Source organism: Candoia aspera, chromosome 1 (genome assembly GCF_035149785.1).
Source record: "Candoia aspera isolate rCanAsp1 chromosome 1, rCanAsp1.hap2, whole genome shotgun sequence".
NCBI lineage: Eukaryota > Metazoa > Chordata > Lepidosauria > Squamata > Boidae > Candoia > Candoia aspera.
In genome coordinates, this window is record NC_086153.1 from 316,890,079 (window position 1) to 317,160,022 (window position 269,944).

The 269,944-nt window shown below is 40.4% G+C and overlaps 1 protein-coding gene across 2 annotated transcripts; it reads right to left on the reverse strand.

The window, feature by feature from the left end:
* Positions 1-101,230: 101,230 nt before the first annotated feature.
* Positions 101,231-203,834, reverse strand: JAG2 (jagged canonical Notch ligand 2). 2 transcript variants are annotated; one of them, XM_063290417.1, is made up of 27 exons: positions 203,400-203,834; positions 202,309-202,629; positions 155,599-155,653; positions 150,660-150,914; positions 141,423-141,483; positions 135,330-135,460; positions 134,791-134,910; positions 134,053-134,166; positions 133,104-133,217; positions 131,574-131,687; positions 131,087-131,133; positions 128,368-128,541; positions 125,124-125,274; positions 124,526-124,690; positions 123,338-123,451; positions 122,294-122,407; positions 121,462-121,575; positions 120,736-120,852; positions 118,995-119,022; positions 116,605-116,690; positions 113,153-113,266; positions 112,870-112,985; positions 111,060-111,308; positions 108,435-108,566; positions 104,894-105,053; positions 102,063-103,820; positions 101,231-101,812 (listed from the first exon to the last, which is right to left on the reverse strand). In XM_063290417.1, exons 1-26 carry the CDS (start codon positions 203,478-203,480, stop codon positions 103,339-103,341), a joined length of 3,729 nt encoding a protein of 1,242 aa, XP_063146487.1. In that variant the 5' UTR covers positions 203,481-203,834; the 3' UTR covers positions 101,231-101,812; positions 102,063-103,338. The 2 variants fall into 2 exon arrangements, with proteins under 2 accessions (XP_063146487.1, XP_063146488.1); XM_063290418.1 differs by lacking the exon at positions 131,574-131,687.
* Positions 203,835-269,944: the final 66,110 nt, after the last annotated feature.

Genomic DNA, 269,944 nt, shown 5'->3' on the forward strand with positions numbered 1-269,944 from the left:
AGATTATAAAATGGAGTTTATTTCTAAGTAATACAGAGAGCCACAGAATAGAGTAAGGTTGCTGGTCCTTCCTCCCTCCTCCCCTCCCTCCCTCCTTTCCTTCCTTTCCCTCATGCAGTGTAGGTATAGCTGGCTTCTTGGACATCATTACTGTCCTGCAGACAAAGACAGTTGTGCAGAACATGGTCAGGGCCTCATATATTTCAGTGCTTCATTATATATTTCAGGCAGATATGAACAAGATTACCTAGCTCATCCACTGTTACTGATCTCCTCAAGGAATACTGAGCACTGTCTGAGGGACCTTAATTGTCACCTCCTTAACTTAGTTTGAAAACTGCCAATGACTTGCTAAATACATTTATATGAGCTAGGTTCTTAAAGTCATTGTTCAATCCAGTCCTCTGCAAGTTTGATCAGTCCCCAAATGGTGGGGAGGGAGACAGAGAGTGAAAGAAAAAGGAGTGGCAAGAGGAGAGAGGGGGGGGGGGAGGGAGAGGGAGGGAGAAGGCAAAAGAAGAGAAAAGTTGTGCCTCCACCTGGTGTTTAGCAATGGGGTTATCAACTGTTGGCAACTCATAGTTTACTTGCTACAGATTTTAGTCCTAAACATAAGAAAGCGTCCCACACCTCTTCTAAACCAACTCACTGGAATTTAGAATACTTCTTTGAATACCACCCCTCCCAAAAGCAAGAGTTTTGTGGCAGCTTAAAGCTTTTTTGACCCACATCTGTATGATGTCAGTATGATCCATGAAAACTTATGTGATAATAAATTTGCTCGTCAGATGTTTTTTCCTGTAAAAGACTAAATGGCTTCTCTCCTTGAAAACTTCAGGAAATAAAATATTCAGACTTTGAACTTTTGGGTGGGATAGTTGAACAAGATGATGAAGGCAAAATTGGCAGGGATGAACAACATGTAAACCTAAGGCCCAATCTAAAGCTTTGGGTTCAGCCTCGCTAAGCCCACCCACCAGATATTCCTGTCCAGATACAGTTTTCCCAGGGAAAGAAAGATTATTACAGACACGCTAAACTTATTCCTGGAAAAAGGCTTGTTTTGACCAAGGGATACTCACAACATTATTGTTTTAAGCAAAGGATCCTGACAGAAGATCCAGAAAGAAATCAGGACTATCACAATTGCCTAAAATGCATATCAGAATCTTCTGTTAATATGAATAAAAATAAGGAAGGTAGCATGTCTATATATTAGTCATCTCGGTTCTTACTTCCTTTTTCTCTTTGCCTATTACATCAATTATTCATATGTTGTGATATGTTGCACCCACTCATTAACACTGTGCCTCCATAGAAGCATATTAGCTTTCAGGGTTTTTATTCATTTTCCACCCCATACTTTTATACCACACACGATGGATGCTGTCTAGGAGAACTGTCGGACTTAGGAATATTTTATGAAACCTCATTTGCAATACATTTTGCCACTGCCCTGCTGGACCTAACTATCAACTCAATAGATTTTATGTGTTATGTGCATAACTTACTTAAGGGCAAGTAAAATGTTTTACAGAGATTAGATGCCTTCAAAACTACAAAGCTGGAGCAATTAAAAATACATTCACCATATTTTGTTGAAGTACAGTGGTAAAGACTGAACTCAGCAGAACAGAATTAATTTATCTTGTTTGTAGCTGGCCTAATCTTGGTGATATCAGGTGTCCATTTCTCCCTTTCCTTTTAGTACACTTCTGAACTTTAAGGAATTGTGTGCATATTTTAGGATTTCCTCATCAATTTTACCCATTTCAAAATCAGTTGTTTCTGCTGTACTTAGGAGATGAGGAAGGATGTTGGGGATAGAAATAGATATCCCCCAGAAAGTTCTACTTTGGGATGTTCATTGAATTTTGAAAAATTTGAAGTGGCTGACTCCTTAACCATTTTCTACCTGGCTTACACAACATGCTCACTAGGTTAAAATGGAGGTTGGTAGTTTATGGGTCAGTTTGCATTTGCCTTTGCATGCTAGGTGAACCAAACCATCACTGTAAGCCATAATATAATAATTAGTTTGGACATAGCATGCTGTGTGAACTGTGTTTTGCTAACTCAGGTTTAACATGTTTTATAGTGTGTGCAGCGATTGATTGATTGATTGATTGATTGATTGACTGATATGTGCCATCAAGTTGGGGTTGCCTCTTAGTGACCACATAGACAGATTTTCTCCCTGACGATCTGTCCCTAACCTAGTCCTTCAGGTTTTCCAATGGAGCATCCATTGCCACTGTAACTGAGTCCATCCACCTTGCTGGTTGACCTCTTCTTTTTCTTTCCACCTTTCCCAGCATTAGAGCCTTTTCCAGAGAGCTATGTCATTGCATAATGTGTCTGAAGTAGGATTATTTGTGCTTGTCATTTGTGCCTCAAGTGAGAACTTGATTTGTTTGATGATCCATTTGTTTGTTTTCTTGGCTGTCCATGGTATTCTCAGGAGTCTTCTCCAACATCAAAGTTCAAAAGCATCAATTCTCTTCCTATCTGCTTCTTCCAAGTCCAACTTTCACTTCCATAGAATGCCACAGGGAATACCATGGCTTGTACTATTCTGAACTTTGTAGGTATAGACACATCATAGCATCTGAATATCTTTTCCAAGGCCATCATGACTACTCTACCAAGTGCTGGTCTGCAGTTATTTCTTGACTGCTTGATCCTTTACTGTTGAGGGCTGATCCTAAAAGGCAGAAGATATCTAACACTTTGATATCTTCATTATCGGTTCTAAGGCTGGTTGTTGTACTTGTTATGTGCAGCCATTAGAGTTAATTATTTAGAGAAAAATATATACTTTCACACAACATATATTGCTTGTTAAGGAGCAAAATTCATCTGGGAAGTAAACTGTTAAAAGCACAGCAAAGCAAAGCAAAACAAAACAATACCAAGCGGTGATTGAGTCAGTCTTGTTAAAAAAAGCACACAAAAGTATGCCATTCCATTGTAATCCTTTCCTTACTTGGGAAAGCATTTTTACTTTTTGGAGTACTTACAAAAAAGAAAAGAATAATCTTATAAATACTCCTAAGCTATCTGAAAGCAGAATTGGAGGTTTAAAGGTGACCTGTGCCATTTGAAGAGAAGCAGGGAAGAACTGGAAATTTTCAGTGCGATCTTATGCCACGGCCAATTAGAAGAAAGTCTGGAAGGGGAAAAGCATGTGGGACAACCAAGAGGTCTCTCTGCACCTATGAGCCACGAGAGAGAGAAATGGGTCTTCATAAGCTGTCCCTGTGTCTGTCTCCCACCTGATCTATTGTCAATTAAATGAGTGTTGTGTTTAACAGACAAAAGGAACTTCCTGTTTCTTCTCTATTTCTCTTGTGCTTCCCTTTCCTCAAGATGTAGTTTAGATAGAAATGATGCTTTCGTCCCCCATGTATTTCTTAATACAGCTACCTTTTTTAAAAAATATAACAAATGTCTGCTAGCATTCATTGACAGCTGGGCTAAGCCCATATTATGCATCCAGGACACCTACAGTATCAACATTTTTATTTTTTTTCAGGGGGACATTTTATTATTTAATTTCTCAGATTTCTTTCAGCCCTCTGCTCATGCTCAGGAATACTCCTATGAATTCAAATCTCCAAGTAGAAGCCAATGAATCTATGTTAGCAGGTGCTCCTGCTGGCTCTTTCCCAGGCACCATGATGGGGAAAAGCTGCAGCAGTTGATGCTGGCTGACAGTGGCAGACATTTAATCTAAAGCACCTTCCTGTAAGCAGTGGCCCTGGCTGGCTTTTTCCCACTTTTCCCACTTTTTCTCTTCTTAAAGTTGCTGAGGTTGAGAAACGCTGAGCTAGAGGCTGCCCCAGGCAGATACTCTGTAGGAGGGGCTGTCATGCGCTGTCTCTCTCTGAATAACACTCAGACACTGGTTTGCGAATCAGGCTCTGGTTTATTGCAGGGCAGGTACAGCGTCGGTAGAAAAAAGCTGAGAGTGACAGGAGCGCGCCGGTGCGGGGTTTAAATACCCCGCGCCGGTCAGCGCCCCCTCGCTCACAGTCATGTCACTCCCCTTTGTCCAATACGTTGCCCTGCCGGTGGGTGAGGGTTTCCGGGATCGCCCATCATCAGGTTTCCCATTCCTCTGCTGATTGCTTTCAGCTGGGCGATCCCCGTTGTATTGCCGCTGATGGCTTGGGTGGCTCCGTGATCTGTTTAGCTATTGTTTGTTAGCCGTTAGTCGTTGTGGGTTGATGGCTACTTATCTTGTACCCCTTCACCTATTTCCTTGTCATTGTCATGTGTGCCATTGCGCTGATGACTTTAGCTCAACGGCACTCATGACATACTGCCCCCTTTTCGAATAGTGTTCTCCCCCGGTTTTCTGGGTTTTTCCCGTGGAGCTGTCAAAACGCCACATTTTTTTTTTTTTTTTCAAAGTTCCCGCCGGAGTAGTTGTCGCCCCTCCCTTTGCTCCTCCCTCTACCACGTGCCTTCCCAGGGTGTGTCCATGGTGCGCATGCTCGGGTCCTGACCTGGCGTGCGCATGCTCCAGCCACACCCTGGTTGTTTGGCTCAGTTCGGCGAGGCGAGAGGCGTGGCTGGTCGGGTGCTTCTCAGCTCCAGGTAGGGCCCTTCTTTTTCTTATTTAAAGTGCGTTGCCTTTGTTGTGTCTCCTGGGCGTTGCCCCCAGGTTGCCCTGTTGACTTGCTTGCCACTCCCCCGCGGCCGGGGGGCGGGGGGAGGGTGCTGGCGAACGTTTGTCACCACCCCGTGGGCCCGGGGCGGGGGGAGTGAGTCCCGGGGGGGGGAAGGTCCACCCAAGTCGCGGGCTTGGGGGGGACCCTTTCCCTTGGGGCACGGGAGGCGGGGGGGGGCCTGCGGGGGGGGGTTTGGTTTTGCTGACCTTGGTTGCGGTTTGTCGGGGTATGCCCGATGAAATGCTCTGGTCAGGCCAGGCGCGTTAACGTTGTGCGCCGCCACCCATTCCGGGTGGGGGAAGTGTTTCCACCTGACCAGATAGTGTAGAGTTCCTCGTTGCTTGCGGGAGTCGAGAATGTCCCTTATCTCGAAGTGGTGTTGCCCGTCGATCATTACCGGTGCGGGCTGTGGCGTGCTTGGGTGCCATCGGGAGGTGGTTGCCGGTTTCAGGAGGCTGGTGTGGAACACCGGGTGGAGTCTCCGGAGGTTGTGTGGCAGGTCCAAGCGTATTGCTACCGGGTTCACTATTTGCGTGACTCGGAACGGCCCGATGTACTTAGGCCCCAGTTTTTTCGAGGGTTGGGTTGACTTTAGGAACTTGGTGGATAGATAGGCCATATCCCCCGCCTGGAACGTCGGTTGTTGGCGCCGGTGCTTGTCGGCCTGCTCTTTGTAGGCAGCCTGTGCATCCTTCAGCGCCGCCGTGATTACTGGCCATGCTTCCGCGATCTTCCGTCCCCAGTCGCTAGCGTCCACCTGGGGTTCCGGGGGTTGAGGTAGCTCCGGTATGGGGACGAAGTCGCGCCCCGAGACTACTTCGAACGGAGTTTTCCCCGTGCTCGTGTGGACGGCGTTGTTGTATGCGACTTCGGCGAACGGGAGCAGTTCAGCCCAGTCGTCTTGGTGGTAGTTAGTATATGATCGTATAAATTGCTCTAAGGTGGCATTAAGAACCTCAGTGGCTCCGTCCGTCTGAGGGTGCCAAGCCGTAGATAGGGCCTGTTGGGTCCCCGTCAGCTTCAGGAAGGCCCGCCAGAATTTGGAGGTGAACTGTGTGCCCCTGTCGGTCACCACACGTGCGGGACATCCGTGTAGCCTGTACACGTGGATGAGGAAGAGTTTGGCTAGCTGTTGTGAGGATGGGACCGACGTGCAGGGGATGAAGTGGGCCTGCTTTGAGAAGTAGTCCTTCACCACCCAAATGGCCGTTTTCTTCTGGCTGGGTGGGAGGTCCACTATAAAATCCATAGAGATTTCCTCCCATGGGCGGGAGGGTTCTGCCACCCGTTGCAATAGCCCCGCGGGTTTGCCTGGTGCCCGTTTGGCCCTAGCGCACGTTGGGCAGGACGCCACGTAGGTTTTTACGTCTCGCCTGAGCGCGGGCCACCAGAATTGACGCCGTGTTAGGTGTAGGGTCTTGAGGAACCCAAAGTGTCCCGCTTGCTTGGCGTCGTGTGACCTATGCAAGATCGCCTGGCGTTGCGAGTCCGGGACGTAGATTCTGCCTTCCCCCCATGCCAGGTCTTGTGCCATCGTTACCTTGTCGGGGTTTGCCAGGAACCAGGGGTCGGTTTTGAGGGCGGCGGCGAGGTCCGTGCGCATTCCCCCTGGTAGTTGCGGTTGGCTTCTTTCCGTCGCCGGTTGTCCCGCCGTCGGCTGCGCCGTAGAGTCGAGCTGCCTCCGTGCGCCGCTTCGGGTGGTCACGGCCATCCCCAGTTGCGAGGCGGATAGGACCGTCCCAATGGTGTCTGGGGCGGGCTCTTCGTCTTGGGGCAGTCGGGAGAGGGCGTCGGCCAGGAAGTTCTTCTTGCCCGGCATGAACTTCAGCTGGAAATCAAAGCGGCTGAAGAATTGGGCCCATCGGACCTGTTTTGGGCTAAGGCGTCTAGGCGTTCGTAGGGCCTCGAGGTTCCGGTGGTCCGTCCAGACCTCGAATGGTTGGGTGGCTCCCTCGAGTAGGTGTCGCCATGTCTCTAGTGCCGATTTCACCGCGAAGGCTTCTTTCTCCCAGACGTGCCATCGCCTCTCTGTCTCGGAGAACTTCCTTGACAGGTAGGCGCATGGTTTCAGGAGTCCCGTGGGGTCTTTCTGTAGCAGGATGGCTCCCAGGGAGAAGTCTGAGGCGTCGGCTTGGACCACGAACGGCCGTTCTGGGTCCGGGTGCGCGAGGATTGGCTCCGTAGTGAAGAGCGCTTTCAGCTTGTCGAATGCGGTCTGGCACGCGGGAGTCCAATTCAGCACTGTGCCTGGGTTCTTGGCGCGTCGGGTGTCCCCCACCCCTTTGGTTTTGAGGAGGTCCGTTAAGGGGAGGGCTATCTCAGCGAACCCCCGGGCGAATGACCTGTAGAAATTCGCGAATCCGAGGAAGCTCTGTAGTTGCCGTCTGTTGCGGGGCCGCTCCCAGTTTAGCACCGCTTCGACTTTTGCGGGGTCCATTTCGATGCCGTCCCCGGAGATTCGATACCCCAGGTAGTCTAGGCGCTCTTTGTGAAACTCGCACTTTGTAGGCTTTGCATAGAGCTGCGCCCTTCTGAGCTTGTCGAGGACTTGCCTGACTAGGGTTACATGTTCCTCGTGCGTTTTTGTGTAAATAAGGACGTCGTCGATGTAGACCAGGACCCCTTTAAACAGATGTTCATGCAGTACCTCATTGATGAGCTGCATGAACACCCCAGGGGCCCCCGCGAGTCCGAAGGGCAGTACCTTGTACTGGAAAGCGCCTAGGGGGCAGTTAAACGCCGTCTTCCATTCGTCCCCCTCCCTGATTCGGATGCGATAGTACGCCTCGCGAAGGTCCAATTTGGAAAAGACTTTGCCCGTGGACAGGTGGGCGAGCATGTCCTTCACCAGGGGTAAGGGGTATTTGTTGGACAGGGAAGCCGCGTTTAGGCCCCAGTAGTCGGTGCAGAGCCGTAGGGTCCCGTCTTTCTTCTCCCGGAATAAGACGGGGGCTCCGACCGGTGAGCATGCTGGCTCTATGAATCCCCTGTCTAGATTTTTATCGATGAACTCCCGGAGGGTTGCCATCTCCTTCGGGGTCATCGAATAGATTTTTGGTCTAGGTAAGGGGACGTCGGGCAGTAGGTCGATCCGGCAATCCGTCTTGCGGTGGGGGGGTAGTTGGTCAGCCTCTGCCTCTCCGAAGACCTCGGAGAAGTCGGCGTATTGTTCTGGTAGGTCTGCTGTGGTGGCGGCGTTGTCTTGTGTGGTCGCCTCCGCTCGTCCTACCGTGGGGTGGCTTCTGCCCGCTGGAACTGGTGCTCGATACTCGCCGTCGCCGAATGTGAAGGTGCGGGTCTCCCAGTTGATCCGCGGGTTGTTTGTCGCGAGCCATGGCATCCCCAGGACTGCAATGGGCCGTCCGATGTGCGTGACTACGAACGATGTGCGCTCGGTGTGAGTGCCCATTTGCAGGGTGACCGGCTCGGTTTGTAGTGTGGCTGGTTTCCCTCCCGCTGTAGAGCCGTCCAGCTGGTGGAATGCCAGCGGCGTGGGGAGGGGGAAGCAGCGGAGTTCGAGTTTGGCGACTAGGTCGGGGTGGATGAGGTTTTTTGAGCACCCCGAGTCCACTAGTGCCGCGGCCGTGGTGGCTCCGTTGCTGGCAGAGAGTTGAATTGCTGCCAATATTACGGGGCTTTCGTCGTTTCGTTGAGGTGGTCCGCGTTGCTGTCCCACCGCCTGCCTCGCCACGCGTCTCAGGGCAAGCGGGGAGCATTTCCCGCCGGCTGGTCGGGGTCTGTATTGTCCTCTTCCCCCCAGTAAGCGTCCCAGCCCTCTTCCGGTGTCGCTGTGGCCACGGTCATTCGGCGGTGAGGAGGCGGCCCCGGGTCGGGTGGTTTGGGGCTAATTTTCGGAGTGGGTTTGGGCGCGCTGGTCGGCGGTCGGTTGGCGAAGCAATCCGCCGTCTTGTGCCCTAATTTGCCACACCTCCCGCAGGGCTCCCGGTTGAACTTCTTTTTTGGGTATATGGGGCCGGCCATCCCCCCGTGTGGTGCGGGTACCTTTTTCCCGGCATAGTTTGTGTCTTCCGTGGCTGTCATGAGGAAGGTGCGGTGCGCGTGTTCGGCTTTCCCCGCGAGGTGGATCCACCCGTGTAACGTTTCTGGGTCGTCGCGGTAGAGGGCCCATTGGAGAACGTCACGGTTGAGCCCCCTTTTGAACATTTCCAGCAGGGTGGTCTCGGACCAGTCGCTGACCTTCCCCGCGAGGGCTTTGAACTCCAGGGCGTAGTCAGGGACCGTGCGTGTGCCCTGTTTAAGTCTTTGGAGTGCGCTTTTCGCCCGTACTTTGGCTAGGGGGTCTTCGAAGTAGTTTTTCATCTCTTTGATGAAAGCGGGGAAGGTGGCGAGGGCGGGGGAGCTGGACTCGTACAGTTGGACGTACCAGTCCGCCGCCCTGTCTTGGAGTTTGATCGCCACGGCGGCGATCTTGTCGGCCTCGGAGTCATAGGAGTGTCCGTGCCTCCCCATGAACTCCCTAGCGTTGGTCACGAAAAACGAGAGTTTTGTGGGGGTCCCATCGAAGAAGATGGGGAAGTCCTTTGTGGCCCGGGCGTTTTGTGCGGCCCCGCCTCTCGCTTCCCGGGGTGTGGTGTCGGCCGCCTGTGCCGTCTGCTGGTCCTCCGCTGGCCCGTGTGGGTTCGGTGCTTCGCTCGGGGTGTGGGCTTGTGCGGGGACGTCGTTGGGTGGCGCGGGGGGCATAAGCGCCTGGAGCATGGTCCGGAGTTCCGTCAGTTAAGCCCGCATGGCCGCGAGTTCAGCTCGTGCCTCCTCGTCCACAGTCCGCGCCGCCGCTGGGGCCGGTTCCGTTGGCGCGTCCTCGGGGGTGGGTTGCCGGCGGGGTTCATCGTCCCTCTGCCGCGGGTCCGCTTCCTCCGCCGTCTGATGGGTGTCTCCGTCGTCCTCCCCTTGGGGTTGGAGCTGCAGCTCGGGTCGGGTGGGGTGGGCGTCCATGGCTCCGGGAGTCCGCGGTGCCTCTGGCCTTGGTTGGTCCTCCTCTGTCTCTTGCCGCGCGGCTCGCCCTCCTTGCTCGCGCCGTTCCGGCCTCATCTTGCTGGTCTTCTCGCCGTCTACTCCTCCCGCGGCTCGTTGTCGTCCGGTGGGGCTCGGCGAGGCTGAGTTTATGACTCTCAGCTTTATGTCATGCGCTATCTCTCTCTGAATAACACTCAGACACTGGTTTGCAAATCAGGCTCTGGTTTATTGCAGGGCAGGTACAGCGTCGGTAGAAAAAAGCTGAGAGTGACAGGAGCGCGCCGGTGCGGGGTTTAAATACCCCGCGCCGGTCAGCGCCCCCTCGCTCACAGTCATGTCACTCCCCTTTGTCCAATACGTTGCCCTGCCGGTGGGTGAGGGTTTCCGGGATCGCCCATCATCAGGTTTCCCATTCCTCTGCTGATTGCTTTCAGCTGGGCGATCCCCGTTGTATTGCCGCTGATGGCTTGGGTGGCTCCGTGATCTGTTTAGCTATTGTTTGTTAGCCGTTAGTCGTTGTGGGTTGATGGCTACTTATCTTGTACCCCTTCACCTATTTCCTTGTCATTGTCATGTGTGCCATTGCGCTGATGACTTTAGCTCAACGGCACTCATGACAGGGGCCTCACTTAAGTCTCAGTGGGCCAGATAGACCTTGTGAGTTGTGGTTTCCCCATCTGTACTATAAAGAATTGTTCATCAATCCTTACAAAGCTTTCTGAAAGACAACTGTTTTCCATCGCTATGCAGTTAGTAGGGGACAAACCTATTTTCTTGAGGCATGTGCATCAAGAACTATGTAACATAGTTCCTGCATAATCATTAAGTTAAAAAAAATGTGAGGGTGTGATACATTTTGGCTATTATATAAAAACAAACTGCCAACCAGCCCATGGCCAAATTTCTGTTCATCCTTCGCTATTGCTGGCTTTTTGATAATCTGTGCTTTTCCACAAGATTTCTGAAGGTTTCTTACAGACAGCTTTGGGTAATCTACCTTTATATTTTGTAACTCAAAACCTAGCAAATGTGCAATTCATATTTGCAGTGGAGGATTCACCAATGGGCATTCATCACAAGACAGAGAATGCCTTTTTTCAGAGAACTGATTAAAAAACATCAGCCATTGGTATTTCAGTTTGTGGGTTGCCAGTTGGATGTGAGTCAGAATGCTTTGCTGTAATCATAGATGTCTGTGGGTTGGTGGCTTTCCGATTTCAGTGTCTTCGTGGGCTGCAGCCATCAAAATATTTGGGATTCACTCTTCTCTGCTTAAGACACTGGATTCAGAAATGCCTTGTAGACCAGCAGAAGCCTGAACAGTATATGGCTTCCTGAAGACCAATTAGCAGGCTTTCACTGCTGCTGTGTTGGAAATTCCATGGTAACAGAGGGCATAGGTTTGTTAGAAATAGCTTCTGAGGAACTACACTACATAAATACAGTAAGGATAGGGAGCAAGATGATATTTATTAGGCATGTGCAAAGCATTCAAAGGGAACACTTTGCAAAGCATTTTGGCAGAAAGCACCCCCACCCCCACAAGCACTGAGGCAACCACCTCCACCAAAAAGATTGGTGTGAGTGCTTTGAAGGTTTTTTCAGACTTTCTGCTTGCAGACACAAAATTAAAACTTCCCCTGAGATGACTGTGAAGCAAAGTTGAAGCAACCTAGAAAAATCCTTAGAGCAACCCAGGGATGTCCTCCGGCTGATGTCAAAAAAGTAAGATGATGGCTGTGATAATGGGATCAAAGCTCTGCCTCTTTTTAAAGCGTGATGCACCACTGTGGCTGCCATCTTGCCTTTTTTGACCATAGCCTCTGGACTCTCCTAGAGCAGTCACAAAGTGTTTTGTGTGAGAAAAATTAACATACAGAAAGCAGTGGGCCCAAATAATAAGCTGGTACTCAGGGACTGTGCTGATCAGTTGGCTAGTGTTCTCACAGACATTTTTAACATTTCATTGCATCAGGCTGTGGTCCCAGTATGTTTTAAGACTGCAACCATTATACCTGTGCCTAAAAAATCCGCAATCACATGTCTTAATGATTATCACCTGATAGTACTTACTCCCATTATGATGAAACGTTTTGAGAGGCCAATAAAGGACCATATTGTCTCCAGACTTCCTCCATCGTTCGATCCACTTCAGTTTGCTTACCGCCGGAACTGCTCTATAGAGGATGCAATCTCCCCTGTTCTCCATTTGAGCTTGGCACATCTAGAGGAGAAGAATAGCTATGTGCGATTGCTGTCTGTTGATTTCAGCTCAGCATTTAATACGATCGTTCCTCAGCATCTGGTGGACAAACTGGGTTCGATGGGTCTTAGTACTCCTTTGTGTAATTGGCTACTTGACTTCCTCACTGATAGACCTCAGTCGGTGCGAGTTGGAAACAGTATCTCCAGCCCTATTCCCTTGAGCATCGGTTCTCCTCAGGGCTGTGTCCTGAGCCCACTGCTGTTCACCCCGATGACTCATGACTGCTGTGCCAGGTTTACCGCCAACTCCGTGGTGAAGTAGGCGGATGGTGGGTCTTCTCAGGGATGACAATCATTGGGCTTACAGGGAGGCGGTGAAGGGTTTGATGGAGTGGTGTAATATAAGTCTAAATGTTGAAAAAACCAAGGAGATTATTGTCGACTTTAGAAAGAACCGGCCCAGCCACACACCACTCCTTATTAATGACGTAGCTGTGGAGTCCGTTAGTAGCATCAGGTATCTGGGGGTGCAGATAACAAACAGTCTGACTTGTGTATAGTGAAATGACAATAAAAAGTTATCCTATCCTATCCTATCCTATCCTATCCTATCCTATCCTATCCTATCCTATCCTATCCTATCCTATCCTATATTTTTGGAGGACACAGCTGCCCCAGTACTTCAAGAAGGGGCACAATTCACATCAACCTGCTCTGTAAAAAGGTCTTTGGAATGCTTTGCACAGTTCCAGTGCTTACGTAGATTTTATGGCTGTAGCTCAATGGAGGTGGGGGCAGGTGGGGCTGCTGGCATGAGGGAAGCCTGCCCACCAAGAGATACAACTCCAAAATCCAACTCAAAAGAAGGCAATGGCAAACCACCTCAGCACTATTGGCAAAAAAGCTGTAGAGACATGGCTAGAATGTTTAGAGAAGCATGGTCACTCGTGGTGCCAGTACTGCAAGGCAATGATGGACTAGAAAAAAATAACTACTATGTGTGCAAACTTGAGAGAAATAGAAAGGAAGACAATATAAAAGGTGAATAAGGTAAAAGGGATGAAAAAGATGTCCTTGGAAGAGTTATGTGTTGTTGCTGGATGTAGATAGAACAGGGAGGCACTAATGAATATGGCACCAGGAATTGACCTTGACTTGATAGCAACTAACGAATTAACACAAGCCTATCTTTGTTTTGGGATTCATTTTCAGATAGGATGTTTTGCTTTTTACTTGACTGAATGAACACACATACCTGTTATGCAATTACATTTAATGTACCTTAATATTTTTTACTTAGAAGATGTGTATGAGGCTGATCCGAATGTGGACCGTACAGTAAATGTTGATCTTTGCAGCCCCACATTCTGTGGTTCCAACGAAAATGCTGTTTTCAGAAGCTGCTGTGGGATTAGGGTGGCCATTTATGCATCCAAAACTCATCACTCTTTTCAGAGAACAGAGGGGCTTAAGTTTACATAAACTGTTCTTAGCCTAACATTTATGTATGGCTATAACTTTGGAGATAATCGTTGTTCAGTCATTCAGTTGCTTCTTGTCTCTTTGTATCCAGATGGGCAACAGTTTGCCAGGATTGTCTGTCAGTTGCTGGTTCTTTGAAATCTTGTAAATTTATGTGTGCTTTATCAATGTAGCTGCCTTGTAGCCTGTCAACTTTCTTGATTGCCTCTGATTTTTTTCAAGCTCAGGGTCTTCTCCAGTTACTCTGCATTATTTGTCCAAAATATTTTAGTTTTAGTTTCATTATTAGCGCTTCCTGTTTTACTTCCCTTAGTACTGAATTATTTCTTCTTGTAGTCTAAATTATTGAATTATTTCTTCTTGTCTAAGATATTTTGAACCATTGTCTCCAGTACAATTCAAAGGCATCACTTTTTCTTTGATCAGCGTTTTTGAAGGTCCGGCTGTCACAGCTTAGTGTTACAACTGGGACTGTTATTGCCTTGACAATATGTTCCTTTGTTGTCTGTCTATTCTACCTGCGGTTCAATATTTTGTCTAGCCTTGTCATAGTCTTTCTCCTAAGCAGCAGATGCTGCTTTATTTCATAGTTGCCATCAGCATCCCTGCAAATTGTTGAGCACAGGAAGAAAGTTCCTCCTTCAACTCCTCCACCCATCTGCTCTGGGGTGGCATTGCCTGTTCAACTGAGCGTAGACTAATTTTTGCGCTCCCTTCTTTCACCTGCAATACGAGATTCCTTAAGACTTCATCTTGATTTGAGGTTTTGGTGATTGAATGGTTTGATTTTAGAGATACAATGTTACAAAACATTTAATTCATAGTAAGAGACTAACTTTTATGTACTTTTATACCTGTGCTGGAAAAGGTCAGAAGCCACTAGTCTGATATGCTTTTTTGTTTATTCCTGCACTGTTTTAGCTTTTCCTGTTTCTTTTTTAGACTTGTATTCTGTTGGTCTTATATTCTGCATTATGTGTCTTAATTATATCTTGAAAAATTAATAATAATAATAAAAAAGGAAACAGACACCAGGAAAGACTTCCTAGCTTCCAGACATCGAAGTGGAGTCTTCAGCATATCTGAGGTTCTTGACATTTCTCCCCCCAATTTTAATTCCAGTTTTTATTTCTTCTAGTCCAACTTATCTCATGAAATCTTCATAGAAGTTAAATAAGGTGACAGTGTACAACCTTGGCATACTTCTTTGCCAAAGTTGACTCAGGGATTTTTTTTTTTTTTTTTGGTGGCTTTGAATCAGTGTAGGCTCCTGGTGACTTCCTGGACTTCTACTTGACAAGATTTTTAAGAAGTGGTATTTCATCAACTCCTACTGCTTCATTGTTAGAAACATGGGGGGGGGGCATTTAATTTTACATTCTAGAATGTTTGGCTCTAGTTTGGTGATCAAACCTTCACATGTATCATTGATTTGGGGATTTTTTTACACAGTTCTTCTGTATATTTGTATCATCTCTCTCTCTGGTAGCTCTTCGTCTTTTTTTATTGTGCCCTCTATGCATAAAAGTTTCCCTTGATTTCTTTGATTTACTTAAAGATGTTTCTCATTCTTCCTATTCAGTTGTTGCTTATTTTGGTGTAACTCTTTGATCCATCTTGATTTTCTCTGGATCTTAATGTTCATTTGAGGAAATTGTCCTCTGACTCTACTGCCTTTTACTTTCCATTTTTCTTTAGCTATTTTCAACACATCAGCAGGCAACCATTTCACCTTTTTTGGGGGGGGCGATATTTTTGTTTGCTTCCATTTTAATGATGTCAGAAATTTCAGTTCAGAATTATTTAGGCATTTATTTATTTATTAACAATATTTACAAACGGTCATACTCAGTTTGTACTTACTCAGTGCTAGGTAGGGTACAAAATCAAACACAGTATAAAACACAATAAAACCAATTAAAATGCTAACTTTTTTCTGTTTCCATAACCAAGGACTATATGGATCCCTATGAACTATTTGTTGGGTACCACAAAACCTTGTTGTGTTTCTTCATTTCCTACTTGGTAGGGAAAACACCCAGTTGGACAATATGGATTTATGTATGGTATAATGAGCTGAAGGCCATAGCATATTTCCTGTTGGGAAATGTGTGAGGGAGGGAGAGTTCATACTTCACCCACTGAAAATATGCTTTGCCTGCAGGTGATTCAGCTGGACTCCTTGGCGTGTCCAGTTAATAGGAGCTCAGACAACAAGGCTGGGAAAGGATTCCCTCTGCATCTGCAGAAGATTTTCTGACTCAGTGTAAATCTGCTTTATGTATTCAATCAAAGAAGTCTCTGTATGAAACTAAACACATTGAAGGACATGGACAAAATTTATTGCACTGCAAATTCAGTCTCCTGGTCCCCATCCCTAAAAGCATTGCCAATGTTCCCAATATCAATGCAAAATGTTTGAAAGAGGATGAGAGTATTTGCATCTGTATCTTCAGATTACAGGTGTTCCCAGCATTAACTCAGTGAAAAGAAAGACGGCATTCACTGAAATGCCCTCCTTTGTGCAACAATTAAAACAGGGTGGATGATCTGCCTTTCCCTATCAGGTGGCTGAAGCAGAATGTGAGTGGTGCTCTGTGATGCTATTTTGGCTATGTACACAACAGCGCTCACGGCTAAATGACTGGAAATAGTGAAAATGATTGGAACATTCAATAAGCATTGATGCAGAGACACAATGGGATGCCTTGTTTTTAGAAGGGATGTATTTGCATCTCTGTATGAGCCCTCTTCTAGACACAACTTCTAATTAAGATTCAGCCACAGAAAAAAGATAAGATTTTCAAGGATGTATAATTTTTGATATTATACCTGCTCAAAGCAAATTTGTCTGAGTGAATGAAGGATACAGCTTTTTTTTTAAAAAAATCATAGCTTGAGGCCAGTTAGACATTACATACCAGACACACATAACAGTCACATTTTTAAAAGAGAAACACAACTATGAGTTGGAATGGAGGTAAGTGAGAATGTTGCTTAACCCATTTCCTCATCACCAGTTTTGCTGCTCAGAGTTACTCCCCCAAAGAAACAAATTAAACCTCTTTCTTAATCCACACATTTGTCATTTGGCTTCTTCTATCCCTTGAGGGCAGTACTGTCTAACCCAGTCATGGGCCAAACTAGGTCGATTGTTCCAGAAGTTCAAAATATGTGTGGATATTTTACCCTCCTATTTACTGTTTGAAACTTATTGTACTATATTTCAAAATGTTGTTCTATGTTTCTTTGACAGTATAATTATTTGGAAGTTATTCCTTATTGATTTATTTGCATTCCTTTTCTCTGAGAGCTCCACCATACATATAATTCTCCCCTTGTTTTATTGTCAGAGCCCCAATCCAGTCAGATAGGCTGGGCTGAGAGGGAGGGACTGGCCCAAACTCACCAGGGAGCTCTGGGTCCAGCATCTTATCTATGCCATGACTCTGGCTCCAATATAAACAAATCAATAACAACGGGGGAGCTGCATTTCCTGTCTCCATCTCAGTCTGTGTTTATACTGGTTCCATACAACACACTATCATACATCATAATTTAGGCTGATTGTTTGGGGGTTAGCATATTATGTAAACACAGCTATTGTGGTTGTACAGTTACCTCTGCCTACACAGGTGACTTACATATGTGCTTGTTTAGCTTGCTTTCCAGGGCTTTATGCTAACAGCTGATGCAGTTTCAAGGCTCCTGTGCTCCATGTTTCTATAGAAGGTGACTGGTTACTCCATCAGACTGAGAACAAATTCAAACAGAAGATGGCTGGTCCTTGTTTTTGTGGTCATATCATTTTCTGTTTGTTAAGCTTGTGAATTATTGTTTTAAGTTTGCAGGAAAATGTATGTACATTTTGAGGAACATTCCTCCAGATGTATGCACTTTGGCCTTTCCCCCATTCCCCTAATATAATACATCTTTGTACATTATTTACATAAAGATATGCATTTTTATAAAGACTTTTCTGCAATACTTTTAAAATTGCCAGTGAACTGCAAGGCGAAGTTTGGAGAACTGTCTTTTTCAAATCGTAACAAAGTTTCAGTTTGTGTATTGGTTTGAAAATGTGAAATTAGATTAGCCTGTATAAACACTTTTCTCCCCAACCTATTTCCAACAGGCCTTTAGCTAGATCAGTGTTTCTCAACCTTGGCAGCTTGAAGATGTGTGGACTTCAACTCCCAGAATTCCTCAGCTAGCCATGCTGCCTGAGGAATTCTGGAAGTTGAAGTCCACACATCTTCAAGCTGTCAAGGTTGAGAAACACTGAGCTAGGTTATGGTTTTCCTTAAATGGAAAACTACAGCACTAGCCTCCTAGCAAGAAGAAAGACTGAAAGGACTAATATCAGCTGAATCTTGAAACTGAAGGAAAAGTTACAAAAGTAGGCACTTCTTTTTGTTGCCTGTTGGCTTTTATTTCCAGCCTGAGAGCCTTTTGTATCACATTAAAATGGGATTAAAACATTTTTTTTTTTTGAAAGGCCCAAGAGGAGGAAGGTGGAGAGGGCTCGGTTTAAGGCTTTTTGGCATTCCCCTCTAACGCTGTTCTCACCAGAAACGCAAGCGAGAGCTTGCTTCCCAAGTTCCCTCCATGTCGTGATCGGATCAGGGAACATCTCTGGCTTCGCTTCCGAAGGAAGACCAGCCCTGCCAGAAAAATGCTCTGCCCGCAGAATGCACAGTCCGGACCCGCCTGTTGAAACTTCATCTCATTTTTCTAATGTATGCTTGGCATGGACAGCACCCTACCTGAGGCTACGTTTATAACAAAAACGCAATGTGCACGATTGCTGCCGATATGCTTGTATGCGCACGCTCTGTGGCTGACAGTCAAAACATGCTGGGAAAAAAAAAATAAAAGAAAGAACAACAAAAGCAGAAGCTCCTGTTTGGAATTTACAAGGTGAGCCAAGCAATTTTGTGAAGTGTCCAACCTTCTCTATAAACTCTCCATCTCCAAGCACTGTTCTGCCCCCAAAATGTATCTAGAATGTTCTGTGTCTTGGACTTCCAAATTTGCCATCTTGCAGTTATGAGTTTTTCTAAATCTTACTTTTATTCCCTGGAACTGAGTGATACGCATATGCATTCCCTGCTTCTCATTTCATTCTCACAACAATCCTGTGAAATAGCTTAAGCTGAGAAATAACAACTGGCCCAAGAAATCTCCATTAGTGTCAGAACTCTACATGGATTTGAAGCTAGATTATCTATGCTTTAAGCAAACTGCCACATGGGTTGCATTAAAGATGCAGTGCTTATGCTTGTGTAGTTTTGCATTTTATTTATTATATTTATATTCCACCTTTCCTCTTAGAGCAAAAAAACAACACATGTGTAGGCATCCCATCACCATCATCTCAAAGAAGCAGATAGGATGGTTGAGAAAAAATCACTCAGTGGGTTCCGTGGTTGAGTGGAGACTTGGATCTGGCTCTCACCAGTCCCAGTGGAAACCCTTAATCACTTTACCACATTTGGGAATTCAAAACAGACTGTAACCCCTGCAACGCACATAAAAAGGGCTGGGCTTTGACTCTTCAGAATAGCTGCCATGGTGAGGATGGCCAGTCTTAAACAGCCATTTACCAGAACATAAACTAGCTCCTCCGGGCACTCTTTATCCATCTTTTGGGAGCTGAGAATAGATAAGTTTGGGACTACAGTTTGGCAGCAAACAGTTTGGCAGCAAACAAAATAGCTTTCTATTTTGTTTTTATAATTAAAATTATCTTTAAAAAAATCAGGTGAGGCTGAGAACCTGTTTGGTACCAAGAGAAGGACTGAGATGCATATTAGTGACTGTGGGCTCCACATTGCCTACCCTGACCTATTCGTGGCAGTATCTCAGTTGTAAATGTTCACTGCAAAGAGCTTTGGTTGACAGCTTACCTTCTTGTCACACAATGTCACCTGTCTTGTGTTTGATGATTTTTCAAGAGGAAGAAACCTGGGAGAGAGGCATGTGTAATGCAAATGAACATTCTGAGTATTGGGGGATTTATTTTAAGGTTTGCATCGCAAACTGACTGAAGAAAGACTCGTAAAGGTCAAGGGCCATCTACACTACTGAATCTAACCCCCTGCTCAGTACAGGCCTGAAAGATGGCTGTCTAGCCTCTGCTTGAACATGACCAGTGAGTCAGCATTGACTTCTGCAGTTTCCTCTTCTCCCTCACCCTAGATAATCTAGATTTAAGCAATGCCTATGGCATTATGGGAAAATAAAATGGCAGGCGCTGATAGGATGTTTGATCTCCCACCTCCAAGCAGACAACAAACTGACATGAATGGGATAGCAAAAATGATGATCTGTATTGTTCTTTGGATAATGGTAACAATTTTTAAATTTGCATCATGTCTCTATATTAGCATATTCAAATATATGCAAATGTACTCAACAGTGTGCAAGTAAACATCCTACTAAGGAAGCCTGATGTAGAGGATAAAACATTTTAATGAAATGCAACTTGTTTTTCAGCTTCCTCCTTTGTCTTAATTGGCTCTCCATTGCCTTCAGTTACAAAGAGCAACTGCAAACTGGGCATGCAAACCTCCAGGACAATGATGTTTTGCACGTAGTTTAGCTTGCTTGCGTGAGTCATATGGGAAGAAACATTGGACGGGTGCCCTTGGTTTGTGTATCCCACCCATCCCCTCTGCTCCTTACTGGTTAAAAGGGATTCTTACTGGTGAAAATGCATGATATTGTACCTTTATGAGAACTCAGCAATTTACGACTTCAGTTCAGTGGGAAACCCAGGGCAAAAGAAAGTAAATTGCACTTAATTTTTTTTTTTGCCAATGTAATTGAGAATTTTTCCAGGATATCAGTCCATCTGGGACAGGCTGGCTAGGCATTAGGTGGCCAGGACCAGCACTTAATGCTTTTTTAAGGATGAAGAGTCTTAGTAAGCAAAGCGATGATGCAAAGTGAGCATGGTCATTTCATAGATATTATCAAAGTCTGAATCTTTCTTTTTAGTTGTTGGGGGGTTGGGGGGAATGTGATAAATTGATTTTTTAAAGCTGTCTTTTCTGCCTCAAAATGGCAAGAAAGCATGCCCTTGAGTTATGGCAATAAGGCAACTGGAAGTTAGTGATGCAGTTGGGTGTGGTTGGCGGAGCTGCAGAAGAAGAGGCCTGGGAGCCCTGTGCAGCCCTGCGATGTAGGTTGCTCACCTCTAATCTAGGGATTGTTCTGGCTCCTGAGGGAATAATGTAGGCCCAGCCATTCAGTCAGAATGATGCTATGAAAGCGAAGCCCTTTCTTCCAGATCACTCTGCCTCTGCTGGCCCTCAGGCTCATCAGCTCTTAAAAATAAGAGAGTGCAACACCTGAGATAAAGTATTAAAGAAAGGCCTTGTTAAACTGGTTTAAATGGTGGTGTGTTGCTGTGCGTTTTTTTGGTGGCACTCCCCAAAATGTTACAGGTGTTTTGTTTGGGATTTTTTTTTGGAGGGGGGGTTGGTGCTACAGCTAAGTTGGAATTCCTAAAGGGAAAAAGCAACGTTCTCCTGACGCTTGTTTTTCTGCACATGGTGGGTGTGTCATGGAGCCAGAGTGTCTGGGACAGCAGCGGTCAAAGGAAGCTGTTTGCTGCTACCCTTGAGAGAGGAAGTTGGTGTTCCAAGGCTGATTTTTCTTCCTGAAAGTGTGTGTGTGGTGGTGGTGGGGGAGCCTAAGAAATGAGGGAGGGAGGGAGGAAGGAAGAGGCTCCCAGCCAGGACAGGCTGCTGATGTCACTGCAACAGAGATGCTGAAGAAGTATCTTGATTTCTGAAGCATTTTGTACAATTGGAAGGATAAAACGCCCATGCTGGCAGAGTGGACTGTGATGGGCAAGCAAGGTGCAAGCAAGGACTCTAAAGGCAAGATGGGTATCCCTGAAGCAGAGCAACATTTTTGGTGGCAGTTTAGAACACCAGCTTTTTACTGTATTTAGTTCCCTTTTCTTTTCAGAATCCAGGATGGTCTGTGGATCAACTTGTAAACAAGACTATCTAGAGCTGCTTAGTTATCCACAAAATTTCTTAAGTTGCACCTTGCTTGAAATCAATTCCTGCTTCACTAGACAACTTCCGATACACTATGAGGTACAAATTCAGTAAAGAATTCCAAACTTTTACAAATTGCTTTGGTAGTTTTGGCTGATTTGTTTGCTGAAGAATATTGAATCTAGCTTTGAAGTAGCCTGTGGTACCAAACAGTACGAATGCCCACCTTGAGTGAAGAGATAGGATATAAATCCATTAAAACAAAAATTAACCATTTCAATATCCAACTGAAATAAAGAATCCAGAAAAATAGTCATGAAACTAGGCATTCATCTGTGATTTTCTGTTAGATTTATTTAAATTTGCAAGAGAATTTACATTTAATATGTGGTTTAACATATATTATCACAAAATTACATATTTCTTAACATTGTGTCTTACAGCAACATTTTATTATGTTATTTTGTTTTTTGTTGAGTCTAGAACTGCTCCTCCAAATGTAAAGAAGGTCAAAATCTAAAGGCTAATTATGTTCTGATCCCACTATTGATCCAGGACAGGACTGAGCAGCAGTTTGATGATTATGGCTTCAGTGTGTCCTTGGCATCCAGCAGGCTCCCTGCTCCAATTCTTCTTCATGATTTTATTTTGGTTTCAAGAGATGCTGGCACACTGCAAAGCAAAGGATCATTTTTAATGCTAGCTTTATTCCCAAGAATGCCTCTGGGCCCCACCTAGGCCCTGTTCTTAGAAGGTAAAAAAAGGAGTGAGCAGTTGCTTTTCTGGAAATATGTCCCACTGCCCAGAAAAATGGTCAGCTGGGGTGGTTCAGAGCATCCAGGGGAAGTAGTGGGGATTATGATGGGATGACCACCATTTTGTTATGGACTTTCAAATCATAAATGGGCCCAGAAGCCCAAACAGTGTGGCCTCTCTCTGAGCCTGCATGCACTTCAAAATGCAGAGAAAATAAAATCCTCAATCCTCATCACAGAAAACACACATACAAAAGGAGAGAGAGGAGGGAAAGTAGCAAACAGAAAAAAAAATACATTACTTAAAATCACATCAATATGGAACAGGCATTCATGTCTTCAAAAGAATTTCCGAAAAGGATGTTTTGGCCACTTGATTAAAAGAGGAGGCAAGACAAAACTCCCCCAGGAGGAGTTCCAGAGTTCTAGCACCACTATGACAATAAGAGTTTAAAGGAGTTTTCTGCAAACAACTTGGTGCTTTTCTGCAGCTCCCAGAATTCCTAGCCAAGATGGCTTGTGTAGGCAACATCCTCTAATTCATCACTTGCATTAAATGATGTCAGAAAGTTGTAGGAGAATATTTGCACAGGACACGTCGGATGGGGAATTAGACTTCACTTAAGACAGTAAGAAATAAAAATAAGGAGGCTGATGGAAACACAGTGTCAGGATCAAAGGCACAATTCCAGCCAATCACCTTTTAAGTTACTGCACGGAAGATCCACTCACTGTAATTTCCTGTGTTTCCTGAAATGGAGACCTCTTAAAATAGCCAACAAAGGATGTTGGAGGCAGACTATGCGTCACTCTCAGCTCAGCCTGACATAAACTGAGTTGGCCAAGGCACTGACTCTCAGAATGTTCCCACCTAGACTAGAAGGGATTCTCTCTCTCTCTCTGGCCAAAACAAAGTGTTCAAAAGAGTCTTGGCTATGCACATCTGGGTTTTTTTTCCCCCTGTGAAGTGTTTGGGCAAAAGTGCAATCTGAAATGAAAAGTAGAGTGGTGTGCCTAATTCTTTCCTCAGCTGCTGCTTTTCTGGATCTTACCCATAAGAAAGGTAAGAAGGTAAGACCCACAAGTTCTCTGAATTCCAGCATCCTGTTTTCTGTAAGAACCAACCAGATACTTCAGGGAGATTCCCAAACTACCTTCTTCCACTGCTCAGTCTGGCAACTCCTGTCTAGAAGTGTATGGTCTCTGTACCAGGAAGCCACAAATATTCATCATGGCATTGCCCTTTGTGAATCAATCTAACCAATTTTTAAAAGCATCAGTGTTAATGGTTCCTACTATACCTCTTGGCAGAGGTCTCCTCAGCTATAACCCTGGATGAATATTTACCAAGGCTGTGCAAACTATTCCCCAGCAAAAGAGCCTTCTGTGGTTCTATCTTCTTTTCGGGGTACTTGAGAATTTATTTAGATGCTCTTTTGGTGGGGTTTTTGAATGTATTTTGTTGTTGGAGGAGCTGGAGGATCCTTCAGTTAGACCTAGTGGCTACATTCACACAATAAGTTCACTATGCTTAGTTTTAATCTTGGTTTGTTTGCTTTCTTTGGCTTAAGTGTTGTGCAAACCCAGAAAATTGGTAGTTCACTATGTCAGGATTCCTCAACCTTGGCAACTCTAAGCTGTGAGGACTTTGACTCCCAGAATTCTCCAGCCAGCAAAGCTTTATGTTAGACATCTTCCTATCACACTACAGCTTCCCTGGCTGAGCACTCTCCAGTTTGAAAAATCTCAAATGGAGAGTGTTTTCTCATAATGCCTGGGCTGCTGAAACATGTCTGGGCTGCTGAAGAGATGACAGGTGGGACATTGACACAGATCTCTTGGCCATCTTGCAACTAAAAATTCTCTTCTCATTTTGAAAGAGTAAACTCAGCTACTGAGTCAGACTTTTGGTCCATCTATCCCAGTATCTTTAGGGACTGACAGTGGCTCTTGTTTCAGGTAGTTTTTCCCACCTTACTAGAAGTTGCCAGAAAGAACATGAAGCCTCCTCAGGCAGAACGTGACTTACAGCCCTGAAGATGGCAGGATAAACGTTGCATTGTCAGAAGGGTATAATGGCTCAAGTTACACCCACTCTCTGCAGGTTTTGCAGTTGCTTATTAGAGATTTGGATTCCAAAATTCAGCTTTTCACTTTATCTATAATGCAACAAGTCTCAGTTTCTCATAAAATGTCTGCTTTGTGGGCCATTCAAATGAATGGCCATTGAGCTGGTTAGTGAACAGTTCTACATCATTTATACAAATTTACCACTAAGAAGTTTGTTATTTACCCACCATCTTATTTGGCTGGCCAAGATTTCAGTCTCCTGATCTAGTGGCAGAACAGGAAGGATATAAAGGGTGGGGTGAGCACATATTAACTGTTTTAATTGGTCTGTATATATACTTACAAGATAGAACATTTAAAAAAACAAGACAAACAAAATCCAAATGTTTAAGGGGATAGAGCTCTGTCAAAAAAGATGGACATGTTTGCTTTTTTTACTTAAAAAAATGGACAGATTAAGGAGTATTCATATACATAGACATCTATAGTATAAGGTAGAAAATAGAGACCTCCCTTTTCTGTCCCCTAACAGTAGATTCTATGTTTCAGATACTGCACTAACAACTTGAGTAACTTTATCTAATTTCAGTTTTCTTTAAATGTCTCAAATTACACAGATGCTGTTGAATGACAGAGACAGGAAGAAGAGAGGAACCTAAAAAGGCATCGAAGTTGATACAATTGCCTTAAAATCAATGAACAAGATTTTAGAGGGTGGTTCAGTGGAATTTCCCATTCCCAGAGCAAACTGATTTCTCAATTCATGTTCCTCTCTGGAATCTCAAGAGGGTGGGATGGTCCCAAGAGCATATCCAACAAGTTCCCAAATAACTCTTTCCCTTTTTTTGGTGTGATTAGAAAATATGGCAAAACATTTCATGTTCAGTCAATTTACACAGCATCTGCATGAAATGGTGGCATACTTTTTGACAGAAAAGGGGCATAAATGCAGGTAGCCATATCTGTGGGAAGCACAGCAGTCAGATATGGGCTGAAAAAAATCAAAATGCCCACTAGAATCTTCTGTATTGCTTTGCTGCCATTTAATAGTCATTCAGATTTTTTGCATGACAGATTTGGTAGTCCCAGTGGGAATGCCGATACAGAATAGGGCCCCTGATCATTTGTTGGTCATTTGAGTTAGGAGGTTTCCTGGTACATGATGAGAAAACCTCAGTGATTGAATAGCTTTGTATTTCTTGGAATCTTGAAAACAATTTGTATTTCAAATGGGGGTGGCTGCAATAGCTCTGTATGAGTCAACCACAGAATAAAGTTTGTGAACAAAAACATTAATTTAAGAGGAAGTTAGGAGTGATAAATGTGGCTATCATTTTTACTTGATAATTAGATTTATTAGATTTAAAACCCTGTGATTGACTAAAAAGTAGTCCTTCCATTTAGCAACACTTCAAGAGTGTGAATTATTTTAATATGAGCACTTATTAAGCATGCACAACACACACCATCCACAATTAAGTAACATTAGACTAATCTTGCTAACGTGGTGTGGCCATGCTAGCTGGGAATGTTGGGGATTGCATCCTGAACATACATGGGGGTCATTAAGAACGATTTAATAATCTCATAACTGGAGGGATTCCCAATCTTTTCTGGTAAAGGGACACATTTGGAATTTTGAGAACATGTCCTGGCATTGTCACAGAATGGTTCCCATGATGGCTGTGGCCCATCACAAAATACCTATGCCTCAGAAAGTAAGCAAAGCATGGGTTACATCTACTCTCTGTTTATATGGGGCTCAGAGGCAGTGTTGGGGAAAAAAAGATTATGCTTGAGGGTGGTGTTTTGCTTTCAGTATGCAAATCTGATACTCTTTTTTTTAAAGGAAAAGATATTTTAAGAGGTAATTACCTAGAGCAGGTAGCTTAGTGAATTCCAAAGAACTGTTATTCCTGGGAACTTTACAGGGGAACCAGGGTGCATCCTATCACTTCTTTAAAATATGCCTTTTTCTCACAAGCACAGTCTCTCTAGTGATGTCTATCCAGAGGTTGTAACTATTTGTACATCTTGTTTTTCTATGAAGAAAGCCAGAAGAGAGATCATAATGGGATGAATGAGAAAAATAGCTGTTTGGAACTATAGTGTAACATCAGGAAGTAAGTGACATTTTCCCGACCACATAGGAAGTGGCAGAGGAAGGACTCTTAGTGCTCAGCATTAAAATTCTCCTGATTTTTTTCCTATCTGTTATCATTCAGTTAGATGAAAAATAATTTGTTTCTGATATTTCTTTCAGATGAAAGAATTTAGATGGAATCTTCTCAAGTGAAGAATTACAGTTACAAGATGACACGGAGCATGCAGGAATGTTGTGTCCTTCACTACAGAATCATCTTTCCAAAGGCATGCACGGCAGCCTCCCTGACCTCCCGTATTTCAGTTAAATCCCAAAGAACTCCTCCCACTGGGATTTTTCAAATGAGAAACGGGCATCCAGTGAAGCTTCCGGAACAATGAAGAGAGCTGTGTAGCAGAGAATGTAACCCCCACAGTAGCACTCTCCCATTTCCAATAATAAAGTAAACTCAAAAATACCACCAAGAGTGATTTAAAGGAGATTCCCAAGCACCTTGAGCATAAGGAAGACAATTAGAAACTTATTTCACCAGGGAAGAAGATATCTGAGAAACTACAAAGCAGATTTTTGCATTCATTTTGAAATCTGAGGATCAAAACCATTAGACTATTCTACGTGAAAGATTTTGTTCCAATAATCAGGAAGTCTCCCATTTAGAAAAAGAGAATTGCCCATTGCCATTATATAAATGGAATAATTTCCTTTGGGAGAAATAGTCCTGAGTGACAGCTGCAGTCCACATTCAGCTTGAAGCAATTTCTGAAATCCTAACCCAAGAGATTTTAACTGAGATATATCCACACCCTTTTAAAGAGAGAAGGGAAAAATGGGGAGGCTGATGTCCATGAACCCATTTGTGTCAGACTTAAGAGCAGCTGTCCTGCTGAAAAGTGGCAGAATTGTTTTGCATTCCAGTTCTAAACTACTGATTCTAGGCCTCGTAAAAGGTAGGGAAACCCCCCCCCCCCACAACACAGATTACTTACTTTTATTTTGTTCTTAGAAGATGCAGGTTGTTGTTGGAACCTGCAGCACATGATGGTAGAAATGCAGTCATGTGGCCCATGAAGTTAGCAGGGAATGTGGGCAAACAATTCAACTTTCAGAAAAGATCATCTATCTCTGGAGGTACAGATAAGAGTTTTCCCAACTTGTCTAGATTAAAAAATGAAGGACAGATCTCTCCATAGCTTTTGGCTATGATAATAAAATGGACCCTTTACGTTTATAGTAGCAAGTCACTGAAAGCCAATTATTCGGATTAGGTGGCCTGAATAAAGGGAGGATAATCTTCATCAGTGTCTGCAGGGAGAAAGCGACAAAAGACATTTGGGGGTCAAAACAGGTGAGATGATACTCACAGCATCACAACTGAAACCCTGCCTCTTTTGTATGTGTACATATATACAAAGAGGCAGGGTTTTGAATGCAGTGCCACAACTGCTATCTTGCTTGTTTTGACACCCCCCAACGGATGCTACTAATTGCAATAAAAACTCTGCTCTTCCATACTTGCATGTAATGCAAGAACAAAAGGATGGGGCTGGCACAATGACATCATGACACATCTCATCATTTTTGCATCATTGTGGTTAGGAATGGATGCATATGTATTCCACCAATATGAAGACAATGTCGCTATGGAATAAATGTCCATCTAAACCATTTCCCTCCTTGCATTTTCTCTAAGCCCTTCTCTTATAAAACTGTTTTAACAGTAGTGATGATATCTAAAGTGCAACACAGGTTAAGTCAGGGTGCATTCTATTTAAAACATGTTGTTGTTTATTCATTCAGTCACTTCTGACTCTTCGTGACTTCATGGACCAGCCCACGCCAGAGCTTCCTGTCAGTCGTCAACACCCCCAGCTCCCCCAGGGACGGGTCTGTCACCTCTAGAATATCATCCATCCACCTTGCCCTTGGTCGGCCCCTCTTCCTTTTGCCCTCCACTCTCCCTAGCATCAGCATCTTCTCCAGGGTGTCCTGTCTTCTCATTATGTGGCCAAAGTATTTCAGTTTGGCCTTTAATATCATTCCCTCAAGTGAGCAGTCTGTCTTTATTTCCTGGAGGATGGACTGGTTTGATCTTCTTGCAGTCCAAGGCATACATTTACATTAATCAAAGGTTTTCAGGGGCAAATTATGACTCAGGTACTTGCCCCTGTCAAGGTTCATGTACAACAGGCCAGGATTTGTGCTGTGATATTGCAATGCATTTTTATCAAATGTTTGTCATTGCAGTTTGTACTGGACACCTATGGCAATACACAATCAATGTTATTCTCCTCATACTCTTTCCTCTCAAAAATTCAGTTTTTCCCCTGACTCTTTTTCATGATGATTCTTATAGACAATCCTGGCTATTGTGTACAAACTTTCAATAGTCTCATTTTGGGTCACTGCTACAAGAAGGTGCAAGGCAGGGAGTTTTCTTCAGGCATTGTGGAACTGACTAGAAGGGACTAAGGCAAGATTGGTTGATAAAACTAACTTGTGGAAAAGACTAGCCTGTGAACAACTGGCAAAGAAAAGAGAGGGTACTCCCAAGATCTTAGCAATGAGGAAATGTTTGGTTTCTTGGTAGAAAGAACCTGTTACAAAGAATCATATGATGGTCTGAACATGGGCACATTCATTCAAAACCCTTCTTCAAATGAATGGCAGCAATGGAAGCCTGCAGGGTTACTTGTTGCTCAGAATACATGGCCTTTCTAGCACCTCTCACTTCTCCTGAAAATATGAAGTTAAGAGCCTTCCCTTCATATTCTAAATACCATGGACATTGTGCTATATTGTGTTCAATGAGCAGCAACAGCCTTTTGGAAAAGCACCATCACTTTGATGCCCCACACATGAAAGAGAACTGGGGTTGGAATCCAGTGTAAATTCTGCCAAATAAAAAAGAGAACAAGATCAAAAGCAAAGAAAATAAAGTTTCTTCCTGTAGTGCTAACTTCCTTTAGCAGAAGAATGAATGAAAAAAGAAAAGAATGAAATTTTGTGGATGTAAATTGTTGTCTTTATCTGAAATGTCATTTCTCATATTATAGATTGACATGAAGGGTGCGTTCTAGGTCTGAAAGATCAAAAGACTGATGTTTTAAAACATCTGGCAACTTCTGGTGGGAATATGGCAGTCTGAACAGCTGTGCTCGCGGGCTCCACAAGCAGAACTGACAACACAACAATTTTTCGAGCTCAGGCAGGTTTTCCCTGAAGCTCAGGAGCATTTTTCTGGAGAAAGGAAAACATTCGGAATCACCCCATCTGTCCTCGGGAAGGCTGCTTGCAGCCAGAAAATTGACCTATCGACTGGTAGGAGCAGCCGGGAGGCTGGAGCATCATTTCCAAGCCGCACGGCAGCCTCTTTAACATTAAGACTGGCCACCCCATTTCTAAATCACCCAATTTATTTTTCTTTTAAGTATGTGTACCGTAAGAGAGGCTTTCTACAGCAAGGAGAAACACGTTCTCGGTGCTTGTCATTATTTTTGTGATTAATTTCTTTAAAAAAAGAATTTTTAAAATTTCTTTAATTGGATTTTTAATTTTTTAAATTGGATTTTGCTTTCCATCCAAATATTAAGGAAGGTTGAGAGTATGTAATTGTCTCCCTGTTATTATTTTTGTACTAAATTTGAAGATTCTAGCATTTTCCTACATGTTGAATCTGCTTTTCTGAACTTTTAGCTTTCTGCTGCTACTTTCTTTGGAGAACTGCCTGTTATCATACTTTCACCTGTGTAAACACGTCTAGGAATTTTCCTATTATCTCCCACTTTCTCTGGTTAAGTACCTGTGGGTGCCATAATCTACTGCCTGAGACATGGAGGATTTCAATCAGACTCTCAGATTTCCATCGAGTCCTTAAACAGATTCTTTTTGTTCCTGTCAAATTTTTATGCAAGGCATTCAGGACATTGTGGAAAATATGAGGTTTAAAATGTGTTATCTGGTTGGGGATGTCGTGGAAGAAATTGAAGAGCCTAACAATGATAGAAATGATTCTTCTAACAGCGAGATCAGGGCTTCTGTTGAAATGCTGGACAAAAAGTGGATGGTCGAGTTGAAGAAATTAAAGGGACAGACCGAGTTGCAAACCATTAGTGAAACTGATTTTCTGATGGAATGTTATGGAAAAGAAGGGGTTATTATATATGGGAGGCTTTCTGTTCAGAAGTCGGATTTTTTATGGGGGGCAGTTGGGCTGTTTGATTTCTTTATGAAAAAAGCTCTGTGTGCATTGTGGGAATATGTAAATGCTCTGGTTTATTTTGAAGTGGTGTAAGGACTTAAGAATATTTATCTGGATTGCTTTTATAGTCTGGTTGAATTCATTTATCTGCAACGATTTGGATTAAGATTAATAAGGTATAATAATAAATGCTTGGTTTTAGGCTTAATATGATTAGGATTATTATAATTGTTGTATTATTAACCATAATGAAGAGAATTTATATGCTTTTTAGTTTAATTCTTTTTATAGTAGACATAAATGTATGGAATAGTAGTAGGAAGGAAATAATTAAATAATTGTTATCTTTGGGGGGGAAGTTGATTAGGATATTTATTTATTTAATTGTTATCCCACCTTTATTATTATTATAAATAACTCAAGGCTGCAAATATATCTAATACTCCTTCCTCCTCCTATTTTCCCCACAACAACAACCATGTGAAGTGAGTTGGGCTGAGAGAGAGTGACTGGCCCAAGGTCACCCAGCCAGCTTTCATGCCTAAGGTGGGACTAGAACTCACAGCCTCCTGGTTTCTAGCCTGGTAGTACCTTAACCATGAGACCAAACTGGCTCTAGAAGTATATATATATTTCTTCTTTTTCTTTTAATATAATGGGATGGAGCAACTGTATCTAGTGATTTTTATAATGTGCCAGTGGAATGATTTATAGAAATAATATGATTTTGGTTTAATATAGAGTAAGGGATTGATTATGGAAAATTTGTTCTATATCCTTGCTGTTAAAAGTCGGAAGTCACCTCTTCTTGTAACCTTAAAAAAAATTCTCTTGTGTTTTTCACACTTCTTTAGTTTTCTTTTTTTTTTTTATAGTTTTTTGTTTTTCATAGTTTTTATCTTTATCTTTGTCTTAAATCTAATAAAATTCTTATTAAAAAAAATCTTCCAGGGTTTCCTTGGCAGATAACTTAAAACGAAAAGAATGGTTTCCAGATTGAAAAGCTGGAAAATATTGGTATTAGAAATATCTGTATGACTTTGTGACTCAGAAAGTGGATTGCACTCTAGACATATATTGCAGTTCTGGGAAGGATGGTGAAAGTGTTAGTTGATGGGATGATGGACTGCTGTGTCTGAATTTGATATTCTGCTGCATGGATTGCTATTCTTCCAGATCTCATTAACATTCCAGTTCTTCTTTCTGCTTCCATGGTAAAATCATCCTGGTTTTAAATATTTCACCCAACAACTGTATAAGCTAGCCATTTTGAAAAGTGGAAAGGAATCATGTTTTGTAAATAAATGTGAAGAAGCCAACATTTCTACTGCAGTAGCTGGCATCTTTGCAGTGCTCCATCTTAGATGCTATAACTCTTCTCTGGCTCAGGCATAGGTAACCTGTGTCCTGATGTAGTGGTTGTTTAGGTTCCCAGTCCTGTGTATAGTTTCCCATGAGGATAAAGAGATATTCTGAGATTCCTATTCACAGCTTGACATGGTCTTTCATAGTCAATGCCTTTGTATAGTCAATGAAGCAGACACTGTCTGCCCACTGGCATCCTTTAGCATCCCAGTATGAAGTTGGGATCTCCTTATGAGTTCAGAGATTTTTGAAAGACTTTCCTTGTTTTTCTGGGTCTGTTTCTACCTTCAATGTCTTTACAGATGTTTTTCTAATACTGCTTATCTCTTCTAGCAGCTCCCTAAAATTCTTTGTTAAATTCCTTCCTGAGAGTTTTGTCTTTCTTGGCTTTGTCTTCTCTTCTCTTCTTGGCACATTTCCACTGTTCTGACATTCAGTTTGGCTTCTTCTGCTTCTTGGTCTTTAGCAGTCTCTTCTCACATTCATCCTTAACATCTTCTTTGATTTCATTCCACAGTTGCTCTGGTTCCTATCAATGAGGTTGTTCTCCTTGAAAATGGTGGCTATATGCTCAAGATCATATTGTGGAAATTGGTGGGCTTTCTTCTTCCACTTTAGCTGGATTTGGAACTTACAGATGATCTGTTCTACAATCAACTCTTGGCCATGTCTTTGCTGTTTTAATGAGCTCTTCTGCCTTGTTGTACCAATAGTGTAGTCAGTTTGATTTCTGTGTTCTCTATATGGTGATGTCCATGTGTATAGATGTTGTTTTGGTTATTTGATGAATATGTTAGCAGTGAAAAAATAATTGAATTGGCAGAAATTGATAAGTCATTTGCTTGGTTCATTTCTATTCCTAGATTGGTTCATTTCCATTCCACAGTCCAACTATGATTTCCTGCTTACTATTTCTTACTTTGGTATTCCAATCTCCAGCTACAAGCAGAACATCTTGTTTGCATGTTCTATAGATTTCAGATTGAACTTGACCATAAAACCTACCAATTTCCTCTTCTGCATTACTGATTGGGGCATAAACCCAATCTGATTTTCTTGGAAAAATACAGGAGTGGAATAATAATAATAATACTTTGTTGTTTATTCGTTCAGTCACTTCTGACTCTTCATGACTTCATGGACCAGCCCACGCCAGAGCTTTCTGTCAGTCGTCAACACCCCCAGCTCCCCCAGGGACGAGTCCGTCACCTCTAGAATATCATCTATCCATCTTGCCCTTGGTCGGCCCCTCTTCCTTTTGCCCTCCACTCTCCCTAGCATCAGCATCTTCTCCAGGGTGTCCTGTCTTCTCATTATGTGGCCAAAGTATTTCAGTTTTGCCTTTAATATCATTCCCTCAAGTGAGCAGTCTGGCTTGATTTCCTGGAGGATGGACTGGTTTGATCTTCTTGCAGTCCAAGGCACTCTCAGAATTTTCCTCCAACACCACAGTTCCAAAGCATCGATCTTCCTTCTCTCAGCCTTCCTTATGGTCCAGCTCTCACAGCCATATGTTACTACAGGGAACACCATTGCTTTAACTATGCGGACCTTTGTTGTCAGTGTGATGTCTCTGCTCTTAACTATTTTATCAAGATTTGTCATTGCTCTTCTCCCAAGGATTAAGCGTCTTCTGATTTCCTGACTGCAGTCAGCATCTGCAATAACCTTTGCACCTAGAAATACAAAGTCTTTCACTGCCTCTACGTTTTCTCCCTCTATTTGCCAGGTATCAATCAAGCTGGTTGCCATAATCTTGTTTTTTCTGAGGTTCAGCTGCAGGCCAGCTTTTGCACTTCATAATAATAATAAAAGTAATAATTTAAACTTGTATGCCATCCAAATCTCAACGCTCATTGCCTTCTCCTGCGCGTTTTGAAATGATGTCTTTCCCATTGTCACGAGAGTGATCACCTGTCTCCACCATGCTGCTAGATCACTGCTGTCCAGTATACATGCCCTCTTGCTTTAGCTGGGCAGCCGGGATGACCTTTACACTTGGAGTGAACCTACTGGGAGTGTATATTCTTGGTGTACATTGCCAGTATGCCTCACTCATCCCTCCCAGGAACACATTGCTCCTCTCACCTCCACTGCAGTGAAGCAGCATAGCAGGACTTGGGGAGTGCTATCATCTCTCTCACTGCCCCGTCCATGTTTTCTTTTCCAGGCTGAACCTACACAGCTCCTTAAATCTGTGCAAACCCTTCTTGTTTGCCATTTGTGAAACAAAGAATAAGAGATCTCTGTTCTCAAATGGAGACATTATATTCTCAGATCTAAAATAAAATAATTTTTATTTTACCTTCCAGGGAAGCTTCCAGGGAAGTTTCAAGGAAAGGTTCTCTTTCATTAAATGTGTATGTGATGATGAGGATTTTTTTCTTCATTATACTTACTATAGTGATAAGCACATATTCAAAAGTAACATATTGTTTCTTGGACAACATCAGACATCTCACATCATAGCGGCTTGGTGAGATTAAACAAGCTTTTCCTTCTACCTCCATCATAATCAGAGGTGTTTTAAGCTAGTTTTATCATTCCAAACAATTGCTAAGGAAGTGGTTAGGCAAGTCATTAACATCAAGGATATTTCCATGTATGTAAAATGGAAATAATGATCGCTACACAGAGTTGCAATTATAAAACAAGACACAAATATATTGGATACTAAGGCATAATTAAACTTAGAAGAGGGCAATCGCAAACCACTTTGGTATTGTTGCCAAGAAAATTATATGGACATGACTGTAATACTTACTGTAGATAAGTTTGTATGCCAGATGATGAGACCTCCAGGTCAAAAAGGAACTCTTTTAGTTACCTGAGGAAAGTAACTCCCACAGGTAGATATGGAGAAGATGATGTACAGAGTTTAAAGCTGAAAGGAAGTCTGTACGGATGGTGCCAGTATTGAAACAAAAGACCTTCACTTTACAAGAACATCCAGTTGGCATGAACCAAAGAAAACTTGAAATGGTTGAAGTTGAAATAAAACATATTAAATTGGATCTTTTAGGAACAAATTAATTAAAAAAACAAATATATAGCTAACACAACCGACTGGAAGAGCAAAATATAAACCACAGACCTATCAGAACCACACCAAAACAAGGGTGCTGCACAATCACCCTATCCCCAAGGGCTGGGAGACCTGGACTTTAAGGTATTTAAACAACAAAAGGGTAGGAATCACACAAATCTCTGGGGAGGGATCATTCCACAAGGCAGGTACTGCAACAGAGTAAGTACACTTCCTGGGTCCCACAAAATGAGATTGCTTAATTAACAGGACCTGGAGTGTACCCACCCTGCTGGACCATACTGGACGTGCAGGAGACAACTTGGCAAAATTGGTTTCTCAGAGAGCTGGGCCTTGTGCCACGAAAGGCTTTAAAGGTGATAACCAGCACTTGGAATTGCACCTGGAAGCCAGTTGGTAACCAGTGCAGCTCATGGAGGTTTATGTGTACATAATGCAATACCCTCATCACTGCCTGAGCCGCTGCATTCTGGACCAGCTGTAGCTTCTGGATGGTCTTCGAGGGCAGCCCCATGTAGAGCACATTGCAGTAATCCAGTTGTGAGGTGACTCAGGCATGAATGACTGTCCAAAGGGACTCCCAGTCAAGGAAAGGGTGCAACTGGTATACTAGATGTACTTGTGCAAAGGCTGTCTTGGACAAAGCTTCTACTTGCTCTTCGAGCAGGAGCCGAGAGTCCAAGAGAACCCTCATCTCCTCATTGAGAGTCAATGATGGAATACCTCTGGATCCAAGGGTTCCAAACTTGGCCTTGTCAAGACTGAGCCTCTGTTCTTCCCCATCCAGACCCACACAGCTTCCAGGCACTGGATTAGGGCTTCAACTTGGCTAGCCAGGTGTTGAGCTATAGAACTGGGTACCATTAGCATTTGATGACACCCAGCCCCAAAATGAATGGCTTCACCAAGGGATTTCATGTAGACATTTCTCCTTCAGACCAGACTGATCTGTCATTCCATGGGGTGCGGGGGAGGCAGGTGTCTGGAAGTTTTTTTGAAGTTCATACTCGGAACCTGGAGTATGAAGAAATGAAATACTCTGGAGTTCTGAGGAATATTCTATTCCCAGAAAGGTAGGTTTTGTAGACCCCTACTTAGTTTTGTAGACCCCTAGTTAGTTAAGTTAGATGCACATGATTGCATAAGTACTATCCAGGACATGAATCGATATGAGAGAATTGAGTAGCAATGAAACTCACAAAGGGCATTGCTAAGTATATGCATAGCTATAAACCAATAAATGATCGAAACACTTTCATTAGGATTCGTAGGCGTCCAGTAAAAATCACTATTATAACAATATATTGGTATACTAGATATATGTATACTAGAAATGTAGGGGAGAAAGATATTGAGGAATGGCTAATTGCAAGAGATGCTTGATGCCAGCTGAAGCAAAGATAGAATCCTATGAATGGAAGATTGGCATGCAAAGAATGAAGAAATGGAGGAATGTGAAATCGCAGGAAGATTTGGATTGGGTAAAAGCAATACTACGAAAGATTAATAGAGTTTTGTGAAGAGGAATCTTTGTACATTGCTAGCACCTGCTTCAAGCACATAGACACAGACCGAACACATAGACATCTCTGGACAGACAACAAACGGGTGGGGTGGGGTAGGGCAGGATAGGATAGGATAGACACCATTGCACCATTGGAATCAAATAAACTACGGTATGTCAAGATGCAAAAGTACAATTTGGTGAGCCAGGACACTTTTGGTTATAGATTGTGGAATTGACCATGAAATACTGGTGTTAACTGTATGGGTTAAACGTAGAAAGTTAAAGAGAGCCAAGGTGCCAACAAGTTATGGCCTGGAGGGCATAAAATATAAGATTAATGTAAGGAACAGATTCAATATGCTACACTTATGTAAAAGGGACCCTAAGAAGCTATGGGAAGAGATAAGAAACCTAAAGAAAATTTAAATGTAACACACCACTGTTATGTGAGCTGTATTGGTTCCCAGTAGGCTTCTGGGTACAATTCATAGTGTTGGTTGTCACCTTTAAAGCCCTACACAGCATGGGGTCAGGTTACTTGCAGGGCTTGTTGAGGTTTTTCTACTAACGATTAAGACTGCTATTGTACCTCATCATTTTGGCCGGGTGAAGAGGTTGTATTTGATTGTCTCCTTTCATGTGCTTGATGCAAATCGCCTGGGGGGAGGAACCTGCCCGGACTTGTTTCACTTCCTCTTTTTCTCTGTGCCGATATGTAGCCAAGCTAGGTAGCTCTCAATGAGAGCTAAGTCCTTTAAATATGTTTTGCTTTTGGTTTGCTTTCTGTAAATAAATTATTTTTATAGAAATGCTTGGTGTGTGTGACTTTTCTGATCTCTCCTGGGCTAAAGGCTTTCCCAGCAATCTGCCAACAGGGCTGTCTATTCCCAAGGGTTTCTGCCCATCTTGCTAGAACTGGTAGAATGGGCATGCTCCAGACCCACTCAGGGAAGTAGTGGGGCCTTGGAAGCGTGCCTTCTCTGGTGCCTGCCTTATGGAACAGCCCCCCCCCCCATGAAAAAGATGGCTCTGACCCTGTTGGCCATCAGGAAAGTGGTGAAGACCAGTGGATATTGCTGGCATGGGGTGGTTGGTGGATGGATGTGAGTTTTATCGGGACCTCAGCATAGTTTAATGTTTTAAATGGTTGTTTGACTGTATTGTGTTTTTAATTTATTTTCTGGTCAGAGTTCCTTTTGGTAGATGGGCAGCTATATACGTTTGTTTATATATATATATATATATATATATATATATATATATATATATATATATATATATATAAATGTCTCTGTCCCTCCCTACCCCATTGAGGCACATAATTCTCAAGGGGTCCCATCCAGCAAGTAGAGAACTGAACTTGTTAGGCACTAGGGCAGAGATGGAATTGGAAAGCAAGGGTCCAAACTCTCCTGCTTCCTGCAGCCTTATGCATGGCTCCTAACTTATAGAATTGCTGGTAAATTGTAGCTCTTATTACCTGTATCAATTTGAATTAAAATGAATCCATTTTAATCCATTGCTCCTGGCCCTGGCTTTTGGGAGTGGCCTTGCTGCAGCACTCAGAGGCTGGATGTAGCCCTTGACTTGGGAAAGGTTGCTTGCCCTGATGTTCATGTATCAGTGCGCTGTAGGAATAGCTAAAATCAGCATGATCAGAAAGACTTTTCTTACCTGAATAATGCCAGCTGGCAGTAACAGTAGCATCTCTTTTAAGAAACTGAGAATCAGAGTAAGGGGTAAGGGGCTTCTTTCTCAAGCAGGGGTATGGAAGTTTCTTGAGTAGAGGGATACATTTGGCTTTCAGATGGCCTGCCAAGTTTATGCTGCAAAACATAGCTAAGCTAGAACAAAGAAGTAGGCAGTGCTGGGGTGGGGGGGAACTAATTGTGATTACATTTAAATATAATTAATTAAACGTGAGAATTACCACTATATTTAATTACTTTCCACCTCTGTCACATTCAAAATTACAATTTGGTGATCATGTTTAGAGATGTTCAGGGGACTGCACTCAAGCATTTAGGGACCACATTGGGCCCTGGAACCTCAGAGTGTGTGCATTCCTGTCCTAAAGTCATGAGAGATTTTGAATCAGATTTGATTAGATCTGACACCCTTGTCTTCAGCACATCAGTGTAGCAGCCTTTGCACTGGCAGTGTTAAGTGACAGTATTAAGGAGTAATGACGTAATCCAGCTTTCCTTGGCCCATGTAGTCCAGATCCAGTGAGTGAAGAAAAGTGTTCTCCAGCAAGAGAGACTAGGGAAGAAATTCCAGTTAATACAAAGGGCTTCCATGCCATCTTATTGACTCAGTTGGGCTAGAAAGAATCAATGTATTTTTTACCTATAGGCCTCTGTTTTTACTTTTTAGAGACACCCAGATGCCTTGGGAAAGTTCATCATTTTCTAGTAAAGCAGTCAAGGATTTGTGAAAGTCCATGATTAAAAACAAGAGAAAAACTCTAAGACTGTTTGCTTGCAACAGTGGATCTTAGATAGTTAATATACAGAGCCTTGCATGGCTTCTTTTTTCTGGTCCACACTGCATTGCTTGTGAAAATACATCAGGCTATTTTAGACAGAAAAAGCTATTCTAAGACCCATTGGCCATAGTGAGCGGGATGGGGGGTTGGTAGGAGAAGATGTACTGTAATTCATCTGGAGGGTGCTGCACTAGGAAACAGAATGCTGTTTCTAGATTGTTTTGGGAAGCAGTGTAGATTTTCCAAAGTTTTCTTAACGTGAAAAAGAAGTGGAGTTCTACTATTACTACCTGAGGGGAGGGGGAACAGTAAGTGATAGCACCGATTTTCACAGCATAAAAAACTGCACTTGCTGATTTCTGATTTAGCAAACTATGATGAGAGGCACATCTAGGAGAATGAAATGAAAAGCTGGTACTACTGTTATCAGCACGTCTGCAAAGCTGTCTTCTAGTGATGGGGCGCAAATTCAGCAAGACGGGTAATTACATGTAAAAACTGGACAAAATCCAGGAAAGAGGCACAGACTTTCTTTGGTTATCAGCCCAAATTGTGTATACATGAAAAGAGATCTTTAACCTTTGGTAACTACAAGAGCCAAGAAACTCTTCCATTACCTATAGCTACACAAATGTCGGAAGGAAGTGGTTTAAAACTAAAGCATCAGGTTAGTTTCAAGCGTTCAGGAATTCCTGCCTCAGTTTTTTTAACTTGCACATTGCTGCATGCTTTGGTCATGAAGCAACTTGCTAGGGACTGGATCTGTTGCGTGATAAAGTGAAACCAAGTGTAGTCCAATTTCTTTTGTAGGAAACTTGATTCCATTTAAGGAATAATCTGGCTATAAAATCAGGTCCAGGGCACACATAGGACCATTCATGAAGCTTCAACAGCCTAATACTGTTTGGGGGATTGATTTGCCCCTGGGTTGGAAGCCAAACCAGATGCTCTTGCCTGATGTAGTAGACTATCCAATATGTTAACTTTGCTTTTTGGAATAGACTTTCCTTTATTTCTGTTTCCCAGAAGACCTGGGGTGAAGGGAGGGAGGCAGAGAGGAGAGTGTGGCAAGAGCAGGAGGAAGTAAGGCCTTTTTGAATTCTGTCACCAAGAAAGTCTTTCTGCCTTCTTTTGAATGGGCTGTGTAAAGATAAGCACTTGTCAAATAAGTTATCCAGACAAGATGTTTACAACTTGGGAATGTGTCATTTTAAAAGATAACAACTGAAGAGGGATCCCTGCCACCACTCCACAACCACATGCTTTTCTTTCCTGGGATAAGGACTTCCATGTTACTGGAGCCACCTCTTCCAAGACTGAATGTTTCCTTCTGCTGAGCCCAACAGCTTCTCCAAGAGGGTGCTGGAGGCTAATTTGACATCGTTTAGATGTCAGTTTAAATTAAATGTTACAAATATGGATACCCTCCATATATTTAATAATTTTCTCCTTCTATCACAATAAAAATTAAACTAAATAGCAGTATTTAGAAGGGACTTGGAGACCATATTCATAGCTTTTGAGGTGCTTTACACAGCCCTGGAGTCTCAAGTTGTGCATCTCTAATATCAATTCTGCACAACTTTAACTAGCATATTTCATTCTTGGCTCCTGACCACAAAAATTAAGGCGATCATTTGCAGCTGCACGATGCTAAGTTATTTGGGCTTTTATCATTTATTTTTACATTAATATACTGCTTTTTCAAATCAGAATGGCAAACAGAGTTCTCCTCTACACCAGTTTATTCCTAAACCAATTTTTGGAGATAGGTTTGGATGAGATAAAGTATTGGAGTCCTCAGAGCATTTTGAGTCACACTTGGGCTCCATCTGTTCCTTGAAGAATACAGGAATTGCATACCTGGATCAGGCCAAGGCCAATCTTAGTCCAACATTTTGTTTTACAGTAACCAACCAATGTCTCTGGGGTGATGGCAAGAAGGAGGTGTGGAGATACCCTCTATAATACATGTATTCTCATTTATGGGATCCTTTGGTAGCCATTTGATTTCTGTGGCCACTTGGTAGGGGTAGCCATTCTACGAAATGATTGTGTCCTCCATAGCTGGCACTATGGGGCTAACCCTGGTGTCCTTTCCTATCACTTCCTTTGGGCTGCTATGATCTCTTAGTTATTCATCTAATTGTCCCAAGAAGAGCATGACATAAAGGCTGCAGAGGGCCAGACCACAAATGAGAGCAAGTGTGAAGTAGTGATTAAGATGTTGGTCTCGGGCTGTGATGATTCACTGGGTGATTTGGGGCAATCACTTTCTTTCAGCCCAGCCTACCTCACCAGGTTGCTGTTGTGAGAATAAAAGAAGGGGAATTCCTATGCAAACCACCTTGAAGTCCTGGAGGAAAGGTGGACTATAAAGTTAGCAAATCATCATCATCATCATCATCATCATCATCATCATCATCATCATCATCTAGTATTAATTAGCTTGATATATTTTGTGAATCAAAGTGAGTCTTGTTAATTGTAGATCAGTTCAAGACATCAGCCTGTAAATCTCCAGTAGCCTTTGGTTTTAATATGTTTAGGTGTTTTACTTATTTTGAGATGATCCCTATGTATTTGATGGAGTTTACTATAAGTCACTGTGTGGACAAGTAGTTCTCCTTTTGCAGTAGTTTGTAAGAACAGTTAATTTTCAGTTTGACAAGAATTATAGAGATGATCCCTAAAAACTTTCAATAATTTCCTATGGTCAGTCAGAATGAAGCAAGATTATTTCAATAACCATTTGGTGTCTTTTCTTTTAGAATGTTTCCATACACACATGTGTACACGTGTATTTTTTTGTAAAAAGGTATAGCTTTGAAAATATTCTCCTTTTCATTCAAAAAGTTCACCTTGTTCCTTAAGTGATTTATGAAATCAACATGTAGCTTCATGTCTGGAGCATAAGTATTCCACAAACAAGAAGCAAAGGTTTCAAATACCAGCTCTTGGTAAAATCAGCTTTCAACGGGAAGCTAAAAAGAAAAAAGACATCATATTCAACCTTCCTCGATGGCTTTTGAAAAAGGAAAGATGGCCACTACATGCTCACTATGTCCTGCCAAAGAAATGCTTTTCTCAGGTAGTAAACACTCATTTTTTTTTTCAATAGAGCATGCGTGGTATTGGAAGAGAAAAAAGGAAAGAAAAGTGAATGGGTTTGGGCAGTTTTTATTCTGAATGTTTGGCGTTTCAGCCTTCCTCTTTCTCTGGGATGAGAATGCCTCAGGATCAAGATCACCATCAGGGGCAGAATGTATTATTTGGCTTTTTTATCGATTTTTCTCTACAGCAATAAAGTCCCACTCCTGGCATGGCACACCCTTCCCCTGCCCTGGAGGATGCCCTCATTTATTGCCATCAGCTTCCATCCTTTTCTTTGGCTCCGTCTCCCAACCGGCCCCTCCTGTTTGCCAAGCCCAGCGGCTCTTGGTCTGTCAAGCGCTGCCTTCCACCCGCTGTCAGGCAGCAGCTCCTGAACCCCTTGCCTTGGGCAACTGGGTGCCACTCTTTCATTCCCAAGCTTCATCCCATTTCAGAGCTTCAGTCTCAAAACAGCTGCAAAGACCTGGCCAATGCTGGATGTCAGGAAAGAGTGAGATTTTTATATCTTTCTATTGTCACCTAGTACTCATTCTGACTTTTGCAGACCAGATCTTGTAATCCTAGTATTTACCTGAAAAAAAGAACATCCAGAATTTAACATGAACCTTCTCAACCAGGAAGATTGGACAGAAAAAATGTCTTTCTTGATTGCTGTATTCCCAGATGCTCGAAAATGTAGTAGAGAATTGTGTAGTTAAAAAAAAAAAAATCTTGTGACCTGAAATCTCCCCAACTGGTTGCAAGGAAATGGGTTGTGACTATACCTTATCCTGACAACCGTAAAATGTTGGAATACTCCTTAGAATGTTTTAAGGATTATAGAAGAAAAACATTATAGCTCCCTTTTCCTGGAGAATCCAATGGCAACCCAGCAGAGAGGTTGGGTTAAGCTGCAAAGAAACAGGGGAGAAAGAAACCTTGAATGGGCTTCTCCTAAACAAACTGGCCTCTGCCTCTGGGCTGCCTTTTAAACCCCCCCTGCCTGCCTGCATTGTCAGGATTCCAGCAATTTTGCAAGAAGTCACTGGTGAGCAAGTTTAAGCAGTGCACAAAGTATGCAGGGCAATCTGGTGCCAGCTTCATTCTGGGCACACACTACTGTTAGTACTCCATAACTGACAAAACACTTCCTACTGATATGAAGTTTAATCTGGGAAATAGAGCTGCTGCGGAGGTGGTGTTTTTTTGGAGAGCTGGTTTTGAAATTCCACCAGCTACAGGGGAAGAGTGGAATATGTTTGTGCATGCCCTCCTTCTGAGCAAATTGAAGGATGAGAATCAAACTGGCAGTCATGTGTTATCAGTACACTATTCTGCAAGCCAATCCGAGATTTGTTGTCTAGGAGAAAGGTAAAATGATGCCCCCCTCAACCATTCCATTCCCTATACAGAAGCTGACCAGAGCGGAGGTTGAATAATTTCAACATGGTAATAAGGCCGCCTCATCAGTAATACCGCTGAACAGAAAGATAATGCAGGGATTGCAAGAACAGGCAGCATGAAGCCTCAACACTTCTCTGCCTACCTTCTGAGGTAGAAGCCTCTCATTCAGGTTCATAGCTTTGGGGGAAAATCTTCTCCACTCGTCCACTGACTGAATTGCTGTGCTATGGAATATTCATGAACGTTCAGAGTGAATTGGCTAGCAGCAAGAATTTGGGAGTGTTGCTGCTGGGAGTAAAGTGTTCGGAATTGACATTTGACTTTATTGCTGTAGAGAAAAATTGAGAAAAAAGCCAAATAATACATTCTGCCCCTGATGGTGATCTTGATCCTGCGGCATTTTCCTTGCCTGAAAGAGAAAGAGGAAGGCTGAAACGCCAAACATTCAGAATAAAAACTGCCCAAACCCATTCACTTTTCTTTCCTTTTTTCTCTTCCAATACCACACATGCTCTGTTGAAAGAAATGAGTGTTTACTACCTGAGAAAAGCATTTCTTTGGCAGGACATAGTGAGCATGTAGTGGCCATCTTTCCTTTTTCAAAAGCCATCGAGGAAGGTTGAATATGATGTCTTTTTTCTTTTTAGCTTCCTGTTGAAAGCTGATTTTACCAAGAGCTGGTATTTGAAACCTTTGCTTCTTGTTTGCAGAACACTTATTTGGGGGGAGCTCTGCTCAGCTCCTTAACTATAAAAAGACTGCATTTAGTCTTCTTTATTATTTTTATTCTGTTTTTTTTTTTAACAAAAAATACCCGAAGCATTTTTTCCCTATAACTAGAAACAGGCTAGATTGATTTCAGAGGGAGCAGTTAAGTGTAGCTTCAAGGCTGAAGAAGTGAAGAGAGTTGGGTGTTGGGGATTTGTGTGTGTGTGTGTTCATTTAATGTGTAAGTATATACAAATGAGCAGTTAGAGTTTTAGGAATTAGACTTGGCACTGAGGCCCAAACTGACAATTTGACAAATTTCCAAAGTTTTGTCTATACTCCATCCAGTTACATATATCCACCCTGAGCTGAACGGGAGCTGCAGTACAAGCCCTAACCTGGTACCTGGAGCCAGGATGGGCAGAAACAGGCATCAACTCAACCCAAACAAGATACAGAGGTGGTTAACTCAGAAGTCTGTTGCTAGGTTGGCACCTAATTTGGTTCTTGATGGGGTTGTGTTCCCCAAAAAGAGCAGAATGCAATCTGGGGAGCAGAATGCAATCTGGGGACTCATGGCTCCTGCTAGAGAAGCAGGGATAGACTGTGGCCAAGAGGAACTTTGCTCAGCTTCAGCTGGTACACTAGTTGTAGCCTTTCCAGGAATATGATGTACTTAAGAGCATGCCCTGAATAGCTTATGCTCTTGTCGCTTCTTGCTTGACTATTCTAATTTGCTCTACACAGAGCTGCCCTTGAAAACGTCTTGGATACTTCAGCTGATACAAAATGCAACTGCCAATGTGTTTGCCAGTCAGTCTTGATATGACCCTACTGCTAGAGAAGCTGCACTGGCTACTGGTTTGTTCTGAAATGCAATCCAAGGTGCTAATTATCATCTATAGATCCCTACATAACTTGAGGCCTGGGTATCTTTAAGACTATCTCATAAAAATTCTATTCAAATCTTAGCAAACAGATGAATGAATGAATGAATGAATGAATGAATAAGTGAATAAGTGAATAAGTGAATGAATAAATGAATGAATGAATGAATGCAAATATCTCCAAAATTAACAATTGCATATTGATCTTTGATCCTTGCCCTTTGAAGAGATCACCTATGCAAATATCAGTCTTTAAGTTGCCACAGGTGACATTTTAATCAGCAAGGAACACATTCCTTAATTATCTTCTATCTCTAAGCTTTGGGCTATGTTAGCTAGGAGTTATGGGAACTGAAGTTCCATAACCGACCGGGGCCATCAATTTGAAGAAAACTATTACAGAGATTCATGGCTTGTTTACTTTGATGAATGTATTATTTCCAGTATAGAAGATCAATATAGAGAAGGATGTCCAAATAGATTGTTCCCATCTTTGAAAGAATCAGTTCCTTTAAAATTTCATAAAAGGGGATGTTTGAGTGCAGTTTCTGCCATTGCAAATAGAGGTGGCTGAGCAACCTTGTTCTTAGCCTAAAAATGAACCTGGCCCTTTGCATATACTGTTTGAATGTTTGAACCCCCCGCCCCCAATGAACATTTGTGGCAATTGCAGCCATGTTGAACTATGGGGCGTGAGGAAGTCCAAATGGTATATGGAAACGGGAATTGGTTATATTGAACTCCAACAAAACCATTCAGTCTATAAACTCCATCTTGAGACTAACTTTGAATCATAGACCTCATGACCATAATATCTAGCCTAATTTTGGCCTCTCTCTCCCCCCCGCCCCCCTTTGGCTTCTCCTGCTTTTTGTCATATCTTGCCTAGAGAAGAATTCTGGAGAATTTGAGAGTTTGCACACTCTTTTACATCCTATTGGTCAGAGTTAGAAGCTGGTAGCACTTACCACTCTGATCATTTTCAAACAATCATGAGCAATGATTCTGGCAAGTTTCTCCTTCCTACAAGGAAATTCTTTGCTGGCTACTGTCCCATACTTGGTATATTTGTATGTTCTTCTTGGGGAATGGGGAGAGGATTAGCAGAGAATAGATGGCAAGGGCTGCAAACAGAAGGCGGGCTGGAGGCCTGTGTCTGTGAGTGTACTGAACTCACTGCTTGAAAGAATATGAGAAGAGGCCCTTGCCCATTTGAATTAACTGGCTTGAATTTGCACTAGGCCTATAATAGTTGGTGCTGAGCAAAAGCTATGTGGGTGAAATTGTGCTTTCTAGGTAATTATTGAGTCAAGATTGCCTTGTTACCAAACAAATCTATAGTCAGAATATAATGGATGCTTGCTGTAAAATAAGCAGCTGTTGACCTATTGTGGCAGTTTCAGAGAATTTGGCACAGGAGCTGGTTCCACTGCTAACTGCATAAAATATTCACAAGACCTGCATTAGGGCTGCATCAAGGCAAATTGCCATGAATAAGCCTTTGTCCCTCAGCCTTTTTGGTTGTTCACAGACAAAGCTGTGTATAAGGTTGCAATACTTCAGTAATAATAAATTTACTAACATCAATACATTTTGTATTTCATACAGACATAGGTTTCTTGCAAATCTTGCCACCATCCTTAAAATCCCCCAATTTGAAGCCTGCCCGTGAGATTGTAATAAATGAAAATTGAATGGGCATGGGCAACTCTGGTTAACCCTCCTCTCCCCGCTCCAAGAACTGTAACTAAGTAATTTCCAGTGAGTTTGAAGAGCCCCTTGTTCCTTTCTTTAAAATGAAAGAAACAAAAAGAATCCTGATGGTTGAGACCAAAGGTCTATCTGCGTCATACTGTTGCTCTCTAGCAGCAACTGTTTAAGTTACTATGCCTTTAATTCTGGAGAAAATGCACAGCCATCAAGACCAGTAACCATTAAAAGTTCTATTCTCCAGGATTTGTTTTTCACCCTTTTAAAATTATCTGAAAATGGTGGATATCACCACATCTGATGTCAGGTAATCCCATCCCTGAAACTCCCCATGTTTAGCTAAAACATTGAGAAGAGAGAAAGGAGAAAAACTTCTCTCTATTCGCATTTCCAGACTATATATGAGTGCATATATTTTAATGACTGGCTGGGGAATTCTGGGAGTTGAAGTCCAGACACCTTAAAGTTGCCAAGGTTGAGAAACAGTGCTTTAGAGCATGTACTTCCTTCTGCAAAAGCAATCACGAGCACTGCACATGTTGGAGATTTTCTTCACTGGTGATTTCAATAAAGCCAACAATAAAAATCTTTCCAGTTACTTTAGTTACTTTGTTTGATGTCTTCATGAAAGAATCAGCATCACACAGAAGAAAGGGAGTGAGACATTTAAATTCAACTCAAAAAGAATGGAAAGGCCTCGAGTGGCTATGTGCATGTTTCAGAGTTATAAGAACTCGTGTTTAGTGGTGGCATTTCCTACTGAAAGTAAGGCAGATACTGGGACTGAAAAAAAAAAGCTGACCATTACCTTGTTAGGAACATAGATCAAGAAGAAGACAGAAAGAGGATTCCATATTCATAGTGGCCAGTTGTGGCTGTCACAAAGAGGCCATTACTGGCACAGGTAAAAAGAATGCTTCTATTCTTCCATGTAATCTTCTTGCTCCATTCCAGAGCATGTAGCTGTTCTGTGATTGTACCCAAAGTACAGAATTTTCTTCAGATATGCTTGCTTATGTCCCAGATAAAGTTTGTCTTAAGTTTTGCCAGGGGTGAATAAACTTGTCACTCTCCCTCTTCTGAGTGTTTAAAATATTGTGCTCTTCCTCTTCCATTTATGAAGAAATCTGAACATTTCTGATCAAAAGTTAACCAGATGAAACTCCTACTAATTCACACTAGGCAAATTTAAAATATTCACTATTCCCAGCATGGTGAGAACTGAGCTCTATCTACTGTGTAGTTACTAAGGCTAAGGAAACTGTAAGGAAAATAGGTTCCAATGCAGCTACAGAACGCAAGGGTGTGAAAGCCTGGTCTGATGGAAGTGAATGGTTCAAAATTCAGCCCATTGTCAGCAAACAAATGTGCTTTTGCTATGGGCAGTGAAGTATCCATGTTAAGACCACCATATATATGTGTATAAAGCGAGCTCTGTGAGCCTTTTGGAAAGCAGCTGTACCACTCTTCAAAATTCTTATGTACCAGCGTATCTTCCACTGAATTGTGTTAATGTACAATAGATTCACTCAACCATCAAGGTATTAAGATTTGCAAAACAAAAAAGGCCCTTAAAGCAGCTGATCTGCAGTCCTCTCCTCTACTGACCCATATCACAACCCAATGAAGGAACTGAAGGTGAGCTCCTACCGACTCTTTGGTATTTCCCCCCTCTCCCTTCACCTGAAAGCAGAAGAGGAGGAAGAACATTCCTTTCAGAGCCAAGAGCAAATACCAAAGTCATGAATCTCAAACTAACAGCTTGGGATTCCCTCCCACCCCCATCCAGACTTTAATTAAAATGATAAAGATATAAACAAGGCCAGGCAAGCCCACTGGCACTTGCCAAATACTAGTACAGAACATTGCCTGACTTTGAGCAACACTAACACTGAACCAGATTTTTTGCCAAGGAGGGAGCAGGTCAGTATGTGAAAAGGAGTGTGTACCAGAGCAGCAAGAGCTGGTTCCTGACTTGAAAACAAAGTGGGAAGTCTTTCTGGGGCAGGCCACTTCCAGGTGCCCCCATGCCCATAAACATTCAGGGTATCAGGATAGTAGATTTCTTTCTTATCATCCTCATCCCTCTTTAGCTTGCAAACAGAAAAGGTGTGTGTTTGAGTAACATCAGCCAAAGCAGGGGCTGAATGAGAACAATGTGTGGTTTGGGGAAGGATCCATACTCATTAGCTGGAAATAAGCTCCTCTAAGGCACTGCTGGGTTTTCTCTACTTCATTTCCATGGCTCTTTTATTCTGCTGAACATCTTGATGAGGAAAATCCATTATCCCAGACAAATTCATCCAGTGTTTCAGTCCATTTCCTGGTTTGTATAGATTAGCCTGAGAACAGTCACTTTTTCAGCGATGTGCTCAAGTGAATGCTGCAACTATCACAGGAGTAACGGGAAATGTTGCATGTCAATTAGGCCAAAAATATGTGCATCTGATAAACCAAAAAAAGAATGAATCTTACTGAGGCGAAGGCAGACAGACAGCTTCTTGGAATTTCTTAGGTTGCTGAAGGATATTTCAATAACATTTTGAACCATAAAAAATGAAGAATTCCCATTTTATAGCTTGGTAAATATTTTCAAAAGATTGTACTGAAATGCCTAATGAAGCAAACATCCTTGGCTTTGTTAAAAAACCACTATAGTTTAAACTGATAATAAAAACATGATTATTGTATCTTCATCAAGGAGCAGCTGTGTAAATTTGAGGTGTGTGAACTCTGGGTGCCAATGTTGACTTTTGCTGCCTGTTTTGAACAAGCATTCAGGATCAATTATCAAACTGGCATCTGAATGAATGGCTGTTGTAAGGAAGCCTTTGTGTAGGTAAAATAATATTTTGCTAGAACAGAAGATGGACAAATAATGCAGAAGTGCTCTTAATCCATTTATTTATTTTTAAAAATGATCTACCTAATGTGGAAATAATTATAAAGCAGATAAGTAAAGGGTCACCCTAACTTTTCACAGTAGAACTATTTGTCTCAAGTAAAAAAGGGAGCAATTTCTGGGCCATTACTATGTTATTAATAGGTTTGTGTTTGTATGTATTGCTTTTTTTGGAAGGTGAATAGAGATTTGAAGATAAAAACATAATATAGAAGATTATGAACTTTAGTTAATTTTTTTATTAGATTAAACAGGGGTGTCCTTAAGAACAGATTTCTTTTTTTTTTTAATCCGTTCAATCGTGTCCGATTCTCGGAGACTGTTTGGACAAGTCCCTGCAGTTTTCTTGGCAGGTTTTTCAGAAGTGGTTTGCCATTGCCGCCTTCCTAGGGCTGATGGAGAGTGACTGGCCCAAGGTCACCCAGCTGGCTTTGTGCCTAAGACAGGACTAGAACTCATGGTCTCCCACTTTCTAACCTGATGCCTTAACTGTTGCACCAAATTGGCTCTAAGAACAGATACAAGATTTCAAATATGATATGCCACTTTCATTAGTTCTCTTGTCTTTTGAGTAGCAATTTTAATGTCAGTCTCCAGAATTCAAGGAGAGCAGCCTAGAACTAACATCACACAACTCATCTTCATTATGCCTATGAAAGATATGACTATGAGAGCCAGTTTGGTCTAGTGGTCAAGGCATCAGGCTAGAAACAGGAGACCATGAGTTCTAGTCTCACCTTAGCATGAAAGTTGGCTGGGTGACTTTTGGCCAGTCACTCTCTCTCAGCCCAACTCACCTCACAGGGTTGTTGTGGGGAAAATAGGAAGAAGAAGGAGTATTAGGTATGTTCCCCACCTTGAGTTATTTATAAAAATAATAAAGGCAGGATAAAAAAAATCTAAACAAAAAGTCCATGCCTAGTATTGCTAGATTCTAGGATCATCAAATACAACCATGCAATTCCCTCAATGTGTTGTTGAAGGCAACCCTGGAATAAGGTTGTGCTGTCAAGAGTATGTATTAATGGAAGGTGGGATGACTAAAGCAGATTTTTGGGGGGGAGAATCAGGGGTGTCTGCAGGGTGTGGTCAAAAAAGGACAAAATGGTGGCTACAATGATGCAATTGAAGCTCCACCTTATTTATGTGAGTTGCATGTGTGACACACATGAAAAAGGGTGGAGTTCCAATTGCATCGTTGAGACTGCCATCTTGTTTTTCTTACTTTTTTTTTTTAATCATATCCTGTGGAAACTTTGAGGGAGAACAGAGGTACCTTCAGCTTTGGGATGAGACAGAGAATGCTAAGATTCAGAATGTGTTTTCTGTGAAATTTGGGAAAGCTACGTCCACCCCTTCCACTGTAGCTAGGATTAAGAGTCAGGGATGTCCCTGATGATGTCCCTATTGTAGCTACAAAAGGTACATAGAAGTGTCCATATAGTTACCAGGAGTTGATCTCTACTCAAAGGATACTTTATGTTACATTAGACCCAGTAATAGCTGACCAAAAGCTTAATGAAAAGGGTAGATCTGGATCTAGGACAAAAAAGGAATCTGCTGTAGGGATATATATAGAGAGAAACCCTGTCATCTGGATGATGCAAATGAGCAAATGACTTTGGCAGCAGGGTGCTGGATAGGTGTGGGGTAGGTGGGTACCAACATAAGTTATTGTTCACAAGGGAGTGGAACTATGACCATCACACAGACCAAAATTTTTACTGAGGACACAGGGATGAAAAACAGCAACTTCTGCAACATTAGAAAAGGAGAAGAGACACATCTTTGGCCAAGGGGAGTGATCAAAGCAGCATGGCTGCTTAATAGGGTGGATGATTGCATTGTCAATGGATAATGAATTTCCTGTGTGCTCCTGGCATTCAAATCCCCTTCCTTCCCAAACAAAGTTACATCTGTGCCGTCTGCTCCATCAGGACGGATCTCTTTATTCTACGGGCAAGTGACATGTGTGCACATTCTGGGGGTCAGGGGAGCCCCCGGTTTCTTTCTTCTCTAAAAGGCGTCACCCCACCTGGCCTCGTTAAGACCAGGGGCTTCACCCTTCGCCCTGCCTGACAACTGCTGTGTAGTGAAAGATTTTAAGGGAATTGGCAGATATCTGATACACAGCCAAGCAGCCCTGCTCAAAGGCTATATTTGATCTGTGCCTCTTTTCTTTTTTGCCATTAGCCCACCTGCTCACCGCAGCTCTTTTTATCAGGTTGGCCCTCCAAAAAAGAATCTTATTAATCTTGCAGTGAAGTTCAAGTTACACAGGAGCTATGCGGTGACCTACTCAAGTGAAGACAGGGGCCCAGGATTGTTTTCTTAAGGTTTAAAGTCTCCAGACTAGATTCATATGGATGAGACAGTAGCAGATGAGAGGGAGGAAGAAAGCAATTGGGCGTGGGGGGTGGTGAAGCAACACAGAAATATCGAGGAAAATCACCCCATTGTTTCTGGTGTTAGACCAGCAGCTCTTGATATGCTAGAAATTTATTTATTTATTTATTTATTTATTCATTCATTCATTCATTCATTCATTCCTCAAATTTTGCCACCGCCCATCTCCCCCCAGAGGAGGGACTCTGGGCAGTTAATCCAATGCCCTTTTATGACTTCCTACTTCTGTACTCTACAGCAAGATATTTTCTCTTCTTAGTTTCTTAGTGCTAGAAGTACAAATATGAAGAGACCTGTTAGGCCATAGTTTGACTAGCCCCCTCGGTCCCTGGAGAAAATTCAAAGATAATGCTCACAATCCCTCTAGCTAATTGTTTCCTTTGTTAAGCCTTTATTACCATAATGACATTTCTCCTAAAGGTCAACCAAAATCTGTCTTCCTATAATTGGATAAGCAAGTTAAACTGGTTACATCTGATCCTGCCCTCTGGAAAAGCAGAGAACAAATTGGTGAGATAGCCCTTCATGTATCTGAAGAGGGCTATCATGTCTTGCTTAATCCTCTCTTTTCCAGGTATTCTCCAGGAAGAAAATGACTAGCCTTTCCCATTCTTGCTGGGTCTACCCTGCATGGTGGTTTTGCCAGCTTGGCTAGCTTCTAATTCCATAAAAGTGAGCTTTAGGAAAAGCAGAGGCATTTGCCATCATGATGGGCATGGAAATAATTTAACCTCTCCCCAGATTTTATGTCTTGTGCCCTAATCTGCTCTTGACTTGACTTCTCAGAGCAGTCTTCCCCAACCTGCTTTCCACAAATGTGTTGGAGAGAATTCTCAATTCTCTGGCCCAGGCTATATCTGAGTCACACACTGACTTACTCAGTGGTTTTATTAACCCAGTTTTGAAGCCTGTTGGAACTGTCAGATTTCCCAGAATGGACGGAAGGGGCTGTAAAGAGTAAAGCTCTGCAGTGAGATGAAATTCCATCCTTCCTGTTACTGGGGTGTTCTTGACTCACCTCCTCTCAACTATTCCACACTTCCAAGTAAGAGTGTTTTCCATGCAGTGCCCAGGCTCAGGCTTAGCTGGAAATTATCCTCTCACTTCCAGTTAGTGATGCTGGCTGTTATGACTAGGGACCAATAATTCAGTCCTACTGTCATGAGTAAGGATGGCCAGCAGGGGGCTCCCATCCAGACTGTTAAGCGCATGCGTAGCACTGAGGAATTGGGCAGCCATTCAAAGAGACACAGATCGGGACCGCCTTAACCTTTGGGGTTTATATGTCTGGGTTTTCCCATGCTTCTTCAGTTTGTTAGGATTCCTGTTAAGTACTAGCAATAATTAGAGACCAGTTCCATGTCTCAGTGTGTTTCCTGGTTGTTAGGACACCTACGCATCCCTGCCCCCAAGCATTTCTATTTTCTGTATACACTTTAGGGCATCTTACCTATCACTGTAGGCATCCTCTCTCTTCACAGTGGTCTCCTTATCTGAACCTGCCAGCTAATCCTTGTTACAGTTGGGTTCTTTCAGCCCCCTTTCTTTGTTGATGAACCAGACAGCAAACCATTTATTCTCTTTGCTCATCCTTTGGCTCAGATGCTGCTGAATTTTTGGAAGGCCCAGTCAGCACTCAACACTTCACTTGGCCATCTCTAAAATGATAAGGAAAAAGTGGTACTTCATCTCCAAACCTTGGCTTAAGAGGGGCCCTGGGACAGAGGGCTAGAACAAAGCCTGGCTTCTGAAAGTTATGAATAAGGCATGGAGTTTCTTGACTTCATTGCTCTTCCAAGCACTACTCAGATGTACAATACAAGACTGCATGTGTGCAGATGGCTTAAGCCCACTGCCTTATCAAGTATTTGGTAGAGATGCCTCCACAGTAGTTCGATAGGCTTGGGTTCATGTTGCTATCCCTGACTCCTTTTGGTTCAGATTCATGACTTCAATTTTGCTTTCTCCTTGCGGAAGTGAGAACTATATCTGACTCATGCTATCAGCCATTTTATTTCCCCAGAATGTCTTAGATGCGGTATTGAGTGCAGATGAGAAAAAACACATGGGAGCTTTTTCTTCCCTTTTCTTTTTTTGCATCTGCCATCCAATCCCGAGGTACAACCCCTGAAAACACTGAAAAACCCCTGAAACAGTCTGGAAAATTCTAGGGGAGAAAACAGACTCTGTGGTGCTGCTATTAGGGCTGTTCAGCACTTCTGATTCAGATGCAAAAAGATGCCTTTGGGTGTATAAGAGCACAAAGGAAGCCCTTGTCTGCAACTTCTTACACCAAGCATATTTTAACCCAGGACCAAATGACTTGAACACTCAACTGCAATCCCAGGAAGAGATTTCTTTCTCTGGCCATCACTCTGTTGCGGGCTCCTTTCTCTTTCATCTGATCATTCCCTAGGTGACATCTCTTCCCACCCTCCCATCTTCCAAAGTCACCCTCACATTCCATTACACTTCTTCTAAATGCAGTGAAAAGACTCTCCTTCAGCAATGAAATGCAGTGTCAACTGGGATGATAAATATGCATGACACTAGCATGTGCAGAGTGCAAGCATTTACACAGCTCTCCTCCAAGCAATCAGACTATTTGGAGTAGAGATTGTTTCAATTCTGCGCTGACTCATGGTAGTTTCTTTTGGAAGTAGATGTAAGAGCTATGAACTAGATGTTCCCCAGTTCATATGGCCTCTACCATGAATCAGCCCCCTATGATTTAGCTGTAAGCACTGATTAGGTAATTTGAGAATCTGCTTTTTTATTTTTTGAATTTTAAAGAATTTAATTATTGGCAAGAACTTTTGCTGAATAGAATTTACTTGTCAATAAATAATCTTGAGGTGTGGCAGTGTTCTTCTGGAAATGTGTCTTACTTCAGTTACTTCAAAAATGGGAAGGATAGACCTATGTCTCAAGCTTGCTGAAATAGTACAGGTTTGGCATTAAAATCTGCCTGAATAGAAAGTAGTTCACTTGAGGGCTAAATGTGAAATACTGTCTCTGTGTGTTTATACAAACTGAAAAGTAGCATTCAGATTTAATAATATACAATAAATAAGGACCTCTTAAGAAACACTTCTTTTGATGCAACTAAAATAAATTTAGTATATAGCATTAGACATAGTTATTACATCCAACTGTTATCTAATTTTAAGATAGGGATAGCATTCAAGATATTTTTTATTATAGTATTATACATGATGTTATAAACATCATATATAACATGAAATGTTTTGTAAGGGCAAATATTCTGTATAATATAGGCATTACTAGAAACCATGAGCTCAATTGCAAGGCATTGTGGAATAGCATAAAGTTGGGACTGTAAGATAGTTTCAGTCTCTGGCACAGATGAAATCACAGTATGTCAAACACACATTCTCAAATGCTTGAGTACCAAACAGCTCCATGCTCACCTCAGATGTGAGGTGAGAAAATGGTGGCAGAGTCTGTTCTGTGTTGTAGATATTCTTCTCAATGGAGCTCAAGTACTTCAACTTCTCTACTTTTGTAGCAGCTACTTCTGGTTCTCAGATAAAAAGTGTCTGTGATCTATATGTCAATTTCTCATGCTCCTATTGCAGCCAACATGAAGTCCTTGTTGATACCATATCGGTCTTATTATAGAACATATCCGTTTCCGCATTCTTTGGGAGTTCCATGTTAGAAAGCTTCTCTTCCAAGAATATGCTATCTATGTCTCCATTCCAATAGCTAGCCATGGGGGTATAATCTAAACCAACCACAAGGATTCTGGTCTTGAAAACCCTCATTGTTGGACAATTTGCAGTTGGTAAACATTATGGAAATGTAAGGTTAGGTGAACTAATAAGTCATGATTCAACATATTAAAATTCCTGAAACATTTTTAACCTACAATAAAGTAAAACAGTAATAAAGAATATTAAAGAAACAGTGTTAAAAACAGAATGTACCCTTTGGAATAATACTGTATGGTTTTAAGATAATTCTTTTTTATCTTAAAGATAATTTTACTGATGTTGGCCTTTTATATCCACTAGTGGATGACTGAAGCTCAGGCTCTGCAATTGGAGTTATAGCTTTTTTGAAGGAAGTGTGAATAGTCAGCTATTTATTTGCGTTGTATAGTCAGCTATCTATTTGCTGTTAAGCATCACGATGAAATTTAGTGCTAAATATTACAAAGCTTATCTAAATTTGATAAAATCAATTTTAATTTGGAATCATTCTTCTCCTTTTCTTCATCATTGTCTTCATCATCATCACTTGATGAAGTAATCAGCTCTTGGAGAGCATCTTCATTTAGCTCTTGAGAATGAGAATCCAAAGGCTGAGAGACATCACTTGCTTGCATGTTTTCAAATCTTTTGCCTATCACAGGTAAAGCAGAACCCAAAATGTGTATGGACCTTACTAGCAACAGTAGGAAAAGCCATGAAATCACTAACAAACTTGGGCCAACAGTTGCTATTTTGGGCCCATACTTGACTTCCAGTATAATATGCTTCTTGTCTTCTACAGCATGGCTGAGTTTTACTAAAACACCAATGTCTAAAACCAGGAACTACATTAAAAAGCAACAACAATGATTTGAAGGAGAAAGCTGGATGCAAAATTAACTACATGGAACCTATGGGCCACCCATTGGGCTGATCTGGATATTTCAATCTATTGAAAACCTTGCTGTATTCCTATGGATACCCTATGTTTATCTAACATAAAACTGCAAAAAAAAACAAAACCAAACAAACAAAAATTGGTTAATAGACCTGCACAAAGACCTGCTTAAGTACCCAATTAATCTCAATTATCATTTAGGCTTAGAAATGAAGCATTCTTTTAGCTTTAGCACAGAGGAAAAAAAGAAGTGGGCTTATTCCATGAGTACTACTGAATTTACAGCCTCATTCTATACATTTAAGATTAGGAAGCAAGATTAACTGAAACAGAAATGTCTTTCTTGGATCATTGTGTCTTACTTGGGATCATTTTTAGTAGTGAACAATAGGATATAAATGACTAAAAGTAACCATAATAAAACAATACAGATCAGATGGAAAAATTGAGCTGATAGAGATATCAGCAGGTAAGTGGTTTAAACCAAGAAATAGATTTCTTTGATCTTCCCCTTATGTCATGTTGAAGCAAAGTCAAAAGTGTGCATAAAGTACTATTTTCTGCTGTCAAGAAAGCAAGACAGACATTGATAGTTATTTGGCCTATTTCTCAAAGTGGTTTTGAAACTGCTAGAAGACACTGTTCTTAATTCTAATGAGCCTTCCTTTAATTACTGCTCAATTAAAATGCTTTCCTCCCCTCCTCTAATTTTCTTCTCCTTTACATTTTTTGGGGAAAGTCCCCCAATCTCCTTGATTCAGCATCCAAATTGCTTGTATAGAGACGATAACATATACCTGCCCCATAGGGGAACTTGCTAAAAAGGCTTAATAATCATTAGGTTAAAAAGCACTTTGAAATTGAAAAGAGCTGGAAAGCCTCATCAGTCCTTCAGGCTGTAGTCTGCCAAAGCATTCCGAAACTGAACTGGGAGTTTTTCTCAGTCACATATTCATAGAGCAGCTATGGATTCCAAATTGGATGGTGGACAAAAAAGTGATTTTGTGGTCAGAGAGGAAAAGATCAAAGTGGCACAGTACATTTGAATGCTTATAATCCCTGACTCATGGTAATTTACAGTAAATGTTGATTTGTACACAGATATATCCTCCCAATGTACATTTCACAAAATGCACTAATTGGCTGCATCGCTGAGCCACTGTTTCATATCTAGCTCCTCTAGTTCAGCCATTATGTCACCCCATGACTTGTCTCTGAATAGCAGACTCAGATTTCTATTTTTTTTTTAGACAATGGCTGGTGAGGTATAATCAATCAATCTTATGGTTCTGTTCTGATTGGCATTACTCCGAGCCTCAGGAAGGAGTTTTACCCAAGAGGATTTTCACACTAAAGATGGCAGCAGTTGGAATTGGGACCTGGTGCCTGCAAAGCAGGTAGTAACACAGCTGGAGGACACCAGGCTGGGGAAGGCTGCTCTAAGGCACAATAAGGGCTCTTATGTGAGGCTATTATACAATATGTAAACACAGCAATTGCATGTTCTTAATCTGGATACAGGATTAATTGAAGCATTTGTGAAGGATGAAACTCATCTTTAGAGTATATGATGCTGTAGATAGAAGCCCCCTTTTTTTTCCGAGAAGCAGCGTTTCCAGTCATAATGCAAACCCATTAACATTGATGGAGGTGAAGATGTTCTCATCTGTTAAATAAAAAATGAAGGGAGAGCACAACATCTAATGATGATATTCAAAGCTTCTGTTGGAGTCAGCAATCCCAGATCCTTTCAGACTTATCTATTATTCACTACGCTTGCTTCCTAAATGCAAAAATAACTCTGTTCTCCTCCATCTTCCCCCTTAATAAAAAAGCAAGTATAGGGTAGGTTATGGAATCATTTGCTAATATAATAATAATAATAATAATTCTTTTATATAAATAGATACATATAATTGTGTGTGTGTGTGCATAAATTATTTTTATTATATTATATGTGTCTGTATATATAATTATTTTTATATTATATAACACACATACACACACAGTTTAGTTGCAAAGATTAAAAACCCAAAGCAGCATTTTTTGCTCAGTTTCTTATATCCTAGTTTATCTCCCATCAGCAAGAGGCAGCATTAAGTAAGGCAGTGCCGAGTTGCCTGATTATGGGCCACAAATTTAGTGGGGAGAGAGGGAACAAGCACATGTCCAAGCAGCTTTCCTTACTTAACAACAAAAACCTATGTATCCCATGTAGAAAATGACTTACCTTCATGGTTGAGATATGTCATTTGTTGAGCTGGGTGGCTATAGAAAATAAATAAATAAATGTGCATTTATTGTAATATGAGGAGGCTTGGTATTTGCATGCTTTAGCACCTCTAATCAGGTCAATTTTCATATATTAGACAGTTCAACAATGGGAGGGAAAGAGGGCAAAAGGGCTTTTCTTGCCCCTGCTTCCTCTGCTACCTTTGACAGGCAAAGTCAGAATAGCCCAGACAGAATTGAATGGCTTCCACAGGGGTGATTGATGGCCACTCTGGCTGTGAGAGTTCCCAAAATAATTTCAACAAATGCTTCCCAGTAGCACCTGGCATCCAACCAGGAGGCAGCACTAGCATTTCCTAAATTCTAAAAAAATGACTGTCACCACAGATGCCTGAGTTAAATATAACATCAGTAAGATGGTGGAGGGAAGCAGATTCTCAAAAGGTGTGTGTACACTACCTATGGGATCCTATATGCTGCACCAACTCAGACAGATTGGTTCCCATCTAGCACAGTAAGTTCTGACAGAACAAACAATTAGAGCCAACTTCATGCTTTAAATTTCTACAATCTGAACTCTTTGGGTTAAAGCTTAACCAGAATTACAAAGTGCTATTAAATTTGGTGTAAGGATTTTAGATGGCCCACCTTGGTGAAAAAAGAGATATTTGAAAAAATAAAAATCCAAATTCATTTGAGACTTGCTATTCCTTTAGCTGACTGTTAGTAATGGTAGTGCTTATGCTGGGAAATGAAAGATGGAGCTTGTATTGAAGACCTGTACCTCGCCCACCCTTTGGGTATATGTGCATGTGTGGTTTAAAGCTCTTCAAAATGCTTTCCAAATATTGGTTTGTAAAGAAATCAATTTCCTTGCTGCTAACCAAGACCAAAGGAGAGAGATTTGCTAACCAAAAATGAAGAAAAAAAAATCAGTTTCCTAAGCGATACCAAGCCAAACCTGGGCTCCTTCCATCTTCTCCTCAAATGGAACCTTCCCTGCTCAGATAGGATTTCTGCTAACTTATATTCAGGAAAGAAAGCTGCCCACTCTGGCAACTGATTCATGCAGGAGGGGGCGGCCAATCCTGGAGGGAAATGGGCACTATTTCAGTACTTAATACAGGCAAGGCAGGCCTTTGGCACTCAGTATCAATGGGATAGGTAGGAAAAACTCTCTTCTTTTGGGGAACCCAAAGCAGATCAAATTTCAGGAACTGTAATGGTTGCCTAATCCCAAATACTCAGTCTCACAAGCTCGGGCTTAAAGATAACTGATTTATTAAAGGAATAGTATGCAAATACAGAGAAAGCTGAGAATGAGCAAAAGCGCGGCCAAATACAAACTTAAAAGCCTTGCCTTCAAGCCAGTCCCGCCCCAAGCACCCGTCAGTACGCGTCCCCTCCCAGGTGTTAGGAACCGTTACACACGCCTGGGAAAGTAACCTTGAACAGGATTGCAAACCCAAACATACATTCCAAAGATCCAAAACAAAGGAGAGCGGAGGAATGGAAAAACCCCGAACTAGCGAAGCGAATGGACACGGAAAATGACTTGACATGTGAAACGTTACAATGTTAACAGAACATTGAAATGGGAAACATGACAGGAACATGATGAAGAAGGGCAAGAAATTGTTAGTCCTGAGAAGCATTTTTCCTCTTTGCCCTTCTTCTGGCTATCTTTGCAGTCCTAGAACCTCATCTTACATGATGTGACATTAGCAATCAGGTATTTTAGAAGAAAAATACCTGCCTGTTACAAGGCTTGTTTAAAAATACTTCCTTTTTCATATTCGGAGGGGTGGCATGACCAGGTTTAATAAGACTATAAGAACTCTTCTCTTATAGGTATTTGATTCATGTCTGAGTTGAAGAAATATTTCCAGTGCCCAGTTTCCAGCTACAACTCCTCACTGTAATGAGAAAAAGTTATTCTAGGAACTGAAGGATCCAGCTAGTGGGTTTCCTTAAAGTTAAGTGTGTGATATGTGTGTAATAACTGGGATTTCTGGACTCCTATCTTTGGCCATTTCTGCAAGGGTTATCTTGGCATAAATCCCATTCATTGCTATAGGTCCTACCCTGGTATGTGGGAATGACCTTGGGAAGCAGGGGGAAGAGCCAAAGCCAGGGCAACAGTTGGATAAAAGGCAGCTTAGCCCACTGCAGAAATGTGGGCATGGCAAACATTGCAGAAGGGACCCTCTCTAGTTTCTTGGGCTGTAAAGGCGAGGGGGGAGAGATGTACTTTCAGACTTGCAAGATTCTGTTAATGTAACCTTACAATGAAGTTGAATTAGCCCATCTGGTCATGCTTCCTGTCTGGACTACCTCAGTAGGCTGATACCTGGTACAAAAAGATGTACCTAAGGGTTGCCAAGTATTAAATGAAACTGAGTAGTTTATTTTTTTTTCTTGATTTATTTACTGTTCCACCTTTATTATTTTTACAAATAACTCAATGCGGGGAACATACCTAATACTCCTTCCTCCTCCTATTTTCCCCACAACCACCACCATGTGAAGTGAGTTGGGCTGAGAGAGAGTGACTGGCCCAAGGTCACCCAGCCGGTTTTCATGCCTCAGACGGGACTAGAAGTCTCAATCTCCCGGTTTCTAGCCCGTTGCCTTAACCACTAGATCAAACTGGCTCTCTTTAGCCAATCAACCAATCAACCAATACACAGACAATGAAGGAAGCTGATCCCAAACTGGTGCATTTTCTGGAATTCAAATTCCATTCTCTTTGAAGCCTTAATGATCACACGCATGCTTTAAAAATTCAAAATCATCTCCATGTCACTAAAACTCATTGTACCTTCTGCTTCTTCTGAGCACTGCTGTCTTGGCTTGTGCTAGCAGAGACCGTCATGGGAACTGTTCCTACAGCAGACTAGGTAAACAAACCAATATAGAACACATTTACTCCACAGAACAGCTGGGAAGAAAAGCTGTAAGGCCAGCCGTGGTGTTGCCATTTACACAAAAATAGCTAATTCGGGACCTCTGCACAACTCATGGGCTCCTGTGAGTTGCTGGCATGGGTTTATTATAGAATATGGCTTATAGCTTTTCTGTTTTTAGCACCGCTACTATCTGGATCACGCAGACTCATATCTCAGAGTAAAAGCATAGAGAGTAGTCACTTTGAATTGCAACCAGCCAAGGATGGCCCAAGATATTTTGGTGTCTGAAATGGAAAATCCAAATGGTACCTCCTTCTCCTCCCCAGAATTATTATGGAACCAGAAAGATCTTTCTGTGTTTTAGTATAGAAGTAGACAAGTACTTACAGGTTTTTGCATGATTTACAGGTGGGCAGGTGCTTCTGATTCTGAATTATTTTGGTGAAATCTCAATAACATTTGTTTTCCCAAATTAGGCTGAGAGAACTCCTGATCTGTATGCAATAACTTAGATATATTTGCACTTCCGAATGAAGTTCAAACTATGCCTGCATTTATATGACTTCCAGACCCGCATAATATCTTATTATTTTCCATGTGACTCACATAACAGAATCCTCCAGCTGATAGTGCCCAGCCAATGTTTCATCTTATTTTCTGAAACCTTTGCAAGAACTCTTCATAATGGAAGCTATGGAGTCACAAAAGATTTGAAACAAATGAAGACATTTGTCTTCTAACCCAATGCTCATCCTATCGTCTTCGAGACTATTACATAAATACCTTTAGCAGGGCAAAAAGCAGCCGTGGTGGAGCTCTCATGATTCACACCCATTGTTCTCATTTAAATATTAATGGCTCAGGTGCAGGGGCATCCTCAATGAGGGGAGTCAAAAAAGTCAAGATGGCAGCCACAACCATGCAATCAAGGTCCCACCCTTTTTACGTGGGTCACTATTGATCACATGTGTGGCTGCCATCTTGACTTTTTTGATGTCCTGTGGACACCCCCGCTAGGTGATAAAAAGCACAGAGCGTATTGAGCAGTGGATTGAGCTAGGTGGGATTAGGGATTTGTCTATATTTGCAGCTATTGGGAGAGGATAGCAGTAGCAGAGAGGGAGGAAAAGCAGTGGGGTAATCAGGCTGAGAAGGGGCTTGCTACGGGGGCCGAAAGGAATGTAACTCCATCTGTCTTCATTATTGTGTAATGGGAATTAATTCAGTTACATATCAGCTTTGTTTCTGGCCCCTTCTCCTGAGTGAGGCCCTGGACCTCTGCCCCAAATTTGTGTCCTGATGTTCAGGAACCAGGGAGCCTTCCTCCCCCAGGCAGAAGCCTCCTCGCCTTGCCACGCTGCCTGACCTCATGTGCCTCCCCCCCGCCTAAGCTTCTGCTTTACCCGCTTGCTTCAACAACGGCAAGTGCTCCGTCCCCAAAGCTTTTCACACCACCAAGGCCTGATGCTGTTGCAGCAAGACGCTGGGTGAAGGCTGGGGAGACCCCTGCGAGCTCTGCCCCCAGGAGGGCAACGGGAGGAGTCATGCAGTGGGAGGGCCCTTCCTGCTAGGGCTTGCTCACTTACTTATTAGGGCTAACATATCGGAGAAAGGATATGACAAGGCAAAATGCGGAAGAGTGGCATTGGAAGCGATTGCATGCTTTCCTTGTTCAAATTGCGCTAAAGCAAAATCAAATATTCATCCATAAAAAGGGGGATAAAAGAATATTCACAAAGCAGATGAAATTGTTAATACAGAACTTTCAGCAACCTGAGGGCCACACTTGGCTGTTGAATGGTATGTGCTGCAGGGCACATTCCAAAGTGTAATGGATGGGACCAGGACAAAAATGAAAACTGTTTTAATTTCATTTATGTTTAAATTTAATTAATATTAAATTCAGTTGTTGTTGTTGTTGTTGTTATTATTATTATTATTATTATTATTATTATTATTATTATTATTCTCCAGCCACATATTTAATAAAAATTATAGTTTGGTAACAACATTCAAAGATGTCTGGGCCCACACCCAAGCTTTGGGGGTTTTTTTATGTAACAATAAAACTCAACTAAGATACCATGATAAATGTTAAAAAATGACTTGGTTTCTAACATTAATGCCAGATCTCATGCAATGCAAACTACAGCCTTTGGGCATTTAGTGGGTGGACTTTGACCTTTCAACTCAGGCTTGTTTTATGCTTTTCAACAAATGTCTAGAAAATCTCCATTTGGGGGCATCATTCACTTTCTGCATTCCTGCTCCTGACATTTATCTACTCTTGAAAAAGTCAGGCCAACCCCTTGTAATCTCAGGAGCTGTGTGATGTGAGAGTTAAGAATGAGGGAGAAATTTCTTTAGCTTGTGTTTGAATGTGCACTTATCTAATTTTATATTAATATACCAACAAGAACTGAAACAAAGCAGTTTGCTAGCAATAAAATATATATTAGCGAAAAACCTAACCCTTTACTAAAATGCATGTATTCATAACATTAAATACAAAATGCATTATATTAGGAAGTTATTTGTAAAAAGTGTATATTAGAAAATGTATAGATAAAAATGCATGTCTTTGAGAGAAATGTGTACCAAAATACATGCATATTTTAGTGCATTTTCAAAAGATCACGTTTGAAATATTTGCAAAAAGGAGAAACTATAAAGAATTCAACTTAGCAAAGTGGCAAAAATGAGGAACTGAGAGAAACCAAAATTGACAAATTCAATCTTCCCAAATGAAAATAAGGATACTATAGGCATTTTATCTTTGTGACTTGTGTAGCTATTTGATCTATACATCCTGGGCTTATATGCAAAATACCGTTTAAGCTTATCCAATGAATGTCTCATCCCCAAAATATCCAGAAGCACTTTTTGGATTTTTTAAAAAGGTATAAAACACATTTGAATGCATACTTTTAAAGAAAGCAGACACAGAAATGCATTCTTGTTGGATTGGAGTGGCATATACATTCCTGTAAATGAATGCATAAATAAATGAATAAATACATATTCTCAAAATATTTTTTTCATGCAAACTTTGTGAAAATGAAATGGTGGATTAAGGTATACATGTGCATAGTATATTTTGCATATAGTACATCTACAGTGGATGGATATGATGCCATCAGTCTTTCTTAGATTGCAAAAGCATAGGAAGGCTGTTTGTGTCTATGTGGGCTCAGAGAATGGCATAGTGAGACTGAAAAATATTACTCAGCAGATTTTAAAAAAATCTTTTTCGTTTCCCTACCTCTTTTGGTCCTTCAAACTATCTATATACATTACCTGATACATAGATGAAAGAGATGGAGGGAGGGAGGGAGGGAGATTTTCTTTCCATCCTCCATCCATCCATCCATCTCATAATAGTCCTTTTTCTTTTATTTTTTCATGTAAGGTTAGCTGACATTCCCCAACAATTTCACAAAAAATTTGATGGGCATCTTTACCAACTGTTCATCTTCATCTCTCACTTTCCTTCAAAGGGGCTACCTGAATTTATTTCATTCTTTTAAAAAATACTTCTTGTTAACTTCATTTATAGACATTTTTCTTTAAATCAGTTTTTATCATGGCAAGCCTGCTTGCATCTATGAATGGAAAATTAGGCCTCTGCTTTCAGGGAGTTTCTAGTTTGCCAAACAGGGGTTAGCAGCCCCATCAAATCCATAATCACTCCTTGGTGAATTGAGTTGGAGCGCTTGAAAATGAGGAACTCCTTTGCATGGGGGGTGGGGGAGAGGATCCAGGCTGCAGTATGGAGGCAGTCTTCCAGCTGGTGCAAAACAGATTTCGTTTTTTAATTCTTAAGGCAGTGGTTAACTCAGTCTTTCATGCCTTGGATCCAGCGATTCTGTTGTCACTCCTAAGTATGAAGGAGACAACCAGTGCAGAAGCTGTTCTTAGCTTGTGCAGCCTGTTATTAGAGTGGGAAGCGGGTGATCCCCATCTTAGGAGAGCTGACACGTTCCTGGGTTTGATGCTTAATGGGAAAGGAGCGAGGGGGCGGAAGGGAAAGTTGCCTGATTGACATCCAGGGGAGGATATTTTCTCAGGATCTCTGGCCAAGCATTTTGTTAAAATGATATGAGTGACTAGGAAGGAGATGTTACTTATTAATCTGGCAAAAAATCACACAGAGAAAGAACAACAAATAGGAGCAAACCCCAGCCAGTGTTTAAAAGGGGTCTTATGAGAAATGGGGAAAGAGGCATTTTTCTTTCCATAATTCAACAATTTGGGAGAGGGAAAGGAAGTCGTGCAAGATCCTTTTGGTGGGGAGGGTGACCAAAAGAGCATGACTGTTGTCTAATCTGGAGATGTTTGTTGTTTAATGGAAGCTCCAGTGCCACTACACAGGCTGCAGGAGAGCCCCAAAGCAAGCAGCAGCACACTAGTCAGGAGGCCACCTGTGAGAAAGGGTGGAAGACAGCTATGTGTCTTTATTACCAACCTACCTTCTGTTATGGCTGAATTTAGAAAAGAACTTATTCCCAGGACCCTTCTCCCTGACTATGCCACATGACAGGGACCAGGTTCAGTTTTGCCCCTTACATAATCCTATCAGACATAACAGAACTATTCCTGCCCCCAAACAAAGCCCTCCCCACTTCCCTTGCTGAAAAGAAAGAATTGCTTGCCATGAACAAAGGTGGAATGAAATTGACCAGATGCAGCAGAGATCATGGAAATGAACAGTTGGTTAGTGCTGAGTTCTTCTGAATTTTCCAGGACCCCTCCCTACTTGGCAGGCTGTATGAAGGTTGTCCTCTGTATTCCAACCTCTTCTATTTGAAAGGTTATTCAGTGAAACTTCCATTTAAAGTTCCTTAACCAGAAAAAAATTGCTCAGGATTCCTGAAGTTGCCCATCCATACTTAGTACATGGACAGCAGTCTAAACAGGAGGAACCCAGATTACCAGATCTTCCCTGCCCTTCAGAAATGCACTGTACTTCTATTAAAATTATAAATATCATTTCAGTATGAAAATGTTGGTGGAAACCACATGTGAGGTCCAGCTTCTTTGCCTGGCAGCCTTCAGAAATGTTGAGATGCCATTGGTCACTCTAATGACAGTAAAAGAATTTCTGGTGGGCAAGCAAATGGAGAAATAGTGAGCTAAATGCTTGGATGCCTCATGCCACCAACTCATTGCTACAACTTTACATACCCTAAGCAATAAAATAAAATTTGAGAAAGATGTTCTGCCAATGTGGAAACTGTCTGTTGATACTTTTTTATTTGGGGAGCTTAAGCGTTGGTTGATTCTCTTGGAGCTGAGCAACTTTTGGATTTTGGCTGTTCATTAGTTTGTCAGTTATTCTACCCATTTGAAAGTATGTTCATACACATAAGTCCACCAGGGATGAATGATCTGTTGGCTGCCACAAAAATATTAAGATTTTCTTTAAAAAAATTAAAAAGGGCAAATGCAAAATTGGCAAGAAAACTATCCAAGCTTTTGTTTTCAATTTTTAAAAAAAAATCTAGGCTAAGATTGACCAGCATCAAGCTGTAAGATGCTTTCAAGAAAAAGAGAAGAGAGATAATAGAGAACAAATATGCTATTGTGTCTCTGACAAATACTAAATACTGCAATGTTTGTCTTTTTACTGACAATTTAAGAGGTCACAAGATGAGGCCAATATCCCAGAGAGGCACACTGTGGATGGTTTTCCCTGTATCTGGGATGGTGAGGCTGACTTGGCTGTTTATCTTACATTTATATTTGCCTAGTTTCACCCACCCATCCATTTTTGTTCCTTGTTAATGCTTCCAATGTTCTATCTGCCATTTATTATTTACTCATTTCACAAAAATAATGGTTAAAATGGCAAATAGAAGATCACTTCCCTCCCGTCCCCCTTGGGTGTACTTGTGATGTCACAGGTTCCAGGTCCAACGTCAGCCATGCTAAGAACCTGGAATGAGGTCCAAATACTTCTGAACACATCATGCAGCTGTTGAAATATTACATCTTCCTTTATTGTAAGGTATAATTCCCAGAACTGAGGCATTAATATGTGGACTCATCCTTTGGTTGTACACAAACAACTTGACTTCTATTCCAATTTCACTGTGCCATTTTATGTATACAAAATTTCTGCTTAGAGATATGCCTAAACCCACCCTTTCATACCTAATTTGTTTGGAATGACAGGCATGTTCTAACTACATAATAATAATTTAGGAGGGTGATATAACTTGTTTCATTATGCAAAAAATTGCCATTTGATGGGGGTGGTGAAAAAGAAGAAAAACGCTTAATTAGAATGTATCTGAAAAAACTTAATTTGATCTTCCAGTGGAAAGAAAAAATGCAGGTCAAAGTGAAGATTAAGATTATATACTCACTAGGAAGAATCCACCCATTTTTATGGCTTCTTCAAAATGTTGAGGCAATTAGTTTTTGCTGGTGAAAAAAATTTCAAATGAAAACTAGTATTAAATTCAATCTAGCTGGATTATTATTTTTATTCAGAAGCCTGGTTTTAGTAAATGTTCTTGAATGAGACAGAACAATTTGAGTATGTATCATTACTAGTAACAGGTTTGAAGGGAAAATCCCATGCTCCACACCCTTCTATCCTCATCTGGACATTAATCTTCATTTAATTTAACTTTTATTTGCCACCATCTGACAAATGTCACTAAAGTGGTTTATAATAAAATCTGGAAGGTGGAAAAAATTATTCAAACAGAAAAAAAAGAACTTAAAACTATATTTAAAGAGCATTCAAAGACACTTGTTATTGATCACTTTAAAAGGTAAAATAAAGAGAAGTATTGTACTCCTTTCTGAAATGCTATGCTGGTTTGGGATTCTGGGAATTGCAGTCCAGATCACAAAAGCCACCGTTAAAAGAAGCAGCAGCAGCAATTCTGGGGAGAAACCACTTCCTGATAGGCAGATAACTGTCTTTTATCTGCAGAACTTCAAAAGAAGTAATTATTTACTGAAAAACAACCAGAAGTATAGTTTCATTTCCTTCATTTTTTTTATTAGTGCCCTTCCAATTAAATTTTTCTTCTTTGTCTTTTTTGGTTTTTTAATTGCTCATTTGTGGCTTTTATAAGTTGTCTTTCAGGTGAGACAAAGTAAAGCAGTATTACATTCCATGCATGTAGAGGCTTAGCTGCCATTTAATTGTATGTTCAACCCTGTAATTAAGAAGCAAATGTAAACCGATGCCCTTAGACCATAGAAATTGTAGGGTTCTTGGAAAAAGGTTTGGGCAACTGTGCTTTGATTAAACAGCCTGTATGTATGAGGAAATATGGTGCAGGGAGGGAAGGAAGGAAGGAAGGAAGGAAGGAAGGAAGGAAGGAAGGAAGGAAGGAAGGAAGGAAGGAAGGAAGGAAGGAAGGAAGGAAGGAAGGAAGGAAGGATTCCAACCTTGCATAGAATTCCAGCATTTCTATTACTGTCTGCATTCTGGGGTTGATAAATATTAATGACAAGCAAAGGCACCTCAAGCAGGACAGACTTGGAAATTGTACTGAACAACTGAAATAATTAGTGGGCTACATACACTACTGTGTTTGAGATGTTTCATTTTTGAGAGAGGATGGGTGAGGACAGAAATAAAAATGGTATGCAAAATCATACAAGGCATGGAAAATGTATAGAGAGAAATGGTTGGGTCATTTGTTGAAATTAAGTGCAGAAATCAGACAGGACAATGGCCCTCAACTTAGAAGGTTTAAAAGTGGACCAAGTAACCTCATGGATCATTTACTGCTCAGTCAGAGGCACTACTATCTTCTGGAGAATAACAGTGGAAGAGAGATATCACCCTCCTTTCCATATTTTAGCTTCCTGCATGCATCTCTTTGGTTATTAAATGATGGACCAGATAGGCAATTTGTCTGTTATAGCAAATCAATCAAGTTAAAAATTATCTGGATCCTGAGTACAGTCTAGAGAAAAGCATATTTAAGATGCTATAATTTAGCAAAACCGAGCAAGAAGGGAAAGAAAAATGGCTGTTGAAAAAAGAAAAAAGCTCTCCTATGTCCTTCTATTCCTGAGAGCGTGTTGGTGATTTTTGGAGCCAAGTTTTAATCATGGCACTATCAGGACTTTCTTGGAATGTAGCCTAGCAGTGTGTCACAAGGCGTTATCTCGGCCATTTGGCTGGTACAAAATGCAGCAGTCAGGGTGTTGCCAGGTGGAACCCACTGCTGCAGAACAACACCTATTTTACAGTTGCTGCATTAGTTACCAGTATACTTCTGGGCCCAATTCAAAATGCTTTTTATCACCTACAGAGTCCTGTATGGTGTGGCACTGGGTTTTGTTAGGGACCCTGACTTATTAGACATGATTCTGCCTGTTCTGTGTGGTTCACTAGAGGGGCACTGCTCACGATCTACCGCTGCAAGAAATAACAGGGACATGGACCAGAAGGCAAGCCTTCTCCATAGTTGTCCCCACATTATGCAACACACTGCTCCCAGTAGTCCTCACTCCATGTGTTTGGAAAGACACTAAAAACAATTTTTTAGATGGGTAGATTTAGATGGCTGATGAACATTGGACAGTCTTGTCTGGTTATGTTTAGTGATAGTTCTCTATATAATGATGGTTATTTTAGCAGAAGGTTTAGGCTAATGTGTTATTGTATTTGTATTTCACTGTATACCATCTAGATTTTGCAAGCAGGCACTTTAAAAATATTGTAATTAAATAAATAAACTAAAAACTGTTTCCGTTAAATATAATCAGATGCTATACAATCTGTGCAGCTCAGAACTGGTGACCCCTTTTAGTAGCCAAAGCAGCAATTTCTAGCAAGGTTCTCTGGGCAGCTGTTTAATAAATGATGAGGCATTGAGACTCATCTTTAAAAAAGACTTTTAGTAAATCAATACCTACAGAGGAGAAGATATTACATGCCAATTCAAAAACTGGCATTCCATCTGAAAGACAGAAAGAAGATGGGAATGGAGTAAAGATCCTTATGCTCTGTGCTTAAGAACTAGAAAATGCAGAAATATGGTCTTTAAAAAATGCCAGTATCTTGATGTTTAAAGTATATTTCAAGATGTAACATTTTATTTTTGAAATATCAATTTCTAATCTCCAGTTTGTAGTTCGCTGGTGGTTTTGTGAGTGCTTGGTCTTCATGTGGGTGTTAAAATATCAAATTCTCATCAGTCAGAGGTTAGTAATAGGCATTAAATATTAAATAGCCTTGCATGTCAGTTCTAAATACTTCTGCATGCTGCTGGCAGATCCAAGAAACAGACATGAGAACCATGTAGCTGTTGAGCCCGTAGGAAAACAGGGGTTGGGGAGTGCTGAGAGAATTCAGAGCCAATTCAGAGCCAACTAGAGCTAGGAAGCAAACTCTGCAGGATTTCCCCTCTGTGCTATTTCCTCCCTTCTCTGCCCATTGTACATGGGTTATTCATCTACATGTCAGGTGGTAGAGGAAAACGATAAAGAGCAAATCTCCTGCCACAGGCAGTAAGTCTGAAACCAAATCACATGGGAGAATTAAATATTGAAAGTAATATCTAAAACAAGAATATGGCTCAAATCGAAGCAAAGAATATGGCTGTCAAATGAAAATGTAATCATAGCACTTTAGGAAAATAGGCAACTCTATGCATGGTAGGTCCATATTCAGTGAACAGGCATCAATATAAATGTTTATAGAAGAAAACATTTACAAGAATCTTTGGCGCCAAATTAATTTCAGCTCCCACTAAAGAATCGTGATTTGGTAATAAGGTAACTTAAATGTAACCCCCTTTGCCTTAATTAGCTCTTTATTGAACTGGAAATGGCCTTCATGTTTCTTTAAGAGCTTGGGACCTTATCTGAAGTGGGTCCTGGGCCCATGTGCATTTTTCCTAGGCTCAGCATTGGCTTGAGAAAGGGCATCGCCACCGAGATCCGTGGACTCAGGCCTCATGTTTACAGAATTACTTAAGTATATGCATCAACTGTCTTGGTTTTTAAGGGGATCTTTAAAAAATTCTAAAAGGATTTTCCATGTGTTTATTCTGGGTAAAAGTAAATGTAATTCTTCAGATAAATAAAAAGCAAATTTGCAGGCATTAGACTATTACTTTGTTCTGTTTCTCCTTAATAGAAGTGGGAAGATTAAGACTGAAGCCTCAGTACAATGCTGGTAGTCAATATTTCCCGTCCCCCCTTTTTTCCCCTAACATAAAGTTTACTATGAAAGAAAGAAAATGAGGATGAATAATTCTGTCTTGAAAATGAGAATCTGCAGATCTGTGAGGCTTTTGCAGAATTGGTTTGTCCTCAGTGAGTATTGGTTAAGCCATGGGAAATCATAGGAATGGCATCTGAGCTGGTCCTCAGTCTCTGCACCATGAAAAGGTATTTGTGATTTGACAGAGCTGTGTGCATTTGTTAACCCTTTGTAGGATCTGGTAGAAAACACTGCAGGAGATATTTGAGTAGTCTGAACATTTTCACTGAAATGACAGGAAGGAACAGGCACAGGCTGTCACCGTTACCATGACTACTATGCTCCTTGTTATTAAGCTTGGAAATAAATAACTGTTTAAACCTTAACACTACATCTATTTTTTGACTGTAATAGAGGGGCTCCAGGATTCAGATATTTTATATATATACCAAGACTTTTGTTTTAAATGGCTAAGTAAATGCACACATGGTCTAGCTATTAATCTCTCACTGTGGGCTTTCTCCCCACTCTCATCGTGCCTCTTACAGGAACAGAAAATGAAATGTTTACAGCCTAATCCGTGGGGGTGGCTTTATCTACAGGCAGGAATACACAGAATGGAGGTGTATCTAATACCTCTGGGAAGCACCATCTCATGATCTGAGGTAGCACTGAGCAGGGAGTGATTGCCCAAGAAACACACTGCAGAGCATCTAGTTGCAAATAGCAGAAGGTAAGTCCTCCCTCTCTCCCTCCTGTACTCACTCAACTCTGCTTTGGAGTGGATGGAAGCATGACGGAGATGTGGGAAAGGGAAAACAGAAAGCCCACCAAGCAGACAGCCATGCGACAAGGGATATCACCTCCTGCAAACAGAACAGAGGCACTGGCCTTTGTTAGATAAGACCAATGGAGACCTGAGATTTAATTCCTTCCCAGGCACACAGTTCACTGGCTGACACAACCACTTGCTGTCTCTCCACCAACTTGTAGGGTTGCTGTGAAAATAAAATGGAGCATGAGGACCAATATCTGCCACTTTCAGCACTTTCCAGCAGAAGGTAATAAGTCAATCAAACACAGCAGCGAACCAAGTGTCTCAACCTGAGAAGTTTGTAAAGCCTATATTCCTTTCCAGCCCATTCCCAGTTTCTAAGTCAGCCTTTTCCAATCTGACATCCTCCAGATGTGTTGGGAATGCAATTGCTAGAATTTCCAACCAGCATAGTCAGAGTATGGCAACTTCACTACATGATAGTCCTCAGCTTGAAGGCACCCCCTGCATGAAAGATTGTCCAGTCCAAGTTCTGTTCAGACAACAAATACCATAAGATGGGACAGAAGGAGTTCTGGAATAGCCCATCAGCAGTCAGCATTTGGATGGCAGATTGAGCAACATTTATCTGCCCTAGTTTGGAACAATACTGCCTCTGATCCTGATCATGTAACAGGGTGAGACAATGAAGCTACTCGCCTTTTCCACCATACCCCCAGTCTGAACATCTCTTCCTTAGACTAAGAAGGGAAGGATGCAAGATTTGAGACTTCTCTGCCATCCAGTCTCAATGCAGCCAACACACAAGGCTAAAAGCACAGGGCTCTTTAAGATCCAAGTGCTTCTAGGTATGCACAGCTGCATTAGCAGCTGCTCTATGGAAGAGCTTAGCTGGCTGTGAATCAGCTCTGAAGCAATATCATTGTGAATGCCTTGTGTCCTTGCTCCAAGCTTTAAATTCCCTTTCCTTGTGCTATTCACTGATTTTCATTGTGTTCTAATCTAGTGCTATCCACTCTGATTACACCTTACCTTTAGGAAAATTGATTCTTGGTTCTGATCCCTTTTGCATTATGAACTATAAACACACATTCTCAATCAGCCTTCATTTCTTGAGTAGGCTTTTGTTGTGTTTGCACCACATGGAAATTCATGTTTTACCTTAGAGTACTTTACTAAATTTACCCAAGTGCCTTGGTTCACACAACCTTCTGAACCACAACTCATTTAAAGCCATTTCTGCAATAGTACCTTCTAATATCTGTATAACATCACCCAGTCATGGTGGAAGTGATATAAAGTCTGTCTGCAGTCTTCTGCATCGTGTGTGTGTCAGAAAAGTCAAGATGGCAGCCACAAATCAAAGCCCTGCTCCTTTTTATGTGCAGCCAAACATGCAGTTGTAGACAGCACCTTAACTTTTTTGACTATCCCCATGGACACTCCTGCAGACTGGAAAAGAACCATCACCAGCCTGATTTTTGCCTTCGGTCAACTGCTGTTAATTTCAGTGTCAATGTCTGAGACCTCTCAGTGCAGGCGCAAAAAAGGATCTGTGGAAAATGCACCCATCTCAGACACTGTTGAGATGATGTCACATGGATGAGATTGCAAGTTGTGCTGTTTGGAGAACCTGAAGCAGGACTGTTGCTGCTGTGATGCTGTCAGAAGAAAGATAACCTTTGAGCACTGGTGTTGATCGAGTGGGCAGAGTCATCTTCATTATTTAATTACAGGGTGATCACATTTAAAAAAGAGAAAATGCATCCCCAGAGAAGAGGCCAAAAAAGGAGATATTTGCATAAAATTAGCATATGCTATTTATCTGTTTAGATGCAGTTTTAACTGCTGGGACTTGTCCAGGCAGTCACCAGGAGTCAACACTGCCTCGAAGTCACACACACATGTTTAGATGGGCAGGATAAAAAACAAATAAATACATGAGTAGAAATACTCATAACATAGTTTTGACACTCCTTCAATCCAAGGGCATCTTCAAATAGAACAGGTGTGTACCTGTGGCCTCATATGCCCCCTGAAGGACTCCTCCAAAGGTTGCCAAACCTTCATGACAATTCTAGCCCAGCCAGGTCAGGTGGGCAGCACTGCCAACGGTGATAACCCAGGTGAGATGGTGGATTTACACAGGTTTTCTCATCTTCCTGTGCAACTCTCTCTCCACCCCCCCCCACATTCCCCCTGACTGAGAAAAGCTGGGCAAATGTTATTCAAAAGATCACTTGGTTCAGCAGGCAGCTAGTTTTTGCTGCAGGATGGGGTTACACACCCTTTGCAGGCTCTGGCACAACCCTGCAAAACATTCCCTTGCCAGACACTTGATCTAGGTGTAACAGAAGGAACCATCAAGAGGGCTTGGTGTCTTTTACCAGTCACCCATTTTGCAAGGGTATAATAGCCAAGCCACTGACAAAAGAAATGGTTGAAATGCTTTAGGAAAGATCTCATCACCACCACCACCACTATTACTACTTTAAAGAGCAGGAATTCAGCAACCTCCTTGATTCAACTTTTCCTGCAGAAAAAAGCCCAATCAGCTTGGGTTATCAAGATGGCTGACATATGCAGCCTCAGTATAGCTGAGCGTGACATTTCTCCTTTCAATGCACTGGCTCTGCTTTCCAGCTCACTTAATAATGCATTACCAGAAGCCGAGGCAGCTTGATCTGTGAGCCCAGTAATAACACAGATCGTATCCTCTCTGTTAGGAATCAGGTTACTGTCATTTGGGAATCCAACAGATGGAAATGCTGGGATTCTTTCCATGGCGTTTCTGCTTTGGAGGTCTCCCACTATAGTAAATTAGAAGCATGTCATAATCCTGGTGTAAGACGGTCTGGGGAGAGTGATGGGGATGGAGAAGGGGGAGTGGAACAGCTAAGTCTGAGGAGTTGGAACAAACTTTGCTGCACAGATACCCAGGAGGCCTTGAAAGCTCACGAGGCAGCAACTGTGGGATCTGGGCCTGGCTGAGTGATACCCTGAGGCCTGTATGAGCCCCATGGAGGAAATGAGGTCTAGATATGGCTTAGGTAAATAAGTGGTGGAATGTGCAAGAAAATCTGGGATCACTGGCCTCTGCTTGTCAGCATTCAAGCAGCCTGCATTCTATTGCGTTCCTACCTGGTTTTCGGTCTATTTTCCCTATCCTCAAAGTCAAGATTTTGCAGCCAGCCTTGTTCTTCCTTGACCCAGTTAGCTTTTGTTTGTTTTCCCTGCCTTCCATTATGTGTTCCTACAAACTTATCTGCACTTCAGACAATTTGGGAGTTGTCTCAAACCTTGGTTGTTGCCTGTTGAACGTGGATATGTTTTGGCAACAGAAGCAGCAGCACTCGCTGTCTGAATATGAGAAATGAAGGGAATGACAACAGACAGACTTTATGGACCAGTCTTGTGATGAACTGTAATCCGTTGCAAGCTGCCCCTGCTCTTGACATGAGTTTCCCTCTTTTTAAAAAGCTTTGGGAATGGGAATTACATGTGGCATCTGTGTCAAGGAGCTGTGGCAGTAATCTATAGAGTATTGTTGTTTTACTTACTATATTTATTTAGCAATATTTGAGGTTTTTTTAAAAAATCAACATTAAAATATTTTAATTAAAAATGCAAACCAGGCTGGTACAAAACAGAATCTCTCTCTCTAGCATTACCTTTATTTTGAAGAAGAATGGCAGGCAGCTGCCACTCAGCGGTTTATCCACCTGCCAACAAAAAAGCAAAGGTAGACCCAGGTAAGAGGGAGCCCTGTGGCAGGGTGGTGGTGGTGGCTAAAGAAAGTAATAAGTGACGTTCTTGTAAACTGATGCCTTGCAATTGGTGATATCCCTATGGTAGCCATTTTGTGAGTGGACAATCCCCAGCAGTCATTTTGGGAGGGTGGGTAAATGGCAATTCCAAGTAAAGAGGTGCTACATTTATGTCACCATCCATTTCTGGCCCCTGGGAACCACTGTGTGATCTCAAACAAGAGCCCAGGCCCTCCCCCTCTTCTCAGGGTCAGTCCAACACGGTGGTGAACATACTTGGAAGTATGTGCTCTCTTTTGACGCATCATAAAACAGCCACTGAACCATGGCATCTGATGCCCAAATGTTCAGAAAACTTTCTTTGAGACCATGAGCATCTGCCCAGTCCCTGTATCAGATGGGAATACTTCATTATTCCCAATCTCCAAACAAGAGCAGGAAGGCTCCTCTCTTCTCTCTGCTTCACTGCTCTTGCCTGGAGGCACCAATTAGCCTTTTCAGGAGGTATGTGAGCCAGCTTTGTTTTTGCCCTAGCTATGATAATTAGTTAGGTGCTCTCCCTCTTTGCTCATCCCCATCCAGGATTCCAGCAGAATCACTTGCCATTTCCTGTTTTTTGTGCAGATGTCAGTTTCCTCTGCTGGCAGGTACTGTAATTCTGACCTGAATACATTTTCCAATCTAAGAGACCTATTTCGCCCAATAATGAATCTGAAAAATGAGATTGTTTCTTTAGGAGATAGTAGCTATGAGAGAGATAGTTGGTAGGACAGCTAAGACACTTCTTTAGCCTGGCAGAAGAAGCAGGAGCAGTTATAGTTTCTTCTTCTGTCCTCCTACTTGTGTGACCTTCCTGTATCCTCATCAGTTAGAGCAAGCTGAGGGAGGGATGAGCAGCAAGCTGGGAACCAGCAGGATAATCTGTGGATGGAAAACATAAAGTTGGAAAGCATAGTGAAAGGTATTCATATTCTCCAGCTTTATATTCTTCTATCGTCTTATCCCTATTTCTGAACCCTCTCTCTTTTATCTTCTTGGGTTCCTAAGGGATGTTTTGACATTTTTATTTGCAGCTTTCATTTTTCTTCTTTAGATCACAATCACTTTGGGGCCTCTTGATCTCTCTTCTTTTGACATTTCCTATCTTGTATGCATTGTCTGTTGTTGCACTTGCTTACTGCAGACTCGCTTTGTTGCTCAGGGTGCATCGTATAAACAAGAGGGTACCGCAAAAGAATTAGGCATAACAGGGTTGTTTGTGTCTATGGTACAACAACAGGCTGCCTCTTGTGCTTGCTTGCCTGCACATCTCCGCCCAGGATCACAGCATCCTCTTGAGGAATAGCTTGGGTAGGAGAGGTTCTCCACGCCTGTTGGTTCATGCCACATTAGCCAAGCTCTTTTAGCTGCTGCTAATTTGCTCAGTGTTGAAACTTTGACCAGGCTGTGCTATCCAAACTTGCCTCAAGCACACCACATTTCTTGACTTACTCAGCCAGAGTTACACATGATGAAACAGACTAAGATAGAAAAACCACACCACTTCAGAACTTAGGTGATGGTTGTAGTGGTGTGACATTTTTGATTATTGCTCAAAATTCCTTGAAAACAGAGACTTAGGACATTTCCCTTGCAGTGATAGGGAGCCCAGAATCAGGAAGCTGCATCTACTGCCAGTCAGAAAAATTATCCTGCTTTCTTTCTCCCTGCAATCTTCATTTTATTTCATGCAATAGATTTTTTTTTGCAAAGGAGAAGATAATTTTGGTGACCTTCTCATGGGTAGTGGCTGGTGTTTTTGCTGATATGGGTGTTAAGAGATGACCAAGGGCTGTTTACTGAAGTCCTCCCTTTCCCACACTTCAGTTAAATCCCAAAGAAAGGCATAAGAAGAGAAAAACTTTCTTCCCCTTGGTCAGGAATTGTGGGCAACCAGGAAGACTTCAGGTGGTAGAAAGATGTGTAACCAAAATCAAATCTACCAGTAACATCTTTTGCCATCTCCAACAATAAAATAAGCTCAGAAAGACCACTGGAGAAATTTTATAGACATTCTTGAGCATCCTGGAAGAATTAGCCCTATTGTAAGTGGTCACCAAGGCCTTGTTGTCATTGTTGCTCTAGTTCACTTTTTGTGGTACCCTGTGGAGTGCAAGAAGGCTGTCCATAATGTCCATTGCACCATGTCATCAGAAGAGGGCATGTTCAATATATTTGAGGGTAACTGCTTCTTTGAAGATCATCCATTACATCTGTAAATGCCTTCTATGTTCCATGTAAGTTTAAAATTAAACTTATTAGTTTCAAGAATGGATAAAGTGAGATATGTGATTGGGATAAAAGCAAATTAGGAAAGAAACTTATTTATATCCATAGATTTGCAATACATTGTACAAACGTATTTGTGAATCTCAGCTCAAAAATAAAGATTGTGCCAGCCCCGTGAATGGAAAAATCACATGTAATCCCAAATAAATAAAAATTGACAGATTAGCTCACTTCAAAGGTAGCCCCAGAATCCTATTATTTATTGGACCTCTGACATTCAGTAAACATTCAATACCACAGATGGCCTGAAAAATTCAGTATTAAAGTATCACATTGCGCTTAATAATTATGTTCTTCGTTTCTTCTGATTTTTTTTAAGTGCAGTATGTTAGTTGTGGGGAGACGGGGTTGTGGATTTTTGAAGTTTTTTCTTTTCATTTTTACCCATGATTATATCCATTTCTTTGTCATGTCTTTGTTCACTTTTGAGTCATGATTCACAGGAAGGAATATGGCCTTCAGTGAATCATTTAGTGTTTTAGTAATGGAGCTAATCTGGCAGATTAGCTTTTTCCAACCTGGTGCCTACCAGATTTATTGAACTATAAATCCCACTAAATGAGATAAAAACATGTTTATTATGGCTTATTTGGGAATCTTCCCTAATTTTATACCTGCAACAAAAATCTTGTGAGGTGGATTGGGCTGAGAAACATCATCTAGTGAACTCTATGTTCAATTGGGGCTTCAACTTGGATCATTCCACTCTGAGTCCAACACTTAAATACTACATTACTCTTGTGTAGCTGTCTGGGGAGGCATGCTGAATATTTTAGAGGGCAGTTAACTGAGGATCTGCCATTTCCAAATATATAACTTCTTCCCGAGTATTTATGAGCTCACTCTACCCTTTTAAACTTAGCTTGTCTTCTACAGAAAGTGTCTCTCCTTATAACTGTAATGGCTGGATATTCAAAATAAATTTCCTACCCCAAACACAGGGAGAAATCCATACATTTCAACAGCCTGAAAGGCTGTGCCTGTTATTGTGGCAGGCCCTTTGTCTTATCAGGAGATGCTTTACACATCTTGTTAAATCATAATGTGTTGTCACTCCTTTTTGTCTTAGTCCACTGTGTGAACTCAGCCAATTGTGACTTATTCAATAAACTGTAGATAAGTGGCAGTAAATTATGACTGAGGGTGTGAATCTAATCTCTAAGCACTAGAGAAGTACAGGAGCACTAACAGCCTCCTGAGCTTTATATTGGTGTCATGTGCTGCTTATACTGTTGAGACAGAAATATGAGAATATGGCTATTTTGAGTCTTACATTACAAGAAATGAGACAGAGCCCCAGCAATTGAAATGTTCAGAAACCTAGTTTCAGAAACCTAGTTTCAGAATGCAATGACATGCAATGACACCAGTGTTATTCACCTGGAACTTTCCTCCTAAGTTTGTTTCCAGATTCTGCACATCTATTGTCCTCAGACATTTCATTTCACTCCTTGATCTACTCAGATCAAAGTTTTTCTTTTAAAGTCCAAAGATCCTTCTTGGTTTGTGCTACATATTTTGATCACAAATCCAGGAAGGTAGTACTGGGTGATAATTATGTGCAAAGCAAGCAATGGGTGATGTATCCAGGATATTCAGGGTAAACATTGGGCATTTCCCCATGTTTTGTACAACATCAGAATCAGCTGCAGTCCTGTTTGATTTCCTGGTGTCTATTTTGGGGGGCTGAGTTGATTTATTTCTATCTCTGTACTGATTTATTTGAAACTACAACAAGGTTAGAATATTCTTTTGAATCTTTGCAGTTCTGCAGATACTGTGGGTGACCATTCTCCCACTGGTTGAAACTCTTGTTTTACCCTCAACCCCAGGTTCCTGGGCTCAAGCCGTTATTCCCCATCCTTACCCCACAGTGGATCAACATCTTGTTTCTGGTGCTTGTCTCTTCCTGAATGCCTTGTTTAGAATCTATCCACCCCATCCTCCAATCCAGCTGCTTTGGGAACATACAACCATGGTCACAGCTATTTTAAAAAAAAGCCTGATCACAACATTGTTGGCATGCTATCATTTTATCTTCACAACACACAGGGGTTTTTAAATGCAACAGAGGAATGGTGTCAAGGCAGCTGGAAGCCTTTGTGGGATTTCAGTGCTTTCATTTATACTTTTTAAAAACAATATAAGACCTTTATTCACATAACTTTGCATCAGAGCAACTGTTCATTTTCTTTTGCAAACAACTAGATAAATACACACAAATACATGTATGGAAATTTTGGATGTGGAATTTTATTTATTATTTTATTTATCAAATTTCGTCACCGCCCATCTCCCTCAAAAGAGGGAGTTACTAGTCATTTATTTCATTCCTATTTTTATGGAGTGGTAGAAGGGATTTTTATACTCCATGTGGAAAGATAATGTTCTCTGCTCTCTCCGGATGGTCAGCTGGAGAGACAGAAGGTGAGCACTGACTGGTTTATGGCGTTCTTTTCATACTCTGTGTTTGAAGCCTGGCAGAAGAGAAGAAATAACAAGTTGGTTCAAATCATTTAGTGAAGGATTAGAGGGGTGGAAATCTGATGGTGGGGCAGGGCCCTCTGTTTCAGAAGAGATGAAGGGGAAATAAGCTTTCATTTGCTGCAGAGAGAAGAGAGGAGCCTGTAAGCATAACAGCACTTATTCCCAAGAGGCCGGCAAGAATGGATGACTTCACAGAAGAACTGACTGCTTGGTGATCCTGGCAGAGAGGATGTAGGTGATGCAGAAGCGGTGCTTCTCAAGCTAGGTGTTACCTGTGTTCATCAGTTAGTTCAGCATTCCCTAAACTTGTAATAGGAAAGAGCTAAGTGGTATAGCTGTGCATTGAAACCCAATGTCTATTTTCTCCTTGGAAAAAGTTAATTTCAGGAAAGGACGAATTTCAGCAGAGAATCACCATGGAATATAGAAATATATAGAAACCACCCAGAGTCCCTCTTTTGTGGGAGATGGGCGGTGATGAAATTTGAAATATAAATAAATAAATGTTTACTTAGAGCACTTTTTTAATTGGAAAAGAAGACAATTGAATATAATTCACTCTTCTCTTTACCTTCATTTCTGCTGTTTCTGCTTATGATTGTCTAATTACACAGCTCATATCCAACTGGGAATTTTATATATCCTCCACCCATTGTGGTGCTACTTGCTTCATCTCATTTTATAGAGGATCATTCTTCCCTTTATAACAGGGAGTGCAAACTGAAACCCAGCTGTCGCATACAGCCCTTGAAAGTCTTGGATATGGTCCTGGGTACCCTCAAATCTGCTGCTGAATAGTTTGAAATGTGACAAAAGGTGGTACAATACACTTCAGAAATCATTGAGAAGAGATGCTTTGGAATGGGAGGAAACATGAATTCTTGTCTACTACTCTTTAAAACAGCCTTGGAATTGTCCTTCTGAACCACCTTTTGGGAATTGAAATGTGAAGCATTGCACATTGCTATTAGCTATTGATTGATTTTGTGACATCAAGTTGGTACTGATGCTTGGCAACCACCTAGATAGATCTGTCCTCAACCTGGCCCGTCAAGTCTTCCAATGGTGCACCCATCGCCACTATAATTGTCCATCCACCTTGCTGCTGGTTGTCTTTTCTTCTCTTTCTTTCCACTTTTCCCAGCATTATGGATGTTGAGCCTGGTCATTTGTGCCTCATGAGAACCTTCTGATGGAGTTGTTCTGCAACCCATTTGTTTGTTTTCTTGGGTATCCTTCGTAATCTCAGGAGTTTTCTCCAACATTAAAGTTCAAAAGAATCATGACTCTTTTTATCCTGCTTCTTCAAGTCCAGCTTTCATTTCCATAGAATATCACAGGGAAAAACATTGCCTGCCCATATCAAACTGAAATTTTGAACCAAATCACATTTAACAAGTGTTCTGGCTTTTGTTGTTGTTGTTGTCATTATTATTATTATTCCTTCTTGGATTGTGGCCCCTAATAGGAGCATCCTGAAGGAGGAGGTAAAAAAAGTAAAAATTGCAGCTATGACTGTGTGATTAAAACCCTGCCCCTTTTTAATGAGTGTTGCGATGTGCATAGAAAAGAGGTAGAGCTTTAATTTCATGGTCATGTCTGCCATCTTAACTTTTTTGGCGCTGCACCAGCATACCTCACGAGGACAAGTGGAGCTCTTGTTTAGAATATAAGTTGCACAACATTGTAGTCTGGCTTCCTCCCTTAGCTGACTTGAGCTTTGATGAAACTTCATGAATGAGCAATATGGCATAGCTAGTAAGGAATCTTTGTTATACACTAAGACAGAAACCATTACAGATGGATGATGGTCCACTAACAGAATGAAGTTGCAGCCCTTCTTCTGTGTTAAACTCAGTACCTCTTTCTCTTACCCTTCCATAGCTTAATGGAACCCCTGCTTTGCATGTCTTATGCTTGGTGACTGTTAGTCAAGGATGTTAAGGTATTCCTTCTCCAAGAAAACCAACATATCTCCCACAACTGTGACCAAATACAACGGAATCTTATACTTCTGCTACAAATATGCGGGCATCTTTCTCATCTTAAGCTCCCTGGAGGCATATCAGAAAGACAGAGAGTAAGAACTTTGAATCACCTAGGAAACAACATAATTGGGGCTTGCAGATAATTATTTCAATTATTTCTCAAAGCATGTGTGTCTATGTGTATGCATATGCATATACATATACATATACGAACAAGCAATCTAGCAACAGTGAGTGTAATCACATAAATAGTATTCATCAGACAAATGAAGAGGACTTAAAAGTAAATCTCCCTGAATGCATTACAATTTTCCTCAGGAGAGAGTTCCCTAATTGGGATGTTGCTATCAAGATGCCTGAACTGCTCATGGGATTTCCAAGAGGGTCTCCCCATGTAAGTCCTTAGTTGGCAGGTGGTATTGAAAGAGGCAGTCTTTACAATACTGGGTTATGAACCACTTAGGACTCTATAGTATGATCTTGAGTTGGACCCAGCAATTCTTTAGAAGACCAGGATTACGCGCTCACAGTTAGCTGCCCCATCTAACAATTGGGCAGCTGTTTCTGCATTAGCCAAAGCTTCCTGATTATCTTCTGAGATCGCCTCACACTGAGTCCATTGGAGTCATCTAGTCAAGGGATGGCCATGGATCACTGAAACAAAGCTATCTCAAATTTAGGTAGAATCATAGTTAGTGCATCTGCCAAACCTGAACATGAGTCCTCTTTGCCTGTGTAACCACCTATGCCTGTAATGTCAGCTTGGAGTCAAGGGCAACACCCCACATTCCGTGCCTGTCCCTTTGAGAGGAATGCTCTTTGTCCAGATCAGACTTTTCAGATATATCTTTTGACCAGTGGTGGAAGACAGATCTTTGGCGAGTTCCAGTACAATTCTTCCTCTGTTCATTATTTAATTAGGCAGGGAGAATAAATATCCTTATCTACAGAGCTGTGATTGAGATGACCTCCCCCTCCACACCTTTATGCATTAAAAAAAGTTCTTTCTAAATATTTCTCTTTTGGAAACTATCTCTGAGATACTTGGACGATTTGATACCCACAATTTTCAAAATGGGGGTTTACTCTGAGGGCTGCCAACAGTCTCACAGCAGGCTGCCGTCATCACACATTCCATTCCTATTCTCTCCTCATATGGACTCTGCTGAAGCTGTTCCATTGGAGGAAACTTTAATTCTGAAGATAAAAATTTATTTATCAGAGCCTGGGGAGATGTGAGCTGGACAACTGCAACTTTACTTAGATTGCAGTAGGACATGAGGAGGAGGGGGAGGCAGGGGAGGGAGGACTAAAGAAGACCATGACTGAAGGTTATCCAAACTCCTCTGCATTTCTATTAATCAGTTTCCAACGGGGTAGACCATTTCAGTCTGTGGCAGGAGAAATAACCAAGAGATCCATGACTTCTTCAAAAGTAGATGATGTATAAACTTCTGGTGGCTGGTGGTTTAGCATCATGTTTCAGAGAGCAGCAAGAGTAGAGTGGTGAACTGCCCATGATTTAAGATTTTTTTACTCGGGTTATTTTGGGATGAGGTTAGAGTTGTACTTCTTTTTCTCTTAAAAACATATTAAACCGGTTTTAGAGTCTGTTTGGTCAATATATGGCAAACATAATATCAATGTTCAGAGGAGACTCTGGGGTCTTCAAAAGGAGATTCCAGGTCTATATAGAATAGATATATGTTTTCTGTAGATTAGGGAGAATACCACCTCAAAGGAATAATGCAGCAGTCAGCTAGGAACCAGTTCCTTTGAAAAGGGTGGAAGGAAGTATTCTTTGAAGTCGGTGGCTTAGGTCAGCTGAGTTTAGGCCCCACTCAACAGATGCCTGTTGAAATGATAGTACTTACTTCTGGATTTGTCTCTATACATGTAAATTAGTAGATGCATGTTTTATGCAGATTATACCTTCAGAGTTTAGATTTATTTATTGATACGCATGTATATGTGAACAAAGAACAGATCTTTTAAAACTTCTTTTGAGAATGCACATCCTTTGAGAAAGGAGAGAGACTGCAGTGAGCTGAAGGCAACCTGCAGTGCAGGTTTCTTTGTCTGGAGTTCTCATACTGGTTAATATAAGATCAGGGAATGCACAGACCAGGGTGTTCACAGGTACGGTTAAAATAAATCAAAATGGCAGCCCCAGTAGTGGGATTAAAGCTTTGCTTGTTTTTTATGTGCAGGCAGAGCTTTGATCACACTGCCATCTTGACTTTTTGACCACACTTTGCAGACACCCTGAGGGAGTGCATGCAGATTGGCCCTATTTATGCTTTGGGGCTGTATTGCCCACCTGTACCTAACTATGGCCCAGTCATGCCTTGACAATAGCAATTTCTCCCCCTGTCCTCATGATGTTGACTTTATCTTGGCCCCAAGAGGTGAAGCATTCTTAAGTTGCTATAAATGATATTGGTATTAAAGCAGCATTTCCCCCTTTTATTCTGACACCATCCAAGGACAGCCTCATGGTTTATAAGATCTATTAAGGTTTGTCACCCATTTTCTAGAAGGAAAGTCAAGTATTGCATTAAAGAGAGGGTAAGAACTGACGATGGGGAAAGAACATTTCATGCTGACATAGTTTCCTGCCAACTCAAGGATGAGTGGAGGGGACTTCAGCTCTGCAGACGGGAAAGGATTTGGGTATGTGTGAATGAAAAAAAAAATTGCCACAGTGTAAAGGGGGGGCTGTTTGTGGTCTTTGCTAATTCTGATGAAATGAGTTGATCATATCTGCTCCTGTCTTTGATTTATTCTTCTAATTCATTGTTCCCCAAGTATATGCCTGCAAGATGGGGAGTTCAGCCCCACTATCTGAGGCAGGTGGTGTTTAGGGGAGTTTTAATCGAACACATCTGGAGGGCATCTAGATTGGGGAATGCTGATGTCTAGTAGCACTCAGGCCACCTTTTCACAGCTTTCCTCACTGGCAAACATGCTCAGTCTGGCCTAGCCAGGGTAGCTGTTCCTTCTGTGGAATGCTAAGTGGTATGCCTAAAAGCTGGGCGTGAAGTGATATTATCAGTGTTAATATATCAAATACTTACTCTCTTGAATGCTATTTGACTATGCAGCCATGTTTTGAATTGAAATGGAGAAATTTCCTTTGCTGGCTTGTTTTTAAAGAAAGGGGGAAAAAACCCCTGCCATGTCTTCTTCCTCTGGTTTCTTCTTACTGGTGCAATCAGGCCTAGACAAAATGAGCTCCTAAGGAAGGGTTGTGTCCCTACTTAGAATCCAGGCCTCTTGGATTCCTCCCATCTTTTCTATTTGAGATGGCTTGGTGCTTGTCTCTGGGAGAGAGCTGGAGAGGACTTGTGAAAGTGCGTTCCCAGCATTTGGTGAGGAAAAACATGGTTTTAGGAATGGTGGATGACTTGTTTAATTGACTTTCTCTCGGTAGCTTAAATATATTTTTTGTCACTTCTACGGCTCTGAGAATTCCTTACGTAAAAGAGTATAAGATTTGAGATTCCGAGACAGTGATCTTATGGACACAACAAACAGGGGTGGCACGGAGAGATTACCCAGAACAGAGAGCAAGAGGTTAATAAAAGGTGATGAAGAAATTCTGCTTCAGCAGATACAATCAATCTGCAGCTCCATTTCGGAATGTGCTCAAAGCCAAACCAGAGATGTATCAAATACATTGCACTCAGTACGCTCATGTTTAGAAATGCTTTTTAGTAGCCACTGGGTGAAGTGGGTGCATTGGTACAGACGGAAAGGTTGATGAGGAACTTAGGATCATAGAATCATAGGAGTGGAAGCTACTTTGGAGGTCTTCTTTTCCAACTCCCTGCCTAATTATGTGTACACCTAGATCAGTGCACATTACACCTCTGCTTGGCGAGCTGCATTGGCTCCCAGTTTGCTCCTGGTTCAGTTACTGTGCTGTTGATGACACCTGCCCTTTGGAACACCATCCCCCCGAGGTGAGATTGGCTCTAATCTTGTTAGCCTTCTGGAAGAGCTTGAACACACAGCTTTGCCATCTGGCCTGGGGATCCAGTGACGTTGGTGGAGAATCTGCTAAATGGCTGCATTTCAAGGGAAATGAACGGTGCTCTCCCTCAGATAATATTTTTTATGGTTTTAAAGTGATATTTTTAAGTGTTTCTAATGATTTCTGTGGTTATTTTTTTGCTGGTTTTGTGCTGTTTTTTGGTTTTTTAACTTTGTAAGCCACCCAGAGTCATGGCAGTGAGATGGCAGCCATATTAAGTAAGTAACTAACTAAATTAATAAATAAATGACTGCCATATCATATCATATCTCATGGCTCATGGCTCATATCATATATGTCTCTCCTCAGTCTTTTCTGCATACCAAACCTACCCACTCCCTTTAACTGTTCTTCATAGCCTCCAAGCCCACTCATCATCTTTGTTGTTGTTCCCTGCACTCTTTCCAGATCCTTAGCATCCTTTTCGTATTGTGATGACCAGAACTGCTCATCATTGCAGCATAGTGTAGAACTATCATCTGTCATGATGTCAACATTATACCTCTGTTGATGGAGGTATTGTGTTAGTTCTTTTGGCAGTTGCAGTACAGTTTGGTTAACTTCATAGAGAATGACCACACTAATTGTCCTTCTACAATGTATTCAGCACTAAACAATGGTTTACAAACCACAGGATGATTTAACATGTCATGTAAAACAAACCATAATAATAAATCACAATGTAATTTGGTTTTGCTTATTAGTTGTGTGAATATAGCCAATATTGTTGTTAACCATGGCTTATGGTTAAAGCATATTTTGCAAACACATCTCCTGTCTCCCCAGATTATCTTTGCTTCTTAATGCAGGGGCAAATATTTAGGTACATTGAATAGCAGTAAATTACTACTACTATTATATTGAAGAACTTGGACCAATTCTTGTTTTTACAAAGCAGCATTCCTCAAGATCCTTAAAGTGAATTAAATATGCGATAAGCTTAGAGCATTTATTTTAATTTTTTTAAAAAAAATTCAAACTCCCATAATTTTATTTTTAAAAAAGAGCACAAAAGGCAAAACAGAAACGAAAACATTTTGAAATGAAGTGTGGCTTCAGCTACCAGAAAAAAATGCTTATCACTATTAAAAAGTATTCCTTGATCTTGCTTTCAGAGTTTGTCCAAAGGAAGAGATTAAAAACCAAAATGTTGAAATTGTTCCAGAAGGAATGTGTTAACTGTCATGGCAACAATATGATTTGTGTCTGGGGTGACTGTGCATAAAGCAAAGTCATTGCATGAACTTGTTTTCACCTATCAGGACATGCAAAGCAATCTAGTCAATTTCACACTTCCAGCGATTTATCTGAATGTATTAGCTGTCTGAACTCACCAGTTTTCTTGGCAGTTACTTCTAAGTATGAGATTCCGAATCAGCATCTCAGTCTCTTCCCTTAAATTGGCTTGTTTTGTTACTTCTATCTGTAGGTTGGAAAGCCAATTTTATGTTTTATTGTATGTTATATTCTTTGTGCTACATTTCAAGACAAACCTCTTCAAAAGTGATTTTCAAAGCACTTCTGGTGGGGATATGGCAGGCTGAACAGCTGTGCCCATGGGCTCCACGGGCAGAACTGACAATGTGGCAGTTTTCACAGGCTCAGGCAGGATTTTCTTGAAGCCATGGAGTGTTTTCCTGGACAAAGAAAACACTTGGAATTATCCCATCTGTCCTCCGGAATGCCAACTTGTAGCTAGAGGATCGCAAATGGTGTTTGTGCTCCTCTGGTAAAAGCTGCCGGGATGCTGGGACATCACCATTTCCAAGCTGCGCTGTAGCCTTAAAGGGACACTAAGACTGGCCACCCCATACCTGAACCACCCAATTTATATTTTTTAAAGTTTATGTACCCTAAGAGAGGCTTTTTACAGCAAGGAGAAGCGGGCTCTCTTGGCGCTTATTGTTATTTTTGGGGTTAATTTTTTTAAAATAAATTCTCTTTAAGTTTTGGCTTGTTTCCCATCCAAATGTTAAAGAGGCTTTGAGACTAAATAATTGTCTCCATGTTATTATATTTGTACTGGATTTGAAGAAATTACCATTCTCCTACATGTTGAATCAGCTGATTTGAACCTTCAGTTTCCTGTTTACTTTCTCTTGAGAACACTCTGCTATTCACTCTCACTTCATGTAAACAACTTTTGAACATCCTCATATCTTTGACTTTCGCTGATTGAGTTCCTAGGGGGCGCCATAATCTACTGCATGAGACATGGAGGAATTCAAGCAGACTTTCTCTGATTTCCATCGAGACTTAAGCAACTTCTTTCTAATTCTTACCAACTTTTTATGCAAGGCATTCAGGACGTTGTGGAAGATATGAGCTTTAAAATGTTTCATCTGGTTTGGGATGTTGTAGATGAAATGGAGGAATTTAACAGTGTCAGGAATGTCTCTTCAACTTCTGCTGAGATGCTGGAGGAAGATTAGACAGTGGAATTGAAGAAATTAAAGGGACAGACTGAGTTGCAAGCTATAAGTGAAATGGATCTTTTGATGGAGTGCCTTAGAAAAGAAAGGGTTAATATGTATGAGAGTTCTCTTGAAGAGAAGTCAGAGTTTTTGAGGGGGGCGGTTGGGCTGTCTGATTTCTTTAAGAAAAAAAGGCTCTGTGAGTAATGTGGCGATATGTAAATGCTTTGGTTTATTTTGAAGTGGGATAAGGGTTTAAGTATATTTATCTGGATTGCTTTAAGAGTTTGGCTGACTTTATTTACTTTTAATTATTTTAATTAAGATTATCAAGGTATAATAACAAAAAAAGGAATAATGTTTGATTTTGGGTTTAATGATTAAGATTGTTAAAATTGCTGTATTAGTATAATGGTAGACAATGCATATGTTTTTTATTATAGTAGACAGGAATGTATAGAATAGTAGTAGGGAGGAAATAAATAAATGTTATCTTTGGGGGGAAGTTGATTAGGAGGTTTATACAGTATATATATTCTTTTTAATATAAGGGGAGGGAGCAACTATATTTAGTGATTTTTATAATGTGCCAGTGGTATGATTTATAGAAATAATGTGACTTTAATATAGAGTAAGGGATTGATTATGGACAATTGCATATTCCTGCTGTTAAAAGTCAGAAGTCATCTTTTTCTGTAATTTTTCTATAATTTTTTTTTTGTGTTTTCACATCTTTTCAGTTCTTTTTTTCTTTCTCTTTGTAGTTTTTTATTTTTCTGTAGCTTTTATCTTTGTTTGAAATTTAATAATTTAATAATATTCTTATTTAAAAAAGTGATTTTCAAAGCTGAAAAGACAGCAAACATCATGGTCTAACAACCCAAAACCTCTGGATTCATCAGACAGGTCAAGTTTGTCCCAGAAATGGACCAATCTCTTAAGTACAGAAAGTGGTTGCAGTTTGAAAGATGTAAGAATCAGGCCATTTGTCTGCACTGTCTCCCTCTTCACTCCACATCATGGTGCAAGATCAGAATGAGTGCCACAGTGAAGTCACTCCAGAGAATTAAACCCCAGAGAATTAAATCCAGAGAGATTGAGCCAAACAATATAATTGCGGAAACTCTACTGTGTTTTGTGCTCAGCTTGATCGCATTCTTCTTAACCATTTGCTTTGCATACATGACACAAAAATCTATTAAGTGCCTTCTCCATGAATTACAAGGTAAGCAAGAATTTCAGACAGTTGAATGTTTTAACTTATAATGCCTTCAATAGTTCTTACCGGTTCCAAGGCAAACTTCGGCACAGGATATGCTGTAGGGTATCTCTACTACCAGTCCTCAGAGTTCCTTCCAGTTCCTTTCTCCTGGTTGATCTTGGCAACAGATCACACAGCTCAATATAAACTATGTCCATTGTTAACTTGGTCTAACATTCTTCATGGCTGGAACAACACTCCTGTTCCCTGCCACAAACACCTTCAGCCAAACTGTTGTTGTACCTCCCAAAGGTTGTCAGCTATTTTTCTTTTCTGTATGTGTATCTCTTTGTTTCTACACACACACACATGTGCCTGTCTGGTCTCTCTATCTATCTCTCTATCATCTCTATTTCTATCTCTATCATCTCTCATCTCTATTTCTATCTCTATCATCTCTATCATCTATCTTTATCTATCTATCATCTATCAATCTGTCAATCTATCATCTATCATCTATCTATCATCTATCTATATCTATCATCTATTTATCATTATCTACCTATCAGCTGTCTGTCTGTTATCTATCTATCTATCTATCTATCTATCTATCTATCTATCTATCATCTATCTGTCTATCATCTCTATCTAAGGCTTGGCAATGATGTGAAGTGGGTAGGACCACTTTAGAGGTGTGGGTAGGAATTAAATATTCTGAGTTTGTGAGGGTGGGTTTGCTTTTTTGAAAAACTATGAATCCTATTTTGGGGTTTATATTACAATTTGTGCCTCATCTCAGCAAGGGAAACCATGCCGCCATATTTTAACACTGCAGTCACAGTTTGTCCACCTCAGCTGTAGCGACGTCGAAGCAATGAATGAAGTCTGTTTTGGAATTTAAGACAGTGAAGGCCTGTGTAATCCAGGATTTGGTGAACACAATGGACAACCATTATGTCTTTGGGAAAGCTTACAATAAGGATGTGATAGTAATATTTATTTTCTATTTATTCATTAAATGTATATCCTGCCTTTTCTCAGTTCAAGGCAGCTTACATGGGATTCTCCCTTCTTTTTATCCCCACAACAATTTCCCAGTGAGGTGGGTTGACCTGAGAGAGGGTGACTGTCCCTAAATCACCCAGTGAGTTTCCATGGCAGAAGGTGGATTTGAGCCTGAGTCTCTCCAGTTTTATTCCCACATCTTTACCAATATACTTTGGTAGCTGTAGCACCTCTTGCTCCTGTTTGCCGGTGTTTATTACTGAGAGACAGTGTTATCACTTCTGTAGGAAATGAATAGGCATCATAACTGTTAGCCAGCCATCAGTAGCCTTTTCCTCCATAGATTTGTCTAACCTCCCTTTAAAGACTCAAATTTGCAGTTTTCATTACTTGTTTGGTTTCATGATGCGGTCTATTTTGAATCTCCACCATTTACTTCATTGGATGACCTTCAGGTATAATACTAGTAAACAGGGAGGAAACTTCTCCTTCTCCTAGACTTTTTCTGGACATCATGCATAATTTTATACACAGAGTTCAAATACATACTTTCGTTAGGTAATTGGTAGCTAAAAAGAAGCCAAAATATTTTCCAAAGCAGAACAACAAAAATCCCTCTGTTATTAGTATGTTAAGGTAAACTTCCATCAATCTGAAGAGCTGCTTTCCCTGAAAATACAGCTGGACACATATGGCTTTTCAGAATTTCCACTCAATTTGAGGGCAGAGAAATTGGATGGACAATTTCTCCACATTTCTTCAGAATTCTCCAATAATTGTTGAAGGAAACCTCCTTAAAGGTGACAAAGCCAATAGAAGGATTTTCCCTACATTGTTATCCTTACAATTTAACAGAAGAATAGGAAACTACAGAGGCTGAAGACCATTGGAAAGATGGATGTAAACGAAAAGAGGACATTCAGAGATACACTCTTTGGCTATCTTGTGGTTAGATATGTGTGAAAACACCACATTTGACTTATGAAAATTGGTTCTAAAATGTGTCCTCCTTTGAAACAGTTTGTAAAGCAAATTCTCTTTCACCAAACTGAAAGAGAACTGCCAGAAAAAAGTGCAGGTGAATTTGCCCAGCACTAATAAAATACCAGTTATGGTTTTAGAAAGACTTGTGTTGAGATTATGGCAAGAAAAGAATTAAATTTGTGCCCTGCAAGATGCTGAAGCTGTTCCTCATGGCTGCTATTTAAACATATACACAAATACAGCAAAGACTAATTTAATTTGTACACTTTGTATCATCTCTAGTTTAGCATTCAGCTTTATACAACATGAGGAAATATGGTGTAATCAGTTGGTTCAAGGGTATACTGCTAAAATGATTCAAGATGGTGTCTGTTTGGTAGCAGATACCATCTTGACTTTTTGTGACACCTCCCCTCCATACACACTATGGACATCCTGCAGGCAAAATTCTGTCTTTCTGGGGCAAAATCTAACCCTTCAGGGTTAATTGATTGGATTGATTAATTGCTTTTTTATGTTTCTGCAACTCACTAACCCTCACCCTCAGTGACCTGGTTAAGTGTATTGTGGGAACAGAGCCATTTTTTCAATCAATGAGGCAAAGATAAGATTAATCCTTCTGCCGTTTTAAACTGAATACTAATACACCCTGACCTTTTATAAATCTTGGATGTAAAAAGGGCAAGTACTACTACTAATACTAACAACAACAACAACATGACGGTGCAGCTGCCTTTCATATATTGTACATGACATAGATGGGAAACTGAGGAAAAACCCTATAGGACAGAGTAGACAGAAGACCTGTTTGTCTTTTTTATTTTAAAGCATAAACAAGGCTTTTAAAAAGTGCAGCCAAGGTGTCTGGATTACAGCCCAGCTACAAAGGTGTTTGTGTCTATGTGTGCATGTGTGTTAGTGTCTGTGTGTGTGTGTAAGAGAACTGGAAGAATAAAATCTGGAATAAATTTATTAAGGCATATTAGAGATTAGAGGTCACTCCTAAGATTAGAACCATGTGCGTTGAGAGTATCTACATAATTGAGCAACCGAACATAGTAATATAAGGTGGATTCTACCTGGGGAGTCCAAGGCCATGATTTCCTTTGTCCTTCAGCCTGAAAGCCACATGTTCGCTCCCTGCCCACCCTTACCCACTCCTTCCCGGTTGCTGCTTCTCCTCCATCAGCACTAATGAATAATGGATGAAGAACAGTTTATAGCTAAAACAGATGAGCCTCCCAAGATCTTTAAAAGCTTAATGATAATGGCTTTGCAGAGAAATTGAACATAGACTTCTGTAATCTTGTTTTGTAAGCGATTTCTTAAACATATACTGTCTACCAAGTCTGAACCAGCAGAGATTTCAGTGCAACCTGCCTTGCTGAGCTGATTTCCCAAGCTTAACAAATAGGTATGCTGGTAAATTTTGAATTAGTTACCAGATCCCATTGGAAGGATATTTCTCTGGATCGGCATTTATGCCACTCAGCCAACTCCCAATCCCATTTGCAACTCCTTGGCCCCGCTTGCACTTGGAAAGCAACTTCTATAGCTAGGGCAGCTTCCTCAAGATGGTGACCTCCCATGGTATTGCAGCATTCATCTTCCATAATTCTTACCCAGAAAAGGCCTTCTGGTTGAGCAGTATGGATACTGAAGACTAAAATGTCTAGTTCTTGCTGTACCTAGTGCATCCCTAGCTATAAATCCATAAAGTTTCTGGCCACATGTACTCCTAATAATGTAGCATTTTAATAATGCATTTTAAATACGTAAATGACTTTTAGAGTTAAACACTTTAATTTCAAAAGACAAGCATGAATGAACAATAAAACAATAAGCCCATTTAGGCAGAGAAACACTGTGTTAAAGATTCTCTTAAAAGAAAAAAAGAAAAAAATCGTATTCAAGATGCACAAATAACTTTACTTATTAAAGCTGGGCAGTGCTTCAGATTCAGTCTCCAAAAGATTATTTGGAACATGTGGGAGCGCAAACATAGCACCTAGCTGCAGCTCATTAAAACAACTGCATTTCCCTATGCTCCAGATCATCTTTTGGTATTAGGATCCAAAGCACTGCATAGTTCAATTATTTAAGTTCTGCTTTTCCTAAATGATTCAGAACAATATTCAACATGAAGACCAAAATACATTAGTAAAAATATGAAATCTTTAAGACAAATGCTTCGCAAACCTGAATCATACAAAATACAAACCTCATAGTAGCAGAACATGCAGTAATAAATTACACTGATTAGCAACAAAAGGTAACACTTACTTGGTATCAGGTTCGAGCCCTGATGCTTCATGTACACAACGTTGTTTTCCTGGCAATAACATGGAAGTAGATCACTACTGATTTCTATGAGTTTTTTGAATCCCCATTTTAGTATATAAACTTGTCAGCTTTTCAAGATCAGCCCAAGTGTTACCATATCAGATCTAAGTATTCACATTAAAATTTTCTGAAATAAAAGCATATTTTATTCTTTGCATTATAAAATCTAAAAAGCATATTCACTCAGTCATTCCTTCAAAAAATCGAGATTTATATAGAACATTTAGAAATTAGGTTATTACATGATTTATTAATAAACAACTTGAAAGAAAAACTTTAAAGACAGTGAATTTTCAAATATTCCCTATGCAATCCCTTTTTATGTTAAGTGGACATAGCTAGAATTGCAATATTATGGTAAGAAAACTAAATTTTCTTAGGCTGTATTCACTGGGTCATAAAGTAGTTTCTTTGGTTTTGGTTATGTTGTATAACCCAGATATTATAGCATATTGTACAAGCCTTGGTTGAACTATTGTCTTTCTTGTTGTATGAATGCAGTTCATGTCATTTCCCTGATATTTTACATTCTAGAATGAGCAGCTTGCTGAAATGTGCTGTGTCCCTAATATACCAGCTGATAAGTGTTCTAGAAAATGGTGAGAAGCTGTTCTGGCAGGCTGCGTCAAATGCAGATTAGTCCAGGTGCACAGATATTATTTTTACATCATGAAAAGATGCTAGTTTGCCCTGTGTCACTGTGAAGAACCTTCACTTTAGCCCTTTAGTCAAGTGATGCTGAAAAAAGATAGGAAACTCTCCAGAGACTGAAACACCTCTAAAGTGCAATTGTGTATGATGAAACCCACAAGGAGATAAAGTGCACTGAATGCCACCATAGGTGCCATTAAAACTAAGCAGATCTGCCACAGTATATCTCAGTATCTCTGAGCTCCCCTGCCTAAATTTAGACAGCAGTCAAAAGTCATTTTCTGATCAAATATACTTTGCACTTAGTTGCCTCTGCTAAATCAAGACTGTTCTTCTAGAAAGAGAACTATTAAGCTATTTAAAGAAAGAGATTTGGCGAAATAGGAGCGATAGCCAGATGTTACCTCAGTATAAGATGCCACTTTCTTTGGTGCTTTTTGAGGAATGTTATAATTCTGATCCAAATTGGCCCATGAGTGGCCTTGGGAACTTGGCTGCAGGTTCCAAGTCAACTTTAAGCAATCCCTTCTCATACAAATGTTAATCGAAGTAGGTTAAAAGCTTGCTTTCAGTTTTCCTAGCCAATTAAAGTTTTTTAAACTAGGTGGAGGATTGGCTACTAAGTTAATATAAAGCCTACCGCTCTTTCAAATATTAGAAGGATACGATCACGATGGTCACATAAAATTTTAGCTTCTGTGACATTACATTCTGTGTAATGTAATCTCTATTTTGTTAAGGAAATCCTGGGGATTAATCCAGATAATCTGAAAAAGTACATTGTACATTCCTCTAGGACCGTACCTCTTCAGAAAGCAGACTGAAGTGGTGATGGGGAAGTGCCTGGTGATTGAGGCAGTAGTTTAATCTACGAAAAACTATATTCATGTTTTTCTGTTGCTCTGGTGTTTGGTTGCTTCTTGGGTAAGATACAAGATACAATGCATTTTCTGTGGTATAGATGTCCTATACATTGTACCAGTTCATGTATTTGGATCCTAAATGCACACTTCTGTAAAGTGATGCTGGCCTATTATATTCCAAGATATCTTGGTGGGACTATTGGTGCAACTTCTCAAGTATTTCTGATTGATGTGTCACCTTCCATTGCTTCTTTAAAAAAAGTATGCTCTAGCTGGAATTTGTCCATATTTTACTAAGAACAACTTCCAATAAGACTGGCAGAACAGAATGTCTACCAGATTAGTTATTAACACAGGTGCTAATTTTTCAAAAATGTTATTTTATTCAGCATGTTACACCTATTTGCCAAAATCTACACTCTTAGGCATTGGAGCCATCACAATGATTAAGGCAATGTCCATTCAGTCTTTAGATTCGCTGTCATCCCTTTTATGCCCTAAATTTCTGCACCACAGTATTACATTCACACCATTAATATTCAGTTTAAAATACCTGTAAATTGTAGTAATTTAGTGATTTTATATACTGTCTAGCAATTTGTACTGTAATTTTTAGCATTATAGTTTTATGTAATATTTAACCTCTTACAGATTTATATGTTTATTATTTTGAAATCCTAACTCATATCTTAATGGTATTGGTACTATGTTTCTACATTTGCGCTAGCACTTTAAACCCTAGTTAATCTTCTAATACACACGTTGAATTATTGGCATAATGGGATGGTTTTAATTTTAGCGTTGAACGTAAATTTTGGTTATTGACTAAAATACGGGACTTCTACTACTGCTCCTCTGTGATACATTATGGTTGTTTCTTGAATATCTGGCCATAATGAAGTTGAACAAGCAAGTTGTTTTAAAGGAAAAAGTCTGTTCAGTTCTTACTGTATGCAATTGGTAAATTGGTTAGATATTGACATGGTTTTAATGATAGTGAGGTACATTTTAAAATATAACTACTGCAGTTTCTTTGTTTTGTTTTTGGTGGTAATAGTAGTAGCAATAGTAGGAGAGTCCCCACCCCAAGATGGACTACAGGAGAACAATAGTTTTGTTACCATTCCTCATTTTGGACATTTGCTCTTCTCATGATCCTGTTCTTCCTGGTCTTGTAAGCTTTCCAGTGTAGCATTCCTTGGCTAGATTTCACCCTAAACTAGGTCTGGCTCAAACTTGCCTTAAAATACCAGAACAAGGAGAAAAAGATATAGTCGAGATCTATTGTCTTCAGAATTCAAACAAATGAAGAGCTTGCAGTGTAATTCTGTTTTTTGATTAGCTGTCCCTGCTAACATTTAAACAGCTGTATAGGATAAAGGCAGAGGGGGATGTTATGTAAACTCCAGGCCAAAATGGGCATGATCAAAAACAAAGATGGCAAGGACCTAACAGAAGAAGAAGAGATCGAGAAAAGGTGGCAAGAATACATGGAAGACCTGTATAGGAAGGATAACAACATCGGGGATAGCTTTGATGGTGTGGTCAGTGAGCTAGAGCCAGACATCCTGAAGAGTGAGGTTGAATGGGCCTTAAGAAGCATTGGTAATAACAAGGCAGCAGGAGACAACGGCATCCCAGCCGAACTCTTCAAAATCTTGCAAGATGATGCTGTCAAGGTAATGCATGCTATATGCCAGCAAATTTGGAAAACAAAGAATGGCCATCAGATTGGAAAAAATCAACTTACATCCCCATACCAAAAAAGGGGAACACTAAAGAATGTTCAAACTATCGAACAGTGGCACTCATCTCACATGCCAGTAAGGTAATGCTCAAGATCCTGCAAGGTAGACTTCAGCAATTCATGGAGTGAGAATTGCCAGATGTACAAGCTGGGTTTAGAAAAGGCAGAGGAACTCGGGACCAAATTGCCAATATCCGCTGGATAATGGAAAAGGTCAGGGAGTTTCAGAAAAACATCTGTTTCTGTTTTATTGACTATTCTAAAGCCTTTGACTGTGTGGACCATAACAAATTGTGGCAAGTTCTTAGTGGTATGGAGATACCAAGTCATCTTGTATGCCTCCTGAAGAATCTGTATAACGACCAAGTAGCAACAGTAAGAACAGACCACGGAACAACGGACTGGTTTAAGATTGGGAAAGGAGTATGGCAGGGCTGTATACTCTCACCCTACCTATTCAACTTGTACACAGAACACATCATGCGATGTGCTGGACTTGAGGAATCCAAGGCTGGAGTTAAAATTACTGGAAGAAATTAACAATCTCAGATATGCAGATGATACCATTTTGATGGCTGAAAGCGCAGAGGAACTGAGGAGCCTTATGATGAAGGTGAAAGAAGAAAGTGCAAAAGCTGGCTTGCAGCTAAACCTCAAAAAAACCAAGATTATGGCAATCAGCTTGATTGATAACTGGCAAATAGAGGGAGAAAATGTAGAAGCAGTGAAAGACTTTGTATTCCTAGGTGCAAAGATTACTGCAGGTGCTGACTGCAGTCAGGAAATCAGAAGACGCTTAATCCTTGGGAGAAGAGCAATGACAAATCTTGATAAAATAGTCAAGAGCAGAGACATCACACTGACAACAAAGGTCCGCATAGTTAAAGCAATGGTGTTCCCCATAGTAACATATGGCTGTGAGAGCTGGACCATAAGGAAGGCTGAGAGAAGGAAGATCGATGCTTTTGAACTGTGGTGTTGGGAGGAAAATTCTGGGAGTGCCTTGGACTGCAAGAAGATCAAACCAGTCCATCCTCCAGGAAATAAAGCCAGACTGGTCACTTGAGGGAATGATATTAAAGGCCAAACTGAAATACTTTGGCCACATAATGAGAAGACAGGACACCCTGGAGAAGATGCTGATGCTAGGGAGAGTGGAAGGCAAAAGGAAGAGGGGCCGACCAAGGGCAAGGTGGATGGATGATATTCTAGAGGTGATGGACTCATCCCTGGGGGAGTTGACGACCGACAGGAAGCTCTGGCGTGGGCTGGTCCATGAAGTCACGAAGAGTCGGAAGCGACTGAACGAATAAACAACAAACACATGCTTTCAGGAACATCACTACCAGCTAGACTGGCCAATAATTAGAGGGAATGAAAACCAAACTGTATCATTTGCCAGTGGCATCCCAGATTCCACTTCACAATTAGAGGGTCAGGAAATAGGCTATTATACTCACAGAAGAAAGGAACATGGAAGGCTACTTTACATGGCATGCAACTTGGCCCACTATTTTCTCCTGACTAGTGGGAATTTTCAAAGTTTCAGGTAAGGGGTTTTTCTGACGACCCTTTGCTATTTAGAGCTGGCAGGGATGAAATTTTCTTTCATATACAAAGCTCCAAGAATCTCAGGCATCAGTGCTCTGACATACAGTTGCTGGTAAGTGGAAGAGCGCCATTGTCTTTTTATCCAATTTGAAAGCTTCTCAGTTAACATTTGGTTGGGCACTTGGGGAAACAAGATGTGGCCTCTGTGAAATATTTGGTCTGATTCAGCAGGAACCTTAAAAGATATGCTCTATTTCTGAGCTACAGTTCATCTCCCAAATAGTTTAGGAAATCTTGCTAGCTGCATGGCTCTCTATCCTATACAAACCCACTCAACTGAGAGGAGCAGAAAACAATTGGAACGAAGTAAGCTTTAACCCTTTCTTAACAGGATTATATTGCACCCAAGAGGCACAGATATGAGGTGAGGAGAGGGATAACTGAAAGGATCCAAAGGATAGATAGGCCCCTAAGAACCAGCATCCATCCTTGGCAGTAAAATTAGGGGAATATTAAAACCAAGGGGGAGGCCTGCAATACATAAGAATCCTCTTTATCAAAGCAGAAAGGCTTTCAAAGATTCATTAATAGAACTGAAGTCTATTGCTCTCCTGAGGGTTAATTAATCTGGTTGGTGAGAGTACACAAACATACACAGAGAACAAAAGGCCAAAAGGAATACAAGGTACCTAAATTGATCCTGGTACCTGAGATGACTGTAGTAAATTTTGTTTTGTTTTTAAGTTCTGATTCCAGATTCTGTATTATCAGATTACTAAAACTTCTTTGCCCTGCAGTTGAGAAACCACTCATTTGTATTTGGCATGAAGGCTCAGACTCCTCTGGTTCTCCCCTTGTCCTTCAAACCTGAAATACCACAGAGGACAAGGAAGACATTTGAAAAGCACAAGAGTTTCAAATAGTGTGTGTGTGTGTGTGTGTAAATCATTTTATTAGGTTTTGGAAGACAGCAGTATTGCAATACAGAAAAAAGTTACAAGGGCAACAAAAAGGAATTTTAAGAAAACTCTTCAAGGTTCCATAGGAAAAACTGGAAAAGGACACTACAGCTGTGGGAGTAGGAAGGAGATCAGAGACTCCAAACCATTCTGAACACTTAAGCACAGAGTCAGGGGGAAAAATTTCAACTACTGACATTGTTATAAAATGCTTTAATAAATAGTTTTCCTCTGAAAGCTACAGAAGAACATGTCAAACAAAATGTACTGCACCGAAGTTTCTGCAAAGCAATTTCTGCATTCATGTATAAAAGTGGTTCCAAAATGGCCAAGATATTAAATATTTCTTTTGCAATTATAGAATAACCCAAGGAACATAGGGTTTTCTCAGTAATTAAAATAAAAGTATAGCTAATTTCTTTAATAATAAAGCCTTTTTTAAAAAAGAACGCCACAAATGATGCATAAGCCTTCCATTAAAAATAATCATTTCTCCTGAGACAGTCCATCATGTGAGATGGAACCAGATGCTGCAACCAATGTAAGGCTGAGAAGAGTAATCCTGTATGGTATTCTCTCTGCGTGCACCGAGCGACCCCAAACACGTGACATGATGTTGCTGTGCTGTGGGTTTACCTGCCTCCACAAGTAGCAGCTAATGAAGTGACACAGAGGCAGGAAACTCAATTCAGTGGCATCACATCAACCATTAAGAAACACTAGTTATCAGGGTTAAAGGAAAGAATTCCAGAGTGGTTTCTGATAATTGGCAGGTCTCTGCTGTACTGTCCTAACAGCCAGGAACCACGCTGAGACAAGGAGTAGGTCTCTAGTGCTTTATTACTGCTACATTAGACAGAAAATCCTAACAAACTGAAGAAGCGTGGGAAAAACCCAGACAGATAAACCCCAAAAGTTAAGGCGGGGCTGATCTGTGTCTCTTTGAATGGCTGCTTAACTCCTCAGTACTACGCATGCGTTTTCCCCCCTGGATAGGGGCCCCCTCCTGCTCACCACCAGTACTCATGACATGTACCACCTAGATCCAGCGTGAGTTCGCCAACATTTTTTCCATAGTGAATAAGCATAACAAACAAGAAATGAGAAGAATATTGTTCCCTTCATTAGGCTTGTATTTAAAAAAATGCAAAAAAGCAATATCACATGTAATAGAGACATTCACAAAGAAAAAGAATATTGCCCTGTCATCTTTATGCTGTACAGGATACTTACTCTCTGTGTTCTTGAGATGCGAGGAAACACCTTGGATCTATTTACATGTGAAATGGTTCCGATACATTGAAAAAAAGTACAAAAAGTGACCAACAGTTTCCCAACATTAATTATAGTAACATCATTTTCTAATATGAACGTAATACCAAAATAAGGTTTTTGCATTTATTTTTTTAGAAACCGCCATAAAGCTTTCCTTTCTGTGACATAAATTAAAAAGGAATGACATTTAAAAAGATCAAAAATATTTTTAAGTTATTAACTCAAATATACAGAAGGGATTCATTTAAATATATACATATTTACAAAAATGCACTTGCACAATCTGAAAATAAACTGTATCAGTCTGAGGGCACCAAATATCTTCTTGTGGTAAACTTAGATGGGCATGGCAGTCTTTGACAGTTGCTATCGAGAAAGAAAGGTGATATTTCAAGGCACTTGGTATGTGCTTCAATACTGCATTTCTAAGGTAATTAAATCAAATTGACAGAGTTAAAATTAAAAAGGCCACTTTTCCTAACCAATCACAGTTTGAAAGATCTCTATAGATTTTCTTTTTGTTCACAGAATAAGGCAATTTTTTTCAAGGGGACAAACTTGCAAAAGTGCAGAGAGAAGCTTTTAGTAAATATTAACAAGAACAGTTCATGTGAGAGTTTTTTTCCCTTAAGTTCAGCAACTTCCTCAACCAGGAGGTTTCCAAGCCACTGTTTTAACAAGTAAAAAAAAAATCCATTTTGTAAACAGTGTTGAGCCTTCTATGATAAACCTTATGAATTGAAAATACAAATCTCTCTCCTCTGCCTTACAGCAAGTGTATTCTAAGTAAAATTTACAAAAATAGCAACTATCAAAGATTACTCTATCATCTGACAGTCATTGAATAATTTATACAAGGCTAAAAGAAACAAAATAAAGTTTTTATTTTATTATTTTAATTTTTTTTATTCAAAATAAAGTAACTATGAACGTTTGACTCCAGACAGTTAAGTCCTGTATGCCCAATGGAGATGCCAATTTCTCCAATTTTTTTAAACGTTAAGAGATGTAGTCATGGTCCAAACACAGGTTTAGTCTCTTTCACCTTCAAGGTTTGTTGTGTTCACATTTTTTACAGATCTATTGTCCATTTTGGTTGTCTGAAGAGATTTCTTAATAGGACTGTTCTCTAATGAGTCCACTGCTGCCTTTGTTGTCAAAGGTTTAGAGAGTTTGTGAGAGAGGAATTTGTCCATTTCCATAACATCTTTTTCTTCCTCTTCCTCTTCATCCTCTTCCTCATACTCTGTGTACTCGTCTACCCCATCGTAAGTTCTTTTTTGAGGAGATATAAAATTTTTGTGTTCATAATGAATGCCTTTATGACTGTAAGATCTGTCTATAGGATTCCAAATAGGATTTAGAGGTGCCCATTGATTATTCGCAGCCTCTTCTCTGGATGGGCGATTTCTTTCTCTTTCTTTTCTTCTCTTTCGTGTCCACCATACACAAATTATTATGCAGGTTATCCATACAATACTAAAAACTGCACAGAGGATTGGAACCAGATAATCTAGAAAGCAAACCAAACACATAACTTAGAGAGGAAATCCTGAAACAATATGGAGTGAAAATGACGTTTCCAAAAGTCATCATAAACACCATTTGCAGTGAGCCATGTAATCTACCAAAGAGACTTAAAAAAAAAAATCATTTTGCAAAACTAATGGATAAGGACATGGGAAGCAACGATCGTATTTATACTAAGCTTTTAAGATCTGCTTTGAAATGGTATTAAATGTCTGCCTCAATTTATCAACAAAATCACAAAATGGTATCTCCCTCTGTAAAGCAAATATAAAATAGAAAGATGGGCACACAGATCCTCTTAATAGTCAAGATTTTTTTTAAAGACAATGGAAATCTGTATTATGCTATGTATCAAATTTGTTTACCATTTGAATTACCCGTGTCAGCCATTTGTGACACAGTAATTTTAGACACATTTGGATACAGAAGAACAGCCTTTCAGTGGGATATACTGAGATGATTTTAGAACCACATACTCCTTTCCCCAAGAATAATGGCTGGAAAGTTACTCCTCTCACTGCTCCTTGCAGAACAGGAGTGAAACACATTATGAACACAGCCAATACATTTATAGTGGAAAGTCATCTGGATAGACATGGGGGAGTGGTGTTTCTTTTATTACTTACACCGTTTCCTATTTATAATTGATTCCTTCTTTCTTTGGGCAAGTACAGAAGGAATTTGGGAAAACACATTTCAGCAAAAAAGGAAAGACAGTAAGCTTTTACTTAAAGTTTTAGCTTAAACAGCTGTACTGTGGATCATAAAAAAAAATCAAAACCAAAACCAAACCTCAATGCTTAAAAGATGTCCAAACAACAACAGGAGCTATCTTGTTTTATTGTAAGCCGCCCAGAGTCCCCCCATTGGGGAGAGATGGGCAGTAAATAAATTTATAAATAAATAAATAAAAACTATACATGTTGGCCAATTATTGTGCAAAATTATTTTTGTCACCGTCATAACTGTGAACAGTTGCTAAATAAGGACTATCTGTACTGTAAATCTATACATTCTGAGGTACGCATTCTGTCTCATATGTACATTTTATCTTACCTGATGAAGAAGAATTCCCAACTACTATGGTCTCTATTTTGACTTCTGTTACTGCTAACATAACTGTGCTGTTTTGCCGCTTTGTAATGGCATTTACTATAGTATTGGCAGCATTCTGTATGAGACTATTATCAGTCTCATCCTGATGCAAGATGAATGACTAGGAAGAAAAGACAGACAGGAAACTTAGATTTACAAGTAAGTACTTTTTTGAGACTGATGATGGGGAACTTGAGAATCCCAGTTGACTGCTATGGCACGAGGGCTAGTTTCAGGCTAACATGAAAGTATTATACTGGTATCCTGCACCTTGCCCACTAGAGTACATTCAGTCAGTTACATACGGCAGACTTCATATTATTTACACCAAGCGAAATTTAATCATTAGAGACTTTTCAGGTATTATCTGGCTAGGTGTTTGTATTAATGATATAATCCGTTATATATATAGCACATACTTTCCTCAATTTGTATCACAGCTGCAACGATACTTTAGGTGGGTAATTTAGCTAAGAATAATCAGCCAACACTACTCAACCAACACAAACAAGTGTCAACAAGCAGTCTTCAGTCCTTACTAGATCCTTTCAAACCTCTTTTCCTAGTTTCCAAGCTGAACTCATCACCTTTCTGGTATCCAAGGCACTTTACTTCAGCCAGAAAAGATTGATTTGATTTATATGGCTGCCCATCTTGCAAATGTCATTCTGGGAAGCTAACAACATGTTAAAAGGTATAATCAATGAAATAAAAATAAATAAATAAATAAATAAAAAGCCAGCAAAAGACAAGAACAGACAACGTATGATTGAGGAAACTGTCCCGACTCCCAGGAAACACTCTGAGACAGGGAACTGGTCTCTAATGTTTTATTGCTTGTACATAACAGGAATCCTAACAAACTGAACAAGCGTGGGAAAAATCCAGCCATATAAACCCGCAGGTTAAGGCGGTCCCAATCTGTGCCTCTTGGAATGGCTCACCAATTCCTCAGTGCTATGCATGCGCTTAACAGTCTGGAAGGGAGCCCCCTGCTCGCCATCCTTACTCATGACAGAAACCAGCAACAATCCACCTGGGCTTAATTAACTTCCCAATCCCCATGCCTGGGAAAATAGTTAGGTCTTAACAGCTTTCAAAAAGGGCAACAGGGTCATAGATAACCTAATATCAGGTGGTAAGGTGTTCCAGAGTGCTGATGCAACAGAAAAAGCATGCTTCCTGGGTTACACACAATGCCATTCTCTAATCAATGGGACCTGGAGCATGTCCCTCCTGCCAGATCTGGGACAGACAGAGACAACTGGAGAAAGGTGGAACCTCAAATAACACAGCCCATGCCATATGTGCCCACAGCCCATCTTCTTTTGTACTGTCAGTTCTGTAAGGACATTCACCACCAGTTGATTACCGCCCCCCCCATTTAAATTTCGGGGGCACTCTGATAATTTTTATTTGCATTATCTGTTAATCAACCAAAATAAATGTATTTCTCTGAAAGTAGCAAAATTTTGCTACATTATATGTAAGCTTCGCCCACAAATGGTGACCAACAGTTATTGTTGTTAGGGGATAATTTTGTTTTGTTTTCTAGAATGTATTTCTATTGATCAATGACTGAAATAAAGTTTTTGTCTGTCTGCCCCATGCCAGGCTGGCTTTATAGGTGACAACCAGCACTTTGAATTGCATTGGCAAGCCTACTGGAAGCCAATGCAACTTACAAAGCAAAGGGGTAACATGGACGTATCTAGATTGCTAATTGCTTGTGCTGTTGTATTCTGGATCAACTGCAACTCCTAAATGTCCTTCAAGGGTATCCCCATGTAGACCACACTGCAATAGTTCACATGGGAGGTGACCAAAGCATGAGCAACTGTGTGCAGTGCCTTTCCAGAGGTCATCCATCAGCATGATCAATGCTGTCTCAGTCCCATACCCAGGCCTGAAACCTGACTGAAAGGGGTCCAGATAATCCACTTCCTCCAGGATTCTTTGAATCTGCAGCACAACCATCTTCTGAATAACCTTCCCTAAAAAGGGAAGGTTGGAGATGGGATGAACACTGTCCAAAACAGTTGGAGCTAGGGATGGCTTCTTCCTCCCCCCCAGCAGATGTTTTTTTGAAACGGGGGTGGATCACACCTCTTAAGTGTCACTGGGATTCTCACTCACCCCCTCTAGTCTTGTACACTGAGTAACCCAATTTTAAGAAGAGCAATACAGTGGAGGTCAGTCTGCCATTGCAATTAATTAATTAAAACCAAACCAAACCCCTTGTGTATTGCTCAAGTAGTAAGTAGAAACTGAATTTAGAAGAGAATCATCTAGCTTGTTTATGAGTATCCTGTGGTATTATATGAACCTTGCTTTTCCTTTGTCTTAGCTATGAAGGGACCAAGTTTTAACACAGATTATCTTCTTCATGTCATTTCATTGTTCCAGTTATGGTATAGAACAGGGGTCCCCAACGCCTGGGCTGCAGACTGGTACTGGTCTGTGGCCTGTTAGGAACCACGCCGCACAGCAGGAGGTGAGCGGTGGGTGAGTGAGCAAATTTACAGCCTGAGTATTTATAGCTGCTCCCCATCGCTTGCATTACCACCTGAGCTCCGCCTCCTGTCAGAGAAAACAAGCCCATTGGCTGCTATCTCCAAAAGGCACAAAGAAAAAAGAATAAAAGGTTGGGAAAAAGAGGAAGCACTTGAATCATCCCAAAACCACCACCACCGGTCCGTGGAAAAATTGTCTTCCACGAAACCGGTCCCTGGTGCCAGAAAGGTGGGAACCGCTGGTATAGAATACTATCTATTCATTAATCATTTGAACAGAAGCACAGATAGGGATGATATCTCTAGAATCTAAATTTCCTTCTCATAAGCCATTACTGAAAACAAGATGAATTGCTTTCAAAGCAATTGAAATGTCTAAAGAAAGAAAAAGGCAACATATTCATCATCGTCCTATAGTGGAATCTAGAATAGTTTTTATAAATGCTGAAAATACTTCTGTTTCTATCTTTTGGCCTTGAACAGAGGTACGTAAAGCAGGTTAGCACCAAAATTAGAAAAAAAAACATGTATGGTTACAAATAATAAAAAAAATAACGAGAACAAGGAGTCATGCTGAAAGCAAATCTAAGATCCACCCATTCTGTTTTTTCCTTCATTTCTTAAACCGAATTAAACCCAATTTCTACTTCCCTTAAGTTATATATCTCCCTTCAATAACTGCATTATCGTTAACTTTACATGAATCTGAAGCGCTTCTTTCTCTTTCACTGAAGAAAGAGACAATCCCTATTTTCCTTCTGGGTCAGATCCCACACTTCTGTTCTTCCTTTATTTAACATTTTGCCCTTTTCTTGGCCAGGTTTATTTGTGACTCAACAATATAATCAGCCAGTCCCTAATAATAATAATAATAATCAGCTCATCATCCAAATCTTGGGTAGTTCTTATAACGCCCACTGGCAGAATTATAGCCTGGCACTACTGTCGGCAGGACATTCATTTTACCTCAACAAAATTGTAATACTTACAACAGCAACTTCCACTGCATTCTCTATGGAGTATGATAGGTCACACAACACTAACAATATTCTTTCACTAGAAACGGATCTAGTGGCTGGTAAATATCTGATTTCAGAGCATATATTTTCAACAGTAGTGCCCTTGAAGAAGAAAAACATACAAACAGGAAATAAAATTAAAGTTCATATTAATTTCATACAAAACTTAACAATTAAACAAAAAAGGGTAAGAATGTCATAACTTACAACATATGGAAACTCCTTATGTTATAATGGAGATTAATACTATTAGAAGTACTATTCTGATATTCAGCAATCTCACTGGATTGCTATATATGTCACTGGAGATATGCAAGGAGATGGCACATGAAATTTAACAAATCTATTTCTTTTTTCCCCTATCTCTACAGCGTACAGGAGACATCATGGCCAGAGATGGAGTTCTAGTAGTCACCTGCAACAGATGTGCCCTTTGCCCTTCCATGAAGTGGTTATGATGGGATTATTAGTGTTCTTGATTGTAAGAAGAAATTTGGTATAACGTCCTAGCAGTTTACAAAGCTTCAGCTTGGAAAAACAGGAATGCGTTCGGGAAGGCAAGGTGGAAAATTAACTAAGGCTAGCAAGAGAAACAAGGAGGATTTATTCATGTCAACAAGAGAAAGGAGGTGGTGAGTTCACTGCTTACTCCAGATGGAGAAGCCTTAACACATGACTAAGACAATACAGAGGAATTTAACTCCTGTTTTGCCTCTGTCTTTATATCTAAAGGAAATGGTGATTTGAATAATATAGACTGGGAACAAACTCAACAGGGGAAAATGCAAGTCAGTAAGGATATGATCAAGAAACTTCTAGCCAATTTGAATGAGAGGAACAAGATGGCCTTCAACAGGGAGGAACACGATGTCCTTCAACAGGGGAAAACATTGAGTATTAGGGAGGAAAATGTAGGATACATAAGATGAGGAACTCATGGCTTGGAAACACAAATTGGAGGAAGACTTGGGTATGGTCACTGACAACAAGAACAGCCAGGAATAAGCCAACTGCTAGAAGACTAATGGAGTTCTGGGCTGAATTAGAAGAAACACTGTATCAAAGATGCATAAAGTTCTTATTCTCTTCTATTCTGCACTGGTGAGATCAAATCTGGAGTACTATGTACAATTCAGAGCACTAAATTTCCAGTATACTGACAGATTAGGACAAGTCCAGAGGAGGGTGATAGACATATGACATACCCTATAAGGGCAGGTTGAAGAAGTTTAGGATGTTCCATTTGGAGAAAAGAAGACTGTGGGAAGACATGATATTAATGTTTAGGTACACAAAAGGGTGGCATAAGGAAGATGATAAGGAAGTATTTTCCATTATCACAGGATCAGAAATAATGCATAAAATTGCAGGTACCAAGATTTTGCTTAAATATAAGGAAAAACTTTGACAATAAAATCTGTACAATTAACAGTGGATCTATGGAGATTGTGGGTTCTTCAACTCTGAAGGCTTTAAGAGAAGGCTGATAGCCAACTCTCCTGGATGGATTAGTTGGTTTTCCTATACACTGTAGAAGTTTGGATGAAATGGTCATCATGGTTCCTTCCAACTCCACAATTCTATGATATGACATCCACCACATGTGATCAAATGGATCAAAATCTGTATTCATGAAGAATGCCAGCACTTTCATTTATAACATTCCCCCACTTAAGGATGCCAACTCTTCAACAACGAAGATAATTTCAAGGAATGTAGAGAAGAAAGGAATGTACCTGTCACAGAGTTTTGCCCTCTGCTCTCTTGATTATCACAAGCAATTCCTCTAAGAAGAATTCAGTTATGAAGTAACCATTTATCCATAAAGTAATTCCATCCAAAATGTACTAATTGACAGTAGTGGGGATGTATGGGAAAATGTGAAGAACAGAATAAATTGTGATGGGGTTGGATCCAAAATTTTTGTGAAATTGGGTCTGTTTCCAAAATTGTGCATTTCCTTTCCAGCTGATATAGTGGAACAGTAGCACAAGGAAGCTCCACCAGCTGACCAAACAGAACCCATCCTGCCAAAAAGTTCATTCCACAAAAGGCCAAATAACAGGCAAATGTTGAAAAGATGTGCAAGTAAGGTCATTCCCAATGGACACAATTTTCAAGTGTTTGGATTTTTGAGCCCTAAATATATTCCAGGAAGAATATATAAATAATTTCCCCAATACTTGTAGTAGAAGTGAATATGGAACTGACTATATCATGATACTTATCACTTCTTCCACACATCTACTTAATTTTTTATATCCAGAACTGGTGGCAATCTTAAATAAAACACATGGAATCCTTCAGAATTAGAAAAAATGATTTTGCGCAAGAGAGCTGATCTTTATTTACATTCCACATAACCAAACAAGAATATTTTCCTAAAAAAAAAAGATCAGTACACAATACTAACAGACTTCAAAATAGAAGTTTCTCTCTCATTGTCTCCCTAACAGAGGACTGCAAACAGATATGATGGAAGTGCTGCAAACCTGTTAGTAACAGTTAGAGTTTGGCAAGCAAGGTGGTCAATTCCAAAACAGTATGCTGTGTGAAACACTAGCAAGATCTAAGCAAAACTTAAAACACTCTTACCTGGGGTACTTTATCTCTGTTAAAAATCAGAGTAATTCTTGCACAGCTATTGTCCAAGTAGCCTGAATTAGGGAGGCACTTGATGTTAACAGGTAGAGGTTCTGATTCACTGCATTCTCCCCAGTCATTGCAAGGTGGTAGGAAACATTTGACGTACGAGTTTTCTTGGCATTCTTGACCTCTAGGACACTGGTAACTAGCATGGTCCCCATGTTTGATAAGCAAGCAAGATTTCCTTCCACACCACACCTAGAATTGAATACAGACTATTGATTTTAATGGACTGTAAGAGGAAACACTAAAGGAGATTGTACAATTAATTCCTATCATTGTATTCATGTAATTCAAACAAGTTTTTCTGGGGTTATATTCTTAACACCTTTTTCCAATTTCTTATCTAGATGTAGTCCTCAGTTAACGATGGTAATTGGAACCAAAATTTCCATCACTAAGCGATGCAGCTATAAAGCATGATGTCACGTGACTGCATTACTTAGTGACAGCAATCCTGGCACTCCCCACTGCTGTTGTTAAGCAAGTCTCAGATGGCTTGTAAGCAGACTAACAGGCAGGTAAGTGACTACTGCTGGGCAGGGGAGGGTGTGCAGGTCACTGGCAAGTGTGGTGGGAGCCTGATGGGGTGGGGCTGGCTGCTACCAGGCAGGGGAGGGTGTGTGGGTGGCTGGTGAGGCATGATGGGGCTGCCAGGTGGGTAAGAGTGTGAATGACTTGCTGAAGTGACTTGTGGGGCTGCCAGGTGGGTAAGAGTGTGAATGACTTGCTGAAGTGACTTGTGACCTCTTTCCTGCCGGTTTCCCCATTGACCTTGCTTGTGGGAAGCTGGCAGAGAAGGTCACAAATGATCACGTGAACAAAGTTGCAATCGTTTTAAGTGTGAGTCAGTTGCTAAGTGCCCAGATTGCAATCATGTGATTGCAGGGGTGCTGGGATGGGTGAACTTTGAGGACCGGTCATAAGTACCGCTCATGCAGTGCCCTTGTAACTGTAAATGGTCACTGAACAAGTGGTTGTTAAATGAGGACTACCTGTATGTCCAATTTGCCCATTCACAATTAGTGGTACTATAAAATGAATTATTTGGCTATAAAGAGATTATGATCTAAGGACACCAAACAGATGAAACACAAAAGTGAGAAGAAAGTGTGGTTCTGAACGCAGATAGGGCATGTTCCTAGCCTCACATCTAGAGCCAGGGCTGCAGCCTGCTCTTCCTCACTTGCCTACCCTGGCCCTAAATTTGATGGCACCTTGATGTAGGCCTAGGAATGCAGCAATCCTTCTGCCCACCCTGTCCAGGTACAGAGCCATTTCATCTCATCATGAGGGAGGATCCGCTGTGCCTGGTAAGCTGCTGCCCTACTTCTGGCAGTCATGGTTTGTTGTTCTGGGTGTCCAGCAAGCTGGCACCGTTTTTGACTGTGTCAGTCCCTCCATCTACTTTGCTCTCATTTTACTTGTACCACCCACTGAAATGGTAGGCAGAGAGTAGTTTGCCATTCTTCTATGATAGTCCTTGCAATCAGGAGATGCATGCCCTGTAGGGCTTACTTTTTCCTAAGTATTGTTGCTGGTGGTAGAAAATGATTTAGAGGCCTGCATTCTGGTCCATGAGCCACGAGTTTAAGATCTCTGTTTTAAAGTATTATTCCATCAGCCCTAGCCAGAACACCAATCTCTGGACTTTGTAAGAGTTCTCACTAAAAACATTCAGAAGAAGGTTGCCATAAAGATACATAACTAATAAAACTGACTTTGTTTAAATTGGGAGAAGATTTCATTGCAAAATTACCTTGGTGCAATCAATATGGCCATCCAGACAATGGCAATTGTTGCATTCTTGATCCCATCTACCTCCGTGAGGAAAGGACTTTCCTTTAAACCAGCAAGACTTTCCAAAGCCTATCACTAAGAAGAAAGAAGGGAGGGAAAGGCAGCAATATAAGAATGGGAAATTTAACCCAAGCTGAGAAAATACCAGGTTCAATTTACAGATAAAGTCTGGCAAACACTGATATGCAAGACATAGAACTTCAATATCTAATTCCTTGTTTTAGTTTACAGCTTCAAATTACCTTCTTGGCATCTTGTTCCAGCTCGTCCAGGAGGGCAAGTACACCTGTACCCATTTATTTCATCAATGCAAGTAGCACCATATGCACAAGGAGAGGACTGGCATTCATCAATATCTAAAGAAAAGAAAAATTCAAGTGATTTAAAAAACAAGTGCTCAACGCAGAAAACATTTTATTTCTTGCTATTGCTATCAACTAATTTTTCTAGAGTTTATTCAAATATTGTGTTAGTAGCTTTCTCCAATCTTATGTCTTTGAGATGCATTGAATTAGAGTGAATCAGCATGACCAACAGTAATAGTGTCTGGAGATGATGGGTACAGTAGTCCATTATATCTACAGGCCTGAGGCTAGGAAACACTGTAATCTTTCTCAGGAAAATTACACCAAGCACCTATTTTCTTTGAGACTGTCTTACTAAGGCAGAAAATGTGGAAGTTGGTTTTGCTTATTTAACTACCTCCCCCTCATGGAAGCCCGTCATTTGTAGGTGTTACAATGTAGAGAAAATCAGACTCCTATAAGAAAGGCCAGTAGGGTTCCAATTGTGGCAAGAAATGAGACTCTGAGAACCCTAACCTGCTTTCTTTTGAAGCCAGTACTTTCAGGCACAAAAAGTGAGTAAATTAAAGTGGGTGAGAGAGAGAAGAATAAAACAGCATTCACCAATTGTTAATCTCTCAGAAACCTGTATGTATGGTATTTTAAAATTTGAATACATTGCTTAGAATGCTATATGCCAACACACATTGCTTCTAAGTATAAATTTATAACACGTTTCAGTTTTTGTTCAGCTCTCTTGCCTAGCTACTTTTTGGCACCAGGCTTAGATATTTTCATACATTTTCTCTAATAAAGGTAAAGGTTTCCCTTGACATTAAGTCCAGTCGTGTCCAACTCTAGGGGGCGGTGCTCATCTCCGTTTCAAGCCAAAGAGCCGCCGTTTGTCCGTAGACCCTTCCATGACTATCTTATGCCTTAGAAAGCTTACGCCTTTAAAAAAAAACCAAAATAATGTTTGCTGGGTATGGGTTAAGTCTAAAAAAAAGAAAGGAGTCCAAAATTATTAGCCCTGCCCACTCCAATTTATCATGTTAGTGGCCACATCCATGTTACTCCCTGACATGGCAGGAGAAAATGTGGCTTCCAGGCAAAAAAATTGTTATTCATCTCTGCTCTAAGGTATTCTGCCCACTGTTTCTCTTCAGTTCCAAAGACCAATACAATGGATCTGGCAGTGAAACAAAAGTGATACCAACTGAAGTAGGACGGATTATATGTATTCATAAATGACCAAAGAACCCGTTACTTCTAAGCAACAGTTCTTTATAACGGTGTCTCTGATTCATACTTATCAGTACTTAATTTATTAATTACTTCAAGGAGAGCAAAAGAATCTATAAGATGATAGATGACTGAACTGCTCTGCTAAAAGAAGCATTCTGTTAAAAGCACAAATCAGGATAAGGATGATGGATGAATGGTATTCGCCAGATGTAGGCTTCACTAACCTTTAGACTAAATAAGCCTTTGCCGTTGGAGTCCTCCATATGCATTTGAACCATTTAGGGATGATAATAGAAGGCACTCAAGACCCCCATTACTTCTAATCCAAAATGGCAAGCAGTTTCAATTTGTTGCATTCCAAGATGCTTCTGTGTGGAATACACTTGCCAGTTTTCTTCAATATTGCAGAAAATGAGAAAAAACAACACTTCTTTCTCTCAAACAATGAGGTAATGCTTGGCCATACAAGATTGGTAGCTACAACTCAAAGCAAAAAGGCTTAGGAAGAATAGGCTTCTCCTTGCCTGTGGGGCCTACACTTTCTATCTTCCTAATCCAAAGGAGCTGAATATTGTTTTTAAGTCTAAGAAGTTTCCATGATGATGAAATATGAAGGTACTGAAAGAGGAAGAACCAACCATTCTCTTGGATCTCAGAGAGGTTTTCCATCTTTTGGAGAGGGGTACCATGAATGAAAATTTGGATTGTGGACCTTTCTGTATTAGCATAATGTCATCTTGAACCTAATGGAACATGGGTTGGACCAGATGCCACCACTGAGTCATCTAGATGTTTGAGTTCTGAGGAGTGAGACAGTCAAACAATGTTTTGAGCACCTTTTGAGAGACAGCGTGGTGCCAAAGCCAAATGAAAAGAAATCCTCAAACACAGAAGATTGATTATTATGCTGACAGGGGGTTAAGGTAATAGGAAGATCTAACAAGAATTGGCTTAACAACTGAAAATATAGAAGTAGAAGGGGAAAGAGCTGGTTAGCTGTTTTATAAGAGGAGAGGTTGAAAAAAGGATGCAAATGGGACCTTGTCAGGGAATTATTGACAAGGTCTGATCTCATATCTATGATAGGTTTTGCCAGAAAGCAGAAAGCTTTAGAGTAATAGTAGTGTACTGGCAAGAAATGAGAAGTAAAATGGTAAATGCTAATAATCATATTTGGAGTAAATTACAGTGCAGCAATTTAAGGTAATGATTCATGATCTGATGGGATCTTGTGTGGTACTAAGAAGTGATCAGGGCTTCTCAAGTCCTTAGTAAGGCCATAAACAAGTTTCAGAGTGGAAGCTATCTGGAGATAAGCACCTTGGTTAAAAGAACAAAATATGTTGAGAAGGTGAGATGTTGTGGGCATATGTCTCAGAGCTTTCCAGGGTGATTGTTCTAAACATAAGAGAGACAGTGTGTCTGTTCAATGGAGGGAATCCACTCCTGCATTCCTTGCATTTGAAACAAAGCAGCATTCAAAGCCACATAGTCCCAAAACAGGAGAGAAACACATTAAGAGGTGTATTTCCCAGTGTAAACACAGAAATGATAGCTGAGAGAAAATTGTAATTAGTAAGGAGAATATAAAATGGAAAGATTTGAACTGCAAATAACAAATGGAACTGGGCATCACGATGGAAGTTGAAAAATAACTTAAAAGAAACGATTTAAATAAAAGACAGGGCGAGGTTCCTACAATCTTAGTTCTGGAATGTTCCGAATGGGCTTTGCAGAGGTTCATAACCCATGTATAAATCATGGATATCACAATGAAGAAAAATATAAATAAATATACAACAACAATAAACAAACACACTATAGGACATCCTTAAGATGTAAATGAGTTGAATATAGAAATTCTCTTTAAAGGTCCTGACTGAATATGCTAGTATCACACATTTGCTTAGAAATAGTGGATAGTTTGAATACAATTTAAGCCATGTCATTATAGTTGCATTTATAAAATAAAGAAAAAGATTCTCTCCAATAACAAAGAAAGCACCATTCTTTGTAAGATAAAGATCAGCAACAATGAATAATTCAGTTAGTTTCTGCTTCATTATTTGAGATACAGCTAACTAAAGCTTAACGCATGGAAAGTCAAAGCATAAGACATGACAACAGCATGACTTTTTCACTCCTTTTCCTATACAGATACTTACTAATTCTGCAGTCAGGTCCAGCAAACCCAGGTGCACATTCACAGCGAAACCAATTCACACCATCAACACAGATGCCTCCATTGTAACTGTAAAAATAATAAATCTATCACTGCAATGAAGGCTGTCAACAGTTTTACAAGCTGAGGGAACATTAGTTCTTGTACAAAATAATCTGCTCAAATGCAAATTTCTTTTATTTGTATCCATAGTCACTGTATCACTAATCAACAATGCAAAATTGAAGAGGCATGGTTAATTCATAATATATGCCAATTTAATAAGCCATTTGTGTTGTCTTAACTTAATTTAAGCTTAGTTAATTAAACCTTCAATCACACTGAGCAAAGGATCTACTCCTATTAACAGAAGCAGCATGTCAAGTATGTTAATAATGGGTAATAACAGCTTTGATTTAAACTCCCCAAATTCTATTAAAGCAGAGAGGAAAATAATAGGTAACTACAGGATAGGTTACAGGAATATAAAATAGATTTTTGATTGTTTCAAATGTAAAAGACATTTTAGCAGTGAGATTCAATGGTAACTAATCCAACCAGATGCTTTAGAAACAAGGAAAGGAAATTTTAAGATTTCATGACTTAGGAAATAGGACATTTTGAATGCAATTATATTGAGTTGCACAAATTCATATATTCTGTAACCTCAAGGAATTGAGAAAGGGATGGGAAAGCTTTTTAAAAACTCTGTTCATCTTGTGGTTAACAACAACTTGATGGCACATAATCCAAAGTACTGAGCCATGAAGGGACATTGAGGAACTTTAATGAAGATGGAAGTAGTAAGTGTTTTCTCAAAAATCAGCAATACTGCATCTAAAGCTACGTAGATAAATAGAAACTGGAAGAAAACACAATTGAATATGATTGTGTATTTGAATATTTAATGCTGGCGCACAAATCCTAAAAGATGTATATGGAATTTTGCAAAGAGACAAGCTAAAACTGAGGTAGCATTATAATGAGAACAGAATATAAAATAAAATAAAATAATTATCATGAGTAGATATGAAATCAAAATATTCATATCAAAAAGAACTTTTTTTCTGAGTAGGCTGAGTACTGCTGTATCATAGTGAAAAAAGCAAATTTATTACCCGTATTTATTTATACAATTATTTACTGTTTTGTCAGTTGCTTTGTAAGCAGCCATAGAAGGATGAATGCCCTAAAAGGCAGAACACAAATTGAATGGTGAATTAAATATATGATAAATTCATGCCTAGGAAAGAGTGTTTACACTCCCATGTTTGCACTTATCTCTCTCTTCAAAACCAGTATTACAAGAAAGGTGTAACTGTTAACCTGTGGAGACAAGAAGCTTTCAGACAATCGTCTGTGCTTAATGTTTTAAAAGCTAACCAGTCAAGACTCATAATCTTCTGACTGTATTTGCAGCATAGTTTCCTATTCTTTTATACTGTGTGAAATACATAAGCTTGTTTTTTTAACTGTAGAAAATTAGGGCATGAAAAATCTTGCTCACTTCCTCTTCATGAAGAAGCGTGCTATCATTTCAGTAAGTTATACAAATGTAACTTGTAGTTTCAAATATAAAAAACAAAATTTATTTAGATGATTATAGATCTTCTCTGGACCCAAATCAATGGTTAGATCAAAACAGGTATAGGAATCTTTGGAACAATTTAGATTAGCCTCCCCAACCTGAGACTTCTGACTATGTTAGACTACAATTCCTTGACAACGTTAACAATGAATTCTGGAAGCTGCATCCAACATATCTGAAAATACCAGTGTTTGAGGGAGGGAAAGACTACATTAGATTTTCACAGATATTATAAAAACTTTACACTGGTATTATTTCATATCAATATTCATCATTACTAAGATTGTTATCTTTCTTTAATTTATATCCTGTTCTTCTGTTGTGGGTGGTCACACAAGGTGGCTAATGAAATTAAAAAGTAAAAATGGCAAAGTTAGAAATCCCAGTTTAAAATAACAATAAAATAAATACTAAAATAATCTAACAATTAAAATTTGGAATAAAGAGTGGCTTACAGATTTCCTAAACCCAGAGAGAGTGGGTGACTGGGGGAAGATTGGAGGTCAAACCCAAGTCTCAAGGGAGTGCATTCCTGAGCCTGGGAACAACATAGTTATCTTTTCCCCACTTCCTCTCCGTAATTTTCTTTTGAGCTAATTTGCCTTCATAGAATCTTTGCAGCTACCAATCTCATACAACAAACTTCTCAGGAGTACAAATATTGGCAGATCAGTTAGTAAACAAATACAGGAAAACTCATTTGGTAAGCCCAGCACAACTGCTTAGAGGTATGAAAAGTTTTTTATTTTTTTATTTTTACCACTGTATTAGGATATTTTGAAAAAGAATAATCATTGAGTACTCACCATGGATGTGGATTGCAGTCATTAATATCTAAAAAGAGAAAATTAAATAATTACTCAACTGAAGTATGTAAACAGTGTTAAATGTACACCATATTTGAGCAATTTCATCTAAACTTTGTTTATACACCAAGTTTCTGTATGTACAAAATGTTTTCCCCATTACCTTCAATGGCAATGGAAATTCTATAATCCATTTTGTCTTTATATGTAATCACAGTAGTTCTGATACTCAAGTTACAAAAAGTGTTATGATGAAATAATGCTGGTTCAATTTTAAATATGTAAACAGGAAACTCTTTTTCATTTTGAAACATGTGAGTGGATGATGGGAGCTAAATCCACTTGTCTGCTGGATTTATATTCCAATTTTTCTCCAGGAGCTCTAAGTAGATTCTCCCTTCATTACACATTACAACAGGTGAGATTGGTTGGCTTGAGAGAGTGTGACTGGGACAAAATTAGTTTCCATAGTTACGGATGGACTTGAGCCTGGGTCTGCCTAGTCTTAGTCCAATATCTTAACTCATGTTAAGCACATTTCCTCCCAAGCCTCACCCTTTGCCCCCAGCCTGAATAATTTTCAGTATCAGAACTTAGGGAAAAATAGTTTTAGAAGGTGAACACAGTGAGGTTATAAACATTTCAATCTTATTAATAAATAATGATTTCAATCTTAAAAGTAGATTTCCCAGCCCTACTTTACTGATACATGCAAATGTTTCACAAGAAGTGCAAGTTTGTTTTTGATCTTAGAACACTGGCCACAAAGATACTGAGATGACTTCTAGAGGTTAAAAGCAGTCCTTCCACAACTTGGGTTCTCCAAATGTGCTGGACTACAGCGCTCATGATTCCCTTCGAGCATGTCTAATGAACATACGAGGAGAAAATGTGGGTGATATAGCAAAATTGGAGGGTATTGACTTGAAGCGGATCTAAGCATACACCAGACTGTTCACACCATTAGTAACTGTATGGGATGTTTTCTGTGTTGCTTTCCAATTAACAGCTGGCAGGGATGATGGGGCCTTTAAACTTTTACCCCAAGCTGTAGTTCAGATCCAGATTACACCCCCCCCACAACAACAAGTTCTCATATTCAATGACTTAATGGTATGCTGTCTGATTTTCCCTAAGATACAGATTAAGATTATGTTGACATTAGTCAACATAAAGATTTCTCATTCCTGGAAAAATTATTTTAACTAAACCAATGGCCCAATTATTAATAGCTGGGGAGTAAACGAATGCTTAAGACTGGCTGCAGCAATTAGCACAACAGAATGCTGTGCCACAATGAAGAACCATAGTATAAAGCAGTTCAAACAGAAGCCAATTCTCTCTTACCCACCATTTAAAATTGAAATAATGCTAGCAATCATCACTGTTTGTACTTCATCACACACACACACACACACACACAAACTGTAATCAAGATAGAGGGCATTAAAACAATTTCAGTGCTAAATAACAAGATTTAGACCAGATGTAAACTTTTAGGCAAGTTTTGTCTTGAGTCACAAACTGAAGCTCAACCACAACTGAGAAATTCAGTATATCAGAATGCTAATAAAATCCTCATATATATCATTTAGCTAGGCTATTCTGATAAAATGTTTAATTCAGTCTCTAAAAATCTTTTAGTGCCGAAGTCCACTCTTAAGCATCCATCATAATAAATTATCTGGGTGTGCTACAGAACAAAGAACATTACCTTAAAATAAGGAGTGATTACACTTACTCTGAGTACATGTACGTCCTTCCCAACCTTCTTTACAAATGCAAGAAAAGGAATCTCCACTGCCAACACATGTTCCACCATTCAAACAAGGATTAGGAATACAGCTGCTGTTGTTAGCTTTAAAAGAATTTAAAAAAAAAAAATTTTTTTTCCTAACCATACTGATTTTTCACTTCCCTCAATGCCTGCATTGTCATATTTCAACAGGGCTCCCAAGAAGTTATCCTAAAATGTGGGTGGACAATTTTTTGGTTGCCAGAAGTTGTATTTAACGTAGAAGGGAAAGACAAAGGGCTGTTTTTTATCCTCCACAGAGTTTTTGGATGAGGAGTTATAGTTTGTTTTTTTAAAAAACTGTTAAACCTATTTTAGGGCTTACATTTCCTGCCTCAAAATAGTGAGAAATGATACCTTTCATTTGAGGCAACTGAAAGAGCTTTGGGGCCATAAAAAAGATTGGTGTCCTTGGGACCACTGGGTGTTCAACTCTAATGGAAGATAACCATCTCAATTCCCCTTTTCTCCTTTTCCCACAGCTTTCATTTTTATGCCAAAACAGCTCCCCCCAAATATAATCAAACTAGTAAGTTGTTCCGCATAACAAACAAGACTTTTTCTAGGTCACTGAATGAGAATGAGGAAGGAAGAAATCCAGACTGCTTATGTTAACTTCTCAGCCAAGACGTTCTCTCAGTTTAGAGACAATTGAGTAGATTAAGCACTTACCAATGTTGCAAGTGCCTCCTTTCCATTCTGGAGGACAAGAGCACCGAAAAGTGTCACCATCATCATAACATGTTCCTCCATTTGTACAAGTATTTGCATCACACTGGTACTTGCCTAAAATATCACAAAGGAAAATTAAAGCAGCTAATCAAATGTACTATAAAATACATTGCTACAGAAGATAGAGATATTTTTTGCTGCATGGGATTATGTTCACTATTAGACCCTGCATAAACTAAATGGCTACAACTTACCTTCTACTTCAGCTGTGCAGTGCTTCACATTCAAAGACAAGAAGGCCCTTTGGAGCATGCAAAGATGCATGCGTAGAACTTGCCTGTGACTCCTGAAACCAAACACCTCTCTTCTTGGGATAATGCTGCAGCTGTGGAGGGCACTGCATAATCCCAGGAAAATATGCAGCTGTTTTAAGGAACTGCAGAGAGGTGCTATTCAAGCGCTCCTACCTGATATGAAGCACCTTTTTGCTTTTGAATCCAAAGTGCTGCATTGCCCTTTCTAAATAAAATTATCTGTGAAAATAATTTCAAACAGCATTATTTTATAAACATTAATTTTAAATGGCTACTAGGTAGAAGCTATAACTTATCATTTGATATTTTATTATCAAATTTCGTCACTGTCACCGCCCATCTCCCCTGAAAGAGGGATTCCTCCAAAAGAGGGAATTATACTATTCCCTAAACCCAGATCATTCCAGTTGCTAGATTAATTGTAGATCACTTTTTTCATCACCTTTTTTGCAATTCTTGAAAGTTTTCCTTTCAACTTTTGAATATTTTAAGCAGCAAACAGCCTACAACACACTTACTTGAATGGCATGTTTTTCCCTTCCAGCCATTTTTGCACACACAATAGAAGTCATTCTCTAAATCAACGCATTGGCCTCCGTTGTGACATGGATTTGGTGAACAGTCATTAAAATCTGTAAAATTCACAATGAATTGAATGTGTGTGTGTGTGTGTGTGTATCATCATCATCATCAGTGAAAGGCTGGGAAGAATCTTCATAAATATACAACTATCTAGTAAGCCAAACAGAATCTAGTTTCATTTTATCTGGATTTAAATGCTATAGATCCTTGAATAACCTTGAGTAAATTAATCTGGGTCAGAACTTAATCTATATCATGCAAGTTCAAGTTCTGTTAAATTAAATTTCATTGAATAAACCATAACTGCTGGGTTAATACAGTACGTTAAGCTAAAACGAAACTGAACTACGTTCTTACTTAGCTCAGTTGAGAGCCAGTGTAAAGATGCTGAACTAGAGCAAAGAAGAACTCAGCTTCAAGTACCCACTGTCCATATGGTAACTCTAGGCCAATCACTCTATACAAGGAAAGCCTATCTCACAAAATAGACAGAATATTATAGAAAAGAGAGAATGTGGGTTTGCAAACAAATTCTTGTCAACTTTTATTATTTTGACTGATGATTCTTTTTATTTTGGTTGCTTTTTATTAATCTCTAACTTGACTTTAATAAACGTTTTTAAAGTGTGAAGTTGATATATGATTAATATGTAATATACTAATCACATATCTATTGTAAGAGTATAATAGAGGAATGCTTTTCTTCTTAAAAAAATTAAATTCTTATCTAATTTTTAGTTTGTAAATCCCTCTTTGTATTTCTTCCTCCAGTTCTATTCCTATGTATCTTCAAAAATAAATTAAGAAAAAAGAAAATAACTCTTATTTTTACTTATCACATATCTTAATATGTGATTGAGAATTCAGAGTACAAACCTAAACTTTTTTTTAACTATCACCAATAAAATCCCTAAGTAAAGAACTGCAAGTGACAAAAATGACTGGCTAACTTTAATATATTAATATTTAGTTCTACTCACTAATGTCACACAATTTTCCTTCCCAGCCACTCCGACAGAAGCACCTGAAATCATTGACTTCATCTATGCAAGTCCCACCATTCTTGCAGGGTTTGTCAAGACAGTCATCAATATCTAAACAATAATAATATAACATTACTAGATCTTTATCTGTTTTGTCTTGTAGTGACTTTTTGGAAGAAACAAACACCTTAAACAAAATCCTTCAACAACCATCCAAAATGAATAAATATAAAACAGATATGAAATAATCTTGGAGAACAAAATGTTCCATTTGTTTCAAGTAATATTGCATGCATCTATAAAGGTCCTTTCTGAATTAATCTGGTGCTTAACTGAAGTAATGAAGCAATGAAGTAAGTCGGATGTGATGACCTTTTTCTTTTGTTAAAAAATAAGCCACCACGTGACAATTGTTTACTTGAACAGTCTAAAACCAAGCTACATTTAAGATGCTATCTCAGTGGGCTCTTGCTTTGTGAAAAATCTTTATTACTTTGTGAGGTTTTCTATAATCTGGAAAATATGAGTTTGCAGCAGAACAAGCATCACATTCATAGATGCTGCTTACTTCTCTTCAAGTTTTACTACAAATCTTAATTGTATCAAATGTGGCCAGATGTAAAAGGGCAGGTTGGGGGCCAGGAAACAAAATACCAGGGTGCTCTGTTTCTTATTTTTTCTCTAAGCTCTCTCCATTCAGCAGTGCTTTTATCACTGCTGTTGTAAAGCAAAGACAAGCTGGAAATTCTTGCCAAAAATCAACCATAAGATTCTGATCTATCCATAAATATTGGAGACCTTACTGAGTAGTGTATATCTACAGATCTTCTGGGCCTGAGAGAGAACAAGAGAGTGAGAGCTTGTAAATCTGCCAAACAGTAACAATCTAGTCATTATATAGTGGATCTTTAAACAGCTCATCAGTGAATAAGTGTCATTTAGTATTTGTACAACACAGAAGCTGTCTGTGCAAAGACACCTGCCCATCTCCCTATTGAAAGCAAATGGCTACTATTCATAGAAATAGTCATTCATGATCAAACTCTAAGCCTTCAGCTAACTTAGACCTCTAAATCCTATTATGTCCCCACGGAATTACTTTAAACAGTTTAGAAGTAATGTTTTATAAATTAAGCCCAAATATTTGAGCCTTGTTTTTTTAATAAAGAATTTTTTTTTACATACTTTCATGACAATATGCTCCAGTAAAGCCCTTCTCACAGGCACAAGTAAAATTGCCTCCTGGTTGACTGATGCAGCGTCCATGAGGCCCACACACACTGGAGGAGATTAAACGAATGCCATTCCGAGTAGTGTTTGCAAAGACTTCTATTGTACAACTGTCTATTACTAAGAATAAGAGAGAAAATTAAGCATATAAGCTATCCTATAGGCTGGACATACAAAACAGAATTCATCCTACTGTTAGCAAGCAAGTTTGATAATGCAAACAAGATCAGGACCAGTGTTTAAAAAGCTTACTGAAGTTTTATCTGGGAAAAATGACCAACAGGTCCTCTATGGTAAGTAAAAGAAGTCAAGTTCATCTCCATATATTTATTTTCTGTGGAAGGACTAATGCTTGTAATTTCCATTTCGTACTGTATTACTTCTATTTTTTAAAATCAAATTTACACGTATTTAAGTTTATCCTTCATATTGTTAAAATCTGTAATGCTAATGAAGAAAAAACACTTTAACCTGATTCTTCCTGAAAAAATCCTATTATTTTAAGATTTCAGCATTTGGCCACACAATCAAAATTTCACAGGACAGACAGTACCTTTACAAGAGTTATTTTTGCAGTGATCCTTGAGGTGAGAGCAGTTCTTTCCATCATAGTCATCAGAGCAAGCACAATAATAATCTTCTTTCAAATCATAACACTGAGCTCCATTTTGGCAAGGATTAGGCTTACAGAGATCTATATCAATCTACAAAAGATTTAAACTGAATTGTTAGATTTCTAACATATTCCCACAGGATAGTTACTCCAATTTTTACAGATTAGTTATGCACACTTAAAGAAGTATGACTTTCCACAGAGAAAAGCAGTGTGCCATCCAAATTAAGTTCTAATTTATACTGAGTGATAATTCAACCTGTAGATGAATATCCTGCCATCTGGAGCTCAAGGTGACTTAAACAGGGATCTCCCTTCAGTGTATCTGCACAATAAACTTGTGGGGTACGTTTGGCAGAGTGTGAGCAAGTGAACTGAAATTTCCAAGTGAGTTTTCATGGCTAAAGACCTGGATCTTCCCAATATATGTCCAATATATTAATCATTAAAACACACTGGCTGAATGCATTACTCTGTTAAAAATTTTAGTTCAATAGATTTTGATTCATTTTGCTAATCTTTTTGTCTACCATACAGGCTTTAATACACCTGTTTTTTTTCTCTGCATCAAACTAAGCCTAAGAAGTTCTAAAACCTAGGCAAATAAACCCTGTTCCAACAAATACTTTTATTCACTCTGGAAGAAGAGAACAGCAAGTTTCCATTTCTTAAAAAAACTATACAACAGATGTAAAACACAAACTCATTTTTTTTTAAAAAAAACCTACAATTAAAAACATACTTCCACTTTATCCTTCTTATACAACTAACAAAAAGGGTTATTGGCAACTGAACAATAAATGGAAAAGACAGAAATGCAGATCACCCACCACACCAAAAAGCCACTTGTCAGCAGCAAGCAACTGAACTATTAATTCTCACTTGAAAGGCTTCCTATAGAATTGAGGTTAAGATGCATCCCACACTTAGGATGCATTTGGCAGCTGAGCTGATTTATGTATGGCTCAGCTGCTATGTATCTGAAACCACTGCAAAGCTAGTTTTGTTTTTATAAAATCTGTAGCTCTGGAGCTTGTGGGACCATTTGCAGAAATTCATTTACATTCCATCTCTTGTGCTGCAGCTAGCAAGTTTTTCAAGGAGAAAGGTAGCTTGATTGCTTTTCAGTCCATCTCCTCAAAAGAACTGCTAGGATTATTTTTTGCGGAAAAAAATTGTTTTCAGCCTGCTTTGGGGTTCTGGGGATGATAAAATGGTGTAGAGAATATTACAGCGGAGTGGTTCTTCTCTGAAAATATTTGATTTCCAAGTTGACCCTTTTAATTACTTTTCGCCCAATACATGTGAATTTGAAATTTATCTTGCTTATTATGAGAGCAGTACAAGCCCCTTTACTCATTCAACAGTTCATCTAGCTTTGGGGTAGAAATGTATTATTTATGGCTTTTGTTGTAAGATGAGAAGCAAGTTTGCTTTAATTGCATTATGGGTACATTTAAAGCATTTTAAAGGTGATTGGTTACTATTATGATGAAGGTGGCAAAAATCCTTAAACTACAAAAATCATTAAATTATACACACAAAGCCTTCTAAGGAAGTGGCTAATCTTAATATAGTTGTTTGTGTCAACTGTATGTTGTTTAAACAAGCATCTATTTGCCTATTAGACACTGCAATATGATGGCATTTGGGTGATGAATTCTTAGCGTTATAAATTAAGTGATACAAGCTTTTCCACAAATGTCACCTGTTAATCAAATACATGAAAACATAACAAAATCATACTAAGGTATTAAAACATTACATAGCCAGTTAAAAGAGATATTTTTCCCCTAAAGTGAGAGTTGGGATCAAGCTTAGCTGTATGGGAGAATGTATTCCAATTTGGGATTGATCAAGTTCTTGAAAAAATTGGTCTCTGAAAGTGGGGGTGTCCTCTTCTACAGATCTTAATGAGGCAGCATTATTTTAGTGATAATGATACATACCAGCCCAAATAAATTTACGAACAGAAATAATCTAGCATCATTTCCCATTTGTTTTCCAATATGTGGAAAAAAGTTATTTCAATAAAAACACACTCAACTCCTCAACAAAAAGGAAATGAATCTAGGGCAGTTGTCTGCCCCTAAAGAGACACATTAGTGATTACAGCAGCATAGCCATATTACAATGCCTGCACACTACCCAGCTGCTTATAAGACAATACACCACAATACCACTTTCCTCCTATGCCTCATAGAAAGTATAGGATTTACCCAGAACCAATACCTTGGTCTGCTATATGCCAATGTATTAATTCAAACAGACTGATTGATGGGACAGTATAAGATGTCCAGATTTTTGCTTGAAACAATTCCTTTGCCAGACAAAAGACTGGCCCCAACTACTCATTAGTCTTTCAATTATGAAGCAGACTATGATAAATAACATCCTTTAATGAAACATTTCCCCGCTACAACAGAATGTAGAAGCAGAGCACTAATAAATACTTCCAATAATATTGCAATACAAAAAATAAAAATACAAAATTTTTATTTTTTGAATAAAAAAATACAGTCTATTCTTGAATGTACTGGAATGAAATGCAATGAGCATCAATGTACACACATGCACATTAGTAATGCCCACTGGGCACTGGATTTGGAATCTGATTTCTAATCTGTAACGGTGATGGTGTAAGGTATAGAAAAGAAAGGAAAGACAGGAAAGAAAAGGGCATCAACACCCATCCTTTCAGTAGCTTATTGTTGCATATTCCAAATATGCTACTACTTTAAATACTATTCCCAGGAGGGCAGATGACAACTTGACAGCATCCTGAAAGAGTGTCCTTCCAAGTACTTCCTTTTTCAAAAAAGCTTATAACAATAATTAATTTCTACAAAGGTAGTTGACATATGCTACAAAGCAAAATCACTTAATTGGGATCCAGAGGAATTTGAGGGAAATGAAAGAATAGCTTTGTTTCTGTCGTAGCAAAAAAAATAAAAGAAAAAGAGAAAGAAAAAAAAGAAGAATGTTGGTGATCAAAGTCAACCTCAATGGGCTCTTTCTTACATGTATCCCACTATGCCTAGATGGCAGGACTGTTTTTCACCAAGTTTGCTTGTTCCTATAGGGCAGTAAATGAACTGCTCCACTCATCCATAACAGCAAAGACTTAAGCTGCTCTAGAATTCAGTCCTTCAAAGCATTCTAACAAGTCTAAAGTATCCTTCACCTCACAGAATTCTCCTGAGAAGCCGTGTGGACAAAGACAATGGAATCCATTGACGAGGTTAGTACAATGACCTGCATTCTGACATGGGTTGCTCATGCAGTCATCAACTTTTGTTCCGCAGTTCTTGCCTATGAAAGCACGAGGGCATATGCAACGATAGCCATTCACTTCATCCTACATGGAAAAAATTGAAAAAAAGATTATAGTAATTTTCAGAAGATACTAGAAAAGTTTTAATGAATAAATATTACAACTTTAAAAGAAATTCCAGATGTTTTCTGGAAAAAAGAATGATTGGGGCAAGGTACATGGGTTGTATAGGCTGATTCTTCTATAACTTCAAATCCAGGCCCATGGATGTCACATCTAATTCCTTAAAACACTCTAATGTCTACTTGACTATGAAAGTAAAGTGATTATTTGTGCCTTAACTTTTTAAAAAAGAAGCTGCTAAGTGTGTGTGTTTAAAGAAGAAACTATTAATCCCATAAGAAAACTGCTTGGGATGAGTAATACTAGAATTCTGAAGAATATTTGTTGGAAACTGATTTTATATTAAATTGATGTCCAGAAAAAGTAATTAAATAGTTTCCTTTATGCTCTATATTCACTGTTTCCAGTATTATGCTTATTTATTATTCTGAGGCAATTGTTAGGGTCTTTTTAGGAAATAAAGCACCCATCTGAATATTTGTATTTTAACCTACTGGTACGAGACTATGCCATACAAAAAGCAGAGAAAAAAGTTAAGTAGTCCAGCAATTTTTAGTTTGAATTTTTAGAATTACTGGACAAACACTTAATAGTTTAATCAGTTTGCTCTAAAGCAATCTAATAAACATTTCAGTAAGGTTCTCTCAGTTGACCCCTAAATGCTCACATGTGGATTTGAATTGAGATTTTCCTTTTTTTTTTAAATCTTAATTTGCATTTCTACTTTCTAGTGTCGTAAGCATTAGGGATATGTACTGGGATAGACTGTTTCTATAGTATTTCAGAGTTCTTCCTTATGGTTCTATTTACATTTTGAGGAAAACCAATAAACAATCCTCTTATTTACAGAAAGGGGACAATTAAGAGTCAGATACTATCCTACACCATTGCTTTTAGTGTATCTACTCCATATTCTCAACAACTTGTATTTAATGCATCCTTTTATCTCCTTGATTTCACTGGAAATGTATGTACTGTATGTATGTATGTACGTATGTATGCATGCATGTACAGGACTTATATGGCCGCCTATCTCATGCAATGACTCTAGGCAACTCCCAACAATCCATAAAACATAGTTAAAGATAGACCAAACGTTCTTACAGCTCAACCCCCATCCTAGCCCCCATCTTCACAACCTTCATGTTTACATCCTCCTGTAGGGTGTATAGTAATAAAACTGTACCAGTACTACAAACTTTGGGGATGGGGTGTTTTTCTAATTAAAAGAAAGGTGCTACTAGAGACTTAGTGGGATTACTTTAGGAGGTAATTTTTTTAGAAAAACAAAACATTACAGGTAGTCCTTGCTTAACAACCATTTGTTGTTTGAAGTTACGGTGGCGCTGAATGAATTGTAGTTATGCCCGGTCCCCAAAGTTGTGGCTGTTGCAGCCCCACAGCAGTCATGTGATCAACATTTGGGGGTTGGCAGCCCACCTGCACTTAGGAATGCAGGGACACTTCAACTCCCCCTACCCATCTCCACTTTTGGCCGCCCCGCACTCCGCTTGCCCTGTGCCCCCAGCTGACCTTCGCCATCTTCTTCCTTGTGCTGCTTACGAGGTGTGCCTGGCCTGGCTCTTCATGAGGCAGCTGCTGGCCACGCCAGGCCTTCTTCCCAATGCTGCATATGGCTTTGTCCAAATTGCATGCAGCTTTCTTATGAGGCTTTGGAAGGCTTCAAAGCCTCGCAAGAAGGCTGCATGCAACTGAGTCTTGTCCAAATCACGTGCAGCTTTCTTGCAAGTCTTTGGAAGGCTTCAAAGCCTTGCAAGAAGGCTGCATGTAATGGCATAGCCGGCAGCTGCCTCGTGAAGGGCCAGGCTAAGCACACCTCATCAGCAGTGGGAGGAAGAAGACCGCAAAGTTCAGCTGGGGCCAGCAGGGTGAGTGCCCAGGGCAGCAGGGCAAGCAGAGTGCAGGGCTGGCAGAGGCAGCAGAGTGCAGGGCAGCCAAAACGGCAGAAATGGGGGGGAGATAGCCGGGTGGGGGGAGCTTAAAAGAAGGCAGAGAAGACAGTCCCTTACCTTACCAAGGCTCAGGCCTGGGAGGGACCGGGGTGGGTCCTTGCCTAATGACCAGTGGGATTCGGTTAACAATGGCAACTGCGATTGATAAACATAAGCATGTGATGTCGTGCTTTATGACCGCATCACTTAGTGAAGGAAATTCCGGTCCCAATTACCGTTGTAATGGTAATTACATCCATTTTCAGTAATGACCATCACTGAAAATGGTCATTTCGTCACCCAATTTCAACAGCATATTCTTGAGTGGTTGCTGGCTACCCATTTGAATCCTGAACTGTGTAATGTGTTGGCCATGCATGAACAATTGCTATAACATGTACTTGTCTACAAAGATATAAAGAATTAAAGGGTGAAGTTGAGACAAATGCTGTTAGGATCCAAAATATTATTGTCCTGACATATTTTAAATTTAACAGGTTGCTCAAAGAACCACAAATAACAAAACAACACCACCAAAAATAATTTACTCTTACTTTGCAAGTCCCTCCATTTTGGCACTGCCCATGACAGTAATTAACATCTAGGGATAAAATAGGAAGAGCATTAAAAATAACAGACTGGAACTTGATGGAAATAATAGACCGAAGCCTAACTAATGATATATGTTGATTTCAAATATTCAAACTGATGTTTTCCAGAGGAAAGGAAATAAGAATTGTATGAGTGATGCAAATTTGAAAGAGCCCAAATGATGAAGTCAAGCAATATGCAAAACAAAATGGCCCATGTGAGTATTCTCCAAGAGCTTAATTTCTCAGATACCTTCAGTTAGTTCATTCCACAATCCAAAAGCTAAGGCTTTAGATGCAAGGAAATATGTGATAAAGTGTCACCGTAAGGGTTTGTGGAAAAGTTAGGTTTAGAAATGATACAGAAGCATTAATTTAAGATTGTCTGTTTTTAGTCTATAAATAAGAGACCTTTAGGGTCAAGTGTATACACTAAAGATTAAATACTGACTGATATGACAATTTACTCCTTTCCATCCTGGAATGCAGTCACAATAATATCCACCAATAAGATTTTTGCAAGAATGAGCATTAAGACAAGGTTTCCCTTCACACTCATTAGCATCTGTGAAAGAAGAGAAGAAAAGCAGAGAGTGAAGAACAAACCCAGAAAGAGACTGCCCTTGCACCAAAGCAAAGCTTCCATGCTTTCCAAATATCAGCTACATTTCATTCGCCACTTTGATACAGGCTTGCTGATATTTTGAACACACATGCTGCATTCTTTTCCCTAGGAAAGCCTCAATGACTAACAATTTAAATAAAATCCAGTGAAACAGCTGTAATAAAAATTATCTGGACAGGTTATCTCCAACTTTTTGAAAAAATCAAAACAAACCAACACCACCACCCACGGCAGCTGCGTGAGAAATTTTTCAACTAACAACTTAATTGTGGATTGGATGCAACATAGCCAGCAAATATGAACACCCTGGATAATGTATGGAAATACAGCACTTTTAAAGAATGGTTAGATATTAGCATCTATGCTATCTCTTATGCAACTGAAAACTATTCAATTCTTTGCTCAACAGAAAACTGATTATGATATCTGGGGCACTAAGGTCAGTGCTCTCATTGACCCTTTGATACCATTACTTATTTCCCTGGCACAAAAATAATTGTGCTTTTTTGTTGTTGGTGGACTCCATCCTGAATTATGCATTCAAAAACAGTCTGCCCAAACATTGGTACAGAAAGCCCCAATGTGTCTGAGTAACCCTGCAGCATGCACATACCACAATCAAGAAATGAGTCAAGCAAATGAAGGAATGAGGAAAATTTAATGGCCACACAGTAGGAGCAAGAAACTTTTTGCAGTGAAATATAGTAACTTAAACATTTAGGTAAAGGTAAAGGTTTCCCTTGACGTAAAGTCCAGTCGTGTCCGACTCTAGGGGGCGGTGCTCATCTCCGTTTCAAAGCCTTGGAGCCGGCGTTGTCCATAGGACACTTCCGGGTCATGTGGCCAGTATGACTCACGGAACGCCGTTACCTTCCCGCCGAAGCGGTACCAATTAATCTACTCACATTTGCATGTTTTCGAACTGCTTGGTGTGCAGAAGCTGGGACGAGCAACGGGAGCTCACCCCGCCGCGCGGTTTCGAACCGCCGACCTTCCGATCGACAGCTCAGCGGTTTAACCCGCAGCGCACCCGCAGCGCCACCGCGTCCCATTTACTTAAACATTTACGCATGCCTAATTTAGCCAACATGGAGTTACGGCCACTGTTATTTTGCCAAAGATAATTATCCACAGCAGGGAGGAACGCTTCACAGAAGATGAACATTGATTACAGGTAGTACAGTATATGGCTTCTGCATTCAAAAGGTAGTAACAATTTACACACTGTAATTCTTCTATGAAGTGATGTGAACAGTAGCTAAATAATAATTCATCAAAGATGACTGCAACATCTTTAAAAGGGTGTTTTTTTTTTTGAAATAATAATTTGAGACACTTTTAAATGTTAAGACTTACCAAGCTGGCACGTTGCTCCAATCCACTGCTGTGGACATATACATTCAAACCCATTAACGCGATCAACACAAGTACCACCACTAGCACAAGGGTTAGATGCACACTCATCAATATCTGGGGAGGGAAAGAGTTGTCTGAGATAACTTTAGAACTATAAAATATATTTCAAGCAAAGAAAGGAGGCGAATTTAATCTCAAATGTAATCCCAATTGCAATAGTCAAAACTGGCAATAAAGTAAAAAAAACCCCTAGAGTTCAAATCCTAAAACAGTTAAAAAAAGAAAAAATCCCAATCTTTCAAATCATAAAAAAATAGGAAAATACTGGCCTGCTCGTGCATCTGATAGGTGACACACATTTTGCAACTTTGTCTTATCTACTGTGGTTCTCCCCTTCACCATGTTAATTACTTCCCATTGTCTGATAAATGGTTTCATTACACACTTTTTAAAAAAACTTGCATCCAAACTTTTTGAGGTTATGGGCATATTTAGAATTTTATTAAGTACTGTATAATGTAACTACATATATTGCCATTGGGAAATTAGCTAATTCAGAAAAAGACTGATATGTTAAGCATTAGTCAAAATACAGTATTTACAAGTAATTAAACTGATGAGGATCCCTATTAATCCTAAAATCATTTCTCTCTCATTCTCTTTTGGATAGGTTGCTATGCTTCTTAAGCACTGTATTGTAACCACTCACCATAATAATTTTAAGGCATGTTTCTGGGTGGAATTTTATTTAGTTTTAATTGAAAGAATCTAAAAGAAAATGATAATGATAACCTGGAGGATGACAAAGAGGGGGTCCATGTGTGAATTTCAGAAATGGGCACTACCTTCAGGATACCTCTAAAGGAATTGCGATTGAACTGCATTTCAGAAAAGATTCTCAAACACTAAATGAGCAAGATAGAAATATTATGACTCAGACAGTACCTACCAATTGCACATGTTGGTCCACTCCATCCTTTAGGACACTGGCATTTAAACCCTGATGAAATTTCATGGCAAGTTCCGCCATTAGCACAAGGATTTGAAACACAAGCATGCTCAGCTAATGGGAAAAGAAATAATAGTTTTTATATCCAGGTTGAAGCACTATTTACAGTTTCTCTATAAGAAAAGCCGCCACCAAATTTTGTACATTTGGGCTGTTGGGGAATTAGGGATGGCCCATATACGCCAATTTTTTTTTCCCTGTTTCTTCTTTTTCTACCTGGCTTTGTTTCTGAATCAATTTACATATTCAACAACAAACATTCATAAACATGCATGCTTAAAAAATTGCATGCATGTTCATGAATACTCTTCCTATTATTTTCATACTGTACAAATTCCTAAGATGAACATACTTTCCAACACTTCTCTATTACAGTTTTTGCGTATTTTGCCTATCAGCATTTTGTACAGTTTTGGGGATTATCTGAGGCATAAACATCATGTGTAAAAAGCAAATTTCAGCATGCAAGTATGCTCTAAGTTATCTATAGATTCTTGAGGTTGTACAAGACATTGTACAACCTCATACAAGACATTGAAGAGAACAGATATTTCATTTATTCCTTCTGGAGATAGGGAACAGGAGTCTTTCAACACCATACATTCCAAATTCCTCCAAGACTATGCCACTTATTAATAAAATTTCTGGAGCAGAAAACACATTAACTGTTATCAGTACCAATTTCACAGTTCTTTCCAGAGTAACCATCTTGGCAAGCACAGCTATATTCATCTGGTTCTGTATTCATACAAGTTCCACCATTCACACATGGATGATGATTTCCACAGTAGTTTAAATCTAGACAGAGAAGGGTTAAAGTTTTATGACACACAAGATACAGAATTTTATATGAAAGCTTTTTCAAATAAAATGTTAAAATACTCTTCTAGTTGTAACATATATATACAGTATCCATATCTACATTCGCCTTTAATGCATCTGATTTCATGTAAGTCATTGCATATGCTATCATTTTTGTAGCATTTATGAAACATGACTGGGGCAAATATTGTAGAAAAATGTATCAAGCTACTGAACTACAACTTACAGGCTTTGAAAGTCACCTGGCGCACTGAAGCAAACAGATAAGTAGCACTGGAGAATCTGAAACCAGATTCTGCTGGATGCTCTCTAGTAAACATCTTTACATAAACAAGTGCTACTAGATTACTAGTTAACCATGAAGTTTTAAAATATTACAAATAGAAGTTTAATACCTTTGTTGCACAGCAGGCCACCCCAGTTGGTTTCACATTTGCATTCCCACGGGCTGTTGCAACTCCCATGAGCACATCCTGGGTAGGGGACACACTCATCACAGAATAGCCCCTGCCAACCATAATTACACCTAGATATAAGGGCATATTAAACGTTAGCAACTTGTTGGTTAACTATAACTTTCATACAATTTTAAGCTGCAACCTTGCAGTTATGTTGTGTAAGCTGTCTTTAACAGCATCTAAGCAGCCAGCCAGCACTGAATTGCCAGAATCTTAAAACACACATATCCCTTACTATATCTGACAGATTTCAGTGAAGTTACAGAACTACATATGTGCAGTAAGTTTTTTTTATGACAGTGGCCCTTCTTATATAAATTAAAAATACCCTGGGGTTGCCAGCAGCCTGTCTGATTTGTATTTTCTTATTCACCCGGCCCCAGAGTGGTCAAAATATACAACAAGTAAACAATATTCGTAAGAAAATTCAGCACCTAATGCCTAATTAACCCTGCCACATAAAAGCACATTTAAAGAATAGCCTTATTTCAATTCCTTGGAATTTTGACAGATTTGAATCTGGTCTCCAAGGAAGAAAGTAGCACAATGCTGTAGCAGAGCAAGCATGAGGTGCCTTTCCTTATTTGTATTTATTTCTGCACAGTGCAGCAATGGTATGTTCTAAAAACTAGGGCAAAACGTAGCAGAGATGATAAGCATAACTTCATTGACAGATATAACCAATATTAAGCTCTTCAATTCTGCCAAGAAGATCACAGAAAAATTCGTGTTTCAAAACAGCAGATTCGTCAGCAGCTACGTTTGCTTACCAACATTCAAGTTTACTTTGAGCACTAAGTGCAAATTATTTTTAAAAACCTCTGTACTTTATCATCTTGATTATCCTAAAATACTTGTGAATGTGCCATTATTTTAGTTTGTAGATAAGAGAGTCTCATAAAACATTTTCAATGCTGAAGGCAACTCATTTCTCCCTACTTCCAATCCTTGAAAGCCCTCCCAGGTCAGACATGGGCTTCATGAAGTCCACTATCCAATTTACGTTTATATTATCTAATATCAATTCCAAACCTATATAAGCATAGAAAGTAATATATAGCTGATAGTAAAAAGATATTATTTTATACTGGGCTGTAAAATGGTGGCATTTAGATTCACCTGTATTGTCATTTAAGAAACAAACTGTTACCAAGACCTTCCCTTGTAGCTACAAAAAAATAAAGTCAGCACTAGAAGCATACTTACTATATTTTTATCTACATACAAATGAATTATCTGTCCGTATAGCAGTTTGATTATAACACACTTCCCAAATTTCTGCAGGAACCAAGTCAATTAATAAGGAAGTAATAGCCTACACACTGAATTGTTTTGGATTCCACACAATGAACTGTCGATTGTAAAGATAGTTCATATTGCACTATACAGCTGCCTCAAGGGAGAGAAGATTCATTGCGTAACAAGTTAGATAAACAAGAGTTACTAACTGCTTACATGTTAAAACTTCCTTTTCTGTTAAACCTGCATGGATATACACAATCCTGGAGTTTACTTCTAAATAGACATATGTAAGACTGAAAGGTTATAAATGTATAAAAGCAGCCAAAGGGGAACAGTGAACTCCAATTTTTTTGTCTTCTGCAAGCCCAGGAATTTCATGCTTAGGATAAAGTAGAACAGAGACTGAGGACACCAGGCTAACATAGTTAGCTAGCCAACTTTCAGTGAGGAAATCTAGTATAACAGTGAATGTATGAATGAAAAGCTAGACAGGAACATATTAGTATCATGTCTATCCAGCATCTCTTTATTGTCTATTGTATAATTAGCAGAAACCAGAAATTACATTTCACCCATTTTGTATGGCAATCCCCATTCTCTTGCTTTTGAGTTTATGGATTATTCCCTTGTCTTCCTGCAGGTTTTTAGTATAGAACAACAGAGAAATCAGAAATGAGGGTACTTAACCCGTCAGTACCTCCAACATCCCTTTTGATTATCCTCATCAATTAGGCAAATAAGTTATACTATGTGAATCTAAGCCATTTTTGGAGAGATGTTATCAACATAAGTACTTTCCAGTTAGTTAATCGGATTTGCAACCCACCATAATTTGACAGGACTTTTAGCAGCTAACAAACAAGCATAAATAATGTAAAATACCCTCAATAATACAAACAAAATATCCATAAATAGTAACAACATCCCAACCAAAATCAACACAAAATTAGCAAACAAAAGTTTATGTGGTAGCCACTCACATTACAATAGCTTTTTGGAAGAGCTCCATTCTCAGCACACTAAGATTTATATCGTGCATTTCCTCCAGGAATTCAAGGTGACACACTGCATTTTGTGGAGTCTTTGGTGATCTCTGAGCTTGGTTGTTTGCTTGCAGATGTTTCATTACTCAACTAGGTAACATCATTAGTGCTGCTGCTGCTGCTGCTACCTAGCCAGGTAATGAAACATCTGCAAGCAAACAACCAAGCTCAGAGAGCATGAAGGACTCCACAGTTCAACCTTGAACTACATATATTCTCTTCTACTTGGAACTACTTTCCAACTACAAAAACTCAGTGAGAGGGTTGGCTGAGAGATGCTGGTCCAAAGTCACAAAGTGATTTTCCATGGTTTAGTGTAGAATTGTCCAACACCTTAATTACCACACTGGCTCTCAATGAACTCAAATGTCATATTAAACACCGATGATAGAAGAAATATGGATGAACTGATACTGTTTAATCTTGTCTCTCAAACAGCCATCAACTGAAGGTCCTCAATGGTGAACTATGCATTTTTAAAAAAAAGTTTTTAGAAACTTTTAAACTGTATTTTTCATGCAAGTTTACAATTTGTCCAGAGAACTTTAATTATAGGTAAATTAGAAGTTGAATGAATGAATGAATGAAAGAAATGTGAAAATAGCAATGTCCCAGAAGATAAATGCTGCTATATACAGTATATTCATAACCTCTGGATTTCAACAGAGTAGGATACATAGTTTTCTACATAGTTTTCTACATACATGTTGTTGGGGTTAACGGCCTTCTTCATAACCTTTCCTAACTACACTGTTACACTGACCAGTTCACTAAAGAGATAAGTACATTAATTAAAAACTATGAACAAAGTTCTTTAAGTAACATTGCCATTCTAAAAGCGAGGTCAGAATATTTCAGAGACAGGATTAACTTAATGTACTTCAGAAATTGAGGAAGAAATAAGCAGTTTGTTGGTAGTCCTTTGGGTTCGAAGAAAACACACTGTTGTGCAGTTTATCTGTGGACACGGAGGTGGCTCTGCAGTCCCAGTCTGGAAGTGCAGAGTCTAGCACAACGGGGGCACTGGAAGTCTGTTGACAACTATAGAAATTTCACATGCGTGCTCTCTGCTCCATCTTCGGCATTTGCTGGCAAGACTGTGTCTCCAACCTGGAGGTCTTGGATTGCGCAGAACCCACTAGCATTGAGACTCTGATTATCAGAGCCCAGATGCGGTGGGTGGGACATGTCATCAGAAAGGATGACCACTGTATGCTTCGCCAGTTGCTCTACAGTGTACTGGAGTCTAGGAAGAGACCTTGAGGTCGACCGCACAAGTGCTACAAAGATGCTGTGAAAGAAACCCTATGCCTCTGTGACATCCAGCCAAGGGAACTAGAAGCTGCGGCTGCTGACAGAACCCGCTGGTGAGCCCTGTGCTATGAAGCCTCCACCGGCTTTAAAGACAAGTGCCACCAAAAACTGATAGAAAACCATGAGCAGCGCCACAGCTTCCGTGTTAGCATTTTATCACATTATCATAACAAATAAATATCAAAATTATTGAGTTAGAGATGAAAATATGCAAGAAAAATTAGCTTATGTTAGTGATTCCCATTAAATAGGTTGTAACTTGAGGTGCAAACAGAAAAGGTCCAAATATTAAGATCACTGGGGAATGTTTAGCTTTCAGCTCTAAGTGTGCTAATTTACTTATCTATATCTGTGAGCTTGTATACAACTTAGTAGTGAGAACAAAGCTGCCCATGAGATCTGTTGTCTGATTTTCAGGTTGTACTTCTGTAAGTAGTTTATATTCCATTTTATTTTATCTGTAGGCTGCTCTAAACGCTCTACTTGAGCAGACAAATGGGATACAAAACTATTTTAATTTATACAATTGACAACAGTGTCTACATTTGAAAATATAAAAATAAAAATATGTGCCAGATTTATTGCTATACACCTTTGGAAAAAACCATTTCAAAAATAGAAACTATCTCTCAAATTCAGGTATCTGTTTACCTATTACATATAATTCCCACACAATTGTAACACACACACACACACACAAAGTGGTGTGGCAGGTAAGGTGTTAGACTAACACAAGGAGATCCAGGTTCTAATCTACCCTCAGCCATGGAAACTCACTAAGTAACTTTGGGCCAGTAACTTTTCTCAGCCTAACCTGACTTATTGTTTAGGGGAAAAATGGGGGAATGGAGTACTACATACACTGCTTCTGAGCAAAAGACAAGAGTATAAATCTAACACACATAGACACAAACTCCAAAATCTATACCGAGAGGAGTGTCACCCCCCCGTTTGAAAGAGGTGGTATTGAGTCCCCTCCCCACTGCTTGACCAAGATATACTGGACAATTATACACCTGTCTCCAATCCTCCCTTTGGGGGAAGTTTATGGAGAAAGTGGTTGAGCTACAACTGTAGAGGGTCCTGGAGGAAACTGGACCTGTTTCAGTCCAATTTCAGGCCTTGAATCAGCATAAATACATCACTGATGGTACTTACTGACGATCTTTGGTAGGACCAGTGTGATGTACTATGTACCATGGAACATAGTATCCTTCTGAGCCATCTTCAAGGGTTAGGAATGGCCCACTAGATTACAATGGTTCTCTTCCTTCCTGAAGTCACAGTTCCAGTCTGGTGTGTGTGTGTGTGTGGGGGGGGAGATTGAATCATAGACCCTTTAATGGGGTGTGCTGAAGGACTTGATGTTCTCCCACTCCTATTCAACATCTGTATGACATTGCTGAGTGAGATCATCCAATGGCATGGGGTCATGTTTCATCATGGTATATCTTGACTGCTGGTCGAGTAAGTGATGCTGTTTAACTGCTGTCCAGGCCCCTGGAGGCTGTCTGGGTCTGGATGGGAACAGGCTGAGACTCAATCCAAGGAAGATTATTATATGTGCCAGTAGGTCTGAAGGACAACTGCTTCCAGTGAGATTCCATGGTTAACTCTAAACAGAGTTCTACTGCCTTAGGTAGAACTGGTTTGCAGTTTGGGAAGAGCAGGAGCAACTGTGGGCAAGATGGCATTTGCAAGTTCCATCTTGTATGCCAATTGTAAACACTCATGGGACAACAGCCATTGCTCACTGTCACTTAAGCCTCAGTTACCTGTTGACTGGACTGTTTCAATGCACTTGACATAGGGCTATAGCCTTTCAGGAGCATTTGGAAGCTACAGCCAAACCAGAATGCAGTGGTTCAATTAGTGATGGGTGCACCTCAAGGTACCCACATAAGACTTCTATTCTGACAGCTATACTTGTTGCCAGTTGGCTTCCAGATACAATTCAAAGAGTGGTTGTGAAGCCCTTATGGTTTGGGGTTTGGGTATCTATGGGGTTTGGATATCTATGGGACCACCTTTGACCTGCCTGATAAGATCTAGTAGGCTGGGCTAGTTATACCTCCCCTCAAATAGAAATTGTTATCTTAAGGGCAATATAAGCATCCCTTTTCAGTTGCCACCCCTGTCCTTTGGAACAGCACCTTCTGCCCAATTGTGTGATCTGCCCCTTCCCCTCTGGTTTCTAGGAAACTAGTGAAAACTTAGTTGTTCCCATCAAGCCAGGAAGGTTGGTTTGCTACAATTGCCTTTCAGTCATGAGATTGGATTCTTCAATTTTGTTAATGTTTTTATTCCTGATTCCTGATTCTATAGGAATGTTTCTAGTTGTTGTTTTTAACTGATTATATGATTTGAATCTGAATTATGTATTGGGGAATTGTACACCACTCAGAGTATGTAAGTAAATAAGCAAGCTTACTTGCACTCCCCAGGTACACTGCAGCCTCCACGGATTAAATTACATCCTTGCTTACATACAGCTATGAAAAGAAAGAATTAAACATCAGTTAGTACCAACTCTTTAGAAAAAGTGATTACTGTAATTAAATGATACTACCATTTTATGCACTGATTTTTTTTCTTGAAGGGTACTTTCAAGAACTTAAAGTGGAACAGTTTTGCTAGATCTCAGCTAGAACTATCAATTACAATTATTGTATCAATCATCTCATGAATGTGGAAAACCAAACAGATTTTTTGTGTTTTTCCTGCCTAAAAATATCTATTTCAGGAAACACAAAAAGATACAAAGGAAGAGGAAACATAAAGCACTATAAAAATGTCCTGTCCAAAGGCTATTCTTACAAGATACAAATGTATTATAGTATCTCAGATGCTCTGCCAACATTCTAATTTTGGAATGGATGAAGATTAAGTACTCTAAAATGAGGAAAATATATCACTACAATGTTTTTTAACTGTGAACTACAGACACATCAAACTGTAGTACCATGGTCAGCTTTCAAAGCACAAGCACAGTATTTTCAAATTAAGTTTCTAGAGCAGTCCAGTCTCTTAACATACTTGATTAACACACATGAATAAGCTGTTAAATACAGTAATGAAATACCGTAATGCTGGAGTTTATCTGGATAAGAAAACAAATCACAGCTAAACCCCACTACAGTTTAAGTTGTGGGAAAATCAGCAGTCAGTATAGCTAGTATACCATGGTAAGCAGTACATATTCTTCTTTAACATTTCAGAAGAAATGCAGGATAAAAAACATATTTTAATAAATAATGAGCTTGACTGAGATAGACTGTGGATGCAAGAACTTCCAAGTCCATGGTTAAAACATTATGTGATTATGTGCTTATTTAAGGCTTGCTGATTCAGTACGGTATCTCTAATAAATACAACATCGTATTAGTATTTTGGAGGGGGTATAATTCAATGATGGGCATTTACTTTGCCTGAAGTTGTCAGGTTCAGCTCCTTTTTCCCGTCTAGAAGACTCCCAAACTTTTAGAGTCACTGTTAATCGGAATAGACAACATGTGTTCTTCTGGGAAAGCAACAGCAGACTGAAGATGGCTCTGCGATAGCGGAGCCAATGGCTGCAGCAAAAAGAGGAGCCAGTGAATGGATTGGCTCCTCGGAACTCCTCTCTGGATCAAGGGGAGAACTAGGATCACCCACAGGTTTGCTCCATACAGAGGGTCCCTGCGAAGAGATTGCAAAATAGCGATCTCTGGCAGATTTGAGAGCTCTGGGAGCCAGGGAAAACACCTAAGCCACAGTTCAGTGCCTTCAGCAGACACTGGGTTCACCCACTTCCTTTCTTAACTAACTTAGGAAATTGCTTCTTATTGATTTTTTTGGATGTTAAGAACCTTCTGAAAGGCAAATTTCATCACACCAGGAGAGTTTCCTTCCATCCTGGATGAATGAAGTTCCATATAAGTTTTATGATTAAAAAGAAAAATTTTTTGGGGAAAACAGCACAAGGGGAACTAGAATGCTGAGCTTGGAAAGTTAAGGGGCCAAATGGACTTGAAAGAATATTTCCTGTGGGTTGTTTAAAATCTTATAGAAACACAGTATATATGAGGATTTTGAAATTAACTGTGAGAAATTGTCCCATGGGAAAGTTTTGCTGATTGGAAAATAAACATATAAGAGGGGACTTTGAAGGTTGACTAGAGGGAACCAGAGAGAACTAAGGATTACAATTAAAGGAGAAGAGGTTTATTAATACACTGGGGCAATATTATCTGACTATAGAAGAAATTAAGGATGTTTGGGACCAATGTACTTAGAAATTACTTTTATTTATTTATCAAATTTTTATCACCGCCCATCTCCCCCAGATGGGGGACCCTGGGTGGTTCACAATAAAAACAATGAAAAATTCCATAAAATCATAAAAACAGCCATTAATCAATCAGAATAAAATGCAGCAAAATCCAAGCCATGGCGGATTTAATTCAAACCATAAGGGCATGAAACTGGTCCCCTCAGCACTAAGGAATCAGCCAGCCCCAAGAATGGCTCTTCCCCTCTTTATTCCAGGCAAGGCAGCAAAACCAGGTCTTCAGCTGTTTTCTGAAGTCCAGGAGGGAGGAGGCTAACCTCACTTCTGGGGGAAGGGTGTTCCAAAGGGCGGGAGCTGTTGCAGAGAAGGCCCGCCTCCTGGACCCCGCCAGATGGAGTTCTCTTGCAGACGGGGTCCGCAGCATGCCCTCTCTGCACGATTGGATGGGACGGGCTGATGTAATGGGTATAAGACGGTCCCTTAGGTAACCTGAACCCGTGCCATATAGGATTTTAAAGGTGGTAACCTTGAATTGGACCTGGAAGCATACTGGCAACCAATGCAGCTTGCGCAAAACAGGTGTTACGAGTGCTGATCTCGGAGCACTCATCACTATATGTGCGGCCGCATTTTGAACCAACTGCAGCTTCCAGATAGTCTTCAAGGGTAGCCCCATGTAGAGCGCATTGCAGTAGTCTATATGGGAGATGACCAGGCTATGAGTGACCGTTAGAAGGGCCTCTCGCTCCAGGAAGGGGCATAACTGGTGCACAACACTAAGTTGTGCAAAGGCCCTTCTGGCCACGACTGCCACCTGCTCTTCGAGCAGGAGTCATGAGTCCAGGAGGACCCGCAAGTTACACAGCGAGTCTGAATGGGGCAGTGCAAACCCGTCCAGAACTAAAGATGGCAAATTCCTGGGAACCGAGGGGCCGTTAACCCACAGCCACTCCATCTTACCAGGGTTCAGCTGAAGCCTGTTGTTCCCCATCCAGACCCCCACAGCCCCCAGGCACCTGGAAAGGGCAGCCACAGCATCACTTACTTCCCCCGGGGTGGAAATGTATAGCTGAGTATCATCAGCATACTGATGATACCTCACCCCATGGGGACGGATGATCTCACCCAGCGGTTTCATGTAGATGTTAAATAGGAGGGGAGAGAGTACTGAACCCTGCGGCACTCCACAGAGGAAGGGCCATGGGCCCAACCTCTCCTCCCCTACTAACACCGACTGGGACCGGCCCTGGAGGAAGGAGGTGAACCAGCGTAAGACTACGCCACCCACCCCCAACTCCCTGAGCTGCCCCCAAAGGATACCATGGTTGATGGTATCGAAAGCTGCTGAGAGATCAAGGAGAGCTAGGATGGATGCACTGCCTCCATCCCACTCCCGCCAGAGGTCATCCATAAGTGCGACCAATGCTGTTTCCGTTCCATATCCGGGCCTGAATCCTGACTGAAACAGGTCCAAACAATCAGTTTCCTCCAAGATCCTCTGGAGCTGCAATGCCACCACCTTCTCAACCACCTTCCCCATAAAGGGGAGGTGGGAGACTGGACAAAAATTATCCAGTATAGTACGGTCCAGTGATGGTTTCTTGAGGAGGGGGCACACCATCGCCTCCTTAAAGGCCGCCAGGAACACCCCCTCCTGCAACGACGTATTTACCATCGACTGGACCCAACCACACATCACCTCCCGAGCTGTCTTCACCAGCCAGGAGGGTCATGGATCTAATTGACAGGTGGTGGCATTTACAGTCTGGAGGATCTTGTCCACTTCCTCAGGTCCAACAGGATCAAACTGTTCCCAGATAACTGAGTATGTATGTTCCCCAGGCATCTCCACAGACCCTGTCTCACGCTTGGGAGTCCAACTTAGAGCAAATCTGAGCGATTTTATCCTGTAGATGCTCCGAAAATTCCTCTGCACAGCCCTGTAGGTGATTTTCCAGACCCCCTTTCCCCAACGAGGATTGGGTGATCCTAAACAGGGCCGCTGGGCAGCATTCTGCAGATGCAGTAAGAGCGGAGAAATATTGACGTTTCGCCGCTCTTAACTGCCACAAGGTAGGCCTTAATAGCGGCTCTAGCTTGTGTCCGGTCGGGTTCGGTCTTCGTCTTCCTCCAGCGGTGCTCCAGGCGTCTCTTAATCCTCTTCAGAACCCTCAGCTCCTCTGTGAACCACAGGGAGTGTCGAGTTCGGTGGGTAAGAGAGGCTACACAGACACGATCCTGTCCAAGGCCTGGGCCGCCTTCCTATTCCAGGCGGCGGCCAGGGTCTCTGCTGGACCGTGCAGCAAGTCCTCAGGTATAATCCCCAGCTCCCTCTGAAACCACACTGGGCCCATTAGTCACTGGGGGCAGGCTGATCGAATAGGCCCGGCCTCCCTGCGGAGGGGGGTGGCATAAGAGAATCTCAGAACCACCAGAGCATGGTCTGACTATGACAAAGGGGAAAGATGTAAGTCTCCCCTCAGATCACATTGCCACTGCTCCAACAAGAAAATTAAGTCTGGCGTGAGGCCACTGTTTTGAGTTGGGTCCCGAATAATCTGAGTCAGGCCCATGGCGGCCATGAACTCCTGGGCTGCCTCTGAGACCCGCCCCAGGCACGGCAGATTGAAGTTCCCCAGAACCATAAGTCTGGGGAACTCCACTGCCAACCCTGAGACGGTCTCCGGCAGCTCAGGCAGGGAGGTTGCCACGCAGCAGGGAGGCTGGTACAGCAGCAACACTCGCAACTGCTCTTGGGCACCCAACTTGAAGAACAGGGTCTCACAACCAGTTCTTTGTGGAGCAGGGCCTCTGAAGGCCACCGGAGACTCTGATGACAACTGCCACCCCTCCTCCCCTGCCCTGGCATCTCGGCTGGTGCCACACCTGAAACCCGACCGGGCACATCTCTGACAAAGCTACTCCTCCTTCAGGGCCCAGCCAGTTTTCGGTAATACATGCCAGGTCTGCCCCCTCCTCCATGATCAAGTCACATATGAGGGGGGCCTTGTTAACTGACCTGGCGTTAAGCAGCAGCAGCAGCCGGAGGCCAGGGCCCCTACAGGACTGCTGTCCAGGGCCTAGGTTTAAGCACGGAGGGTCGGAACACGCTACAGGTAACAAACACCTGGGGCATCTTCCTCTATGACGACTTACCCTCTGGCTTCCGTCATAGCATCCCCTGCCCGTCACCACCTCGATAAAATGTCTCGCTCTACCTCCCCCAGGATCTTCCAGTCCAGTTGCCTCCAATCCTGGATCTCTAAAGTTCCTGGTTTGAAATGGGAATCCCTCCATCCTTTCACACAACCATGCACACATACCCGCAACCTCAAGGGGATGGTGGGCCCCCAGTGCACCAGCTCTAGCTCTCGGCACTGGTAGGCCTAACCACCACCCACAGACTCACTATGCCCCCCGCGCCTCTCTCACTGGACAACAGGGGGCATCACATCCACTACCCCCCACCCCCTCTCTCTCACTCAGGGGGTGAGTGCTCTAACACACCGCATTCACACCGCCTGGGCTCCCCCTAGTCTCTCACATGGGGGTGGGGGGAAGATCCAGCATTCACATTGGAGGGACACTGTTAATCCTTGCCTTGTCTGGAACTAACTATTGAGAGAATTAGAAGGATTGGGAGGGGATAGCCAAGACAACCCGTAATTCAAGTCTCCTGTCCTGCAGCGTCCAGCTTCTCCAAAAGTTTCCTTCCAGTCTAGGAGTCAAAGGCCTCCAAGAAACCCGTCTCCACATGGTGTTGACACTGATATGGAGGATTAGAGCTCTCAAAAAGTCTCTCCATAAAGCCGGCTGTCCGAAGGACTCTAAGCAGTGCCCCCCAAGGGACGCTTGACCAAATGGACTCCCCCAACTCCAACACTGGTCCGTTGATCTACCACCACCTCCAAAACTCACTTCCCTGCTATGCGAGGCCTGTCTATTGTGCCGGGATTCCCCAGGGGCTTGTCCCGGTATTGGGGTTGATCTTCAACCCTGGAATTCGCCAGGGCTCACTCTTGCGATGTGCGGGGCCCACCTGCCTTGCTGAGGGTTGAGTCGGCCCATATCCTCATGTTGGGGCCAGTCTACTATGCTGGGGTTCGTCCAGGACTCACTCCAGTACTGGGGCTGATCTTCACCCCAGAGTTCACCAGGGTTCGCATCCCACCGCGCCGTGCAGGGCGCATCTGGTGGATTGGGGTTTGCCGCTTCAGCATTCAGGTCTCACCTCCCCCAGCACATCCTCACTGTGTGTCCTCACAGGAGGCCAGGGGAAACTCGGGCCCAGAAAAAGTTATGTTGGGGCTGCCAACGCCACTGTAGCTGCTGTAGGCATCAAGATGCAGTCAAGGCTCAAGGCTCGGGCTGCCCCTCCCTGCTCCCTCCTACCATTCAGCACCACTCACGCCACTCTGTCCAGGGAGCTTCCACTACTCTTCCCCCCACATCACAGGTATGGAATCCAAGTTCTTCCACTCTCCCGCTCAAGCTCAACCACTCACAAGGGCAGCATTTGGGGTAGAGAATCTAAAAATCTTCGGGGGTCTCCCACCTTAGAGCAGCATCTGGTCACCATCTTGGATATGATGACTCCATATGCTGGAGTAGGTGTTAAGATTGTCTAAAATGGATCTAACAGAGGCTACAGAAGAGGAACAGATTTTATGGGACAAAATAGAAACTGAGGCTGACTTGAATGTAGATTTAAGATGGATTTCAAAAAACTGCCAGACTACAAGAGTGATATGGAAAAAGATGCCACATATCTTTACAGATGAATCTGGCTATGTCTTAATAACTAAAGGGGACATACAAATAATAAATTAGAAGAGTGACTTGGATAGTCGTCTTAACTTGGATTTATAAAAGGGACGTGTCAAACAACTTAAGCTGTTCCTGAGAGGAGACAAAGAGAAAATAGTAAGAAATCAACTTGTGGGACATTTTTTGATGGGATTAAAGATTATGCTTTTAAAAAGTAAACAGAAGGAATTCAAAGTGGATTTATTCGACCAGGGTTAAAATATTTATGTTGTAGTTTCCGGTAGATATTAATGGTAGTTTTTTTTTTGACCAGGCTTTAATGATTTGTTTATAAATGGGGAGATTTCTTTTGCTTTATTTCTCAGAGAAAGTGATTAAGTTGGAATACAAAATGGATTTGATTTAGGTGAAAATATATATGGTATTATTTCTGATAGCTCTTAATGGACTTTTGTTGATTAGGACTGAATGACAAGTTTTTATAATTTGTTTATTGATAACAGATGAGATATGAGAAGAGGGGTTTTTTTTTGGTAATATTAGAGAAGGTGTTAAGTTACTGACGTTGTTAATACGTGTCTGGAGGGAGGGGGAGTCGCAAATCAATCAATCCCTTCTCACCCCCATGGGTGATATGTGTCCTCTTCAACCTTGGGTCCTCTAGCAGAGGCCTGGGAGTTTGAGAGTTCTGCACAGTATCTTAGCTGTTCCTAGCACTGCACTCTTTTGGACAGAGAGCTCTGATGTTGTTCCTGGGATCTGGTAGAGTCACCCTCCCAGCTTAGGAGTCACAGTCCTGACTGCTCCTACCATCACTGGGACCACTTGGCCTTCACTTTCCACATCCTCTCTAGTTCCTCCCTTCAGGCCCTGGTAAGTCTCATACAACTTCTTCCTGATGTTGCTATTACTTGGCACCATTACATCTATCACCACCGCTGTCTTCTGGTCCTTGTCTACTACCATGATGTCTGGTTGATTGGCCAGTACCTACCTGTCTGGATCTGGAAGTCCCACAGGATCTTAGCCCTATTATTCTCCACAAACTTCTGTGGAATCTCCCATCTGGACTTGGGAGGGTCTAGCCCTTACACTGTGCAGAAGTTCCTATACACAAGTTCCTGTACACACTACTTGGTTGTGTCGTTCAGTGTATGCTGCCTGCATCTTACACCCTGGCACTATGTATTGGACTGTCACCAAGGCCTCTCTGCAGAGTCTGCATCTCAGGTCCTGTCTAGTGTGGTAGACCCCTGCTTCTATGGATCTGGTGCCTAGTGCCTGTTCTTGTGCTTCAGTGCTTTTAGTCCAGCCCTTTCCAGCCACTGGTAGGATTTCCCAACGTCAGCCACCTCAGCTGTCGATGGTATATCCCATGAAGGGTCTTGTCTTGCCATGGCACTTCCTCTGCTTGATCTGCCTTCCATGGCTGCTGCTGCCTCAGGCATTCTCTCAGCAGCTCATCTTTAGGTGCCATCTTACTGATGTACACCTGGATGCTCTGGGTTTCATCCAGGACAGTGGCTTTGACACTCAACAGACACCACCCCTCTTTCCGGCTGGTGTAGTCTCTTTGGTGTTGGACTTGGGGTGCAAACCTCTGTAAATTGTGAGGAGCTTCTGGGTCTTCACATTGGCAGCCTCCGTGTCCTCCTTTGGCCAGCTCACTATACCACCAGGGATATACTGTATGTATATACATATAGGTATATGTGTTTGTGTGTATGCATGTGTGTGTGTGTGTGTGTGTGTACACACACACACCAGTATATATATTCTTTTTCTCTTTTCTCTTTCTTTGCACTTTTCCTTTTTATATTTTTCTTAGTTTGTATTAGTCTTTAATTTTTGTATTTGTAAACTTTAATAAAATTATTATAAAAAAAGGAATAGACATGTCTCAACTGTCTAATTCATATATGGCATCAACACAAAGTACTGAGTTAATAATGGTGAGGTGAAAGGTTCCCTGTGCAAGCACCAAGTCATGTCTGACACTTTGGGGGGACACCACTTTCATGACATTTTCTTGGCAGACTATATCGGGGTGGTTTGCCATTGCCTTCCCCAGCAAGCTGGGTACTCATTTTACCAACCTCGGAAGGATGGAAGGCTGAGTCGACCTGAGCCGGCTACTGGAGAATCCAGCTTCTGCTGGGATCGAACTCGGATCCTGGGGAGAGTTTCGGTTGCAATACGGCTGCCTACCACTCTGCACCACACAAGGCTGCTGGGTTAATAATAGTGCACTGATATTCTATGCTAGAGAAGGACAACTATTTTTTTTTATCTTCAAATGCTGCAGTAGATGGTAGATGGCTTCATGATATGAGCTTTGTTATCAGTTAAGAATTTCAGAAGCTTAATGCATCTACTCTGGGGCATTAATATATATGTCTGTGTTTCTAGATTGTTTTATTAATATACACACGCGCGCACACTAAGAATATAGTGCCACTTAAAATTAATAGTTTGCTACTAAATTTCAGTCTTGAGTGGATCTGGCAGCTATAAAAGTAGGCCTGGGAGCACCCAAAATCCTTAGTTTGGTCACTCCTGCTCTTTTCCCATGAAAAACATGTCACAATTCCAGCATAACCATCACATTTTAAAACATGAGAAGTACAGTACCTTGTTTACATTCATCACCTATCCAGCCTTCCATACAAGCCTTATTTCCATTTTGGTCACATGTGTAATGGCCCACAAAGTCATCACGAGGGCCACAAAATTTATTGCACTGTGGGCCATAATAGTTTTCATCACACTTCACTCTTATTTGTGCTTCAAAATGAGCAACATGGCCATTCAACTGTAACGTCTCCCATCGATCCTCTGGGTTGATCGTACTCGCAAATGGTACTCTGTCAATTAATAATTTTTCATCTAAAAATAAAAAGATGACAGAATTAGAATAAACACATACAAGAGTATGTCATCAAAGGTGAGCACTATAGTCGCAAAAGGACAACATGTGGCCAGAACTCCAGAAAATTTTAACTTCTGAATTAAGAATCAGCACACCCATTTAAGAATGTACCTTTCTGGGTTTCACCTTAAGCAATTTTAGAAAGCAAATTATCTTCCCTACATAAAGGAAGTCATATTGTTAAGGATGCAGGGAAGCTGCTTCTGGTTAGAAAGGGTCAGACAGGAGATTCCTATGTTCAGAAAAAAATAAGGTCACACACCAAAAACACATAATCAGACTAAGAGAACTGACAAGTGGCAAATGAACTACAGGATTCCTGCATACCTAGGCTGACCATACGTACTGTTTTGAACAGGACAGTCCCGTTTTTTTCACATTTCCCGACCATCCCGTCATTTTAATGTGTCAATTTTGTCCCGTGTTTTTAAAAACTGTTTTTTAAAAACAGGAACTCCCCCTTCGGCATCCCCCTTCGGAAAAGTGCAGTCTGAGAGGCGGGGGTAGGAGGCGCAATCGGCTTTGCCTGTGTGTATGCCGAGGTCTTTTTTTTACTCTTCTTTTCTTTTTGCAGCTTCTCAACAGCTTCCTTGGCGCTCCCCCAGCTTTCTTCCCCCCTGCACCCAACCCCTTAGCCCACCCTCTCCTGTGTGTTTGTGTGTTTGGTGCATGGATGCCTAACGGGGAGTTCCTGATGTGGTTGCTTAATTACTGGCTGATTGTGGCACGGACTTTGGCAAGAGAAAGGCACGGCAAAGCTGCTTGGATTGGCGGCGGCGCGGCAGCGGCTCTTCCTTCCCATTTCTCCTGCCGTTTGTTGGAGGCTGCTTCCTTCTTTTCTTCCCCACCCTCCCTGCCCCTGATAATCGCTTTTGTTCGACAGTTGCTGCTGCAGCTGCCCGCAAAGCAGGAGAAAATGCTCCTGGATGCTGGACCGTAGTACCTGGCCATCGGTGTGACGACCTTCAGCTCCTCTCGCCACCACCCCACGGGTGATGTGATGGAGCGTGAGGTGGGACTGGGCATCAACCCCTTCGCTGACGCTGGCATGGGCACCTTCAAGCTCAACCTTAGCAGCCATGAGCTGGCCTCCCAATGTCCTGTTTTTGTCTCAAGGAAATACCATCAGCCTATGCATACCCCCAATACAGAACAGTAAATTCTGTGTTTAACCTTCTCTTGTTGCACTAATGTTATGCCTTTCAGCCTATCTAGCACTTGTACAGAGAAGTGAAGACAGAATGAGACTTTTGCATCCAAAGGAAAAAAAAAGCAACATCTTTACTGCTTATTATAATTCCTGAATGTCATCTGTATCTACTTCCTTAATGCGTATGAGGCTTCTGCTTCTTTTACTAAGATGATTAAGAGTACTGTATGGATGAAGTCTAATTTATATGAAAACAAACCTTCAGGTTTTTAAATTATGTAAGAACTACAGAGATAAATTAATTTCTTTTAAATATAGGACAGAAATATATAGGACAGAAATAAAAGCTCCATCATTGACATTGTATTTTTGAATGCTATTACTTAAAAGAACCATTCTAAAAATCCTATAAATAAGGGCATGCAAAATGTTTTGTACAGAAACAATCCAAACTTGGAAAGAGCATTTTGAGTATTCTGAGCCTGGAACAAACCAATCAAGTTCTATTATTTTTCCCAAACTTCAAAACAAAACACAGTAAGTTTGTTTTAAGCTTGGGACAAAACAGGCCTGTTCACTATTCTAAAACTGTAGTTGAGATATCTTTTTCTAAATTTTCAAAGTTTTGCTTCCAGTTTTAATTAGTTCTCCGCTGTTGGTCAATACAATAAAAGGCAGGAATTCTACCCCTGAAAATGGTGGGAGGAAGGAGAAGTAGCAAATAGCAGTTGTATATCATATATATGTGGCTGGGGAACCATTCTGAATTCTGCTGCTGCTTCTTGGAGAACAAATAATTTGGACTATTGCTGAAGTTCACAAACCTGAACAGGTCCTAGCAGCCACTCTCTTCCCAGTCTTCTTTTAGTTTGCTAATACTGTACTATGTATTTTTATTTTGCCAAGTTTAATTTAAGTAGCATGAGGCTAGTTTGGATATGGTGGGAAAGGGATGAGAGAAAGCCCACTCTCTCTTTTGGGATCTTTGACCTTCAATTTCTACCACCAGATTCCTGCCAGAAAATAAGGTCTGCTTGTTTATTTAGGAAATATATATATTCCAAATTACAGGTAGTCCTTGCTTAGTGACCACAATTGGGACCAGCAACTCCATCATTAAGTGGTTGCTAAGTGAAACATCATGCGACTGCAATGGGCTTATGACCTTACTTCTGTGGTAGTTAAGCAAATCACCACAGGTCGTTAAGCGAGGTATCATGTGACTGCGACTTGTGAATTTATTGCAAGCTTCTCTATTGACTCTGCTTGTTGGAAGCTGGTCGTGAAGCACGCAAATAGTAATCACATGACTGTGAGACACTGTGATGGCCGTAAGCACCCACCAGTTGCGAAGTGCCCAAATGTTGATCACCTGACTATAGGGATGCTGTGATGGTTTTAAATGCGAGGACTTGTTGTAAAGTTACTTTTTCATTATAACTGCGTACGGTCACTATAGAGGGGAAATGTTACGCAAGGTCTACCTGTATACTGCATGTGATAATACAAAGGGCATATGTGCTTATTGGGTCATACACTGAAATAAATAGGAACCACCTAAACACTTGAACCTAATTTTTTTCTGCCTAGTTTTCTGCCAAAATTCCTCTCCCTCGTTTAACAGGCAGCATCCACCACCAACATCACCTTGAAATGCTGTTCCCCCTCCCCCCAAAAAACCAGAATGCTCACATTTGGGGAAAGTATTGGGGTAAGTAGAGGTGCATTTCATGGTTTGCATTTTCTACGGCTTATTTTCTGTTTTTCATAAGTGGGTCAAAAGTGTGTGCATAGTGTGCAAAACAAGTATGGCTAAATATAATGTTATAATTCAGCTGTAACTTGCAAATATAAAAGCTCTGTTGTTTTTTGTCTGTTAAGCCCTTGGAGGGGTCCACCATGTGCTTGTTACTGAGACTCAGGTTTTAGACAGCATACAAAATGCAAAGACTATGTGGCTTTCTTTGTTGAGTGTTGCTGGCAGGTTCCCAAATGCAGAAATATGTACTGTACTGTACTTGTGTATATGAAGAAGCTTTAAGCCAACAGCCAGAGACTGGGTTTTTTTTTTTCTGTTGTTCATGGGCTGTGTTGAGGAAAAAAAAAACCTTGTTGTTACTGGACTGTTCATGAAGGCAGGCTGTACAAAAGCACACAGGTAGTCCTTGAGTTATGACACTTTGTTTAGAGACTGTTTGAAGTTACAATGGCACAGAAAAAAGTGGTTTATGACCACTCCTTGCCCTTATGACCATCGCAGTGTCCCCGTGGTCACATGATCAAAATTCGGGCACTTGGCAACTGGCATGTATTTATGATGGTCGCAGCATCCCAGGGTCACATGATCACCATTTGTGACCTTCCCATCAAGCTTCCGACGAGCAAAATCAATGGGGAACTGCGCAATTTAACAACCATGGTGATTCGCTTAACCACCACCATAAAAAATGTCATAAAATTGGGTATGGTCACATGATGCCTTGCTTAACCACTGCACTGCTTAAAGATGAATTTCCTGGCCCCTACTGTGATTGAAAGTCAAGGACTGCGTGTACTTGAATTATTACTTCTATTGTTTGTTATGGAAATGCAAATGTTCTTTTCTTTTAAAAAAATAATCCCCCTGGTCTATTTTTCTTTAGGCTGGGAAGGGGTAGCACTTATGTTGTGCTCTAAGACAGAAGACTATGGAGCTCAGTATTTGCTTTGAATTCCCATTGCTTCCTATAGAGTAATTAGCAATGTAAAGGCCTGGGGAAAAATCTTGGAAAAAAATCTCTCTACCAAAACTGCATTATGAAATATTTCCTCAAGTTTTCTCAAGGGTTCAGGAGATTTAGTGGGATCACTACCAAAACCTAAACTTCCACACAAGTTCATTTATTTAGAGTGTTGCGCTACTGCAAAGTTTGAGAACCGTGACCTAAGCTATTATATTTTGATCTCCTGGAGAAAGATTATTTAATTTTTTCTACTCAAACCCCAAAGAAAAGCTGAGCATATTTTTGTTTTCAAACGTCTGAGATGCTAATCAAAATGATTAGCCAAAAATACAATGAACTCCATGTGAAAGGTCACAGGTGCCCTTTATAAGTATAATCAATAGATAATGCAGACAGAATATTACAGTAACACTATTACTATAGAGTAATGATTCAGATGTATTGATATCAATAGCTAAAATGGCTCAGAAAGAATACTGCCAGAATTACTGAAATTACCTCTGCTGAGCACATATTTCAGAATCTACCTGTATTTCTGTATACAGCTCTGAGAACAAAAATACGAAGTACAGATTAGACTATGTCTCTTAATCTTCACCCTAACCAATATTCCCAGTTCAATTTTCAGTGTACAGAAGTGACATATAAGCAAATCTTGCTGTTTTAATTTCATCTGCCAAGTTGTATATTCAAAATGTTTCCTACAAGATGTCTGTTTCCTTATAAATTTCAGCTTAGAGAGTTCCAATTCTTTACGAATATACTCACCAGCTTTCGTTTCATTATCCCAGTCCCAGGCTTCTATTATTAATGTGAATGACCTCTGAAACAAAGCATACAAATTAGTTACTGAAGAGGCTAAATCAAAATCACAATCCTCTGAAAGTGACATGCAACTCAATCTGATTTAGCACAAGCATCATTTATTCCAACATATAATAGCTTGTTTCTTCCAGGATTTAATTCATTTGTGCAGTGACAGTTTTAAAAAAAATTGACCCGTTGCAAAGCAAATTTACAAGAATTAGTCAAGGAATATCTGATGGCAGCATAATACTTGCTATTCAAAAGATCTAGGAAAAATAACTGCCTAAGATTGCACCTGTATAATTGTTTCTTTAAAATAATTAATTTTAAAAGTAATTTTAAATTTTAAAGTAATTTTAAAGTAATTCTAAGTAAAACAAAATATTGGGTAGGATTGTAGAAAAGAGGCTTTATAAGATTAGGTATGTTCTTAACGTTTTGCAAATATAATCTATAGCAAACCACCTATTTTAAGATTGATCAAGCTTCAAAAATGATTTGGGAGCAGTAACCTGGAACATGCTAGAACACCTCTCCCTTCTTCATGAAAGAAACTCTTTTTTTCAAGAGTTCAGAAAATGAAAAGAAATCTGAAAAAAGATGTCACTGCTTTAAGGAATCCCCTCATTAAAGTTAATGGAATTCTTAAAATGGTGGCACCATTTTTTCACACTTATATGGTAGCCTGTAAAAAGTGGGTTTCTTTCTTTGTAGTAGCAGAGTTGGAGAACTGCGTAGCTGTGTTCTTTCATGGGATGAGGAATTTTTAAAACATTTTTGAGGTTGAGGGAAGGGGGACAATGACATTTTTCTTGCCTCAGCTATTTATTTATAGTTGTATTTATAATTTAGATTTCTAAGGCCACCCAACTCAACAGCAACTCTGGGTGACATAAACATTAAAAATAAGGATATTGAGCTGCTACTATTTGAAGGGTAACTACAAAGCAAGTAAAGCCATTCCTGCTTGTCTCAAGTAATTCTTTTAAATTAGAATTACAATACAATAACAAACTCCTTATACACTCACGGTATGTATTAAGGGGGCACCATTTCTGTTTTGAGAAGTAATCCTATAGGAACATAACTAATTTAAAGTTTATCAAACTCAAATCTAAACTCTTCTAAGAAGATTTTCTTACTTGAATATAATGGGCAATTTATCTACAATATTTATTTATTTTACTATTCAAATTTCTATTACCACCCATCTCCCCCCAAAGAGGGGGACTCTGGGCGGTTTACAATAAAATTATCCTTTTAAAAGCCTCAGTGTATAAAATTACGAAGTCAACATCCAAATTACTAAATAAATATAAATATAAAATCCAAGTGGGAAAAATTACATTCGGTAGGGAGAACTCTACACCACCAGCTACCCCCAGGAAGAGCTACTGCCCTTCCCCTCCCAGGTGAGGCGGCAGAACCAGGTCTTCAAACTCTTCCGGAAGGTCAGGAGTGAAGGGGCCTGTTCGTTTTTTGTCATCAATGTTGATGACAAACAGGAGAAAAATGGTCCAGGAAAAAAAAAAGAAAAAAAATACACACCACATAGATGTCTCTCTAGAATATGTAGACTATGCTTTAATGGAAAATTTTGTCTTAAAACTCAATGAGATGACTTGATGTTATATTAATAAATTGAGGTAGGCTGTGAAGATCAGGTCTAAAAACACTCTTTTTTTCTGTCTTGAAACAAGGGAAATGATGGCTCCAGAGTACGCCATATTCTACATTCGCTCCTCTTTGTTGGCTAGATGAGGGAACAATATATTGACTCATAACGTCATTCCTAGATTAAAGATCCTAGTTTTTATAGAATAACATGAGCATCTTGGGATAAAACTGGGTTTTGATTGGCATTGTGGCAAACAAGACAAAAATGTGAAAACTTACCAATTAGATTTAATGCTACATGTCAACTGGATACAAATAAGAATTGCATCTAGCCTATTCCTCCACTATGTTAATAAAACTTTACATATATGTCTCAATTGACCAAAATCAAGCTGGGCACCAGAAGTCAATATCTATGGGGCCATCTGGTGACTACAGAAGATGAACATTCTGACTTGAAATGTAAGATGATTAAATTGAAATCACGAATGAATATTTGAGAAACTTACACAACGGAGGAAGATATAATAGACTTGAAAGAAGGTGATCAGATCTTATGGAGTTGATGACTGCATGCAGGAAATTAACAAGTTTAAATATGAATGAAAGGGCTAAAATATAGGTCAGAAGGTATGAATCATCTACAGCAGATTGTTTTGAATGCATATGAATGCAGAAAGAATTTATAGATTGTTGACAGTTGTGTGTTATACTCTAGTGATTGTTGATAATGGAAGATCCAGATATTACTTTTGGGGAAAATTGTACAACATTCTGAATGAATTTGATCCAGGGGGAAAAATAATTCTATTAGATGTCATGAATGAATGAATAAATGAATGAATGTGTTGCAACAAATGTCTTATCCTATCTTCGTGAAGGACTACTGGGAAGAGATGGAAAAATTGAAGGAACACTTCAGTAGTCTCATCAGGAAGGCAATAAATAAGAATGAAAGAGGGGAATGAAAAAGGGACAGCAGCAAATTCCAGAACCAAACATTCAACCAAGGACTGGGGCCAAGAAAGAAGAAAATAAAAGAAGCAGCAGGAGGATTTAGAAGTTTTGCAGGACACTACCAACAGAGATGTCAGATGGTGGTTATTAAAAAGCTCAGATGTCTCTATACCAACACACAGACTACTTGAAATAAGCAGGGAGCACTAGAGTTCCTAACTCAGGAAGCCAAATATGATGTGATAGGAATCACTGAACTTTTGGTCACTAAGTGATCTGGTTGTGAGATGTCATGTGACTGCATTGCTTAGCAACTGCAATCCTGGCAACTTCCCTTGCTCTTAAGTGAATTTTACCGGTTGTTAGCTGAGGACCCACCCCATTAGAAGCCATTCCGGACTTGGTCCATTCCAACCCCGAGCCCCAGTAAGGTAAGGGACTGCATCCAACCCCCCACCTGCCTATCTCTCCCTCTATCTCTGCCCTTTTGGCCACCCTGTATCTTGCCTTGTGGGGTGGCAAGCAGCCCCAAAACCTCGCGGCTCTTGGGCTGCTTGCCTTGCACCAGGAAGCTGCAGCCGCCCCAGCCCAGTCCCAATTGCCCTCGCCAGCTTGCACTCTTGAGATATCTACCGCCCTGCACTCTGGTGCCCCAGCTGACCTTGTACCTTCTTGCTCCTCCCGGGCCTGGCTGGGCTGGGCTTCCGCTGCAAAAAAGAAAAAAAATGCTAAAAGCAGCCCCTCAGCCACAGTGTGCCAAAATGCCCTCTTTTGCCATGTTCCTGGGCGGGGTTGGGGCCTGACTTCACGCTGCGAAAAAGAAAAAAATGCTAAAGGCAGCCCAACAGCAGCATGCCAAAATGCCCCTTTTCACCATGCTCCTACGTGGGGTTGGGGCTGGCTTTGTGCTGCAAAGAAGAAAAAAGCACTTTCCCCCCCTTCTTCGCAGCACAAAGCCAGCCCTGATCCCCCCAGGAGCATGGCAACAAGCGTTGTTTTGACACGCTGCTGTTGAGGTCCTTTAGCACTTTTTCCCCTTTTTCGCAGCCAAAGCCCAACCTGGCCCAGCCCAGCAGCCAGGCTGGGCACGCCTCATCAGTGGCGGGAGCAAGAAGATGTCAAGGGGCAGCGGAGCACAGGGTATTAGAGGGCCAAAAGGGCATAGATGTGGGGGGAGATAGGTGGGAGGAGTTGCAGCGCCCCTGCTGTTTTAAGTGCGGGTGGGTTGCCAAGCACCCAAATATTGATCAAGTGACCATGGGGGCACTGTAACAGCCAGAGCGTTGGGCACTGGTCGCAAGTCACTTTTTTCGGCATGCTCATAACTTTGAATGGTCGCTGAACGAACGGTCGTAAGTCAAGGACTATCTGTACTTACGAATGGCACCAGTACTGGAAGGCTACAATTTATTCTAAAGAAACAAAAAAGGATAAGGGTGTTGCACTATTTGTAGAAAAGATAATATTTGCACATAAACTCAGGAATACAAATGGAAATCCTATTGAAAATATACAAGAATTAAAGGAAAGAAAAACGAAAGTGGTAGCTAGGATACAGAAGAGATCTTTCTGTGTAAGATGACCAGTCTTTAAAAGAGGCACATTAACAGTGATAATTGTGTTTTTCAATTATCCTGACATCTGCTGGGAACTAACTCTGTCAACCAATTATTATCTTCTCTTGCTGACAACTTCATTTGTCAGAAGATGGAGGGAATGGGGTCTGCTTTAAGACCTAATCCTCACCAACAGGGAGGAACTGGTTGATTAAGTGAAGATGACTGCTATGCTGAGGGAAAGTGATCACATTATTCTTGAATGTGTGACATCCAGAGGAGGAACTGAGAAGAATCAGACCTGCATACTGGGCTTCCTAAGAGTGGATTTTTATTAACTTACCCAAGGAATGTAGCCTGGATGCAACGACTACATATCCTTTAGGAGAGAGATGGCCAGGAATGATGGGAGATTCTACAAAATAAGATTCTGAAGGTACAATTGCAAATCCTATGAGGAGGAAGAACTGGAAGAATCTTAAAAAAAAGGCCAATATGGATACATGCAGAGCTCTCTACAATGCTGAAGGGGAAAAAATGGAAATGTATAGGAAATGGAAGAAAGGGAAATAATAAAATATACCAGGTAGTCTCCTGAAACAGTAGGTATTCTGTCAGAAAAGCTAACTGTCAGAATGAGCTGAAGTTTGCAAGCAATACCAAAAATAACAACAACAAAGATTCTTTGGATGCGTTAGAAATAAAAGGAAAATCAAAGAGGTAATAAGTCCACTGTGAGGTGAAAATGATGAATTGGTGATGGGGAAAAGGCAGAACTTCTTAACTCCTGTTTTGCATCTATGTTTTCTGAAAATAGAAATGGTACCTTGGCTAGTCATTATGATGTCATTGAAGAAAGCATGGAACTGCAACTTAGGGAGAGGCCAGAGAGAACTAAGTTAATTCAAAACAATTTTAATCTCCAGGGCCAGTAGGATTACATCCCAGAATACTGGAGGAACTAGCAGAGGTGATCACATAAATGTTCTCAGTAATCTTTGAGAACTCTTGGACAGCTAACAAGGTCTCAAAAGACTGAAGGAGAGCAAATGTCATTCCCATCTTCAAATAGGAGGTGGAGGAAAACGCAAGAAATTACAGACCTGTCAGCTTGATGTCTATCCTGAGCAAGGTCTTCGAACAGGTTATCAAGAAGCATGTTTGTGAGCACTTGGATAGGCACGCTATAATTAACAGGAGCCAGACTAATCTTATTTCTTTCTTTGACAGAATTAGTAGCTTAGTATTTCAAGAAATGCTGGAAGTATAATATATTTGGACCACAGCAAAATTTTTCAGGGAATGCCTCAAAATATTCTCCTTCATGAAATGGTATAATATGGACTAGATGATACTATTAGATGGACTCATAGTTGGCAGAACAACTGTACTAAAAGAGTGCTGATTAATGACTCCAAATAGGTTTTGGAGGAAATATGTGGAGTGCTATTAGGTTCTGTCCTGGGCTCTGTGCTGTTCAATGTTTTTATCAATGACTCAGATGAGGGAGTTGAAGGATACTTATAAAGGTTGCAGATGACACAAAACCGGGAGGGGCAGCTAACACTTCAGAAGAAAAATTATCATTGGCTTGGCAGCAGCACATGTGAAAGAGACCTGGGTATCTTATTGACTATAAATTAAATATGAGCCAGCAGTGGGATACAGGTGCTAAAAAAAAATCAAATGCTATCCTGAGGTGGATTAACACAGCCAGAGTCCAGATCATGGGAGATGTTTGTTCTATTCTATTGTGTCCTGGTTAAGCCCTTTTTGTACTTGTGTGTCCAGTTCTGGGCACAATTCAAAAAGGACAGTGACAAAATAGGAGTAAGTTATGATAAGGACTACTAAGACAGTGAAGAATATGGAAACGAAGCTCAGTGAGAAACAATTAAAGGATCTGGCTATGTTTAGCCTACAGAAAAATTTACTAAGGGAAGATATTGGAAGAACTTTCACACAGAAGAATGAACCTATTCTCTATCGGCCTAGAGGGCAGGATCACAACTAATGAGTTAAAACTATGAGGATGGGAGGTTCAGGCTAGACATCAGGAGAAAATTCCAGACTGTATGTGCTGTCAGCCAATTTAACAGGCTGCCACATAGTGTTCTTCACTAGAAGTCCAAAGAGAAGCTAGATGGTCATCTGCCAAAGATTCTCTAATGAATCTGGCACTGATCAGGGGTTGGACTAGTTGCTATCTAAGGTCGCTTCCAACTTTATGATTCTGTGTTGACTCTGCTGATCAACTGACATAATGGAAAGACTGATCACTATTACTATGTGATTAAGGTTTAATGCTGTGTTTAAAATTGAGCTGTCTTTCCCATGTATTATAACACTTTTTTTTTTACATGTCTGTGCATTAAAGCAAATAAATGAATAATATGGCTGGAGATAACAGCATTCTTCCAAAGGGAGACATAGCAATAACGAATGCAAATTTTAATGCACTAGGGATCAAGTGCCCTGACAGCAGTTGAATGCAGAGGGAAGGGGATACTTAAGGAAAGTGAGTGATAAAGAAAGGAGAGGGTCAAGAATGAATGAGGTGCTGAATGATTGTGGACTGAATACAAAATAAATGACCAGTACAAAGGAAGTACAGTGAGGTTATTTGGTCATACAGAGAAAATGAATGAGAACTGAACTGTGTAACAAATATATGAGGGAAGAGTGGCAGCACAAGAAAAATCAAAGAAGTTGTACAGTACTTGGATGGAATTGATGAAATATTCAGAAAAAGTGTTGAGAACTTTAAAGTTTAGAACAGTAGTTCTCCAACTGTGCAGTACCACACAAGCAAAGCTTGAGCTTTCAAAACTTGCTCTCACTCTGCCTGGATAAATCTGCAGCTGGCTTGTGCAAATATGGCAGGATACAAAGCCAGGGTGAGTTTTGACAGTGTTCCAGCTTGGCTTGCAGAAGTCTGTTTGTGTGTGTGTGTGGGAAATTCTATAAATAATACAAGTTACTGTTCGAGAACCCCTAATTTAAAGAACAAAAATTAATTTTTGAGAAGCATACATATGTAGGTATAGAAAGACATGAAGAGGTATAGTAAATGGTCTTGGTGTGAAGTAGCTATAGATTTTAACTTCAATTGCTTAATGATTTTATTTCTTTTCTGCATTTTGCGTAACACTGCTTATCTCAAAACTAAATAGCCTGATGGGTATGTATGTACACCTGTATATAGAAAAGCAATAAACCTGCAAGCTTGCTTCATGTTACAGCAATCTAGACATGAGATTATAAGTACAAAAGTCATAGCTAGTTTATTCAAATCTAGTTATGGACTCAAAAGGCTCACCAACTGAGACGGATCAAAATATAGGTTCACCTCCCAAATTAGATGGGCAAACTGATCCTGAATAGTTCTGATATATTAGCACTAGTAATCTTTCCTAAGTGCTTCAAATACTATTACTATTGGGTTGGCACACAATACAGAGGTTGAAATATAATTACCAAGAGCCTGGAAACCACAGGTTTGAACTGAATCACTATATAACAATTTTAGACTCACCTCAGTGAAAAAGAAAACATGTTCAAAAGTTTCAGGAGTCACTGAGAGATATTATACTGATATTACACTGGGAGTAGCACTCTCTGTTGTTCTCTTAAACAAAGGCCTCCAAATAAGAAAACCAAGGATGATTCTTGAATCATATTGAGTTGGATCAAGACTGTCACATTCAGGTGCACTTGTCACTGCTCTCTTAAGCACCTGCCCTCAAAGTAGTATTACTTTCCAAGCCAGGTCTAGAGTGTGAGTTTAAAGATTGCATAATTGTGTGATACTAGTCTGAAAAATGCTGTCATCTTCTAACTCAGCTGCAAATCCCCCTCTGACCGTAACTCTCCCCAAAAAAGTCTGAACAAATTTCCCACTTTTCTGTTGATTTTGTTTTCTAAAATTGTGCAACATGAACCAGTGATGTTAGCTTCATCGGATGCTAAATAAATAAGCAAGCAAGCGAATACAATTCAAATTAAATTTTTGATTCAAGTGTTGTGGAATTTTAAAATTCCTATCAAATGTATTTCTTTGATTACAATTTCTTATCTTTATCCTTCTGTTTGTGTAAGCAGCTAGAGTAAGCCAAATATGCCAATTTATTAACATAAAAATTTAAAAACTACAAAAATAAAATTGGATAACATACAAGAAATTTGGAATACAGAATTAAGAGTATCCTATTCTGTCCAACCAATGGCTTCAAGTTCCAAGGAATGTTAGATATGTTTTTTATGACTTAAAACACTAAATTAATCCAACAAAAATATTTTCCATGTTTATTGGACCAATGAATGTTTAAAAGTAGTTAGCTGTCATTCTTTTAATGCTGGAATTATAATAAATTTGAAGGAATCTTTATGGGCTTGTCTACTTGTAATTCTTTATTGGTTAAGTATTAATATTACGTTGAATCTGGTTCTGTAAAGGAAGTTAAAGGTCAAAGATGAGAATGTTAGGCAGGATGAGCTGTACCACAGAAGGGCAGAGAAAAATATGTTTGGCAAGAGTCTAGCAAATCTTTCCAGGAGCATCTTAAACTAAACTGGAAGGAAGAGGAACACAAAAGCTCAGACTCAGGGCAATAAATGCTGAGCATTCAGAACAAGTCTGCACATTATAATGAAGGAGACACAATGCAGGAATGCTACTCAGACATCCTCAGAATGTGGTGGAATGCAGACTAGTAAACAGTAACATTCCCAATCTTCAGTGTCTATACACAAATGCTCAGAATATGAATAGCAAGTAGGAGGAACCAGAAATCTTAACATGGGAAAGCAATTATAATCTGATAAATACTACAGAAACCTAGGAGATGAAAGTCATGGCTGGAATACAAAACTTTAAGGATACTATTTGCTCAAAAAAAAAAAATCAACAAAAAGGGAATGATATCCATGTGAAAAAATTCATGTCCCTAGATGTCAAAGTTTTCTTGAAAGCCCTTATGTAAGATTAGGAGGACTATCAAATGAAAGTGATACTCTTGTGGGATTGTATGACAGGCTACTTACTTAGGCAGACAATATGGATGATGCCTTTCTCAACCCACACAACCGTGAACAGACTAGCATAGTAAAAGGAAACATTAATTACTCTGATATTTGCCACCAAACTAACTCATACCAGCTTTTGGGCAAGAAAAATAAAATGTGCCTATTACACTCACCGACTGATTAAAATCTTTTGCCATTTAGATTTTATTATATTTCTATTTTATTGTATTTTTGTATTTGGAATGGTTTTAAATTTTAACCTTGTTTTATTGTAAGCCGCCCAGAGTCCCCCTGTAAGGGGGAGATGGGCGGTGAATAAATTTATAAATAAATAAATAAACCAACACATACATACATACATACATACATGAATGAATGATTGGGAAAACATAGCTTGATGGCAGGGCATGAGAAGGATCTAGAAGTATTAGTGGATTACTAGCAAAACATGAGCAAGCAAAATGATGTAATGGCTAAAAAATTCAATGCAATACAATGCAATTTTCCATGTTTATTGGACCACTGAATGTTTAAAAGTAGTTAGCTGTCATTCTTTTAATGCCTGAATTGTAATTCACTGTAATTAACAAAAGCAGTGAATCCTGATCATGGGAGTCCATTGTACTCTCCACTAGTTAGACTGTGCTTGAAGTACTGTGCCCAGCACTGGGCACTGCATTTTAAAGTTACACAGAGAAGCTGCATCTAGAGGAGAGCCATCAGCCTGATAAAGCATCTGGAAATTAAGCCCAGAGGAACAGTTGAAGGGATAGGATTAAGTTGCAAAAGAAAAGACTGAAGGAGAGCCAATTTGATCTAGTGGTTAAGGCACCAGGCTAGAAACCAGGAGACTGAGTTCTAGTCCTGCCTTAGGAATGAAAGCTGGCTGGATGACTTTGGGCCAGTCACTTGGTCTCAGCCCAACTCACATCACAGGGTTGTTGTTGTGGGGGAAATAGGAGGAGGAAGGAGTATAAAGTACGTTCCCCACCTTGAGTTATTTATAAAAATAATAAAGGTGGGATAAAAAATGTAAAAAAAAATACAGGTAGTCCTTGTTTAATGTCCATTCGTTCAACAGCCATTTGGAATTATAACGGTGCTGAGCAAAGGGACTCACGGCCAGTCCTTGAAGTTCCAGCCACTGCAGCGCCCCTGCGGTCACATGAACAAAATTCGGGTCCACCCACATTTACATCTGCCTTTTGGCCACCCACCTACCCACTGCTGCCAACTGCCCCGTCATCCAGCCCTACCAACCACACCACATGCCACTATTGTATGGGACAGGGCCTTCTTTGTGCCATTTTTCATGCCAGGGCTTCTCTTACGCCCCAGGCCTCAGTTTGCATGCCTGCCAGGGCCTTCTTTCATGAAAGAGGACCCGGCTAGAAGAGTGCCTGCTGGAGCCTTCTTTCACACACCTGCCTTTTTCAGGTACTTTTGAGAAGTGAGTAAAGAACTGCAGTAAAACTAGTTTATTTTGTCAGAAGTAACGTAAGTATTTCTAAGTTTGCTTAGGAGATAAATATTATTTATAAGCTTACTGTCCTTAAACAATAAAATGCAATAGTTCTTATCCTCATGTTATCTTCTGGGTTATTAGCTCTTTTCCTGATAGCATGGTATTTTAAGCATGGGGGGGTGGGGAATAGTTTGTCTTTCATCTACTCCAAAGACCAGCTGCTTATAAACAATTAAAAATTTAACAATAGCATTTCATGAAAATATGCAAGTTGTTTGAATGTTTAGAGACACAAAATGTAGTGGTTTCAGACTGATAGTTTACTTTGTTACAATGACCAATAATTTCTGTTCTCTACATACAGCTTATCTCCTTTCCCTTTCTTTCCCAAATCTATTAACTGCCTCTCTCCAAGTTATCTTGGCTTTCTGCCCAAACCTTTGTTATTTGTCTGGTAGAATTTAAGTAAACTACCATTTCATTAGAAGGACAATAACTACTGAGGCTATTGGAGGCAGTAGCGGCCTTTATTCGCCTCCTGTTTGCTGGGGTTGGAACTAGGTGGGGCAGGTATCTTAGAACAGTGGTTCCCAACCTTTTTGGCACCAGGGAACGGTTTCGTGGAAGACAATTTTTCCATGGACCGGGGGTGGTGGTGGTGGTTTCAGGATGATTCAAACACTTCCTCTTTTTCCCGACCTTCTATTAGGTGTTTTGAAATAAGAGGTCACAGAAAGTTAAAGAAAAATAAAGAAAATTAAGGGGAAAAATTAAAGAATTTTGATAAAGCAAAGTTACTATCCTTAAACAATAAAATGCAATAGTTCTTATTCTGTTACCTTCTGTGTCATTAGCTCTTTTCCTGGTAGCATGGTATTTTAAGCATGGGGGGTGGGGAATAGTTTGTTTTTCATTTGCTCCAAAGACCTAAAGGGTGAATGTGCTAAGTGGTATAGTTTGGCAGGAGCTGTGTTTAGTAGCAAGGTTTACACTAGGGTGCTGCCAAACAATTCTGTAAACTCTACAAGGTTCTGAATGGGCTTGGTGTAGTTGCATAACTCCTGTGTGAATCACAGAGACCCAGCCATTTTGTTGCTAGGGGCCATTTTCTTTCTAAATAAATATTTCCAGAAGCTGAGAGCTGCAGGTGGTAATAGGGGGAGATGGGCGGTGAATAAATTTATAAATAAATAAAAAATAAAATAAATAGTGATGTAATGCCATCAGAAAGGATGGACTAAGAGGTTTTTTTTAAAAAAATACATGCTAAACCTATAGGACACGATGCAACTATTTTGCTTATTCTAAAAAGTGGCAGAAAAATTGCATTGCCAAATTTCAGCAATGGAATTTAGAGATGCACTGAGGACTGAAAAAAAAAAAAAGAGGCTTAGAGGTCACATGTAGTCTGCCTGTTTGTTTCATTAAACCAAGCTTCACTGTTTATGTAAAACAATATAACAATTCACAGATCAAGAAACCAAATATTTACAATGCTAGTTGTTTTTTTTTTTAATTACAGGTGCATTTACATAAACTCTTTTCCAGAACAACACATATACTCCTTGACTGCTAAAACAATGGGATATTTTAATGAAATTAATTTTGTGTCTTGTGGTCTTTATAAGCCCTTCCTGAGGCTTAAATTATTACCCCAAGCCTTTAGTTTGCTTCGAAGATGTGAAAAAGAAACAATCACCACAGTTTCCTGTAACAGATAAGCAGGATGCTGTAATGAAAGGGTATTCTACCCAGTATCATTCATTTCAGGCTAAGAGGAGACACTATGCATGAAACAGCCATTTTGAAATAATTTAAATAGGCCAAAATCTTTGGCCAGATGGCTGTTTTTCATTAACAGATACTGTATATTACACTGGCTATATATAAATGTCTCACTAGAGCCTTATTGCAGAGCAACAGTGGGCTTTAACTTAGTGTTAATCTAATTTAACAAGGGTAAAGCTCATCTGAAGGCTACGTCCTGGCAGTGATGGCATTAAAGAATTTTTACTTTACCAACATTCAGGCAAAGTCATTCTATAACAAACATTTTGGGTAGTTAAAGGCTTTTTACATTTGAATATGCACACATTTATAGGAAAATCTCATTTCCTGACAAGTACCTTCACTCATGCACCATCATACGATAACAGCAGAAAATATGGTAAGCTCAGGGAGGGATAAGAAATGTTGAATAAATAAGAACTGAAAGGCTTACATTCTTAATTATGCATACTTTATGAGTACATGGCCTTTCTCTCGTGAGAGCTATTAGGAGCTTGTTGCATACAGTATATAGGAAATATCAATCCCACAAAGTTACAAATGTACCATATTTCACTTCGTGAAGATTCATAGCAGTGCTGTACCTCTCCAACAGCAAACAAACAAATCAGTCTCCTAGTTTTATAAGATTAATGATGATAGCTAGAGTTATTACTCAAAACTGGAGGATATTTATAAACTGGATAGAGTGTTGATCTAGAACAGGACACAGGTTTCCATCCCATTTTAGTACTGGGAATAAAAAGTCCTGGCCATGCTCATATAAAGTATACACTTGCCTCCCTTGTGTAAATACCTACCTACTTCTTTGTGAGAACTGGGGAGTGGGTGTTGACAATTAAAACGTTCCAACATCCCAAAAGTTGGTAATGGTTTCCTATCAATTATATTATCATTTATCAATTTATAGTTAGAGACCAAATGAAAGATACATTATGATACATGTACTGTATGAAACGAATAGGAAGACAAATTAATGACAGAATTCTAAAACCCCTGTGGATAAGGCCTCCACTAAAAGGTAATCAGGCAGAAAACCTCCAATGGCAATAATGACTGAGCAAAAGTTCAGTAAGTTTCTGGATATTTCTATTGAGAGGTCTGCAAGTAAGAAGCAAGTAAATTCCATACCCGACCAACCCATGCAGGAGGAGAGAAATTGGAATATCAGGACACTATGGTATATTGTAAAGTGGACAATGGAGCAGGACATGTGCTGCTAACACAACAGCAGCATCAGAATATATAACAACAGCATTCCACATAGTGAATGCTATTAAGTACTCCCTCCATCAATCCTGAAACATTAAATCTTGTGAACATGAGTGCTCTTTTGTAAATAGCAGAGGTAACACTGTAAAAATACCTGGAGGTCTTGAAACAGTTATGGAAGAGGTCCTTGAGACAAGAGAGCAGCATTTTAGAACTATCGCTCTATACATCCAGACTGAAGGCTCCTGGCTAAATTCCTGCATAGTTCTGTTGAGACCAAGTAATATTAAATATGGAGCAGAAAGGCTGCAAAAGGAAAAACCTTTTGCAATGGCTATTTTTTCCAGGCAGAAATAAATTTGTCATCAAAAGTCAAATGAGCCAGTGATTCATCACAAAAGGATAATCTCAGCCAATACAGCAGTTTCTTATTCTGAATGTTTCAAAGGAACATCCTAATTCTATCCAGAGATGATCCTCTGGAGCAGAGCTCAGGACTTGCAAAATTCTAATAAATTTTAATTGAATAGGTTCAAAGTCAGTAGGCCAGAGTAAGTGTAAAGCTGAGCAAAAGACTCAATAAATTGGTTGACTGAAGCAGGAACCAAAATATTCCTACAGCAGGTCACAGATCTAATAATTGTGTTTCCAGCCTTTTAAACCTGGGCCATGACTTTACAAATTTGATGCATCAGAAAAAGATAAAACTGGAAGAGAATACCCAAATATTTGAACATTTTTAACTGCTTGGTTTGAAAATAATTGATTTCTCACTTATAATGGCAATATTATCTTAGTGAAGGGAAAAGATTTCCAGCCTCTCAACTTGGCAATATTTGGCTAATGCCTTCAGGGAACAATGAAGGCTGAGTTGAGTCAAGGAAAGAATTACCATGTTGTTCAGTATAAACAAATGTGGAAATCAATCTGTTCTTTATTGAAGGAGGGTGAAATTCACATTTAGAAAGGACCTGTATGATTCCCTTAACCCAGAAGTAAGTAGGAGAGGAACAAGTATGCCTACCACCCTTTTGTGTGGGTACAAGCAAAGCATTACTAGATAGAGGCATCCTTGTGAAACAACAGTGTGTTATAATAAATGATGGTCAATTTCTCCCATAGCTGCTTTAGTTTTTGTTTGTTTCTTTAAAAGAAACTATCAATCATGGATATTTGTGGGATGCTTTTCAAAAATAATCTTTTCTCTGGGTCAGAGCTCACAATCATGTGCAAAAATGACATTTCAGAAGTCTCTCATCATTCTTGGGCTTCCAATGAGAATGGCAGACTGAACAACTGTGCCTGCAGGTTCAGCAGGCGGAGCTGACAACGTGGTAACTTCTTTCCGGTTCAGGCACGTTTTTCCTGAAGCCCAGAAACGTTCTCTGGATCAAGGAGAATACCTGGAATCATCCCATCTGTCCTCGAGGCAGCTGCTTGCAGCCAGAAGATCGCAAACAGCATTTCACGTTTGACTGGTAAGAGCCAGCTGGGAGGCAGGGATTGCATCATTTTCCAAGCCGTGCTATAGCCTTAAAGGGACACTAAGACTGGCCACCCCATTTCTAAATCACCAATTATATATATAAGTATATATACCCCAAGAGAGGCTTTCTACACTGAGGAGAAGTGCTTAACTTTTTAGGGGGTGACTTTTTGAATTTTTTTTAAAATTTTGTATTTCATTTTCCTTCCAAATGTAAAGGAGGATTGAGAGTAAACAATTGTCTTCCTGTTACTATTTCTGAATTAAATTTGAAGATATTAGCATTTTCCTACACGTTGATTGGTTGATTTGAACCTTCAGCTTTCTGTTTTCACTTTCCCTTGAGAATTGTCTGCTATCTCACTTTCACTTTTTGTAATCATACTCCAGAACTCTTCCATATATTCGACTTTCACTGGTTAAACTCCTAGGGGGTGCCATAATCTACTGCATGAGAGATGGAGGATTTCAAACAGATTCTTTTGGACTTCCACCAAGATTTTCAACAGACTTCTTCTGATTTCTATCAATCTTTTATGCAAGATATCCAGGACATCGTGGAAAATATGAGATTTAAAACGTGCCATCAGGTTGGAGATGTGGTAAATGAAATTGAGGAATTTAAGCGTGATAGAAAGGTCTTTTTAAAGAGTGAGATTGGGATTTTTATTGAGATGCTGGATGAAGATTGGATAGTGGAGTTGGAGAAATCTAAGGGAGAGAGTGATCTGCAAGCTGTAGGTAAAATTGATCTTCTGGTGGAATGCCATGAAAAGAACCTGGAATCTTTTGAGTGGGGCAGTTGGGCTGTTTGATTCTTTCAAGAGAAAAGTTCTGTACACATTGTGGGGATATGTAACTGCTCTGCTTTATTTTGAAGTGAAGAATGTTTATCTGGTTTGCTTTAAGGATTTGACTGATGCTATTTGCTTTTAATGATTTGGATTTACTGTTTTGAATTGTCTTTGTTTTTTGGGTTTATTAAGATTGGGATTATTAAAATTGTTGTATGATTAAGTATAATAGCAGGCAACTTATGTGCTCTTTAATTTGATTCTCATTAGACAGAAATGTATAGAATAGTGGTAGGAAGGGAGTAATTAAATAGGTGTTATCTTTTGGAGGGAAAAATGTTTAGGAGGTTTATATGAACTTTTAAAATTTATTTTAATATAAGGTGGAGTAACTGTACTTAGTGGTTTTTATTATGAGTAAAAGTGGAATGATTTATAGAAATAATGTGGTCTTTTGGTTTAATATAGAGTAAGAGATTGAATATGGAAAATTTTTCTATATCCTTGCTGTTAAAAGTTGGAAGCCACAACTTTTTGTAAATTTGAAAAACGTTTCTGCGTTTCTGAACTTTAGGGTTTTTTCCCCTTTCTTTGTAGTTTTTTTGTTTTTCTGTAGTTTTTATTCTTCTCTTGAAACGTAATAAAATTTATTATAAAAAAAGTCTCTCCTCATTCTTGTAAGCATGGACTGATTAAAGAAAACAAAACAGGAGTTTTCTAAAGCCTTCTAAAGGAAGGACCCTGTGACTGGCCAAGGTTTAGAGACTGGGACAGCACATGCTGGTAATATCTGATCCCAGTAAGGGGACCAACACAATAATGGCTCAATTGCTCTTCAGTGCCTTGTAGCATAGAATATAACTGTGTTTTTAAATGTATCTCAGTTCTTTGATTAGAAAGTTCATCACCAATGAAAGCTCTTGGATCCTAACAGCATACCACTGAAAGCGCACTGCAGCCGAATACTATTGCAGAATAATGACAACTACTAATATTTTAGATGTACACTCTGCAGGGTATTTGGCTATATTAATGTTTCTGAAATTTCACTATGAAAGGTATTTGCTAGTGGATAAGGAATTAACTCTGCCTAAAAGAAGTATTGGTAATACTACACCTATGCAAGTCTAACAGATGACTACATAAAGAGTAAATGTAATCATACAGTGTAATTTCTATCCCACTACATCCAGGTTATACTATTCTTGGTAGTATTATTAACTGCAGTGTCAATAATATTTCTGAGGAAGCCCCTTGTCTTGTATCAATCATGTTTGGATGAGGATTCTGACTGAGAAAATCGTAGTTCTATCATGCATTTTACAGAAGTTTCTAAGATGATTGGGATGTGGATGGCACTGATGAAACTTACACTACAATTCTTTTCAGTTTTCAAGAGTATTACAAGAATTGACAACACAGAAAGAAAAACAAATGAACCACATGGAAGATAAATTCAGAGAGAGGGAGGGAGGGATGAGACTTTTGATTTAAGTCTGAAAGTCTTGGTCATCAGAATATCTGTTCTACATGGCATCTCTGCTGAGGGAGATATATATATTGGCTATCCTGTGAGAGGATAAGAAGACATCTGGATTAGAAAAACTGGCAACAGTCTCATTCACAGTCCTCAATTCCCAAAGATATCTTGCCATTTCCATGAACTACAGCTTCACCCTTTGGTTCTGTGTTGTTGTTTATTCGTTTAGTCGCTTCCGACTCTTCGTGACTTCATGGACCAGCCCACGCCAGAGCTTCCTGTCGGTCGTCAACACCCCCAGGGACGGGTCCATCACCTCTAGAATATCATCCATCCACCTTGCCCTTGGTCAGCCCCTCTTCCTTTTGCCCTCCACTCTCCCTAGCATCAGCATCTTCTCCAGGGTGTCCTGTCTTCTCATTATGTGGCCAAAGTATTTCAGTTTGGCCTTTAATATCATTCCCTCAAGTGAGCAGTCTGGCTTTATTTCCTGGAGGATGGACTGGTTGGATCTTCTTGCAGTCCAAGGCACTCTCAGAATTTTCCTCCAACACCACAGTTCAAAAGCATTTATCTTCCTTCTCTCAGCCTTCCTTACGGTCCAGCTCTCGCAGCCATATGTTACTACGGGGAACACCATTGTTTTAACTATGCGGACCTTTGTTGTCAGTGTGATGTCTCTGCTCTTCACTATTTTATTGAAATTTGTCATTGCTCTTCTCCCAAGGATTAAGCGTCTTCTGATTTCCTGACTGCAGTCAGCGTCTGCAGTAATCTTCGCACCTAGAAATACAAAGTCTTTCACTGCTTCTACATTTTCTCCCTCTATTTGCCAGTTATCAATCAAGCTGGTTGCCATAATCTTGGTTTTTTTGAGGTTTAGCTGCAAGCCAGCTTTTGCATTTTCTTCTTTCACCTTCTTCATAAGGCTCCTCAGTTCCTCTTCGCTTTCAGCCATCAAAGTGGTATCATCTGCACATCTGAGATTGTTAATGTTTCTTCCAGCAATTTTAACTCCAGCCTTGGATTCCTCAAGCCCAGCATGTCGCACGATGTGTTCTGCGTACAAGTTGAATAGGTAGGGTGAGAGTATACAGCCCTGCCGTACTCCTTTCCCAATCTTAAACCAGTCCGCTGTTCCGTGGTCTGTTCTTACTGTTGCTACTTGGTTGTTATACAGATTCTTCAGGAGGCAGACAAGATGACTTGGTATCCCCATACCACTAAGAACTTGCCACAATTTGTTATGGTCCACACAGTCAAAGGCTTTAGAATAATCAATAAAACAGAAATAGATGTTTTTCTGAAACTCCTTGGCTTTTTCCATTATCCAGCGGATATTGGCAATTTGGTCCCAAGTTCCTCTGCCTTTTCTAAACCCAGCTTGCACATCTGGCAATTCTCGCTCCATGAGTTGCTGAAGTCTACCTTGCAGGATCTTGAGCATTACCTTACTGGCATGTGAAATGAGTGCCACTGTTCGATAGTTTGAACATTCTTTAGTGTTTCCCTTTTTTGGTATGGGGATATAAGTTGATTTTTTCCAGTCTGATGGCCATTCTTGTGTTTTCCAAATTTGCTGGCATATAGCATGCATTACCTTGACAGCATCATCTCGCAAGATTTTGAACAGTTCAGCTGGGATGCCATTGTTTTCTGCTGCTTTCTTATTAGCAATGCTTCTTAAGGCCCATTCAACCTCACTCTTCAGGATGTCTGGCTCTAGCTCACTGACCATACTGTCAAAGCTATCCCCGATATTGTTATCCTTCCTATACAGGTCTTCTGTATATTCTTGCCACCTTTTCTTGATCTCTTCTTCTTCTGTTAGGTCCTTGCCATCTTTGTTTTTGATCATACCCATTTTGGCCTGGAATTTACCTCCAATGTTTCTAATTTTCTGGAAGAGGTCTCTTGTCCTTCCTATTCTATTGTCTTCTTCCACTTCCGCGCATTGCTTGTTTAAAAATAATTCCTTATCTCTTCTGGCTAACCTCTGGAATTTTGCATTTAATTGGGCTTATCTCCCCCTATCACTGTTGCCTTTTGCTTTCCTTCTTTCTTGGGCTACTTCTAGTGTCTCAGCAGACAGCCATTTTGCCTTCTTGGTTTTCTCTTTCTTTGGGATGTATTTTGTTGCCGCCTCCTGAACAATGCTGCAAACTTCTGTCCAGAGTTCTTCCGGGACCCTATCTACTAAGTCCAGTCCCTTAAATCTATTCTTCACCTCCACTGCATATTCCTTAGGAATATTAGTGAGCTCATATCTAGCTGATCTGTGGGTCTTCCCTAATCTCTTTAGTCTGATCCTAAATTGTGCAATAAGAAGTTTGTGATCGGAACTACAGTCAGCTCCAGGTCTTGCTTTTACTGACTGTATAGATGTCCACCACCTTTGGCTGCAAAGGATGTAGTCAATCTGATTTCGGTGTTGTCCATCTGGTGAAGTCCATGTACAAAGCCGTCTCTTAGGTTGTTGGAAGAGAGTGTTTGTTATGCAGAGTGAGTTGTCTTGGCAAAATTCTATCAGCCTATGTCCTGCTTCGTTTTGTTCTCCCAGGCCATGCTTACCTGTAATTCCAGGTGTCATTTGACTGCCCACCTTAGCATTCCAGTCTCCCATGATGAAAATAACATCTCTTTTAGGCGTGTTGTCCAGTAGGTGCTGCAGATCCTCATAGAACTGCTCTACTTCAGCTTCTTCAGCATCTGTGGTTGGGGCGTATATTTGGATCACTGTGATGTTAGATGGCTTGCCCTGAATTCGAATTGAGATCATTCTGTCATTTTTTGGATTGTATCCAAGCACTGCTTTAGCCACTTTACTATGAATTATGAAGGCTACTCCATTTCTTCTGTGGTCCTCTTGTCCACAGTAGTAGATCTGGTGGTCATTTGATGTGAAGTGGCCCATGCTTGTCCATTTCAGTTCACTGACGCCCAAAATGTCTATCTTTAATCTTGACATCTCACCAAGAACCACATCCAATTTGCCCTGGCTCATAGATCTTACATTCCAGGTTCCAGTGGTGTGTTGATCCTTAGAACATCGGATTCGCCGTTCACCATCAGCACCGTCGGCCGCTAGCCGTCCTTTCGGCTTTGAGCTAGCTGCGTCATCACGTCTGGGGCTAGTTGAACACCTCCTCTGTTCCTCCCCAGTAGCATTTTGACCATCTTCCGACCTGGGGGTCTCATCTTCCGATGGTATACCAACGTATCTCTGGTTGTACTGATCCATTTAGTTTTCATGGCAAGAATACTGGGGTGGGTTGCCATTACCTTCCCCAGGGATTGCATTTAGTCTGCCCTCTCTGTCATGACCTTCCCATCTTGGGTGGCCCTTCACGGTTTAGCTCACGGCATCATTGAGGTGAATTAAAGCTTTATTAGGGTAGTGTTTTTGCAAAGGGGAGTCATGAATCATTCCGATCGACTATCATCCCCCCTCACAGGTTAAGAGGCCTATGAAACAGACCGTTAACCAAGGTATCTTTTACACATCCATTACCAGAACAACCACTGTTACACCAATCCTAAATTATAAATCTAGCTTTTGTTCCAGAGTTCATTAGCTACTTCAATTCATCTACTAAAATAACCTTAAAAGTTAACCTTATGTTTACAAATCATGGTAAAAGTAGCTTTACATACAAAATAAATCTAGGCACCAGGATGTTTATAATAGGAATTACTGTCTATGTGGTTTTACCAAAGGTTTTACAAAGTCAACTCCATGAGTTACAGAGTAAATGTCTTAAGAGAAAGCCATCTATGTACCCAGAAATCATTTTCTAGCAGCATGAACAATGAATTCAATTACACACCACTAAAAAAAAGTTATGACACAATTACAGTAGTCAATTTTATTAATATAGCCTTACTTAGTTTTCTTTAAAAACACAAATGGTGTTAAAATCTTTAAGTCAGCAACACTATAGATATGTGCCTGACATTATAGCCTGACAAGGTATTTAGAAAACCATTACTCTACTTCTTATCTATAAGCAAATCCATAAAAGTCCAAGATGACCTAAGTCCAAGATATATAGACTCAGGAGGCCCTTCAACATTTCTATAAGACACTGGTTGCATTCCATTATCACACTGAACCATGCAATAAAGTTTCTTTTCTCTATGTCACAATATAAATCTTGATTCTTTAGATGCTACTCAGTTTTCATTACTGCATTTTAGATGACTGTTTACTTTACTGAACATCTGAGTTATATTTCTAAGTTTTAAACATGCAAAGAATATATAAATCCCACGTTAAAAACAATGTGATCACTGCGCCGCTGCATCCAGCAGTCTATTCCAGTGGCCAACCGAATGCACAAGGTAGCCCACTATTCTCTCAGCAGATGGCCATTAGAGGCAGTCACATGCCATTGAGGCCAACAGTCATTGATCCCCATGACATAAATTTGACAAATAAATAAATAAAAATTAATCCAACCCTTTTTTGAAGTGAGTCAAGCTGGTAGCCAGTACCACATCTCGTGGTAGCTAATTCCAAAATGTAATTATGTATTATGTAAAAACAAAATTCCTTTTATCTGCCACGATTCTTTCAGTATTCAATTTCAGTGAGTCACCTGTTTCTAGTATTTTAGGAAAGGGAAAATAGCCTTTTCTTACCCATTTCATCCACATCAGACATGCTTTGGTACACCTCAATCATGCCCCTCTCATTCACCTCCTTTCTAGAGTAAAAACCTCCAAATGCCACCACCTTTCCTCATAGGGAAACTGCTCCAGCCTCTTGATCATCTTAGTAGCCCTCATCTAGCTCCACTATATTCTTTTTGAGGTGCGGCAACCAGAACTGCAGACAATATTCCAGATTCACTGCAATGGTCTGCAATATTCCAGACTGCTGATTTATATAAGGGTATTATGATATTGGCAGCTCTATTTTCAGTAACATTTCTTATTATCCTTAATATGCTGTTGGCCTTTCTTTTCTTTTCTTTTTTTTACGGTGGATGCATAGTGTGTTGATACCTTCATTGAACTGTTTACCATTACTCCCAAGGACTCTTTCCTCATCAGTCACTGCTAGTTTTGATCCCATTAGCCTGTATGAGTGGTTTGGATTTTTTGGCACCAATGTGCATCACATATATTTGCTCACATTTAATGACATCTGCCATTTTGACACCTACTCCCCTAATATGCCGAGATCCCTTTGGAGCTCTTCACAGTCCCTTATTGCCTTTACTAAACAGTTTACTGTCATCAGCAAACTTGGCTATTTCATTAGTCACGCCCGATTCTACCTCATTTATGAGTATATTAAAAAGCACCAGTCTTAGGATGGAATCCTGGGGGACCCCAGTAGTTACATCCCTCCATTGTGAGAAATGTCCATTTATTTCTACTCTCTGTTTCCTATTCTTTAACCAGTTACTTGTCCAGAAGAGGACCTGCCCTTTTATTCCACTGCTGTTAAACTTACAGCAAAGTCTCTGATGAGGGACTTCATCAAAAGCTTTCTGAAAATCTAAGTAGATGATGTCTACTTAGCACTATCAACACAGAATTAGGTTCACAATTCTGTATGCAAACGTATGACATAGATCACGGACTGCATTTTGACTATCAGATTTTAAAATGTGCAGTTGTTAAAGATGTTGGACTAGAACCAGAGATCCATGTTACATTTATCCTCAGCCAAGGAACCCTTCTGGATGAATTGGTTCAATTGCTCACTCAGTCTATTCTACTTAATCCTATATAAATGTTGTGTAAGGACCTGAAGCAGGCAGTTCATGCAAGGAAGCACACCAACATCCCTGAGTTGGAGCTGTTCTGTCAGGAGGAATGGGCTCAAATTCCTTCAGGTCAATGTGCAGGGCTGATCAACAGTTACCAGAAATGTTTAGTTGCAGTTATTGCTGCTCAAGCACACCAGTTACTGAAAGCAAAGGTTCACATACTTCTGCCACACAAAAATACAGGTAGTCCTTGGTTAATAACTGCCCTGTTTAACAACCGTTCAAACTTACAAAGGCACTAAAAAAGTAGTTTTACGACCAGTCCTTGAACTTATGATGGTCACAGTGCCCTGCGGTCATGTGATGGCCATATGCAAGCTTCACAGCCACCTTCTGACAAGCAAAGTCAATGAAGAAGGTGGCAGTAAGTTGCAAGTCGTAGTCACATGGATTCCCTTAACAATCTCAGTGGAACTAATGTAAGTCCAGTGCAGTCATAATGATATTTCATTTAACAATCTCATTGCTTAGCAACAGAGCTGCTGGTCCCAATTGCAGTTTAAGTGAGGACTACTGTATGTAGCTTTGGATCATTTTCTTTAATGATTAAATAACAAGTATAATGTTTTTGACTCCTTTGTTTAACTGGGTTCTTTTTATCTCGTTTTAGAACTTGTGTAGAGAATAGATCACATTTTAGGCCATATTTATACAGAAATATTGAAAATTCAAAAGGCTTCACAAACTTTTAAGCACTACTATAGTTGACAAATTTATAATTAAGTTTTGAATAAAACATGTTGTTTTACAAAACAAGTTATTTCTATGTTTTTAAGCAAACCTGGGTAGGAAGAACAGTGAGTTGGTGAATTTATATTGATTAATCATCTTAAAAGTATAAGCAATGAAGGCATCAGCTGCCACAGAAGTTGATTTACACTGAGAATTATCAGGGAACCAAGCAAACCAAAAGCAGCTGGAGAACAAATTTCTATAATATCAAAACGAAGAATAAAAAAACTACACACACACACACACATGCACGTATGTCTTCAGAAGACATTTTTTCCTTTCATACCTTATTTATTTCTCAAATTTCTATCACCACCCATCTCCCCCAAAAAGGGGGACTCTGGGCGGTTTACAATAAAAGCAGCAATTAAAACCATAAAAATATAAATTACAATATAAACAGCCAATAAATAAAAATAAAATAAATACAAACTCCAAGAAGCGAGGATCTCATTCATTGGGGAGGGATCTATGGTGCCAGCCACCCCCAGGAAGAACTATTGCTCCTCCCACCCCAGGCGAGGCGGCAGAACCAGGTCTTCAAATTCTTCCGGAAGGGCGGGAGCGAAGGGGCCTGCCTCACCTCCAGGGGCAGAATGTTCCAGAGGGTGGGTGCCACTGCAGAGAAGGCCCATGACCATAGAAAAATGCAAGCAACTCTTCCTAAAAAAAGAAAATAGCTAGATTCATTTCTTGCAGCAAGGTTAATATTTTTCTGCCAAAAGAAGAGAAGAAAGCAAAGAAAATATTTATAGCTTCAAAAGTTAGGCCTTACAGATATTTTAGTTTGAGTTGGCAATGATAGCATAAAGATGCTTTTTTCTCCAACTTTCAATGTTCAATGTACCAATCGAAGCGAATATTTGTAGCTCAGGGTTGAACTGCGGAGTCCTTGGTGCTCTCTGAGCCTTGTTTTCTTGCAGATGCTTCACTGCCAGACTAGGCAACATCTTCAGTGCGAAGAGGGAGTGGGCCTTGCTCTCAGTTTATATACCGTGGCTTATCCTGCTTGTGTTGGTAGGGGTGTTGTTCTCTCCTTGGAAGTTCTTTGATTGGGCTGTTGTTTGACTGCCTGAGTTAATCAATCAGTTCCTTGATTAGGGTGTATTGTGCTGTTTGATGGTTCATCTGGTATTAATCCTAGTGTTGATTTTTGCATATCTGGGTGTTGATTGCTGGCAAGGGAGTGTACTGGTCTTTTCTATTGTCTCTGCTGAATGGTATGTAAATGTTGCTTGTCTCTATGTGTCTGTTGATGGCTGCTTTGTCTGAGTGCCAGGCTTCCAGGAATTCTCTAGCATTTTTGGACTTGGCTTGGTTTAGGATGCTCAGTTTCCCAGTTGAAACTATGATTGAGTCTGTCCATGTGTTGTGAGATTAAGGAATTCTCATTGTGTCTTCTGACTGCTAATTGGTGTCCGTGGATGCGCTCTGCTAGTCTTCTGCCTGTCTGTCCTACATAGTGACTGTTACAGTCTTTGCACTGCATGTTGTAAATAACGCCTGTTTTTTCTTCTTGGGCTGTTGGGTCTTTTGGTTGCTTAATATGTTTTGCAAAGTTTTAGTTGGTTTATGTGCTACGGTGATGCCATGTGGTTGTAACAAACTGTTGGTGGTTTCTGAGATGTTTCTGATGTATGGCAGTTATCCTATGAAAAGACGTTACCTAGTCTGGCAATGAAACGTCTGCAAGAAAACAACAAGGCTCAGAGAGCACCAAGGACTCCACAATTTTCAATGTATTTTAACTATTAATAAAGATGGTTTTGTGAGATGAATGCATCAACTGGCTGAAGGTGTTTTGCATACTGTATTACATGTAGAATTGAGGGGATTATTTTATATAGATATCACAGAAAGAAAAAAAGTCAGCTGATACCAATCTTTTAACAACTGAATTAAAAAATACCTGTTTTAAAAATAAAGAGAAGATTCCTTTTCCTTTTGGGATCTGTGAGGAGGCCTAGTTTGGCATCTATGATACCTTAAATCTTCATAGGCTCTACGAAGAAAAGCATCAGCTTAAGTGCAGAAACATAGCACAGCAACTAATGGTATGATCTGAGCGCCAAAAAACAGATGGCCTTTGATTTTACTCACAACATGTTACTACTGTTCTTTCAGCTTTAGCACTATACCTAGGAGATATGTCCATACAGTTGTAATCAAAATTATTCAACCCCCATTGCAAATCAGGTTGTCAAAATGTACAGACTTTCAACTGTTTGCAATGAACAAATCAAACAAAAGCAATTCAAATAGCTCAACACAACGAATGCTTCAAGCAGTGTCCCCAAAGTCAACTGAAAATGCAACTTATAATGACTTCTCCAGTCTCAAAATTATTCAACCCCTTCATGGCAAGCATCTTCTTTTACTTAGTAGAGCACCTTTTTGCTGTTATGACCTGCTGCAAATGAAATGCATAGCCAGACACCAGCTTCTGGCAACGTTCCTGAGGAATCTTAGCCCATTCCTCATGAGCAATGGCCTCCAGTTCAGTAATATTCTTGGGTTTGTGTGCTGAAACTGCCTTCTTCAAATCCCACCAGAGACTTTCTATGGGGTTCAAGTCAGGTGACTGTGATGGCCACTGTAGAATCTTCCAGGACGTCTTCTGCATCCAAGCCTTAGTGGAATTTGAGGTATGCTTGGGATCACTGTCCTGTTGGAAGGTCCAATGACGCCCAAGTTTCAGCTTCCTTACAGACAGCATGTTTTCTCCTAGGATTTCTTGATATATCAATGAATCCATCTTGCCATCCACACACTGCAGTTTTCCAGTGCCAGAGGATGCAAAGCAGTCCGAGTATCACTGAGCCACCACCATGCTTAACTGTAGGCAGAGGATTCTTTTCAGCGTATGCTTCTTTCTTCTTCATCCAGACATAACGCTGATCCATCGGGCTGAAAAGTTCCAGTTTTGTTTCATCGCTCCACAGAACAGAATCCCAAAACTTCTGTGGCTTATTTGTATGCTTTTGAGCATATTGGAGCTGACTTTTGTTGTGCTTTTGAGTCAGTAGTGGTGTACACAGAGCCGCAACTAGGGGCGGGCAACTGGGGCATGTGACCTGGGCACTGCACTGGTGGGGTGCCAAAATGAGTGCTGGGGGGGTGCCAAAATGGGCACGGAATCCACGTTTGCCCCAGGTGACACAGATCCTAGTTGCAGCCCTGGGTGTACGTCTTGGAGTGCTGGCATGGAAACCTTCTGTGTTTAGTACGCGCCTGTGCTCACTGAAACCTCAGTGCCTGTTGCCACCAAGTCTTGCTGAAGGTCTTCTGCAGTCACTCGAGGGTTTCTTTCCACCTGCCTTCTCAGAAATCTGGTTGCAGCCACTGACAGCTTCCTTTTTCTGCCCCATCCAGGTAGTGTAACCACTGTTCCTTTATCTTTGAACTTGCAAACTATGCTTCCAACAGTGTCTCTAGGAACATTCAGTGCCTTCACTATCTTTTTGTATCCTGTTCCTTGTTTGTGAAGGGCAATGATCTCTTCTCTTACTTTTTTGGACCATTCTTTTGACTTAGCCATACTGTATTTCTAACATGCAGTCAAACATGACACTCAACAAACCCCTAGCCACTTCAGGTATTTCATGTGTTCCAGCTCAAGCACACCTCATGCAACTAATGAAGCCCTTGATTAGTTGCATCAGGTGTGCTTGAGGCAACACCTGTTTTGCATACTGCATGTGTGCTGTTGTGATGGATACTATTCAGGGGGTTGAATAATTTTGAGACTGGAGAAGTCATCTTGAGTTGCATTTTCAGTTGACTTTGGGGACACCACTTAAAGCATTCATTGTGTTGAGCTATTTCAATTGCTTTTTTTTATTTGTTCACTGCAAACAATTGAAAGTCTGTACATTTTGACAATCAATCTGATTTGCAATGGGGGTTGAATAATTTCGATTACAACTGTAAAATCAAGGAATTACACCAAATTATTAAGAAACAAGGAATACAATACAAACAGCTAAGTACTAAAAAGTCCCAACATGTACAAATAACTACTTCAGATTTTAGAAGATGGGGATTGTTTTCTTATGTAGAAATCACTCCTCCAAAAATCTGAACTCTACCTTTCTTCATTGCATGATTGGTTAAATATAAAGTAAAATTGTACATAATGCCAATCTGTATCCCCCACCCCAAATATACTTAAGTTGTTTAGAGTCAACCACATTCAGATTCTACAATGATCATAAATGTGTAGAAAAGAACTGCATATGATCCCAGACTATGCAGCATAAAATCCTATTAAATCTGTATGAGAAAATCTGTTACAATTCTAATACTTCGTCAGATATGTCAAAGAAAGAACTGTATGACAATTATGCGAAGTGAAACCACTTTATTTAAAGAGAGAAAGAGATAAATCCTGCTCAGCCATCTCTATTGTCTCTCCTTATTTGCTTAGATTACAAAACCACATACTTTTCAAGCTTATCTTCACATCTATAAGACTAACGCAATTGATTGAAGTAAAAAGATCAACCCAAAATGGTGAATAACTCAACAGCAGAATCTTTCTGTACAGAGGCTTTATCTTACTTATAGTAAGGTAAGTATTACAGTACTTACAGTAATATTTAATATTCATCTCCCATGGACAACACCTCCTTTTATGCTATAATGGTATCTTGGTAGACTGGTGTAGCTGAGTTTCCTTATTTAGAAAAGACATAGCTGTTGTTGCCTCTTCCCACTCAACTTCCCATTTCAGTACTTTGTTTTTTCCTGTGATTTTTATTTATTTTAATAATGTATCACTATTAAATCACTATCAATAGTGTATCACCAAGCATTAAAAATATTTTAAAAGCTTTAGAAAAAAGAAACAAAGCTTTAAAAGCTTTAGAAAAAAGAAACAAAACTCCACATAGTTTGGAGTTATGTAAAATCTTATTTGTAAAGTTAATTAAGGTGAAATATGACATTTTAAACACCCATATTCCATATGCCTGACCAAAATGTAAATACAAACATTAATTCCCTTCTTGCTAATTATTCAGCGAATCAACCAACATTATTCCAATTGTGATCACTAAACGAGGATAGCCTGTACTTCTGAAATCAGAGCCTGCTTGAAATCCTGACAGAATTTTACCAAGGTTATAAGATGAAATAAGTTAACTAAATATTTTATATCACACCTCTCTGCCAAAAATGATACTTGTAGCAGGTAATAGTAAAATTTAAAAAAAAATAAGTACAAAAATCAATTAAAAATGCCCCAATAAATAATGATTTAATCCCCAGAGAGGTGAGAATGAAATCATACCAACAAAAGACTGATTCTAGTTTAGTTTACAGGGACTTAGTTTAGTTTAGTTTACAATTTGGAGGGATCCAAATTTAAAAACAGCAAGGGAACTTTTTGTGGGAAATCTTGTATGGAATGCGAAGTATATATTACATCAAATAGATGAATTGTTCTTATTGGAGGAGGAGCAATACGAATACAATCATGTGAAAAAATAAGTACACCCGATTGAAATTTTTAACTTTCTCAACATACTTCAACGTATAGATATTTGATCTTCATTTCAATAATATTGATAAAGGGGATATTATTTATTTATTGAATTTATATAGCCACCCATCCCACTTGCATATATAATATAAAAATATCATGCACCATTTACATTTTCTAGTCCATTATGTAATTTAAATAAACTAAGTGCAAATTTTGCATGTGGAGAAGTACACCCCTACGTTTATCACTACCTCAAATACCTAAAATTAGAATCACACACATCAGATCAGGTGCAAATGATCAGAACCTTGTTAGAGAGGATTTGGGAGGAACCTTTCTAATTTAAAGCTCACACATTTAGTTTGATTTGCTCTTTGTTGTTGAAGTGTGTGGTATCACCAAGCCTAGATTGAAAGAGCTCTCTGAGGCCTTCAGAAAGATTATAGATGCCAAACAATTGGACATAAATCATTACACTATCTGGATGATCATGTACAAATGGAGAAGATTTCAAACAACTACCAACTTCCCAGGCCAGGCCATCCCAAGAAGTTCAGCCTGAGAGCAGAACGCAAGATGCTGAAACAAGTCTCTAAGAACCTCAGAATTTCATCACATGACCTATGGGTAGCTCTCACCACTACTGATCTCAAAATGCATGAGTCTACCATTAGAAAGAAGCTGCACAAATTAGATCTATGTGGGAGGTGTGCCAGGAGGAAACCTTTGCTGTCCAGAAAGAACATCAGGCAAGACCAAAGTTTGCTTATAACACCTAGGCAAAGACCAGGACTTCTGGAAAAATGTGCTTTGGAGAGATGAGGCAAAGATAGAATTATCTGGCCACAGTACCAGAAGACATGTTTTGCAAAAACCAAAGACAGCATTTCACCAGAAGAACCTGATACCAACTGTATGGCATAGTGGTGGAAATGTTATGGTTTGGGGCTGCTTTGCTGCATCAGGGCCTAGGCAAACAGAAGCTTGACAACTCAGCCTAATACTAGCAGTCGTTACATTTACTGAATGTAAATCAACATTTGCATTACCTTCTTGCAGAATATAGTACAACACAAATGTAATCTACAAGGTTCGCCCACATGAACTCTAACCTCCCCAAAGCAGATTTTCAAAAACAGCAGTAACTCCCAGACTGACTAGTAGGCATGCAGCTACAAGCAACCATCTTGTATCTAGCCATATGGTTAACTATTGTTTTCCAATCAACACTCCATGCCCATATCACCCATCCAAATCTAATCTGTCAATTACTGACACAATTGTCCCTATTGATGGAAAAGGTAGGCTGGAAAAAGTTTGGAAAAAAATAATCAAATCACAAGCCACAAAACAATAGCCTAATCACAGTGTTTGGAATGCTCGTAACAGCCAAGTTTTGTTTCATATTCCATTCATATGGAAAGCAAAGAGGGAGGAATTCAAGATAAAATCAAGATCCCAAGCTTTTCAGAGATGTAAATAGTATACTCCCTTCCCACCCTTTTGGAAGTTTTCAAATAGGGGCTGTTAAAGATAGTTTCTATTCTTGCCTTAAGAAGGGAGTTGGATGATTCATACAGTGCTTTCCAATTCATATATATGACTATAATGAAAAATAATCTTCAACAGGAAAAATATAGTCCTTAAGACTTTGGTCATGCTCAAATATCACCCAGATTAATTTGGTTATACCAATTTAAGCAAAATTAATCCTTCATTATGGTCACCGAGACATTCAGCTACAAATACTGAGTAGGGAGCTGGTGATTTAGGACTGACTAGAGCAGGGATCAACAATTTGACATATCCCAAACAGAGGAAGAACCAGGATCAAGATAACTTTTGTTGTTGTTGCTTTAGCATCTGAACAATAGTGATCACTATCATAATAGTGATCACTAATCCTAACCCTGCCTCTTGCTCAATGGATAGCACAAAAGAGCTGGTGATGCCTCACAACTAGTAAATTACAGGCAAAATTGTCTATGGCTATCCACATGTTAGGTACAGGAGAATCTGTTTAATTAGATGTATGGAAGTAAGTATTCAGCCAACACTGAAAACAAGATTTTTGTTTCCAGAATCTTTTTTAGAAATCCTGACAGTTATAATTGCTCTCACATCATCTAGTGGACTTCAAGCTTAACTGGAATATTTTGAACTTTAATTGATTTCAGAACCATGCTGAGTTATGTCAAGCTTATGCTGGTTGATCTGAAATACAGAAAAGAATAATATGTGCAGGCATATAGAGGCTGTAAAGAGTGTGATACCTACATATAAACACATCTCCTTCCCAACATCTCTAAACAGCAGTACTATACAGGTTAAGTTCAATGGCACTAAGCAAGGTTTGTCTTAACTACAGTATGACTTGCTAAACAAACCACACAACTGGGTTCATATGCAATTAGGATTTCTGACTCTGTGTCTGCAATCCAGAAGCTTGGATTCACAAAAACAATTAAGACGAAATCAAACAAATCACATCTGCTATTGTATAATTTATTCTCATTTGACTGAAAATTTCTTATAGAAAAATGTAAGTAAAAACAACTATAACAGTGTTTTCAGTAGCAGAAGGAAGACCGTTGAGTTCCAGTACATAAACAGTTCTATTCAACAGTTCAGTACAACCGCTCAAATTTGCTACTGCTACTGCCACTTAAGGTATCTAAAACATTAACTAATCACATGCAGTTTACTCTTACCATAAGGTACTCTGGGTAAGATTTACATTCACTGAAAATGGAAACCAGAAACAACACATATCGTATGTATGCATGTAACTGGTGTGTTGTGTGCCGGTTATGCCGTTTCCTGTGGAGACCCTTCGCACGGTCACTCATGCCTTGGTCATCTCCCATATAGACTACTGCAACACACTCTACATGGGGCTACCCTTGAAGAGTATCTGGAAGCTACAGCTGGTCCAAAATGCAGCTGCACGGGCAATTCTTGGTGCCCCTAGATCTGCACATGTCACACAGCTGCTTCATGAACTGCACTGGGTACCAGTCTGCTTCTGGGTGCAATTCAAGGTGTTGGTTATCACTTTTAAAGCCCTTCATGGCATGGGTCCAGGGTACCTGAGGGACCACCTCATCCCCACTGCATCAACCCATCCCACCCGATCATGCAGAGAGGGCATGTTGCGAACCCCATCCGTAAGAGAATTCCATCTGGCAGGGTCCAGGAAGCGGGCCTTCTCTGCAGTGGCCCACCATCTGGAACACTCTTTCCCTAGAGATAAGACAGATTTCATTTCTTGCGGCCTTCCGGAAATAATTGAAGACTTGGTTCTGCCACCTTGCTTGGGGCGGGAAGGGAAGTAGTAACATTTGGAGATGGTTAGTGCCTTAATTGGCCCCTTTAGATACACGTAAATGATATTCCAACTGCTACGGTCATCTGGATTTTATATTGTATTTATGTTTATGGCACTGTTGGAAGACTGTTAGCAAGAAGTAACATGGAAGGGATTCAGCTTTTCTTCACCCAAGCTTTTTCACTCTAAATCAAACATAATTGGGGTAATGTTGCATTTCAGATTAATCTATTGTAATTATGTTAATTTGAAACCAACTTATGCAAGCTCCAGTAAAGTCAGTAGATTCTCACATATATACAGGGCAAACATGAATGGTGCTCATCTGAATCCTGTACTTTGAATTCTCCATTGGCTTCCCATCCCCACAAAGAACATCTATATGCCTAACATGAAATAAAACTATAAGGACAGGATGGGAAGAGCAACTGAATCATTCTGCCTGTTCCACTTTCCAGCTGAAGATGTCAACTCTCCCCAAAGCTTAGGAACATGGGAAATATTTTATAGAGTAAGAATATAGAGGCAATACTAAATGCAGCTGAATATTCCTTGAAAGCAGTATAGTGTACTATCCATACAGTATTATATAGCTCTCAATTTTAATGTTTCTACCTGTTAAGAGCAAAACACTGCTTATTTCTTATTATTTAATTGCTACTGCTATGCCCCCTCTAAGTTCCCTCTAGGCCTCTCAGCAACATTCATACCACTAATCTTGGTATTCCTCTTGACTGCCTACAAGGGATGAAGGAAATGCGTTAAAGTGGTTTCCTTCCTTAGTGGGCATTTTCAGTCAGTGGTTATAGGAGAAGAGAGGACAACCTGGTGGCTACAAATTTGTGGGGTGCTGCAGGGCTTAACTCTCTTTCCTTTGTTAATTAACAACATTAAGTTGCTGGGCAAGCTCATCTGATCATTTGAATGCAGTATCATCAAAATGCTGATGATAAGCAGCTCTACATTGCCACCTCAGGCCATACTGGCAATACTGGAAGTCCTGCCTTGGTATCTGGAGGCTATTAAGATCTAGATAGAATTAAAGAAGCTGAAATTAAACTCAAGGAAGATGGAATTACTGTCCACTGAAGAATTAAATTCCACATATTGTGTCTTAAGCAGAAGACACTATTCTTCAGGAAGCACATCATGGTTTGGATTCATGGTTTTTGCTGAAAGGGCAAGTGAAAACTGGCCAGAGGGGATTCTGTTCAGCTTTGGCAAGTCCACCAGTTGTGGCCTTTTCTAGACAGGAGGACCTCACAACAGTAACTCATGCCATCATTACATGTCTGGATTATTACAATGAGCATTACATATACAGGCCTTTGAGACCTATAAAGCCCTATATGACTTGGAATCAAGGTCTCTCCAGGACCCATTTCTTTAAACCGATCCAATGCAATCAAATAAGCATTTTCCAGAGCTTAAATGGGCTGTGGTGAGGAGGTAGTGCTTTTCTGTTAATGGTACCAACTTATGGAAAAGTCTTCCTTTAGATATTAGATTATCCCCACAGGAGAAATCTGTAAGAAAGGAGTGAAAAAGAATTTTCCCGAAGGGCCTTTAGTAGTTGATGTCATCCTGATGGACAACGTATGAATTTTGATAGGGATTTTAGTGATGACTTTTTTTTAGTAACTATGTACTGTATAGTGGACATTTTAATACATAAATCTGGAATTATCAGAGCAGTTAACATGTTAATATTTATTGTAGACAGAATGGTTGATGTATGTTACTGGTATTTTGATTACTGTGAATTCATGTGGATTCAGCTGCATGTAAATTTAATAAATAAATGGGGGAATCAAAACATCAAGAGACTATGGTTCCAGAACCTGTAAAAAGGAAGAACTTGGGTTCAGCAACTGTACTAACAATAATGTGGTTTCTCTAGTTTTTCGCTTAGTATGCTTCCAAGGACTTTGGTTGATAAACCATAATCTATGGTTTTGTGTGTTGTGTGACATAGCCATTTATTCAACATTAAAGAAATCATGATGTAATGCAATATCTGAACTAGACCACAATTTCACATTTACTGTTGATATTTAAAGCCACTTAGGATGATTAAAATTATCTGCTTCCTTAAACATGAAGGAAGCTACAAATTGGTCTAAAGAAAAGCATTCAGAGAGCAAAATTTCATGTTTCTGGCCAGATGATAACCACTTCCTCCAGAGCCTATTCATCAGTTTCTTAGCAACTTCATCAAGCAAACCTAAATTTGTAATTTTATTACCAGTCTTCTGCCATGATCTTTTTATATTTATATTTATATATCTATATCTGTATCTCTCTTTCATATATACTTTTATACAATGACGTATGGGCTCAAAATGCTAGTTTCCCTCACTCTCCAAACTAATATATCAAATGCTACAATATTATAGATATTCCCTATTTTGTTTTTGCAATCCATACTTACTTCTACAGAATTATTTTAACTATCAAAGGCATGCTTTCAATGGCAAAGCATCCTAGCACAAGGAAGCCACCAAATGTTCAAAATAGATCTAAAGTGTATCTATTATTTTACTAATTTATCTATACATACTTTGAGGTATAAATAGCAGTAATACAGTAAATTTATATGAAAATATGATCATTCGGTGCTAAGAAATAGTATAGCAGCCTTTTATCGTTGCAGATCAACTTGTATAGTTTACAGTCCTTTACAGTACCAACATTAAGCATGATATGACTTTGCACCAGTCACTTTCTCTTAGCCAATCTACAACATAGAGTTGTTGCTGGAGGGGAGAACACTATGTACACCTCCTTGAGTTCCTGAATGAAAGGTTCAATATAAAACAAACTATAAGAAGTCTCCGTAATTCAGCCGCATATATATATCCTAGGAGGAAAAAAGCCCCAATGACTGCTGATCGGTTCAAGAAATAGAAAATATAAGCATTGTTTTATGACAAAAAAGTATTAACATTTCATTACACGATAAAGTTTTCACAAATGCAGTCACATTGGAGAACCACTGATGACTGTAAATCTAGACAACTGCCTGTTTAAACTAGCAAACATAATGACTGCCTAGCAAGACCAACCAAATGCCTGCAGACACAAACTAAGCAGGAATCCTCACAATCTCAGACACGGCAAAGTTATTTCTATAGGTTAGCGGCAAACTTTACAATCTAAAGTTGCACAATAATAATTTATTAAATTTATATGTTCCTCCAACTCCCAGCAACAAGCTTGACTGTTAATACTTTAGACAGTTTTACTGAAAAAATATTTAAATTAAGCAGTTGCCCAAGGCTTTTAGGAATATTAGAATAAGGCATTTTTATTCCTTGGCCTGTATTATCCATCCATCCATCCATCGTGTGTATAAATATATATATCTATATTATGTATAGATATATAACCTGCAAGTCAAGAAAATATAGTGCACAAAATACTTTAAAATTCCTTGAAAACAAAATCCTATTTTTAAATTGGTTTTGCAAAGCTTTGTTTCGCAAATCTTTGGGGAAGGGTTGTTTATTACAGCAAAAGGGGATTAAAGAACATTAATAATTTTATACGCCATTTATAGTATTCAACCAAAAGTGCTCAATTTCTATATATCTCTAAAGTGACTCTTTAAAAACTTTTAATTTCTCTGAGATGAAGCAACTAGTAAAAATCCATATGTAGAGGACAGTTCATGTTAGACTAGCACAATATAAAACTTTTGGACAGCTTCCCCTTACAGATATTTCTGAAGCATTAACAGGTTATTTAGAAATGACTGCTCTATGACTGCTCTTAAACTTACTTTAGCAAATTTTATTTCGATTGAAATAGTATATTTTAGAAATCGTTTGATTTACATCTCACTATCCTAAATACTTTGGAATCCAGCAAAGCTTCAAGCCTTATTTCCTGAAACTCAGTTCTAACAATATGCCAGGTGAACTGAACCCATGACCAAAAATGTTCTATTATGTGGACATTAAGGCTCTCACTTCCATACAGAAGTATATACAGCAATGTATGTTCCACTACTGGTTTCAATTTGTAACAAGACCAACCAACCAACCAACCAACCAACGGCTTGGAGCACCTTACCTGATTTTAAGTCAACCTTTTTAAAATAAATGACAGAGTCTACAGTTTGACAGCATTATGCTGAGTTTTATTATTTTATTTCCATTTCTGGACTTTTAATTTTGTTATTGTTTGTTAAAAATACACAGTATTTGGACAAAGAAAGTGACTATCTGATCTAGGCTCTCTCTCCAAACCAGGATTGTTCGCCAAATTAGTATGAAATTAGTATTTGATTGCACCATGAGAGAACTATTTCGATACGGTAGTTGCTGAGATCCTTTAACAATAGTATGTTAAGATATAATTCATACAAACACTTAAGACAATGGTCATGCTATAGTGGCAAAGATATACGTGTATGAGCAGAGACCCAAATTAGGCAAAGTAGCCCATACATGAACACAAACCTAACCTAGAACACATCAAAATCCAACAATATTAAACATAATTAAAAAAATTCTTAGCACAAGCTAGTTTATACTGGTTTCTTAAACTCAACATCTCCTAAATAAACTGAATGTTCTGTAGATGATCTTGCCACCTTCCCTACTGTTCCACACAATCCATGAATACGAATGCAAAAGGGGAATCAGCACACAAATGCCCTCTGGTTTCCTTTCATATTCACAAAAGCATCTACTGAATAATAGACCCTTCTACAAAGAGGAAGTGTGAAGTAGGTAATCAGAACCAGGTTTGCAGTTATGTATTGTTTATGTGCCATCGTCTTCAACTCCTACATAGAAGAGATCACATAGTTTTTCTTCATGACAATCTATCCCGAACCTGGTCTTTCAGATGTTTCAATGGTGCAACTCATTGCCACTGTAACTGAATCCATCCACACTGCTGCTGGTCATCCTCGTCTTCTCTTTCCCTCCACCTTACTCAACATTAGAGCCTTCTCCAGGCTTTGCATAATGTGTCCAAAGTAGGATAATTTGAGCCTGGTCATTTGTGTCTTGAGTGAGAACTATGGGTTGACCATTTGTTTTATTGGCTGCCCACAGTATTCTCAGGAGTCTTCTCCAACACCAAAGTTCAAAGGTGTCAATAAGCTTCCTATTCTGCTTCTTCAAAGTCCAATTTTCACTTCCATAGAGTGTCACAGGGAATTTATTTATTTTATCTAATTTGTCCCCGCCCATCTCCTCCCATCGGGGGAATACCATGGCATGCCTGATTCTGATCTTCGTTGATATAGACACATCACAGCATTTGAATATCTTTCCCAAGGCCTTCATGGCTGCTGTACAAAGTGCTGGTCTGTGACGCGTTTCTTGACTGCTTGTTCCTTTACTGTGGAAGGTTGATCCTAAAAGGCAGAAACTATCCATTCTATCTTAAAGCTCCCATATTATCAGCTGAATTCTTACATCAAATGAATAACTTAAAATTTCTCCTTAAAAGGAAAAAAAAATAGTATTAATTTAACTCATTGCTTCTATTTTACTGTAACTAACTCACTTTGAAATGAAAAATAGTTATTTTAACAAATTAGTTTGATTACAATATACGTTTTAGTCTTAAAAACTAAAAGTTATTACAGGTAGTCCTTGTTTAGCAACCACAATTGGGACTGGAAACTTGGTCTTTAAGTGAAGTGGTTGCTAAGTGAAAAATCAGATGACCACAGCTATGCTTATTTTACTTCAGCTTTCCTTTGCTTTACAGTCACAAGGATACAACCCCAAAGAGGTGGGTGATCCCAAACGGCAGGGAAACTTGACTCACAAGGAAACCAGATAAAAAACCAAATTTTATAGTCCTTTTCCCCACTCCCCCACGCTTTGGAATGCTCACCCTGGTGCTGGGATAATTAGCAAGAAGGGAATGTTTGTATTTACATTCATTGAAGAAAAAGGATTACAAAAGAGTAAGCAGGCACACAATGGGGAATACACATTAAAAGAAAATGCACTGGTGCTGGCTGTTTGCCTAGTGTGCTCTGCTTAGGAAGCAAACAAAAGCCAAAGATGTGAAGCTGATTTAAGTCTCCTCAGTTACAGGCAGCAGCTGCTAGCTGCTAACTAAGGTAAGGGAACTGAGCTTGTTAACTTGGGATATTTCCCAAATGATGCTGATTTACTCAATCACAATTTTTTCAGCTACAAAAATGAAAGAGGAAAGCAATCAGTATGCACTATATTCACTCTCTAAATACTGTGGAGTGATTAAACTTCCACTTACTCAATGATCTTAATTTTTTTGTTTATCAAAACTCTACAAGAATACAAGGCAGTCCTAATAACATGCTATTATGTTAATTCATAGGAAATAGTACATTCTTCCAAGCAAATCTGTTTTACAGACATCATTTATAATGAAAGGCTAGGCAACTGACCAAGTCTGGTCTTTCACTTTAACGTGACCCACAAATCCCCTCTCATATCTGGCTTCATAATTCCTTTTAAGTATTGAGGGTCCTGGTGGGTATGTACAATCCCTGAACAGCAGCCTTCTACAAGCTACCCAGTGAAGGGCCATATTCTCCCCATCCTCATATAATAATCAGTGGATGCATAGTAGATTTTCTCTTTCAATTAAGAAGTCTATTCTGAGCAAGAGAGAGACCTTCAGTGTAACCAAACAATTCTAATGTACTCTTTAATCATGAGTAGTGATAGCTCACCACAACCTCCCAAAATTGTATGCTGTCTCCTAATAGTGGTGATGTACAGGACTAACTGCCATGATTATATTGCAAAGTATTTTCAGACATGTTCAAGAATGGCTTCTGAATAGTGTTTGGTTTATCTATGTTATCTTAATTAGTATATTAAAAGATTACTAATTAACTTGAGACATCTAAACTTAACACAACATATATCTATTTTTCTATGCAAATTAATGTCTTAACAGGACCAATGTTTTCCAATTGTTTATATATTAATATTTGTAATTGTTCACCATCCTGACCACTTTCCAAAACTTGCTTTTTCATCCATTCCTAACGTTTTAAGAAATTTTATTAGAGTTTTCCTTATATTTACCTTGTCAGTGTAGAGAGTAACAATTATACTTCAGTCCTATGCAGAATAATGAATTTTTAAGATTATGTAATAAAACAGAAACAAATCAAGTCCACATTCTCAATAAAAACTTGATTTCACTTTGATAAAAAATTTTTTGAAAAACATGAGAAGGAAAAGCAAGAGTGAAATCATTATTTGAAAACAGGTCATCAAGTACAGTAATTAAAGCTATGTGGATAGATTAGTTGCTTAAATGCACCTGCATCGTGGCCCAAGAAAATATTTTAATATACAGTTAAAACAACTCAGGCTTCTCACTAACACATATCAGTCTGAAAATATTAAGACTTTCATCTTTACATACAAAGCTGGTTGCAAATAACTGGTTTGGTAGTACAAACCAAAATTCTAATTCCATTACTCCCACCAATGAGAAAACCAAATTTGTCAATAGTTTGCACTGAGCAGCAATTTGGATCATATATTTCATTTCTACAAAAAAACAAAACAAAAAAACCTCCAAAATTAACCTGCAAAATACAGGTGAAATTCTTTCTTCCAAAACTATTGCTGCAACTGTGATAATCTTGCTAAAGTTGTCTTAGTCTAGAAAGTTGAATGTGTGCCATCAAGTTAGTGCTGACCTTTATGGATCACATAGAGATTTTTTCCATTATAATCTGTCCCTAACCTGATCCTTCAGGTTTTCCAATCATGCACCTATCACCATTGTAACTGAGTCCATCCACCTTGCTGTTGGTTGTCTTCTTCTCTACTTTCCTTCCATGTGTTCAAAGTAGGAAAATTTGAGCTTGGTCATTTGTGCCTCAAGTGTGAGAACTCTGAATTGATTTGTTCAATGATCCATTTTGTTTGTTTTCTTGGCTGTCAATACTATTTTCAGAAGCCTTCTCCAACATAAAACATCAACATGCTTTCTATCCTTCAATTTTCACTTCCATAGAGTATAATAGGGAATACCATAGCCTACACTATTGTGATCTTTGTAAATATAGACACATCTGAATATCTTTTCCAAGGGCTTCATGGCAACTCAACCAAGTGCTAGTCTGTGGGGTGTTTCTTAACCACTGAAGGTTGATTCTAAAAGGCAGAAGCTATCTACCAATTCAATATCTTCACTGTCAATTCTAAGGCTGGTAGTTGTATCTGTTGTCATTAGTTTGGGTGAAAGGTCCCCTGTGCAAGCACCAAGTCATTAGTTTGCACTTTATATTTAGTTTTAGTCCATTTTTTTCACTGTGCTCTTTGACTTTTATTACTAGAGCTTGCAGAGAGCTTTTGGCTCTTGTAGTGGTGTCATCAGCTTTTCCTAATATACATTCAGCATACAGGTTGAATAAACAAGAGTTTTACAGCTCTAGAAAGTTATTAATGTATATTTACCATTCATATCCATACATAAAATGTGATTATACCTTATGTAAAAACAAACTATGAGTTACCTTTGCAGGGTTAATTAGGAAACAGACTTCTAAAGATATATGGCAAATATTCTCTCATTTCACTGAAATCCCTTATAATCATCACTCTCAATTTGTTAGAAATAAGTTACATTAAATATAAGCAATTCTAAACATGTGATCACATAATACAACTAAGTACTGTCCATCTTTATCAGCTATTTAGAGATCCTTAAGCTAAGTTTTATATGCCCACCTCTTTGCATATCAACCATAAATCAAGGTTGTAGAAGGACCCTGAATACCATATTCTCCAGTGGGATATTATATTACATGTTTTATAGGACTATCTGGTAAAAGAACAATTGAACGTTCACAGCGAGACAAGTAATTTAAAACAAAAATGGTATAATGCTATGGAATGGCATATCATAATAAAACTTAAACTGGCCTGATTTTTCTACTAAATTTTGCTACAATTGCTTAGAATGCAATTGCTTTATATTTTATCATCAAGCCCTTTCAAAGACAATAGTATATTTAAGCCTTTTAGCCTACCCTTGCCTTCTAAACAGATTAATACTAGAAGCTGAGATGCCACAGTGAACTTGTTTGAGAACTACAGTAATTAATTTCAACAATTAACTTGGGAGTCAAACAAAATGTTACCAGACTTTAAAAAAAAAAAGCCAGCATCTTGAGATGTGTTTGTACACTGCATACATCTAGTTGATGGAATGTGGGCAACAGTAGTCTTTAGAGGTACTAGCTTGCAAAGAATAGCATGAGCATACTTGGGTTAAAGCTGAGCTTTGGTTGCATTTGTGGCATACTAGTCAGAATGTGTCCAAACTCCTTCTTGTTCATATAGAATATTCCATGTAACATTTGTAAGATTAAAGGTGGTAACTTGGCCTATATACTCAGATTTAAGGATAATTACAATTTGAATCACATCTTTTGAATATCAACCTATGGGGAAATAAGCAAACTGTGCTGATACTTCTTCAGTGGTAGGGACAGGCACCTCTACAGTACAGTAGATAAATTTACTTTGCCTGTGTGGGGAATGTAGTCAGTAGGGTTGTAGATGAGGCTGTATGGCCATCTTGTCAAACCTTTACACCACTCAGGAATCACACTATGTTTGGATTATTTTAAATTATTTATGTCCATATACTAAATCATTCGTATTATTCCAATTTATGCAAGTGTGCGTGCATGAGTGTGTGTATACATAGGTACATAAAATCAATTACTGTATCTTTGAATAGTATATCAAATACTATACCTGTAATACAACCATTAAAAGCTATAGCTTTTCAAGCAAAGAATTTAGACAAAACACACCAAAATAGTAATGAAAAGACTATCACTTGTACAGCAATGCCTGATTCAAGTCTGTTATTCCCACTTTACTAAAAAGCATTATATATACACATATACATATATGTTAAGACAAAAAACTGTAAACCTTTCATACACAACTATGACACTAAAATCTCCCTTTTGTATTATAGACTTCAAGAAATGTTATGTTATTTAAGAAATTTATACAGCCATCCATCTACTCAAAGAACTGTGATTTTTTCCACATTTTACAGCAATTTAAATACAGTAAAACACTATGGTTTAATTACATCATAAGACAGATACTGCTACTGTATTCTACACATATCCTAACAAATGCAAATGTTCAGCCAAGTGAAATATCAACCTATTAAATAGTTGATGAAAACTCAGCATCACCTAAAGTGAGAAATTTAAATCTAGCCAGACTTTCTTGAATAAGGTGAGAATTAAGACTGTAGACAACACGATATAATTGAAGATATTTGCTTAACTGAATAATCTCAAAAATAGATAAATATACTGTGTTTGACCCATTTTCTTAATCCTTTTCTATATGCACAATACTGCAATTAACAGTATTACAGTATAACAGTATAACAGCCTGTAATATTTTATTACTTATCAGAAGGAATGTGTGAAAGAACAAAATGGAAGGCCACTTAGGTTAAGGGCCATAAAAGACAATAAAATAGTATTTTATCAAGAAAAGTAGTGATAAGTTGCACAGAAAAGTCTTGTCTTCAGTACTATTGGAAGCATTTTTCTCTCTCTTACTTTGCGCAGTGAAATGGATTCCCATTTTCATTTCCACTGCCTTTCCTCGGGTTAATTTGACAATTTGCAGACATTTCATGCTGTGGCACCACTGGCTTGAGTAATATAGCTTTGTTAAAATACATCTGTTACTCTTCAGGCACCTATGGCTCTGTTTCTCATCTTTCTTGCACTGTTACTGGCATACCCACAAATCAGCAGATGTGATCTGCGGTACAGATTATTTGTGAAGAATGTATGGTTTCAAAGAAACCTATTAAGACTTTTTGCCCCATACTTCTGTAAGTACTGAAATATATTATGGTAGTTAAGAATGAAATATTATAATTTTCATTCTTAAACAATTGTGTCTAGCTTTTATTTAAGGATAATTACAATTTGAAATCTGTTTTTAGGATATCAACATATGGAAGAATAAGCATACAGGAGCTCAAGGAAAGTTGCTTCAGTTATCCCCCCATAATCAGTACCATGGGAATATTTTATTTAAGAATAAAAAGCTTCCATGTGAAACCCTGAAGTATGTTTATAGATCATCCTGCTATATATAGCTCTAAAAGAACCTTGTTGAAAAGTGATAAAGGCCAAACATTTATGGATCCTAGTCTCATTACTTCAGTTTAATGAAATTGACTTTTTCCAAACTTCAAACACTTGCACAATAATTTGAACAAAGTATTATAGCAGCCTTTCTCTGACCCTGGAGGAACCCTTGAAATATTTTTCAGGCCTTGGGGAACCCCTGCACATTCAGGCTCAAATATAGGCCAAAAGTTAGAAAATTATTATATTCATTTCATGTGTAGGCCTGTGTATATCCATTAACAGTGTTCTTAAACTAAAAATAATGGAACTTACCTCTTTAACATGAAGTTGCCTGAATTTTTAAATAAATTATCTCACGGGGAACCCCTAGTGACCTCTCATGGAACCCTAGGGTGCCACGGAACCCTGGCTGAGAAACCCTGCTTTATAGAATCTTTGCTTTGTTGTCTACTGCTATCTAACTAGTTATTTCAGGACTGCAGTCCCTCCTACACACCAATACAATTATTTTAAAAAATACAAACAACAAATATTCCTACACACCTGCTGTACTGATTAGAATTCAGCATCTGAGTTTAGGAAATGTCTTTTCCTATTAGTAAAAAAATTACAGGGAAATCAATTCCATAATGACCTTTTGTTAACCAATCTGCCAATTCCTTTGTGAAGACTTTTTGTTAAGCACTTTAAGGATCTCTCATCTCTTCCCATTTGCTTCCTGTAGTGCAAATAATACTGTATTTTATTTTGCAGACAATCGTACATCTCGACATACTCTGATAAACAGCCAAAGATTAAACTACATTATTTACTGTCATGCAAGCACTCATGAGCAGAAATCCAATGCAGCTGCTGTGTGGGTGAAATTATATTATGATCCTACAGTTGTTGCGCATCTGATCTGCATGCTTTAAAAGTGCTGTAAAAACTCACAGCAGCATATGGACAACTCCACAATTTGGTAGTTTTACACTATGCCAAAATTCAACACATACACTGTAAGTCTAACTCATTCCTCAGCTGAGTAGAAAAGTGTACTTAAAGGTCAAAAAATTATGGGTAAAAAGATCTTGCTAACATAGAACTTGGCCTTTACTACAACTGAATTCTCAGCTCAATGTGATTCTAAGTCATATTGTTTGTTTTTGTTTTAATATGCATAATTCCAGCCACTGTGGTTTGATGGTTTATGACCTAGTATCTTGTACCACCCTACTGTATCATGATTAAAACTCAGTAAAATTTAAAACCACCCATCAGCTTAATGAGCAAACCGTTTTCTGTCATGATAAACCTTCCACGACGGGAAAGGAGAAAAAAAAGTGGGAGAGGGGATGAGATGGAAAGGTTTTTTTAAAAAGCCAGAATTTGAAGTGAGAAATGAAGTTCTAGCCAAATTACAAAATCCTCCTCTCTTGAGCTATTGGGTTTCTTACCCTTCTGTATTGAGTGTACCACACCTCACACGTACTCAGCCGATTTTACACCAGGAATTAAATTCTGGTATAAATTAGGAATTGGTTGGAGCCGTTATTAATTCCATAAAATAGTGAGGCAGAGATTGGATTAAAAAAAAAACACGAAGGAAACAAAAACGCTATGGAAAGCCAAGAGCGAGTTTCCAGCCGCCCCCTCCCCCCGTTAAGCCCAAGGAGATGAGAGGGAGGAAGGAGCGAGGCTCCTACGCGCTTCGCCCTTAAGCGCTCTTAGTCCAACGGTCGCTGTCGAGGCGCGCGCCAGGCGGGTGAGTATTCTCGCCACGCCTCCTCCCTCCCCGCCAGGTCTAGTCCCTGGAGCCAAGTCGCTCGCGCCCTTCGCGAGCAGCAGCACGCGCCCCGCGCTTTCCCATAGCTCGGGGCTAAGAGCAGCTGCTTACTTTGCAGCGGCGGCAGCCACCGCCTCTTTCCACGCCCCGCCGGCACAATTCTCTTCTTTGCGCACACGCCCTGATACACGTTAAGTATTTCTTTAAAAAGAAAAACAAAAACGTAAAAATATGAAGGCGCAGCCACGCGGAAAACCAGCTACACGCGCCCCCTGCTGGAGAGACGCTTTTGCAAATCCAAGAAACGTTCAGGAAACTGGAGGTGTATATATAGTTTTAATTTTAACAGAGGGTTGGCGGCAGCACCTTCCGCCGGAGAGAGAAGATGGAGGATCCGAGAACGTGCAAGTCGTTGCCGTCTTCTATAGGGAAATACTTGGCAGAAATAGGTTTTGCGCGGGGGTCAGCTACTCGCACCTGGACTTGCGAAAAGACGCTACCACACCGGGCTTCTACGCCTGGCCTCCCCGCTCCTGGCAGTTGCTCCCACCAAGCGTAGACACGCCCCTACGAGATGCTTTTAGGTGCGCCGTCTTCCTTTTTTTTTAAGCAATCCCCTCTTTCTTTCACACACATAGTTTATTGTCCCCATCAACTGGGGCTCCTGGAGATTAAGCTTTACTACCCGTGCCACACAATCGGCGCGAGGTTCCCACATACCCGCAATACAGGGCGTGTGTCTGGATTTCGTGGTAATTAGAGGAAAAACTTCCAATTTTATAATGAAACGGGAGCGATTTCGGTACTGCTCTTTTTCCATCCGCAACTTGGTTACCCCCTTCCGCGGGTTTGGGGAAGCGCAGGAAGGGAAAGAAAGAGAAAGACGCGCGTTAGACACCGTATCCTCCATAAACCAGAAAGGGCGGAAGAAAAAGCCAACTCAAGTTACAGCTCTGCAGTTCCCCACAAAGTAAGGGTCAAGAGCAGCAGCAAGACGGCCCATTGAAAACAAGGTTGCAGAATCACGTTTGCTTATTAGAGAAATAGACCAGGAACGAAAAAACTGGACTTACCGGCCAAGCAAACTGAAAAGGTATAACAATCCTCCCCATGTCCTGGTTTTTACCCTGAGGAAAATTTCGGCTGTTGAGATAAAAAGTATTTCCACCAAGAACGGGAGTAGATCCGGAGCCGTAGCTGCATGTCCCAATGGGCGTGATTTTAGCCTGATACTCCTTCAAACAGACTTTCACGTAAGTATCACACTCATCCCGAGTACAGTCCACGTTCGTTACGGGTTTCATGCCATCACAACATTCCCCATTGAACAATTCGCCGTTTACATTCTTTACCGAGTTAATCTGCAGCTCGAAATAGCCCGTGGACTGGGAGACCTAAAAATAAAGAAGCAAAAAGGGAGAACCTCATTAACTGCAGTGTCTGGGGAAGAAAAGCGCATGGAGATATACAAGCGGCCACTTCAGAGTTCCCAACGACAAAGTAGCCTTCTGATAAAACTATTAAAACTATACGCACTATTAAAAGAGCCATCGGAGGGAGGAAGCACGGTGCCGCAATTCCGGCTTATCGCGGTTATAGGAAGGCTGATTGCAAGCCGCGTAAAAGACCTGCAGAATGCTCCATTGGCAACTAAAACAGGCACTTCGAAATTACTTGATGCCAGCTGAATACGCACTCCCCGTTCTTAAAAGTAATCGGAAGAGATGCAAACCGTGTTATTGCTTTTTAAATCAATGCGTTCGGAAAATGGATTAACAACAACAACGCCGAGGGTGCTCCACGCAAACGTGCAATGCAAGTTTGCCTCCGTGTCCTTCCAAAGCAAACCTACAATTGGAAGCATCGAGTTGTTAAGGGAGCCTGCAGACAGACATCAGTAGAGCCGTAGCAATCTCTTTCCAATCTCCCCCGAAGCAAAATCGGGTTTCTTTCTTGTAGTTTCACAAAACAGAACGTATCTTTTTCTTTCAAAAGGAGGGAGCGGCAAGGTACTCTTTAAATCTCATCACCGGTTTAAGCGGAAAGGTAAAATAAACCACCCAAGAAGTCATCCCCGATCGTTTTCCGCCCAAAGCTACCCTCCCGCTCTTCTTTTGCAAAAGCAACAAAACAAGCCAGTCCTGCCGAAACGCAGGTCTTTTACCTGCGTCCATAAAGTTAGGAGCAGCCACAGCCTGAGCGCCGCAGCAAAAAGAGCCCAGTGCCGCCCGCCACAATCCAGCATGCCTGCTGCTCCGAGCTGAACGCCGTTGGATCAGGGAAGACAGGCAAGGACTCGACAAGCCATCGACCAGCCGCTGCTCGGCGCATCGGCGGCAGGAAGGGCAGGAAGGCTTTCGCCGGGCGCAAGGTGAAAGCTCTCCCGAGCCTTAATCACCCCCACCCCGATGCTTATCCCAACAGCCTGGGACCGGCGGAGGCGCAGCCAGCACTTGCCAGCCGGGATCCACCTAGATTAGAGCGCTCCGCGACAGAAAAGGGAACGGCCTGCGAGCAGCAGCAGCTGTCCCTCGCAACTCCGCTAGCTCCTCTGTGCGCCTCTGCTGTGCGAACACCCAACAAGTAGGTGCCAGAGTGACAGCTTCATCGCCCATTAGTCAGCAGCGCCTCTGCCTTCATATTAATGAGGGGGAAGGGCCCTAAGCAGCAGCGGACGGGTGTGGCCACGCGGCTCCTTAAAGGGCGGGGGAAAGCGAAATGAAAAACGCTGGAGCGTGCGCAGCCGTCGGAGGTTTTTCCAACCTGTCATTTATCTCCCGCCCGGCGAGGGCCCTGCGGCGGGCAGTTGCGCAAGCGGACTGTTGCGCGTGGGCAAGGCCCTGCCCAGTACGTGCGCGGCCGTGTGGGGGTAGGAAGGGACGTGTGCCTTCTTGCCCCGTAACGTGTGCTTGACTTCGCTTCGCTGCCAGTAAAGGAGTGGTATCTCTTATGCTCAGCAAGCGTAGTATGCCTTTGGATGGCTGTTTACAGTTATGCCTGCCTGTGCGCGCTTATTCCAAGATAAATTTCTTTGAATTTGTCTAATTCTAAGTGCTTTTTCGAGTTGCGGCCGATCCCACCCTGGAAACCACGCTCCATTCTTCGATCCTACAGTATCCAAAGGAATCGGGGAAAAAAATATGCTTAGTCAATTTACTGCTAGCATATGGAATTGAAACTTAAAGGTCCGCCAAAGGGGCTCAGCGATGCTTATTTACAGATAAATGTTCCGTAGGTCAGGACCATACATGTTTATTTTCAGTCTTTGTCCTAGGTGTCTAGTTCTGGCAACGGAGGACAAAATATTGGAGCATGCAGGGCATCCAGAGAGAAAGTTTTTCTCATCCTCAGAGGATCTTGGACTAATCATTTGGATATTAGACCAAATTAAATCAAAGATAGTATTCCCAGATTACAAGTCTCAATGCCCATGATAGCTCGGAGGAAATCTGAGTTTTAATCCTTCACCTTATAGAAGGCACCAGGTCAGAAGGGGTGAGTTAAATCTTTGTCTTACCATCAAGGAATACAAAACATGCTGCTCTATGATTTATTGAAACCAGTCTGAAATATACAAAATCATGAACAAACCACACTGGTTGAGTTTGTACAACACAATGAACCACAAAATAACTAATATTTTAACACATTGTGCCAAACCTGCATATTTTGGTTTTTATAATGTGGCCATCCAGTCCTACCTTTCCATGCAGATTATTCTTGTTGTGTCCTTGGTTCTCTCTTCGTAGAGCTTGAGCTTGGTTCAAAAACTGTGGTAAGACATAAATGGTTTGCTTGGTTTTAGTATAATGTCATTTTGTATCCAACAGCTGCAATTTATAATGGGTTCTTTATGATTAATAGTTAATGATTATAGTGCACCACGTGTGAATGTAGCCAATTGTGGCTTAGTGAACAAACTAGTTAAGTAAACAATGTGTTTGCACAGTGAATCTAGTCTAACTAACTAAGCCACAATTAGCGGGGTTTACACATGCTAAGTTGTAAAGGATGTTTTATAGACCATAATGATTGGATTTATACAACAATTATATTAAGCCATTATGTACTTTGGGTTTGACTTTGTGAACTCAGGTATTTGTGAACCATGGTTTATGGCATAGTGTATTGCTGGGCACATCCATTTGTGGTTGATTGAGCAATGAAAATCAGCTGATTATTCAGTTACTGTTGGCAGATGGAGATGAAATAGAATTCCATTTACTGAAAGCACTCTATAAAAGCCTTGTCCAACTGGTGTCTTCTATATGTTTTTGGACTCTAATTCCAGCATACTAATCTCAATCTAACTGGGAGGCACCACAGTGAGAAGACCATGTTAACAAGTCAAAACCAAGCCACAGTATGGCCATTTCCTTTTTGAGGCTTAAAGCTTCTTCATTGCATTACACAGCTATCACTAAAGTAATATACATGCCTTTTCTCATGACTACAAGCTGTTCTAATTATTTAACACAATGGTTGGATGACTGTAGAAGATGCTATACATTGCTATTGGGGAAATGACCACTGTCTACAAGATACTGAGCCACAAGCCATCTAGTCATAATTTAACCTATCATGTTGAATAAACCTAGCCTATAACTTACCAAGTTATTTTAGTTATTTATAAACTATGATTTGTATGAACCAGACTTCTGTGAAAGTAACCATGATTTAGCATGTTGTGTGAATCTAGGCTAGTAATGTTTGGGCTCATACTTAAGGTACTTTTTTCACATAAATGCTTAAGATACTTTTTCAGTTTTGGCTTGGACCAGTACATAAACTCTTACCAATAAAACAGATGCTCCATGTTTAACTGAGAAATGAGACCTACAAAAAAGTACCATATTCTCTCATCCTAACAAATGTTCAGAGTGCCAGCTAGCAATGCTATCCTCCAAAATACCATTAGTTGTGCTGGCTGGAGGTTATGGGAGTCGGTCCAATACAGTTGGAGCGTACCAGATTGGAAAAGGCTCTATAAACTAGTAACTTCTCAGTCTAGTCCTTATTCCCTGTACTGCCTACCCCACCCACTCCATCATTACTTTTTTTAGCCTTCACATATTATATTAATAGTTCCTGTGCCCATTGGGTGCTCAATTCTCTTGAAACATGGAGGAGAGGCAGACATAAGGGATACATTTCTATAAATCTTGAGGCTTCCCAAACTATACTGATAGATTCTTCTTATTGGATACTAGTTTTTTGTTGTTGTTGTTGCATGAAACATTTGTATTGGTACAAGGCTGACTTGATTCCCAAATTGCATTAATTCATTCTTTGCTGTGTAAACCACAATGCAGTTACCACAAAACAAGCAACTACATGATAGCTTTGCATGAATGCAGCCACAGCACCTTGTAGCTAGGAATGTCAAATCATTAAATCACCTGTAGCAAACCATTCACATTTTTTTCCAGGTGTTCTGTAAGTGCTGAAGGAATCAGGATTTATTGATGCCAGCTGCTTGGGCATCCACACAAGCAGCTATATGGTATGCTCAGCAGCTTGTAAGCCTAAGAAATCTCCACTTCCCTTCCTACATCATTAACCCTTTCATCCTACTGTTCTGTTAGGCTTGTTGGGAGCAAATATCCAAGAAGTCAAAGGACTGTAGTTTCCCTGCTGGGCTTGGAAACATTTCATAAAGCAACCCCCCCTTTCAGAAATCCAGCCTGATTCCTCAGCTGCCAACCAGCACACCACTCTTCTGCTATTCATGGTCAGCATATAGCTGCAGCTATAGTACCTCCTTCAGCTGACACAAGAGCAGCTGCTAAATGGGAGCTAGCTGGCCAGCTGCTCACCCCAGCTCAGCTGCTGCTACTGCATTTCATCTGTCCCGTTACCCCTTGTGACTCCTGACTTTTACCTTCAAGCTGTGCTGGGCCTACTTGTATAGTTGCTGATCCTCACATTGGATTCTAGGAACCTTCCCTACCAAAGTGGGATTGGGGGGAGGCAGGAGGAGAGCCAGGATCTGCAACCTCCCAATGTAGATTTGGAAAAATGCTTTAATGATTGGCTTTTACTTTCCAGGTCTCTCATGCCTCAGTCTGAGAAGTTTTCAGCCTGTCCAGAGTGGCTGAGTTCACTAAGACATGCTTTGTTTTAACCATGGTTTGCTGATTAAGTAAAAAGGAAAAGGCAAAAGATGTATATGATCTGAAGAGAAACCAGAGTGTGAACAAGACAGAGTAGTTGGGTTTATAGCAGTAAACAATGGTTTAGAAATCACAATGGCTGCATTCATATTTTGCACATACTGTAGCTTGTAAATGAAACCAATGATTTAGTTTCTATAACATGGTAAGCTGTATTGTGATCAGTGTTACCACATTATCTGATTAATTGGGAGGCAGTCATATTTTGAAATGATGGTGTGTTTTTATTAAGTGTCTTTGCTGGTTAATTAATATGCCATCTGAACTACTTCTGGACAGAAGAGCTTTTTTAAAAGGCTATTTTATCCCTTCATTCACTGCAACTACCAGGCAGCCAGGAGTTCATGCCTATCAAACACTGTCTAGCTACAACACTTACTTGACATCTTCTCCCATCTCCAGTCTTACCATTCAGCCCTCCCAAACAGCAAAAAATGTTGCAGAAATTCCTGAAGAGGCATATCATTTGTTCCTCCAAATATGACCTCTATCAGCTACATAATTGAATGGTTAGATTCTTACTCCCTCTAATAAAATCTTAGCTAAGGAGTGCAATACTTGTCTGTTATTTATTTATTTATTTATTTATTTATTAAATTTATGTCACCAATGGGGGACTCTGGGCAGTTTACAATAAAATAACACTAAAAACATAGCCATCTAAATTACCATTAAGATATAATAAAATGAATGAAAAATCCAAGTGGAGATGGAACACAATCACTAAGAGGTGCTATGGCGCCAGCCATCCCCAGGTGGAGCTATTGCTCTCCCCCTCCCAAGCAAGGCGGCAGAACCAGGTCTTCAATTTCTTCTGGAAGTCCAAGAGCGAGGAGACTCATCTCAATTCCGGGGGCAAGATATTCCAAAGGGCGGGCACCACTGCAGAGAAGGCTTGCCTCCTGGACCCCGCTAGATGAAATTCCTTTACTGATGGGGTCCATAGCATGCCCTCCCCACCTGACCTGGTGGGGCGGGTCGATGTTATGGTGATGAGACTGTCCCTCAGATACCCTGGTCCCATGCCATGTAAGGCTTTAAAGGTGATAACCAACACCTTGAATTGGACCCGGAAGCAAACTGGTACCCAATGCAGCTCGCGTAACAGTGGTGTCACATGGGCTGATTTTACAGCACTGGTAACTGTCCGCGCAGCCTCATTCTGGACCAGCTGAAGCTTCCAAATACTCTTCAAGGGTAGCCCCATGTAGAGCGCATTGCAATAGTCTATATGGGAGATGACAAGGGCATGAGTGACTGTTCAGAGGGCATCTCGGTCCAGGAAGGGGTGTAGTTGGCACACCACCTGAAGATGTGCAAAGGCCCTCCTGGCCATGACTGCCGCCTGCTCTTCGAGCAGGAGTCGCGAGTTCAGGAGGATCCCCAGGTTCCACACGGTTCCGTATGGGGCAGTGCCACCCCGTCCAGAACCAAAGAAGACAAACCCGAGGGGCCATCAATCCACAGCCACTCTGTCTTACCAGGGTTCAGTTGAAGCCTGTTGTTCCCCATCCAGACCCTCACAGCCCCCAGGCACTTGGAAAGGGTGGAGACCGCATCACTTACTTCACCTGGGATGGAGATATATAACTGAGTGTCATCAGCATATTGATGATACCTCATCCCATGGTGATGGATGATCTTACCCAGCGGTTTCATGTAGATGTTAAATAGGAGAGGAGAGAATACCGAACCCTGTGGCACCCCACAATGGAGGGGTCGAGGGTCGGATCTCTCCTCTCCTATCACCACCGATTGGGAAAGGCCCTGGAGGAAGGAGGTGAACCAGCACAAAATTACACCGCCCACCCCCAACCCCCTGAGCTGCCCCAAAATGATACCATGGTTGATGGTATCGAAAGCCGCTGAGAGGTCTAGGAGAGCCAGGATGGGTGCACTTCCTCCATTCCGCTCTCGCCAGAGATCATCCATAAGTGTGACCAATGCAGTCTCCATCCCATATCCTGGCCTGAAACCTGACTGAAAGGGGTCCAGATAATCCGTTTCCTCCAGAATTCTCTGGAGCTACAACGCAACCACTTTCTGTTATGCTATTGCATTGCCTCCTCTTGTGCCAGGATGGAATGGATTCCCTAGCATCTATGCCATTTCATGGCTGGTAGAAAAAAAAAAAGATTTGGAGGAGTTATCATTCAATGTTATCCCTCTTCTCTTAGGACCTGTCATTTAATCTGTAGATGCCATCAGGCCAAACACCATACATAGAGGAGCATAGAAATAGCATGACAAGGATGAATGCCTTTGGATACTTAATAAACCTCTGGGTCAGTTCAGAAGCCTATTAGAGCTCAAAACCTTTATTCAGAACTGAGGCCATCATGTATAGAATCCCAGAACAGTTTATCAAATTGGGTTTCTTGTGCGCTACCAGCCGGTGAGAAGTTGAACAGGCTGTAAAAGTTCAATAAATGTAGCATGCATAATAAATGTCCTGGAGTTGGTCTGCATGCCTGCTGGGCTGCATGCTACTAGAGTGGAGATAGACATCATCCTAGATACATGAGTGGTTTCTCCCAAAACAAAAGAAGTAACAGCATCACAAATAGCACCATGGGTCTATAGGCCCTTTATGCCTCCTAGCCAGGCAGTCTCCACAAACCGCCCACTAGGGAAGTCCCTGGAAAGTTCAAGGTTCAGACACTATCGCTAGTGTCTGCTCTGTCCTACCAACCCACAGCTGTACCACAGTGTGTACCACTGTACCACAACGTTCCCTCCAATTGTCTAAAGAAAGCAATGTGTGTCAGTGAAATTGTGAGTGTACTGCTCTTCTCCAGTGAAGCATATATGGATCCTACACAAGGATGCTCATTCAGTTGTGCTATTACCAGCTATGCTGTGAAAACAAGTCAGTTCTTTTGGCCTTACATGCTTAGAGTAACCTGTGGTAGCATCCTTTGTCTTCCCTGATATCTTCCCATTTTGTTCTTCTGTCTCACAAGTAATCCTTTCAGCCTCCTAGACAGGAATAGCAAAAGGCAATGGATTAATGGTATTGCTAAATTTCTTCAGAATGATAGAATGAGGAGCTATTGGAAAACCACTTTTACTTTTCAGCTGTGTGGTGAAATTCCATACTGGTCTTCAGCCTAATGCAAAGCTAATCTTCATGGTGGGGGATCATGGTCTTCTTACTACTGACCCTGGTAGGTTCTGATCTATAAGGATATTCATCACTGCCACCCTGGCAAGGTAGGAGGCTCTGATTGCCTCTATGGACTTGGGAACCATCTGAATCTTGATTTCTCTGATTCTGCATACCGGTGAGATTTTCTGTGACCAGAAGTGCTATGGACATTGATGCAAGACTTTGAAAAATGGAATGGCCCTTGCTTCACTACCACTTGCTGCATTGCACCTGTGGTCCAGAAGTGGGATACCATTAAATGCTGTGTTGTGGCCACTGGGAAGTATTTAAGTGAGTAGAAAGAAAAGAAAGCTGACCAGCCTGCTGCTGGCATGTAATGTTGTCTGTTTTCCCTTTGCAGTGTACTTAACATGGAGAAATAATAAGGTATCAGTGAACAGGCCCACCTGCCATGTCCTGTAAACCTCATGTCAAAAGATTTACACATAGGTAAATCAACCCATAGTCCTCTGCCTGATTAGCCAATGGATGGTTGCCCTTAATTCTACAGATTCAGGACATATAGCATTTAGAGCCAAGTATTCTGACGCTTTTGACCTTTGGTGTTGGAGAAGACTTTTGAGAATATTGTGGACAAGCAAGAAAACAAACAAATGGATCATCAAACAAACCAACCCAGAGTTCTCAATTGAGGCACAAATGACCAGGTTCAAATTATCCTACTTTATACACATTATGCAAAGACTAAGCTCTTTAGAGAAGGCTGTAATGCTGGGAAAGGTGGAAGGAAAGAAAAGAAGAGGATGACCAGATGCAAGGTGGATGGACTCATTTACAGAGGTCAGTGGTGATGGGTGCACTGTTGGAAGACTGAAAGACCAGGATAGGGATAGATTGTCATGGAGAAAATCTGTATGGTCACTAAGAGTTAAAAATGGCTTGATGGCACATAATTAATCAATTTCTGGCAGGCAACTGCTGCTGCTTTGGCCATTGTATAAAGTCAGGCTGGTCACCCCCTTATTTATTTATTTCAACATATTTGTATGCTGCTGCAATCAAACACAACTCTTGGCAGCTCACTCTTTCTAAGAGGAAAGAGGGGCAGACTAAGTGGTCTTCAGTCCCCTGGTTAATGGCAGAGATAAGAGTATGCATTGTCTGTAAAAGAGTGGTAGTAGCCAATCAAGGTTGTAGTGCTCTTGGCCAAAACTCAGGTCCACAGCCTGGAGGACTGACCTAATTTGCCACTGAAGGGCCCACTTGTCTGCAGAGAGGTACCAAGTGACTTTCAATAGCTAAAACTTTTTAGGAGTCAGTTATACATTCTCCTCAATTTTCTGATTAAATTATTGCAACATATTCTATGTAGGGCCACCATTGAAGATTACTTGGAAAAACTGGAAATAATTCAAAATGTGATCAGTATGTTGCTAATGCGCTCTTGGTTATTGGTAGCGCATTTGGTCTGTGCTTAAGGAGTTGCATTGTGTCCAGAGGTGTCCCCGCAGGGGAGTTTAAGTGAGGCAAATGGCAATGTGTATAGTGAAGTCATCACAGAAATGATGAGATTTATGTGCTTATCAGATGTCAGAGCAACATTATATAATTGTGCATTTTTGTGCTATGATGTAATCACGTGTATCCATTTTGGCATCATCCTTGCTTGTTCTAAACCAATGTTTCTCAACCTTGGCAACTTTAAGATGTGTGGACTTCAGGAAATCTGGGAGTTGAAGTTCACACATCTTAAAATTGCCAAGGTTGAGAAACACTGTTCTAGACACTGCTGATTGCCTTCTGATCTGTTTCTGAGCATAATTGCATTACTTAGCTACAGAAGATTACATGACTTCAGACCTAGATATCTGTCCAAAGGATACATCTTTTCCCTCATCAGCTTGCCTTGTTTTTTAAGATTATCTTTGCACTGGCTAGTTTTTTGCTATTGCTGCTGCAGCTAGTAGCCCCCAAACTACTGTTAGCTTTTATATTTTTCTTATATTTTCCAGTTTATCTGAGAAGGAGGTTGACAACTCTAGCCCCTTCTGCCTTAATTTTGCAAGGTGCTTAATTTACCTGTTTGCGTAAGTTCCTACTGGCTGGGTTCACATATATTATGCTAATACAGTTTGTTAAACTATGATTAATTGACTAAATCACAGTTGCTGGCTTAGTGTAATATTTGATCCCAGCCTCTATCTGAGAACTATAGAGTGGCCTGATTCCGACATATTGCTAAGCTGTAATATTTGTTTTTCGATTTCATGTTGAAATAATCCACTGATTATTGTTCAGTAGTGCATGTAAACCAGACCATTATGTCTTTTTCAAAAACATGGTTTAACAAACCATTTTAACTAAATTGTTGGCTTAATATAGCACAGTGGGTAAACCCAGCCATTATCTGGGGAAGCCATAACTGAAGAGGAATGAAGTGGGTAAGGACCAAGGCATAGGTAGAAAATATCTTACTTAAATCTTTTCAAACTTCCCACATGAATTTCTATTAACCATGAAAATGCAGGCATATGGTTATGTACAAGGATGATGCATATTCTGCAAACCAACAGAATATGAAGCTGAGATGATGAAGATGGTTGCAACCCTTTACCTGTGAGCAAACCCTTTTGATCTAAGTGAACTTGCATTTCAAGAAATATGTCTAGAATTGTGGAGTTCTGTGCCTGACCTATTGCAATAACTATCCCACAAGATTGATAACAATGCAGTAAAAGTGTTTATATGAGGCCAGATTGCTGGGGAAATGTCAGTACTGTGTGTAGTAAGAGAAAACATTAATAATGTGCAGCACCATGGAAGAAACAGCCAGCTGATAGCAAGAAACAGGTCACTTCACCTGCCAAGAACTAAATACACCAAAAAAGCATCGTAAATCTCTGGCTGAGACCCAAGATGAAAACATAATAACTTGCAGTAGAGGGAACCATTCAGTGATTCATATTAGGTTCATTTCCAGAATGCGTAAGGACTTTTGCCAGAGGCAAGCTGTGCTTGGATATTGAGCTTCCATCCATATGCAGAAGTACTTTGCTCTCAGTGGCAAGCATCTGTCAGTCTCCGTGTGTGTGTGCACATGCAATTTAACGCATTGCTTGGTTCTCCAATAAACTTTCATAGATGCTTAGAGAGACTCACAACAGTTGTTATATCACTGAGATAAAGTGTTACCTTGGAACTCTTAAGGCAAGAGTCCCATGAAAGCAAATTTTTGTTGTAAAAGTAAAAGTAAAGGCCCCTTCAAACTGATCTCCCCTCCAAGTGACTATGTTGTTGTTTTCTTAGCAATACTATGAATGTAATTTGCTGTTGCTTTCTCTGTTTACTTCCCAGTTTAGCCTACAGTCCTGACTTTCTTAGTGCTTTCCCTACTAGGACTCCATCAATTAACCTAGAGGGAGAATCAAGATACAGGAAAAATTTCTGCTCGCTGAAAGATCATCTTATGGAATTTATAGCCACAAGGTACAGTGACGGCTACTTACTTAGATGGCTCTGAAAGAATTGGACAAACTAATAGAGGAGAGGTTTATTCATATCTATTCAGTGGTAGTGGTGGTTACATTTTTAGCTGAAATTTCCTCCAGTGATATGGTTAGGTCCTCTGTTACAAAAATGCCATATGTGTGCCTGTATGTATACACACAAACACACATACTGAGAGATGACACATAGGGACCTTCATGGCTGAGTAGGGTTTGGATCTGGGTCATGCTCCTTCCTACCTAATTCTCTAACATTCACGTCACTAAACTGTTTTGGGTCACCAGTGTTCAGAGGCAACACACTGCCAGGTTTTAAGGATAGCTAATAGAGAAAGATTCTTGCTTTCATGTCATGCTCCTTTGTGTCCCAGGAGCCCTAGGTGAATTGTTATCTAGATGATTAGAGGATCTAGAAGATTAGATTCACTTCACACATTGCCCTGGAAGGGGGATGAAGAGTTTGCAGGGAAGAATAATTGCTTAGAAGGGTTAAACAGCCTCCTTGTACCTACAGATGCTTTGCAACAAGTGCCCCACGCCTTTGAGTTCCTTTGGCAAATGTAAGCATGGTAACACATAATGTAAAATGTTGTTCCGGTCCTGGTAAGGTAATATCTAGGGATCACTACTAGGTTTTTTTTTGTCCTGTCGTTATGCTGAGAAGAAGAAAACATTTGAGATTGCTGTAGGAAGTAACTAAAAGTGGGTGAAATGGGCTACCTGTCCATTTTTTGGGCGATGCGGCTGAAATTGGTTATTAATTTCATATTTTCTTTTGTTAAAGTAATACTGTATAGCTCAATAGTACTAGGGAATATTAATAAGTTAATATAGTTGTACACTCCTGGAGAACTCTTTTTTTTTAATTCCTCCATTTTATTTTATTTTATAAAAATATTAGAAACACACACACATCTGAATACAAAAATACAGAAGGTAAACAGTGAAATACACAATGGCATAACAGAAACAGTTAATGAACTACAAAAGGCCTGAACAGAACAAAGAATAGGGGTGGAAAAACCAAAATAAAAGAAAGCAGAGAAAAACTTCAAAAAACCAATACTAAACATCTCAAAATATATATTAAACATGTAGAAATCAATGGTTTACAAAAAAGACCTTATATTATTATCAAATAAAACAGTACCTAACAATGCTACTCTGTTATTGTAAAATATCATGACATCTGCATCAAAGATAAACATATTGCTTGATTTTCTGATTAGTAGAAAATACTGCCTTTTTCGAAACAGTTAAATTATACATTTTGAAACAACCCTTAAAGAACTCTAGTCGCCATTACTAGAAGTCTGTCACTGTCATTATTCACAATAGTTCTCACTGAACAGAACTGATGCACTTTATTTTGAGGTATAAACACATATAAACTGTTGTTCCTAAGTTTTCTCACTAGTCTTTTGCAGCAGAAACAATACTATCACTGTAATACTATTACAATAATAAATGTGCTAGTCTTTTAAGATGCCACAGACTCTTTGTTACAGTTGTCTAAGAGAGCCACATTAGATCCATGAAACTTACTCCCAGCTGGTGGTTGCAGAACTACAGCTTTTATCAATCTAAAAAAATGGATATAATGCAAGCTAGGTATAGATGTATCATATAACTAAAATCATTTGTAATTTAAATATAAATAAATGTGCAAATTATCAGTACAGACTTTTTTTAGTAGGTGGGACAGAAGAGCTATTGAAGGAAAATTAAGGCAATAAAGCTACAATTTATTGTTGGAAGAAAAGAATATTTTTGTTAATTTTTTTTATTCATCCCCTGGTTTCAAAAGATAAGGGCTCATACTCTTCAGTCTCGATTTCACTGATTTGTCTTACTAATTAAAACAGAAGAGAATATATGTAGCTCAGGTTGATCTGTAGAGTCTTTGGTGCTCTCTGAGCTTGGTTGTTTGCTTGCAGACATTTCATTACCCAACTAGGTAACATCATCAGTGCTAGTGAGTGTGATGTTTGTTCCCTGTTTATATACAGTAGCTTGCCCTGCCAGTGTTGGTGGGGGTGTGTCCTGTTTAACTGACTGACACAGAATATGTATAGTTAAATCTTTATTTAAGTAACAGTAAACAAAACTTGAGTGACCAATAAGAAAGCCACCTGAGTTGTTGAAACGTTTAATGCTAGTGTGGAGAAATACTGACAACTACTGTAATCACTATATAAGGTAAAAGATTCCCGGTTTTGAGAACAAGACAAGAAGGCAAGAAATCCAAAGGCTGGAGTCAATTACAGGCTAGAGACTTCTGAGTGAAGGTGCAGTAGTGATGCAGGAGGTTTGTTTACCTGAGACATGGCAATGAGAAAACAACACCGAAGATCAGTGGTGGTGAAAAAGGGCAGTTCAGAAGACTGAAGGCAGAGGGTGGATCTAAGATGAAATGGACATCGGTGGTATAGTAGTGAGACAGAGAGTTGGGGAAAGTTGGAAGTGAGGTGGTGAGGTTGGAGGCTATGGAGTCAGGGGCGGTTCAGAGGTTAAAGGTAAGATGGTGAGGTCTGAGGTGGTAAAATTGGGAATGGTTTCGAAGGGCGGAGGTGCAGCAGTGATGTAGGAGGCTGTGGTGTCGGATGCGGTTTCAGAAGTCGGAAGAGCGGCGGTGAGGCATTTATTTATTTATCATATTTTTATCATCGCCCATCTCCCCCATATGGGGGACTCTGGGCGGTTCACAATAAAACAGTTTAAAATTCAATAAAATTGTAAATAATTTCATTCATCAATGAATATCAATATCAATAAATATCAATATAAAATGTAATGAGATCCAAATAATGGCAGATCTAATTCAACCCAAAGTGGGACAAGACCAGCCCTGGCAGGATTAGGGAACCAACTAGCCCCAAGAATGGCTCTTCCTCTCCCCACTCCAGGTGTCATGTTCATCGTTCCAATGGTTTGCATACATCGTAACGTTTCGCATGTCATGTTTCTGATCCATGTCTATCATCTGCGGGGTGGGGAATTTCAGCCCTGCCGGGGTGTTATCTCTGTCCTGCCCTGAAGGAATGTGTGTTTGGGTTATGAAATGTACTCAAGGTTGCTTTCCCAGGCAGATGTGTGACGCTTGCCAGTGCTGGGAGGGGGTGGTTGCGATGCTGGGGTGAGGGGCGGAATCAGGGTAGAGCCGAAGGTTTTTAGTTTGTATTTGGCGCGCTTTTGCTTATTCTCAGCTTTCTTCGTATATGCATACTATCCTTTCAATAAATCAGTTTTATTCACTAACCCCTGGTGAGACTGAGTTCGTTGGGATAAGGCAATCATTACATAAAGCTGAGAATTCATCAAAAAAACCTTTATCCCGCTAGCCCCTAGCCAGGTTACCTGTGATGGGGAGCGCTAGCGATGTCTGTACTACGAGAAGCCGAGTGGATTGAAGAGGAGCCGGACACCACGGCAGCGAGGGTGGCCCGGAGCGCCCGCGCGGAGAGGGCGGCGCGCCGAGAACAGCTGGGTCTACAAACTGGCGAGCAGTTGGTAACGTCGGAAACGACGGGCACGTCAGGGGCCGACTATAGAACTGGGGACGAGGACGAGGACTCCGCTGTAGGGGACGCCCAAGAGGTCCGGAAACCAGGACCTCCGTTGTCACCTACAGTGGTAGTGGTAACTGGTGCGGCCAAAGAATCGGTCACCCCCGCGCGCATGAAGGCTTTAGAGGAGAAGTTGGAGTCCTTGGCTGTGATGCTAAAGGAAAGCCATAGAAAGTCGGGGTCAGCTGAGGGAAGACGAAAGGGCGCTAGGGATCAGAGCGGCAACCCTGAGTCACCACCCCCATCTCCGCGGGGAAGAGGTCGGGCTCGGTTCCGACAGTCAGCGAAAGGGAGGAGGACCCTAGACTTTACTGGAAAAGCCGAACCTCTGGAGGCAGTGAGACCCCCCCCCCCTTTCCGGTGAAGTTTGATGGTGACCCTACGAAGCTGTCTTTCTTCATTACCAATGCTAATAGCTACATGGAGGACTGGGAGCAGAGCTTCCGCTCCGAGAGGGGGAAAATCAATGCCATCGCAAATAGGCTAAAGGGGATGGCGGCGGATTGGTACGTCCAGCTGTGCCAAGCAGAGGCCCCAGAGATAGAAGACTTCGAGGAGTTCCTGTGGGCGCTAAAACAACACTTTGAAGACCCTCTGGCACAAGAAAGGGCGAAACGGGCTCTGAAGAATCTTGCCCAAGGGTCACTTTCAGTGGCAGATTACACGTTAGAATTCAAAGCACTGGCCGGAAAAGTTGAGGATTGGTCCCAGTCTACCCTAGTAGAGCTGTTTAAAGATGGGCTGGAAACTGAGGTCCTTCGGTGGGCTCTGGGGCGTGATGACCCAAAGACTTTGTATGGGTGGATTCAACTAGCGGGCAGTGCTGAAAACGCTCTGGAAACCTTCGCGCATCGCAAGGTGGTAAAGCAAGGCAAAACAATCAAAGGCGCCCGCGCTCCGATCTCTTCAGGACGACCCAGCCAGCGTTCGTGGGAGGAGGAGAGGGAATGTCGCTTTGCCAAGGGGCAATGTCTGTGCTGCGGGAAGGAAGGACACCGAGCGGCGGCATGCCCAAAAAGAAGAGCCGAGGATCGCCCAGCTAAACCGGCTGGGAAGTCGCCATCCCTACCCAGGAAGATGAAAGCCGCCCTGGCCGAGGCGGAACCTGAAGGCATCCCCTTCTTTGGAGAAGAGGGGGGACAGGAGATCGAGGAGCCGGCAGGAAACGCCAGCCACCTGCTTTGAAGGGCGCCGTGGGGCAGGTGGCTGGTGTACAAACCATTTGTAGTACAGGTGGACGCTTCTGATTTTTCTATTGGAGCTCTGTTATTGCAAAAGGACAACCTTGGACAGTTAAAGCCATGTGCCTACCTCTCCCGTAAATTTTCAGAGACAGAAAGGAGGTGGCACGTTTGGAAGAAAGAGGCTTTTGCTGTTAAAACTGCTTTGGAAAGCTGGCGTCACTTATTGGAGGGGGCTACCCACCCTTTCGAGGTTTGGACTGATCATAAAAACCTGAAGGCACTGACTGCGTCTCGTAAACTGAGCCCAAAACAAATTAGGTGGGCTCAATTCTTTAGTCGTTTTGACTTTAAACTGAAATTTATACCAGGAAAAACCAACTTCCTGGTTGATGCACTGTCGCGCCAGCCTCAGGATGCCAGTACTGTGCCAGATGTAGTAGGAACTCTCTGGACAGAGCCCCAAATGAGTCTGGCAGCTGTGACTCACAGCCAAACTCGTGCGCAGCGAACAGACACTTCAGTTTCACCTCGCTTGCCTGTTCCCTCAGACTTACAACAACAGTTTCTTTCCGAACTGAAAACTGATACTTGGTTGCAAGCAAACCCCAACGAGGTCACTTTTAAACAGGCTTTTGCATGGAAGCATGATCGTCTCTATGTGCAAAACCATTCTGTCACGATCCCATGATGACAAATTGGCTGGGCATTTTGGGTTTGGGAAGACCCTTCATCTGGTTAGGCGCCAGTTCTGGTGGCCAACGCTCAGGCGCGACATTAAAGAATATGTTAGTTCCTGCCCAGTATGTGCGGCTTCTAAACGAAAAGTGGGAAAGCCCCAGGGCTTGTTACAACCTGTGGCTAATACTTCCCGCCCCTGGGAGGAGATCTCTATGGACTTCATCGTTGATTTACCTCCTAGCCAGAGGAAAACTGTCATTTGGGTGGTAAAAGATTTTTTCTCTAAACAAGCCCACTTCATCCCATGTACCTCCATCCCATCTGCGCAGCAGCTGGCCCGTCTCTTCATCGTACACGTGTACAAAATTCACGGATGCCCCGCCCACTTGGTGACGGACAGGGGCACACAATTCATGTCCAAGTTTTGGCAGGAATTTATGAACTTGCTGGGTACTACCCAGGCATTGTCAACTGCGTCGCATCCGGAGACTGACGGAAATACGGAGGCGGTCAATTCTACACTTGAACAATATTTGCGTGCTTTTGTAAATTATCAGTAAGATGATTGGGTTGACCTCCTACCATTTGCTGAAGTTGCCTATAATAATGCCGTTCATCAAAGCACTGGCCAAGTTCCTTTCCATACCGTTTTTGGCTCTGACTTTGTCCCGATCCCAGAACTGCCTCAGCCAGCATCCCCCCCCTCGTCACCTGCTGATTGGGCTGCACGCCTGGCAGCCGCCTGGCCGACAATACAACAGGCACTTACAGATGCCCAAGCCACCTATAAACGGCATGCAGATTCCAAGCGGTCCTCTTCACCATCCTTTCGAGTGGGTGATAAGGTATACCTGTCCACCAAATTCATCAAGTCTACACAACCTTCAAAAAAGTTGGCACCTAAATTTATTGGTCCTTTTTCTATTGTTGCTCAAATTAATCCTGTTACTTTCAAATTGGATTTACCTGCAAATCTTAAACGTTTGCACCCTGTGTTTCATTGCAGCCTCCTTAAGTCTTTCAACGAATCAGGCCGCTGGCATCCACAACCTCCCCCTCCTGCACCTATCATGATTGATGGTCAACAACACTTTGAAGTCAGAGAAATCCTTGATTCCCGATGATGTCGTTCTGTCTTACAATACCTTGTCCGCTGGAAGCATTTCCCCCATCCTGAGTGGGTTGCCGCCCACGATGTTTGCTCCCCTGTTCTGGTTACCCATTTCCACGCTGCTTACCCTGATAAGCCTGCTCCTTAATTTTCTTTCGTTTCTTTAAGGGGGGCGATATGTCATGTTCATCGTTCCAATGGTTTGCATACATCGTAACGTTTCGCATGTCATGTTTCTGATCCGTGTCTATCATCTGCGGGGTGGGGAATTTCAGCCCTGCCGGGGTGTTATCTCTGTCCTGCCCTGAAGGAATGTGTGTTTGGGTTATGAAATGTACTCAAGGTTGCTTTCCCAGGCAGATGTGTGACGCTTGCCAGTGCTGGGAGGGGGTAGTTGCGATGCTGGGGTGAGGGGCGGAATCGGGGTAGAGCCGAAGGTTTTTAGTTTGTATTTGGCGCGCTTTTGCTTATTCTCAGCTTTCTTCGTATATGCATACTATCCTTTCAATAAATCAGTTTTATTCACTAACCCCTGGTGAGACTGAGTTCGTTGGGATAAGGCAATCATTACACCAGGCATGATGACAAAACCAGGTCTTCAACCATTTTCTGAAGTCCAAACAGGACGAGGCCAACCTCACTTCTGGGGGAAGGGTGTTCCAAAGGGCGGGAGCTGCTGCAGAGAAGGCCCGCCTCTACCCTGCCAGATGGAATTCTCTTGCAGATGGGGTCTGTAGCATGCCCTCTCTGCATGACCGGGTGGGCCTGGTTGATGTAATGGGGCTGAGATGGTCCCTTAGGTAACCTGGACCCATGCTATGTAGGGCTTTGAAGGTGATAACCAACACCTTGAATTGGACCTGGAAGCAGACCAGCACCCAATGCAGCTCACAAAGCAAAAGGGTAATATGTGCTGATCTTGAAGCACCCAAAATCGTCCGTGTGGCTGCATTTTGGACCAGCTGTAGCTTCTGGATACTCTTCAAGGATAGCCCCATGTAGAGCACATTGCAGTAGTCTATATGGGATATGACCAGGTCATGAGTGACCATTCAAAGGGTCTCTCACTCCAGGAAGGAGCGTAACTGGCACATGACACGAAGTTGCGCAAAGGCCCTTCTGGCCACGACTGCCACCTGCAGGAGTCGTGAGTCCAAGAAGACCCCCAAGTTATGCACCGGGTCTGTCTGGGGGCAGTGGGCCCCACGAGTCTGCTGTCCAGGGTCTAGGTTTAAACATGGGGGGTTGGAACACACTATAGGTAATAAACACCTGGGGCATCTTCCTCTATGATGACTCACCCTCCGGCTTGAGGTATGAGGAGGTGAGGTCTGAGGCAAGTCTGGAGGTCGGCAGTACGGCAGTGAGGTAGGTACTAGTAAGGTCACGGATGGGTTTGGAGATCGGAGGCATGGCGGTGAGGTCTGGAGAAGGATCGGAAGTCTGAGTTACTGTGGCGGGACAAGGTTGAAAGGCTTCTCTAGCTGTGGAAGTTGAGGGCTGCGAAAAGGAGCGGTTGTCTCCGGCGACCCACTCTGTCTTTCGGCTCCTTTTATAAGCTGCGAGCTCGTGTTGTTGATGACTAGGAGCCAGTTGGGCTTCCCATTGCTCAGCCCTCCTTGCCGCACGACTATCTCTGGCGCTGATTGGCGGTGGTGAACTCAATTCACAATCTGACCCCATCTGCTGTTCTGCTTCTTCCTGCACGAGGCCTTTCTCTAACTGCACGTCTTCCTCGTTATTATTCTCGGCTTGGGTCAGCGGTTCTACTGGACTGTCCTCTTCGTCTTCAGACTCAGCCTCCATCCTAACAGGATGTGGTTTTTTCCTTGGTAGTTCCTTGATTGGGGTATTGTTGTTTCTTTGATTGTTTGTCTGCTTGATTGTTTATCACCTTGGTAGTTCCTTGATTAGGATATTGTTTTCTGCTTGATTGTTTGTTTGGTGTTAATCCCTGCTATCTGAGTGTAGGCTGCTGGAGAGGATGTGTTCTGCTCTTTTTGTTTCCTTTTTAGCTTTTTTAGTGTCTCTTTTGAATGGTGTGTAAATGTGGTTTGTCTCTATGTGTCTATTGATGGCTGATTTGTCTGAATGCCAAGCTTCCAGGAATTCTGTAGCATTTTTGGATTTAGCTTGGTCTAGGATGCTCACAGTTTCCCAGTTGAAACTATGGTTGAGTCTGTCCATGTATTGTGAGATTAAGGAGTTTTCATCATGTCTTCTGACTGCTAGTTGGTATTCATGGATGCGCTCTGCTAGTCTTCAGCCTGTTAGTGGCTGTTATAGTCCTTGCATTGTATGTATGTTGTATGTGTTCTAATCAAATGATGTCAGCAAATCTGGAGAGTGACAGTGGCCAACAGATTGGAAGAGGCCAGTTTACATACCAATTCCAAAGAAAGGAGAATGTAGTCAATGATCACACAATATCCTTAATTTCATACTCTAGCAAAATAGTTTTAGGACCATCCAACACAGATTGGAGCCCTACATCAAAAGGGAGATGCCAGATGTTCAAGCAGGTTTTAGAAAAGGCTGAGGAACAAGCGACATGATTGCTTGTGCATGTTAAATAATCGAGAAAACCAGAGAATAATCAAAACTAAATCAATATGTGCTTTATTGACTGTAAAAATGCCTTCAGTTGTATTAACCATGTCAACTGTGGAATGTCCTTAGGAAAAGGGAATCCCAGAACATCTGTTTGTCCTCATGTGAAATATATATACAGGTCAGGGAGTCACAGTCTGAACACAACATGGCGAAAGAGACTGATTCCAGGTTGGCAAAGAAGTGAGACAAGGCTTTATACTTTCCCCTTATTTATTCAACCCTATATATATTTAATATATATTGAGGGAGGTTAGATTGGAAGATGATGAGTGTGATTTTAAAATTAGAGGCGTGGGAGCATTAGAAGGATATAGGGGATCGTAAAAAGTATGTGAAAGATTATTAGGTTAAAGAGTACTTTAATATAGGATACTAGGTGCACATTGAATCTAGTTTATAATGTTGAGCTTGCAGTACAAGCCAGAAGTCGTCATCTGTGAATGTTGAGTGCTGCTGCATAGAACCTGGCAACACTGTATGTTGGAGCAGGTTTAGTATCTGAAACCAACAGCATAGTGTAAAATTGTCTTAGTTGATACTAGTGTAAAAATTGATACTAGTGCAAATGTAGTATGAACATTGGAGAAGCATGTGCTCTGTTATTTTTGTGCATCCAGAGATGCACGGGCATTGTAGTTGTAAAAAGTAAACATTGACTTGATGGCACATAATTAATGAATCAATCAATTCATAATTATACCAAAACATTCACTTTCTTGCATGTATTCATCAATTCCACTCCTTAAGATCAGACCACCTTCATTCAGATATATTATATTCTTCCCATTTCTTTGCGTAGCTTAATAGCTGCACAATATATTTATTTCCCTGATTTTCAGTTGTCAAATCATGCTCTTTATCATTTAGTTTTTTTACATTGCAAGTCATCATTTCGTATATGCTGTGGTTATCATTAGATGGGCCCATAGAGACTGACTTTCACAACCCATCATGGCTTTGGTCAATCAAGATTTTTGTATAATATTTTTTAATAAGACAGAGAAGGTAGAGACTAGGTTACCAGTCTTAATCAAACTGGTGCCACATGCATCATTCCTTGGTAGTGGTACAGACAGCATGACCAATGCCCAGTTTTACCTCAACCATACTCATACAAGTCTATACAAGTCAGGATCTTCAACCCAGGAATGGTGGCTGCATCTCACCACATAGGAGCTAGATGCAGTGTGTTGACACACACTCAGGATGTGGCTCCCCCTTCTATCTTCCATGTTGGTCTTTTTTTGTTTTCAGACATTCACATTTTTTTGGTTTGTGTAGCCACATTGGTTTGAGTATTAGTCTATAGCAGTGTTTCTCAACCTTTTGACTTTGGAGGAACCCTTAAAATATTTTTCAGGCCTCGGGGAACCCCTGCACATTCAGGCTCAAATATAGGCCAGAAGTTACAAAATCATTATATTAGTTTCATGTGTAGGCCTGTATATATGCATTAGCAGTGTTCTTAAACTAAAAATAAAGAATGAAACTTACCTTGTTAATGTGAAGTTGCCCAAATTTGAAATAATTTTTAAAATAAATTGTGATCTCCCAGGGAGCCCCTAATGACCTCTCGTGGAACCCTAGGGTTCCATGGAACCCTGGTTGAGAAACCCTGGTCTATAGATATCAAAGCCTATGAAGTTTATATATTAATGTTTCTGATTTTTCATTTAACAATTTAACAGGCCCAGTTTCAGCAATGTTCTCAGTTCTTCTACAATGTACTTTTCTGAGAATCCTTAGTTCATGTCCTTTTCTCCGCCTCTGTAGGATTTAATTTCAAGCCATCCTAGCTGAATGTGCCATGCTTCAGCCAAATACTTTTTACTGGATCTTTTAAGGTATAATATAACCCTCCATCATTTAATTAACTCAGACCATGGCCCCAGAAACCAAATCTCTCTCATTTATACTATTTGGGTAGCCAGTCGCTCATTTATAATATTTTTTCTCTTTCTGGTCTTTTTCCATGGTCTAGAAAGATGGATGAGAACTTCACTTGAGACCTAAAGGACTTGAGCTTCTTTCATAGATCTTCAAAGTGTGTTACAATACACAGCTGTAGCTGTTGTTTGTAGTATCATTTGTCCCTCCACAATTTTGAGCCCCATAAAATAACTGCTTTCTGAAGAATACATTAGTTCCTGAAAGAAATAAGTTTTTGGCTTTTTACCATTCTATAATTATATCTTTATGTTCAGAGATATTTCAATCAAATTGCCCCTTTCATTTTGAAAGCAGTCCACTCACAGTTTTGCCTTTTTCCTCTTTTCTAGAGATAAACAAGCAGCCTAGATTTTTTTTAAAAAATTGCTTTTTTTCATAAGTAGCAAAATTCTAACAGTATTGGTAGTTGCTATGGTAAGGATTTTCTGGGTTGGATAGCAGCACATGAAATATGGGAACAAAAAGCTCAAAACAAAGGATAAAACTTGAATGTACTCTGTATGTGTATATTCAAAAATATAATAAATATACAGTATATAAAAATAATTTAATAGTTAGGTCCTTAATAGTACAACTAATGAACAAAGATTATCATGAATTTGAAATAAATGGGTATATGGACTAAATGTTGCAGACACCAATTAATGGGCCATGGTTGGATTATCTCCATTTGGCCTGCAGAGCCCCTAAAGCCCTGCCAGATTTTCCTCATTGTCTAACTGATCAGTATAACTTGAATGGCAAAAATTTGGATCAGCATCACTCGAGGGCAGGAGATAGAATTTTTAACATCAGTTCCCTCTCCATACAGCCCTGTTTACAACACACAATTCAGCTGGAGCTTTCTATTACAGCTGCTTATAGAAAGGATGGAATAAAGGTGATAGGATCATTACATAGTCTGGATAAATCATTTTCTATTTTTAAACATTCCCAGAAATGGAAGCGAGAAATGCCCAGTTAAATCAGTACAGAAACTATATTTTGATGTAGGTGGGATTGACAACAGGCATGCCTTACCTCCAGGAGAATTAGGAGAAACGCTTCCAACATCCATGTGCATGGAATACTGACTCAGTGTTGGAAAGGAGGTGGTGGAATGTAACGGAGATGCTGGGATCCTGAATAGAAGCATTCCTGCTTGCAGCAGTGTCCCACTTGTAATCTATTCCTTGCTGCTGAAGCTTTGTAAATAATTCCAAGAAGAAGTCGGAATGTGCAGGAATATGGGTTACAGCAAAACAATACTTGCTTTTTCTTTCTGTCTATGCTGTTTGGTAGGAGGGGGAAGCTGCAGATTAAATCACCAGGGAAGGGTTTGATTAATTCATTTCTTGCTGGAGATTTTTATGTTCAAAATTGTCCACAGGTGGGAAAGCAGCTTGGTGGTACTTTTGTTCAAAGTAACTCATGGGAAGGGGTTTAGGATTGTATCACTTAGCATTATAGCTGCAAGTGCAAGTCACTGCATGCCAACCCCTCGCCAAGGTTGCATTTTATAAAAACAAATTTAAAAATCCACAAGGGAGCAAATAATTTTGTTCTGTTTTATATATAGTTACCTATTTATTACTTTGTGATAATATCTAAAATAGCTGGTGATCTTGATTTCTGTTTCTTATTTGATGTTCTGCAGAACTCCCACTCTAGCTACAGCTTCTTGTGGTCCCTTTGGTTCTGCCAATCATTGTCAGTACACATAGCATTTTGACAAGTTTGCACTGGTTCAAGTTTGACAGTCTCATTGTAAACACAGTTTCATCCTCCTTTATCACCAGATAGTACACTTGCAAGGAAACTCTCTTCCTTGGGGTCACTCATTATTTTTGAAACTTCTACAAATCATCTTTATCTCTTTTATCTCCTCTCTGATATGTACACAGTGTATAATACCGCCTCTGGGTGGTATGTGTCTTCCTCAACCTCGGGTCCTCTACCAGAGACCTGGGAGTTTGAGAGTTCTGCACAGTATCTTAGCTGTTCCTAGCACTGCACTCTTTTGGACAGAGAGCTCTGATGTTGTTCCTGGGATCTGGTAGAGTCACCCTCCCAGCTTAGGAGTCACAGTCCTGACTGCTCCTACCACCACTGGGACCACTTTAGCCTTCACTTTCCACATCCTCTCTAGTTCCTCTTTCAGGCCCTGATACTTGTACACACACACACACACACACTGCATACAGTGCTGGTATGCAACTAAGCAAAACAAGAGCTATCTCTTTTCAAATGAATGATCTGCAAGTGATATGAAGGAGAACTGATGTTTGATTAGCTAACCCCAGCGCCACTAGATATGGCATAGTTGAAATTTTTCTAGTGTTCCAGTGTGTTTCACCAGGGAGTGTGAGAGGTTTTTATGGTAGGGTTTTGCCATTTTTGTTCAGTTTGGGTTGAAGAAACATGCTCATTGGCAGAATAGTAGATTGGATCTGAAAGACTCGCACACTGTTTATAGCTCGGAAATGGCCGCATAGTGAGATCCACAAGCTTTCTGTCCTGATACATGTACTGAATCTTTCCTTATCCTTTACATTAATAGCCCATGATGAAGAATGGAGTCAGAGATATTATTATGTATTATATTTATAATTACCTTTTCTCAAAGAGTTCAGTGTGGGATACTTGGTTCTTTCTCTGCGTCTGAACCTGTTATCATCCTTATATAATAAGTTAGTCTGAAAGTTAGTGAGTTGATCAAAGTCACCCTGTGAATTTTATAGTTAAGTGGAGTAGGGGTTTCAGTCTGCATCTCCTGAGTTGAAGGATAATTCTATATGAGGATTCTGTGCTGGTTTGAAAGCAGTTCTGGACCTCAGTGTTCCCACAAAGTCAACAATATTGGCTAATTGCCTTGATTTATTTCCAGCTCAGCTGCAATATGTTTGAAACTGTTGTGGTATTAGGCTTTGTTGTTAGAATCATGGAAGGGAGTTGGAAGGGATCTTAGGTATCATCTAGTCCAGTGTTTTTCAAACTTGGCAACTTTAAGATGTTCCCCAGCATGATGGCTAGGGAATTCTGGGAGTTGAAGTCCACACATATTAAAGTTGCTAAGTTTGAAAAACACTGATCTAGTCCAATACGCCGCTAAGCTCAGGATCCACTATACCTTCTCTGACAGAAGATCACCCATTGTTTGTTTGAAGACCTCTAGTGAAGGAGAATTCTAGTGCAGAAGACCTCTGGTGAAGTCTCCAATGCTGGGAAAGGTGAAAGGAAAGAGAAGAAGAGGACGACCATCAGCAAGATGGATGGACTCATGAGTGCACTATCGGAAGTCAATGAGTGCACTATTGGAAGTCCTGAAGGACCAGGTTAGGGATAGTAATGGAGAAGACCTATCTAAGTGGTTGCTAGGAGTCGAAAATGACTTGATGGCAGATAATCAGTGAAGAACTCACCATGTCATGTGGCAACTTGTTCCATTGACTGACAGCTTTGTGTCATTTGCAAACTTTATAAATGTCCCTTCATCCAAGGCATTGATGATAAAAATGCTGAGCAGCAGAAGGCCTAGGACAGAGCCATGTGGCATTCCACTGAGTATTTACCTCCAAGCTAAATTGAAGCCATTAATTAGCACGTTTTGAGTGAAGTCATTCAGCCAACAGTTGGGTCTATCTAACAGTGTATAACCTAGCCCATATTCTACATTTTATGAAGGAGAATATTATGAGGTATTACGTTGAAGGCTTTGCTGAGGTCCAGGTACACTATGTCTCCTAATTAAACTAGTAACTCTGTCAAAGAAATGATAAAATTAGTCTAGCATGATTTGTTTGCACAAACCCATGTTGACTCCTGTTAATTGTAGCATGCTTATCTGAGTATTCACAAACATGCTGCTGATCTTGCCCAGTATAGACATCATGCTGATAGTAGTTTCCCAGGTGCTCTTTTTTCCCCTATTTGAAGATAGGAATAACATTTGCTTGTCTCCAGTATTCTGGGATCTCACCAGTCCTCCAGGAGTTCTCCAAGATTGCTGGGAGTAGTTCTGGGAACATCTAGGGTAGTTCCTTCAGTACCCTGTGATGTAACCCATCTACTTCTGAAGATCTGAATTCATTTAAATTAGTTCTTTCTTACACTCTTCTTTTCTAGTCTAAGTTGCAGTTCTCTCCTTCCCCAGGTTGCATAACCATGCTTGGCTAGGTCTCCATTTCCTTTCTCATGTAAAAGAGGAGTTAAGAAGGAGTTAACAAGTTCTGCCTTCTCACCATCACCCATTACTGCTTCACAATTTTCTTCAACAATGGACCTACACTCTCTTTGGCTTTCCTTTTTGTTTTCAACATATCCAAATAATCAATTTCTGTTATTTTTGGTATGTCTCAGGCCTCAGCTCATTCTGAGCTTTAGCTTTTCTGACAGAATTCATGCAGTTTCTGAAGATTACTTCTTTGGTTATGATGTTCTTCCATTTCCTGTGCATGTCCTTTTTCTCATCAGTATTTTAGAGGAATGTGCATGTCTCATTAGATTACTCCCATTTCCTTTGTCATGAGGATTCTTTATGATTGTACCTTCAATATATCATTTCATAAACTTTCCCATCCTTCAAGATTGCAAGCCACTGGATCCAATCTATTTTCACATGGAGTTCATGAAAATCTCTTCTTCAGAAGTCCAGTATGGAAGTCTGACTGTTCCTCCTCTTCTGGATATTACAAATTCAAGGATAATACAATCACTTTTTCTCAAGGTATCAGTTATTTTCACTTCTTCAACCAACTCTTCCCTTTGGTGAGGATTAAATCCAGAATAGCAGACCCCTTGTTCTTTCTTCTACCTTCTGACCCCTTGATCAGAAGTTGTCAATGAGAGAGGACAAGAATTTGTTGAAACCACTGACTCTTGGCAGAGTTAGATTCCCAGCAGATGTCAGGATAATTGAAATCCCCACTGAGCACTGTTGCATGCATCTTTGAAAGATTGGTCTTTTGAGGCAGAACAATCTCATCTGTATCTTCTGCCAGCCCAAGTAGTCTATAATAAACTCCCACACAGTATCATATTTGTTCCTTTCCTTGTATTCTTACCCCAATACTTCCAACAGGATTTCCATGCTCTGATTCCTGAATCTCTCTGCAAAGGCCCAGCTACCAGGTTTTACTTTCTGGTTTTTATTTTCTCCCCTTTTTGTGTGGAGTGAGGGGTGAATGGATTTTTGTTCAGCTGGAGTTGTATTTGAGGTCAGCAGAAATTAAGGCAATCATGGATTGCCTTCAACTGCTTCTCAGGTTTGGGGAGTAGAAGCGATGGTAGTTTAGAAGTGCCCTCAATTCTAATTCTAATCTTTGTGCTACAATGGCACTTCTACCTCACAGCATTAGTGCATTAAATACATAGGACTGCCTAATCTACAGGGGAGAGAATATACAAGCCTACAGCTGCAGTCATTTCTGGTAGCAGTCTTATGTTTCTAAAAATATGTGATTCTTCTTCATTCAAAGGCTTATCTTTGCCTGACTGTTGAGCCATCACTCAAGTTGTTTGTTGTTTATTCGTTTAGTCACTTCCGACTCTTCGTGACTTCATGGACCAGCCCACGCCAGAGCTTCCTGTCGGTCATCAACACCCCCAGCTCCCCCAGGGACAAGTCCGTCACCTCTAGAATATCATCCATCCACCTTGCCCTTGGTCGGCCCCTCTTCCTTTTGCCTTCCACTCTCCCTAGCATCAACATCTTCTCCAGGCTGTCCTGTCTTCTCAAGTACTCAAGTACTGCGTGCTAAATCTACTTTCTGTCTATCTTCATCTATAAATATTTGTAATTAGCATTAGTAATGCTGCCGGAGGCACATATAATGCCTCCAAGCTTCATTCCATAATCAGAAGCCAACTGGACAGGCGAGGTGGTGTTGTCTTCCACACCTCAAGGAAGCAGAGTTATTTTGAAGCTGCAGGATGGGTCCATGCCATGGTTCTTCAGTGTAATCTAGTGATTAGGATGGTGGACTAGGAACAGGGAGATCCAGGTTCAAATCCCCCCTTAGCCACAGAAGCTCACTGGATGGCTTTGGACTAGTGACTATCTCTCATTTACAGTACACACCATTCAAAAGAGACCATAAAAAAAAAAAAACCTAGGAAGGAAACAAAAAGACTAGAACACATCCCCTCCAGCAATCACATTTAGATAAGCGAGGATCAGCACCAGAGCAACAGTTAGACAGAAAATAATATTCTAATCAAGGAAACACCAAGGAGGAAACTATACCCCATCAAAACTGGCAAGGCAAGCTACTCCATAAATAGGCAGCAAACCACACACTTACTCACATTGATGATGTTTCTTAGTTGGGTAATGAAAAGTCTGCAAGCAAACAACCATGCTCAAAGAACACCAAGACTCCACAGTTCAACACTGAGCTACAGATATTCTATCCTTTTGGGATTCTCCCTCAGCCCAGACTACCTCAGAAAGGTGTTATTGTGCAAAAAATGTACTTTGCCTTGAGCTGTCAGAGGAAAAACAACGTATCCATCTAAGAAACAAATAACTAAAATTAGCTCATTTCTACTTACATCCTGCTCTGCCTGTTTCTTGCTCATCGTCTGCCAAGAGAAATGCTCCAGTGTGGCAACAGAGTGGTGGTGTGTCTTAGGAAAAGAGCAAGAGCCATACCTTCATGGCTGCTTGGTGAGGAATGCAATGGCAGACATGCTGCCAGCCCACCTGCTAAGGCAAAGAAAGAGGTTGCTGCTGACAGATGAGAAAAGCTGAAATGGCTACCACTCTTCAGCTACGCTCAAGAAACCACCTTCAGTAATTTGCCTAAGGAATGTTCAAGCAGTGCAGCAGCAAAGCCAGGACGGCTTACTCACTGCAAGGGCAGCTTAAGAGACAGGGACTGTCTGACAAGGTTTGCTGCACACCCTCCACCACCACAGCAGGAGAAGGGAGTTTAGGTGACTCAGGGAAGCAGTAAGAATCCAGTTCAGCCTAAATTAGACAGCTCTTAGGCTTTGGTGTCTCAGCTTAGGAAAGAAGGGATTTTGTGTGGTGTCAGGCCTTACTGCTCACCCTTGATCTGATCTTTTGCTTTTGGCTCTTTTAAATTACTGAACGCAAGGGCCCTGTCTCAACAATATTGTTCAGCCCTGGACCATAGAGGTCCTGACACCACCGATGCTTCCCAGGAACAAAGCAGTGAGCAGCAGCGTTCTCTGAAGGAAGAGAAAACAACCCAAAATCAAAACTTCAGGCAAAGGATGGCTCAAATTTTCCAAAGAGTCTCAATACATAGGGAAATTCTTGGAGAGAAGGAGATTGTGGAAAGAGTGAAAATAGACAGTGGCTTGCGAGCAGGAGTGTCCTGGGGGGGAGGGTGTCAAAAACATCAAGAGGGTGTTATGACTGAATGTATGTGTCACATGTATTAAAAAGGAGTGGGATTTCAATAGTATGGTTATGGCCACCATCTTGATTTTTTTTATGCCCTCCACATAGATGGCCTTGGTTTGTAGGCCAAGAACAAAGTTTAAAAAACGGGAGGAAGGAAAATATTGCATTGCTTAAGGAGAAACTATATGCTTCTGGAAGAGCGAGAAGAACTGGTAAGGAACTTGTTCAAGAGGCAAGATTCCTACTTTTTATTAGCTAATTATTAATATTTCTTAAATGCAATAATTTGCATTAAAATCAGGCTTGCATATTTGCCTGGGTAGTTCTTTGTTGCTTTAATATGCAGTTTATTGATCCCATATTAGATATATTCAGTAAACTTGGTTCTTCATAGTATTTCTTTCTATCCATAATTCTTTTCAGTGCAAGGAACCTATGATGAGAGAGGTGCAATTAAAAAATGTTGTCACCTTTCAGAAAGTCAACCCTTCAAAGATGACACTTACAAAATGGCTTGACTTCAAGATCCGACCCATTAGAAGTAGCCATTTGCATTTGACATGGTATCTGAGAATATTCTCATCAAGAGGAAAGATGTAAACAGTCCTACTCCTAAAAGGCTTTTAACTGCAACCATGCTCTGTAACAAAATTACACTGGCAGTAGTTTCCACTTTAATAGCACTCTCTTCCCTGGTAACCTTGTTTTGGTCATGGGCTAATAATTCATAGGCCATGAGTAATGCTCCATTCAGGTTATTCCAGGAAAAGAGAGAGAGGCTAGAATTCTCTCTCTCTTTCCCTCCCTACAGAAAAATAACTCAGTGTAAAAAGTGTTCCTTGCAATCTCCTTTGTGAAGTGTATTTCCTATGCATACAATATCCAGGAGTCAATCCAATGAAAGAAACAATTGCTGTAGAGATAGTGCAGCCTACTGGAAAATTCCAAGCATCTGAAGAACAGTTCTCTGGAAAAGTCTGAACTCTCCTATGACTGTGTAAAGTAGGGGACGATCAATAGTCACAGCCAATCTGCTTTAATGAGCTGGATCCCATATTGTTAACTTCCAATTGAATCATATCATTGGTAGGATTAGCACAGTGATTCTGTTAATACTGTGGAAGGCATTTCTGGTGCAGTACTGCACTGCAGTAACAAAGCCTCTGCTTGGCATACAAATGTTCACAGGTTCAATTCCTGACAACTTCAGGTAATGCTCCAGTTTAAAATGCAGAGAACTGTTGGCAATCGGTGTAGATAATAAATAACTCTGTAAAACAAGCTTCCTCTAATCTAGATAGGACCCTCCAGTTTTATTGACCACAAATACATATCCTTAGTGGAGGAATGATGTCCTTAGGATTCCTATGATTTGTTTGCAAGTATACTACTGAGAGGGAGCAGAGATCAACCCTGCAGCCGTTCAGAACTTAAAATGCCTTAGAATATCACTGAATAGCACTTAAGGGATGATCCCTATTGTCAAGTTTAAAAGAAGGCAAGGTGTTTGCTTTAATTCCAGATGCAACCCTTCCCTTCCCTAGCTTCAGGGGAATTTATCCTGAAGAGATGCATTTTGGAAACACAGCATGGGATCAACAGAAACACAATTCACCTCTTGTGTTTTGCTGAATACAAATAATATGCACTTTTGTTACAACTGCCATGCAACTATCTTTTGGGAAAACTACCCACAACTTTAATGCCCTGGACTTCTCAAAATAATGTGATGTCATTTTTTGCTCAAGAGTTATATACAAGAGGATGCAAAGTGATGTGAAAACTGAATGGAACAGACCCATGAAACTGACATGGGTTGGAAATTAAGGCCTTCACTCAAGATTTACATATATAATGCATTTTCGCACATAAATGTAAAATGATGTAGAAATGAACATAACAGACTCACAATACATAAACACCTGTCATTTATGAGAAATCAGATTGAATCTTCCATCCCTAAGTATGAACTAAAATGAACTCTCCCGTATGATAGAGTCATACAGCGATTTAGGTGGCAACAAAGCAACATAACAGACTGAAGAGAACACAGGAAAAGCCAATAATATGTCCTTTTCTCCTGGAGCAGGTGTTCTGTTTTGGCAGGGTCTTTTCATACGGGGAATTCTGTTTAATCAGTAAAGGTGTTCCACATAGCCAAGTGGCCTCTTGTCATAAATTCTGTTAGCCAGAACTCTCTGTTCTACTTCTTTTTTTTCAAATCAAGCTCAAACACCACCATCCCACCCTAGTATGTACTTTGAATTTCTTTCTCAGCACCCTATGAATGTGGTTCTCAGTATGATAAATGCTTTTTCATGGTTATCATCTGGTTCTGCTAAGCATTCCACCCATCTGTACCTAGTCCCATTAGCAGTACTGTCATCAGCAATGAAATGACATGAATACCAGTCTATCATTGCCAGTATGATTGCTGGAAAACATTAATTAGCCCTCATTTGCATTTGTCACTGCCACTTTTGTAGAGACAAATCTGTCGTGGCAAAGACACTTTGACAAACAATTGCTGTTCATGTGATAAGCAGAAGTTCTACTCTGTTCATGCAGCTTTAGTTAGTGTCGTAGAGTTGGACTTAACCATTTGCAACTGTATGGACAAACGTTCACTCCGTCCACCTGTTCCCAGCAACCACCTATAGCTTATCTGGGGATATTCCAGTGGTCTCTTTGACTCCACCCTGCCATCTTACACATTATCTTATCATGTTCTTCATTCTACTTTGCCAAGCATACAGTGTGCCTTTTATTTAGTCCATCTAATTAAAAAAAAGTTAAATTAACTGCAGCACCCAACAGATCCTAATATGAACAGTATCCTCAAATATACACCGGGCAGAAATAGTTCCCAAGAGGAGAAAGAGAGGCTCTGCCAGGATTGTGCAGATAGTTAAATTCTGTAGATCCAGTTAACTGAAACTGTCTAGGGGTATTTCATCTGGGAAAGTGATTGAAACTGAAACATTTAAGACAATTGGCAAATAATCAACAAAAGCCCAGTTTGATATTCCTATTATTTTCAGGACATTACAATGAGAAAAAAATAGGTATTGCATTTAAAAGTAAAGACTAATCTCAGGTCAGAATTGCACAAATACTCTTCTTCCCCAAATACAATAGCAGAGGTCTAAAAGCAGAAAAATGCTTTCACCGAATAAAATGTAAAAGCCATTCTCCCATGCCTCACCAGTTTCCTTCCCAAAATTGCCCCCCACTGCTTTTCCCAGGTAGGGGTTGAATATATAGTTATATATTACCAAAACTCTTTGGGAGGTACCAAGAGATAAAGAACTGCCATCCATCATGTTAATCTCTTCTGGATGAGCTGTTTTGAAGAAAAATTATAATAGTGGCCCATGGGATTTTATTAAACTCAGCTTACAGTACTGTAAGCTTTCCAGATAGCAGGTATCATAGAGTGAACAGGCCCAATTCTGAAGATGGCTTCACAAGAACAACTCCCCCTGCCCTATTTTATCAACCAGACATACTCCTAAACCTTCACAGCCCAACTTGGTGTGAGAGATCTGCAAAAACAGGAAGAAGACTCCTAAAATGAAACAAAGCTGACAAATACCTAGGTGGTACCCTAGTTAACATGCTGGACTGGGACTCGGTAACTTGTGCTCAAGTACTACCCCCTGACCCCCATACTGTACTGTGAGTTCCCAGAGGAAAAGCAGGAAATAAAGGTAATTGATTTTTTTTTTTTTTTTAAATGGTATAAGTGGTGGAGTTCACAACTGAGAATGGCACCCTTGGATTAGGAAATTGTGAAAAGGCCATTGACAGGAATGGATGCATGCAGCATTCCTCTGTTTTCCAAGAAATCGAGATACAAAGCATCTCTTTTCAACCATCTTTCCAGGAATCAATCTCGATCATAACATTAACACATACTAGTATGACTTGAGTTTTTCCTTGAATGCAGGCAGATCAGTGGAACTCTAGCTGCAGGCTCTTGAATCTGCCCCAAAACATTAAAAATATACAAATCAGCAGTCCCTGGAATGGAAGGGTTTTACAAGGGATGTGTACATACACACATTAGGCTCTAAAGCCTAATATGGACAGTCTTTACCATTTGTTTAAAGGGCTGATAATTTATGTTTTTTCACCATCTTAGTGGGGAAGACTGCTTTCTTTTTGTTTATGCCGTCACTTTTTAATGTGCTATTGTACATTTGAGGCTGGCTGAAGAACGACATACTTGAGAGTGAATACTGGGTAGATGAAGAACAGGCAGCAGACAATTGTTTATTCCCATGAGACAATCACACATTCATAATGCACGGCATGAGCGGCACTGAGGATTGCTGGCAGGTGGGCTGAAAGGAGAAGTCAAATACATTTCTACACAAATGCTGGTTTTCTGAACAGTAAATGAACGTGCTAAGTTGACTCACCCACATGTGAGCACATTTATTCTGCTTTCTCAAGCATATGAAAACAATGGTCTTGGGCCTGTAGATGCTAGGCAGGCAAAGAGCATCAAGAAGAGCATGTGGTTGGCTTGATGGGCATTATTGCAAAGATTATTGATTTTATAAATGTAAGTGAGCAACACATTAAATACATATTACAGGCTCTGACTGAAATCTTAGCATGTCATCATTTCTCATAATGGGCTAAGTTTGTTAATATTTTCATTCCTGTCTTCTAGCTCTGCCGGATTCTTTCTAGGTGGTGCCCTTGTTAACATGCTGGACTGGGACTTGGTAACTTGTGGTGTGGACAACTTGAATTAAAGCATGATGATCTGAGGTATTATAAATTTATTCTTAAAAAGTAGTCATCTTTTTTTGTTTTCCCCAAACTGTTGGAAACTATATTCCATAATCCATATGGCTACCATATCTGGCTGTTAAAATCCAGATGACTAGTAGATGATAGTACATGGAAAACCCTAACGTTTTTCCTGTCAACTAGCATCATCTGGATTTTTGCAGCCCAGATATGGTGACTTTACATGATCCCTCAGGGCTGATTCCAGAGGCAATTTCAGCCACATTTTTGAAGTGTATTGAAAGATTCTTCTTAAACTCTTAGAAGGTTTTCTTTAAGTTTAAACAAAGCATAGTAAATTATTTAAAGAACCTTTGGATCTAGCTTTAAAACCGGCATTTCTTGGACATCTTAAAAAAAAAGAACCTTCATCCAAACTTACATAGTATATCTCTCAGTTGGTGAGCAAATTGCACATTTTGTCAGGGTTACTTCACTCATTCTGACTTAATAGCAGTAAGTTGACTTTGTTCTCTGAATTGGTTACTATATTCAACTTTTTGTTCCAGGTCTTGGTTTGTTTTAGTTGCCATCGAGTTGTTTACAACTCATGGTGACCCCATGTATAACAGAACAAAATGCTGTTCGGTCTTGCGCCATACGCCTGACTGTTCCAATGTTTGTATCCACTGTCGCTGTAATTGTATCAATCCATCGCACTGAAGGTCTTCCTCTTTTCCGTTGGCCCTCAACTTTACCAAACATGATGTCCTTTTCAAGGGATCGGTCTTTCCTGATGATGTGCCCAAAGTATGAGAGTCTAAGCTTAGTTATCTTTGCCTCTAGGGAACTTTCTGGTTGTATTTCTTCTAAAATTGATTTGTTTGTTCTTCTGGCAGTGAGTTGGAGAAGGCCTTCTTCATGTAGGAAATCCAAATTAGAACATTTGCAGCAGATGGCCATTCAGATGGTTCTAGAAACCTCCAATAAATGTGAACACTCAATCCATCACAACCTATCATGGTCAAATTGATCTTGCTAGGATGAAATTTTTGATTTAAATATATTGTCCTATAACATAAACTCATAGGAATTGGTCCTGCCTTGTAGGGTAGCAGAAAACATGTATTTGGCTAATTTCATCCATCATGCTAAGCCACAATTTATTTAACAATGATTGTTTAAATAACCCACACTTAACTGGATTTGTGCCAAATAAACTATCCTAGCATGATGTGTAAACCCAGATTATTTTCTGCACAATAGCCCTTCAAGTATTAGAAGAGTGTTTTCTTTCACAAGCAAAATGTTCTTTCTCCTTTCCTCAAAGAATTCTTATAAAATCTGTTATGCTGTAATTCAATTTATCTATATCCATTGTCCAGAACAGAACACAGTACTCCAGATATGGTCTGCGGTTGAACTAGTATAGCATAACTGGAAGCATTTCTAAGGGGACCAAAAATGTGGTTCTATTAATGCCGCTTAATGTTTTGCAACCATATCATACTGCTTACTCATGTAACAGAATTTCTGCAGCAGACATGCTTTGATGTGGAATTAGAATGTGTTGCCCATTACTGACATGGTTTCTTGTTGTTTGGTAAACAAGCATTGAGCAAACTATGAACTTTATAACTTCCTGAAACATGAGATCCAAAGTATACCTGTGGTAAGAAAATACCTATGTGTAATTGTCCCACTCCTTCAAAATAGAAATCTGTAATATGCATAAACCCTCACTGCTTTTCTGTTCTAGTCAGGCTGTAAGCACAAAACCTAGAAGGGCTCTCACTGAGCAGAAGTCATGTAGCAATGGGACACAGGCAGCGTGTTTTAGATAACAGATGCTGATTTGGCAGGCAGCTGTTTCTTTGATCTTGGCTGGAGCCCAAAGTACTGGCATGCTGAGTATTTCAGCTCAGCTTGTCAGCTGAAGACAACCAACAATGGACTAAACCCTTGAAGCCAACACTTGTATTACAGGGCAGGACCCTTGGCTTTATGATGGGCCCATTAGTAGGTACTGTTTAAAAAAAAATGATTTGCCCAGGGTGGTTGGTGAGATGGTGCTGTTTCAAATTCCAGTTCCTTCCTTGATTATTTTAAGATCTAACATAAAGGACAGGATGGGTTGTTACATGTTCTTGCTCCAGGCAATGCCTGAACCATGTCTTGGGTAGCCTGGAAAAATATGGGACCCTATCCAGCCTCTCCAAAATGTGCCTGAAATCACTCTGTAGCTGTTACCATCGCTGCGTTCAAACCACATTAAGAATTGGAGCAATCATGGGGACAGCCAACTTTGGTAGCAAGTCATCCTATCCCAACTCAACTTTCCTCACAGGGTGTTGTTCTGGGAAATAACATCTTGAGTTCCTGAAAGAAAAATGACATGTAAAACAAAATAATAATACAGATTAAAAAATAAGCTAATAACTGCACTAATTGAGAATGAGTATCTTTAGAACCTCTATGTGACCTCTCTACAACTGAAATTGAACTTTCAGGCCCCTTATCACAATTCTACCCCATGGTCAAGAATGGCAAGACCACAAAGGAGGCATTTTTCCCCATTGGGGTGCCCTCTTTTTAAATCCCTTGCTGGGAGAACTGCTGCTGACCTATTACTCCATTCATCAACCCCAGTTCAAAATGTTTTTATTTTCCAGTACAGTATATCACCAAGAAGGACCTCGCTGCTGAACTATGTTTTTTTGTTGCTGTCAGGAATGATGAAAGTATTGTTTTGTACTAAAAAATCATAGTGTTAGTTTAGGCACATTGGAGCTACAGCTAAAAAGCGACTCATGCATTTGATTTAAATTGGATGTACGAATAAATCTCTTGCAACTAGCAAAAGTGGTGTTCCATGCTGGGTCCCTCTCTGCACCCCTCAGGAGACCCAGAAGAATGGGGTGTTCTCTTCTCCTGACATCTGTAGTTGTTTTCCTTATCCCAGATATATGAGTGGACTGATTACTAATGGGGTCAGCAGAGCTACTTTTCTCCAGACTTTTTACAAGAAAAGATTGCACTTTGCCTAATATGGCTTGCTTAATGTACCCTTTGCTTACAGCTATAATTTTAAACAGAAGGTTCAGGCTTTCTACCTCCCTCTTTTTACAAGCTGGTTCATTTCATCAAGAAGAAAATGGGACATTAACTCTTTCTTGAGTTGTTTAGTTCTTAACTGATTAGAAATAGTATTAGCTGCAGTTTTTCCTTGTTTCCTGCAGTTTGCAGATGAATGGGTCTAACCCAGAGCCAACACTGGGGCTCTTTTTCAAGTGACAGGTTTAAAGGTGTTTTTATTTACAATGTTTTTGAGTTTTGAGTGTAATTCGTATATGAATTCAAATCATGTATGATCACTTTTAGAGCACCAAGAAGTTATAGGCAAACTGTTGAGTCTATATACCCTGAAAGGAAGAGCCAGCTCACTCCCTGAATGTTGACTGAATGGGTAAAAGTGAGAGTGCAACCACATCTGTATGCTCTGACCCTGATGCTCACATCCCTATTGGCCATGAGCGCTTATGGGGAAAGGGAAATGACAATACATGCGCGGTGACATCACAACATAAATGACGCAGCTTACGTACTTGCATCAGATGTCATAACACAAGTGCATTAATGTGTCATTAGTATGACGATATCAAGTCACATTTGTCATTATTTTATTATGTCATCATGGATTTTTATGGGTGCCTATGCTATTGGCCATGCTTCTATGGCAGCCAGACATACAGCGTTGAGCAAAAATGACCTTACTGCCCAGTAGTATCTACAGTATGTCAAGCTTTTTGGTATGATTCAAAGCTCAGACAAGACAAAGGCCCAAACTGGACTATAGCCAAAACTATAATGTGAATCGGATATGCAGAATTTTAAAATGTTTGTGTCATGAGCACTGATGGCGAGCAGGAGGGGGCCCCTATCCAGGGGGGAAAATGCATGCGTAGTACTGAGGAGTTAAGCAGCCATTCAAAGAGACACAGATCAGCCCCGCCTTGACTTTTGGGGTTTATCTTTCTGGGTTTTTCCCATGCTTCTTCAGTTTGTTAGGATTTTCTGTCTAATGTAGCAGTAATAAAACACTAGAGACCTATTCCCTGTCTCAGCGTGGTTTCCTGACTGTTAGGACAGTTTGGGACATATGTGCAGTGAGAGTGTGAGCCATTTGCTTACAATGTTCAGATGTTGGGCAGCGAAAACAAGCCCAGCTCAGTGGCAAAGCATGTGTTTTGTACAGGTCCAAGGCTCCATCCCTGGCACTAGCTTCCTCCCATCTCAAGAGGCCTCATACAACAGAGCTGTGGAAAGCTCCTCCTCAAGACCTAGAGAGCTGCTGTCAATCAGAGATGGACAATTAAATAGTTGCACTGATAAAAATGTGGCTTCCTGGGTTCCTTAGGTAGAAGAAAGGGCATGGCTCAGAAAGAAAAAAGAGGAGACAGAAAAGGAGAGCCACGGAGTGGGGACCAAGGCAGCCACAACTAGAGATTTCAAATAAATTGCCTAAAACAGTGTTTTTCAGCCTTGGGAACTTTAAGATGTGTGGACTTCAGCTCCCAGAATTCCCCAGCCAGCTTGCACATCTTAAAGTTGCCAAGGTTGAGAAACACTGGCTGAAAAGAATAAAAACCAAAACCCCAGAGCCCTTGCTATGTATTCTAATGTTGCTAAGATCATCACCATTGTGTACAGTTTCTAACTTTTTCTTAGAAGGAGGGGGCTATTATGAAGGCTAGATTCCACTTTTTTCCTTTATGCATGAAATGTGCTGCATTCCAGAAAGTCATCTTTTGCACCAAACATAGGAACACCCAGACAATAGTTCTCTGTTTGACCCTTCCTGAGCTGACTGTACAGCACAGGAAACTGGCTTTTAGCTTTGGCCACTATGATCTCTGCTGCTTTGTCTACTGTTAGAATCCTGTAGGAAAAACTGTAGAAAACTTTTGCTTCTCCCAGTGGATTTCTTGCACGAGTCTTCCTGGAATCAGCAGAGATCATGGAGAGGTCAGTGCTGTGTGCTGCAGTATACAAAATGATACCTATCATCAGAAGGTGTGAGAGCTTCTGAAAGCAGGTAAGGGAAGAATAACGAATGTGCCAATCAACATATTTCTAAGAGGACTGGGTTTAGGCATCCCACTAATCCATGGTTTGCATAACCATATTGTGAGAGGATGGCCGAAGTGGCCAACAGCCTGCATGTATGCAAAATTTTTACTTTCTTGAAGGGAAGGAAAGGGGCTGGCCCTTATAAACAGGAACATGATTGATTGTCTTGCTTTTGGTTGGGGTGGCTGTTTGATGGTGAAGGGAAGGCTGTGTCAGTGGAAGTGAATTAAGTAACAGTGGTGGTGGTAGTGACAGAAGATACCAAAGAACAAGCATATGCAGCTATGGCAGAAGAGCCACAGTGCCACAGCACTGTGGCAGAGATGAATGGTGAGGGGCAGAGCCAGAGGGGTCCACTTTGGAGAGCATTGTCAGCTGTGGAGTAGTGGTGGAACCAGCAAGCGGGGGCATGTTGGAACAGCAGCCTGGCAGCTTTGAGCTGGTGGCCCAGAGACAGACCATGTGCTGGCCTGGGGAAGCAGGGAAGTGCCGACAACCCAGACACTGACAGATTTCTTCTTTTCTCCCCAATTTTATGGCCACAGGCATCTAGACAAGCCCATCAGTGGCAGGGGAAGTGCTTGCACCTGACCAAGGACTAGCCAAGGGAAGCTAAGATTTCAGCAGTCACCAGTAACAAAAGACAATTGTGGCAAGGGAGGCTGGTAGTACTTAGGACTGGGGTGAGGGAAGGAAAGGGCTGTGATCTCTCCCTAGCTGCATAGCTGAAAAAATGGCTGGGCAGGCTAAGCTCCTGATAAGGGCCGGCAGGCAGTTTCAGGAGCTGGTTGGCTAGGAAAAGGTAAGGGGAAAGGACAAAGAGAAGAAGAGGAAGAGGAGAAGTAGAAGACAGAAACTGATGGCAGAGGATAAGCGTAAGAGTGAAGGGGATTACTTTAGGAATCAGAAATAGAACTACAGTATAGGGAATTGGGAGATAGGCATAATACTATAAGAGCTAAGTGAGATAAGATAACACATACAAAGGTAGACAGCCCACTCCTCTTCAACCTGCCTCTAAAAATACCTTACAGGAGGGGTGTCCCTGGGGTTTACAAAAGTCAAGATGACCACCACAACCATGCATCTGGACACATGAAAAAAAGGTCCCATGGTTGTAGGCCATCTTGATTTTTTGGGCACAGCCACATTCCACAGACATCCTTGGGAGAGGACAAGGTACATGCTGAACTGTCATGTATAGCTAAGCTGAGTATCTTTCTGTTAAGATCAACTAAGGAAAAATGTTTTTGGAATGGCTTTCAAATCAGCAATGTTCCAGGATTCTGGAGGTCCACATAGCCTTGGTAGAATTTTCAAGTTTTTTTGTGGGCTGTGTTGAGTTAGCTCACCCTCCTTCCCTGAATTTTATATGAGCTTCCACTGGAATATGCAGCTTGGCTTACTTGTTGAAATCACCCAAGCTTACATGCTCTGTGAACACCAACAGTTCTATCATGAGAAAAGGTATCACAGTAGCTCAGGAGGCAAATGTTGAATCCCATGAAATGGTAACGAATTATGGCTCTCAGTTGTGTGCAAAAATCTTTCTCTGGATAGGTCTTGGAAACATGGAGAGACCACATGCTGGAAGTATTCCATTAACAGCCTGGAATAGACTAGTTTGTTCATTTCCACACTCAAAGTTTACATGCATGTGCGTAAGTACACAGGATCTGAGCAGGTGAGGCCTGTGAGTCAAAGTGCTAAACTACAATGTGTGCTGCATTTCAGTTCAATTATGTATTTGGAAGGGACCTGGTATTGAGCCCATATATGCATTTATTTATATTTATATTTATGTATATTATATACAGATACATATATGTGTATATACATACATGTAATATACAGTATATCACATATTAGACTAGCCAGTAGCTGGTTGTTGATGGCTTTCTGGAGATAACAGTTGAAACAGTTCTTAGAGTTCAGTGTTAATATATCTCTATAGAACGACTGTTTGAATGGTTTGTAAATAGGAAGCTGTGACAAAAACATGTGAAGTTTGTTTAGGTATCAAATATAACTTTAGAAAAGTGCATCCTAAATTATAATTGTGAGTGGCCTGATGTCCTTGCAGCTTGCTATCTTTCTTACATTATAATGTATTAACTTGAGTTAAATTTAGCATCCATTCCAAGGGTTTTGTGATGGTATAAGATGTCTGTTGATATAGCTGCACCATATGCTTTGTGACTATATATTTTTATAATAAAAATTGTATGGATGCCTGCAGAATAATTTGTTTAGCCAATGAGAGGGCCATGAGGATGGAATTGGAAGTCCCAAAGGAGTGGCCATCTCCTTCTGCATGTTTATTTTATTCTGCAGTATCATGTCAGTGAGTCTACCTAAATATAGCTCCCATGAAGAGCATTAAGTTTCCTGTTACACAGCCCTCATCCAATTTACCTTACAGTAAATGGAAGGGGGGATGAAATCAATGAAATCTCCATTATTCTCTGCTTCTTACTGTGGCTAACTAGAGATTTCTTTCACTTCCTTTAAAATAGGTTAAAAAAAAAAACAGATTGTGATTATGTTGCTGCTTTTTAAACAGTGTACTTGTTTATTTTACATCTAAGTTTGAATAAAAAATTTGCTTGGATTTTGGACTGATGCTGCCTATGAATCCCAAATCCAGTTTCAAGCTAAGCCAGGAAAAGAAAATTTATGCACAGAAATCTTGAAATTGGAGGCAGAGGTTAATGTGGGAGGGGGTTTCCTCTCACTGAAAGATCAGAGAGAAAGTTGACCCTCAGAATGGAAGTCTGACGGGACTGCAAAAGTTCTCTGTAAAATAAAGGTATCAGTTCTACTCAGTGACTAGCTCCCCTTACAAAAACAATATGTAAATATGCTACATTTAATAATTCTCAGTTTTTAAAGCATTCCAAAGCAGTATCCCCTGTTTGCAGTACAAATTAAATTACAAAGCCAGATGAATGATAAATTCCACAAAACAAGTTTATTGACATTTGTAAAACATTGATGCAAGGCAGGAATGAAAACTAGTAGCCCTCCAGACTGAAATTTCTCTCAGCTTCAGGTAAAAGCTCTTCATAGGAAAACTGTCTTAACATGCTTTTAAAAGCCAGACAAGAGAATGAGCACAGTACCATGTGTTTAAAAGCCTTTAAAAAGAAAAAAAGAAAAACAAATATTGTATTTTCATTTACAAGGGTCCAAAATCCAGATCTAAAGGATTCTGCTTAGACATGAAACAGAAATGAAAACAGGAACATAGGCAGCTTCCTTAGTTTGTTTATTTGTTTATTTATTTATGTAATAAATTTATATGGCCACCCAACTCATACACAGTGACTCCGGGTGGCTTACAAAATTAACCGCCCAGAGTCCCCTTTTTGGGAGAGATGGGCAGTGATAGAAATTTGAAAAACAAACAAATAAATAAATAAAATTAAAATCCACAATATAAAAAAACCCCAACCCCCCATGCCTCCTGCAGCAGCTATAAACACAAATCAGCCACTTGGTTGGCTCCGTCTCAACCTGGGGTCCCCAGGCCCGCTGACAGAACCACTTCTTCAGGGCCTTTTGGAAAAGTATCAAGCTGAGGGCCAATCTAATCTCCAGGGGAATGATGTTCCACAGCGAGGGAGCCACCATGAAGAAGGCCCCTTTTCATGGTCCCACTAGAAGAACTTCCCTCAAAGAAGGGACCTGTAATACACCCTGCCTCACCACTCTGGTGGGCTGGTAGATGTAACTGAGGAAAGGCGGTCCTTCAGATAACCAGGCCCCAAGATGGATGGATGATATTTTAGAGGTGATAGATTCGTCCCTGGGGGAGCTGGGGGTGCTGACGACCGACAGGAAGCTCTGGCGTGGGCTGGTCCATGAAGTCACGAAGAGTCAGAAGCGACTAAACGAATAAACAACAACAAAGCCTTGTAGGGCTTTAAAGGTGATAACCAGCACCTTGAACTGGACCTGGAAGCAAATCAGCAACCAATGCAGCTCCCACAAAAGAGGTGACACATGTGCAAATCTAGACTTGTGCAAAATTGTGCAGGCCGCTGCATTTTGAACCAACTGAAGCTTCCGGGTACTCTTCAAGGGCAGCCCCATGGTAGAGGTCATTACAACAGTCCAAATGGGAGGTGACTAGGGTGTGGGTGACTGTAAGAACATAAACATGCTACGCCCCAAACTGAAGCTACCCCTTTGCAGCTTAATGCAATGTGTAAATTCAGCTATTGTGGCTTAGAAATCATGGTTTTGTATAAAGCCATGAAGCCAGCCAACCCTGATTCATTTAATAAACCATGATTAAGCAAACCATGGGTAAGGACAGTGATTCTCAAATTGTGGATTAGGACACTCAAGAGATTCTCAACAAGTTGCATTTTTTAAAAAGAAAACCTGATCAGGCCAGCACAGGCAAAGCAGAGATGCCATCAAACTCAATCTGGCTTCCCCATTTTGCCTACACTACCCTCAGTAGGCAATTACATTATCACAAAATTTGACTTCTGTGATACATTGATTAAAATGTAATTATTACAAATAAGCAGAATATTTCTTTGAGAACCCTACCTCCCATCATTAATTTTATTCATGTTGGGAGGGTTCCACAAAGGGCAAAGCTTAAGAACTTCTTGGGGAGAAGATTGTATGAAACAGGCTGTGGGTCTTATCTAGATTGTTTTGTCTAGCTTAGGATTGGCAAACTTTGATAGCATAAGATTCTCCAGAATTTCAATTCAATGAACAAAATGTTTTCATTTAAAATGAGAGAGAGGCTGGACTTCCAGTGGGGACATGACAGACTGAACAGCTGTGCCCGTGGGCTCAGTGGGCAGAACTGACAATGTGGCAGTTTTTTTGGGCTCAGTCAGGTTTTTCCTGAAGCCCAAGACTGTTTCTCTGGAAAAAGGAAAACACCTGGAATCACTCCATCTGTCCTCCGGATGGCTGCTTGCAGCCAGAAGTTCGCAAACAACATTTGCACTCGACTGGTAAGAGCTAGCTGGGAGGCTGGGATGTCACCATTTCCAAGCCGTGCTGTAGCCTTAAAGGGACACTAAGACCGGCCACCTGATTTCTAAATCACCCAATTTCTATTTCTTTTAAGTACGTGTACCTTAAGAGAGGCTATCTACAGCAAGGAGAAGCTGGCTGTCTTGGTGTTTATTGTTATTTTGGGGATTATTTTTTTAAAAAAATCTTTTTTAAGTTTTAGAATTCGCTTTTCTTCCAAATATAAAGGAGGATTGAGAATAAACAATTGTCTTCCTGTTACTATTTTTATATTAAATTTGAAGATACTAGCATTTTCCTATACATTGAATCAGCTGATCTGAACCTTCAACTTTCTGTTTCTACTTTCCCTTGGGAACTGTCTGCTTATCTCACTTTCACTTGTGTAGATAGACTCAGGAACGTTTCCATATCTTCAACTTTAGCTGGTCAAACTCCTAGGGGGATGCCATAATCTACTGCTTGGGACATGGAGGATTTTAAACAGACTTTTTCTGACTTCTACCAAGATTTTAAACAGATTCTTTCTGATTCCTACCGCGTTTTTATGCAAGGCATACAAGACATTGTGGAAAATATGAGGTCTAAAATGTGTCACCTGGTTGGGGATGTTGTGGATGAAACCGAGGAATTTAACAGTGACAGAAAAGTCTCTTCTAAGAGTGAGCTCAGGACTTCTGTTGAAATGTTGGATGAAGATTGGATAGTCGAGTTGAAGAAATTAAAGGGAGAGATCGAGTTGCAAGCCGCAAGTGAAACTGATCTTCTGATGGAACGCCATGGAAAAGAAGGGGTTATTATGTATGGGAGGTCTCCTGAAGAGAAGTCAAGAGTTTTTGAGGGGGGCAGTTGGGCTGTTTGATTTTTTTTAAGAAAAAAGCTCTGTGCGCATTGTGGAGATATGTAAATGCTCTGGTTTATTTTGAAGTGGGTTAAGGGTTTAAGAATACTTATCTGGATTGCTTTTAGGGTTTGGCTGATTTCAGTTATCTTTATGATTTGGATTAAGATTATTAAGGTATAATAAAAATAATAAATGTCTGGTTTGGGGTTTAATATGATTAAGATTATTAAAATTGTATTATCAAGTACAATGGCAGACAAGTTGTATGTGTTTTAGTTTGATCTTTATTATAGTAGACAAGAATGTATAGAATAGTAGTAGGAAGGAAATAAATAAATAAATATCTTTGGGGGGAAGTTGATTAGGAGGATTATATACATATATATTGTTCTTTTAATATAAGGAGAGGAAGCAACTTTATTTAGTGATTTTTATAATGTGCCAATGGAATGATTTATTGAAATAATGTGATTTTGGTTTAATATAGAGTAAGGGATTGATTATGGAAAATTGTTGTATATCCTTGCTGTTAAAAGTTGGAAGTCACCTCTTTTTGTAATTTTGACAAATTTTCTTTTGTGTTTCGACACTTTTTTAGCTTCTTATTTTTTTGTAGTTTTTTTGTTTTTCTGTAGCTTTTATCTTTGCTTGAAACTTAATAAAATTCTTATAAAAAAATAAAATAGAGAGGCTGAAACATACTGTTTGTACTACTTTCCCAGAGAATGGAAATGAAAGAAAAGCAAAACTTACAGTGTAAATTTCAGTTGCTGATGAACAATGGCAGCTATGAAATAAAATACTTGGTCAGGTGTGATGCAACAGATGAGGAAACTAAAATAGTACAGCTAAGCATTCTTGCTTGAGACTCGATTACACATGATTTCTCACGGCATGCAATGTCAGTTCTGCAGTGCACCCTCTGAAAAATGCAACCAATTTCTCCTTACTGGCTTCAGTTTCTTCAGTGTTCAAATGCATTTAAAAAAAAACCTGGAACAAAAATATGGAGCACAGCCAGCATAATGTGCAGATCAAATATTCCTGAAAGCTTTATGAAATCAAAATACTATATAATGGAAACAGTGCAATAATTGCTCTGTTTAGTAGATCCAGCTAGATTCAAGTTCTGCCTTTAGATAATGCAGTGCCACAAATCCCTAAATATGTACCTGGGGAAGAAGATTTTCCTGAAAAGGGATTTAGGCAGGAGCAATGAAATAATGGCAGCTGGCCAACTTGGTGGTGGTGGGGAATATATGCAGCTCATGAAATGCAGGTTACCCATCTCTGATCTAAAGGTACAAGTTGTGCTGAAAAAGATCAGCGTGGTAGGAAATACTTTTTAATTACAACAGTTTTCAACAAGCACGCAGACAAGAATGATTTTCAACTTGGAATGTGTATTCACACATTGCACTCAGCCATAGTTTAATCATAGTTTACTGAATAAATAACAATTGACTGAGTTCACCCAGCATCCTGAGCCATCAAGCAAGGTTTACAAGCCACAATGGCTAAGTTATGGAATAGGCCAAAGCCAAACAAACGGTATTATGTCTCATCATATGAAGTGTGAACACAGCCAAGATTTTCAAAAGATTGCTGACAAACTGCTTCAACAAAGTCTCCTGAGTGAATGTAGCTATTAGGATTATTGACCCTTTTATGAAACGGGAACTGGTTAAAAGACCAGGAAGAACAGTATAGAAATATATTGAATATTGCTCTTTAACTTGTTTGTAACAGACCTGAGGTCAAGAATGAGCAGTCTGGTGGTCATGTTTGCTGGAGACCTCAGATCAATGAGAATGATTAGAATAAAATGGACTGAATTCCAAAAAGATTCCTTCAAATGGTATTATAGTGACAGATGTAGGAAATGGTTGCACATTGAGGAAAACCGTCTCGCTTTGTGTCTTTTGATTCAGCAGTATATAAATAGAATGAATGAAAGAATAGCTATTAGTCATAATTTATTCAAATAATCCAATTTTATGGTTTATTTATTTATACAGCTTGGATGCCACCCAACTCCAGTTGCCCCTGGATGGCTCATAGCATAAAAAACAAAAGAACCAAATGCTATCTATCATCTCTCTCTCTCTTTCACTCTCTCTCTGAATCTGGTCAGCAATAAACATATCATGCACTCTGAAAGGGGCTTTAATGAAGCTAGCCCTCTGGACCTACCCAGATCTCTGGGGGAACCTCATTCTGGAGGGCAGGTGCCATGACAGAGAAGTTGTGTTGCTGGGGTCCCAACAGATGGCATTGCTTAAACGAAGGAATCCAGCGTGCACCAACCCTGTCAGATTGAACCATAAGCACGATACACACCATAAGCTATATGCATAGGCTAAGTTCACACAATGTGCTTGGCAAAAAAAGGAGTTAGCTAGTTTCAAAGCTCCACCTATTTTTTTTAAACATGGCACACATAAAAAGCTTCAGCAAAGGATCGTTACCTTGTCGTGGTGCTGGAGCTTGAGCACCTCAATGATGCCATGAGCTAAACCGTGAAGGGCCACCCAAGATGGGAAGGTCATGACAGAGAAGGCAGACTAAATGCGATCCCTGGGGAAGGTAATGGCAACCCAGTATTCTTCCCGTGAAAACTAAATGGATCAGTACAACCAGAGATATGTCGGTATACCATCGGAAGATGAGACCCCCAGGTCGGAAGAAGGTCAAAATGCTACTGGGGAGGAACAGAGGAGGAGTTCAACTAGCCCCAGACGTGATGACACAGCTAGCTCAAAGCCGAAAGGATGGCTAGTGGCCGACGGTGCTGGTGGTGAACGGCGAATCCGATGTTCTAAGGATCAACACACCACTGGAACCTGGAATGTAAGATCTATGAGCCAGGGCAAATTGGATGTGGTTATTGGTGAGATGTCAAGATTAAAGATAGACATTTTGGGTGTCAGTGAACTGAAATGGACAAGAATGGGCCACTTCACATCAAATGACCACCAGAGCTACTACTGTGGACAAGAGGACCACAGAAGAAATGGAGTAGCCTTCATAATTAATAGTAAAGTGGCTAACGCAGTGCTTGGATACAATCCACAAAACGATAGAATGATCTCAATTTGAATTCAGGGCAAGCCATCTAACATCACAGTGATCCAAATATACGCCCCAACCACAGATGCTGAAGAAGCTGAAGTAGAGCAGTTCTATGAGGATCTGCAGCACCTACTGGACAACACGCCTAAAAGAGATGTTATTTTCGTCACAGGAGACTGGAATGCTAAGGTGGGCAGTCAAATGACACCTGGAATTACAGGTAAGCATGGCCTGGGAGAACAAAATGAAGCAGGACATAGGCTGATAGAATTTTGCCAAGACAACTCACTCTGCATAACAAACACTCTCTTCCAACAACCTAAGAGACGGCTTTATACATGGACTTCACCAGATGGACAACACCGAAATCAGATTGACTACATCCTTTGCAGCCAAAGGTGGCGGACATCTATACAGTCGGTAAAAACAAGACCTGGAGCTGACTGTAGTTCTGATCACGAACTTCTTCTTGCACAATTTAGGATCAGACTAAAGAGATTAGGGAAGACCCACAGATCAGCTAGATATGAGCTCACTAATATTCCTAAGGAATATGCAGTGGAGGTGAAGAATAGATTTAAGGGACTGGACTTAGTAGATAGGGTCCCAGAAGAACTATGGACAGAAGTTCGCAACATTGTTCAGGAGGCGGCAACAAAATACATCTCAAAGAAAGAGAAAACCAAGAAGGCAAAATGGCTGTCTGCTGAGACACTAGAAGTAGCCCAAGAAAGAAGGAAAGCAAAAGGCAACAGTGATAGGGGGAGATATGCCCAATTAATTGCAAAATTCCAGAGGTTAGTCAGAAGAGATAAGGAATTATTTTTAAACAAGCAATGCGTGGAAGTGGAAGAAGACAATAGAATAGGAAGGACAAGAGACCTCTTCCAGAAAATTAGAAACATTGGAGGTAAATTCCAGGCAAAAATGGGTATGATCACAAACAAAGATGGCAAGGACCTAACAGAAGAAGAAGAGATCAAGAAAAGGTGGCAAGAAGATACAGAAGACCTGTATAGGAAGGATAACAATATCAGGGATAGCTTTGACGGTGTGGTCAGTGAGCTAGAGTCAGACATCCTGAAGAGTGAGGTTGAATGGGCCTTAAGAAGCATTGCTAATAACAAGGCAGCAGGAGACGACGGCATCCCAGCTGAACTGTTCAAAATCTTGCAAGATGATGCTGTCTAGGTAATGCATGCTATATGCCAGCAAATTTGGAAAACACAAGAATGACCATCAGACTGGAAAAAATCAACTTATATCCCCATACCAAAAAAGGGGAACACTAAAGAATGTTCAAACTATCGAACAGTGGCACTCATTTCACATGCCAGTAAGGTAATGTTCAAGATCCTGCAAGGTAGACTTCAGCAATTCATGGAGCGAGAATTGCCAGATGTACAAGCTGGGTTTAGAAAAGGCAGAGGAACTAGGGACCAAATTGCCAATATCCGCTGGATAATGGAAAAAGCCAGGGAGTTTCAGAAAAACATCTATTTCTGTTTTATTGACTATTCTAAAGCCTTTGACTGTGTGGACCATAACAAACTGTGGCAAGTTCTTAGTGGTATGGGGATACCAAATCATCTTGTCTGCCTCCTGAAGAGTCTGTATAACGGCCAAGTAGCAACAGTAAGAACAGACCACGGAACAATGGAGTGGTTTAAGATTGGGAAAGGAGTACGGCAGGGCTGTATACTCTCACCCTACCTATTCAACTTGTACGCAGAACACATCATGCGACATGCTGGGCTTGAGGAATCCAAGGCTGGAGTTAAAATTACTGGAAGAAACATTAACAATCTCAGATATGCAGATGATACCACTTTGATGGCTGAAAGCGAAGAGGAACTGAGGAGCCTTATGATGAAGGTGAAAGAAGAAAGTGCAAAAGCTGGCTTGCAGCTAAACCTCAAAAAAACCAAGATTATGGCAACCAGCTTGATTGATAACTGGCAAATAGTGGGAGAAAATGTAGAAGCAGTGAAAGACTTTGTATTTCTAGGTGCGAAGATTACTGCAGATGCTGACTGCAGTCAGGAAATCAGAAGACGCTTAATCCTTGGGAGAAGAGCAATGACAAATCTCGATAAAATAGTTAAGAGCAGAGACATCACACTGACAACAAAGGTCCGCATAGTTAAAGCAATGGTGTTCCCCGTAGTAACATATGGCTGTGAGAGCTGGACCATAAGGAAGGCTGAGAGAAGGAAGATCGATGCTTTGGAACTGTGGTGTTGGAGGAAAATTCTGAGAGTGCCTTGGACTGCAAGAAGATCCAACCAGTCCATCCTCGAGGAAATAAAGCCAGACGGCTCACTTGAGGGAATGATATTAAAGGCCAAACTGAAATACTTTGGCCACATAATGAGAAGACAGGACACCCTGGAGAAGATGCTGATGCTAGGGAGAGTGGAGGGCAAAAGGAAGAGTGGCCGACCAAGGGCAAGGTGGATGGATGATATTCTAGAGGTGACGGACTCATCCCTCGGGGTGTTGACGACCGACAGGAAGCTCTGGCGTGGGCTGGTCCATGAAGTCACGAAGAGTCGGAAGTGACTAAATGAATGAACAACACATAAAAAGAGGCAGAGTTTCACTCACACTGTCATGGCTGCCATCTTGACTCTTTTGACCATACCCTCCGGACACCCCTGTCAGTGTGTCATGGAGATACATGCAAAACTCTGGTTATCACACATCAGAAAGAAGATTGTGCAAGCAGCATCTGCAGAATCTTGCTGATTTTGTCAGAATGACAAAAGCAACGTTGTGGCTTCACAGCCTAAGCTCCACCCCTTTTGGATGTATGTGGAAAATCACTTGAAGCACAATGTCACAATATGTAAAGTTCATGCGTTTAGCACCAAGTAAGGAACTTAATTTTTTAAACTTAATCCAGCCTCTGTCAAGCTATGGGAGGTACCACAAGACACAAGAAGACATGACCATGGTCAACAACTTGAATGGCTTTAAAAAGATATTAGAGATTTCAGAAAATATGGCTATAAACCACAATGAGTCACAATGGCTGTACGACGCTGCTTCCCTTTCTGTTCCTGAATAAGAACCTTTGAGTTCCCTTTGAGAACCTTCTTAGGGTTGTGGGTTTTTTTTTTTGCACAGTATTTATTCCAAAATGCTTTTTGACAAACTGGCTATGGGGAAGTAATTCATTTCATGACCTTCGTTTAAAACAAATGAGAGCTGTCTAATATAGCAGGTGCACAGAGGTTCATAGACTAACTGTGTCTGTCTGTAGGGTGTGTGTGTTTGTGTGTGATGAACTGAACGTTTTTTTCTTCCTAGAAACTGGCCATTAAGTTAGATAGAACAAAGAGCTCTTCGTTAGCCTGCTTTATGGTGCGAAAGTCCTGGTAAAATAAAGTTATTGTTGGGTGAAGGGAGACTGGAGTCTAAATAAAGAACCCCAGCCACTTTCTGGCAATGCCACAAGCTTTTTGTTGAGGGTAAAGTAGGCAGGAATGTAACAGGTGAAGCTCTCAGTGTATCTCTGTGCCAGGAATTTGTTAGCTTGCCCATATTGTATCTTTTATTGGCACATTTAATACTATGCCATAAAGTTCCCAGGGGATCTAGCAGAAGCGAGGGAAGCTGCTGACCACTGGAGAAATGGTTGTGCAATGAAAAATAACAGATTCACACATACCCTAGGGCATCCCATATTTTAGGTAAATGGAAGAATCTTATCCATGAGCATGTCGCTGCAAATTTGTTCTTCTTTGGGGGGAAAAAGGGAAAGCAATTTATTTTCCATCAGATTAAGTAAGAATAGAGCCAAGCCAAGGTGTATTCCCTTTGTTTGTTTGTTTGTTTATTCAAATTTATTATAGCTGCCCAACTCCAATGAACTCTGGGTGACATACAAAACCAAAAAATCCATAAAAACAGGTAAAACACAAAACCACACAGACGGCCTGGACTAAAACGATCTTAAAAACAATATGAAACAACAAAACAGGCTGCAAAAATACAATAATACATCAACCCCAGGCCTGGGACCAAAGCCGGGTTTTAAGAGCTTTCTGGAATCCTAGGAGAGAGGGCGCCGTCCTTATCTTTGAGGGGATGCTGTTCCAGAGGGTGTGGGCCGTGACAGTTGGAGGAACAAATGCCCTCTCTCTACCCACCCACCACAAGTCACAGTGCATTGATACCAGAATAGTTATTTTGACATCTGAGGTAGTCCATCCCAGAATGGTCTCTCCCTGGCATTAAACATTAAACATTCAGTCATAATGAATTAATTAACAATGCAACCCCTTGGGCTGCCTGAAGTGGCACCTCACTCTGCCTGATGTTTGCCATCATTTTGGGGGGTTTTCACACTCAAGGGAGCTGGGTCTTTGCATGATGTGTCCCAAATATGATAATTTGGTTGTTTGTGCCTTGTGTGAAATTCTGGATTGATTTGCTCTATGATCCATTTGTTTGTTTTCTGAGCTGTCCACGGTGTTCTCCAACAATGAAGTCCAAATGCATCTATCCTCTTTCTATCCTGAATATCACATCCCCTTTCCATTGTTTGTTTTAAATGTTTACTAGCCAACCTGTGACCCATTGGGTCATCGTTTCAGAGATATTTCCTTACCAGATTCTTCAGTGCCTTCAACAATGGCAGAGCTCCTAACGTACTGCCTTCACTGGAAAAGTTCTTAAAAATTCAGGGAGATACTCAGATATGTATCTGCCTTGAAAACAGCCTATGTCATTGATATTGAACTGTATAGCACAAACATCAGGAGTTGACCACAGGAAATGTTTTATGACATTTTGTATTATATCATAAAATGTTTTATGATAATTTTTATATTATAAAATATTTTATAAAATTTGCCAAATTTCAATTACACAGGAGTCATGGGTCCTGGATTTTGGATGCATTCTGTAAGTTAGCCCATTTGAGGTACCTTGGTTCAATAATTGTTGCCCTACGATGCACCGTTTCTCCCAGTTAAAGGTTAAAAACAGGCATGAGAGTAGTATATAGATGTGTCATTGCCATTTTATCCCCACAATCCTTCAGACTAATGCTACACATGAGGGGTAATGTCATCAAAAAATGCCAGGTAGCTTGTTAACATGAGAAGTTTGTTGTTAAACTATCTTACTGCTGATTCTAATCAGTGGACCTTGTAAAATCAGACTGAACGTTTGCTCCCCAATAACCCAAGAGACATACATACCAGTCAGAATTTTAGACTTGTATTCTGTCGGTCTTATATTCTACATTATGTGTCTTAATTATAACTTGAACAATTACTAATCAATAAAAAAGGGGGGAAAAAAGCTAGACAGAGTGATTTATTATCTCTCTTGAATAAGGACAAACCAGGAAATCCTGACTCCACTCAGACACAACTGAGCTCAATGCTGTCTAGTGATCAGCTGCATAATGACATTGTTCATTGCCCTAACTTTTGACAGAGTGAGGCAGTGGAGATGCATTTGACTATTACAGGACAGAGATGTACCATTTGGTTCATGTTATATCTTCTAAGATTGCCTTCTGTCCTCAAGTGCCACCATGGAAATTGTTCAGCAGCCAGGCTAGCAGGTTTCACTATGTGAAATGTAGTGTGTATGTGTGTGTGTGTCTGTCAAGGGGAGGAAATGCCATCTTATTCCTCACTTCAAGTAGTGAAATGCTGCTTCCCTCCTAAATCTCAGTGGAATGGAATGTAACTGTTAACATGCAGTTTATTTTCTCAAAGAAAGCTTCCTTTTTTATATCACAGAGTAATTTTTGGACACCCCCCCCCCCAAATCAAGTTAGAAATGTTAGCTGAGTTCTAAATTTACTCTTCTAAATGACTGCCTGGATTCATGTACTTTACTTAAGTTGCCAGGTCTATATATGAGACAGCATTCTTGTTGATTATGGAAGTAATGTAGTATAGATTACGTATTATCTAGTGACTGAAGATACGAGCTTTGAGGCACTATGCCTTAGGGTCAATTCTTTTTTCAGCAATGAAAACCTATTACATTTCTAAAAGCTGCTTTCTCAACCTTGGCTTTTTGCCTCAGTATAGGGGTGGTGCCCTGGGGGCTGGAAGTGGATGCACAACAGTATAATGTATGCAAAATGCATCGAAATGGTTCCTTTAAGTCTATGGCATAAATGCTAGGTGGGAAGAGAATGTGGCACAGATGAAGAATGCAAATTTTTATGAAAAAAGTTGCACGTTCAATCTAAGAAAAACGTTTTGCTGGAGAGAAGTGAGACTCTGCCAGGGTTTCCACAGAACTCCCCCTGATAAGATAAAATGTTTTCCCAAAAAGATTGCAATAAAGACACATAGAAAAAAAAACCTGGGAGGGGTGAGGATATAAGCACATGCTCCACGTATGATTCATCCAAGAGGGCTGGGGACTTATAGGATGGATGGAGACAATAAACCTTGTCTGTCCGAGCAGCTCCTGGCATGAATTCACAGGAATGTGAACCAGTGGAAGATTGGGCAGGCAAGGGGCTGCCTTCTGAAGAACAAGTTGGAGCAGGAAGCAGAAGGCATGTCTGCTCCTTGGTCCCGGTGACTAAGACAATTTCAAAGAAATGCGGAGGAAATATTGGGCTAGGTCTTCCAGGAATGGTGGGATGCAGTTTTGGAATGTCATCTTCCAGACATGGCTGAATTTCTTAAAAAAGCAGGTAACAACGTGAGTATGTTGGGACTTGGAATGGTCCCACAGATGGAATAGAATCATTTACTTATGCACTGCCATCAAAGTTCATAGTTTCTGGTAAAAACAGCAAAGGATGGGGGCCAGGTCTGACAAGCTTACAGCAGAGTGTAAGCTACTTGTAGGCCTACTTTTTACAATTTCCAACTGTATTAGATTAACCTAGTTATACTATGAGCAACTTTATGAAAGTATGAGCCTTGAAAAATGGAATATAAATATCTAGATAGATATTTAAAGATATAGTCAGGGAGGCAAATCATATGGTAAAATGCAAGAAACGTGGAGCCATCAAATCTACTATTGGGCTGAAAATGATTCTCCTTCAGTTTTATGGAAAATAAATTGCTTCTTTAAAAAAACAAACAAACCCAAAGGATAATATTTAGTGAAATTGTCATAAGTGAGATATGAGATTCATATGGTACTTCCCTGAGCTTGACTGCTAAAGGTTGCAAATTAAGTCTTCGGCAATCATCTTTTTAGCTCTCTGATAGTCCTAGCTTCACTTGCATCCTGGGAAAAACGTAAGAAATTCCTCCTGTGAGGCTTGTACAGATCATGGTGCAAGAGATGGGAAGTTATACAGTGATGAAGATGGATGAGACAAAACAACTCTAGGATCATTTACAACCTTGCAACAATACCCACCCACCCCCTGGCACCTCCAAATAAATCCCAAAGTGCTTTAAAAGTGACCTGAGAATGATGAACACCTCTTCTGGAAATCAGATTTTGGCACAGTGTTAAATAGTTCTCCAAAACCCTGATGTCAAACCAGCCCTTTTACCACAGATTAAAACAACAGATCAAAGAAAACAGTCATAGATTGGGGCAGGATAGGTGGGGAGTAGCAGCACCATATCAGGGACACCTAATGAGTAATTAGCTTTAACAGATAATTCTGGATGATTTTGGCTTTTCTACAACTCCTCTCATCTCTTGCTATGATTGTGAGAGATATATGAGCTAGCAGGAGCTCATGATAAAATCAAGCCAAGTCCGTTCAGTCTCTTGTGGGTTTTGGTTCCATGCATCCTTGAGTCACTATGAATGTAGCACTTAGGACAGTAGACATGATGAAAAGCATTCATCACAGAAGATGTGCATAAGTTGGCAAAGCAGCTTGGATCTAGCCATCTTGTAAGGCATGATCTCAGAAAGAGATCTGCAGATGCCAGTAAAAAAGAAGGAGATCAACTATTGGAATCCTTTTCTAAGGTCTGAACCTTGCTTTCATCATCAGAATGGGAGCCATTCATTTCTAGAATACTGGGGGTGGGGTGGGGGCTATAGGATTATACTGTAAAGCTGCAGAAATTTGAGCATACTAAAATAAAGCATAATTTCCTCTTTTAGAAGGGATATCCCCTCATCTCTTTCAATACTACTAAGACAACTATTTTACTGAGATTAATGCACTATGATGCTACAGTAAGAAAGAAGCTCTGAAGGTATCTATGATTTATTTTGGTTTGAAGGAAGCAATAATTTAATCCTTTTAATAATTAAATGTTGTTTGAGGGGTCTAAACTTCAAGAAGGACATAAGCAGCTTTCATAGTACTAGAATCCAAACCTGGTATATGCCCTTGGTATTTAACACCTCACAACATTTTAGATTTCTCAGCTGGAGACTAAATGCACAAACAGTATCCTGCCAAAAGATTAATATTTTAGTTTGAAAACTCCGTAGGAAATAATTTTCAAATTCTTCCTGTGAATTGAGATCACGTTGAATTTCAAACAGAAAAGAGTATTACAAAATAAAGTTGGCATTTGTACAGCTGTAAACATCTCAATGGTTTAATTCTACAAGAGAGAGGGGAAAAAATTAGCCAGGAGTAAAACAGGAAACCCATAATTAAGACAGTTTCAGGAGACACGGAATGTCCTTTGGAAAGCCCCACCTTTCTGATGTATTCATTAATATTGGCTCACAAAATGGTTTTATGTATATGTGATAAAAGCATTTTAAAATGACAAGAATTCGCATTGGCTGCTCTGATAGGAGGGTCTGCTGATCTGCATACAGATGGCCAATGGATGTGCTAAGTACTGTATCAGTTTATGATACCGAATACCTTGGTTTGAGCCTTTATCTGATGTTACTGCAGGTGCAATGGATCAGAATGCCTCTGGATTACCTACAAAAGGCTGTTACACATTTGTGAACTAGAATAAAAGGGGTTGGTTCAAAGAGAAGAAGAAAGGCAGCCTTAACCTGCCCAGATGGCATTATTTGATTCAAATTCTTACCAAATCAGTTACATTACACTGCAAACAAATATACATCCATACACATACATATATACACACATTATAGAGTGAGCCAATGGCACTTTCATTTGCTATATAGTGTGTGTGAAAAAAAATCAGATATGGTTTTACCCTAGAAAAACAATGTGCAAATGAAAGAGAGTATGTGCTGTATTGCCTGGCTTCCATAAAACCAAGCTTTCTCAACTTTTTTTCTTTTGCCTATGACCATTGTTTAAAACACTGACAGCTGAAAAAGATGGTGGTTAAGCCAATTACCAGTGACACATGAGATTTCTGTACTTATACCTTCAAGCAGATGACCAAAGATGCTCAGGACCCAACTCTCCCACTTACTTTTCCTTTCCAAACTTGGACATGGATATGAATGGAATCACATGGATCAGCCTGTGGGCAGTCATGGGTAAGGACTAGAAATGAGGGACAGATTTTTATCTCTCTTTTTTTTGGCCAGGGATGCTGTTCTTTATCACTTAGGTTTCACAGGAAATTAATCTGCTGTGATGGTATGTGGAAATGACCTTGGGAGACAGGAGGAAGACCCAGTGCTGAGGCTGTGGGTCTTCTTCCTATCTCCCAAGGTCATTCTCACATACCATCACATCGGCTCAGCTTGCAAAGACCTACAGAAGCCCCATGGTGTCTTGGGGATGCAAGCATCTTGGGGATGAACTGAACTCTGATTGGCAGAGTCTTCATACATGGAAGGGATTCTTCATAAGGTAAGGGAGATGCACTGTAGGAATGTCTCTCTCATACCAGTTAGACTATTAAACCAACTTTTGGCACGTTATGGATATAGAAATGCATTTTGGCAGAAATATTAGAAGGTTGAGAAAAGCTGCATGGTTAAGTTTCTTTATATGTTCCAAGATGGTTTGGATTTGGGAATCCTAGCTCCCAGCTCAGCAGACCACTCCTGTGGATGACCATAGGCTGTCTGGGTAACCACTGATCATCCTGCGTACAATCTTCAATTTAAAAATTTTGTCAATTGATCTTCGGGGTTGAACCAACAGCCAAGCACTAGGATAAACCATGGCTTGCCACCTGGCAGCAGGATAATTTAAATCTCTTCTTTTCCTAAACCTGTTGTTATTCTTCTGTTTGTTAAATAAATGTTGCTACGAATCAAGGCCAACAGCCTTGTAAGCAAGATGGAGTTTTAAAACAACAGCAGCCTTGTCAGAAAGAGCCAATAAAGTGAGCCAGACCAAACACTGATTTTAAAAAAAGAAGCAAAGGAAAGACTAGAACAAATGTTGGGAGGCAGGTATGTCACCCAGTCCATAGTTGCACCCCAAGTTTTCTTTCAGGTCAGGTATTCAAGCTAAGAACATTCTGAAACAAATGTCTATGTGTATTTGGGGGCACTTAGAAACCAGGTAATTTCAGGGAGGGAGGGAGGGAGGGAGGGAGGTCCAGATGGAGTTTACAAATCTTGATATCCATCAGTGGACATACTGTAGATTGAATCTCCAGTATCACCTGAAGTCCCAGCTCTAGAACATCATGAACTGCTGGGACAAATGGACTCAGTTCATCTCCAATCAATGTCAGTAGCTCCCATGTTCATTCATCAGAACATTCCCATTTATTTCCACATTAGTTTGAAGAATTCTTTCTTAATCCATAGGAAAATAATTAACATACATACTTAAATATGTCTTTTGGGATGAATGCCCTCATCAAACATCTATTTTTAAATGTATTTCATATTGAAGTACTCACTTCCAAATAGATTTCTTGCAAACGTAGGCATGCATGTTATTAAAAAAAGAGAGAAAAGAAAAGAAATATGCTTTTTAGTGTAGGGTTGTGGTTTTAGTTTTGTAAAGCCAAAAACTACATTACAAAATTTAGAGCTCTGCAGGGCAGGCTGTCGTACTTCAAGGATTCCTAAATGCTGATGGGATAAAAAAAGACAAGGCATAAAAGCCATTCTTCTATTGTAGCTGAAATCAGCTGGTCGCATCACTCTGCTTAACAGTAAGACCAGCTCTGAGCTCATTCTGGCTGCTGAAAACAAAAACAAGAACCGAGCTTATGATTCCAGAAAGGGAAAAGGAAAATCTAAAAAAAAAGGGGGGGGTGATATCAAAGAATAGGGTTTTTCTCTGGTAATTAGGAACATAATCTGAGGACGAGGGAGACCTCGGGCCCCCTGCCCCGACTCTATGACTTCACGAATCACCTCCAGCTTGCAGAATGTGCATCCCTTCTCAGCCAAGTCCACGGGTAGCTACGGCTCCTCTCTCTCCCTTCACCCCCATTCTTCACATAAGCAGGTGGAACAGCTGCAGCTTTACTAGGAGACAGCCAGTTGGAACTCATCCTCTTCCCTAGAAAATTGGCAGAGCAGCCGCTCCCTGTTTAAAGCAACTGAAGGAGGTAAAAAAAAAACAACCCTTCCCCAAACAACTGGCTGAGGTTTGATTGCCAAAAGTGGTGGTGCCCCACCTGCTAGAGGGGTCAGGAAAAAGGATTTTGAAGATGGCAGCCTTTCCAGCGACTGGAACCCCTGATGGATCTCACTGCCATTTGGGGGAATGAAGGCTCACAGCTTATCACGATCCTCAAGAGGCTGCAAAGAAGCTCTTGGGAGAGATTTAATGGGAGCCCCATTTGGAGCAGGCAGAGGGTTGAGCCAAGTACTTGATCAAATTGGGCTTCTATTCTGGACTAAGAGGTTTTTGGCAAACTTCTCTTGCATCAGCCTTACCTCTATCATAACAGAGGGTGGGGTGACCATACTGAGCTAACCATTTTCTCTTTCTTTCTCCTCCTCCATTTGTATCACACCGTATCTCTGTAATATCTCAGGGCCAACCTGAGAAGTACATTCTTTCCTTCCTTCTGGAGAGAAGCAATGTCTTCATCCACCTCTCTGTCCATCCATCCAGATGCAGTGTATCCCAGGCTATTAAGTATTTTGCACCCTGTGCTTGGTAAACCTATGCTGATTCTTATAGTGCTAAGTCCAAATATTTAATTTATAATAAATCACTGTCACCTTTCTTCAGAACAGCAAAGAGATATGTACAGCCCCCACCCTGCTGGGTTTTAGAAGAGTCATTACAACTTGGCTTTGTAAGCAGGCCTTAGATATATGGTCTTCTATTTCACAAAGGAGCCAGTGATGAAGGCACCAGGCCACCTTGGGCCAGTCACTCTCAGTCCTGGGAAGACAGTGGCAATGGCAAACCACTTCTGAAATCTTGCCAAGAAAACTGCAGGGACTTGTCCAGGCAGTGCCAGGAGTCAACACTGACTCGAAGGACCCCTTCCCCCCCAAACATTCACAAAGAACATTAATTATGATAGCAGGGAAAATGCATTAGCATTGCAGGCACAATTCAGAAATCCATATTAGGCCACTGCTGTTAATAGATTACTTCCAAGTCACAAAAATGTGCAGAACTTCAAGATCTCCAAATCTTTTCTTCAGACAAGTTGGTGGAAAAGGCATTCTGAATGGGACTGAAGATTTAAACTCCTTCGAAGTAAAGAGGTATTCCCTTATCATGTTTCCATCAGTCTCAAGTTTAAATTCTGTCCCTTCATCTTACTGGTTCAGAGTTTCCTGCTTCTTTTGCTGGAGAAGCCTGAACCAAAATAGCAGTTCAGTAGTTCTGCTTTTTCTTTATTATTTGTTAGCATTTTTCTGTCTTCACTGAGCAGCTGGCATACTGATTCTATTTCCTTTTATTTTGAGCATATCTCAGTAATTTTTTTGTACTTTTAAATCTATACAAAGCTCAGCAAGTGCTAATATCAGGTTCTTCTAGCTTTGTTTTTTCAACTCACTGCTGGGGACAGCTAAGCACAGGGGGAGCCTAGCACAATAGTATTTCCAACTGTTGATACTTGTTTTTACACTAAGTGAATGGCTTCTAGATTGTGTATTGTCTAAGTGCAAATCTCAACTCCAAAGTGGGAAAAGGTGATTTGGTGAGGCTTTTCTAAAACTCCATCGAAGTAAAACACATGCCCCTGTTGCTGATTCAGTCTTCTACCAAGTTCCATCTCTAATATATTGTTTGGGATCTAAGCATGTTGGATGGAATGGGAGGTACCCTGCAATGACCAGGATGGAAAGTTTTTTTTGAAAGGAATGACAGATTTTGGTGCTTCCTAATGTTCTTAAAAGCCTGGGTGGACAGGAGATGGAGGTTATATTCAATGACTGACAAGTCTGCCCCTAAATCATTGCAATCAAACTACCATCAGCTGCTCTAGTCACATCTTAATGTTGGTGGGGAAATAACTTGAAACACTAACCATTATACTCTTTATTTTATTTATCCATCATATTTATATAGCCACCCATCTCACAAAATGTGACTCTGGGTCGTGCACAATAAAAAAAATTAAAAATAATATAAAAACAATCAACAATTAAACAATTAATAATTTTCAAAAGGCAAGGAGTGACAGATACTAACAACAGTGGAACCAGCTCAACAACACACCATTTCCTTGGGGGCCCCAATCCTGATGACATAGCCAAGTCTTGAGGGACTTGCAAAAAGTTAACAAGGATGGAGCCAGACTGACCTCAGCATGGATGATGTTCCATAAGGCAGGTGCCATGGCAGAAAAGGCCTCCATGGGGGAGGGGAGTCCACAGCAGCCTGCCACTCTATTAGTATCCCCCTCCCCTCCCAGCCACCACCAATACCTCAGTGTCTTAGTTGACTCCTCAATCACAGGACTGCCAACGGCAGAAAACCCAGCAACAACCAACAGAGCCACACACTGTTGCAGCAAATGAAATTCCTTTATCAGAAACCTGTGACATCCAGTCTCCCGCTGCTGCCGCTGCCAGTTAAAAAACACCATCTCACCATCTCAGTGGCCAAACGAAGTCTTTCACCAACACCTCTGGCGCAGTCATTGTCACACCCTGCAGATGGCCTTCAAGCTTGTTCAACAAGCTACCACCAAGTCCATGGGGATGGGGAACATATGCAGGCCGCCTCTGCAAGATACCTCCAGCTGGTGTGGCCTGTTCTCCATTCTCCGGGAATACTGTCCAAACTAATCAAAATCCAGGTGGGTGCCAGCCCAGGCATTCTGCTACCATCCATACTGCCACCAGCCACCACCAATTTCCTTCCATGCAGCCATATAACAGCCAACTAGTAGGAAGGCATTTCTTCTGTGGTTCCTGCTCTTTCTGCCATCTCCCTCTCAATAGCTTTCCTATCCCCATCCTTTGAAGTTTTAACAATTTTTGTTATTATCTTATTTACTTGACCAGCTTACAGATTATATTTTCTTTTTTGGAAACTGAGGGAGTCAGCCTCATACTGCTCTCTGCCCTTTGTCCCCAACAGTTGTCTGAAATCCATTCTTGATGAAACATTGTTATTCCTTGCTACTGATTCCTTCCTTTTGCAAAGACTCCACTCAACCTATTGCTTGAAGTTTGCCAGAGATACTTATTTTCACCATATGATCAATTTTTCTACCAATGTTATTCTATTCTGTGTCAAAACAAAAAAGTTACAGGAACTTTAAAAATACAGTGTTTTAAAGAGATGTAGGTCACCCTCCCCAGGCCCAAACCAGTTTTCTACATGAGTTACCATACATAGAGAAATTCTGTCTCTGCAATTTGACACTCTCCTGCCAATGGTATATCTCTGGCTGCAGAAGAGCTATAACATACTGTAAATTCTCAAATATTCCAATTCCTCAGCACTGGTTGGAAATGTTCCTTACATCCCTCTCTCACTTCCATTATGCGTGAATGTTGGTCATGTACCAATACCAAAGAAAAGAGACTTAACGGACTATCCAAATTATCACACAATATCCTTAATTTCACATGCTAATAAAGTAATACCAAAGAGCATCCAAGACAGATTAGAGCCACAATGGAAAGGGAGTTTCCAGATGCCAGATGTTCAACCTGGTTTGAAAAGGGCTGAGAAACAAGAGAGATTGGTGCATGCTGGATAATTGAGAAAGCCAATGTATACAAAAGAGAAATCAGTATGTGCTTCAATGATTATAGAAGAGCTTTCAGTTGTCTCAACCATTTCAAGCTATATAATATCCTTAGGAAAATGGGAATCTCAGAACATCTAATTGTCTTCATGCAAACCATATACAAAAAAACAGGAAGTCACAGTCCAGGGGGAAGAAATGGCAGACTGAAGATGGCTCCGTGAAAAGTAGAGCCGATGACCATGGCAGAATGAAGAGCTGGTGAGTAGACCAGCTCTTTGATAATTCCTCTCCAGACAAGGTGAGGACTTGAGATCACCCACAAGTCCTCCAGACAGTTGCTTCTTTTAAGGAGACTGCAAGACAGCAGTCTCTGGCAGATTTAGAGCTCTGGGAGAGAAGGGAATAGCCATTTTAATTGTCTCTCTCTTTATAGATAGACTATATTATAGACATTTAAAGGATGTTATGGAAAAGGAAAATGGATTTAAAAATTGCAGGCTACAAGAATGACATGGAAAAAGATGTTACACTGGACGTAAAAAAGAAACTGGCTGATGCCTTAATAATTAAAAGGAATATACAAATAACAAACCAAGAGAGTGGCCTGGATGACAAGAAGCTGGAATGAACCCTTCTGTAAGAAAATGACAAATATTAGGGTGTAGCACTTGGCTTAAATTTGTTTGGAGATCTATATCCCAGATTCATTGTTTCAGGGTGGTTCTAGCATTATCAAATCCTGATGCACACAGACTTTCCATAGAGAAGCCCAGCAATATCATTTTGTCTAAGGCTTTTTTTAGCCAAGATGACTTAAAATGATCTCTAAATATTAATGGGGCTAAACCTATAGGCAACATAATTAACTTTAGCCAGAAGGTAAGAAGGAGGAACCATGCTCTGGCATCCAGTGAAACTATACCTATTTCTACCTGCAGGATGGCATTTTTAATACTTTTCAGTACCATCAATATGACTCTAATAAACTTATTCTGAATGGTTTCAATAGTATTGAGCTTAGCAAGGGAGCAGTTCTGAGAGCTGTAAAGAAGCTGAGGGACTACCTTGCAGGAATATAATGGACTCCTTTTGAATGGTAGAATCCTATAATAGCTGATGAGGTACACTGTACAACACTTGCCTGGTAAAGAAAATGAGTGTTCCAGGATAAGGAGGCATGGAACTGCACTCCAAGGTATTTTTAGGTGTGCACCTGTTCAATTGGAGTCCCATTTATATGCCATTTGTGAACCTTATAATGGTGTCCGGCAAAAACTAAGACTTTAGTTTTCTCATAATTTATTGAAAGTTTTTGATCTGTGCAAAATAAAGCTAGTGCCCTAAGTACTTTTCTCATTCCCACTTGTGAGGTAGACATAATGACTACATCATTGGCATACAGTAGTGCTGGAAATGCACGATTAGCCAAAATAGGTGGATAATGGGCTGAAACAGCAAGCACTTGGATTATTGGATTTAGATACAAATTGAAAAGTATCTAAGTGGATTTCAAGGGCAGCCTCATATACAGCACATTGCAGTAGGTGATTAGGGCATGAGTCAATGGTCTCCAGATCCAGGCAGTGGTACAAATGGTGCACCAGATGGAGCTCTGCAAAGGCTCCCTTGGCCAAAGCTACCACCTGCTTTTTAAGCAGTATCCGTGCGCCCAAGAGTACCCCCAGAGTGTGTACCACTCTTTAATCGCAAGTGCTACCCCATTCATGAGTATAGATGGAAAAGCCTTGGGTCCAGGAGGCCCTAATATCCATAGCCACTTAGTCTTGGTAGGATTGAGTCAGAGTTGGTTCATCCAGGCCTGCAAAGCCTCCAGGCACTGGACAGGCTCACTTGGCTGGACCCAGGCTCTAGCCCTTTGGCAGCTCTGAACCACAATTGTTTTATGAGTGCTGCAATGGGTGTGATTATGACATGGAGATGTCACCTAAGTTGGCGGGGCCAGAATTTCCAGTAGTGTGTGTAAAAAATACTTCAATTTCCACTGGTTAGCCACCTAATTTCATTAGCAAATTAGGGTTTCTGGTGCCCCGCCAGTACTACGGTTCATGGAATTTGTTTTGAATGGTTGGAAATTTAACACAGGGGTCAATTATGTTTTCCTACAAAATTTATAACCTGAAAAGCCATTTTATATCTGTGCAGGACAGCTTGCTGCAGGGTCACTGAATGTGATATCCAGTTCCCATAAGAAATGGCTTTTAGCCACTTGGATGGCTGAAGAAATGGAGTGTGAGATTAGTACTGTGCGAATCAGAATAGGATGGCACAGGTGCATACTCTCCACTAGGCTGAAAAATAGATTGTTTTTTTGTGTGGAATATACATTTGTAGATTAACTTCACATCTAACCTCATCAGATGCAGGTTGTTTTGATAGGGTATATAGCAGTAATAGGAGCCAATCTGTCTCTTAGAGCCTTAATCAAGGCCCTCCTCTTTTGCCCCACCCTGTCCTTCCCTTTTGAGGAGGAAAGGTAAGGCAGAGGAAAACCATTCGTGCCTCTCAGATGACATGAGGGGCAAACGGTTTACTCACCCTCCTGCATGGAGAAAACAGATAAAACCAGCGAATGAGCCTGAACAACAGGGCTTATCCAACCTCTAGGAGAGGTGAATAGTCTGAACTTGGCCTCCTAACTGGATTTAGTTCCCCATCTCTGATTTCTTCAGTGAAGTCAAATGACAATGGGGTGCCAGAAACTGACTCTGAAAATTCAATTAAAAACTATAAATAAAATAAACACAAGGATTTTTTCCCTGACAATCACAATAACTGACAACAATGTAAGGACTCCTGTTTTTCATCTGGGAAGTATGAAATCTGTGCAACTATGGGTTACAGGCAAAGGGAAATCACAGTGCAAGGTTATGCATGGCCACTCTGAAATATCCAGTTTAATGTCCCTCACAGTCATAGATAAGAACAAAGCTATACTCTGGTCTTGTCCAGGCATGAACCAAGCATTTTACCACCTTAAGCCAATTAAATTGTACCTCTCTCTCTCTCACCCACACCCATTCCCCTGAGGTTTGACCTACTAAGCAACATTCAGAGAACAGTGCCAAGAATTGGTCTGGAATGTGTTTAAAACTGGCTGCCTATGTGCTGCTAGGCCCAATTCAAAAAGTTGATGCTCAGTTATAAAACCCTAAACTTCAGAGGTGAGCCCTTTCCCCCAATTTTGATGGATCTGTGCTTGAAGATCAACTGGGAAGCTACCACCTGTAGTTATGGCCCACAGTGTGATGATTTGGAATAGGGCCAAACTTAATGGAAGGCCAATGATAACATTTCTGGAGTAATGTAAACTTAATCAGCCTGCATAACAGGATACTGTTTGTGTTGGTTCCAGAGAAAGGATATCAGCAATGGAAGTATATAAAACCCTATTTGTGTGGACCTTTGCCGAGTGGCACAAGATGCATTCTCTTATCCATTCTCCTGACGTTATGTATCCCTCAATATTTAATTGTTCCCATTCAATTTTTATGACTTTTCCCCTTCTGACTGAAATTTCTGTGCGCGCCAAACTAGAACCATTGCAACACTTATTGTGAGGTTTCTTTTATAGAATCTGCTTGGGAATATTTTCTCCATCTTCTTTGACCTCAAGTGGGAAGAAGAGACTGAGCATGCTTTACTGGGAAGAGGGTTGTGTTTCACTTCTGACTTATCCTGTGTACTTCATAAATAGGGCATAACG

Bases quoted from the DNA above. Each gene is read 5' to 3' on its own strand.
- JAG2 (XM_063290417.1), bottom strand. From the start codon at position 203,480: ATGCTGGATTGTGGCGGGCGGCACTGGGCTCTTTTTGCTGCGGCGCTC. The intron at 135,461-141,422 runs GTAAGCTTGCTT...CCTTATATCTAG, and splicing joins AGTGTACCTGGGGAGTGCAA to GTGTAATTATGGTTGGCAGG. The intron at 123,452-124,525 runs GTATGTAAAAAA...ATTATTGTTTAG, and splicing joins TGGAGCATATTGTCATGAAA to ATATTGATGACTGTCTTGAC.